We start from the raw sequence: 272,168 nt of genomic DNA on the forward strand, positions 1-272,168 counted from the left end.
AATCCCACTCTCAGTGACCTAACAAATTTACACAGACACATTATTTTGACTGGCTACTCACCAAGTGATGTGTATTTATTACATAACTTCAATAAATTGTAGGAGTAATATTTATGGGTACATAAGTGAACATAATTTTTTTTAAATTAATACAATATTATAAAATAATTTATTATAGTTAAGTTTAAATTGTATAAAAATTGTGTGAAAAGTTGAAAATTAATTTTTACTCTTTTATCTGTGTTAATTTATGTGGTGCGCGCACACTTGTATACCTAGGCACGAGCTGCCACTGGGGACTACATTTACGTATTTATGTCTGTAATCTTTATTTTGGTTATGTTAAACAGGTTATCTTGTTGCTTCCAATTTTTTTAAGAAATTGACACTTTACCAATATTGTAAGGGTGGGTAGTAAATAATTTAAAGTAATCGTGAACATAACTCTAAATCAAGAATTGCCAAGTAATATTAGTGGAGAGTCACTTTAGGAATTAAAAAAATAATCAGGAGTCATCAACGAGTAATGTACATATTTATCTAAACTCTAAGAAAAGTGAACACGAAATCAAAAAATTTAATTAAAATTAATGAAAACCTCATTAAATTAACCATATCAAACCAAATAATATTTCAAAAATAAATTTTCTATCTTTGAGCCAGATAAAGTTTGTCCAAGGGTCGCAATTTGATGACTCCAGTTTTAGACAGTTCATGTAAACCATCAGCACAAGTGTCAAGTATGTCATAAACATAAATAATATTATTATAGTCACACTCGTGTTTTCCGATGTAATTCTCTCCAATGTTCTATGGTACACGGATTTTGTGACACGTTCGGCAGAGTAATCGTATCGCTTATATTGTAGGTCCTTGATTTATTATAATATTATTATCATGTATAGAACAACAACAATAACAAAAACAACTAGTCCAGCTGTGTCAATAATTAAATAATTATATAGATCATGCGATATACGCGACACCGTTATTCTCGTTTGTGCCTTCCACCATTGAAGACTTGCAATTGTATAACTACTGCAGATAACACGAATACGGCACCGGAATGCGGTCAAGTTACCGCTTGCAGCCTAACGTATAATAATAGCAAATAGTAATGATAATAAATAACTTTGTGGTTTGTAAGGATTTTTATTTTTTTGAAGTTGAAGTCAATATGACCATGTGCACAGTATCTATATAACAGTATACATTTAGTATTTACTTACCTATATTAATGCATATTATATTATAATTGATACTATTCAGTATATTAATATTATTGTATCGTTTTGTACACGCCCTCCGTGGACTACGCAATGCACCCATATCGGTAGACTTTAGATATCGTGGTACGAAATCGTGAGCCAGACAGATACAGTATAATAATATGGTTAATAAAAAAAAAAAATGAAAAAATGCCAGGAAGGAAAGTCACTCATTTGTATGGTAGGTGTTGTCGTCAACCTCGATAATACCTTAAACTGTAAATATCTGTATATATTATATTATCTTTGTAAACTTTTGTTGTAATCGTAGGCTAATAACCTGATGATGTTGAAGCCTTTATTTTAAATAAATAAAAAAAAAAAAACCTTTTATTCTGTGTCGTTATTGAGTAGGTTACTGTAATGGATGAATTAGATTTAAATTTAATGATAAATCGTGTACGAAAAACAATTTTGACCGGACACTGTCGTCCTCCTATATTTCTAATGATATTTTATAATTGATTAATAATAAGTCGGAACTATTAGTAATTTATTTTTCTATTACTATGGTACGTTGACCACAAATCAAATGGTGGTCGGCAGACAAAGAATAAATAACATAATATATATATGTATATACTGTTCTCATTATATCCAATTTTAAAATAATACCTACCTTTCATGTGTTAAAAATATGTACCTACTTAGAATTTCGATGATCCGCGAAAAATTTTCAGATTCCTATTGTGGCCCTTCAAAAATATTAATTGGTGACCCCTGCCATAAATTATTATCGATCTTAACTCATGAGTGAATATCACGTATAGGTGTTGTAGAACTGTAGTTAAGAAAGTTAAATTACGTTTTACATATTAAATCTAATAAATAATTAAATATTTAAATTTTAAACACAACCTCTTTAAGCCGAAATGCCGATAAGACGAGAAAATTCTGTTTCTAATAAACTTCGACTTATCAAAGTTTCATCGCTGTACGGGTATGGTATTATAGTGTGGTGTAGTGGTGTGTATAATTTGTTTACAATGTTTCGTTTTGTATACACACGTACGCATGAGCGCGACGATATTACGATTACTGCTGCGGTTGTGGAAGGGGGTGAAGACTTGCTTGTGGGAACCGCACCGTAGCAACCAGCGGGGTTAGGGACTCGCGTTCGTAAACACTACTATGGTTTAGGTTTTACGCGCATTAAAATACTACTACGTTAATAATAACAATATACACGTCCCCACCACTGCCATACACGTTGGGTGCGTGTGAGATGGAACGACGAACTTATTACCTGTATGGCTCTGCAGTTCCACATAATACATTATATCGTAGTATTATAGTATGTAATAGTATGTGTATCTATATATATATATATAATTTTGTTTTATATACGGGTTTCGTGTGTTCGTGCGCGCGCTTGCGTTTCTTTCACTCCGTCGTATACGCCGCCGTGTTATTATTATTATTATTATTCATCGTAGTCGTCGTCGTCATCGAAGGCCATTGCCGCCGCCGCCTCTGTCCGGCCAGGAGTTCGTGTATTCCGGTTGCACACGTCCGACCACTAGCTGCCGACGCCTGGCATTCGTCCGGACACTATCACGTCGGTAGAACGTATCCCGCGCGCGCGTATACGATGGTTCGACGCGGACGCGTTTAATCGAACAGTTATTTATTTAATGCTACTTTTTTTTTATTCAGTTTTTATTCCAACTTAAAGAGTGTGTGCGTGCGTGCGTGTGTTTATGTGTGTTTTTTTTTTTTAATTGTTCGTATTCCATCAACAAGTTGAAAGTTGGTCGACTACCCTTGACGATTCGCCCGCAAGGATAATAATTTATAGTGCAACGCCACTCAAATACTGCGTGACATTTCACCCACGCGCAGGTTAGTTTTGCAAGCACTGACTAAAATAATGTCAATATCGACGACATTTTCACTAGCTGTCACACCGCCCGTCGGTTTCTAAAATTATTATTGGTTTATTTCGGTACAATAACCCATATTCGGGTTGATCGTACCGCTAGACACCATTTATATAATACTTTACCTCTAGAATAGCAGTAATTACGCTACACGCAATATTTATTATCCGCAGTTATAAAGAAAACGTTACTTAAAAGTAACGCTTGTTGATTATTTAGCTTGTATAAATAATAAAATCGAGTTATGTTCTATAGATTTATGAATAATAATAATACATATACATTATATAACAGATTATAAGTGTATTATATTGTTTCATAGTTTTTATTAGAACTTCACGTGTTAAACGGGACGTGATAATTTGATTTTATTAAATTGTACGTACAGTTTTATAAATTAATACTTATTATTATATGATGATGCGAACGAACAAGCAGTTGTCTGCCATAGTCGGTCGAATAGGTGACGCGTTAAAGTCTCCCGCAGACTCCACGTAGTCTGTGGGACGCGACGAGATATTGAGATTTGTTGTCAATCGATAATTTAGTGACTATAGTTCAACGACTATTTAATATTATTGTTCTTTATAGATCAATAAACGGTTGGGTCGACGTACGATGAAAAGTTTTATCGACTCTATTTGCAACGTACAATAGACACGAATTTCGTAAGCCTATATAAGTGTTATTAAAATGTTTTGTATACAAAATATAGACATATCTAAGATAGGTACTAATGTTAGATTAGGTTACTGATAAGATAATAATGACTCAATAGTATGCGTACATAATGGATAAATATTACCGATTTGCTAAACGAAAAAACTAAAACGATATTTTTGTTACATGTTTGTTTGAATATTTTGAAGTCTTTATACATACAAATTAAATAAAATGGCTAATTGTTTTATACAAATAATTTAAAAAAATCAATTAATATAAAATGGCAGTCATTACGAATAAGTTATTTCTAATGTTAAAATGGTTTTCAGTATTTATATAAAATTAATAGAAATACCTTAACCTAGGTAATATAATTGTGTCGTTTATTATGATACGCAAACAAATAATGAATAACGCCAAAATAAAGTAATGTAGCATGTAGGTTATAGATCAATATAAAGTAAATTTATATAGATATATGAAATTACAAAAGTATGATTATTTTATTAAAAATAACGAATTCAACCACACTTAAAAATGTAATTCATTATTGTATATTTAATAAATTATTAATTGATTGCTCGTGAATGCATTAATTTAAAGTTTTAAATGCAATCGCGGTTGTTAATCTTATAGATAATTAAATTATGCTCTATTTAATACACCATCGTCAAATATTTACTGCTCAGTATTAATTTTATATAAATACAAACTTTTTTTTTTTTTCTAGAAATTGATTTTACAAACTGTCTACGAGGTGTTTTACTAGAACAAAATTACACGAGTAACTCGTTAGTCAATACAATTAAATATTCTACAATATTATTCAAATAGAAATTTATGACGAAAAACGTTTTGTAGTAATTAGCATATTAAATATTAAGTATAAGTATAAATTAAAATCAAGAATATCAAATGTCCTCAATTTCCATGTACATTCACCTAAATCAATTAGATCGAAATTATAATATAATTATATATAGGTTTGCAGACACATATTATATAATATACTAGTAAATAGTTACTATTTAGTCGTTAGTAATAAGAGAGGTACCTTGATCACAGTTTTCTAGTTAGACATTTTCTTACAAGTGTAGATATATTTTGTAATCCAGTTAAAATAATTTTTTAGTTAAGTCAATGTTTAAATATTTCAAAAAAATGTTGATAATAGTTAAAACATTGAAAGATATTATAACACGTTTTTTTTTAAAAACATCATTTAAAAAAAAAATGTTTGTGGTGATATTGTTATTAATAATCTATAATATTATCAATTTAACAATAAGAAGTAGAATACATTTTTTAGAATATTTTATATTGATATATAAATATCAAAATAGATATTGAATAAATAATTATTATTAATTAACTTTCAAAGTTTAGATGAGCGGAGTAAAATTAAAAGGTTAGTACTCCGCAAAAGTCGGAAATAATAATATAATAGTAATAGAAAGTAAAATATTAGATTTTTTTTTTTGTAAAATATTATAAACTTGTAAATATACAACTATAAAATAATATTTTTTTAAATATACAAAAATTGACTAGGGAAGTGATATAGTCAGTTAGATGAAAATAATGCAACGATTGTAATAAATAATATTATAATAATTAAATAAATTCATTATATCTCATGAGAATTATTATTTGTTAAGTCTGACGATATTGTAAAAATTAGATGTGTATAATGTTAATTGGTATCTAAGCAATTTGTATCCAATTCTATTAGTTTGATTGAAAACGATATCCGTAGGTAGGTTTCAGATTTTGGAAAATTATTATACATTACCTATCTATATCATAGCTAATATAAACATTGGTATTTTGAAAATCGATCTAAAGTTTTTTTGATTATTTCTCTTCTTTTTAACAAATTTGGTCATTTTATTGAATAATATTATATACAGATATAAACATGTGTTGTTGTATTCTATAAATACTTAATGAATTAAAAAAACACCTCATTTTTCAATACTGATAATTAGGTAGTTATATATTATAGTTAGAGGAAAAGACCAAACTGCCAATTGTTTACAGTGTAGGACGTAGGTCAATCATTTTATTATTATAAAATACCTACGAGAGCAAAGTTAAATAACCATTAATCACATATTCAAGAAACTATATTTTTATAAGCGAAATTCGATTAAGACAGCCACTCTCGTTGAAATTTTTGAAAATTATTGGACTATATTTAGGAACAGTTATCTTTATGAGTTTGTAAAAAAACATGACATACCATCAAACAGTTTTTTACATAGTATGATATTTTAGTTATATTTGTTTGGGCTTTTGATTCTATTTCTGATACCGATATTGGTGAGATGATTATGTTTTAAGAAAAAATATTTGGATTCGGAGAAATTTGCTGGTGCGTTAATGAATAACATATATCGTACGAGTATATATACAACTGACTGCAGTCAAATTCAGTATATATAAATATATTCACATAGATTGTTTATGATGATTTCGCCTATGAATAACATTATATATGATAGCACTTCTTTGAATATTTTAATCGGCAAAACGGGTTTTATTCTATCCAACACATATCATTGCCCGTCGGCAATGCGTAGATAACATAATATATATCTATGGCGTGCCGTCTTATAAGTTACAGATTGCAGGCAGCATCACGACAACTGATCGAAAAATCTCTACATTATGTTAATGGTGTAATACTAATGAGTGGTGCGCATGACGATAATATACATGCCTAAAATTATATTTAATATATATTTATGTCCTATATATATTAGCTACTTTTCGGCTTCAATGGGCATTTGGGTATTTTGTTATGTAGAATATCTGATCAATCAAATGGGTTTAATATTATATTGCATATTTATTTAGTGTAGGTATACTGCACTAAATAAACCGTGTGAATTAAAATAATATCCTGTAACCACCACTTGTTGACGTGTCTATCTACTCGTAGGTTGTCCGTATACTAGGTTAGAGCAGGTATAATATTATAATATTGGTTTTGTTGACTTAACTTGGCGATTTTTAAAAAAAACACTTGATAGTTGATATAGATTCAGGTTTGTTTAAATCACAAAGAAAGAAATTAAAAGCATACCTCATTCGTGGATTTATGACGTGGCACATGTATTACTTAGGTACGTTTTTATTTAGTTTTGTTTGATACCTGGATTTGTAGGATAAGCATATAATTTATATTATTTCATTAAATCAATTGTTAACGTAATTCAATAGTTAAAATGATTGGCAATAATATTTTTCGGTTTTCTTATAAATTTAATATTTTCAACAATTATTTAACTATTTTCATATAAGTCTTACTAAAATCTATTGATTGTATGATTATCATAGTTGGGCTTAAAAAAATATATATATTAAAATTTGGTTTGAGATGCGTTCTAAATAAATAAAAATATGAGCACATATCTACAGGAAATTTTTTTTTTAAATATTCTTGAAATACATGTAGTTATTTGCAAGTAATTCTATAAAATCTATCATTTTTTATAATTTAAATCAATAGATATATTTTTTAAAGATGATGTAAGCTTACTTTTGAGTATCAATCAAATCGTTTTTATGTGCTCAAAATTCAAATCTTTTTTGTTTATAATTGAATCGTGAATAAAATTTTTATTATTTTTCAACGATATGTGGTCGTTAACATTAGGCATTAGCGTATTTCATATATTTTTACGTTAGAACAAAGTATCCGAGAAAGATAAAAACTAGGTACCGTGTTTAATTCGTTCTGTATTTTTTTCTTATATACGAATAGGCATAATTATTCGGTTTTCCAGATTTTCACGGTAGATAAAATATGTTTATTCACTGTGAGGTTAATGGGAATGTATGGAATTAAACAGGAAAATGTGATAGAATATGTATGTATAATATGGTAATTATATATATTAATACGACGGCTCTAGGATAAAAATAATCAATATTATAGAAGTTAAACGAAATACAACAGTTGAGTTATTATCGTATTATCTGAAAACGAGTGTGTGTTGATCACGCGCTACCTAAAAATCATCACTGTGTTGCCGTTAAGATAATCATTTTTTATTCGACCGTTGATTTGTGACCGAACGATTAGTCTCGCGATAGAGACCTTGGAAGTTGAGATGGACACGTCTTGTTTGACTATGAGTATATGGTGCGCGCGCGGTGTGCACTGTCTGCGTTAGACACATTGTTTGCGGGACGTGTATTGTGGTATATCGGCATTAGATATGTGGCGAGGAACTTCCGAAGAGAGTAGTGCGGCACTAGTACACACGGGATCTGCAGATGCTGCTAAAATTATTAAATATTCCGGGGTCGAATGAGACGAGGGAGATGGAAAACGCTGTAGGTCCGGATAGTCACCCATGACGTGTGCGTGACTAATCGGAATGGACGTGACGTAATTTAATGTAGAACAGGTACGAAGATAATGTAGAATATTATTAATACAGTGGTTAAGTACGGGGGGGGGGGGGGTGGTAAGTTTCTGACGATACATCGATAGACCACGTCAACCTGATCTCTATTGTTTGAATTTTCTTTGATCTGTGTTTATTTAATATGTGTTTTTGTTGAATACTATTTCATAGTATTACTATTTGTTGCCTACAATGTATGCTGTAAGGCGTTGGGGAATATCTTCTTTTTTTTTTTTTACTAAAAACAATTATTTTTTATTTTTAGTTTACTTGATCACAACAAAAGAGTTCACTTACCTACTGTTTTACATCATGATGGTTTTTTTTATTAAAATAATTTTTTTTCATCGGAAACCAATTTTGTTGATTTAATTTATTGAGATAGTTTTATTTTTATTTATTTACGTTTAATAATATTGAACCGTATTTATAAGACTTTAAAGTTTAGAGTTATATGCACAGTAAAAATTTTTTAAAGCTTTTAAGAACTCCTTTATTCCCATCTGGAGATACTTTTATAAATAATAAATTAATTTTTAATATTTATTTTGAGAATCAAAGTTTTCAGTGAAATTATATTTTACTTCAGTACGTCATTCAAATTCAATTTTAAAATATTTACTTAGAAATATTAGGAAACGACCGAAGATTGAAATATGCTGATTTGAAATTTAAATATATCAAGTTGATTCCTTGTAATATATATTTTAAACTTTCAGAAATATTGTCACATTATATACTTGTCATAATTACTATTATAATATTAATCGCTGCTAAAAATGTCATTTTCTAATTGGTTTAAACGTGTAGAGATCTATATATTATCATTAGCTATTTAAAAAACATTTTTTTTTTTTTTTTTTTGTCGCCGATCGTGGTTTTATTGTGAGTAGAGGAATTTAGTAAAAATAATACACATGTTATAGTTTTAAACCTTGACCGATATTCATAAGACGCGCGAAAACCATATAATACCATATATATGATTAAATAGCATAATATTAGAAAAAACAATATTAGTATACATTTATTTTGAATTAAATTTTATCAAGATTATTTTTTACATGTCGTAATATGTGATAATAGTTTTTAAATTGATATTAAACTGCTTGGTAGCTATCTTTGATTATAAAATCTTTACATTTTTATTTTCCTAGTTAAAATGGTAGTGAGATGGTATTTACAACATGGTCGGGTTTATTGTTTTTTGCTAAATGTCCATGTTAAACATCACAATTTTATTATAGGGAACCACTGACCAAATTGCGGTTGTTGTAGTCTATCTGTAGTGTATAAGCCCTGTATGTAAATCTTGTGTGTATATGTATGAGAAATGTCGATACTACTATTGATGTATAAATACATAGTTTTATAATTCATTCAAATATTTTATAATTTAAAATTATACGTATACAGTATATACAGTGATTCTCACTCCCACTTTTCTTTGATAATGAAATCATTCAAATTATGATTTTGAAAATTATTAAATATACTTAGCTATAGATAACATTTTCAAAAACTTTGATTTTTTATATCATTTAAGAAGTGTTTTATGGTAATGCTAACTTCATATTTTCGAATGAGAACCCATCTTTTTTTTTTTAACTGTTAAATAGATTATTATTTTTATAAATGTTTATGTATCTAAATTGACATTTGGACGAGTATAGATTCTAAACTATTAAAATGTATATACTGTGAATAAAAGCTCTTAAAAATGGTTTAACAAAAATATAAAATATATGTACTATGTAGTATTTACTTATTGTAAATTTAGTAAATGTTTACAAATTACAAAATGTTAATAGATTTGTTATTCATCATCGTAGCTCCTATATATTTTGTCGTAAAAGGTAAATACGAGTACAGTTAAATAACTCAAAATTTGTTTAAATTTTTATTTAAATAAGTACTTTAACATTTTCAAAAGTATTGTTTGTTTAACACAGGAAAAAAATGATGATTTTAAATTTGAAAAAAAGAAGTCAACATCGCTACTACTTTAATAGAAGAAAATCATGTTTAAATATACATAAAAATTCCAAAGGTTTGAATACATTTTTTTATAAATGGAAAAGTGGAATTAGCATGCTTGATGAATTACTTTGAATTACTAAATAAATAATATATTATTTTTTGTTTTGATTATACTCATAAGCTTATTGACTGTGTATTTCATAGTACGTAAATGCTGAAAAGCTTATCGTGTGTTCTATTATCGAAAATAAACAATTTTCAACGTCATATTAAATATGACATACTATAGATATAAAGGTCGTTAATTTTAGCTCAGAAAAGATTATACTTTATACATTTTTATTAGTTTTGACACTAATACACAGTTAATTTTCCCTTTATAGTTATTTTTTACGTTAGCATATTACTATCGTTTTTATAAGAAATAAAAATATTTTAGATTTTTTTGATCATGGTTGTTTATTGAATACTAGGAATGTTTTCATTTTTTAGTTTTTTTCCCAATTTCACCACTTCATAAAAGTAGCTGTGTGTGGTCGATTTTTAATAAGAGCTTGAACGCTGAAAACGTTTTTATCCGAACATATTAATTTCATTTAAACGTTCTATTCGTAAACGTAGTATTATACATACAATATTATACAGTCCTAAATATATTTTATATCGTACTTTGGTCGGTTTCAAAATATCATTTTTTTTTCAATATACCATTCAAACCATTGTAGCCGACAGAAACGTACGCCATTATAGAACAGAGATGTTTTTTCACCAGTCCTAATGTGTTTTTTTTTATATTCCCATCGCAATATTATTTTCTGATGGCATAATTTTTCTCTTTTATTAATGTACAGTGTAATATATATGTATATATATTTATTATTTTTGTCACAGCTGTTATTATATGTTTTGCACAATTTGGCGAGCTGAAAATATAACCTCGGAGTTTGGCAGTAAAAACGTACTGTTATGGTTGTGTAAAAAAAAAAAAACAAAAAAAAACATGAGTATAGGTACTGAACGGCTCGTATATACGTCCGCATCAAACCGTAGCACATAATAATGCATACATATATATACTTGAGACTTGATTCGAGTAAAAGAAACAAAGAAAAAGAGTTTTGACCATATATTTGTACAGATAAATCGTTAAAATTTCTAAACACGAACACGTTTGTGTTATCTTTTTCGCTTCCTCGACGACGATGCATATAACGAACCATTGGTTTACTCTAGTAATAATTTATCATAATACAGTTTCCTTTTAGCGTTTATTTTTTTCCTCGTATTAGTGACTTATTACGCTTTAATCTATTAGGTACTTTATGTACACACACACTCATCCACTAACAAACACACAAACACATAATAATATGAGCCGAGTGTGCGTGATATTTTTATTACTTGCAATAATATCATACGAATATAAAATAAAAGAACTATTCCGAGTTTTGTCGAAATACGGCATATGAAATATATTAAAATAAATATTTCGGTCCGATTTATATTTCTCCACATGGTTTTTTTCTTTATTCTTCTGTAAAATATTTCTTTGTTTATTTTTCGTCACAATCGTTTGTTACAAAATTCGTTGTTTAATTTTTTTTTTTTTATAATTAGTTTGTTTTTTTAATTTTCTGGTACACTTTACGTTTCATAAATATCAATTATCTCGTATATTGCTTTGAACTATAATTTACAAAATGACTCGCTAATCATGTTTGCTCTCTTTAAAAACATTTTAAAATTTAAAAACAATTTCTATAACTGGTTTTAAAATTATTGTATCAAAATAAGATCTATCTAGGGCTCTGAATAATATTTTTACCGTTAAATTTGTTAACTGGTAGAATGATAGATTAAATATTATATTAAAAATATCAGAGTAAAAGAAATTCTACTGAACGTAAAATTTGCTGTGTTATATTTTATATATTAAAAAGAAACAAGCATGGTTAACGTTTCCTTAACAATATAGGTACCTATATTCAGATTTTAAGAAATTTAAAGGTTTTGATACCATTAAAGTCAATATAATTTTATTTTCGAAATCGAAAAAATTGATTCATTAAGGATGTTAACCTCCATTTTTTCATTCAATAACGAATTTGATCAAATTCTGATTCTGTAATTTTAAAGTATAATCAATGACCATATTTTTAATTATTTAGATTTTAATACCATTTAAAAAGTGTTTTGCGATAAAATAAACTCAATTTTATCCAATGAAAACTAACCTTTTTATATATACTAATTATTTGTGAAAATGTTGATGTACATAAATAAAAAATCTAACAAGTGGTTTCTAATTAAAATGTTTATACGTAGACTGTAGAGTAATATTTCTAAAAATCAGTTTTACGATAAAATATATATCATAGATCTATTATTTAGTCTTGTTCTTGTATTCATTCAAGTTAAATATTATGTATTATATAAATTCGTTGTCTATTGTTAAAAGTAAACGTTATATTTACGAATTCTTCTCATTATCGTGAGCATAATTTTCATTATTATTTACTTATGTAACTGTGTTTGTTTGAAAATACGTCATAGAACAATACTCATAATCATATCATAAGGGTCAGTGAACGACGATACATTTTTAAATTTAAATATTTTCATTAGACCTAAGTAGTTAAAATTTAGTTCGCGTTGCGGTCCTATGATTTTTTTTTGGTTCATTTAATCATGATAAATCGTTTTTGTGAAATTAAAAAAAAAACCACAAACATTTAAAAATCTCATAATAGTTTTCATATATTTCACTTGTAACGTTTGTGTTGAAGTGGACATTAATTCATTAGTAATTTATTGTCGGTCTGTATGTTGAAATGATCATTAGTCATTTTTTGAATACTACTGTTATTATTTATTATCACGCATGTACAAATTCAGGTAATACACTAATATATTATATTGTAATTTTTAATTTGACAAAATATACATGATATATTATATTATAGGAGATGATTTTTTAACACGAAATGAATTTATTTATTGTACACATATTCAGTATAATAAGTTTTGTGTATATTGAAAAAAATAAATAATTTCTTTACTAAAATAAATTAATATGATAATATAAGTAAATTAGATGTGCCAAAGAATGATTTTTCATTTATTACTAGTTAATATAATATTTAAATTATACGAGAGGAATGAAAAAGTTGTCTACATTCGATAAAAACTAAAACGCAAAGTTTGTTTTCTACGATATATGTTTACGTATAATATAAAATATTTATTGTAATGTTTTAATATCGTTAGACTGTTTTATTTTTAAAACTGTGTAGATATTTATTCTATAGTTACTAGAGCATTATGGTTGGCAGAGAGTTATAATGCTTTCATTTGCTGTAAAATGTTTAAAAATTCATGTATTAACATTTTTAACTATATAAGGTATCTACCTAGTATTATTAATCATTACTATAAGCTAGTGTATTTATTGTGGTCTTGACTTTTGATTAGCATTTAGGTACATTATGCATCATTGTGTAGCTCGGCTCGAAATATATAAACGACAAAATAATTTCCAGACCTAAAACCGCTTAGCACATTGTTGTTACTTGTTGAGTATATTAATATTATTCAAATATTATTGTATATTTGTAATTAAATTAGATATGATTTATCATCACTCTATGTATCACATCACTAAGTCGTGTTTTGTGTATTGTATATTTTGTATTATTTCGTTTTCATGGTTATTATGTAATTGGCCATTTAGTATCTACCTGATAATTATATATAAAATAATAGGTGTATGTATATATATTTTTATCGTGCACCATAGAACATATTATTGTGTTTCCCGTGTAATAAATAATGAGTAATTTATTGTAGATTTATGTGACGTCACATTGTGGGTATGGTATTTACTTTGAGTCATATTATTATTAATGAAATATCGTGTTAATGAAATTTAGATAAATTAAAAATAATAGCTGACTTTGAGAATGAAATACGAATAGTTTATATCCTGCTATGATTAAATTAGCTTACAAAATACACATTTAAATGATAGGTACCTAAATAACTATACATACTTTTTATTATATTATTACCATTTTTAATGTAAAAAAATATATATTTATTAGTTTTGCATATAGCTTTATAATAAATTTGGTGTTATCTAAAATTTTTAAATAATAATTTGCACAAAAATGTATATACTCGTACGTACCTACTTGTCAATCAAGTAATTTTTAAAAATAATTTGAAATATTGAATGCACAGAATGTGATTGAATTTACTACTTCGTATGCTCATTTAAATTTCGTTTTATTTTAATTATAAATAACAATTTTATTGCTTATTATTATTAAATTGGCAAAATAATGAAAGTTTCTTAAATACACTAGGTATTTATGACATTAAAATGTGACCGTCATTTCATTTCGCACTAAATTGTGTAGTAAACGGTTATAACAACAATATTATTTAATATTCATTATATTATTTTGTATATTAGTAAAACGTAGGTATACATACCTATCTCAATTTACTTTCCATATACTTAGCATTCGAAGAATCGTTGATTAGACCTGTTGATGTTTAGTATTTAATCAATGATTAAAATAATCATAATTATTATATATAAGAATTTATTTTTTTTTTTTTTATAAATATTATTATAATATATTTACAAAAATATATAAGGTATTTTGATCAACATCATGTCATTTATGTAGTAAATATAAATTATCTACAATTTTTGGATCCATTTAAAGAAACATGTGTGATTATTAAAATCTGTATAATTGAAACTTAGTATATTAATATCATAATATTGCATGATTGGAAAGCGTATTAGAATTATACGAAATTATTTTTAATTACCACGATTTTAGCATAGATCAAATCCATATTTTTGAAATATTTTTCTTAAGGAAAAAAAATAACTAAATAGGTTTAATAATTAAGCAGTATTTTTTTATTGTTAAAAAGATATTGAAACTTGCCTTTTTTTATTAGATTTTCTTTATGAACACAGCATTGAAGCGACTAGTGGTGTGTCAGACCCGATTATAATATTAATATCAATGCAAAAAATATAAAACGCTTATATTATATTTTTTGCGTTTCCCGTTTGTAGTCATATAAATGTATGTAAAAATGACAAAATATAAAAATTAACTATGTGTTGTTTGTGATATGGTTACTTGACATATTATGTAACTGTCGAGTATATAAATCATGTACTGACTACGTATTATATTAGTATTCCCGCTGTATACACATTGTACAATCCCATTACCAATATATCTTCTATATAATGTATATCCTACACCTTAACCCCGCAGTATGGGTTTTCATAAAAAATAGTCGATGGAATGTAATGTATACTTAAATTTAATTTGAGATGTTAAATATTTGAATTATAATATTAATAATGAAATTACTAATTTGTATTCTAGTTTTGGAATTTGTACTTATCTCATTTGTATGTTTACAAAGGAATTAGTGCAAATCCACTTTAATTTTTTTTCAATGGATGCCTTTACCAGCTAGTATGTATGGTGTTTACATTCAATTGTTTTTATGTCGTTGCTTAATTGAATATGTTTTTGTACATTAATCTTGTGTGTATAAAAATGAAAAAAAAAGGCGAAGGTCCCTTCTTTAAATATACATGACGATTAAAATATTCAGCAGAAAAGTACATTTTATACTAAACAATTTTAATTTTCAAGTACTCTAGAAATATTAACCTTACAACTTTTAAATTAAATATGTACTGTATGTATGTTTCGAATGGTATATACAGTTTTAGAAAAATAAATCAGAGTAGTGTATTAATAATGAATTGAATATTTTCGATTAATAATAAATAATAAATATCTGGAAGTCAACAGTAGTTGGATTTAGATGAAGTTGATTAAATTTAGCAGTTATTTAAACACAAATTATATCCTTACACTGGTATGCTGTGGAAATTACCTGCAAAATATCAATGAATCAATTACAAAAATTAATCATAAAATATGTATAGTTCGTAATGACAATACCGTTTTATTACTAAAGTTAAGCGAAATTTACATACTACAAAGTCTCTTGTTTTGGTACATTGTTAGTTTTAATTTGGTTATAAATCTCAAATATATTTCGTTAAATAAATAATATTGTTAAATGGAAGTTATACTCGTATTAAAGGTATCATTTGAATAATATAAGACTATTATATTATATAAAATGCAACATCTTGCTGTTTATTTAAATTTTAAACATATTTTCGCGATCAAAAATAATGCATCAAAACGGTCAAGTCATGGAGTCCAAATTTAATATACATTATTAAAATTTAGAAGGTAACGGAGAATTTAACTCTATATTACTTATCTAACTCTGATCATTAGCTTTAATACCTATTCTGTTATTTGATTAGCATTAGGTGTTTATCATTTACGTTGAAAATATACCAACCAAGTATTGGAGTATCATACTATCATGCGGTTTATTGTCATTTTAATCATATTTTGTTTATTTATATCGTACTCCAACATACTTACATTACAGTTAGTGTAATAAACGGACACTAGATTTTATTATTTGCCTTTTTTCAAGTATAAAATTGCGTTGTCATTTAAATTATGTACTGGCAAAGAATTCATCATCTTGCGATGGCTGATTTTACTTTTATAGAAATGTTTCTCTTTACATGTAAATATTACCTACCTATTTATAACTTTTATAATCCACTGGACCGAGTATATGTAACAAGGTGCTTGTACAATTTATATTATAAACGTTATAATTAAATTAAATAATTTAAATTATTATAAATTATAATTTTACGTTACGTGTATATAATATAAAGAGTCATATAAACACAGATTTATGGCGTTTGAGTATTTAAAAACTCATACTATATCCTCTCAAAAAAATTGCGCCACAGACGATGGGGCATTATTTAGACTAAAACCACCGTAATGTTTAGCAGGGATCGTTGGTTCGGTGTACTGGCAGACCGAGATGTTATGGGTTTTATACTTTTATATGTCGCAGAGACGAAACTTCTGCTGGGATGTACGTGAGAATAATAATATGCACGTCTGTAGTGGCGTAGTTAAATTTTATTATTATTTTTTTTTTTTTACGTATGAGGAATAAAACCGAAGAAAAAAGAAACGAAAAGAAACGTTTCGCAATGGTCGTCAACGCACATTCCCATATCGCTGCAGTAATGTTGTGTTATTATCGCCGCGTTTGTGTGTGTTCGAGTTAAATGACGCGCGTGCTTGTGTGTGTACAGTAGTATAGTCTTGCGGAAAAAAGAGAATAGTAAAAAAAAAAAAACTAAGGTATGCATAGCATTAATAATAAGTACGCGTACGCCGCGGCTGCGGAGAAACCTGCACCACCACCGCCGCCGCAGCAGCAGTCGCAGAGTTGTCCGGAGGAGGTGCAATTAACGTGGTCCGGGTCCCATGACCGTGGCATATATTGTCGGCCCATGTACGACTACGACAGAGACTATGTATGCACAATAATTATCTTCGTAGTAATATATATGTGTATGTATTATACTGCTGTTGGCAGAAGTTTTTACTATATATATATATATATATTATACACATACAGGATGATTCACCACGCAGCTTGCTCTATTTTTCTTCTTTATTAATACAGTTATTCAACATTTTATTTTTTGTAATTTTTAAGCATGATTAAAGATTGAATTTTTAATTGTAATATTTTTTCATGCTGCTAAAAAAGTTTCCTGTGGAAATACAAATTTTTATTTTCCAATGAGAATCTCTCTTTTGACAGCGAATTCTTTAGTGGATAATTACTATGAAAATGTTTACGTTGGTATCAAAATCAAAGTTTAAATAAGCAATTTTTGAGTAATTTTAATTTGTGTATTAAGAATAATAGATACACGGTAATGAGTTTGAAAAAAAATGGGGACTATGGTTTGTTCAAAAATGTAGTAATTAATATTAATCTATAATAATATTCTTAATTTGTAAAAAAGTTGAAGTATAATAAATACTACTCGTAGTTCTGATATTATTTATAGTTTAGATTTTTATAAAACCATTCTTAAGGACTTAATTATCCTTAATACATACATTTTAATAACTACTTTTAGAATTTCGAATTAAATACATCAATATTCTAAAAAAAAATAATCTTTTGAACAGTTTATAGTAAAAAAGATGTGTTTTAATTTGAAAAACATAAATTTTTAACGCCATTGGAACATCCATTAAGCAGTACAAAACATTTCAAGCATTAAAAAATATGATCTTTAAGTGTATATATTATTTAAAAATTTCAAAAATCAGAATTTGAATAAATTTATTAGTAAATGAAAAAATTGTAATCAGCATGTTAGGCAAATCACTCTGTATATGTTTGTGTATACAAATGTATGGTAACGTTTAGGTATACATTTTATGCCCATTTTATACCAGACCGTCCGAAGGAAAACGACGGTAAGAAAAGATGACGCGTTTTCCCAAACATGCTTGCTCCATACATATTATTATAATATTTTATAAATATCGGTTGGCGGGTCTACCTGCTGGCTGCTATTTACCGATACAAAGTATAACCCGCTTTTCAAAGTGTCGTGATAATCTATAATATCTATGCTATTACTCGCCATCGTTGGGGTGAGAAGAATTTGAAATCGAGCGAAACGCAACATTTTCGCTTTCCGCCTGCGTGTATTTGTATTAAATTGTGTACCTATCATGTGTAGCATACATACATATATGCGTAATATATATACATTATAGTGTCGTCAAGTTACTTGCATTCAATGTGTGATGTCGTTTTTCAGCAAGTCCGTCTGTTCACTGTATGCCTATATATATAACGATAATAAATGACGATTCGAAAGTTTTGTCACCGTTTTCTTTTGGTATATACAAAAAAAAAAATATTGATTATTATTTATTATATATGGGCAAATCTGACGACTTCTCTGTATCGCATTCGTTGAACTATTTTATTGTTATTTTTTTCTCAGTAAACACTTTTGATTCCTTTTTTATAATATCATAGATTTATATAAAATTCAGGTATATACCGCATGTAATGTATCTAAAATTTGTACTTAAATGTATTTAAAATATAATTTCTTCCATTTTTTTTTTTTTGGTGTTCTGTATATTTTTTTTTAACTTAAGGCCTTAAAATTACCTTAAAACTATTGGCGTTTTAGAAAATATTTTATTTACATAATTTGAAATTATTATATAAAACAACATTAAAAAAGAAAAAAAAATTAAATTTTTATTATAATTTATGGTTATAATTTCTAAAGCTTTTATGAATGGCTACAAACATTTTTAATTTTGTATTCCAAATTGAAATATTTTTATTTTTTCTGAGCGATTTGTTAAATAAAAACGGAACTTTGAACATTTATTTATATGTAAAACTTAAGTTATAAACAATATATCTTGTTTGAAAATACGAGTAAAATGTACCCTAGCTAATATTTTAATGAATAGTCCTAAATTATAGTACCTATAGGTAGTTAACGAATAGTTAATTAGCTATAAGGCTATAAAAGTATTTGCATTTTTATTGAGAATTAGACCAACATTTAGTGGTCTTCTTATGTACCATATACGACTTAGTTTATCTTAACTTTAATATAAATACTTATTATTAACTAATTGTTCGTGATTATTACATCTACTTGTTGTATGAGTTATTATAATTTCATAATATGGTTTCTGTATATATTTGTGTCTGTATGTAAAATTATTTGAAACTAGTGAATACGCTTGGCGCCAAACGATAAATTGTTTTATCTCTGTATGCAATATAATATTAATATTAAAATATATTATAGTACTAATATATTAGTACCTAGGTACTAGCTGGTCATTATATGTCGTAAACAAAGAGAATGATAAGTATTGAGATATTTTTATTTCTAAATATATATTATGTGTGTAGAAATTTTGCAAGAACCTTTGTTTTGTAGTTGACAGAGATCACACTTGGCGATTTGTTAGTATTTAATTAACGATTATCTCGAAGTTCACGTAATATGAGTATAATATAATAGTTAATGCAAAGAATTATCGTTATGTTATGTCCAATCGTTGGTTCATTTAACATGTTTGTTTATGTGATTAAAATAATGTAATAATGTACGTGATTTCCTAAATATTTCTCGTAAACATCGCAAACATTGTACCTACTTGATAAACGGCCTTATATCTTTATTTTTAATAAATTATGATACGAAAATTTGTTTGAAAACATGTTGAAATGTATGACAAGAAATCTCTAATCGTAATCAGGAAATAAACAAGACATCGGTTGTAAATTATTTTGCTAAATTTATTATATTTTACTCAGAAAAAATACCTGGATTTCTTCGTGTAGAGGTAGCCATGACAATATTATAAGTTATAACCAAATTTATACTGTATATACAATACATACATCATTATAGTGCACACTGTATATACGAGATGTAATACGAAATTCTATAGTCTACATGTCTAGTCGGTGACACCCACATGGCTACACAACATAATTTGTTTTTTTTTTCCTTTAAGGTTAGTATGCTGTCGAAGGTTAGGTTATTAAATTATGATATTATAGTTTCTCAACAAAAGGTTTTCGTGGTATTTGCATTTGCGCGTATAATATATTATATATTGTATAACTACGATAAATATACTATTAAAGCTTTTGATCGAATGTTTAGATAGTGTAAGACGAATTGTCAAGCTTTAATAGATTCCGGTCGGACAAACTCCCAAACGTTCGTTGATATGTCACGTAGACAAGTATGATGTATAATATATACCACGTGCGTCCTTCTTATCTCAGTACACGCACGTATCAGAAGACAGAAATGTCACAAAAATGACAGGACCATGAACATTAGAGATTGTCTATTAATGTTAATGGAAAAACATCAGATCTTAGATTCTTCGCCTCGACGTTCAAATCTGAAAATATATTATCAATAAAAATAATAAAATCGTTGAGAAAAAATAATATTATAATATGTATAATGAGTAATATCCCAATATTTTTTTTTGAAATTGCACTATGTATTATTTTAGTTAATATAGCATATAATATTTGAATATATATTTTAAAACCTATTGAGGTATAGCAATTAGCAATATGCTTTGGACATATAAGAGGCTAGAAGAATTTTTCCTTGTAAAAAGTATTAAGCTGAATACGAGATATTATACAATTTTTGGCCATGCCTAACTGACTTAGACTAATTTGAAAATCTCTATAGAGTATATAATATTGTTTTAGTATTATTTATTTGAAAAACAAGTAGTGTATTTTTCCATTTTTATTTCTTCGTTCATTATTCTCCGTTTCTAATCTAATAAGCGAAAGTATTTTAATTATCGAAACTGACTGTAATGGTATTATTTATACGATTTCGATCGTTAATTCGGTATTTATATCACCGTACAGTATACTGATTTTCTTATAATTATCATTTTACGTATAGGCAGGTATAGGTAGTACAGCAAGTTACTGCCTGTACTATAGTTGTACACTATATTATTGTGTTTGAACGAACGTTTTTCGTTATATCTAGGCTGACGATTAATGGTTTTTTAGACGATTCAAAAATATTAGATACTATATGCATAAGTAATCGTTATTCTGGCCGTCTTTATCTTAAATATTGTCGGCAAAACAAGAGAGACACGCTCATACGCAAGCGTGCGACGATTATTATTATGATAATATTTACAACTACCAACACATCATTTCCTTTTCCGCGGAAGATCCTGTATTCACAATAAACATGTAAATATATATATGTAGTTTCCAATTTATATTGTGAAAGCTTTTGTTGTGTCACGTGCGAAGAATAAAATGCGTGGGCGTAGGTAACGCAATTCGCTCAAATCTCGTTTTCGTTGATGAATAATTGATGCTAGCGTATTACAATATGCTTATATATATATATATATATATATATATATATAATATATATTTACTCACGTGTACATATACAGATCGCTTGCATTGTATTCAGCCAGCGAAAACTGTGTAACAATTATCATTGCCACGTCTTCTTGGTGGAGACTGTGTAAACATTCACCAACATATTTGGTATAGCCGACGCATCAAGGATATATTTTTAATTATTTTTCAAATATAATATTTTCTATCATTATGAGTGTCGTTATTTTTTTAATTTTAACATTATACTATAGATATCATTATTATTCGTTCAAATTTTTATGTTGTCTACAACCTATCTCGTATAAAACGCAAAACTACGGATTTAAAATTTGACACCGTTGTCATTGTCTCCTAAACGTGACATTTAGTATGTAGGTAAGTATTTAAGCTGATCAACGTAAATGTATTATTAAATTAAAATATTTCCATAGTTACATATGTGCAATGTGCATAATATGTATTGCACTGCAGCTATTATTATTACGCGATACAATAAACTTTTTTTTTCGCTTAAACGCAACATCGCGACTATTGTTGATATGTTTCATTTCAGGAAGTTTTTCGTTTTTTATTGACTTTAGTTTAGTTATTGATAAATTTTTGTCCGTTAAAATTTAAAGAGGCATCATTAGTTTTAATAATATGTATTTACGTAGTTTTGACCTTGTTCGAATGATTGTCTCTAATTTGTGTGTACAGTACTCAACTGTACTACTGCTAACTAATATGTTTAGGCGAGGCAGCAGCGAATTTAAAAGCACTTATTCGTGAGCACAGCTTATGGTGTATAGTTATTATTATATTATTAATCGACTAGATATAAATAGTTCGGTTCGAGCTGCGGCTACTGAGTTTTGCGGACATCGCGGTATGCTAAATTGCGCTTACCTTCGAGATTGCGTTGACCTGATTGATCATTCAATGCCCATCAGACGTGATCTTATATTTCTGAATTTTAGTGTCGAAATCTTAATCGGGAAAGTGATAAAAAATATACATTTTATGCAAATCTATCATTGGATGTATTATATTGTTAATAATTATTAAATCATAACATGGCTTGAAATATTTTGTAAGATTTATGGTTGAGTATAAGTAGTATAACATGCATAGTTGTATGCTGTATATTATTAAGTTTATGTAGAAATAATAACATCTTTAACTGATAAACTAAATTTAATTTATAGTCCACCAACCGCTGTGTGTAAGATGTACGGAACTAGACTTGTATGATTATCATCTAAAATTTAATATCATACCATATAAACAAAGAAAGTTTATTTAAATATTGATTTATTTTACAATGATTGGTGTGAAATCATATTTAAATACGCTGTGATTATTAATCGACTCACAATATGTCTGTCACATAAAAAAAAAAAAAAACAATAAGTATCAATTAGTAACAATTTACTATCAGAAACTATCCTTGATATATGTTATACAATACGTAGTAAAATTAACAAAATTATAAATTAATAATTAATAATTTTATACATTTCCGCTTTTGTGATTTGAATTGAAATTCCTTCCTAGTAAAAAATAGAGTTAAAAATTGGAAATTTATGAAAAAAGTATTTTATTCTTTATCGCTTAAATTTTAAATTAATTAACAAAAGTAGGTAGGTATCATAAAAATCTTAATATATAATTTATAAAATAATCATTTAATTTAGCAGATAAGCTTATAGCGGAATAGATGTATACAATAAATTGTATATATATTAACAAAGTTTGGTATTATTTCTGTTAATAATCTACTAATTAAAATATTCTCAAACTTCTTGAAAGATTTATATACATAAACAGTCATTAAATATTTAATGAATCAATAGTAACTTATTGATCCATTAAAAATAATTTAGTAACCGACGATTGTTTTATTAAATTTTAGTAAATCATTAAATTGTTTAATTTTTTATGTAAACTGTGTAAAAATTAACAAACCAATAAATATAATTCTCTACTTTTTTTTAATAAAAATTATAATGTTTTTTTTCTATTAAATACATATTTAGAACACTTGACAACCCTGAATAAAGGTACCGGAAGAAATTATTCTTTTATGCAACATCACATGGACAGAAATTGCTCGATAGAATGTGGTTGTCAAAGTTGATTTTGAATAAAATAATATTAATAACAAATTACACATTGAACCGTGGTAAAAAAAAAAAAAAAAACATGATTAACACTATACTCTTACTTCCTATCTATATACGTATTTTTCAGTATAATGTTCAAGTATATTACAATAATCGAGTATCTAAGTAAGTCTCGACTATGATAAATAAAAATAAAAATAAAAATAAACATTAAATCAGTTTAAAATCTGATGATCAATATTATATTATAGCAATGAAAAATAAATGAAGACCGTGAAAGTACAATTTATATAACATATGTTTATTTCACACGTCAAGTAATAAAAATGTTTTCAATCTGTCATCTACTCGTTCATAATGTTTTCATATTACAGTATGCTACATAATACATATCCACCTACTAATATAATAAAATATAATTTCTTTAACTGTTATTAATATTATCATTTCTATTATTATGGTTATTATTATTGATACACTTGTAAGTTGCAAATAGTTTTATTTAGTGTACGTCGTTAGTCAATGCCAAGTAAAATAATACTTATTAAAGTAATATTCAATTAAATGTAACGTCGGCTAACGAAAGTCTGCGTGTGAAATACGATTTTCATATTTTAATTAATTTTATATTATATGGTTTTAATTTATTAACATTTTGAAATATTAGTGTTATTATTCATTATAGCTGTTAAACATATCACGTAAGCCTAATTTCTTTAAAAATATTAAAAATATTAAATTCCATTTTTATCAAATTAAAAAAATAAGTAGGTATATTAAAAGTATATTTATATAACAAAAATGTATAAATTATTATTAATGATGTAACTTTTTTACTTAATTATAATTAAATCAAACAAATTAATTATCTATTAAAAAAATATCAAATAATAAAGTGAAATAATTATTAGATGAAAAATTCAACAACAGTTTATATATATATATATATTATTATATTATGATCTTAGAAACCAGATAATTCTTATTAAATTTATAGCATCAATGTTTTTTTTTAAACTCAAAAGAGATCTAATCAAAATTAATTTTTAAATATATATAGTGACTTATCAAATATATTCATTGTTCACCCTCATTTTTTTTCTTTAGTAAAGAATTAAATGATTTTTCAATTGATCATTTTAAATTCTGTTTTTTCTTTTTTTAGAATATCTACTTAAGAACTTTATTTTCAATTAATTAGAATTATTTTACCATTTAAGATTTATTCATAACAACTTAAAAATAAAACCACTTTATTAATTATTAAGCAAACAACCTTTTAAATATGCTCATGTATCTAAATTGAAATTAGAATGAGTATAGTTTCTGAGGTATTAATAAGAATAATAGTCCTTAAAAATGGTTTAATATATATATATATATATAAAATAATAATATATTATTGGTCTCGGAAATTCTACAATTTTTAAAATTTTTATGGATCAATATTAACCAAGTCTTTTAATCATAGTCCAAATTTTCCAAACTCATTATTATAAATTTAAATTCTTTAGCAACAAAGTTAAAAACTTTGAAATACTCATTTGAATTTCGATTTAAATACGTATTTTTCAAAAAAATTCATCTACTTAGTAATCTATCGGTAAAAGAGGGAATTTTATTTGAAAAAAATAAGTTGGTAATTGCGGTATTGTTACAATCTAAAAAAAAAGAAAATCCAAGTATTTGAATAAATAACTTTTAAGTAAATATACTTAAAATTTCTTAATTATTAACTTATTGAATAAATAAAAGGAAAAAAATGAGTGTGAACATGCTTAGTGAATCACACTGTATAAACTGTGTATTTTTAATTAAACTAAGATACAAAGATATGATTTATATAAACAAGGTTATGTTGATCTAGTTTATGTATTGCAATACACTTAAATATTGTACACGGTATTAGCTATATACTATAATATGACCAAATATATATTCGTTTGTAAGACCCATAATATGATATATCTACATTCTATCTTAAAGTAATTTTAAGCTGATAACATAGAGTGATCAAATAGAAGCTTACATCAAATTTCTAAGCGGAAACCATTAGTGTAATAAGATCGAAAAATACGTTAGATATATTTTAGATAACAACGTATTGGTAAATATTTTTTTGAGCATATGCAATTAAAAAAAAAAGAAGTTGTTAAGCTTCTATAAATATGTAATATGTATATGATAATAAATTAATATCTTTGAACTAAGATTGATTTCATAAGTTTGTTAATCAACTTCTCATTTTGTTTAGTCATCATACTTTTCTGTTTATTATTTTTGACAGAAATATAAAATAGGATTTAAAATGCAATTATAAAAACGTTTGATTTTTAAATAGTGGAAGTTCGTAAAAAAATAAAAATAATTTCTCATTTTTTTCTGCAGATAATTTACCTAAGCAATTACTGCAAAAAGAACTGTCAGGTTCTCACGGTTACTTTTTATGGGATTGAAATAACAAAGTATATTTATTGTTATTTGATCATATACACTTATATAGGTATGCAAGAAATTTTTGATCAGTGTTATAGAAACAAAATAATATTTTCAGATAACCTTGTGGCTCATATTAATTAAATTTTATAAAAAAAGCAAAAATCACTTTTCATTTTAAATAATTGTATACTTGTTTTTAACACTCCTTAAATATTAAGACTTGCACACCTATTTTATTACACACCTACGTTAAGTATCTATGTCTACGAGTATAATTATCTGAATCAAATCTTATTTGAAATTAAACATGTCATAATAATTTTCAATCTTTAAAATATAATTTAAAGTTATTATTTTCTATTATACTTACATCATGAAGTATTTAAATACATAAAATTATAATTTTACCCGTGTACGTCTTAACATAATTTTTATGTATATTGTTTTCACTTTTTTAAAGCGTATAATTAGAAAACAATATGAATAATTTTAACATATGCTATAACAAAAGCATTATCATTAAACAAGACTTCGTTTTACTTCGTTGCGTTTGTTATATTTTCAGTCAATCTCCAGTCGTCGGTATAACGGTACCGTCGGTACCTACACGCTCGATAAATATGTACCATTATATAAATTATTTGATTAAAATTATGAAATATTATTATGGCGTATAATTTAACCGTACTTTCGTGTTTATCGTATAAAATGTATAATAAAAAACAAAAACTAGATGCATTTTGTCTATAAAACTCTATTAGTAAATATATTATACTACTATGTAGATAATAGTACTATGTAGGCTATATAGGTTTATCGATTATTGGGTCCAACAGTGTCGAAGGCTGCTGTTGATGGTAATTTACTGATATAGGAGTATATTGCTGTATTGTAATAGTATACCTAGCTAATACATTTTTCTACAGTTCTTAGACATCTGAGACGAGGTCACATCGACGTTATAGATAAAGGTACATTTTTGTTTATCAAAATCTACATTATATATCATCTGAAAGACATTAACGCCCGGGGAATGGAATCTCGTGTTTATTATATTGAGCCCATGGCGACGTCGTTTCTGTCATAGGCTTATACGATACTGACTTGTCCACCGTCTATATACCATACATAATATTACACGCTTCGTTTTACCCGGTACCACCTTTATCCTTTTTCGATTAGGCAACACGTCTGTTCGGTATAAAATATTACACACAAAGTTTTCGCGCCACGACGTTGCAATGGCGCTGGTAGCGGATTTATCGTGAAGATTTTCGATTTCAATGATACATTGTACAAAAACAATTATAGCCGTTTCAAGGTGACTGTGAATTTCATAGTACTTCGGAATTTAGATTTACGATTTTCAATATTATTGTTACGATAGGTTAGCGCTCGATAAATAACTCACCAGACGTTGTGTTTACACGATATTAAAATATTATCCATAATATAATACAGTACACGGAGCTGTTCCCTGTCAGGATTATAGTTTCAGAAACAAAAAAATTGAATGTAACTGGCAACTACAACTACACTCGCTGTACTCGTTACGTATTGCTGAAATTATAATATAATTATTATAACATACACATATTACGTATTTTCACAAAAACAAACATGCAAGTCATTACGAAAGTGAAATTTAATTCGTTCTATAATAATTATTATTTGAATACGACCTTGAGGCGTCCCCATCGCCAACTAGTTTTTTTTTGTCGACACACAAAATACGATAAAATAATGGCAACGCTAACATATCGTCCCATATGACCTATTTACTCGATGATACAGTGGCTATTTATAAGGTGAGGGGATTAAGGGGATTGATACTGTTCGTTTAAATCGAGCTTAATACAAAAATATTTCTATAGGTTTGTAATTGTCATTAAATTAAATGTTATCCTCTCCCCTTTGAAAAATATGCCAATCGATGATTTTATGGCATAAATAACACATAACGATATTTAATATTTATAGGTCATAAATTCAAAACTAGATATGTTATTGAACGCGAACAATGGACTGCAGAAAACTTAGAAATGGTTTTATAATATGAATTGAATTTCGTACGCAGGCAAGACAATTTATAAAAGAACAATATACTCTGAGCAAACGGTAGAGGGGATTTTTGGGCTTAATCCCACCAACAATTTTATGAAAATGACAATAATTATAAAAAATATAGTGCCTCTCTTCAAATCTTTAATAATATTTAATAAATCTATACTTTAAATATTTATATTGACTACTGTGTAAATTATAAAATATGAAATCTTCTAAAGTACTAATCTAATAATAATTATTCCAATTAAATATTAACTGTTGCGATTATGGTTTATACATGTGTAGATAATAGGTATAATTAAATTTATGAATATAGTAGTTTCTACTTAATACCTCTTGTAGTAGTATACACACTAGACGCGGGCATTTGGTTTGTAAAGTTACCCGGTCGTCGCGTTTAAAAATAATTATAATAATTAACATATACGTATGAACTGTCGAGTAACGATAAACGGTCCCGAGCGGAGCAAATCAATCATGATAAATGATAATAATTAAACTATTGAACCTAGGTAGAACTCGTATATCATGTACATTTTTATACTTAATTCCGGCTACTGAAAAACTACTAAACCCACCCAACGCCGTGTCATTGACAACCTTTAAATGGCGGTGGTAGTGAGATACTACAAATTGCTTTCAGGTCGGTTTAAAAACTTACACAAATAATACGTTTTGATCTCGTTAATCCCGGCGGGTTACCTGTCTGTCGTTTGCGAGTGTCGCTGGAATTTACGCCCGAAAATGTCCTATTGCACGATAATTTCGAGACGCATTGCCATACAGTTGAACTGAGTAGCGTGTACTACGGACTATTACATCGTCATCTAGATGTCAATTTTACAAAACGATCCGTAAAATACACGGATTACCGATACTCGGGTACGTGCGACCCGGCGACCCATTTGATGTATGTACACGTCAAACGAATTATTATAATATATTATTTATTTTATTCTTGCGATATTATAATATAGATACCTTAATTATTTTAGTGGGTAAAAATACTTATTTGTAAACCTTGAAACGACGCCTAGCGTATATTATATTCATGTAGGTATATAATACATGACGTGTACTTTATCTGTTTAATGTTTTAACGTTTTTAATATTATACTGTCTAAATTTTGGTCGTATTCAATGTAGGTGTGCGTTGATGACGATGATAATAATAATAATAATAATAATAATAATAATAATAACAATAATAATCGACGACTGTCGACCGATGGAAAATGTTCGTCTTAGTGATATGCTCTTAAGGTAATACAATAATAAAATTAAGTATGTCGCCATCATGTAACGATATCGTTGTAATTGTTATATTACATTATTATTGGCCATTTGCACGCTGGACCGATAATATCTCTCAACGCTAACCTGACGGAAATAACAATAACAATTAACGATATAGATGATAGTAATAATAATATTAATAGCTGTGTAGATAATATTTTAATAACAATATTAATATTATGATAGCGTTGCCGTAGAAGGTACGAGTGGAGGTCAAATCGGACAAAAAAGATCTACGTATAATTTATAGATATTATGTTAACGGGCAACCTCCCCGGCAACAGTAGTATCGCGTATTTTAATCATTGTACATTTTGTACGACATTAATTATTTTACTGGGCGAAATTCGCAGAGATTTAGATAACTGTTAGCTAACTCATTTCGCATTCTCAATAATTAATAGTTGTTATGTTATTCAATATATTGTGATATGAGGGCAAATCTTACTTGTATACTTAAAATTTTCACTTTAGTAATTCAAACGCATTTACAGTACCTATCAGTGTACATATTACTATACACAGATGCAGTAGCGCAATGGTATATATAAATATTTATATATAGCAATATAGCTACGCCGGCTCGATTCATTTGTGGTGGTATAACTTATAATATATTCGCTATGTAAATTCTACGCATTTTAAGTGGGTTGGTTTTAGCAAATGAGGTTGAAACGCGGCGACGACGGGCCATTATATGGGTTTTAACGCGAAAACACGACGTGCCAGCCGCCAGGTGTATAATATTAAGTACCTATGTATAGTAACACGCACGTGCGAAAAACATATACGAAGAACAGAAGTACGCGGGAAAAAAATGACCCATTAAAATATTTTATAATAGTCACAGTCGTATGATATCACGAATACCATCGCATAACACGCGGCCAATACGACGAGAGTATAAATGCGTTTTGTGATAATACGCTGTAGATGAAAATCTGTTCGAAACAGAATTCAAATTATTTAACACCACTGGGTGAAAAATAAAAATAATAATATATTAACATATTTATTAACTCAACCTTATTTTGATAGTTTTCTTAGCGGCAAAAACGATTTTCGTTTCAATAACTATGGGTAAAAAACCAAGAACGGTAGTAGCGCGACAGCAGCATTATACCAACACACTCGATCGAGTCGGTCTGTGCGGACGTATTGTTTTATGGTATACGTTGTAAAGGGAGATGGTATTTTGCGCCAATTTTATTACTTGTAATTTGCGCTACGAATAGGTACATTTGAGTACGTATGTAATTTGCGTCAAAATATAAAAATATAACAGTATTTTGCGCCACATAAACAAATTAATTTTGGTATTTTGCGCCACGAAAGTAAATTAAATGGAATATGTAATTTGCGCTACACTTTTTACTTTAATTGCAGTTAGAATTTACCAGCAGATAAATTTATTGATATCGCATAGAATATACAATACTACGTACCAATGGGTGTCTAATATAATTTTTATATTGATTTTGATTTTATTTTTATATATTTTATTACTAAACGAAAATTTACTTATTTAATGTATACGATGTTTGTTTAACTTACATACATTTATTTATAATTTTGATATTAGTGGCGCTAATTATAATTTTAATAAGATGAAGAATGGCGCAAATTACTAAAATCAATTTTTAAATGTGGCGCAAATAACATATATTTTTTTTTTTTTTTTGGGTTGTTTTTGGCGCAAATTACATACGCCCGCTGTAAAAAATGCCACGCTAAATAATTATAATATTATGTGTGGTGAAAAAAAATCTTCCCCGTAAAAATATTTTACCTAGCTGCTTCTTATATCCCCGTCGTCTGACCACTTTGTATTAGATATCTACTTACTACTCGTGCACTGGTTTCACTAAATACATACGAATTTTTGTGCAATGCCTATAGTAAATTGTTATGATGGAAAGGTCTAATCTCGTCATAAAGCCGTCCTTTTGTCGAACGAGAGTTTCAAATTGCGGTTTTACTGTAGAAGGATTGGTTAGCGAGACTTGGTTGTCCAATTATTCGAAACGAACTCTCCATTTCCGCGAGAAAACACTAATATAATAACAATAATAAACAAGTAAAAAGAAATCACCACTATTCAGAACGCATAAACCTCGTACAAAATGCACACATGCACATAATGTATATATTTAATATGTAATATGTATACGCTAAGTTGACGACCGTTGTCATTTATCATCGTCGGATATCTCGGGGCGGTAGCTGTAATCCTTCGCCGGCGGCGGCTACGAAATATTTTACGACTGTGGCGCGTGACCCTGTGAATCCGAATTTAGAAAAGCTCGATCCTTATCAAATAATAACGCGTGCACACGACTCTTTAAGACGGCAGTAGAGGTACTTTTTATATCTAATTTTTTTTTGTCCTTGACCGTTCGAGGAAATTACGACGACGATAACAATATGTGATGGCAACGACTTTTTTGCGACAAATACGACGGCGGCAGCGGCGTTGCTACCCTGCAGCGCATTCCCTTCCCCAGAGGGTGATTGCGATAAAGATACTGCTATGTGTTTAAAACGTATACTGTATTATACATTACACAGTCATTGCGCGGTAATAACATTATATTATAATATAATATAATATTATTATATTATGTATATTATGATCCGGGATCGGTCACGACTCCGGTCACGGTTAGACCATAAAACGTTTGGCAAAAAGAAAAGGAAAATACGAAGTCTGGCGTTTTATTCTATTATTATACGGAAGCGAACCGATGAAGGTCACCCCTACGTATTATTATAATTTTGTCGCTCTAGCAATAATTATCGCCAGCATTGCGTACTATGAATATATCTTATCATGTTATAAAATAATATATAATATTATTATGATAGATATAGTCCGCGAGTCTTTTACCAGTATGATAGCTGATACTATGGGTATGCGGCCAAGGTTCGAATGCGGGCAACATGTACCTATATAGATTATATAACAATGTACGTTTTCGTTTATAATAGCCGTAGGCGTCGGATAACGCGATGTGTTGTATTCTTAGCATCCGGGTGGCGAACTTCAGTTGTGGGCATTGCTGCAATCGCGTATTGTATTTACGAATTTAGATATAATATTATATATCATTTAGCGTGCGCAATTATTTCCGTTTCAGTATTATCACCACCGTCGTCGTTGTTATATTGCTATTAAATATCAGACTCTCCGGACAGACTTGTCGGCTCCACAACGTGTTTGGTGGATTTTTATATTTATCGTACGTTGGTATATAACAGCAATAACAGTCGTTGATTCGACCTTCCATTATTCTCCTAACGACCACATTTGGTCCAAAGGTTATCCCGGAAAACACGCACTTTCAGGGTTTTTTCCACAGCGAGAACGCGCGAGGCTTTTCCTTTTTGTGTTTACTCATCACGTATATGCTCGAGCATTGGGATTTATATTATATTATATTTTATATCATAAACGACAAAGTATTCGTCCGCTGAAAATATTCATATACCTACCTACTCAAAGTAGTTATTTAATCCTACGTAAAACGTTTTGTAAAATACTTACGATTCGAAGGACGTCACATTGACTTTGTTCTTTTTATTTTATTTTTAATATAATAATAAAATATTAATATCGTTATAAATCGATAAAACACCGCGAGCTGACGATGGGACTTGCAGAGAGTGGGGCAACCAACGTCCGTGTCACGCAAAAAAGTTAAATGAACATTTATGTGATGACTTTGGATTCTTTGAAACTTTTCAAGTCTTTGTTGTAAATTTTTACAGAATGCGATATAATATGTGAACAACTAAATTGAAAAATCTAGTTCCGAAAAACAGGTATAAAATATTATTAATCATAGGTAACAATTTCCGAAACCGCAGAATAACAATTTCATTATAAGATTATTTATTATTCCTGTTATTTTTTGAAATGGTTTAGCCTGATATTAATAGGCTTGAACGTTTATTTGATTTATTTATTGTGTTTATATGAGAAAACGATAACTGTCATAAACCAACAGTCCATATTGCATCTAAAAAATGTATTGATATTTCATTATATTAATTTAAGTACTTACAATACGGTGTAGGTACATAATAATATTTTCTTTAGATATAAGTACTTACTACTTATATAATTAAACTATATGTATACTGTATAAATAAGCAATTTATAATTAATTATAATAATACTAACCTATTTGATAGAGGTCATAATTTATAAGGTATATTTTATTTTTTAAACTAGCTATAATAATATACATATATATATATGTATATTGAAAACCAATGTTGTTATTACCTTGAATGTTAATCTCATATAAAATTGTTATTAATTAGCATTTATTTGGTTTCTACAGTGATTGCGTTTTTTTCTCATAAAAGTTAACCAATAATAATTTTTTTTCAACTAAAAACAATAAATAAATGTATTGAAAATTGTATAAAAATAAAAATAAATAAAAAAAAAAACTAAAATAAATAGCCTAAATTATATCAAAATAACAAAAACGACGTTCAAAATATTTCATGTCTACTCATAATATAGGTACTATATACGCAGATAATATTATGTATTTTTGTGAAATATTTATGAATCCTTTTATCATTGCTAACGAAAGTTTGGTTTGGAATTTAAATGGCGTAAAAGTAGGATAAAGAGATCAGTGCCAAACATTTATCGGAGTATATAATATTTTAGCAATTTGTAGTTGTTATATTATGAATAAGTATACCTACATATTATTATGCGCTACATAAACTCGTATACCGCAATGCGTGTGTTAAGTAAAAATAGCATATATTATTTTTATTATTTATTTTTGTTTTTAGTATGTGTATGTAATATAATATTTTTACGTTTTAGTTTTTGTTATTATTCTGTAAGTAGTATGGAAACCTAAAATAGATATTAGAAACATAAACAGTTATTGTCATCTGTTTCCGTCACCTGTGTACCTACATCATAATTTATTTTAAAGCAAACGCACTTTCTACAAAAATAAGGAAATATTTGTAACTTTATACACATCATATATAATAATAGTGTTATAACTTGTATCTCAGTAGGCAAGTAGCTTCAGCACGTTTATAGATAGTAATTAACATGAGGTATACGACCCTAGAGCGCCGCGTTTGAATGATATCTATAGGTATATTATTATACATTTGTATTTTGCTTATTTTTGTACCATTGCCTACATGAGTTGAATTTCATTTTGAATAGGTTATAAATTAATATTATAGTCGTATCGTCTATCAGAATAACTTGTCGATATGTAGTGTACGCTATAATATATGTTTATTTATTGCTTAGTAATAATAATATAACGGTTTTATTGTTCGTCTGCAAAAGAAGTAAACCATTACGGCACTACCTGCATATTATTGTGTCTGGAAGAGATGTGATTTTTTGAAAAGTACGTTTTTTAATAGATAAATCTTTTGATTAATATTATACTAGGACACTAGGAAAAATATGTTGCTTACGAATAGTGTGTGTATAATAAAATAATATCTTATAGACGAATATTCGGTGGGGCGATTATCGTCTGTATGTGGTGGTAATGACAGCGGAAAGGCGTGTTGGGGGGGGGGGGGGAAATGTGTTTTAGTTAATAGGTAAATATATTTTATATTGTAATAATAGGGGCACATTTCGGCGAAATTCCGAATAAATTAATTGCACAAGTTAAATGTTCAACGTGACTCAGTTTGGAATGAGATTTATGCGATTCGCTAAATCCATAATATATTAATGCGTTGTACACGTCGTGAAAACCTGGTATATCATGCCGTACAAGCTCCTATTCTGTTATACGTAAATAATAACGTGACGTATTAATTGCGATTGAACTGTAGATCTGTGTTGGTATCATACTATTATACACCTAATAATGCTATAATAATTACGATTATGAAACCATAGCAATCAAAAGGCTTAATTTAAAATATTCGAGTAGAATATATATATATATATATAATATATATATTGTTGTTCGTTTTGTCTTTGACTTTGTATTATGATCGTTAACGGTCGCAAATAATATTACCAATACCGTCGGATTGGTGCACGACGGATATTTTTTTAAAACATTTTTACTGTGCTGATAAATACGTTCATTAAGATTCGAGATTACCTATTCAGGAAGTGTGTGTCGGCACGATAACCGAATTTTCGCAATAAATTTACGTAAAATTAATACTATAAACTGCAAGTGCGTGCGCTTATTAATATTGTTATTACTCAGTAGTGGGAAAATGAAAATAATATATTGTTATTTCAGGCGGCAACGTGTGCTGGAATGTCTAGAAATAATTTACCGTGAAATTCGCTGTCGGGTGCCAAAAGGCACCAGTTAAGTGAATGTATGAATGTGTACTTGAATCACAGAAACTCGGATGTGAAAAAAAATCGTCACGCGTGTACCTAATCGGAAATTAAAATATAATTATAACTGGCGTATGTTAAATAGTATATGCGATTGTAAAATAATATTATTTCTATTGTTGAGTCCTTTCGAGTAATAATGTTATCTTTTTTGTGGTTTTTGAGTGGAGAATTGTGTGTGACTAAGAGAATGTCGTGGTTTAGGTGATTCAAGGTTTAAATGCACTAATTACACATACGCGAACTCAATGAGCTCATACATATTTTCAAATGATACTTCGACTATGTTAATATTTCTTTTTTTCTGGGCTACAAGAGTTATCGCTAACTCACCTCACACTCATACAAAGAGGCATCGTGGTGGGCGGGTTTAGTTTATTATATATTATACACTTAAAATAACATGATTATTATAATTTATAATATTGATAATTTATCATTGATAAACAATGAAGGCCTTGCTACATTAACTGGAAAACTCGACTTTTTAAAAATGTCCAGGGAGACTATCATAAAATTATTCTAAATTTCATTTCTTTCCTATTAAAAATAAATACCAAAATTAAAATATCATTTTCCAAAAATAAGTCATTATTGGAAATACTACGGACAACTGTCCGTGAGATTGTTATAGCAACCTAAAGCCGTACATATTTTCGGCTAGTGTAGGGGTTATGAAATCATTAAATAAAACCAATATTAAATATTTACGTTAAGTCACGTAATTTTAGAAATCCTCTCGGTAGATAAACCCTTTTCCCAAGATGACGGCGTTGTAGCAAGCAATTAGGAATTTTAATAATATCATGATGACGTGATCTTCGGGAGTGGGTGGTGATTTTTTTTACAGTTTGGCGAATAGTTAAAAGTTTGTGCGTAATAAAATAATATATATATAATATATTATATGTATATGATACGTAGCAGTGACGTTTGGAGTTCACAGCTAAACATTATTATATAAATAAAGATAATACTAACCAATTAGAAGAGTCACGATTCATCTATCAATTATAGAAAAAATGTCATAAAATATTACTGTCACTTAATCATGATTTTTATGTTCGCGATTGCGTTTTGCCAAATCTTGGTGAAGACAACAATGTTTTTTTGACTTATAACACACGTTTGCAGGTATCGAAGAATATTATAATCATCATATTCAAGTGGTCGTTTTCGCACAATTGATTTAAATCGATCCTGAGGTCCGTTTCACAGTTACGCATATCATAAGCGTGCGTTTCAGTTTACATTGCTTTTAGTTCATAAGGAAATAGCTATTGATACGTGCCATTATACTGATATCGTGGATGTTTCGAGTGAATTTAAATAATGTAAGCTAAAATGCGGCTCTCGCATGTATGACGAGGCCCAGTGGCTGTGAAATGACTGATGAAATATTGAGACTAATTTATTTTCGTTGTCTGTATCGTGATTCGTGATTGTATCTTTGCCATAAAAATATCATCTCCACGTCTTTACAATCCACAATGTATGCAAAAGTGTACACTGAGTAAGTTGATTGTTTTTGTATATTATCATCTGATAACAAAACGGTGTATACTTTAATTCTCAGTATACGGCGAGTTAATACATTTACTCAAAAACGTTAAAAATGTGATTTATTTAAAAAATGATATAAATGTTTGATAAAAAAAAAAAAAAAATTCTATAACGTGTCACCAACGGGGTGAATGTTATGTGGAACTGTATAATATAATATTGTGTGTATAGGCGTACGATTAATTGTTTTCGAAAATTCGTCGTCATTGGCATTCTTCAACAACGGTATAGATATTTATATCATAATAATAAATCAATTATGATTCAGCAATAGCGGTATAATATTGGTCAGACCGAAAATACTTGCTAACCGCGCAATGGTCACGTTCGAATAAAATAATTAATGTTCGCGAACAGACAGAGATCGTTGACATTCTGACTGTAACCTGACTAGCGATGTAAATAAATCGTTTACCGTACAACACTTCACTATCATAACATTATTATGCTAAGCAAATCATTTTTTTTTTTGTACTTTTACTCAAGTCCTACGTTTTTTGATTGATTACAGCGTACGTATATTATATTATATTCGTCGTGACACATCAGTGATTTGCTGTGCGCGATGACTACCAGCCGGCACGCGGTCGCCGCGTTCGCCATCCTGGCGGTCGTCTGCTGTTCGATGCTTGTCGTTCGCGGCTATGAATCCGGCGCTCCGGTGCTAACGTGCCGTACCATGATCCCTGGTCACGGTAAGGCGGCTCAAGTGTCTGCTGCCCCGTACCGGATAGTGCCGTCGGATAACGCCACGTCGTCAAGGATCCGCGTCACCCTCACCGCGCCGCGGCCCAACGACTACTTCATCGGATTTTTGATTGAGGCTCGATCACCCAGAACCGGCGAGGATGCAGTCGGATCGTTCGTCCAGGTGCCGCAGGACTCGCAGACGCTCGATTGTAACGAAGTGATCGTAAGTATACAGTCTGATGTTGACAATTAAATTAATAAGTAATAACGCAAAATAGGAGATAATCAGATATATTTATGGATCATAGTGGATTGGCGAGTGCGGCCACTACATAATATCTGCATAATTTAAGTTAAAAATCCGGAACACTTGGATAATATAACTTTGGAACAACCTATCGATTTTTCTAAGTAAATGATGATTTTTTTTGTAGCAAAAACGAAACTATAACTTTTTTTCATTGTTAGTAGAGCCAATTTTGGCACTCTGAATGTTACGTTTTTCAAGCATTTTTATTTAAAATTTGATTTTAAGTCCATATTTTAACAAAATTATTCGATTTTTGGCGTAAATACTTGTATTGTGAAACGTTTAAAGTGAATAATATATAATAAAAACCATTTAGATTATTAAATTTGAATGAGTTTTGCACGCTTAGATGAAGAGGATATGATGATATGTACCTACTTGTATATACAGGACAAATCGAAACGCAATTGAAGCAGACGTAATAGAAACTAGTTGCATACTATTATATTATATTGTTATAGAGCAGGTGTTGTAAAATAGTGAAAATAATCGTTGAATTGTACGTACTTAGTTGTTTTCTTGTTATGATAACGCTAGATTATCGCAATAATGCGTTCTCACGAGTCACGAGCGAGATGTATAGAGTATAGATCAAGGTTAATCTAGTTGATTCCAACATAGAATAATAAAACTAGGTTGTATTTTGTTGAAATTATAGTATGAAATACAGAACTGACTGAAATTTTGGTTATTTTTATTACTTTTATATTTTTAAAAATTGTATTGTATAAAATGTGTTATTATAGTGTATTGTACAATAAAAATTGTAATAAAGTTTCTTTTACACAAAATAATTCTAGCAAAGAGATAATTATATGATAATCCTATTTTTAGATATGTTTTGAATACCGATTGTTATTTAATATGTTTAAATTACAGTGATTTTCCTAATAGATTCAATATTAATGTTTAGAGCTCGGGCGTGACCCACAGCAGTAACACGAAAAAGAAATCAGTAGAATTCGATTGGGAAGCACCGAGAAACTTTGACGGACAAGTGAATTTTGTGTAAGTTTTATTTTATTAACACATTTTACACAATAATATTCTGAATTCAACAATATTTTATGTTTTTATTATTACGTAAAAATAATATCATATGATTATAATATGGACAAAACTAAATATATTTTTTTATGCAGGGCTACTGTGTTACTTGATTACGCAACATTTTGGGTTGGAATAACTTCGAATCCAGTTCAGGTTAACAGTGCAAATGGCGGGCCTCCGGTAACCGGACCTACAGAAATCGGCAGATCAGAAAATGTAAAACCACTTTAAAAATATATATAATACGTATATTTTATAGATTATATTTACTATTGTTATCGTATCATAAATTGAGACAATACTTAAGCAATGTTGTGTAAACGTTAATAGGGTCTCAAAGAAATCGAGGCAAACATTTACGATGGTTGTGGAAAAAATAAGAACTGTGTTGGAGCTCCTCTTGGTTGCATTCAAACGATGAATTGCCGAGCAGTTGTAGCTTTGATGCCGTCGAATGACAAATATCAGTTTGAAATGATGGCCCGTGATAGCCAATACGTGGCTTTTGGACTTTCGGACGATAATAAAATGGTATATTATTTAAATATTCACCGATTTAAAATGTAGTTTAAACATATAGTAATTGTTAGTTAAATATTCAAATTACATATTACCTGTCCTTAGAAAAGTATTACATTTTTAATAGTCACGTCATACATTATAACAATACAATTATTTTTAACACATAATAAATTCTGAACAGTGCAATTTATTGTAATCCAATTTTAATTTATTTATGATAGGTTGGCCCATTAGGTAAATATAAATTCTTGTCTTCTAAGTGTTTTCAAAGAATTTCATTGTGAAACTTTTCTTAATTTTAACGGATAAACAAATGTTTGTTTTAATGGTTTTACATTTAATATTTAATTTAAGATTTTAATCATAACTTAGAAAACTCTTGAGGAAAACATGTAATGTAATAATTTACATGATGATTAATTAATGAACTTTATAGTTTCGTATGGTAACTTTTTAGTTGTAATCGATAAAAACAAAAAAAGGCGAATAGTTGTTTAAATTTGTTACAAAGTAAAATTAGTCTAAAAACCTACAATATGACGTAATCGTTATAATATTTATATTACATATTACATAATGCTTTATGCAGATTGTATTTTTCAAAATAATATTAAACTTATCTGTGATAAGCATATTTTTTTGCGATATTTACATTTTTATATAGTAATTTATCAGTTAAAAGTATCGATTGTGATTTTAAAAACAATTGATTTTCACCAAATATTATTTATTGTGCAATAGTGTGCGTTCGTTTAACTTAAGGTTTTCCAACAAAACCTTATAATATGCTTTTATTCATTAGGGAGGCGATGGCGTTGTCGAATGTGTTCATAAAGAGAGTGGCCGTAGTAACAGCGTAAGTGTTTACAAATCGTGGAATGTTCCCAATAGAAAGCAAAACCAACGCGTTGAAGACTTGTCGGGCGTGAGTTTGGATAGCGCCTCAATCATCGACGGTGCTATTTACTGTAAAATTGTTGTGGATTCCGTTTTTAAAGTGGAAGACAATACATATGACCTGGACAACAACGATTATTTCGTCCTGTTGGCCGCTGGCGCCTCGCTAAAAAGTACGCAAATTGTAGCAAAATAAAAATAAACGTTTGGTCCTAATAACAATTTCTATTTTAAAACCCTCGTGCAGCGTTCAGCGTTGGTTACCATGATGTAGCGTTCATAAGTAGCCCCGACAAGAGGAAACTCGGTCAGTTGAGAGCGGCTCGTGTAATGGACCCGTTTTACGACAACTGTGGTCAGACGAAAACGTGTTTCGGATCGCCGGACGGTTGCTTGTCGACACAGGACTGCGCTGCTGTGACAGCCGTAAAAGTCGAAGGGACCAGATACATGTTTGAAATGAAAGCTAGAAACGCTGCTTATGTGGCCGTCGGTATTTCGGATGATCAAAAGATGGTAAGTGAACGTTATACATTATAATTTGTAAAATTAATTATTATTTTTAAGGAAATTATGTGAAATTAAATCGTATATTATACCTAAAAAACATACAAATAAAAATAAAAATGATAACAATTTAACAAGACATTTAATTAACTGATTTAAACACAAACCAATACTTACCTAATCAATTATTTACTAAAAAAAAAAAAAAAAAAAAAAAAAAAACATAGTAAGAGAATCGAAAATAGTGCCAATTATTACGGGGTTCTAAAGGTATATTATAATTTTTCAATGATGGAAACAACCGAAATCTTTGATTATTTTAAGTGGGAAGATGTTGAAGGTTAAAAGTATATTATTCATAGTACAGTGCGAACAAAGCGGAATTGTTACGAAAAAAAATCGAAAGAATGAAATGGAAGACGTTAATAGCCAAGGCATAGTCTTGTAAAATATGGGCGACTTGTTATTGAGAACCTGGTTAAATTTTAGTTGTGGATCCGAGGACAAAAACATGGATAGTGACTGTTTTGTGGTCGATCATTGTTATTGTTATTATATTATTATTTATTAAAATCTCTACATTATTGTCGTAATATATGGATATAATAGTCACGTATTCGACAATGTAAAAAATCGAACGAGTTACGTAATACAATGCAAATGATTCTATTTTAATGACGTTAATTTTTTTCTTCTTTCAGGGAGGAGACAGCGTCATGGAATGCGTCCACGAAAACGTCGGTACGAATCTGGTTAAAGCTTATATGTCATGGAACGTTCCTAATCAAAAGAGCAACAAACGTTTAACAGTGAGCAGCATATTTTTGTCTCTAAACATGGCATCGGTGCTTTAAAAATGTTTGTTATATTCACTTTGTATGTTTATAGAGCCAAAATGGACTCACACTATTAAACTCATCGTTTATCGACGGTACGATTTACTGTAATGTCGTACGGGACGCTGTCACTAAAGTAGAAGGAGTCAACTATGATCTGATCAGAAATAAATACTTTTTACTGATCGCCGCCGGAACATCGTTAAAAGGTAAAACAGATGAAAGACATCTATAATAATAACAATAATGATGTCGATGATGATAATAAAAACAACAGAAATATTATCATAATCTCAGAAAAAAATAAAAACAAATAAAATTATAACTGTAATTTATTAAATGAATGTGTTATGTGCTTGAACTCCAGAACGGAGTGTTGGCTACCATGACTTGGCCTATACCTCAACCGCCGAGTCGAGTGCGTTGTCGGAAATCAAATCATTGAGAACCTCGTCAAAGTTGCTTTTGAGGTTACACGGTTCATTTATGATTGTCGCGTGGATTGGAGCGGCCAGCATAGGTATAGTCGTCGCTCGGTATTACAAACAGACGTGGGTCGGAGGTTCGTGTTGTTCCAAGGACTTGTGGTTTGGGGTAAGTTGCTAAGAAAGCGTTTTGTATTATAATAATTAAATTGATATTGTACTGTACGTATTATATATTGTACACTGCAGTTTCTATATTTACTGTTGTGTAAAAAACAAAATTTTCATTTCATATGGTTTTAACTAAACCGGGATAATAAAATCGAATCTGTGATTATTTTATTTTACCGTGCGCATATTTATAATAAATATTGTTTGATAAAATTTGTATCGCTAAAATATAAATATTATTCTATTTGTATTCAAATTTCCAAAAACATATTTTTTGGGTTTTAAAATACGTATAAATGCACGATTTGTAAAAATTCACTGATATATTATAATAATAGTATTTGTTATAGAATAATATAGTATTATGCTGTGTCAGTATATGATAAAAACAATAAACATGTTATTTTATTTTTCAACCCACAGTGGCATCGTTTGCTAATGATGTTCACTTGGATCCTTTCATTGGCCGGGTCAGCTTGCATATTTGTGGAACTTGGCGAATGGGTGTCCGGTCCTAGTCAAACGCACGCTCTTTTAGGAGTTGTCACTACCGTGTTGGCATTTTTCCAGCCAATTTTCGCAGCGTTCCGGCCGCATCCTGACTCATCGAAGAGACCGATTTTCAATTGGATCCATTGGCTGGTTGGAAACGCCGCTCATATATTCGCCAGTGAGTAGTCTTCTCGACGTATTTTTATTTTTTATAATCCCATCGACGATTTACGTCTCTCATACGCACATTCGTGTTTTTTTTATGTTCGTAGTCTTAACCATATTTCTTGCTGTCTCACTCAGCAAAGCCGAACTTCCTGCGTGGATGGATTGGATACTAGTGGCTTACGTAGGCTTCTACGTTATCATTCATTTAATATTGTCGGTAAGCACAAACTACACTCAATGTATATATTTATGTTACAGTGTTTTTTACCAATTTATTCGTACACTTATTGATCATTTATCGATTGAATATTGTGGTTTAGATATCCGGTTGCTTGAGTGAAAAATCAGGAAGCATGCGCATAAACACGTTTCCTATGAAAGATCTTCACAACGGAAGAAGTCCGATGAGCTACGAACAACACAAAGATGCACCGGTTAGTGAATTGCCAAACCAAATCTGTTATAATATTATGTTTTCGATAATTTACATATATATATATAAATAATATATATTGTATCATTATATTATTTATATATGATACATTTATTTTTTTTACGAAATCTTAATCACATCAATGCATAATTATTGTGGCGTAGTGTATGCACAAAATATAATTAGCATTACATATTTATTTTTTATTATACATAATACTTTTTTTTTTTAGCATTCTGGATTCCGAAAATTCTGGCTGTTCATTCACGTGCTGTTTATTGTTATAATTACATCAGCCTTAGTATTGATTGTTATTTTTGCCCCGATTGAGACTAAGTTAAATTCTCTTCGGGAACAGTTTAGTTAAGAGTTAGCAAAAGATTTTGTAATATTTGTACTATAAATTTAATTTACTTTTTAATTGATTTACTTTTTATATTATTATTTATTAAACTAAAATAATTGTTTTAAATACAGAATTTTACACATTACCTGAGTAAAATGTACAGATATTCCAATTATTATTTTACCATGTTATAGTAACCTACTAAAACGCAGGTTGTTCGAAGCTTGTTTTATATTATCTACAATGTTCACATGATTTCATGTAAATCCTTTTTGTAATTTATTGACCATTGTAAACCGTTTTATTCGTCTATTTAGATTTACAACATTATGCGTAGGTAAATAAGGATATATTGGTGTAATGGAGTATAATATATTTATTTTACAACAAAGATGTTATACAATATATTACATAGATAATGTAATTATGTAACAACACAACTAATAACTATACTATGAAATGTGAAATTTAAGAAATTTCTAAGTTAATCTTACGAAATTTTAAATAGGTACATAAAAACTACAATGGTTATTTAAAAATTAAGTTCATTAGTAATAATTAATATTCATACAATATTTCTATTAGAGTAAACATATGTATATAATATAAAAGTTGCGTTGCAATTGAATATAAAATTTTGTAAAACGCAGCTCCTATATTTTTTTTTTAAATGTAACGTTTTTAATAATATATGTTAACATAATAATAGATAATATAGAATGAAATGATTTTATACAATAATCTGTAGTTCACATTTTTAGTGTTTTTTTTTTTTTTTTAATATCCCATAGTTATAGTTGACGATATATTAATGTGTATTTATATCATTTTATCATATCCACGTAATTGTCAGAAGATTTGTGATACATTAGCAAAAAGTTATTATGTTATATTATCGTAATAGTATGGTTTTGAAATTTCATCAGACGAATCATCTTAATATTATAATTAATATTAAAATCAAATGGTAATCAATTAATTTTGAAGTTAACAATAAATGCATTTTTTGTAATATGATGTAAGTTACATACATTTATTACAATTTTTTAAGCGTTATTTAGTTCATAAAATTATTCGAAATACGATATCGTTGTATGACATTTTACTGCAAAAAATTATTACATTTACATAATAAATGGTTTTTCATATTTTATATTTAATTGTATCCCTATCTAATATTGTTAGTAGATAAAACAAATAACAAATTCTCTAATAAATTGTACTACTACGGTAAAACGTATATCTAAGTTAAAGTATGAGTATTTATTATTTAATAATAAAGTTAATTACTAATTACACAGTGTGGATCTACACTGAATTTATAACCACCATTAACATTATTAACTTATACTGTGTAATCAATTTAAGTTAAAACCCATAAAATAAGTAATTCACATTATGGGAAAAACCTAAAATTACGACTGTTATAATATTGACAAGTATACCAATAACCGTAATTTTAAAACAAGCAATTTAATATTATAAATCAGGGGTCTCTAAACTACGGCTCACAGCCCGTGAACAAGTTTTAACCAGCCCTCCAAAAGATGGTAAGAATTCAAAATAATGTGTAATATTTAGTTGTTATTGCGTACACGTGTCAATTATCACTTGTATTGGTTGGATCATAATTTACGAGCTGAACGATTAGATACATTTAAACTGTAAAAAAGATTAACCACATTGTCGAAATTTATAGACAACGTCTGTTCAGTTATCTCTACGTTTATACTTACGTTTTTAGCGAATTTATTAAAACACTTATTTATTTTACTTACCAATTTAAAATTTACTTACTTAAAACGTCAAGAAGAGGACCGAAAAGAAAAATAGATTCAGAAGGTTTTATTTTTAATGAAAAGTTAGATTATTTGTTAATTTATAGGTAACCAAATAATATGTTTAATTAGATAAATTGCAGTAACTTCATAATAATTTTTCATCATAACAATTTTTATTTAAAGAACAAAATAATATATTAATAAGGATAGTTTTTGTACTTCACCTTTATTGGAAAAAAAAAAAGTTTATTCGTGGTAGTTTAATAAAAGAATGCGTCATTTAAGCAGTTATAGAAATGTATCCAGAAAAAAATTGATACTTTTAAAAATATTAGCCTTTTTGCTTATACAGTCATCCGTAAAATTTACGATATTATTAATAATTTAAATTTTCAGGCTTAAAATAAAGCTCAAGAATTCATTTCGCTTAGCATAACACTTGACGAGTCAACACATGCATGTGACACGTAGCAGCTACTTTTGTTTATTCGCGATGTTAATAAAGATTTAGAAGTTTCAAATGAACCACTTTCACGCATTAAACTACAACAAGCATAGGCATATTTAAAGCTAAATAAAAATCATTTTTACAGCATAATTAAAATGAAAAAATATTAAATATATTACTAGTAATTGTGAAAAACATTATGTGTGATACAAAAAAAAAAAAAGGTTTAATTGATCAGATATTTACGAGTTGTGAAAAATAATATTTAAAATCAAAGAATTTGCTTTGTATTATTCATCAGCAGTTATTGTTTGGAAAACTTTAAACTTGTCATGTGTTATGAATCCAGTTATATCAACAATAAATTTTATCCACTCGAGTTCACTTTAGGCATCGTCAATTTCAAGACTTTTTGAAAGAAATAGAAACAGAGTATCTAAATATACCATATTTTACAACAGTCCAATGGCTTAGCTGTGGGAAAGTCTTATCGCGATTTTTTGAGCTAAGAAATGAAATAAAAATATTTTTAATAGAAAATAATTGATCCATTACTTTTACTAACAGATTGTAAGTGGATTTGAAAATAAGCTTTTTTTTTAGTGAATATCACATAACATATGAATGACTTCAATCTCAATTCATCACAACATAGAGGTGTTTTCGTTTGTAATACCTATTTATATTTTTGTAAAAGTATTTAACAAGAACTTATTTTATTTGAAACTCAAATTTTAAAGAATTATTTTTCTTTTGTTTTTACAAAGACTAGAATAATTTATGTATACATCGATGCATACGTCAACTGTTAACATAAATGATTTCTAATTAAAAAATATTAAGGGTATAAAATTATGTATAGTGTATAAATATATAATTCAACATATAGATTATTTCATGTGGTAGGAGATTATGTACTTAGATAATCTGTACATTCATAAGAAAGACCTTTATTCCTTTCATTATTTTATGTTAATTATTATTATTATTATTTTTATTAAACGACACAATTGAGTTTATAAACGTTGGTGTATTTATAAATCTATGCGAGTGTGACGAGATTATTGATTTTAAGAGATAGTGAATCCTAAGTAATGTGTTTTGATGGTTCCATTTATGTGTATAGTTTTTTTCCTATTTTCAATCCAGTGGTAGTTAATGGGGAGAGGAAAAAGTCATATATGTATTCGACAGGTGAGATGGAAAGTTTCAGGTATAGTAAATTTATTGTAAAATAAATTATTGTGTAACCTAACTAAACCTGGTAGAATTATTTGAGATGTAAGAAAGATTATGGTTTTTGGTTCGTTTTCTATATTCATACGGATTTTTGACATTTGTTCCAGTCGTTTATCTAATTGTATATTTTGCGGGATGTCCATATGTTATTTCATTAAGTTGTGTGTCCATTCCTCCTGTTAAACCCGATTGTGAGAACTGCGTAAGGCTAAGTGAATTTGTAGGGTTTTATTTGTTTGTTGGAAATTCAGCTTGCGGATTTACTCACGAAGCATAAGTGATTTTGTCATCTGTGAAAACATTTCTGACTTCTATTTGGTTTTGACTAATTGTTAAAGACCCAGGAAGTTTATTTATATTTTCATGTTTTATGCATTTTTACTAGTGAATATTCATTATATGGTCGTATCCTTTTTTGTTGATATCAGATTTAAGATAATAGATATGTAATTTAGAAATAATATCCAGTTTTTTAAAACGTTTAGTATTGTTTGGTGAGATGTATGAAAGGGCATATATTAGATATGATTTAAATTTGATTAATAATTATATTATTATTTATTTTTATTGTTGGAGTATTTTCTATAAGGAGTTGAGTATTTGTTTATTTGAAAGAAATATATAAAAAGGGTTACTACAGATTCTCGAATAAAATTTGATATTTTTGAGGCCAATAATATGGTCATCATCTTATTTATCACGACATATTCTTTTAGTGGTATCCTGTCAATTGTGTTAGAGACGATAGGCCGCTCACTACAGGGAGTATTTTTATTGGTCGCTACAAATGCGTAATTTGATATTCTGTTTTATACTTTTATCCGTAGTTGGTTGTAGGGATATCTTTAGTTAAATTACGTTTTACGGGAGTTGGGATGGATGAAAATGAGGGAGGTTGCGTTGATGAAGATATAAAAGGATTAATAGTGGGGAAAGGAGTATTTGTAGAGAGAGTTTTACCATGGGCCGGAGAAGAGTGGATTGTGTATAGTGAAGACATTTTTAAATTTGGTTAATAGTGTGTGTTTTGTTTGAATAGGAAGTTAGATTGTGTGTGGTCTGTTAATGACCGGAGATTTGGACGGTTTGTTCGCTTTATATTATCGTCGTTTGTTTTATGATAAAATGGTATTTATGTAATAGATATATTATTCATACATATCGATCTAGCGTTAGTTTACTAGTTATAATGATAATGGTAAAACACATATCTCACGATCGGTAATAAGATATGTACTTATTGAATTAAAACTGTGATTTAGAAGTGTATTAAACTGATGGCGAGAAATGAAAAAAAATGTGAAAATAAAATATGATGATTAATTAACATACTAATATTATTTTATACTGTGGCTACAGTACTTCAAATACTGAGGTAACTAATTTAGGAATATATAAATTAGAAATAGTTATAAGAGATTATACAATTTTGTACAATATTTTATAGCTATAAAAAAAAAAAAAAAATGTATATATTTTTTATTGAAAAAATTTTAATTCATTATAATTTATTCAAACGTTTTAAGTCAAATTAATTCATAACAAGTCATACTTATATTAAATTATTAAATTGTCTTAGGAATACGTGTGTATCGTGTAATATGACTAGACAATATATCGAAATAGTGAATCTAAGATATTGGTGTAGTTAAAGTAGTCTATTCAGGTCGCCGTGCAATCATAATTATATTAGTATTAAATAAACGCCAACAATATTTGTACACCGTGGTAAATTAATATTATTAATATTTAAAAAAAAAGTTCTAATAAATATTTATTTATAAGCATTGATACACAAGTATTATTTTAACACAATAATTGTAATATCATTATATGAATTATTTTGAGATTTTGATCAATGTGTTTATTTTACAATGATGCGTGCTTATTTTTTTTTTTTGTCTGTCATCATTTTTTGGGACAATAAAAATTTTATTTTATCGATTTTTAATAATGTAGGTGGTTGTTGGTAACAAATTGGATTTAGTTGTTACTTTAGGTAGTCAAAAGTAAAAAAAATCCTAGTACTTTTTTATAAACAGTAAAAACAATAAAACTCTAAAAACTTATAATTTTTATTAAGTATTTATACAATACTTTTTTATTTAATATGGTGAAATTTTCAAAATATTTTGTATTTTGTTGAGCGATTTCAAGAAAATTGAAATTTTCTATTTTGTTTATAAGAATTTTAAGTTAGGGTTTTGACAAAATTCGCAAAAATATCAAAACTCTATCCATTATTTTGTAGTAGGAAATTCGCAAAAAAATTCAGATTGTATTTAAAATTTGAAAATTTAATATATAGGGTTGTATAAATAATATGCAACCTATTAAAAAAAAAAAAATTATCCGCAGAAAGTTAAATCAATTTTTTATAAACGTTTGAGGTTTTTACGACAATAGATATTCAATGTACAATAATTATTTATTCTCAAATGATTTTTGTTATTTATTGTAATATAAAAATAAAGAGCCGTAAAAATTTAAGATTTTAACAAACCGTTTATACTATTGTTTTCTATACATAATAAAATTTTGATTTTTTTTTTGAGCTATTTAAAGCTATTTGTATATATTTTTTTCTTTTTTTTTAGATACAAGAAATTTTATATTTGTTTAAGTATTTTTCTTATGAATATGGATAGGAAATTTTTCATTAGGTTGAAAGTTTTGTACGAGATTCCATATAAGTTAGTCTTATATCCGTATATAAATTACAAAAATACATAGACATTTCTTACATCATTTTCACATGAATTTAAAATTTTTACAAAATAACATGGTATACATGTAGTAAGTTATTTTTAGTGTGATGTATTCCAAAAAAAAGTGGCCTAATCTACTTAGAGGAGAACTTAGGGAAGCTAAATCAATATTTTCCCGCTTTTTCTGACCTAGACTTGTGACTTGTATATTTATCTCAATCAGAGTTTAATTCAAGAAAAATACGCTAACAGTCCTGGCATTGGTTTTTGTACATTTTCTTTTATATTAATGAATCAATTTAAATTAAAATTGTACTTTTTTCCAGGGATATAATAGTTTGTTTATCAAAAATAGATGCACGTTGTCCCATAAGAATATAAATTTTCTAAATTAAAACGGTTGATCAATGCAATTTATTTATCATACTAGTTTGTATTAATGAATACTCGTGGTACACGTCACTTATAAATTAAATAAATGAAATAAAAATAATTCCCACAGATTAAATATTTGTAACTAACACTGTACTTACATAAACTTGACTACTTTTAAGTGCTAACTACGACTACGCTTTTTTTTTTTTAATCTAAAGATATTAATATTTAGTATGTAATAATATATCAGCTAATTATTATCAAAATCGTTTTAAATGATTTGATTAAATTCAAAACACATAATATACGTATATATTAAACTAGCTAAATTACTAGATGCTTTCTTAGTTTTATCTAACTTAAAATATATTATAATATTATAAATTGGCCAATTATTTTATCTTAGTAGTTGAACGGAAATTAATTAATTAACTTTTATGTTCTATTTGAATATAAATTAAAGTTTATAACGGTAAAATGATAGAATGAATTTTTTTGCAATTTTGTATTGCCTTGATGGTATACATTAAAAATAATTAACTATAATAGTTTTGGTCAAAAACATAATGAGAAAAATAAATCATAATTGATTAACAAAATAATTTATACATTAGAATATTATATGGTCAAAAAATATTAAAGAAAAACACTTATAACTTAGAATAAAATTCTAATTTTAGACATCTAAAAAATAAATATATTAAATAAATATCGGTAAGCACAAAATATTAATAAAACAAAATTAAAAAAAGAATTAAAAATGTGTAGTTAAATCTTTTTATCTTATACTAATTGTATACATTACTCAATATCATCAAATAATTTCGAATCATTTTGTTGGAACTGGGTAAAAGTAAAATAAATTTCTAACAAATTATAATGGTACCCTTTGAACTATTAGATAAACTTCATTTACGTGAATAATTTACAAATAATTGTTTGGAAAAGTTTGTATAAGTCTCCGATTATTTTGTACCATGTTGATGACTATAGTAGGTAAGGGCAGAAAGGCATTTCAGTATTTAAGTTAGAAAATTTACTTAGAATATTTCAAAGATCAATATTACAGGTCAAGACCGATTAAACTTAATTGAAATCACTATTAAGTACATTTTATTCAAATAATGTAAAATGGGATCATATTCATAAAATTATATTATGCATTAAATATTTACTACTTACCTATTTAAAATTAATATTAAATTATCATTATTTTGTTTTTAGAAATAAATTAATAATTATTACAAAAATCTGTGTTTTTAGTAGAAAATTAAATTTTTATTTGGTCATTTCATTCAGTTTTTTTTTATCACATCCATACCTATTTGTATTTTTATAGCATATATACTATATAGATATAGATGTTTTATAATAATTTGATTTAATGATTTTTTCGAGGAATTAATTTTAAAATGAAGTATTATGTTATTATATTATAGAAATAATTAAGAACTTTAAGGTACACCCTAATGAATAGGATTGTATATTCTATACTATTTTATTCTATTAAAATAATTACTATATTCTTATAAAAATTAATGATCAGTATAATATTACAAATAAATCACAAATATTAATATCTTTATAGATGTGATAAATAATAGTAATTTTTTAACAGGTTATAAATTTTATTTTTTTGATTTACTATCTACAAAGTATTTAATCGTATAGATACTCAATTGCTTAAACTATGATCAAAATTATAAAAGGACATAACAATTTTTTGTAAATATATTTTTGATTTTTAATTTCATTTTCTTCTTATAAAATTGTGCAAACTGTAACGAAACAGAATATTATCCGTTTCTTCTGTTCAGATAATATTGCATCAACACAGAAAAATGCTTTAATAATATTTTGAGTTTCTCAAAGAAGTATTATTAAAATATTTCCAACAGGGTCTTATTATTCAAAATTTCAACTATTCCAGTATTATTCACATTACTACAATTTATACTTAGATTATTGCAGCTATATAATTATTTTATTTAGATTAGTTAAGTTTTGGGGTTATATAGAATGGTAGACGTGTAAACCTATTACATAATATATATTTTTAATTAGGTAGTATTATATAATATTATAATGTCTTATTTTAATTAATACTTTTTTATCAAACACTTTAGTTGAAGAAGCACTACAAACTATTTATTTATTTAACTGTCAAAATTATTCGTAAACTCATCCATGGCTCTGAAATTAAGCTCTTTCAATACGACACTTAAATTTAATATTGTTATGTATGAGCCAGCAGCGAACGAATAATAATTATTACTCATGAGACACGACGAATCGATCTAGAGAGGCATGTATGACTTCAGCTGCTGTAATGTTCAGTATTACAGTTATAGCATATATATTGTTGTATTTATATTGTTTAGCTTGGAGCTCAGGTCCAAAACAATTATGGTCTGACGGGCGGTCGAGTTCAGGGTAAATAATACCACTATTGTAGGTACCCATCACTGCCCGCCAACAAACCAATTGATTCTATGTCATGAAAAGCACGCATCGTGTTTGTATTATAATAATTTTGTACACATGTTGTAGTGGGCACATGGTATTAACGTTCTGTTAACATATTTGTTGTTTTTAGTAGCCGTGTGGCTCGGTAAATTTTCTGCCATGTTCATTGAAAACCTCATTAAAATTGTCTATCGCATCATGTTTACAATATTAATTCAATACTAACTAGAAACAAATATTGAATTGCAAAAAAAAATAAATAAATAAATATCATTGAAACTATTTATTTCTATTTAATACCCAAGAATTGTATAATTACTTAAGTCTTAATAGAAAGACTAATTCAATACACTATTTTAATATACATTTATAATATTAAATGTAGAATAAGTTAATTCTCTTTTATAGCCATATGTCCAAAATTGACTTTTTTTTAGTAATCCACAATAAATATTATAAAATACTTATATATTTTTAGAACATTTTTAAATAACAGTAAAAAGTAATTTAAACGGTAAAATAGCATATAAAGCAATTAAAATTTAAAATAGGTTCATTAAATTTGTCAATAGCGTCGCATGTGACCTAAATGTACTTATCGTAATAAAATTAATAAAAAATTTTTTTTACTAAAAAAAAAAGGCTAATTAATGTACTATACAATTAATTAATATATTATGCAACATTTATAATATATAGGTAATGTAATCAAGGAAGACGATTATGTGTGTAACTTTTTCTTAATGAGCTGATGTAATTGGGCTACATAATTTAATTCAAGAATCTAGGTGAACAATCAAATGAGTGGGATATAGGCATTGTAGTATAAATACTGTAAGCAAACTTTGAATACGCATCAGTATTTTTTTTTTCGATTTATTTTTTAAAATAAAGATTTATATTCATCTTACCTACAATTTTAATGTACAAGATTCTCAAAATGGTTACCAAGGTAAGATTATTAAGTTATGTTTACCTTTTTACATTGACATTTTTTTTTTAATACCTATGTATTATTATTTTATTTAATATTTTTTATGGTCGAATCTCAATTTAAATTGTTCATTAATAGTTCATTACTTTGTTTTAGTTTTAAAATAAAAGTCACACATTTTTAAAAAATATCATAAAATTAATACAATTATTAATAGAGATAAGTACCTACTAAGTTAATTATATAATTTAATTTAAAAAAGATGTCAAAATTAAATACATTATATGGAAAAGAATAGAATAACACTAGGGAATTTTTTAAAATAGTTTGAGACATTACAACTGTAGATTTTATTTTACTATTTATTAAATTATTAATAAAAGTTAAGTGCATGTCTATGATCAGCTAAAGTATCCAAACGTATCTATATAGATTATAGATATACCAAAATAAGAATGTTACTGTGAAGACGGTAATCAATTTATAGAAAATAATTCTATCATATGTTTATTATTGTTACTTATAAATTAAATGGTTTAGTGCTTGTTAACATATTCGAAATAATATTTTCTGATAGTAAAGAGACGATTAATTTCTCATAAAATTATATTAAATATTATAATAAAATAAAATTTTATGGCTATCACAATGATATTAAAATAGGTTTGGAATGTATGCTATGCATATAGTATTATAATATTGTGTGTACTTGCAAAAAAAAAATAATTTGAAAAATGTACTACTAATGATATATCCAGAAATGTATTTGGCATGATATTTTAAAATACGTATCATATTTTATGTCTAATTGAACAATATTATACATTTATAACAATTGTAGTTTTGTGCACCCATATTAAACACTAAATAATACAATACATTGTTATTTTAAAAATATATTTATGTTGAAAACCAGGGATTCACGTTAAAGTTAAAAGTCATAAGGGAATTTGAAAGAAAAAATTATATCTAAATATATCATACTATTCTATGTTTCTTTTTGAACGGAGTAATAAATTTATTAATTTCAGAATGATGTGTTTTTTCATATTTTTTTGTTATGACATTTTAAAGCAGTACAAATTTTTTAATGAAACTTTAAAGGTGGTTTCTGTTGAAAATTGTATATTGTTAGTACTTTGAGGTCAGAAGTAAATATTTCTCAGTATTTAAGAAATTTTAGTAGTTAAATATGGCCACGTGGAATGTTTTCATTAGTCTTGGATCAATGCCGGAAGACCAGAACGGGTAAAAAAACTAAGCCATTTGTTTGTTCTGTGATCAAAGTAAGTATATTCATAATTCTAGGGTTTTCAAAAGAGTTGATATTTTAATGAGTAGTGGACAAAAACTATACTTGTTTTTTAAAAAAGGAGATTTTTCTACTCCAACTACACCACTGATCTGAACATCCCGCAGTGGCCCAGTTCACCCCAGCTCGTAATTATAATTATTCATCACTTTATTTATCATGATTATCTGTATACATGGATATTTAAAGGGAGGAGTTCCGACTGTCCATCGCATATATGCGGTATTGAAATTTGGTATGTATTTAATATAGGATATCTTCTTATACCGATCGATGTGGACTTTGAAGCCAATTTATTGAATTTCACATTTTAAAGAGGGGCTATTGAGTACGGATTCGTTAATTCACGAAAAATAAATAATTTTTTTATCAGTACATAATTTTCCTTTTGTTTATTTACACGTATTAAGATAGTTATTTTAACTGGATTTAATTTTAAAACCGTTTTTTATATGTCTTGTCAAAAATTACTCAAATGACCACGTTAAAAATATTTGTAGGTTTCAATTAACGTGGTATATTGAAGGTAAATGCGTTGGCATTATACTTAATCGGATCAGCTGAAGTGTTTATGCAATATTGAAACGTATACCTATTGTTCTTTTTTATACAGTTTATCGTAGTGTTCGCCACTGTCATAACTCTGTTTGGCCATAACGTGGCTTTTGCTTATCCACCGGAATACAAGGGTTACTACGACGATGACGTCAGCTACGACGGTGCAGGACATCTGCAGGTTGGCTACAACGATTACGCGCACTCCTCATCGTCCGCCACCCCATACCATTTCGAGTACGGTGTGAAGGATTTGCACACACAGGACATCAAGAGCCAACAAGAAGTGAGCGACGGCAACGGTAATGTTAAGGGATCGTACAGTCTGGTGGAACCCGATGGTTCCACCCGAGTGGTCGAGTACACGGCCGACCGCGAGCACGGGTTCAACGCTGTAGTCAAGAAAATCGAAGCGCCCCAACACTATTACCATCAGTCACATGCGGACATCGGCTACCATCACCAACAGCCGTCGAATTACTACAAATACTATTGAAAAATCCGAAACAATATTATGTCGTGGTGTAATATCATCAAATCGCAATTTATAATTTACTGATTTACTCGTTATCGTGCTGCGGCTATTTTGTTGCTGTTGTTTTTGCCGTTGTTCACGCGTAATAATAATGATAATATTAGTAACAATAATACTGTAATGGAGATTTTTGCCATAAAAATACACCCTAGTCAGTAGTCTCTATTGCTGTATGGATCATGTTATTAAATAATTAACTAACTTGTTTGTCAAATAAAAACACTTATCATGATTAAAACACGTTATAATATTTACCTGAAACTATATTGCTGATTTGTTTTTTCACCCAAAATAATGATAATACATTACTATTGAGTATAGATATATTATATTGATCCTTTCTATCAAAAAACAAAATTAGGACGAATAATAACACTTTACAATCGAATTCGTTTTTGTAGACATGTATATTCTATATTGTATTAAATTTACTAGGTATTTATTTTGATAATTGTATAAAGAGGATAGTATCACAGAACAGTTGAAATTTATATCAAATATTGTATCTATTTCGTGATGATAGTACAATAGTTTTTTTGGGGGTTTGGTATAGTCAGTTTTAAAATAATTAAAAATTTAAATTCAAGGAAATTTTGTTTTGAAATAATTTATATGAGTGTCCTATTATTGTACTGTCTTAATTTGATGTAATAACCATTTAAAAATCGGTTATTTAGATTGGTTAAATAACACCCTAAAACGATTTTAAAGTCATAAAACTTATTGCAGTAACATTATACATAACAATATTACTACGATGGCTTGACTGTCAATTTTTAGTTTTTACTTCTGAAATATTAGATATTTTAGATTAAAAAATTGGTTGTTTTGCAGAGGCTATGTTAACCCCCAGATAAAGTACTTGGTATAATTTTCATTATTGATAATTTTATGATAATTCATACTATTTTTTAACTAAAATTATCCGACACTATAAACTTTGATGTGAACAGATGCATATTATCTTGAAAATGTTTAGGAGTGAGATATAGGTATTGAGATAAATAGTAAATACTATTTATTAAATATATTATGTAACAAAAAATAATAAAAATATGTTCGGGTTCGAGTTTATCTTCGAAAATCAGAATTTGTAATAACTAAGTACTTAAATTGTACTTATATATAGTTAGAGAATTTTAAACTTCAGCAGCAAAAATGACAAAAGAGTATCATGGATAAAAAGTTGTAACTCATATTTAATTTAAGTAAGATATATACTCTATAGTAACTAGTAACTTTATATAATATAATATATAGGTGTACATGTAATTGCTATAAAAGTTAAAACCTCTTAAGATTGGTACACAGTATACATATATGCATTTAACTGATAAAGTCAAAAATATATTATTGATTTGTTCGACTTACACTGAACTTTGCTTCTAATTGTTTAATGAACTTTAGAACGCGATAAGTAATTACACTTGAATTGGTTTAAAATTTTAATTACATTTGAAATGTGAAACGTTAAAAAGCAATACCTACTGTATGGTTGCACGATGTTGAAAAATAAGTAAAATAAAACCCAATAATATGATATATTTCAATGAAATATACATCCATTGTGTTGATACGTAATAGGTGCAAGTTTTTTTAGCATCTAACACCTTAGCTTATCAAACTACAAATAAATATCTATGTCGTGTTAAATGTCGCCCGAGGCCTGAAGTATTACAAGTGACGTATTTCTTATATGTATATACAAACGTATCTTTATGCATGTATTGTGATATATTTCTCGATTATTCACAGAGGGGAGAATGGGAGAATGAATTTGTAGGAATATTAGGAATAACCGTACATTTTCATGTATTATTATTTATTATATAGGTACTCCTCATCAGAATTAAATTGATAGTTAAAATACAAAATTTGATGTAGTATACGATAGTTGATAAATTAAGATTTAATATCAAAAGTCCTGAGATTATTCAACCTTTGAGCCCAGGGACATATTCAGAGCAAGGCAAGAGAGCATGGACCAAGAGTGTAAATTTTATTACTACTTATGTAATAATTTTTAGGTAATATTTGAAAAAATTCTATTTATTATAACAACTAATAGCGTAGAGTTTTGCTATATTTTTATTGTATAAAAATTATTAATGTTAAAGTTCTTGGAGCACAAAATTTGAAATATTAAAAATTAATTTTACATGTCATATCTATAAAGTTTATGTATAATAGATATGGGGGTAATATTCTTGTAGGGTAGGTATATAGTGTAACTGTACTTATACGAAATGTATGTTTCCTGTTATTCGGAAAATACCTTCTATTGTTGTTTGCTTGTAGTGTTCCATACGGCTGTGTAATTATATTTTGAGAATAATTAAATATTAAGAGATAGAGATACTTCAGTTGATATTTACTGGTAAGCATAAACAATTAACTAATTTATTATTTGATTTGATAATAAAAAAAAAAATTGATGAAATAAATTCAAGTTTTTATGACGGATTAATTGTTTATGTTTTAAAGTAATATAAATATAGATATTTATTAAAGTTTATTAGTTATTGCCTGTATATTTCAAATGTTTTTTTTTTTATAAACGAAAATTTTCCATTAGGGCAGTAATTCGCCAAGGGCGCCATCAAACTTCAATACGGCTCGAAACTTCTTCTCCCAGTTATGACACTTAAATGTCATCTACAGGTACTTAGTCTATGTTACACAACTATGATTAAGAAGGTATAATAAGTTATTACAGGTATGCGTTTTACAGGATTTATCTATTAGATACTACTTAAAAAGTATCTAAGTTATGACCTAAACTTCAAAGTAGTTAGTTAATTTACATATTCGTATTATTAATATTTATTAACCATTATATACTAATATCGTGCGTAATTTGTAATATTATATAGATGATTTTTACAGCTTTTGAATACTTATATAATTTAATCTGTGTTCAATGTAACCTTCACTTTTCGAGTAAAAACAAAATGTTTAAAATCAATTTCATAAAGTGTAAAATTTGTCTTGTTAGACAAAGTTTTGTACCATAAACGCGTCAGCTCCGAAATCTTTATAGCATTAAAGTTTTGTTAAATTCTAGTGTATTATCGAAACGGTGTAAAGACGCATTCGTTCTCCGAAAGACAAATACCATATCCATAAAATGCTTTTGTCATTCTTATAGTCTGTGCCTCGGCAGATATACATAAATATATTGTTTAAAATCGAATATATTTATAATATGTACGAAGATTAAAAAAAATCTGAGGTTGTGTTTCATATTCCATAATATACTTTTGTATGCACCCCTCACAAAAAATAAAATACACATTTGAAATAATAAAAGTAAAATAACAGCCATGGTCGTGAACGAACTATATAATATATTAATATCATATCGTCTTGCGCTTTTTTCAAGCCAAAAACTAACGTTGTTTTATCGTGAAATTATGCGTGTTACATTGTAAATCTCCGCGGACTTTCATATTTCTGGAAAACGGCCAAAGAGTAAGTATTGTAATGTTCACGCGAGTGGATTTCCCTCACAGATTAATCACATCTACCGTTCGGTGCAAACTAATTTTATACATACACGTCTTGTTGCTATTTATTATTATGTAGGTATATAATAATAAATCATAGAAGTATATGTATAACACATTTTTCAACTCAAGACCACAGTGTCCCATTACATGAGAGATCCCGTTAAAAAGCATTTGCGAGTTGCATTTAGTATCTTATACTTATTTAATAATAAAACATTAAAATATACAATTTTTATCCATCGTCCATCGTATGTAGGTATGCTGCACTGCGTTTCTGCACGCTTGTTTCTTCTCACATACCCCAACACCAACATATCGCATAAAATGGATGCATTCGATAATCTCGACAAAGCTAATTACAATCCATTATACGTTATATCCGGTACATTCACAAATCATCGTGTTAATTTCTCTATTAGGTAAAAATGTGCGTCCGTTTTATTTATTTTAATCGATTCGCTTATATACCCATAACTAGTAGTGTATTTGAGGTTCAACCAAGGGGATTCAAATTTTTATAAATCTCTTGGTAGTAAGGGGGAATTCCCCTTACTATTAATCATTAATTAACTGTATGAAATTGTTTTATTAGGTAACGTTTAATTCGTTTATTATTGTATTTAATATCAATTTGATAATTGTAGGTATTATTATATATGTATACATAGTAAAAATTAATATCTAAGAGAAGGGGAGGGTGGCGATCCACCAATGGCTTCAAAATTTCATAATAATGCTTTATAGTCTAATTATTTTGGTAACACAAAATAATCATAAATTGTTGTAGCGCTTAGATTGTTAGTTATAAAATGTTCAATAAAATGATGAGAATATTTTTCATGATTTTCTCGTGGTTAAATTAATTTCATTATTTATTCAACAGGTAGGTACCTACATACCTACGTTTAGATATATGTTTTTAAAAAGAAAGTAATAAGTAATTAAGCAAAAAATTAGTAAATCAGATTACTATTGTAATGTATAAAGCATAATTTAATATGTGGCAACATGGTTTCATGTCTTATAGTATTGAAATAAAATAAAAGTAGTAAATTGCACATTTTAGTTTTAAAACATTTTTGAGATAAAAAGATACCTATGACTAGATGAGTAACCAATAATATTTAATTTAAATCATGTAACTTTGCATAATATAATAAGTAGTTTTTTTCTAGTTAGCTATAACTAATAATAATGTATATATCTAAATCGAAAGTTTTCTAAGAGATTAACATAATATATATGATTGTATGTGCAGTAAAAATAGGTACAACATTTAATATAATATATGTATTGTTATTAGATAGTCTATATTGTGAAATTAATAATCAATAACTATCTTATGTATTGTGTATCATAAAAGTTAGTACTTGTCTATTTTTAGTACAAGCTAATTTTAATATTTAAAAGAAGACTGAAAAAATTATAGTAGTAAAAATATTTATAAGACATTAGTTTTTAAAGATACCAAATGATCATTATACTATGAGCAAATAACAAAAACAATTTTTATTACTTAGACATAAGTATTGATATTATTATGAATATTATATATTAATGTATTCAATAATAAAAATAAATAAAATTCAAATATTTCTATATTTATTTTTATACCTAATGGTTTTAATATTAACGATAATATTGTTATTGTAAAAATATAATAATTTTAATTCAACAATAATATCTGTTTAATTTCTTCAATAATCAATTAGTCAATGGACTAAATAATTATTTCGTTTAATACAAAATGCAGCAATAGTTCCTAAAGAATATTGATGTAAATTTATGAACTTAGCATTAAAGAAAAAGTAGTAAAACAAAATTACTTTTTATTTAAAAAAAACTAAAATATTTAACTGTTACTGAAATAAAGTATTAAAAATTACATTATCTATACTACTCTTAATAGAAACATAGAATTTGCGTTAAAAATGTATGATTAGTAAGTAGATATTATGTAAGTTTTAGATAACATAACAGCAATTACATGTTGATTTACAGATGAAGTTTCATAAATACTGTTAATATAAAACTATACATCATGAACTTTGATTAAGCAACAAACCTTCTTATTTCTTCTATTTGATTGTGTGGCTATAACTTTTATATCAAAACCAATAGTCTAGTATTATAAGTTGTAGTACTCATAATATTATGCTATATTACATAATAAAAATTCTATAGGTATTCTCATAAATTTTATTGATTTTAATAGTAGTAGTTTTATTCAGTGATTCTTTAATTGAACAACACTCATTATTTAAAATATTTAATAAGTAGAAGTATTTTTTTTTTTTTAAATATTTTTTAGAATTATAATTCTTAAGTTTTTAACTATTTTGAATCACCATATATATATTATATTTTTTATTTTCATATTTTGAAGTATTTTAGTATATAAAGTTTAAATTTAGAGTTTATGAATTGTGCATAAATATTTCAATAGTTTAGGTAAACAGAGTAGCAGACAAACATTTTGTTAAGTATACCTATATTATTACATCTAATCAACTTTTATTTCTAGCATTGTTATAACCATTAATATTAAAATTCAAAAATAGAAAAAACACATTTTCAGTTAATTATCAGTTCATTACCTTGGAATTCAATAAGTATTTATGAAAGTAATCAACATATTTAATAATCAAAAATAGGAAATATAAGATACGTTTAAAAAAAAACTAAAATATTTTATTTAGTTATATTTTTTAAGTAAATTCAAATAAGTCATAACAGTTTTAAATAAATTATAGTTATATTTCAGGTATTTTTTTATAAAACAATCTTGAATAATTTTTTTTTTATACACAATTATGAATTTATACAACTATTTATTAAAAAAAAAACAAAATTAAGTTTTATCAATATGTATTTGTAATTCAAATCAAACACTATATATAACAAATAAAACATATTACAAGAATATTTCGTAACTACTTAAATTGTAAACTCACGTACTTATTGTATGAACTGCTGTTGGTATACTTTCATTTAATTTATTGCTTTCGTTCTTCGGCAGCTATCCATCCTTTTGGTCGATACTCATACAGAGTCCAATCATTGTATGGTGTTCTGAAATCTCCGTATATTGGTTTACGAACTTTAGGAAAAGTAGGATAGAATTCATAATTGTTAAGCTTTGAATGTTTCTTGGTTGCACCAACTATCGCCATCGTGACTGCCATCCAAAAACCAATCATTTTTTGTTTTATCAATATACCCGTCAGTATACCGGTAGAGAAACCGCCAATAGCATAGTTCAACTCATCATCTTTTTGACGTAAGTTGGTGGCAATGTGCGTTACTACACAGAACGTCGTTGTGGCAGCGAACATTGGGCCCATCAGCTGGCCATATCTGAAAATTAATTAGTATATAAATTTCAGATACACAGTTTAATAGACAAAAACAAAGGAATTACTTCTGTCATAAGCAATAATTATTACCTGTATGCGGTGTTCAGATATCCAAAAGGCTTGCTGACCAGTATGATTTCTGATGTCGCTAGCCCGAATCCAATGATGGACATTTGTTTGTTGGTGTAGAATAGTTTTTTTATGAGGTCTTTTCCGTCCGGAGTATCGTAATACGTGTACCTAAACAATGACATGATGGCTGTTCGTACGGTTAGCGTAGGTATGAGTTGATTGTAAAAATTTGTATCGCGTTCGCAATGAAGAATTGAAGATACAAGAGACAGAGTGGTAAACGACCCGACCAAGGAAAAAACGACACCGTTTACGATAAAACTAGCTGTTTAGTTTTTTTAACTCACGTTCAAGAATTTGGCCATGATAACAAGGAACATATGTTAAATGATAAGCCGGAGAGATACACATGGATACTATAATCTATAGGAAGGTGAATTATTTTGTACATGATGGGTATTCACTTAGATCTATTCTATGAAAACCAAGATTTACGAAAAAAACCATAATTATGATATTATATTATATTGTATTGTAAACATGATGGAGATGGAAAGTATAAAATAAAAATATGTGCTTCACGGAAACGTTTAATGTTGATAGGGACTAGGGAGACGATATAAAAATTTAAAATGTAAAGGGCATCAGCGAGTGGAGTGTTACCAACATCACCGTATACGACACCACGGTGGTTGCCTGTACCGTCATTAATGCCCACCTAAGATTTTGTTATAATTTAATAATAATAATAATAATAATATTATATTCAATGTTCTCGTAAAATAATATAATATTAATTTAATAGGTATTATTATTTATTAGTTTATGATCATTTCATCACTTCATCAGTGTTCAATATGGACCGGAATGCACTTTAACGGTATTTTTTTTTTCTACAGTGATGGATGGTTAAATAGGAAAATAAGCTATTGGTAATTTAATTATGGATGAATCATAATGTACACAACTATTTTGTCATAAGTCATAACTATAAACAGTATAAGCGCAATTATCTATAACATTGACAGAAATCAAAGTCATAGGCCATTTAGAAATTTTAGAAGCTGTGATAAATTTATCAATTCACTTAATAATGGTAGATATATAATTTTTAATGTGGGTATAAAATAATTATTTATAATATAACTTGCAACATAAATATTTATTTATTAAATAATAATTTAAAAATTTATTATTGCTTAAATATTAATAGGGACTTTCAAGGAAGCTTGTTAATTAATGTAATATTATGTATTAGAGTTTTTTGTAAAATTTCTACAAAATATAAATTACATTAGTCCAAATGGTTTAAAGCATTATTGAAATATGTGCAAAAAACATAAAAGATCATATAATTTCAGAAGTAGGAGATAATGTATTTGGTACTATGTGTGACGAGGCTAGGTAATATATTTTTTAAATTTAACATTAAAAAAAGGTATTTTGATTTTTAATTTACTCAAGGTATATTCTGATTGAACTATAGTATTATAACAAATTAAAGCTATTTAAATTGAAAATCATTATTTGATTATCTATATTCTATTTATATTACAAATGCTATAAAGAATAGCAAATGTCCTTATGCATATGCTATTGTAACTGTTCTGAAAGTCAAAAGGCTTATTTCCTTAGTGAATATATACTTAGGTATTTTAAGGAATGTAGATTAAATCCTAATGCTCAACTGGTTGCTCATTCTTGTAGAAAATGTAATAAAAAGTGTTATTAAATCGTTTGAAGATTTAAGAAATTCTGTTGCGTTTTCATAAATGGGGAAATAAAATTACATTTTGTGAAAATTGTAATTTAACAATTGAAAAACTATTGCAAAGTTTGTATAATATTATAGTAGTACAATAAATATAAACATTAAAATAATGTATGTTGTTTTTTTTTATAAATGGTTTAGGAAGTTCTGTTGTGAGTACAAGTACAAGAGTTTAATACAAGACTCTTAAGGAATTCGATGAAAATATGTAAGATTACTTCAAATGTTATCCTTATTTTTCAATTCTTAAATCTATTCCTTCTTAAAAAACTTTTTATTTTAATTATTTTAAAACAGGTTAGGTTCAATGTACTAGGACCCACTTGAAGTAAGTTCTTTAAGTTCATTAAGTGATAAATATTTTATAATCTTTGTTATTAATTAATTTTAAATTATTAAAGTATTTGAAAAACTTTTAAAGCTAATTTGTGTAGTATTTATTTTTAAATGTATTTCTTAAATCCTTACGTATGCATTCACTTTATGTTATCGCTAGAGCCCAGAACTTGATGCATTTGTATCTTTATACGAGGCTGGATTATACTTACAGGAATGTGACTTATGTTATGTGAAATTCACATTTATGTTACATTTTTTGGTAATTTTTGGTTATATATATACGATTATTTTTTACTAATTTTAGTGCATTTTTTGCATTTTTTACATTTTTATTTTATATTATTTTGACAAAACTGAATATTTTAAAAAACTAACGTATTGTACAGCCTAATCCTTCAATTATTTTTCTAAAAATACCAATTACTTTTTTGTAATTATTTTATATTACCGACATTATTTCTTATTTCCGTTTTAAAATTAATTTAGGACCTATAGCCTGTAAAAAAAAAAAAAAAAACATTTAATGTATAAGATGAATAAAATAACAAATGATGACTATAAAATATTTATTTAAAAACGTCGATTTTTTGATGATTTATTATTAAAAAATGTAATTTTTTGGTATTTTTAAGGTATTTTTTTAAGTCATTTATTTATTTTTTTGTGTGTATTTTTTAAATGTTTTTAGAATCTAAAATTTAGATTATCAAGTTCCGGGCCCTAGTTATGATTTATGTGTGTTTCTTTTCTTTCAAAAATTTTCTGGTAAAATAAGATAAATTTAAGGACCCAATAACCAATCTAACACACCGACTTTTTTAAATCTGTATAAAATACTTTCTGTTTATTTGGTGTTAAAAATCTCTAAAGTATGGTAATTGTTCTATTACTTATACTGATATTCTACACATTTTTTTTGACAGTCGACAGATTGACATTAAATATTTTATGATGAAGACATTTATAGAATAGAAAAAATTAATAGGTTGAAAATTAAACTGGATAAATTGATTAAAGGTCATTCGGAACTATATGACATTTTTCCAAATTTAGTAACAAAATATTGATAATAAGATATTAGATTGTATATTAAGTTTACGGCTATGTTACAAATGAAAAAATGATCACAACGTATTAGTTTTTTTCAAAATTAATAATTCTAATTATCCTGCTTCTAAGTTTGTTCTTTAAGAATCAAAGAAAAACTTATTTATATGAATATTTAAGTATTGTAGAACATTTTTTTTTTTTATAATATTATCTCGAATATGACGTATTCTATAAAATTTTTGATGATATTACTAGTGCAAATTATAATTTCAAATTAACTTGTGCTTAATATATGATACTATCAAAATTATATTTAATTTTATTCAAATGAGACGGAGAGAGTTTTCATACTAGTTATATTAGGAGAATATAAAAATGAAAAAACTTTCGAGAGAAAAAGAAATATGTCTGAACTGTAAAATACTTGTTTAAAGTTTGAACAATGGTTATCTACGTGTAGACATTATTATTCTTATTTTAATACATGTTCATTCTGTTTTTAAATTTATTGTTTGTATTCAAATTTTAAAGATAGCTTTGTTGTCTTTATTTTTTTATTTATAACTTTGTGCTTTGTGATTACAGCCTGAACTAAAAAATAAAAAATATATGCTATTTATTGCTTTAAATTAAATTTTAATTTTTAAATACTGTATATTAATTTGTAAGCTTCATAAATTATATAGCTTATTTCAAAAAAAAAAAATAATTACAAATTTTTATATTTGTATATTTTAATAGAATTTTTTTACTTAAAAATGGTTGGTGTTCTCATGTGTTATTCATAGAAATGTTTACACTTCATTATGGATTTTTTAGTAGTTTTAATCTATTAACAGAGATAATTTGAATAAAAGTAAGTTAGACACATTTTTTTTTCTATTGAAGAAAGTTAATTCGTCGTTAATATTTGAAAATATTATTAAAAAAAAAAGTATTAAGTTAAATAAAATAGATAAACGATTAACTTAGGTTTTATTTTCATTAAAAAATGTATAATAATTTATAAATTAATAAATTCTAGTGTTTGAAGCAATTAGCTTTATAACAACCTAATTAACTTGGTAGCAGTTAAATAAATTTGCCTTATTTAGCACTTCTTAAAAATTAAAAATATAGTTAAACAAGACTTAAAAAAAATGTAAAGTAATTAAGGGTTTTACTGAAATTGATAAACTTTCTGCGTAAATTATTCTTATTTTCCAAAATAAATAGTTTTAAGCAGGGGTGGATTTAGGTATGTATGACCCGTGGGCGGAATATATTGCGGAGGCCTAGAATAAATAAACAGAACGATCAATTTTTTGATGATTCTATAACTTTGAATATTTTTAATATGCTACTTATTTAATTTATTTAGTAATAAAATGTATTATTGAAAGTTTAAGGCTTAAATTAATAATAAAAATAATAAGTTTCTTGTTATATATATTTTTTAAATTTAATAATTATTTTTATATTTATAAAACTCTAGGGATCTCAGGGCTATATCCCATTCAGTCCTTCCCTAAATCCTGCCCTGGTTTTAAAACTAATTCAATGTTTAATTTTATCATTAATTTTACACCTCTTATACACAATGGTAATATCCTTAAATAAACCTACATTACTTATGTACACCTATAAAATATGTAGCGTAGTATTTTCCTAATTTTTTTTTAAAATTACGTTCTACAAACGTTTTTCATGTGTATTTTTTTTTAATTTCTTTTTTATTCATGTTCAAATAATTTTTACTTTTCATTTTTCATTTTATGAGAGTAATTTTTAATTTTTAATGCTATGTAGATCGATGAATATAATTAATAACCAAACTGTTAATACCATATTATTTTCGTATTGTACAAGAATTCAATTCAAAACTAAATGGTGTTTCATGTTTTACTTTAATTTGTAATATATTTAAACTAAACTGTAAAAAAACATAGGTTGGTAGTTTACCAGATAATATGTTTTAAATGTTTCAATCGCTTAATCACATGATATATCATGATAAGTTATAATAAAAAATAATTCATTTAAAGTTGTTTGAGGTAAAGTAGGGCCACACGCAACTAGCACATCTTGTAGTTCATGTGCTCACCTTTAATCAATGTGCGATAACTACCGTTATCAGACTTGTGTAGATAATAGTGGTTACAAGATAGATTTAATCAAGTATCTATCTTCTTCATGGAAAGATTGGAGACAAAAAAATATTTATAAACAGATTATTTCAAAAAAAAAAAAAATGAAGATGAATATACATATTTTATGTTAAATTAATTAATATAAATACATTTTTTTGATAACTTAATTAAAATTCACATGCTTTGTAAATGGAATAATTTTGAAGTATTTATATATATATATATATATATATTATATATAGTTTTTAAATTATTGTAGAATATAGATATAGTGGATGTAAAGGATAAAACTCTCCGCCGGCCTGTAGTCTGTTTTATGTTTATAATTTTTAGCCCACTTTCTAATAAGCCAAATTTACGCCTATGACTAAATTGCCATATGTAGTGACTGTTGCATTAGCAACTCCTTAAATACGTACCTTCTATCATTGGCCATGATATCCATACATTATTATTTGTGACAATCTCATATATTATTATATAATGAAGTTATTAATATGTGTCTTTAAAACTACTAATTATAGTATCAACAATAAATATCAAAAAAAAGTTAACATATAAAATAAAATCTATTTTATCAAACAATTTTTTTCTCTCTCTTTACTTGAAGTCAACTCTCTTAGTACTTCATTTTAGTCTAATGATTTTAACAAATCATTCTCAGAATATAAAATATTAAAATTATTTGCATGTTTCAGTTTTTTTGGGTTGACTGGCTCTATACCTATTTTTTACTATAGTTAATTTAGAAAAAAATTTTTCCGCAGAACAATTAGTTACAGAATTTGTCAGATATATTTTTAAAGAAGTAAATATAAAATGCATTACCTCTTCGAGTCAGAAAACTAAAATGTATTGATGTACACTAAAATAACTATAATGATTTGAATGCTTTACATTTACCATGACAATTGCATCCAAAATATTGTTAATTTTTTTATTACTTTGTAAAATATTTTTTTTGCTGCTCTTTCTTTTTTTCTTTTGCTGAACCATTCAAAATTTTTGGTTTCATCACTGTGAAAAAAACGAAGATTATAAACCAGCTTTTTTATTTTAATTCAACAATATAATAAATTATATTAAGTCCATGTATCATAAATACAATGGGTTGCTATAAATAACTTACATGCATCATTGATATCAATGAAAGTATTAAATAACAGAAAAAAAAATGGTTTTTAAAATACAGAAAAACTATTGTTTAAAATCATAGAAAAAATGTGTATTAGCTTAACATTTTTTGGGCCCCTTTCACTTTGATACTTGAGAGAGCCTCGGGGCTTTTGTCCCGGCTAGATCTCCCCTTAATCCGGCTATACACTTCTTTATTCCAAAACTTAAAATTAATATAAAATGCATAAAGCATTTTTTTTAATGGTTTGGATAATAATAATAATTTTATTTCGATTTAATCTAAGAAAACGTATGAGTAACATCGCGATTATTTTGATTTTATCCATTGTATTTCAATTTTAAATATTATTTTATTATCTAATAAGTACATAATAATAATATATTTTCAGAAAGAAATATTATTTAAGTTTAGGAAATTTATGCGGTTGTCATAATATGTAGTTAAATTAAAATACAATAATTGAAAATAATAATATTTTTTTTAACTGGATTAATTACTAAACCTTGATTTTTGAACTTAATTTTTAAAATATGTTACATATTATGTATGGGGAGGATAGCATTTTATTGTAAATAACATGTAAACATTCATATTAGGGTCTAATACAATATATTATATAATATGATATTGAGCCAAAAGTAACTAACCACATTTTAAACCAGTTGAATATAGTAAGTGGTTAATATTAGTAAAGGCGTTAATCTCATAGTTTACTCAGAATTATACGGTAATAATTTATTAAAAAATGTATTATTAGAGTATTTATATACTAACTGTGATTGAAATCTGATCAAAGGATCGTATTATAAGATAATTATACAAAATATATTTTATATTACATTATAAACATATTATTACGTGAAATACCGTTTCTAAGTACTTTGAAAAAAAATAGTTTGTTAAATAAGTGTAATAACAATTGTAACTTAGGTTTTTTTATCACCTAGCTACATTATAATATAATAACATAACATTACAGTAATAATAATATTGCAAGCATTTTTTCACATAATTTTGTATTTCATTACCTCGCCGTACATCAGAATAGCGCAGCGTAATTCTGAACTATGATGGTTATGACGTCAGCTAGATTGAATAATTCTTTAATAATCACTCCGACTGGTCACTTTTATAGTAGAGTAATGAATCTCTATTTATCTCCTTTCAAGATATTCGTGATTATGTTACTGGTGCTACTCGAATTATCCACCGTAGTAGTGATCGCCGCACCATTGAGGGCGGTGGTCATACCCATCACACGGTCACCAAATATTGCCCTTCTAGAGCAAATTTCAACTCAGTCCGAACCTTTTCGAAATTGGTTTTACGATGATAAAAGGCGCTATGATGAGAAGCAATGTGGTGAAAATGAAAAGAATAAACGTAGTCCAAACTACCGCGATAAGCACTATGATAAAGATCAAAATTGGGAGCATTGTAGTAAGAATCAGTTCGATAAGCCCTTTGACATCGGCCGTCACGAAAAGCAATATGCTAAAAACCAAAACGGAGGAGATCGTCATGGCATGAATTTCTTCGAACAAAACAAGCAGCAGAAGATGAAAAACGACAATAAACACAAAGAGTTAAACATGGACAATAAGGTTAGCTAGTTTCGTCGTATATATTATTAATTTGTTTTTTTAAATCGGCGAAACTGGTTAGTGATGAAGCTAAGTTATTTATAATAATTTTCGGAGAGATTTTAAAGCCCAAAAGGTAAAATACGTATTTCAGTCAATCTTCTATTCATTTTTGAAGTCAACCTGGGCTTTTGAGTTATTTTTTTTCAAAACAATATGTCTCATTTTAGGCTATCATAAAAATACTACCTTACTTATTATTGAAATATACTTGACATATGCAGTTTGTCTTATTAAAATAGAGAGTGTAATGTAAATTGCAAAGCATTAAATAATTAATACAGTGGACGAAGGGAAAATTACAAGCGAATCAGCTGTGATTGCCCTATTTTTTGGATGGTTACGTTTATATTTTATAATATAATATATAAACTAGTAAATTATAGTTGTCTGTAGGTGATTCAAATATTGAAATTACATTGTTTTGAATTGAAATAATCAAGTTTATCAACGTTGCTGTGGTAACATAATATAAATTAATAGTAACAAAGTAAATAAATAAATCATGATCTACACAAAACATTGTAATCATTGTACCTATGCAAATTGATAATAGTAAATCGGGAAAATAAATATAAGTTAAGTTGAAAATGAAAATAGTCATTTTTAAAATTTAAAAATATTAAACTTACGATTTTTTTAATTGAACAATTGCAAGTAGAGTTTTAGTTATTTTAGTTATAAATCATAATACATGATATTATTACTTTTTAAGTACAATAAAAATTAATGTTTTATTGCAGTGAAATAATCACTTATACAAATTTGAGTCTTCAGATTACACGTTAATCATCATATTATGACTCCTATTAATAAAATAGTTTTCACAGTTATATACCTATTTATTAAGCACATATTCTTATATTGATATGTTATTTAATTTTGCAGGTAATTGTCAACGTCAATAATGATCAAACGGTTCTAACGCCTAGTTTAGCATTATTACAATTATTAGAAACGACAGAACCAATGCTGGTCTCGACCATGTATGGAAGTGTGGAGCAGAGAAGTAGTTTTTGTAAATTATGGATTATTGTCATATTATGTTTACTAATGTACTGTATGTTTTCTGATAGCCTTATGCCTAAAACGCGTGTTAAGTAAAATTACATTTTTTTTCGTTTGTTAATTTTTACAAAAAAAAAAAACGTACGTCAAAACATTATGATACTAAAAATATTATATTTACTAGCTCACTATAATATAATAGTTGTTAATACATACCTGTGTAAGTCTGTTTTAGTTCATTGTATAATATATCAATTATTCAAACGATGCGTAGCAAACTATAACTTTAACTTAAAAACATACCTACATAATATTACATAAATATGTTCGTTTACTTGATGTTTTAAAGAATAATAGCGAGCCCGGATTAAGACAATTTTTGGTCCAGAGTCAAACAATTTTAGGAGCTCATAACCATAATCAAAAAAAATATTAAAAAAAAATTCCTCCTCTTAATTTGGACTTGCTGCATCATATCAAAGATATGATACTACTATGTAACAATATTATTAAATAATGAGCACATGTTTGAGTTTTTTTATTGAACACTGTTTATCAATAAGAAATCTATTGAAACTACAACAATCTAGAGTTATAACTAATAACTTACGTTATTTGGTAAAATATAATACTATGTTTTAGTGATTATATTTAATCGTCGCTATAGTATATTTAGGTTATTAAACACGCCTCTATATGTATCTTCTAATTAACTATTCTGAACTATTTAAATTTATTTTTAAGTAGATATGGTTATAAATATTTAAAACATTTAGTTAAGTTTATAAAGTTTAAGGTTAAAGTATATATTTTAGTATTATGCGTTCTGATGTCCCACAAATATTATCCAATTTAAATAATAATTGATAAATGTTACTTTTGTGAAATTTAACTAATAAATTTGAATTTATTTTTATTGAAATAAGTTTTACTTACTCAAACATAATATATAAATATTTATTAGTATTAGTAAAATAATAATATTATACATCTACCTTGTATGTGTTGATGTAAATATATTATTGATCAGATAATTCATTGATATGAATTGATTTTTTTCTCATGTTATATCATAGGACCGAGAATTCTTTACATTATCCTGTTTTAAAATCACATTATTATTATAAGAATAATAAATACATAGTTTAATGTAATCCCTGTATTATGTTTTGACCCGTTCTGCCTCACTTTCTTATAACCAAAATGTAATAATATAACAATTTGTAATAAAATGTAATATTATTACGTGTATATGAACTCTAAATCAAATCTAATATTATTATAATTTTTGTCATTTAATTGTCTGAGATAAATTACAACATTTTTCGCATTAGTTCATTATGACACGATGACTGTAATTAATATTGATCGGCAAAATCTCGATGGAAATGTTAATCTGAGACGCAAATGTCGGAATGTCACGATTTATTGTACTTTCGTTATTGTTTGTCACATAAATCAGTTGTCACACCAATTAATTTATAGTGCGGTTCTGTGGAAATTGGGTGTCACACTATTGTATGGTCCCAAAAGTTTATGTGATATGATAGTAATATCATTGCTTATAAGACCTATTAAAAATATACACGCTGCATTGGTGGTAAGTATAAAAAAAGTAAAGTTCAAATTGATTGCTTTACAATTTATTTTAATTGAATTTAAAGTATAAAATATTTTTTCCATAAATCATAAAATAATTTTATTTAAGTTATATTAGCTAGCAGTTAAACGTTATTCTCCTACGCGTTGTTAATATGATACATAACATTTTCTTTATTTTAATTTTTTTAAGTTAAAAATTGATTTTGTTTGTTAATTATTACAAACAGGTACGAGTACATAATTACAGGATCGAATTTGGTGCACATGACCAGGCGCTTTAATTGTTCTTATGTCAGATCTGTATGTCTACTTAAATATGAACAAAAAACGATTAGTTATAAACTAGAATTTTATAAAAATAATCTTAGACTTCCTTATCGAAGCATGGTACAGAACGTCGATTTCAAAAGTGACTTTCAGAGTGTGCTCGATAGGCCGAGATCCAGGAAACGCTTACCAGCATCAGGATGCCAACTACACGTTTGTTCCTTCGTGTATTCAAGATAGGTAGGTAACGATAGTGTAAGATAAAAATTTTAATAAGCCGAGGTACGATTACTAATAATGAAAGACCATTTAAAAAAAGTTGCTATTTATAAGTCATATCTTATATGATACATTAATTATATTTTTATTTGGTGTTGAATATAAATGAAGATGAATTTAAAAAAGAAAATTTTAATTTATACTAGGTACTCGTGGCTCTTATTTTTTTTTTCAAATCTAGTTACGTTTTGAGATAAAACTAAATCCATAACAGTCTAGAATAAACAAATGCGGGCAGCATCGGTGAAAGGATCGGACAGTGGAGGCAGAACTCTAGGGATGGGAACACTAAGGGGCCGTACATACAAACATTTATTTATAATCACCAACAATTTTTTCTATACTAAAATGAAATTATACTATGACAATATTCAAAGAGCATGGAAAAAAAAACTTTTTTTTGTCCTCTTTGAACAAATAGAATAATGCAATTTTTAACTTGATTAATTTATTTAACAGTCATTAACACGCAAAAAGCCAACATGGCCAGTGATTCAAAGTAATATACGTTTGTTTGACATAGTTTATTTTAAGAGTTATCATTAAAAATGTATTTTTTGATGTATGAGTAGTAATACGATAAAATATACAATATAAAATAAGTTTACTCATTGTACAGATGTAATTGATTTTTACTTTGTATGTGGTTATTGTGCTATTCATATTAAGGTTATGAACGTTATGGGTTATTTTAACGATAATTCGTCGGTTACGACTGACTGTTTAATAATAATAATAGATTGTATTAGATAAGTAATAAAATGATAGGTTTGATCAAATTTTAATTTATTATTTCTTATAACTGCTAATATTAGACACTGGGTTCCGATATCGTCACGCGTAAATAAATAAAACAAAACATGGCATGTAAATTATATGATTTGATTGTCAAATTATTGATTTTTTTGAATTATGTGTGTTTATTATTTTGTATTTCGCAAGTGTATATTTGAGAAAATGTATTAAACTTAATTGAATTATTAGCATAAATCGAGTGCGTTAAAAAGAGAAAAAAGATGTCATAGGAAATGAAGCAAAGAAAGATCAACAATCATTCGGGTAATATTTTATATATCACTTTTCTAACTTATTTACGCAGTCTATAACTCCAGTTCCAGTACCAAATAAATTGGAATGTAATAGGAATAATGTAATAATATTTTATAGCAATAGTGTTAATTCAAGTAAAATTATTCATATTAATGTGAATGAAATAACTGAAACTGATAATTTTACTGAAAAATCTATTTCCGTGTCCCAGTTGCAGTTAATTTGTAGGTATATTGATATAGGTGTTCCTAATTTTATCAAAAGTAATGACTTAAAATATACACATGTTACAATTCCAGATAGCTTCCTTGTAGATTCTGATGGTTTTAGTGTGCCAATACCGGTATTTTTAATTTTCAATATTTTCAATATTATCTAATTGATAATTATTTAATTTTTTCTTTAATAAATAATAAGAAAAAATATTTTAATTAAATCAAATACTAAGTAAGTTTTTATTTTATACATAAATTATTGTCAAACCTGAACAAATAGATAAGTAAGTGTAAGTTTTGTAGCCCTAAATCTATCAACCCTGGGGCCCGTAAAAGTTCCCTCTAGCCCTTGGTGTGGTAATTTTTAAAAACATTTTTTTTTTTTTTTTTTTGACTGTTATTCAATTTTCTTAGTACTATTGATTACATTATAAAATTAGAAAACCTAGGATATCAATTTAGGTCCCGGTACATTGCACTCTGAACACCTCTGTTAAATGCAACATCGGGGACTAGTATTCGTATTTCACGCCACGCCATGCTGCATTTATATGTTTCCATTTTGTCCGAAGCATTGTTTGAAATGGATTCACAAATATAACAAATTTAATACTTTACAAAGTATAGTGGTTTGAAGTATAATAAAATAATAAATTGAAAGTGAATCATAAAAACGTGTTATCAATAAAGTTTACGATATAAATATAACAACCAATGAAAATACATTTATTTAAAATAATTATCTAAGTGCAACAACACAATAGTAGCGTATTTATGTTTGCCACAAATGTATATCGCAACTTCGTTTACCTTTGTTATAGCTTTATGTAGGAAGTAGTTGCAGTGATAATATTTAGTATTACACGTGTACGGTGTTGCATTCGCGTACCTAATACTTACTTAATTTACAATAATTGTTGTTGTTAATATTGCTGGTACTAAGTATAAACAAATAAAATAAAAAAGATTTGCTTTTTTAGTAATACTCTCTTAAAGCCTTCAGATATGCAAAACTTTATCAAATAATAATATTAATCACTAAAAGTAGTGTTAATTTTTGATACTGGAACTGTAAATTTTGTCAATTAAATTTAATAAAAAACCTTAACTTAAACGTTACACATATTTTTTTCGGGACAATGCACTTTATTTTGTAAAATGCAGTATGGTTTTTGGGTAAAAAATGTCACTTTTATTGTATAAATTTAATTTTAGGTTAAATTAAGTTTACTTAAGCAATCAACCAAAATATATATGTTTATAAACATTTGAAATTGTTAATAAAAAAAATCATCATTACTTATTACATGATTTAAAAATGGTGATTACTGATTTGTGCATGAAAAATAAGTTAATTATTGTATTAAAGAAATTGGACCTATTGTGAAGTAAACATAAATATAATATCTTATTTGATAAAAAATTACAAAATTTTATCCCATAAACTAAAAATTAAAACAGCCAACAATAATGGTACGTCCTATAAAAAAAAAAAAATAGAACTAGTCACTGACCCATGAGGGGATACATATTTTTTCACAATCATATAAGTATAATAACTCATTTATAACACATTTATACATTTCATAATACTTATAATTTAATACATTTTTATGTTTTATCATTATTTTACTTATATTCATATTTATAACGATAGTAAAAATATAAAAACATGGTATTTGTTTATACAAATAAAGCACAATGTTTTCGTATTTTTTTCCGTTATTGTTTTTAAACATTATAATTCATAATATTAGTATCATTATTAATATGAGAACTACAAAATAAATTATGCCCAGTATAAAGTGTTAAAACGGACATATATACAATAATAATATAGATAAAAAACGATTCAAAGCGTTCTGTATTTTTATTTAGAAGACCAATATTATTAGTAAGTAGTGTATAAAAAAATATGATATGAAAATTGTAAATTTTTCTAAATTATTAATGATTTTATTTTTGCCTTTATTCATTGATAATTGACTTATGATTTATAGCTAAACCAATGCAAATACATATTAATCATTTTTGAATATTATTAGATAATAATATTTGTTTATTTGTAAAGTTATTTGTAAATCTATAACAATTATTTTGATATGATTTTAACTTGAATTAACATGATTATACAATCATGTAAAAATTATAGTGCTACTAAAATAAATCAAATCTTAATTTAAATAGTTACGCTATGAATTATTTAATTAACATTTAAAACACATAAATGTAACTATACTAGGGTGACCATATTTAAAAAAAAATAAAAAGAAGACAAAAATAATAATAATAATAATATTTTTAAATTAATATTTATTAAGTAATTTTTTTTATTTTTATTTTTTTATTTTTAACTGTAAAAAAATAATAAAATATAAATAAATATAATTTTTAAATTATTAAAAATTAAAGTTTATACTCATTAAAACATAATTTTAAATAATTAACGCGCTCCTTCCTTTTCCACCCGTTATATTGTGTTGTATCAGGACCATATTAGGATTTCTAGAACTCGATATATGCGTGGTATAATGTAGTTATCTTGCATCCTGTTCTTAGTATAGTCACTTTGAAAATCTTCGTAGGGGAAAACTTCAGAATTTAAATCAACTTTCAAGTTTTCGATTTTACAATGATCAAAACATGACATTGCTTTACTCATACTGTTTTTCCTATCAGTCTGAAATCCGATTACAGCATACTGAGGTTTTCTTAATTTCAAAATGTGTGTGATGACGCTTGTGCTGAACATGGGGCTATTATAATTTGGCTATATTTAGAGTAATAAAATATTTGTTTATAAATAATAAAATAATAACTGTAATAATAAAAATTTTATAAGGAACAGGTTGCGGCCGGTCTTGCTGGTCGGTAAATTTAATGCGTTGTCGACAACAATATGATTCAACAATAATTAAGGTAAAAACAAGAATCAAAAAGTACTACTAAAAAGTATAGATTTTTATATTATTCAATTCAATAACGCCATACAAAAGTACTATAAAAACACGAATTTTTTCTTAAATCAATTTCAAAAGTTATAATTTATAACAATTAGGAAAAAAAACGAGATTAATACGGGACAGACTTGAAAATACGGGACAAAAAGCGTCCTAAGAGAAGATTGTCAGAACAACAGGACATAAAGTTGAAATAAATAACAACCTTGTATAAAACAGGACGTATGGTCACCCTAAACTATACCAATATGATACCAGTGTAATATAAATATATGTAATTAAAATTTTTACTACATAAATGGTTATGATTATATTGTATTAATTTTAATCAAAACCGATGTATCAGTATCACTAATACTCGTAAGTTTTTAAGCACTTGTGTCTGTATCTAACTACATCTTCACGTATATTATACTCATTATTTATTATGCTAATTTGTATAGATTATGTATTTATCACAATTTAAAAATTTTTACTGTTTGAATAACATATTATGCTGCATTATTGTTGTGAATTATAAATATATTATCTTGTTCTTGTATTAAATTGTAAATAATCAATCCAGTACATTAAAAATTGCCTAAATATTTCAAATTTATTTTGAACTGTAAAAAAAAAAAAAAAAAATAAGTGTACAATGTACTTTTTTCTAATATTATAATGCAAAGTAATCAATGTCATTATTCAGATATCAATGATATCAGAAAGTGTATCACCATAAATATGTCAGTATCTTCAGTAGATTACACTATTTACAGGAAAATTTAAAAACTGTCAAATCTAGAATATCAGTATTCCTTAGTAGCTGTATTAAAATTTGATCACACATATCCGATGCGTATTCGTACCATCCGGTCAGTATCCGACGTTTCTACAATGTATGGCTTTTATTTAATGTTGTCTTTTACACTTATCTACTTTATTATTCTGTATTCCGTTAATTTATTTTCATCCAAAAATGAATGATGCTATTAATACGGAGATATCTTGTCTTCTAAGAATGCGTAAATACTGGTTCAATTACGTCCACTTCAATCTAATGCACCAAAATCTTATGACTATAAGAACTCTTAGTTCATATCAAAACTTTTTTTTTTTAATAATTATGTGGAAAAGAGTTTTAATTAAATATACTAAACTTAGTGATTAAATTTAGTTGTTGTAATTAACTTATTTTAAGTTTTTTTGTTGAAAAAATGAAAATGAAAAACGAAAAGTTAATTAAAGCTGTGAGAACATACGTAGAGTCTCACGATCTCGTCCTAAGTTTATAGACAGTGCATACAAAGACGTTATTTGGAAAGGGATTGGCCAAGATTTTCAACAGAAAGTTAATAATTTCAGAATGGAATAAATTATAAAAATAGTTTATAATATAAAATATCAGTACAATTACTTAATACTATTTTATGGTTTATAATATTCTAATACTAATGTATAACAAAAAAAAAAATTTAAAACAAAAAATAATATACTATTTTTATTTCGACTGTTTAGAGTACAATTTGTACAATATTATACTTTAAATGTAAAATATTTATTGTATTTGTTAATTTGTCAAGAGGATCTTCTTAAATTTATAAAAATATGTTCACAACCAATGTGTAAGATAATATATAGGTTACTACTTATTCCTACAATATGTATATATAATTAATTTAGAGGGGCCTTTCATCAATCACATTTAAGCAATTTGAGAAGTTTCTTAAAAACTAAAAATATTAGTTTATTTGTTTCCAGTTATCTTTAGTCGGCATTGGCATGATTTTAGGTGTCAATCTGTAAGCTTTACATGTCTCAATAACTATCTGATAAACAGTTTAATGGCTTAAATGATAAATAATAAAAATTAATAGTTTTTAACAAATTTTCAGTCGCTAACAATTTGAAATAAAATATTAATTAATTTAATAATTTAAAGTATAGATACACTATACTAAATAATTATAACTATAATACTGGTGGGTATTTATTTAGGCTTGAAAATATTTCTCAACACTTGATGTTCTGATTTCCAAATGGGTTCTAAGTAGTTTTGTAAATAAAAGTTTTATATTAATGGATGTGTAAGTATTAATTAATATTTTGAGTACATAGTAGAGCATTTAGTATAAGTAGATAATTATTAAGAGTTAAGATTTTTAGTTTTAATATAATTGAATGTTTGATTCAGTATTAGATCAAGATACCTAATTATTCAAGAAAAAAAAAATCGGGGTATATCATGTTATAAAAAAACATTAGGTATAGGGAGTCTAGTCGTATATATTGATTTTCATTTGCTTACTTTAATACTTGATTTAATAATTAGTTTTGAATACTATTAAGAGAACTTTGTCAATTTATTAAAGCAACTGGTAGATTTTATTTAATTAGAATTTATATGAAATAAATGATCAGTTTTTAAAATTATTACTATAAATCTGTTAATACATGTAAAATCGCCAAAAATACTATATTTACGTAAATTTTGAATACAGTTTGATTAAAATGATATTATATCAGTTCTGTAAATAAATATGGTGAATTTAATTAATGTGTAAATATGATCAATGTATACAATATGCATAATAAGTAGGATGTAGGTATGGCAGAATTATAAATAATATAGAATATAATTATATACAGATATCTAAAACACAATAGTTTCTGAGTTCGGTCATCTGTATTTATTACTTTTGCTACTCTTTCAGTAACTAACTTATAACTTATAAGTAAACTTTTTCAGGGTTTAATCTGCCGGATTAATGTATTTCAAAAACCATAACTAAGTTCAAATAAAAACCTACTCCAAAAGTCGATAACGATATCGTATTTCATCGTAAATCGACATTATAAAAATTATACCTCTACTTCAGAAATTGCTTTTATTTTCATGTGAACCATTATTAGATAAATTGAAATTTTTATATACATATATTGTATTACTAAACAAACAGCGTTTTAAATAGTTTTGTAAATATTTGGATTTTACCCTTTTCATGTTGTATGAGTGTTGAAATGATGTGGCTAAATGCAGTTGTTTTACTTTATTTTTATAAATTAATCAGATAGGTACTTCAAATACACGCGCGCTTGCGCGCGCACACCACACACACACACACACACACATATTTAATTTACTATCAAAGTTGATATGTAAAATAATTAATTAATTACTAATAATGAATTATGATAGGTAGATATTTAAAATAAAGATAAAAAAGATAATTTAGATTTTTTAGTGATTTAGCTACAGCAGCTATATTAATATTTTACCAACCATGATAACAAAAACTAAATTACACTTAATAAATAAAGTATGATCATTTTTAAAAATTAAAACATATAAAATATCTATGTCTCTTGAGTGGTGATAATGATGACAATTGTAGGTTGTAGACAATAATATTGCAGCCAGTTTTTTTTTAAAATCTTTTAAGAAAAAGAATATTTCCAAGATGATGAAATTTCCTCGTCTTCCCTAAATATATCTATGTTATTGATTAATTTATTATATAACACCATTATTTATAGTAAACTTTATTCACAGTAAAATTATACAAGTAGTTCATCAATAGTGTTAAAAAAAAACAAACAGATTTTGTACTTGAAATATGTTAATTTAATTTACTGCTATATATATATAAAAAAAAAACAATGAAAAAATAATATATATATATATATATATATATTGAAGAATAACGAGAATATTATATTAAATTCTTAAGTCAATATGTGCATTGTTATATTTTAAGCATTCCTAAGTTTAAACAATAAAAAACATCCTTTTCAAAAACAATAACGTATAAAACACGATACGCTACTATTACTATTGCGATTATGTGTATCTATGTTTCACTTTCTCCTATAGTATAATATATTTCAAAATATTTGTCAAGGATCGTTAATACTACGAGTTCTGCACGCAGAAAATTAATTGAGTTATTTTTTTTTATTTTTTTTTTGGTGACTGCAAATGCGATGCAATTTGAACTCGTGCTGTTAAATTCTTTGTTACGCCTTGACGCCGTTCTGAAATGAGTATAAGTGGGTACAGTCGTTTTAAGCAAATAGCTTTTCACGCCCACAAGTCGAAATTTTAAAGTTTATATAGGTATATAAATACAGAATACATATATACATTGCTGAACGGTTACGTTTTTCCTGTTCTATAAATCGTTAGTGACGGTGGCGACTGCCGAATTATCTCCGAGCCAAAGATCCTTCCGGACGTTTTCCGGTACGTTAGTAATTCTAAACGTCATAGTTGGCGGTATTTACTATATATAGATGTATTATATACGCTCTTCGCTGTAACGACTAAAAAAACAACAACTACAACAACAACAAAAAAACAAATAGTATTTGAGATTCGTGGCAAACAACTATATATAGTAGTTATACTGTCATGGTGTGGTATTATGGAACCGAAAACTTTAAAATGAAAGTTCAAAAAAATAAAAATAAGTATAAAAATTTATTCAAAAATTAAAACCCAGGAAGTAAGGGAATATGCGTAAAATCAGAGTACAAATAAGCTGTTTAATTCGAATATTATACTACATTTTTTTTTTTTTTTGTGTAAGGGTTTTACATTAAGCCTTTTATATTAAGGTGTTGAAAGCGGCGATTTTCTATTTTTGTCCAGTATACGTTAAATATAGAAAATTAGACTTGTTTTCATTCTAACACATCAATTGATTTAGCAAAGTGATAAGAATTATAAAAATAGATTTAAATTTGTCGTAAGTCTACTGGAGATTGGGATTCCTAAATTTTTGATTTTATAACCTAAAAAATGTCATCAATAAATAAATAAATAAAATATTTCAATTCTTGGATAAGTTTATGTTAAAAACTCAAAAAAGTAGGAATTCGACCTCAAGTAGATATAATGAAAGATTTAAATCTGTATTTATAATTCTTATTGCTTTATTAGATCAACTGGTACGTTGAAATGAAAACAACTCTAAATTTCTGTATTTCACGTATATTAAATAAAGACAGAAAATCACTGTTTCTCACCTTCTTAACCAAAAAACGTTTTGATCGGTAGAGTTATATATAGTCTATCCAAAAAAAATATTATTGCTTAATTGAGCAGCAAAGGCATTGAAATTACTCAAGTTTTTTTTTCAGAATACATGTGTGATATATAAATTATAAATATGTGTAGTTTTCTTTTGATAATGAATATGTTCAAATTCAGAAATTATTTATTTTATATTTTTAAAAAATTATATTGCTATTTATTCAAAATTTGAACTAGTACTTTCTTAGTTTTTAAAATGTTTATACTAAGGATAGCGATAATTAATTATGGTTTAATAAAAATATAATATATGCATGATATTTTTAAATTTAGTATTTATTTTACTCGGACCATTTTTACAAATTATAAACGTTGATAGATAATAATTATTACTGACATTTTTAAAACACCATATCCCCTCTATATTTTAAGCTTATTATTATGGACTTATTATCTTTAGTATACAGAGTTGAAAAAATTAAAACTACTTGATTGAACTTTGATTTTGATACATTGAAATTTTCAGAAAAGTTATCCGATTAATAATTAATAAGATAAAGTAGTAAAAGTTCATTTTAAAATAGAAGTTTGTATTTCTATAGGATAATTTTTAATTAAAAACAACTATTTAAAATAAATAATAATATAAATTATTTTGCTTTAATGATAAGTTTAAGGGCAATTATTTAAGGTTTTGGGAATGAAATTTTCAACCAATCTGATGATCACGGATGTTGCAGCTGTGTTTTAAATATCTTTAAATATATTTTGAAATAGGGTATACAATGTTGTAAAACTAAAATAATATAAATTACGTGATAATAAACCACTACATCCTAACCACTGCGAAGTATAATAATGGTATCTAACACAAATTGTATTATCTCAGTATGAGAAAACGATCTGCCGACTGCCACGCATTTAACTTTAATACATATCGTATACAATATAAAGTGCATGTGTTCCAATGCGTCTTAAAATGTTTAGGTTCTAGAGTAATGTCAAACAAAATAAATTGTTTTTTTTCTGGCTGCTTGTAGATTGATTGTTCTAATAACGCGTTTACATTGTTAAAAGTTTAAACGGGGTTTTGGACATCGGAAGCAACAATTATTGTTATTTATGAATACACATTTAAAAACTTTCAGGCGCTTTTGTCTGCATAACATACGATCAGTACAACTTAAGCTGCAAGTATATATGCGTAGTATGTAAGAAATGAAAAATAAAATAAAAAAACATGCTAAAAGCTTTTATTTCAAATATCTAAAGACGTCGAAGAACAAATTAGCAAGATTACTTTTACGACTTATTATAGTGTTTATGTTAATCAATTTATGAAACAATTAGGGATGTATTTTCAAAATTCGAAAAAAAGTCCACAAATAAAAGTCATAAATACAAATTAAATGTATTTTTCTCGTTATCGTTAAGATTTACGCACCGGCCATTTAAAGTTTATCGCTGAATTTTATCTTTAAACAATTTCGTAATACATATAGATGCACATTAAACTATGTATTATTGCTTGTCGAATCAAGTAGATACTTGCTTCGACGGGCAATACTTAACGAAGCTAGCTTAATAGCTTGTGTTATTTTATATTACATAATATTTAGCTTTTTAAATTCGAACTAACCGGTAATATTTGGGTAAATTATCGCTTAAGGCGATAACGTGTGACAACTAACTCGACGAATTTTAATGGATACTGAGGACGGTATTTCATCTGAAATAAGTATGTTTACTTCAAGTGATTATTAAAAATTAATTGTATTCTTTTTCAAACATTTTTTATTTTATTAATAGATAATGTATAAGTTACCCAGCCCTCACGCACGTTGAACTAATATCAGAACCATCGGAATAGTAGATAGTGCATTACATATGACATATTAATGAGGTATAAATTCTTTAAAATTGTTCATTGTAGTCATTTATTCATTCTGCTATTGCTTGTCCAAGAATAATTTATGGTATTTGATTTTTTTTTTTTGATTTACACAAATTTGCATAAATTAAAAAAGTTATAGTTTAAATGTTGACATTATAGCTGAAAACCACTGCCTTTTTTTCTTCCAAAAATAATAACAAGAAAAACTTTATTACTTTTTATCTTTCAAATTAATGAAATTGATAATATATTTTTTGGCTTAGATCCTGTAACTAAAAGTAAAAAAAGATAAACTTTGTATTTTAGCAAAACTCATAAATTTGTTACTTGTATTAATTTCGTTGAAAGATAATAATATTTTATAAGTTTCAGTTGACTGTAACGATCATACATTACTTAGTAGACTAATGATTATGGTTTTTTGGAATAAAAATAAAATAATTTAATTATATTAAAATATGTAGGTTTTTTTTGAAAACATTAACTTATGAGATATATCCATCGTTTTAGTTAAACTATGAAATAAGTTAGAGCTTACAAATATGTTAAAAGTTATTAATTATTTATATGTCTAATAAATATATATTTTATAATTTAATAATATATTAAATTTATGAGGATTCCAAATATTGAATAAACCTTACATATTGCCTAAAGAAAAGTGTGTAAATATATTAAGGTTATAATATATAATAAAGTTACAAAACTAATACATATTTGTGAAAGCATTCCTGTAATCGATGATATAATTTAAGGGGAGGATTTTTGTTTTTGTTGTTGTGGAGTAAGTTGTATTATAATAACAATTGTTTTGGACAGAAGAAAGTGTTTTATTATAGCCGGCTACCAAATAATACTTTTTTTGTATCTAATGTACTTGTTGTATTGTGTTGTGTTGAGTGTTGTATAGTGTTAAATTGTAGGTTTTATTTTTATTTATAATCAGGATTACGAGTTAAAACATTTTATTCACAAGATGGTATATCTTTTTTTTTGAACATTTAAAATAGTTGAAATGTTTCAATTTATGCATTGGTATCAATTGCTTGTTTTCAAATATTTACCATAATTATTATTATCTTTAATTATTCCTTTATAAATTGATCAGGTCTATATTTCTAAAAACTAAAAATGTTAATTATTCAACTAGAGAATCATAGTACTTCGTTATGTTTTTATTAACAGCAAACTTATAAAGTTAAGTTAATTCATAAACTGTTTTCATTAAAATTTAATCAATTAATTTTCAACATCTTAATAGACTATTATTTTTTTTATTACTTAAAAAAATACTCAGTGCCACTCTTAATAACCTGCCATACAAATATATTTGTACTAAGGTTTCAAACTATCATAAACACTGATAATTATATACTAGTAGGATATTAAGATAATATTAAAATTAGATCTTATACATTTTAAAATATTTCTATCACACAAAAAATAGACAATGGATAAAATTATTTTAAACTGAATTCTTGAGATAAAGGACTCTGGATTGGCACTACGGACTTTTTAAATTATTTTTCATATTTTACATAATTTAAATTACTTAGAAATCAAGAATTTAAAAGTTCTAATTGTAAATAAAAACGTATTAAAAAAATACAAAAATATTAACACTTATACAAACAAGAAAAATTAATACTTCTTTAAAAAAAAATTAATTTTTTATAATAATAAAAATGATTATATAGAAATATGGAACATAATAATTTGTATCTGTTGTTCTACAGCACGTATATGTACCTATATTGCCTATACATTGCGCCGTACATTTAATGATACATCAGATGAGTTTACCAGGTGTTGAGGAATTTTTTCAGTTTCCTTCAATTCAAGATGAACCACTCAAAATAGATTCTGAGAAGAATTTTTATAATTAAATTGTTTATAGCTCTTTATAAAAGTGTAAAAGTGTGAAATTTAAAAAATAATAAATATGGTCAATTTGGTTTACAAATTATTCTACGTAAATATAATATTTTGTAGTTATTTATCTAATATTACGGTGTCTTGGTAAGTAGTTATTTTTTTTTCCAATTTTATTTTGTGAAAATCTCAACTTTCTTTTTACTGGTTATTGCTTTTTGCGCATCCGAGGATAGGTCATGTAAATTGAATATTGGTGCCAATTTATGCTAATTGTGTCATTATTATTAGAAAAAAAAATCAATATTTTCTATTGGGTGGTGTTGGTATAACGTATACATTTAAATCTCTTTGTTAAAAAGCAAGGTGGCTATTTATTTTATTTTGTTTCTTGAACATAATTTACCATAATAATACATCACAAAATATGTGGGTACAAGGTAGGTTAGCGTACACTTACCGGCGTTCCAAATCCATTCAACAATGCAAACGTCATAACAACTTCTGTGATTAATGTATTCATATGATAATGTTTTAGTAGTGAGTGCAGCATACCCAAAAGACTGTTACTTTCTAGATTGACAAACGTACAGTATTTGTACCTAAAACCATTGTACTTCATCTTGGTGTTTCATTTCTGCAGAGAAAAAGAAATTTATACTTAAGCATGCATATAGGACTACAATTGTTTTTCAACTCATCTAAATCATTACTACTATTACCGATCGCCGTCCATGAATTTGGTTACTGACAAATGTTATACATTATGTACTTAGGTCCAAATGTGTATTGTTTGATTCGTTTTGGGGTTTTATAGAATAATTAATAATAATAATATTGTAAATATTCAGGTGAGTAACGATGAAACAAATTATAACTATATTTTTTGTATTACTCGTATAATGATAATATTAATTACATGTTTTATCTAGTTGCGTACCGATTTTTATATACACGTGTTTGTTGTGAAATTTGATATAAATTCTCAATGAAATAGGAAATGTAATATATTGTTTTAACAACCACCTCCTTAAATTTGTTTTTACCAGACATATTCTTGAATTTCGAAGGTATACTGCATATTACAGAAAAATAACACTAATAGCTCGCATTCTCGCCTGTGATAGAAAATACCACTTTTGACGTTGGTTAAACCACAATATTTAGTAGACACGAGCTTGTAATTCGGCCTTTGCAACTGACGATGTAATATATCCTTAAAACTGGTATGGAATTGTACTAAAAATAGGTCAAGTTAGTTAAGTATATTTTTACCAAAATTATTAATAGTATGAACCAGCATTACTGGACTATTAAAAGAGTAATATCAACGAGGCAGTTCGGTGAAACATTTTGAGTGCACTTGGTGGGTCAAATGTATTAGTTATCGGTACAAAAATAAATAAATTAAAAAAAGGTTGACATGAAGTCAACTAGAAACTATTCCTGAAAGTATAATATCGATTTCGTTGAAGTGAAAAAAGTTATAGTCTGTTTTAGACCTAATGTCGATCAAATGGCAATTTTTAGGTTTAAAGCTTTTCAAAAATAATATTATTTTATTAATAATAATATATATTTATATAATTGATAATTTTTTAACAAGTTTAAATGTAAAAAATAACTACATTTAATATTTTTATACTAATTGTTTTTATTATAATTTAATTTAATTTTACTTTTATGAACAAAAAAACAGTTGAAAAATTCACCTAATATATTTTGTATTCAAGTATTATACATGTTTATGGGCTTTACTGTTTTATCATTATTAATATTTGTTTAACAAAGGATAAATGTGATTAATGATGGATATTAATAAAATTCTTACAATAAATGTATTATTTATGATAAAAAAAAAAAAAAAGAATAAGTATATAAAATACAAATAAACATTGACTTGAATATGAAAATTAAAAATAATTTTTATCTTTTTAAAATGTATTATTTAAATAAATAACTATTTTTATTACATATAAAGTAAGTATTAGCTTATAACGATGTATAATATGATGTATTTTTAAATTTTTTATATAAATATCGAAATTAAAGTATTTTTGTTAAACTTAATAAATAGCTTGACAATTCTTTTGTTTATTAACTAAAACATTGTTCTTGTCCATAATAATGTATAATGTTAAAAGATATTTTGCACACGTTAAATCAAATATTTTGAATTAAAGCTAACTCGGATTAATATTAATTATCTATATTAATTCATATATTTATAAAATATATATATATATATATATATATATATATAGTGAAAATACAGACTATTGTTGAAAGTAAATTTTTATTATAGTTGGTAGTTTAAAATCTACCCTTTTATAAATGCATGCAATTGCTTGTTTTAAATAAAGTTTTCTCTTATTCGAATTTATTTATAAAAAAATACTTTTTTATTGCATGTAAATGTTTATATAATGTTTTAATCATAAAAATTCTAGAAATAATAATATTCGTTTATGCAGCTAATATTACTCTTATTTAATTATTTTTACAATTTATAACGTTATTGAAATCATAACTTTTATGAAATATATTACATACATTTTATGAAAAAATATCTGTGTGTAGGATTTATGAATATAAGATGTGGACTTAATTTTTATCAGTTACTTGCATTTGTTTCACATATTGTAATGCATAAGAAAATATATTACGCCTATGGACAAGTAATACAATTAATTGTATATTTTTATTGATATTTTAAATACCAATAAAAATTTGAAAGCCCATTTAGATATAATATATGATGTAGATTGAATTTTATAACATAATATAATATATAGGTATTGAATAAGTGCGTTATGGATTTATTACTTTAAAGTTACATTTAATTATTAATTTTAACCATAAAAATTATTTTTTGTAAACTTGAGTTTGAATGTTGTAAAATAAATATTTGTTTTAATGTTAGTATAATGTTCACGGGAATGAATTAAATTAATATTGTCTCGGTGGTACGCATTATTTATACATATCTACGATATGAGTGATATGGATGAAGGACTAATTGTTATAGACTTGTTGTAGGTTTAATCGTTTTCTGTTAAAGCATTTTGTTTTGACACGAGTGTATTTTTAAAATCTGAGAGAAGCAATGAATGAATTCATTTTTTAATGATGTGTGCTTTTTTCTGTCTGTTATTTCCTTTGGGTGTTGTAAAAATTGTTTGATTTTCGAAAAAAAAGAGTTAGTTTCTGAAAGAAAAATTGAATCCTGTTAGTAATTTGGAAAATCAAAAGTAAAATATTCCTAAAATAAATTTTATAATTAGAGGGAAAAAATTAAGGAAAAAATGTAATTTTTATTGATTTTTTTTTTTTTAGTATAACTCAAAAACGAGTAACTGCAAATCCTTGAATTTTTCACAAAGAATTTATATATTTGATAAAACTTTCAAAATATTTTAACAAATTTTGAGCTAAAATTATAGTTAAAACATATTACTGTTGTTGTTTATTTAGTTAGTTTAATAATATGTTATTTGTAAATTTTTCAAACTTGATAGTTTTTGTGAGATTAATTAAATATTCAAATTATTACAATGTATATAGTTACATATTAATATATTATTTTACCCATTCCAATAATAATTATCAATTATTAAATTATCAACAATTAAACATGCTTTCTCTAACTCAATAATAATAGTTTTTTTTTTTAATCAATTTAAACTATTTATTTAGGAATACTCCAATAGTATTGATACATTTAATTAAAATAATAATACATTTTTAACATTAAAAAATTTATTTTGTATACTATTTAACTGTCATATCATGATAATACTATTTGGTAGCTATGCCTGTACGTATATTATTATCAATTAATAATTTATTTTACAGTTTACCGAAGATTTAAAGATACATTTTTTTTTTTTAATTTCTAGCATGGGATTTTATTGATATGAAGTTAATAAAATCAGTAAAAAATTAATGCTCATCCAAGTTTGATATAAACGAAATATATACCTAAATACATATTGATCATACAGCATCAGACAATAAATTACTAACAAAATAAAAATATATTACTTGATTAATATAAAATTGGATTAACTGTGTTAATTATAGCCGATGTGGATATTTGTGAATGTCATTTCTTACAAAAAAGCTATAAATTAAAAATTTATTATATTATTATCTACCCTATATTATATATTATATGTCATAGGATATAAAATATAATTTAACAAGAATTTAACATTATTTTTAATTTATTACATTTTCGTGATTGTTAATTTCAATGTATAGTCATTTGAAATGAAGCGTATATTTTTTGGGCCATAATATATTATGGTACAACAATTTACATGTGAATTTATAGAAACTATAAATTGTTTCACGCGGACCAAGATACAGCTGATGTAATTGAACTAAGAGTTATTGATAATTGATGAAAAAATTAAATAGAAAATTTCACAAGGCTCTTTAAGATTTGTATTTCATAAGATTATCAAGTAGGATGATTAATACATAAATTAAAGTGTTATAAAACATTTAAGAATTTTAGGATTGGACCAAATGGGGTATTTATTGAAATGTAATACTTGTTTCAAACAACACCCATAGGTAATATTTTAGGGGGGGTCAAAATAAAAAAATTTTCGAATGTAAGATAATAAAGATTTAATGTTATTTTTCACATATAAATGTATACACTATACATGCATGTTATATTTTTATTTGTATATATATATATATATATATATGTATATATATATATGTATATAGTGTATTAATATAATAATTGCTATACGAATAAATAAATAAATATATAATAATTGTCATATGAATAAATAAATTAATAAATAATAATTGCCATACGAATAAATAAATAAATAAATAAATAATAATTTTAATAAGTATATAAAAAAATAGAAATTAAATAATATAATTAAGTATATTATTCGGTATCAGTAAATAAGAACTGTAAATTTGTTCGTTTTATTCCAAACATATTAATGACATCCTGAATGAAAGTATCCTTGTTTGCGTTAGGTTAAAATATTTGTAGTACCTATATTGTGATCTTTATAGATTTACCACAAATTATCTGCGATAAATTATTTTACGTATAGGTTATACAGACTACAGAATACGACCTATCTATGATGTTAATATACGATAACAATGAGTATATTTTTATATTTATTTCATATCTTAAAAGTGATTTCAACAAATAATTTGACTCAGTAATAAGGTAATATTGTAGTAATATTTTTTCCAGGGGGGGCAAGTGCCCTGTCTTGCCCCCCCCAATGGGCGCCCATGCTTGTTTGACTTTACTGGGATATTCCTATTGTAAATAATAGTCCATAATTTATTCAATTATTTCTGTAACAATGTTATAAACAATCTTTTTTTTTTGTTCTGCAGAAGTGTCAAAATTAATAGCACTCAATATTTAATTGATTTGTTGTTTAAATTTATAATTGTTTTTTTTTTTTTTTAAATTTTCGAATGACCCTTTTGGTAAGCGGTTTCAATAAAATGAACGGGTACGTTGTTTAAAACGAAAAAACAAATATGGTATATTATACGTATTTTAATCGTTTTAATTATTGTTAAAATAATAAACATATATAATATACGATACAAACTCTCAAAATAACAAAATAATATTTGTAGATGCTAATATTCTATTATATTTATATTATTTTAGCAAATTAAATTAAGATAAATTTTAAAAGGATTTCAGCAGATACCGAATATAATGTTGGTTTAATAATGGTTTAAAAAAAGAAGAAAGAAGGCAGGAAGTACAAAAAAAATAAAAAAAAAATATTAAATTGAATAATATTCAAAGAAAAACTGTCAGCTTCCGTATAATCTTCGATGATCCGGACACACATTCTAATTGTTTTAGAAAATCCGCTCCTCAGTTAAATATTTTCAAATAAAGCATCATTGTGAAGGAGGAAGAGATTGGTGTCTAGGGTTGACGATAAATTAGAGTTTAGAATGTCGTATATTTTTTGGGAATAACTTTTCAAATATTTTGGGATTGTTAAAGAGTATATGAACCGGTGGGATGTATTTGACATTATAATACGTGCCTTGGTTTTATAATATATAAATACAAGTAATATACTAGATGATCTACTTAATGTTAGATACTTATTTTTTCGAAATTATTAACGTTTTTGAAAATATTTCTTATACATATTTTAGTCATTAAATAAAACATTTCACTAAACAAATTAATATTTTTGTAGTTTATATAATTTATAGATTCTGAGCATAACAATTATAAACGTATTATTGATTTTATAATGATTTTTTTTTTTTTTTTTTTGTATGGCTGTATGAGTATATGATATTAACTTGTCAATAAAATACTTTGATTATCAACTTTGAGTGTAGTTTTAGATAGGAAATTAGTTCTTGTTTGTACATTAGAAAGATCAAACTTGAAAATTCCCATTATTTTTTCTTTTATTAAGGATAAACAAATAAAAAAAAAATCAAGGAAAATAGAAAATTTTCTTTTAAATTAAATTTTGACTAAATTAATTAATTGATTTTGCTGTAATTAAAAAATGAATAACTACAAAAACTTGAAATTTTGACTTGTTATCTATAGTATCATTTTATATTTATTCTGTAGTTTTTAAAATATTTTGAGCTTATCATAAATAATTGAAATTTTTGATGTTTTTAGTTTTTTTTTTTTTTTATATAAATATCGATAAAAAATTGTTCATTGAATCAAAATCTTCGAAAATTTAATATAGGATCTAAAATAAGTTGTTTTTATATTTCTATGGATATATTAAAACTATGTATGTACAATTTTTTTTTGATGTGTATTTAAAGTTTGAATTTTGACGAGATTTGTCAAAATTGCAAAAATTGTAAACTATTTTGTGGTTAGAAATGCTTAAAAGTTTTTCGTTTATTATCTAAGTTTTGAAAATTTAATACAAGATTAATCATAAGTATTTTATACCGGTGCTATAAAATCTAAAATATATGTAAAGACAATTATTTTTTGTTTGACAATTTAAGTTTGATTTAAACAAAATTATTTATTTAAATGATAAATAAACGATTTCAATTTTTTGTTATAATTTAAGAACATTATTTGTGGGAATTTTAAAGTTGAATATATTTAATGTTATAAATGAATTTTATTATACATGGCATTTTCGATATATTTAAAGAGATAATATACCAATACTATGAATTTATTTTTTACTGTTTTAAGTATTTGTAGAAAAATTTTATTAAATTTTGAGTTATATAAGTTAATATAATATAGCAAAAATGTATATTATTACAGTTATTCAATGCTTATAAATTATAATATAATAAAAAATACAATATTTTTGGAAAAAATTGTATCGAAATACTGTTGTATTAAAAGTAAAATAAATGACTTATAGCTATGTAAAAATAAAAAAAACTTACCTATTTCTTAATTTTTAATTGTATTAATAAAAAAATGCATTTTAATTTCTTATTCTATTTAAGTTTATAAGAGTGTAGTGGAGTGGTAAAAATGTAGGCCAAAAAGTATTTGTCTACTATAATTGTTACTTCGTTTATTTAATTTTAAAATACTCATATATCAAATAAATTACCTTTCTGAAATTAGATTTTTATTGATAGAACTACTCTAAAAAGTATTTTGCTTCAAAATATGAAATTAAATATATAAGTTGATACAACAAAAAAAGTAAAAGCCTTAAAAAACGATAAAAATGTATAGATAACATATTTTTTTCAATAATATTGTATTGTTATGATTTAAAATTATATAAAAGAAATGTTTTCAAAAATATCAGTGTTTTTTGAAAAAAATGAGTGCCATACGTTAAATAGATCACTCCGTATATATTAAAATTTATGTTTGCGATTTTTGTAATTCAATCGCAAATATAACGTAAGACAAATTTTAATTATTTCATGATCTTCCACTCATGGTGTAGTTATTGTGTGTGTGATTTCAAAGGTATCATCTTACCCTCTATCTCCAGATGTGCCAGTAGAATTCTTTAAACCTTTTAAAATAAAAATAGAACGCAATATAAACATTCACAAGATAAAAATAATTTTCCTTAAATTATTGTTTATATATATATATATAAGTATATTTATTTCATGTTTCTTTTGTTATATAATAATATGTTGATGTACTGTTAGTGTTATTGCATTACCTGTGTATGAAAAAAAATCGATAATATTATTTTATAAATTATTATTACAGAGTTAATATTAAATTATATTTTTAAAATAAGTTATAGGACTTTTATTATGAACTTAATATTATCTGCCTAATCTAAATAATAGTTATGTTTTGTTTTTGGTATAACCATCATGCACTGTTAAATATAGTTTGGTCAACCTTAGTTATTTATTTTGTTAAATTTTTATAGGAAGTATATTATTTTAGGTAAAATTTAGTTTAAATATACCGGTATGTAGAATATTATAGTGATATATTTATATATTATAAATTATTGTATAGTATAGGTATTATATCGTATTGTAATTTAAGTTAAATTACAACTTGAGGGGAAATACAAAAATTTGACTACCATAACTTCGCAGAACCTGACGTTCCTATACTAAGTACCTTAAAAAATGAAACTAATAATTATTAAATTTTAATTAAACTAGTAATGACTATGATAATTATAGTTTTTGGAATACTAACGAGCGCGGAGTAGATTATGGATATTCATAATCAACGTATTTTCTATATACATCAACCAGTAATATTTTAATATTAATTTATAAAATAATTTTTAAATTATAAAAACGAAATAGAGAATTTTTTTAATAACAAAAAAAAAAAAAAAACGGAGTAAATTAGTAAAAATGATAAAATATATGTGATAATTAATTTAAAGGTTCAAATAAAAATTTTCTGTGGTTAAAAAGTTAAAAACAAATTGTTTGAATTCATTGTGCGTTATTTAAATTTGATGTGTCAATTATTCATTTAATAAAATACAACAGAAAAAAAAATATAACTGATATAATAAGTCAAATAATGTTGATCTCTTTGTCAAACATGATGAAGTTTTTGAAGAAATAAAGTTAAATTTTCTGATTTTTTTTAACACTTTTGAATTTATATTAAACGCGAAGTTTTAATGGGGTTTTTTTTTTAATACTAAAAGTTATAGTGTTATATCTTGATAATATTAAGTATTATTGAATAATATTATTTACAATAAACTTTATAGAATAACACAAACACACATAACTTGATATTTTAATTTCATAAATATAACACTTAATTTAAGTATCTTAAACGATTACAATTTTGTTTTTCTATATTTTGATAATTTTAATACACTCTTTATTTTCAGATGGAATTATAAAATAAAAATATAATGATCACTAATACGCTTGAATTAATAAGTTAAACTTTATTCAAATATTACCTATTATATGCTTTAAAGTGTTATTTTAAAAATTATTTAAAGATATCTATAATTTTTATAGTACGAGTACCTATATTTAAACATTTCATATACTATTGGGTCGATCAAACTAATAAAATATTTATCAATGTATTCACTTTAATTTTTTATAATACAATTGTAATTATTAATAGATATATTATGCAAATTACTGTATTATGTCTATTGCATTTTATAAAAAATTTAAAACATTGTTTTTTTAAGGTGAATTGTTTTGAAATATTTTGATTTTATTAAAATATATTTTAATTTAGAAATTTTATTCTAAAATATACAAAGAAATTAACAATAGGTAATAATAGTTTAAAAATAAGATGTACAGAGTATATACGTTTAATATTCTAAACATTTCTCGTTATAATTAAGTAATTAGAATATTTTATTAAATCTGTAATACTGACATAACTAAAACTATCCATAATGTTGTAAATTGTATCTTAAAGTTAAAATTAACTAATTTATACGATATTATGACCTTGTTCCACATACTGTAGTATATCATGAATCATAATATACATACATATATTATGTAACTAAGGAATATAGTTATATAACGTTATAATATGTAGGTGTAAGTTAATAGCAGAGTCACAACTATGCAATGTATGTTTAAACATATTGGCATGTTATTAATAGTATTATTGATGAGATTTTAGAGGGATTAAATATTAAATAAAAAAAAATTATCTTTGTATATTATATATGTGTAAGTGGTTTGTTGTGTGTAATTCCTATATTTAGATGGTGTTTTTAAATCATCTGATACAACGACATCTTCAAAAATTTACTATTTTTCAAAATCGATGACATGCTGCGAATTTATGGTAGCTTTGCATGTTATTTTTAATATATTTTCAATAATTTCATCAATTAGTCGCTTATTACAGTTAAAAAAGCAAGATAAACTTTCTGCAACTAACATCATAAGAAATGTGTTGTCAAGATTTAAAGTAAAACTTCAGCCGTGAGGAGAGTAATGATTCATTTTCTGAAATATTAGATATGTGTAGAAACACCTTTAAAAAGTTATATACTCGTATATATTTGTATACTTACCGTGACTATGTACTAAAATGTCAAAAAGATCAAATCCAAATATTAATGATCCAGTTATTATCAAATCTCAGTAGTCATCCCATTAATCGATGGTATATTAAATTATTTAACTAATAGTTTTGATGATAGAATAATTAAAATTTTGTATTTGAATTTGTTTTTAATTAATGTCCTGAATTATTGTCCTTGGATAAATGTGTTATTACTAATTAAATAAAAAAATGCAATGGAAAAATTTGGGGATTTTCTGTCTAAAGATTTATCACTTTCTAAAAAAAATAATTGAAGCTTAATTAAAAGGAGAAATCGAATTATGGTATAAGTTTTGGGTTAACAATGATAAAATGAAGTCAAGTGAATACCCTGATATAGCATTTGATACTCCCAAATATTGTAAAGTTATATTGTATCCACGTAGCACAGTATTTTTAAAGACATTATCTATTACATTAGCAATCATTGTGTTTATAGAGCACAAATTATTATATAAAATATTATATTTTTTCGTCCTTTACGAGACTTTTAAAAGTAATATATGTATATATACCTTAAATAAATACTTAAAAAAGGACTAACTATATTAAAATTAATATTTTTAATTTTATTTATATCATCATGTGTACCTTTAAAAAAATTATTTCTCCCTCACCTTGTTATCTTGGTCTAGATTTTTCCATAAAGTAGAAGTGTGTAGTTTGTGTATATTACCTACGTTAATTTAAATTAAATAATGAAATTTCATATATATTATGTATATTAAAAAATATAAAATTGATTTTTTCAGATGAAAATTATTATAATTGTTTTATTTTAAATGTTAAAACGTGAAAAAGTAATTGGAAATAGTACTCTAGCTAGAAATTCTTATCAAATAAAAATTTATTCAAGTTAAATTAAAGTGTCTGTTTTTGATTGATATTGTTAAGTATGATGAGGGCTATTTTAAAAAGCCGGCTTAATAATTATCATTATATTATTATGAAGTAGTTGACGTAATATTTTGCTTTGTCGTCGCTGTCAATTATACTTTGTGTTAATGCTTAAATATGAAAAATGTATCATATTATTTCGTATGCTGTAAAACTTAATAAAAATTTAAAAAGCAACTGGATCTCTTTTAATTTTTTTTAAACGTTTTTATCGACAAGAGATAAATATAATTTAAATTAACTTAACGAGTCCATAAAAATAATAAAATCAAAATCAAAAATCCATGACTATGATCGTATATGTATGGATATTGTTTGTGTTTGAAGTATTTAAACCTGACACATGATTAATTTATCCTAACTTTTTTAGTCCTAAAACCAGAAGTTTTGATCACGTATGCTTATTGTATGTGTATATTTTCAGTGACACGCAGTTCATATGTTTAGGTACATTACGGTATATATAATTTTTGGTTTCTCCCATTAAAATGTTTGCGCACAATATTATGTACACGATATAATTTATTCATAACGAGGAATTGTATAGTATTTAAAAAAAAAAACCCAAATATAACCTAGGTATAGGGTTTCTCGCAACTTGTACCTTACCATCGGAATTTCATAGATTATAAATTGCAATATTGTATTATCTGGAGTCCCGTGCAAAAATATTTGAGATTTTTGCGGTATGTTTTTGGATTTCGTAGGTAGTGGTTTTATTAATAAATCGTGGAATACGGCAGAAAAAACACGAGCTTAACCGCGAAGAGTATAACGTTTTACTGTTAATATTCGCTGCAGACATTATACGTACACTTTGTCGACTTTTATGCTTTGGGCGAGTACTGTACATTTCCCAAACAAGCCATTATTCATAAAATTAATATTCCTCCGTCGCGAACTGTTGCTGTTTTTCGGCGGCAACGGGGGAATACTGCGGCTCCCTCGCAAACCACGGTTGATGTCTCTCCCCCACCCTCTCCCATACATCCAAAGAGCTACATCAGCACGTAAAGTTGTATTGCATACACTTTAATAATTATTTTACGACTGTGACATAACATTATTAACACGCGATAGCCGTCCCGATTCGAGAATTTCACGGTTTTTTAAACGTTTCGGTGAAACGCGTCGCGTTCAATTTAACCGTTGTGTCGAGTCGGTTTACACGGACGGACGACGCGGCCAGTGTGCGAATATATCGCTGATGCACAAACAAACACAATGCACAGGAACATCCGGCCCGACGCATTGTCAGTTTTAAATAGCCGCCGCGCGGAGAAGACGGACGTGCGGACGGACGGACGGAGGAAAAATAGGGGCCGTCTGTGCCGGAGCAAAGCAGGGAAAAAACGATTACGCTCCTCCGCAGTCATCGTCGTCGCCGTCGCCGTCGTTGTCGTCGTCGTCGTCGTCGTCGTAGTAGTCGTCATCGACAAGGTGTGTGTGTGTGTGTGTGTGTGTGTGTGTGTGTGCGTGCGTGTGCCTTTGTGTGTGTGTGCGTGCGAAGGGCCCTATATCAGCGCACGCTGTCACGGGGACGCGCTCAGTGTACGTCGCGACGGTTCGCCGTGATCACGTTGGGTGTTGTTATAGGCCGACGACGACGACGACGCCGCCGCCGCTACGGTTTCGAGTTTTCCGCGTCGGAATTTCTTTCTTTTTTTTTTTTTTTTTTTCATCAACCCCCCCCCCCCCACACGCGCTTGTTCGCTAACGTTGGCAACAGACGTGATAATAATATTATACTGTTAATGTTATATTATCATTATTATTATTGCCGTATTGTTACACGTACACGTCGGAGACGGGACTTTGAGAACGATTATACGATTTCCTCTCCCCCGTTTTCTCGACCGAAACATAATCACCTATATTCTTACGGTGAGTTTTTCAAATCAATTAACAAGTAAAAACGACAAGACCTCGTCCAGTCCACGCGTACTGTTCTCTTTTCCTTTACATTAGTAGGTAAATAATATTATCCAGCAATACTGCATTATTAATTGAATATTATGATATGTTTGCACGATATAAAATACATTAATTGCATGCCATGGCTTAAACTTCAGTAATAAACACTCTAAATTAATTAATATATCTGAAAATATAATATAAAAATATTATACACCGAATACCTGGTTTTTACATGTAATCAAAAAAAAATACACGTTTACATGAATTTTTAATATTGTTAATAATATTAAATAATATGAAAAAATGCTAATAATAACGTATTATATAATATAATGGATGATTTAAAAACAATTCAATAGGTAACAATTATATTATAAAAGATAAATAATTTAATTGAGATGTTTAATAATAAATAAAAATATACACTTTAATTGGTAATTTAAATCAATATATTAATTTTTGTTTTTTAATAATTTAGTAAAGTACTTGAAATAATGAGGTAGGTAATTATTTTTTTTTATGTTGAGTATATATTTAGAATTAATTTATTGTAATGAAAATTTAAATACCATAATATTGGCTCAAGAAAGAAAATTAATGACAAGTTTAATAAAAAATACCTATACCTATATATATATATATATAGTATATATACACATATAATAATCGATAATCTTAAATTCTAAAAAATATTACTGCCTGCTTCAAAGATATTTATTTTTATTTTTATTTATAAAAGAATATTAAAATAAGTACCTTTAAGTTGAATAAGAAAAATAGATAAATGTAAACTTAAATCTTTCATAGATAAATTTTATGAACAAAATTAAAGTGTAATTTTAAATCGAATAATTTCTTGTATTCAATTTTTTTTTTTTTTTAGATTACTATGAGGTAATAAATATTATATAAGTAAACATTATAAATTTTAGTTTAAAAAAGCACTAAAAATTAAAAATGTCGAAGGTTTATCTTTAGTTATAATAAAAATGATAAGAATGAAAATATCTTTTAAGTTACAGCAACGTACAATAATGTACCTTAATAAATTATTCTATTACAAGGATGTTTTTATGATCAAAATATTGTACATAATAGTAGGTACTCTGGAACAAAGATAAATTTAAATCTTGTGATAAAAAGTCTATGAAAACTTTGTGACAACATCGTGGTTCAAGTCTAATACAAGATTATAGTCTTCTCTTTGCATGCTATAAAAATACTATTGTATTTAAATATTAATTACTATCACGTCTCAAAAGTTGTAGCGAAACATGCAAATATTATACTCTATTGGGTATTTTATTATAGCATGAAAATTTATAAAAAGAAATAACGAATGTAATATTAGAAAAAAGAAAATTAAACTATTAAATTAAATTTGAAAGCCATTCTTTTATACTAATCTGTCTATGTTTTTTTTTGAAATTAAATATATTTTTCTGATTAGAATATTATATATGTAAGGAAAGTCAATATATTGACACATTTGTTAGTTTTTCATATTAATCAAATATTACATAAGAATTATAGTTTATCAAAACTTTACGACATATAATATTTTTGATAATTATTTAAAATGTAGGTTTTTACTTAAATTATATATTGCTATCATTGTACACACTACACACATATATACATTTTAATTTAGGGGTTTTAGTTTTAATTTTTATGGTAGTTTTTTTGTAATAAAATTATATTATTAAATATTTCTTGAATTATTATTATCGTTTGTTATAAATATTCCAAAATAATTATATTAATTTCAAACAATTGAAATATCATAAAAATATAACAGAAAAAAATGATGTTATAGTTTATGAAAAATGTATTCCGCGTTCAGTTTTTGTTTGGGTTTTATACATCTTGAGCGGAACTACGAAGATGTACGCTGGCTATACGACGTTCTTAAATGTCTGAGAGAAAGAAAACTATTCTTCACACAATGGCCAACTTTATTATTCGTTTTTAACGAAATAGTTTTTTTTTTTTTTATTTTTATGAAGGCAGTTTGTTTAATACACAATTTATATTAAAAAAAAAAAAAAATCCTCATTTAGGCAATAATAATTTGGGGAATTCTGCAGTAAAAGGGGACGAATAATTGGATACAATGTCTACTGAAGAATAGGTAAAGTAAATTCAGAATTTCTGTAATATAGCCACGTTTTGGTAGTAATCTCATGAAAAAAAAATAAAGATAAAATTTCTTATACTGCAGGAACGTTGTGTGTAATACTATAAATCATTATCGTAGTATCGTTCTATGTTTTTCAGTTGCCACAACAATATTGTCGATATTATGTTAAATGTGATTTACAACGCAATATTTTTTTATTTATTGCCAGTGCTAATCGAGCGAGATATAAAGGTCAAAATAACTCAGAGAAAACATAAAAACTGAAAAAAAAAACTTAGATTTGGGAAAATAGAAATGGTAAACGTAAAATAAGCTTTGGTATTAAAATTCCTAACAACGAGAATATTAGTTCGAAAAAATATGAATTATGGATTTACTGATTTTTTTTTTTTTGATTTCAGTTCTTTATCACTTTAAAAAAGTACATAGTTTATGTAAATTACAATTCTTTGAAAACTTTAATTAAACTAAGCACATAACATAATATAATTTTATTATTATAGATATTTAATATTAATGTTATGATATGAAAATCCTCTAAATATATTTACATTTCCACTAAACTTATTATGATATAATATATTTTTGATGTTATGTTTATGTATGGTTCATACTTCATCGTGTATTTTACTACAATGTATCATTGTCTATAAAACATACATTGGAGTAGTAATAAAATATTAATGTGGTATAAAAATTTAGCTTAATTTAGTATCGTATATCACCACCGGATTTGGGTTGAGTTTATTTTTTTTGAATTTTTTACCCAGGGAATTTGATTTGTATTTATTTTGAAATTGCATGAAATATTGATTTCCTTATTTACTTGAAATGTAAAATATATAATATATTACTGAACTAATTATTTTCTATAGTCTGTGTACAAAATATTTTATAAGATTAATTCATTTAGTGAATGCTAAAATTAAATACCCTATCAGTTAGGTTTATACATTATAATATTGGATATTATTCATAATTAAATTATTTAAATTTAAAACATATATTTAATTATGTTTTGTCATATGTGTAACTTAACTCGTGTTATGTAATATTTTAATTTATACGCAATATCATATTTATAACCATTGCATTTAAACTATGTTTTTTCTAATTAATGTTATTGTATTTTGATATTAAATATTATGAGAATATTTTTTTGTTCATTTATCTATACATAAATATATATAACGATGTTTGAAATACGCATTAATTTATTTTCTTTACCGTATTCACTAAGAAATTAGCTGCTGGAAAACGCCTAAACGCCTCAAGAATATTAATTTCCTATCACAATAGATTATTTTGATTTGCATTTAAAATAGTTAATTGCTGCGTATCCATTCAATTGATAAATTTAAATGCAAATATTTTGTGATCAAGTAATAGTTTATATTATTGATTTTATCAAGTTTAATAATAATAATGAATGAAATGATCAGGGTAATTAATCAGGCTATTATAATTCTTAGACATATTTATTAAAATAAATTTACGAGTATTAATTATATATTTCTATTAATACTTGATTATAAGTTTGGTATGCAAGTAAATTTATTTGTCTTTTTACGAAATCTAAAATATCAAGTAATATTTTTATATTAGTGTAAAATGTTTAGAATAATATATTGATTTTAGTAAATGTACATTTGTAAAACTAAATTGTAATTTCCAAAATCAAAGCAAACATGGATGTTATTTATTTTAAAGCAAAGTTGGAAGTCATCTTAAATCAGCACCATAAATGTTTATTCGTTGTACCTTTTGATCATATAATAAATACACATAGATACCTACGTATTCTGTAACTTCGTTGGTAAATTGAAATTTACAAATTTTAATGTTCATATATTATAAACGTCGATTTAATTTTTCTTATTAATGTCATATCATTGTATTGTGTTTACATAATAATGAGTATTATACATTCTATGACAAAGTAAAATGCTTATTGCACGGTTTTAAAAATATTAATTGTAAATTGAATTGAATGAAAAATATGTTTTAACTAATCCCGGTGAAATTTATGTGTTGAATAAGTATTGAGTTTTTTTTTTTACATTTAAAGTTAAAACTTTTTTTTGTGTATATGATTTAAAAATTCAATAACGTTGTGAAAAATTATTTACTATTCCGAAATACTTAGTGCTAGTTTCTGAATAACAAGATTCCAAATTGAACTGTCTGCGCGTTAGAAGTAACATGTTACAGGCTATTTCTTTACCGTAAACCACTTTGATACCAAACGTATTTATTGTATAGATAATGTGAAATGGTCTTACGCTTCCCCAGTTCTTTACAATAAACATCAGCACGTTGACACGAAGTCCATCTCCTAACAGGGCGATGAGACTAGATGGTGCGTAAGCATATATAATATGTTTCAAAATGCTTGTTTGAAGTGAAGAGTAAGTCACCGATATACGGTCGAAGTGATTGATTATTTCATTGTTCGTGGAATGGTTTGTCAATAACGTGAGAGTACTTGAAATGATACTGATTCTCAGTCCGTATAACGAGAGAGCATATGAATGAAGTGTATTACACAAAATATTAATTCCCCTTTTATTGCTTCTCAAAAATTAATGATAAATAAAAAATTAAAAAAAAAAAAATCTCAGCAACCTCAATTCAAAATAAACTGAAATATAAATATGAATACAGGATACGTATTATGCTAAACATAAAATTAAACTTGATCATAATGATATTTTGAGAGTAAAAAAAAAAATTCTCTATACTTACTTTAATAGTTAAAATAATTTACGAGCAACTAAAACTAAAAAAAAAAAAAACATGGTAGTTTGAAAAATATTTGGGCTAAGCTATTAGAGTTTTTTTTAAGATTACGATTTTTTTCTTCTAAAAATATTATTTAAATATTTTGACACGGTCAAAAAGCTTGAATATTTAATACAAATCAGGAAAAGTTTTATGCATGTTTGAAGTTGAAATTATGAGGAAGTTTAGTTTTTCACGTAAAATAACAAATTCTTCTTAAACTTAATCATTTTAATTCATGAAAACTCTAATCGTGACAATTGAAAAACTTTATCATAATTATGATTATAACTTTATATTTAATATTCATATACCTATTGTATACATAATAATTATAGGTATTTGTAATTTTTTTTTTTTTTTTAAGTGTTAATAAAAATTTTATGTTGTATCAAAATGCTCATCAATTTAATAATAATAATTATAAGTGATATCTATATATAATTATAGCAATTTCGTAATATTAAGAATATTTTTATATGATTTTTTTTTTTTTAAGTTTAAATGTTGATAAAATTTGTTTAATATTTAACCGTTAACAATTTACTATTTGAATATATAATACAAAGTTTTTCATAAGTTGTTATACCAACCTTTAACAATATTAAAATACATTAATAAAATTGTATCAAAAACATTTCAAGTTTTTTGGAAATTTGATACTTAGTCTTAAACAAAAAAATATGATTTTAATGATTTTGTTGTACCTAATTCAAAAAAAAAAAAAATTATTTTTAGTTATTTGAGTTTTTTTACCATATTGTAATTTTATTTGTATTATATACAATGAAATTTTTATAGTATGAGTTGATTTTAATCTATTTATACTATAAACTTATTCATATTGTTACACGGTACGTCGCCGTCGGTATAGACTTATAAGTTAATAATATTTAGTTATATTATACGAAATAATATTAAAAGTTACGAGTATAGTATTAAAATAAATATGATTAGAATAATTAGTTCAACCTACATTACTAACAGAAAAACGAATTGATGTATAATAGTAATACAAACATTAAAATATCTTTTGAAATATCATGTTATATTGTTGACAAAAACCATTTATTTCCAGAATCATTTTTCATATACGATGATAAATAATTGAATTATAATTCAACACAACTATTATAGTCAATAAATGATGAGGTACAATCTACACCAACTAAGTATACAGCTTAGTGAATTTCTGAAGTTTCAAATTAAATTATATAGATGTTCTAATAATACAATTCCTATACTATTGAATTAATAAAGAAGATTATTCAAGTTTCAATAAGTAACATAAACTCTATGTTTTTTGAAACAGGTATAAAATTAAAAGCGTTAAGAAAACTATCTATGTATACAATGTGTTGTCAGAACAGTTTGTATTAAACTAATAAACACTGAATGTTGTTGTTATAAATAAATGTATTATCGCTCTAATTTCTCTCGGTAAAATATATTATTATATTAATGCTACATTTATAGTAAGTACCTATTTACTAATTAATTTACTATAAATGACATTTGATTATGCATAAAAACTATTTATAAGTTCAGAAATGTTTTTATACAAACTTAATAACTTGTAAAACATCTCAAATTAAAATTGTATAGATAAAATTACTTATAATTTATAATTTTTTCAATATTACTATCTCAACATTTATATCATATTTTATTCAATTTTGAAATTTTAAAATATGTTAATAATTATAAATGTATTTCTTAGATTGGTTTTGGTTGTAATAATATAATTTCAAATAATAGACTACTTAATCTACAGCTATAGTTCATAAAATCATTTTTATAGCTGATATTACTATTTTGACTTGTCATTCAGAGATATTTACAGAAGTGTCTATTTTTTAAGTTTTGGTATATAAATGTCTGTATCTATAAAGTTCAAGGAATATTTCATATAAATATGGATTAACATTTATATTTATATATTTTGTTTGAATTTTTGAGATACGCTGAAACGAATAATTGAATTTCGATATACTTTTCATAGTTCATAGCATTTGGTATGAAGTAGATTTGTATTTTTTTTTTTTTACAATGTCTGAAATTTGCTATCTACGTTATGTTGGAAATGGAAATAAATGAAAATAAACTTTAAGTGGGATTATTTTTTTTTTAGATTCATATGGGTAAGTATAATTTTTTGAATGATATTTATTTTTAATTTAATATTTCTAAGAAGAAATTTTATTGAGCAGTATGAATAGTATGATATAATGTAGCAGTGGAAAAACAATAATAATTGTTTCATACCTGATTAATTAAAAGGTTACTGTAATAAATCAGTTAAGTTTTAGTTCATTGACTAACAAATATTCTAAGTTGTTTGTTATCTATTCTTAAAAATATTTTATAATTGAGTTATATCAATAAGTAACTACTTTTTTATTATTATTTTAATATGGTAGGTTGAACTTATTTTATCAAAAACTTTTCAAATATTATAATACGCAAATTATTATTATTTTTTATTAAATATCAACTTATAAATTAATATTAACTTACCATGTAGAGTTTTATGTATTAAAATAAATGATAAGAAGTTATTCTGAATATATTTAAAACACTATTGTTTATTTACAGAAAAAAATATAACTTATATAATGAAAAATAGTTTCAAGTCCTTATGATTAATATTTGTTTTAAATTACAATATAGTCATAATAATTGTAAAAGTATAAGCTGATATTTTGTTTCATTTGGATAAAAATATAAAATTCAAATTGTATAAAAAACACAATTAAGTGTTTACATGTTTTATATTAGGTAGGTATTAAATTACTGTAAGAAAAAATCATGGTGGACTTTGAATTAAATTGTTAATTCCTAGGTATTTAAAAAACTATTATTTTAATTTTATTTTCCACAATTAAACAATATTGATTTAATTAAAAATAGGTATATTGTTAAGATTCACATTTCGATATTTAATTTTATTTCCAATTATTTTTTAAGGTGTTAAATTTCGCTTGTGACTTTTCCCTACTCCCTCTTCTAAATACTAATCAGGTCTAATTGTCTATTAGAATTCAATAAGTGATTACAGACATATACATAATTGTAATACCGATACACTCATACATTACGAATTCTTGGTAATTTGACTATAACTTAATATGTATTTTTTATTTCGAAAAATACTGAGAACTTTTTGTTTAGACAAACTCACAATAACATTTGTATTCAATTTTTTTATTAGATTGTGGTCTTGTATGAACTATTTATTGTTTTTATTACCTTTAAATTGTTTATTGAAAATAAAATAAAAACCATATTATTATGAACAACTGGCATAATAATTTGGTTTTCATATATATATTTTGTATTGAATGATCAAGATTGTTAGTTTGTGTCAATAATTAACAAAAATAACGTTTATTACTACACAAATATCTTACAAAAATTTTAACAGTTATTTTTATAAATTTTAATTAATTTTCCAGTCTTAAAAATCTTCTATAGGCTTATATTTATTTATTGTTCTTTGTATTTATTAATGTTCCTTAAAATGTCTCTACACCATTCAACTTATTTATTTTTATTTCTTTAATATTAATTAATTTGTTGTTAGCTTATTAATATGTGCAGCCTTATCAAAACTATTTGGCATCAAAATATGAAATACCGAACCATCTAATTTATAGTCAACTTACTAATTAAAACTAAAATAACGGTATAGTATGTATTTTATATACATATTTATTTATATGTATATAAATAATTGTACAGAGTTAAAAAAAAAAATGTTTTAACTTCCGAGTATAAAAGATTAATAATTATAAAATCTATAGTTTTAGTTTGGAATATACACGGAGTACATTACAGTTACAAAATAATTAATAAGGTTATCAAGCAAATTATGTTTTAAGAAATTATCCAACCTATTTAATTTATATTTACATTTTTGGCTGATATACATTATACGTAAGTACTATCAGCCTAAAAATGAGCTTTGGAGCATAGAATTCAATACGATGTTTAAAAAAATCATCATATTCTCAAGATTTTATCATTACTTAAAAGAGTATGACAATGATATTATAAACATTTTAGATTAAATGAAAAAAATATAGGTAAATAAAAAATTATAAAGTTTTACTAGATTGTAATAATAACTGTTTACTTTATATTACATCTTAATACCTAATGCAGTTTTCTTGTAAGCTCTAGATTAATTCCATTAAACAAGCTCATTTTCATACTTTTGTGTCGAAGATTTTATTTTGTAATTTTAAAATATTATACTTTTACTTGATATAATATGTATAGCAATTAAAACATAATTCGTATAATAGTGTACTATAACAAAAACTGTATAGTTAGAATTATAAATTCCTTAATAACCTCGTCGTTTATGACAATTTTTAACGACAGTTAAATTACTCGCTAAACCGTCTTTGGTCTTTTGTCGAAAACAAATGTTCACGTAAAATGTTTTACGATGTCACTTTATGGAGAAAACCACTTTGCTGCACGCGTTTCATTCATTAAAATGCGTATTTTACCCATGGTTCACCTGTAAACTCTGCCAAAAAATAAACATACAAGCAATTTAAAAACCACAAAAAAAAAAAAAAAAATGTTTTCAATTTAACTTAGCTAAGGAGAGTGTCATCGAATCCGGGTGCCTGTAGACCATTTTATGTCGTTATTAGTTAGTCACTAATTATACTGAGTATTGTAGTATTAATTGCAGACAAGCTGAGTAAGATCGTTGAGTTGAGTAAGTCGAAACATATCAAACATATTGTTTGTTTTTGGTAATAATGAGTGTCTAACATTGGAAAATGTTTTTATTCGATGTACCTATAATATTATGGGCGTTACCATCCGAAAATTATCATATTTCATCGCATTATCATTGGCGTTTACAGTGTGGCTTTCATTGGTGATAACCACCCATCGAGAATTTCAACTGAGAAATTTTTACCTATGCACACGATACAGGTAACTGAAAACCATTCACGAAAATATAATACATTAAATAAAATATTTAAACGTTAAAATATTATTATAATAGTTTAATGCAAAAAACATCAAACCATAGTCTGTGCACAGGTAATAAAAAAAACGTGTTCCATTTGAACCGGAAAATTTGATATGGTTATCGTTTATCACAACTTTAATCAAAGAGTTTCATTTTTTTCGAGTGTATGGCAAAAAATAATTCAATCAAGCTGCGAGCATTATCGGTTTTATGATGAAGATTTTTCCATGATATTTTCTTTTTAGGATAAAATAATTGGAAAATCTAAAAATAAACCGATATATTTTTATAAGTTATAAATACAACATTATATTTTATTAGGTATGTATCAAAATATAATAATTTAAAATTTGAATAATTTTCATTTATTATTTTTAAATATTTATGTTCTGTTTTTATTTATATTTGAGTAATGAATACAATAAAAGCTTGGCGTTTATGGGTGTAAAAAGGACGATGGTAGAACTCGGTTAATTAATTTACTTATATATAATACAGAAAAGAACAAAATTCATCTGTTACTTACTAATTTATGACTGAGTAAATTATTTAAAACTGCAATTTTATATTATCTCCTCTTTTTCGACAAAAAATTATTTTTTCATAGTTAATTCAATAATAATAGTAAATTTTAGTTTATAATACTAATACTTAGAATAATGTTCAGTTTGGTACAAAAAGAAAGTTGTTATTGTCTCATGATGTTTAAAATTACTAAATTACTTATTGTATATTCGGTAACTTAGACATTTTTTTTTCATTGATTTAGTTTTTTTTTTAACTTATCATTTATTCATCAATTTTTTTGTTATTTTAACTTATACAAATAACTTTCATAATTTAAATGATGGAATTTTGTGTTTATATTTAGTCTACAACGCATAAAAAAAATTACGATAAATTGATAGTATTTTAATTTTTCCAAGAAGAACTTGTGAGAAACTCATGGTATATTTATATTTTATATTAAATTTTTTAGATTGATTTTTTACTTAAAAGCTAAGATGTATAGAAAATGTTAGTATAAATTATTCTGTAAACATTTTAAAATCATTATGGGTATTCCTTTTTGAAATATGAAAAAAAAATTAATCGATTTTATCAAAATTTATCATTGATTAAATATTTCCATTTTTTCTGGTATTTTTTAATAATTCCTGATTATTTTGAATAGTACTAAACTATTTTACCTATTACATTTTTTTTTTTATTCAAGAAACAGTTTTTTATATTTTATAAAAAGAAATTAATGCTTCTAAGTTATAAAATATTTTCATATTTTTCATTTAGTATTGGATAAATTAATCAAATTATCTTACTCTTAGTTTATATCATAGCTATAGTAGACATCAGATCTTCTTTATTTTTTATTATCTTTTTTCCGAAGATACTTTTAATTTAACTTTATTTTACACATAAAAGAATTTTTCTCTTTATTAGCGATTTTCATTGAAATTATAGAAGATCTAGAGTTAACAATTATACTGTTGTAAGACAATTGACTTGATTTTATTTATCTAATAAATTAATTATCCTCAACAATAGTTTTATTTTATTCAATTTTTAGAACCCAAAAACTGAAACAAATTTGTTAGTCATATTCATATAAATTTATGACTTATTAATATAATCTTATAATGAAATACTTTTTATAAATTTTAAATTGTACAATATTTTTAAATAAAACATAATATCAAGGTATGTTAATTATAAAACATGTATAATCAGAATTATTAAAAAAAAAAAAAAAAAGAAAGAAAATCGTAATTAAAGAAAACTTAGAACGTTGTAAATAAAAAATTGTATAAAATTTACATAACTTATACTATATAATAATGTGGATTTATGTGAGAATAATTGTATTGATATAATGTAAAATGGATCTGTTTTCGTAATCATATAAAAAGCATTTTTTGCAAAATTTGTGTTTGTTGTTCAAAATGCGTTACATTTTCAAGAGCAACGAAATGTTTGTAACTACTAAAAGCTAGACGTTATAACCATATTTTAGTATTTTAAACACACATACTATGGTTTTTATTGGTTGAAGATTATAGTTGTTTAGTAACCAGACCATATATAACTATCGGGTAAAACAATATCGCAATTCTAATAATTATATGGTTTACGGAAAACCACAAGCAATAAAGTTACTACTTTACAAAAATCATCTTTTTTTTTTGTCACATTAAGGGTTTAAGAACAATGCAGCGCAGTATGGAATTGCTGTCTAAAATAATTACATTTCGTTTTTGGTGTATTGGAAACAATTTTATTTACGTATTTGATGATTTCCCGGGATCGTATAATAACATATTATAGTGACTACTGTAGTGATAGGCGCATGCCTATCGCCGCAAGTAATTTCCTCTCACTGTTTATAATCTATTTTTCACCACAACAACTCGTATAGTTCTTATTATTACATTCTACCCACTATTTTTCGTACGAAAAATATTGCGAAGTATAAATAAAACTAGCTGTGGGCTTGAAAAAAATGCATTTGCAATCGATCAGACTTTATTCAGTTGACAAGCTAATATAATCGGTAAATAATTAGACTAGAAATGAAAGTTCACTTACTTCTCGTAGTTTCAACAACATAGAAATGCAAAAAAAAAAAAAACCTAAATATGAGTGTTAATATATAAATTATAATATGATTGAACTCATTTAAATTGATTTGATGTTATATTTTTAATATTTTTCTTAAAACCATTATTGAAAAATATTTTTCAACAATTTTCATATGCCGGTTCTCTAATATGGCGTTAAAAATATCCATAAAATAATATAATATATAATTAGTATATTATCATTATTGATTGACAATAAAATATTGCTTAAATATTTTGATTTTTTTTCCTATGAAAAATATAATGACATTTGACGACTAATGAATGGTATTGTTTTACGTATAAAGCTTATATAGATAGTTTTATAAACAACTAACAGTTTATGTACGTTTCATATTATAATATTAGGTCGAACCTGTTATATCTTTTGACTATATCCATTATAGTCTATACTTGTTAACTTTTCATTTGAAATTCCATAGTCTTAAAATATGGCACATAAAATTTTTGTTTGTCGAACGCTTACAAATCTGGTCACTATAAATTCTGATTTTTAAATGATAGTCAATGAACTATGATATTATAAAAACTAAGTAGAATTTAACTATAATGTTAAGATTCTGCGTGATATGTCTTGTTATCGGAAAAAAATATAAACTCACAAGATTGCGTTTCAGAGCTTTGCACAACTTCCGACTTCCGTCAACCAGTCATGAATTTCCGGACAAGAGAAAAATGGGCGTCGCAAAATCTATTAAGCGGCATACTCGATTTGGGTGATTTGGCATCCATTGATTATTTTCTCATGCCCATCAAAAATCAGTATTTATAGTAATACACACAGATACCCATATAATGCACAATGAGTAACGAAATAATGGTCAATCGGACTTTGAAATGTTGATATTCAATATACTATTATATTTGCTTATATATATTTCGTTATATACGCCATACAATATAAAATAAAGCACGCTTATTACAAAGTGTTAGTTCCATAACAATTTAAAATCATTGAATACAAAAATAAAATGACATCGTGATTCCAATACTATATCCATCAAAATAATAATAACAATAATATAGTTATAAACAATATACATAATATATCAGAAATATTGATGTGTCTCATTATAAGATTAGTTATGGCTAGTATAATAACAATTTTGGATAAATAAATATCAAATTTGAAATGCTTTTACGTTTGTTTTTATGATGATTTAAAAATTATTAGTATTTCATTGTTTTACCTTAAAATTATAAGAATATAAGGAAAAAATATATCTTTTTAATTTTAAATTTACTAAAGTTTAATCTATCAAATAAACAAATTTAAAAAAAATATCATACGTCTCAAATATTTAAATATTGAAATACACATATAATATTTATAATAATATTCAATATTGTATCCGGTAACTATTTTTTTTTTTTTTTTAACTATAAACATATTTCAAATTAATCATCATATATTTCAGTTATTTCAATAACACATATATTATATATATATATATTTATATCTTCTCACATATTTTGTGTTTTAAATTTTAGCTTTAATGCGAGGTTAATTGGTAACTAATAAATATTTATTTAAATAATAAATAAATATTTTTTTAAGTTTTTCATTTATTTAAAAAAATAGGGATAATATCATTCAAGTAACTGTTCGTTGTATTAATATTAAGATTTGTGTTATTATATGTATTATGTGTGTTATTTGTAATATCTTTATTTACCTTGAATTATTCAGTGTACAACTTATAATATTTAAATTCATTTAAGGACACTTATACATACAAACCAATACAAATCTGAAGATTTCTGACAATATTTTATATTATATTTAGCTAAAAAAGATAATAACATTTGTAGTTATCCGATTAAGTTTGTGAAAATATGAATAAATATAAAATACGGCGCCATATAATAGGTTTATCACGGTTATAGTGTACATTAGTTCACAGGAAAATCTGTGTCGTTGAACATTGCTTTATGAAATAATTCGACCGAAATGAAGATTCCACCTGTAGCGGATTAAATATAGAACTATTCTTTAAACTTTCTTGATATCGTTAAGAATAATTCGAAAAATCAGTCTAGTAGTTTTTGAGTTTATAAAATTGATTTTTATTCGTGAATAGATGATAGAAAATTATATTATGTTATTTCTATAACCAATGAAAACTCTATATAGGTGTAAGTAAAAAATATATTTTATTGTCATGAACAAAAACAAGCTTCATGTGTTAGTCAGCTTATGGAGACTATGGAAACCTAATATAATCTAACTATAAGTATAAGAAAACGAAGTTATACATTTTCACCGAGTCTTAAGAAATATATTGTGCACAAACAATGATCCTAATTGCTTGAGTAGTTACTTACTTTAATATAAATAGATAAACTCAACATTATTATCGTTATATTATTAGGCTTTATTCACCATAGGCGGTGAGCGGTGATTGTGTAGCCTAAGGGCTTAAGATCTTCAAACTCATATATTTAGTCTCCTTAAAATGATTAGATACTTTTTTTATAAAATATCTAAGGATTTGAATAAAACTACGGGAATAATGTTTTATTAGGATTATTTTGTCTTCCCTTTCTGACGAAAAAAAATATGCATGTAAAATCTCTAACTATGTGTATTTTTATAATAAGTAATAACACTAATGACGCATCACAAGATGATGCGATCACAATAATTTCTATCCGTTCGCTAAATTATACACCACAACTCAGTTATATATTGACGTAATCTCAGAATTTGTGGTTTCGCCAGATCGATAAAATACCTATTATAGTAATAATATATGCGTATGTACACTATACACAGATTATACATATTATATCAATGCACAATAATTGCATTATTTATAGTTTATGTTATTCTAGTGATTCTGGCAAACGTCTATGTCTTGAGTCTCATCATCTGTTGCATAGGCGTGTGCGCAGAGGAAATCGAGGCAGCATATGTTGCTACTGAACATTTGTTCGGATTGCCGTACGATCGTTAAATATTTAATTTAGGTATTAGATAAATTGTATTACCTACTACAAAGTTATATTTCCAAAAACTATGTACATTAAAATAAGAAATACCATTGGTTATTAAATTACAGCTGTATAATAATAATATATTTATCGGAAACTACAATTCTAAAATTTTTAAAATGTGATTCAATCGCTCCCGCTAATTATGTTTTTTTGTTTTTTACATCAAAAAGTCTGAATCTCAAAAACTGCTTCACAGTCATATACGGACATATGGCATACAATTTTGAGAGGCTAATTAAACGATTTCAATCCAATGCATACAAGCATACAAATTCACTATTATTTGAATTTACTATCTACACTATCTCTGGGGATCCTAGTAAGCGCCTGAAGTAAACGTGGTATTGATTTACTGGCTGACTAATCCTACTAACTAGTAACTACACATCTTGAAATACCAACACTGGTTGGCTTTTTCACACAAACCAACTTCTCGATATATATATATATATATTTTTTTTTTCTATATGTATACATTGTTAAATATTTTCAATATCACTTATACTTAATGTAAAATAATATTAACAGATTATTTTATTCAGAAATTGTATTCATTAAATGACAAGTGGATTTTATTTTAATATTAGTGTAAGGTGTATAATAATGGGATTTTTTTTTAATTTGTCTGAATGATTAACATTAAAGATTTGTTTAATAACTTGCATGCTTTAATTTTATAAGTATTTCAGCATTTGTAAAATAAATTGTTAGAGTTATCAATTAATTACATATTTAATTATTTTTGACTTTTGTTATACGTATTTATCGATAGATTTAAAAATATGCTGTTATTGGATTAGTCACTTGGGCAGGTGTATCGATTTCTATATAAGCTTGATGGTCTTAAAAAGTCAACAGTCATTTGTATGTAGTTAGAACTATGTTTATAGTTTTCCTACTACTACACCGTTTTTCATAATTTTCCTGAAGTAGAAATAAGTGAAAGAAAAATAAGGTTACATCATTTTGAAAAATTTAAATTTATATTTATTTAAATTATTATAACGCACGAAGTCGTAATTCATGAATACTCCTGGTACGGTAATTTAAATTAATAGCTATGCTACAACATTAATAAATATAACATATTTAGATTATGTACTACATTTAACAATAATAAAACGATAAAAATGTATTATAAGGTAACTATTATAATAATAAGTAATAATAAAAATTATGTAAATATGATATACCTATTTTATTGAATAGTTATACATTATATATATATATATAATCTATAAATTAATAAAAACTTAGGTATATATCTATATATTGACTTATTTAAAAGTAAATTAAGTTTTTTTAGGATAAACAATAAAGCGATATGAATAAATTTAATCAAACTTCTCACTTTTAAACTGTTGATAATAAAAAAAATAATTTGTTTGTGTTGCATATTCTAAATTAAAAAATGTGTCAAAATGAAAGACCACTAAAATTCTATTATTATTTATCACTTAGTTTTACGTTTTGATTGATCAAGTGGAATCACATATTATATCATGTTTATATAGATTCTCTTACCTTTAAAGCATACGAGTTATATATATTATATATGTATTGAAAATATTAAAAGCTGGTATGCGTATAGTTGTTTACTTAATTTTTAGAAAAATGTTTTATTATTTAGAAATAATAACATACCCAGATGGGAGAGGACTTGAAAAATTTAAACGTACTAATTAGTAAATTATATCTAATAAAAAGGGTAAACATTGTTTTTTTTATTACACCTTTTTCTGTTTTAAACCGTACGAATAATATGTACATAACATTGTATAAATATCATTGAGGCATAATATCTTGTCCGTGGTCCAATTATTTAACTAAATCTTGTTGAATGAATTATTTATAAATTTTATCATACAGTATCAGTTAGTTCTTCTTTATTCCAAACCAATCATTAAAATTAGATAATTTCTTCCGTTATAGTTCATTATAAGTACATTTTCATCCTGTCTGGTATCTATGACGAGTGATAATATTTGATGAAGTGTAACTAAAGTCATAAGACGTGATGTGACAAATAATAATTATACATATAACATATTTATACATATTATCATGATGTGATGGAAATCGGACGCGTATTTGATAAGTCGTGAAATCTTAAAGCAACATTAATTAAAATATAAATAATATACTAATGATTAGAATATTAAGCCGCTTTTCCCCTTCCCACCTTCCCAGCCGTGGTGACGGCACATACGACTCGGGTTAAGAAAATAACGTCACAAAACACCGTCAAACGGCTGTTATTGCTCTCGACGACAAACGCATGGCTCGGTCGATGTGTTTGTTGTGTATAAAAACCCGAGTCACTCTAATACGTGATAAACGAGAGCGAAATAACGCGTGGAAATTCATTTTGACCCCCCCCCCCCCGACCTGGTCACGTCGAGCGTTTTACACGTATCTTACCGATCGAAACGGCGCTCCGGCCCGATAAAAACTTGCGCAGCGTCCTGTAAAATATTATGTGCTCATGTGACTTTTCGTGTGGTTCGCCTCAGGTGTTGGAGCGGACGACGACGTGCGGTCAGCGTCCTCCGATGGGCCGGTCGCCGACGCCGCCGCCGCGGTAACCGCACACGGTCGACGCCCTAACGCAATGTCGGCCACGGGCGCAGCCGCGCTGGTGGCCGCGGCGCTGGTGTTGCTGCAGTGTGTGGCCACCGGTTGCGCCGGACAGGGCGCGGCCATACGGCACGGCCGGTCGCGGAACGCCAGGAACCTGCGGCCAAACGTACAGGCGCCGGCCAAGCCGCAGCAGACGGGCGCGGCCGCGAGCAGCGAGCTGGACAACGACATCGTCAACCGGCTGCTGCGGATCGTCGAGTCGCAACAGCAGTTGGGCGACAACTGCACCGCCGGTACGCACCTCAACCTCGGCGAGGGGGTCGTTGACCGGTACGCCCAGGTGAGTGATCTTTTTGAATTTTTCACCTAACCTAACCTAACGTTGGCTGGTCGTGTTGTGCAAAAAATTAATCGTATTTGTGACAGAAAACGTTTTCTGCGAATTTCTCGAGGTCGTAAAATAATATCATTGATATTAATGCTCACCATCAAAATACAATTTATAATGTTTTATTTATTTAAGTTTCAGCGATAAATAAAACGAATATTTCAAACGTAATAATAATAATAATAATTATTATTATAAAAAAACAGCTATCCAAGAAAACAATATTAATATTACAGATTAAATTTGTTACTCTGTATTCTACGAGAAGATGATATATTCTTCAATATCTGCACATGTATTGTTTATTCTTTATTTGTAATCACTGTAATCTTACTATATTTCTTATTTATTTTTCTATATTTTGTTTTGGATTGATTTCTAAAAATAATTATTATCAGTGTATCGTTTTTCATACACTAATATGACGTTGAGCTGACAGCATTATATTGGTAAAAATAAAGGACTATTATAGAAGGCTATGTTACGCGTCATCAGTTAGGTCACGAACATCGGAATTTTTATTTACTTTTTTTTTTTTTATAAGATAAAATTTTTAAAAACAAGAAACCAATTCAGTTGTACAGTTTATTATTATGAGTTCAGAATAATATCGATCAGTCGATTGAAAATCGTATTATGTCTCTAATAACAAACTATAATAATAACATATTGTATACATGGAAAATAGTATTATATGTAATCAATAGTATGATATTATATTTATGTTAAAATTAAAAAAATAAATAAATAAATAAATGTCGAATGATATAATATTTTATAATATTATAGTATAACAAAACATTTAGTACAAAGGTTAAGATCATATTTATATACTGTGTAGTAAGGAAATATGAATCTATCATCTTGCATTATCTTTATTTTTTAGTATTATATAAAATAGCTTAAATACTTAAAAAAAAAAAAAAAATGCTATATTGTTAAAAATACATTGTATGAAATATATTTTAGGTTGGTCGGGTTATTAAAATTTACCTTTTAAAAAATATCATATTTGTTCATCTAAGTTTACTTTCCCAGATCTTTTCTTATGAATGTCCAGAGTTAAATTTAATTAAAAAATATATATTATGTCATTTAAAAGTTTCTACTCTTTTCAATTAAATAATAACATCTATATAACAAAACCTTTTATAAATCAAATAGATTAAAATAATATTAAAAAAAAAAAAAAAAAAACTGAAACATGAATAATAATATTAAATACAAGGACTGTATTATTGTTGTAGATGCTTAGAGTTAGAAAAGTAAAAACGAGAAGCGTTTTTAATATTTAATTAAATATTTACATCTAAATTTTCTAAAATTTTTTTTAATTTGCGAATTATTTATAATACCTAATTAAAAATATTAATTACTAAGTAATATATTGAAGAAGTGAAATACCCAAATTTTCTGAAAATGTTTTATTTTTTTTGATATTTTTTCTTAGTGATATTCTTGGTTTTATGGTTGTAAAAATTTTTTATTATAGGTAACCAGATACACCTAACTTGTTTCATTGTATGAACAAAACATCATACATTTAAACATGTACTATAGTAAAATCTAGATCTAGTGTACGCACATCCTGAAAAATGTAAAATGTATTAAAAATATACTAAAAATACTTCTTGAAACATATTAAGTATTTAATATGATATAAAAAATGTTTGTTTAAGAAAATAGTTATTTTCGTGACAATATTCGAAATACTAAAAATAGTATATTAAACACAACTTTTAATAGGCTTGATATTTATTATAGTTTATAACGTGATTCTCTTGTTTCAATATTTAAAATCATCATCAGACTAAAACATAATAAGAAACCCATATCACGAAAAATATTGATATTCCCTTAAAAATAAAAATATTTTTAAATTTATTATAAAACTTAATAAATGTAATTTCGCGATCGAACACATTTATTGTTAAAAGTTAAGTTTCTGAATGAAAACATAATATTTAAAATATATTAAAAAATGAATAAATCGAAATATTTAAACTACTCTAAGTAAAATGTATAAGATTTCAAGATTTTCGATTGAGCATATTTTTTGGAAAAAAAAATACTTATAAATAGCTTAAAATTAGTTTTCAAATTTTGAAAAAATTACGTTGTATAGTAAATAATAAATTAATTATTAATATAATGTTTTAAGTATTTATTATCGATAAATTGTTTCAATAATAACAAAAACCATTTTAGGATAAATAATAGTGTACTAATTTTGACCCATTTTCGAGTAACAATTACAATCAACTTTGTTCCAGGAGCCATTTTTAAAATTGAAGATAGAATTATTTTTTCTACTAGAAAAAGTTTCTTAAGATATACACAGAGAAATAATACACATTATGGATAAACAAATATGTTACATACATACATCGTTTCGCTCAAAATCTAAAAATGGACTCCAGAAAATTCTTATAAAAATAACACCAAAAATGAATTAGTAATTCGTTGCTTAAACATTTAAAAAATTAAATAATCATGATTTTTTTTTCAAATTTATCAAATGAAAGATTGGATAATAATTTTAGAATTTCTCTTGTATTTAATTTCCTAATTATTTAATGTATATAAAATAATAGAAATTATATTAGTTATTTATTGCAAAAAATTATATAATCCGGTGGTAATACATATTAAAAAGATAATTTTTACTAATTTTACTACTGTTAGTATAGACATGTCTGACGAGACATTAAATTATAATATTTGCGTAGTATATGTATTATTTTACTACAGACATTTATCCAGTATTTTTAATCAAATATAACTGATATACAAATTGTAGCTTAAACTGTCTTATTCACAAATCATTTAAATATTGCATTACATTTCTATTAGATAATCATGATCTATATTGATTATTAAATTGAAGTAGGGACCTAGTAAAAAAATATAAGAACTGATAAAATACATTTGTTTCATTAAATTTGGAATGAGAAATAAAAATTGGTAAATATGAAATTTTTTAAATTATTTGCTATGTATTATATGTTTGAAAAAAATGTTTAGTAAAATGGTAATTATTTGTATAAATTGTTTTGGTATTAAATCGATATTAATAGTTTATGATTTTTTGTTGATATATGGTTAATCGATTTATAAGTATATTATTATACCTAACTACCTACCATAAATATAAAATTATGTTAAAAGTCATATTATACATTTTAGTAGCCAGTCTATCCCTGAAATAAAATTAAATAGTTGTAATTTTATACAAAGTATACTAAAAATATAATTATTAAAGTAGTTATGTGTCAAGTATCGATGCATTTATATCAATAGTTCAAAAATTAATGATTATAATGCAATGAAATAAGTATATTAATAATAAATAAATTTAATAATACACGTTAGATTTTTGAATAAAATGTAAATGGATTATACAATTTTTTTAAAATTAATATAGTAAATAAATATTTTTATATTACATTCGATCAAATCGGACTTGTAAAAGTGAACGTTATTTATATTTTTTTTTGAAACTAAATTATAAGTTTTTCTTATTACCTATCATAAAGACACTTCATTGTTTTAAAATTATCCAATATAATTACGATTAATGACGAAACGTATAAACCTATTATTTACGCATTTTTAATAAGATTTGTATTTTGTTCAGACACAAAAGAGCATTTAAACACTTACCCATAAATTGTTTGCTAAAAAAGTTGATAGATTTATTTTAACATTAATAATAAGTTATTGAAGACAGCTATTGTTTCAAAAAAATAAATATGGTAGATGCATTTTCATATTATCATCCCAGTGTGAAATAATAGTAATTTATTTGTATAATATTATATTCATATAGAAAAATGAAACGTAATTAAAATGGATACTTTATACCTATAGAAGCCATATGCACGATGACGCTCCAAAATAAATAATATATAGTCATATTTATGTAAATCATTGTTGTAAAAATCTATAGAATAAAATTTAAATTTATCATTTTTATTCATTTATTCAATATTTTAAAATGTTTTTCCTAATAAAACAGTATTAAAAAACCAGTAGTTGTTTAAATAATAATTAAATGTATTATTTTAACAAAATTGATAATTTATTATTGATAAATAATTAATAATAATTTATAAATATGTATAACTATGGAAAGGTAAAATATGGTGATTGTAAATAAATTGTGAAAACAAAATAAAAATACCAAGAAAGAAATTTTGATTTATTTAAAATGTTTCAAATGTATATTGTCATTGAGTAGTTCACTTAAATGTGATATAGATTTGATAAATTTGAATTCAATGTTAAATTCATTGCAAACAAAAATCGATTCTGGATGTTTAATAATTTATATATATATATATAAGTAATTTATTTTTATATTAGTTAAATGAAATGTTTAACTAACTTTGACCCCGTATACAATATAATTGTATTAATAATTATAATATATCATATTATTTTATTGTTATCAGTTTAGGTATAAGTTAATATTAATGTACATTTTAGTGGTATAAATAAACTTATAATATAAATAGCTTAAAATGTATCTGTATTTTTTGAAAATTATATTCCCTATAAAATAATAATAATAATAAACGTTATGAAGAAAGTTTAAAGTTTCTATTTGTAACATTTTTTGAATTGCTACAATATAATTAATATCGTCGGAGCAGAATTCTGTTTTTTTTTTTCGTTTACATATACGAGTACTTACTTAATCCCATACAAAATCACCTTAATTTGCTATTTATCTGGTACAAAAACGAGGGATAAAAGTTAATGAAACAAAGTCCATACAGTGCACATTATTCTAAAACGAACAGACTCCCCCACTGTAAACCTCTACAACCTACCCTTACTAACTACTCAAAATATTTAATATATGAGTAAGCATTCAACATCTAACCTGAACAATCCAGATCCATCTCAAGTGCTTTACCTTAAACAACCGCTCTCGTTAATTACACTATCTACTTACATTAAAAATAAATAAACTTCATTGTACAAATAATACTCCACAGATCTATATGGATCTTGGACATACAACTTTGGGAGGTTTTAAATCTCTCTAATATCTGTAAAATACAAATATTTTAATCAAAAGCTTTGTCTCCCTTTATAATCTATGTAAAAGCCTATCCATCAAAACAGTACTAAGCACTGTCAAAGTCTTCTATAAGTTTTTTCAATTAAAATATTTTGAGATATTTCAAATTTTTACTAAATGTACTAGAATATTGTTAATTTATTTCTCAAACTAACAAAATTTGATTTTTGACCATCTCTAAAATTGAGAGTATGCAATTATCTCATATATTATGTTAAATTTATTAACAGCTATAAAATCTTGTTATTGCCAGATTATTAACTACAATAAAAATAAAACTATAGAAAGATTCCAAAGTTGGCGCTATATAATTTAATTTATAAGTTTATAATATTCCTAAAAATATTATGCTATTTACTGATCTTTTAACAACGATTAATACAGTGAATCCGACTATAACGTAATGATAACTGTCAATTTATAATATAATTTAAATGAGCTATCTTTAATTGATATAAGTACGACAAGCCTCAAATAAACAATTCAAAAAACAACGGAGCTTAGTATAGAGTTTACATGGTTACCGTTAAACCCATCAACTTTCATCTGGTATAGTTAATATAATACCTATTACCTATAGAGGTATTATAGAGGTACTAACCAACAGTCCTTGATGTAACATTGAATAAATGGATAACGTGGTGATCATCAATTTCTATTAAGCTACAATAAGGGTACCAGCGTCTTTCAATGCTATTTCTAGTTCTAAATAAACCATCTACAATACAAATTAAAATGGCCATTATTAATATATAAAGAAATACTACACTCACAACTCATTAGCACTTATTCTGTTTGAAATAAATGCTTAACAAACTGAAAAAGAATTAAAATATTCCAAAACAATTTTTTTTTAGATAAATGCAAATACTATTGGTTTACATAAAAAAATTACGTGAATCTTTAAAATTTGAGAAATTTTTAGTTATAAAATTTAATAATTTTTAAGTTATGTGGTTGATTGAATTTTTTTGTCAAAAACATCGCATTTATTATATAAATAATTATTTTATTAGTATACATTGTTATTATTTTTAATATATTTGTTATTATTATAATATTGTATTTATTATATGGTTATCTAATATTAATTTTCTATAGTAATTTTTTATATTTATATCATACATCGTATTATCATTAACTTTTAAAATAATACTAACTTACCGTCAAAAGGAGTGAATAGGTTCGTAGTATAAATAGACAATAGTATAAAATAAGCATAAGTATTTTAAAATAGTCATAAAACGTATAAAAAATTAGTTATTAATGCATATAAATATTTCAAATCCATTCCAATAACAATTCTTAATCATATAGAAATACCTGAAATTATCATTTTTTGTTAATACATACATTTCGGTTGTCTTCAAAGAAAATTATTCTTTTAAATTGTTTCATATTTATAGGTTTCAATAGAAGATATTAATGAGATATTTATTTATCAAAAGTTAAAGTCTTAATAAATTGCATAAATTGTACAATTTAATGTTTTATACATTAGTATAATATTTGAATATTTTAAGTCTTTACAACAAAAATCAAGATAATTATTTATTTACCAAATAAATAATAATGCTATAAATTTATATCTATTTTTTGCACGAATTACATTAAAAAAAAAAAAAATTTTGGTTTTTGTCATATTACTATATCTGAACACCAGGTGAATACAAAAACATAAAATGTTTTTTTGTCATTATATAATAACTTATTTTTTACTTAAGAAATAACGAAGTATATCCGAATGTTATTAACATATTTAATCAAGGAAAATCATTTTTATAAGTCTTGTTCAATTGAATTATGCTAATTCTTAGAAACAATGAAATTAATATACCTATTTATATGTATATTGTTTTCATGATTGATATTTAATAGAATTGTAGTATTTTCTATTTGATTACTTCATAATTTTTATTTAAAAAAAAATATGTTATATGAATAAGGCAAATAGTTATTTTATATTTAATTATTTAAATAGTATAATATTTTTATATACACATTAAATTGAGTAAAGATATTGAAAATTGATGTATAATATCCAAAATGTATTAACATCCGAAAACTTTTTATATTTTTAATTAATTATTCTTTAAAAAATAGATAAATATAAAGTAGTATTTTAAATATTCATATGATCTATTTTAAAAACAAATTTGATTGTTGAACGTATTAATTTTTATCTAAATTTTTTGAAATAAACTTTACTGTTTTCTGATTTTTATTAACTTCTAAAAAAAAAAAAATTACTGAAAAAATACAGAAAGTCCACTTAAGTAAAACTTAACAAATAATTTTATCGCATTTCGTATACACTAAAAATACCATTAACAACTAAAATAATTTAATAATGTATTTGTATCTTTTTGTTCAATGTACAATGTTAATAGTTATTATAAGTCATAATTTGTATAGATATATTTGACATGTAGTCGTCATTCAATTTATCTAACATATTGTCTAATGATGTGTTAATTCCATGATACCTGTTATAGGTTTAGCACCAAATTAATTTTTATTTTACATCATTTGTTGGTAATCATACGCGATAACATAGTTATAAAAACTTAATCTAATTAACTTATATTATTATGCGAACATGTGACTGACAGAAGTCGTCCAAAATTATGAAACGAACTATGGTTTGGTCCAGACATAGCAATAAATGCTTTAAGTGGTTACGGTTGTGGTATGCTCGTATAATAGGTATTATATTTTGGGGTTAGCATTTCAAAAATTACACCACGTGAGCTGAAAATACTTGAAACCTCGTTAAACGGTATATTACGCCATTTTTTATTATATTCTTTTGTTTTCACTAGAAGTATATTCTTATAAACGTCCAATTTTAAAGTTAAATTTAATAATTTAAAATTCGTCTGTGGTTATGAATAATTGACATTTTGCTATTTTGGAAACTTTGGTCTTTTTATAAAGCATTTTTTTTCTATAATTTATTTATTAAGTTATTTTTTTTTAAAAAAGTGCAAATTATTTAATCATATATAACTTAATGCTTAGACATATTAAATATATTTTTCTTCAATTATAGATAAATATATAAATAATAGGTAATACATTTACAACGCTAAATTCCAAAATAAACAAAGATCAAGGAACTGGCTTTGCTGTATAATAGGTGTTAGATTTAAGTTGTCATTGAATACATTACTGAAATATATAGTATGTTAAATCTAAATTTAATGATACATTTATACATAATATGAAGGAAAATTCTGAGGGGTTATGTATTTTTATTTTTTTGCTTTATATCTAAGAATATTTTTTATGATATAGCTATTTTGTATAATATTATATCTATTATACTATTAGTAATTTATTTTTGTATTAATAATAACGGCTGGTTCAACTAATTCCATGAAAAAAATCACATAAACTATAATTTAATTTCATGTAATAAGATTAACTTAAAAGCCAATTCCGATGTACCGTAGATTAGTATAGATAAGTTAGTTATATAGAGAGCTAAAATGATTACCACACTAACATATCTTTTTTCTATGTGTCTTGCGCACAATATAGCTACAAAGATATTCTGTACTTTTACAAACAAAACGATGTGATCAAGTTTATAAAAAAGTGACCTACAATACCTTTTATTAGGTTGGATATATATTTTATTTAAAAATGTTTTCATTTTTTAAGAATTTAAGTTAAAAATAAGAGAAAATATGTTAAATTAAAAGATGCTTATCAAAGCAAATAATTAAAATATCAAGAAAAAAAATAACAAGCCAGTGCACAGGAAATATATTTATTTATAGATACTATAAATATATCTTTGTCTTAAATTAAACAAGAAAATTGTAATCGTTGAAGTACAAAGTACCTTTGTTGCTTTATTACTCACAAGACAGCAGAAGAAAACAAATGTTGGTGTAGTGGGCCCTTAAAATTAATCTATACATATCATAAAAATCTTACTATTTAAAGTAAATAATAATAAAAGGTAAAACATTTAAAGTTTTTACAAATAATATTTTTTTAAATAAAAAAATAACTATTTTTTGTTTAAATATTGAATTGTGTCGAAATTTGTTGGTAAATTACAAGTTTATGTAAAGAAAATCTATGAAAAACCCTAAATTAAATGTTTAAGCTTTTAATATTAAAACTTAATATTTATAGTTAATATTAACTTTATATTTATTTTAAACTAATAAATCATTTTCTAGTACTTCTAATTTTTTTAAATGTTCTATGCTTATATATAATAACATACGATTAAATAATATTTTTAATATTTTAAATTGGAATATGAAAAGAGTTTAGAAAACTTGTTTTAAATTTTCAAGTACTTAAATACTTTAATACTTTATATGACTTTAAATAGCACAAAAGAGACTACATTTTTTGAAAATTATCCTATGTCTAGTAAATTTTTATATAAATATTTGATTAAAATTTAAAGTTTCTATAGTTATTTATTATTATTTATAAATAAAAAAATATAAAATCAATTTTGTCAAAACTCGACGTTGTATAAATAATATCATCATATTTTTTTGTTTTTCTTAACTATTTTTTAAGTACTTGAAAATTTGTAGTTTTAACTTATTTTGACCCCAAAGTACCAAATACCATATTTTTATTAATTCTACAGGTGAGGTAAAAAATTAAAAAAACACACGTGATTAAATATCTAATCCATTCTTTGCTTCTTTCAGAATATTAATCATATTAAAATTAAGTTCTATAATATTTTTTACATGTCATTATAATATTTAAAGTTAGTTGTTAAAATGAAAATAATTTCATTATTTAGTTATTCTCGTAATCAATAAGCCATAGCTTATGTAGTTATGGTACGTTTATAATCAATATAATCATGCGAAACACAGCATTTATAATAGAAAGATTATTCATATATTACTCGATTACTGTAATGTAATATCGTACTATACCTATAACCCATTAAAAATAAAATTAATAAGATACACTTAGATAATATGATTTTTCGATATACAAACTTAAAATATGGGCGTATTAGTATTTGTTAGAGCTTTTAGTATTATGATTTAAAATGCATGAAGTGTGTCATTTTGTATATCTCGACTTCTTTACAGTTGTAAACAATCTACCAGATTCTTCTATTTTTATAAGTTATTACAAAATAATATTACAACAAACAAACAAAGAGCTTTAAAATTTCACGGAACATCTAAAGCGAACAATGGAGTATTGTAGTAAAATTTTGAAACTATTTAAGCCATATATTGTATTAAGACTATCGTTTATACATAGAAATACTCGGAATAACATAAAACTATAAAAGTAACATATTGTACTATATATCTAGGATATTTTTAAATTTTTAAGGACTCGAACAAGCTTATTAAAGGATTTATTTTCTTGAAATATTTAAATACAATTGAATGGAAGCATAATATGCAGAGAAATAAAAAAAAAAAAAACATGTCCAATAATCTCATTCCATCTTTGTTGTATTTAAATAGGATGATAATGTTTCATGATCATTGATCTACATATAAACGATGACCTTCTGTAATGTTTTAAAATAAAGCAATTCTAGGAATTTATTCCAAGATAGTGTTTTAAAGAGTTTCGTGTGATAATGTCAATAAAGATAGATTATTCTGAAATTTTCAACATTATTAAAATATTTTCTCATTTAATATGCATAGTATTGTGGTTTATATTTATACGATATATTAAAATTTTAGGAAAATATTTTTATTACTATACAAAACGATATTTTAATTTATTACAATTTTACGTAAAATAATATGATACAATTAAAATCAATTAATAGTTTGCTGTTATGTTTTTATTATTAATATATTAAAATCATGTAAGATATTACAAAAGTAAAAATAATATAATAATTTATTAAATTTAAAATAAACCAGAAAAATTAAACTTAGAGGATTGTAATTGAATTAAATGGATCATAGAATATTTTAAAATAATAATAATTATTTTTACATTAAAAGTGAGCAAAAATTAGTAAAATTATTGAATGTTTTATTAATAGCTTATAAATATTAAAATACATAATTTCTTTCAAAAACAGTTACTTTATAAATTCATATGAATACGAGAAAAATTAATAATTGTCTATGTAATTATATACGTACGTATAATAAGAACTTAATTAATAACTTATTTATTTATAAATGAAAATATAATTCTATATTATATTATATTATTGTTATATTTAAAATTCTTTAACTATTTTTTTAATATATTTAAGCCCTTTTTAACTTATATTTAGTTGAATCTAGATTGTAAGTTGTTACATCATTAATTAGTAATAAAACTTTATCTGTAATTAATTAAAAGACCAAAAATAATTATAGAAGTTTTACCGTTTAATATATTTAAAGGTTTAAAATATCCTAATAACAAATTTGTGTTTATTATTTTTAATAAATATATATATATATATAAATATATATTTAATACACATTTTTAATTTTAAATATAATTGTGAAATTCTAAAAAAAAATCTTAGAACTTACCTTTAGTGGGTATTGAGTGTACCTCATCAATAAGTAGATCGCGTAATTTGATTTTTTAAGTCAGGACCCAATGATATATCATTGTATGTGATAAAAAAAAAAAATCATTTCGAGCAGAAACTTCTGCCAATATATTCTATATACTTTAATAATATTTTATTACATTATACATTTTTATTATTATTATTACTAGCTAATTATTTTTACCAGTAATACCGGAGGTTAATATAATTATTGCTAAATATAAATTACTTATAATATTATCTACATAGTAATTCATTTAATATAGTATTTTATATTATTTAAATTTGTTGATTAGTATAAACATATGTAAATATGTTATTACACAATATCCGATGAAAGTACCGAAGGACAATGTTTTTTAGTTTAAATGGCTTAAAATAAATTCAATCACTTTTAAAATTTCATCAAAAATAGAAAACAATAATATATTATATATTATTAAAAAGGTTTAAGTCCATTCGTATAATATTTTGAAATTACAATTAAACAACATTTAAATAATACTTCGTCAAAATTCAAACTTAAAGTTGTAAAATTACTGTATTTTTGTGATTTTTAAGTTTTAGTAAAAATAACAAATAGTTAATAAGTAGTACTTGTATATAATTTTCTAGTCTTAGCTTTTAAATTGGAAACTAAATGTATTTTTAACCGCAAAGTAATATATAAATGTGTGTAATTTAGATGAATTTTGTCAAGATACAAATATTGAACGTTTATAAAACAGTTTGTGTTGATGAATTTTTGATACTCTTAATATTAATAAAAACTACTTATAAACTATACCTTCCTATATAATTTTTAGGTTTTTAGCAGAGAAAAATCTTTTATATCAGTGTTTATAAAAAAAAAAACTTAACTAATGAAAAAATATTGAATATTTATAAAACATTTAAAGTTGTGTACCTATATAAAATTATTATTCAATTTATAATGAAATAGTTTAAGTTTTCAAATTATAAAAAAAAAAATTGTAATTATTTTATAACCTAACTTATATTGTTATAGAAACTATTCAATTAATCATAAAATATGTAATATAGTTGTATTATACACAATTTTTTTTTTTAATTTTTGTAGAAAAAAATGATGAGCAATATTGTATTGAGCTTAACAAATTATTTTGTAAAAAAACACACATCATAAAATTTAGAAATTTATTGCTTTGCTCAGAATCTTCAATCTGAAAACATTACGATTACTCAATAAATATTTAAAGTATGGAATATTTTTCTAATAACCATGTTATTGATGAGTATACTATAAAAATATAGGTTAAAAAGAAAAACTAGTTCAAAATTATCAATCATGTGTTTAAAAATAATAACATTTGCATATGATTTTAATTTTACTGGACACCCGAGGTTACACAAAAAATACCAAGTGTAAGATTTCAAAAGAATGTAGAAAGGAAATGAAATGTAGTTCCCATGGGATACAATATATATAAACGCATACAGGTTTCATTCGCAAAAATGTGTTAAGACCTTTTTTCACTTTAAAGGATAATATTTTGTTTCGAATCTAATTTAGAAAAAAATAAAAGTAGCTGAACATGAACATAGGGACCTTTTTATTTAACCTATACTAAATGTTTTTATTTTGATGTTACAAAAATTAAATTTTAAACATAAGATAGGTATTACTTATATTTAATTTATATGTATTATGTTTATAAAAAATGACAAAACCAAATTTTTATTGTTATTGCATTAATTTATTTTACTATTAGTTATATAGTAGGCTAAATAATTAATTTAACCAAAAATATTATCGCAATCATTATATTAGAACTATTATATTTATATTATATATTATATTATTATTGATATTAATTTTTGTGTCAATATATATTTACCATAGAACGGTGTAAGTATTATTATGGTATAGTTATTTTTACTATGAAATGGTATTAACATTTACTATTGTCCATTATATTGCTTGAAAATAACTTAAACGTTTGGAAAATACCATTGAACTTTCATAATATAATAATTAACGTAAAAGTTTCAAACTCCCACGAATATTATTTTTGAATCAAAACAAAATAATTAAAATGTTTAATTGTTATTCCTTGTTTAAATATCTAATTTTATACAAATTTAAATTAAAAAAAAAACTGTGCTTATATATTTTTTAGATGTTAAGTTTTCAATAATAATTTATATGAAACCATATATTAAATTATACAAATATTTATTAAGTTTTTAATTAAAAAATAAATAGTTCTTTAACTCGATTTTAATAGATTTAATAAATGTTTTAATTATAAATGCATATAAAAAATATTATAAATACATATTTTCTATAGTTTTTAATGTTTTGAAAAATCTACGAAAAACCTTGTATTAAATGTTGAAATATTTTTTCCCAAAACATTTAAAAATGCATAAAAAAATAAATAAGTATAAAACGTTGAAAATATTAATAAATACCAAAAAAATGATAAGATATATCAAAATGAATAACTAGTGAATGCTAACATTTATAATTATTGAAAGTTTCAAATCTTAAAAATAATTTTGTATGTAAGTTTCTTTTTCTCTATTTTTTCTGATTATTTTTAAAATAACTGTGAATTTTTTTTTTTTTATTTTAAAGTACCAACTAGATTCAATCAAATTTAGAAACTACCCTAAAAGTTTATGAAAAACATCACTGTTCAAAAATGTGGTAGCATGCTCAAAAACAAAAAAAAACAGATATTATTGTAAAATCAATTCGTCGTTTCACTCAATAACTAAAATATAATAATACAAGCAGTAAAAAAATAATATATAATGTAGCTTACATAATAAATATTAAATACAAAATTAATTCCAAATCAATCTGTAGAAAATTAAAACAGGGGTTGTATAATGTACATATTGACACTGAATATGTTTACAGTACAATTTTATATTTTTCAAAATGTTATATTTTTTTGCTTGTAATTAATGTTTACTTAACTAAAAATAATATTTTTCCTAAATTTTACAACGATAATATAATATTATATCAAGTTAACTTCTATTATTTCTTAAATTTAAATGTAAATGACATAGAAAAGAATATTTAATCTTAATTCTTAAAGCTTAAGCACTGTTATTTATTTTATTAATTCAGTATATTATACAATTCTCAAACAGTAAATTTTACTAAAACTATCGTCTGAAACTATATTTTATTTTATATTTAGCAAACCAGTTTTATTTATAATTTTATATTTTTAAGAAATTTTATGTTTTTTTTAAAAAAGAACCGCAGGATAATTTGAAATAAATAATATTTGCTGAATATCATAAAAAAAAAAAATCAAGTTTTACTATTTATAAACTTATTAATTTTAGTTTAAAATCATAACGTAATAATAAAAAATAATAATTATTAATATTGACCTATTATTTAACATTTAATAAGTATACTTTTCAATATTATTATTTTTTCTAATGATAATAGAGAGTTTAATATTGTTAGATATACACACTTTATTCTTTATTATGTATTTATAGATATATTATAACATAAGGTCGTGTATTAATGGTATTTTAGCTGGAGTTAAACTTTATGTAAAAACTAGTACCTACATACAAACACTATTAGAATAAATTAAAAAGTTGACAAAATATAAACAAACAAAATACGCTATTAAGATGAAATTGAGAACTTCTCGAAACTTTTTAAACTCTTCACATTACACATTGATATAAATACGCGAGTTTATAATATGTATATATTTACTATAATAAGTTGGTAACGTAAACTTTACTGTTTTTGAGTAAGATGTGTGTAAGAAAATATTATCATATTTGAATTTTATTTTGAAAAATGAATTTAATAATAGTAACGGAACAAGAAACATTAAAGAACAGTCATACAAGAAATGCTCAAGCGAAAATATGAACATACATTTTATTTTTAGTTCAATGCACACTGGAATTACAATACATTTCGATTTTGAAATCAAAGACAGTTAGAAATTAGGGAATGTTTTTCTATAGATACGCGCTGCATCCGTATTTTTAAAACAACTGATAATTAAAAGTATTATGATTATGATACATTTATATAGTTACTACATTTAAATAATTATAGACATAAAGGTCACAAAGGCCTCTTATTTTTAACGTGGTTCCTTTGAACATTGTATGTGCTTGGAGCATAGTCCTATATGTTGATCATTATTTTGCTCCCATTTGCATACTATAACACATAGTACTATTGATTTTGATAATGGACATTTAGGATAAGCTTAAAATGTACATTATATACACAATACAAATTTTAAATAGAATCATATGTGTGTATTATAGTAATTACATTCCTAAGCTAGGTATTAAGGAGTTCAAAAATAAAATTAAGTAGAGATGTTAATTAACTATTGGTATAATTTGTAATTAACTTTTAATATAATAAATCATTTTTTTAAATATATATTTTGTGTTGATTTCAAATGAACTGTGTTCTAAAACATTAAAGTTAAGTTAAATTTGTTTGTAAATTAAATTTTTTTACCCGAAATAATGAATTTAGATTTTCAATATTAAGTCGGATACTTATTGAAAACCAGTTATTTTTGATATTATATTGATTCATTTTCAAGTAACTAAACTAGCTATTTATTTGAATTTTTAATTCTAGTATTCATATATTTAAAGCATATGGTGATTTATTTTATATTAAAATACTTATAAAAAAAAAAAAAGAACCACTTTTAATGATGAACCGTTATGTTTAGTGTTCTGAAAATCTTAATTAAATTTATATTACTATAGTTACTCCATTATTATTAATTTTAATTATGATATTATTGTGCTTGTGGGAACAATTATCTATTTTTAATTATGAAATTTAAGTAATTCAACTGTAAATTTATATTTTCATGCATCAATGTCTGATAGATATAATATATTAATTATCTTTCTTAAAATTAAAAAGGAGATTTTGGTTACAAAATGATATTTTAATATTTAATAAATAATTATAAAATCAATTAAAGTATTGAATATAACTTTTATACTTAAAATATATATATATATATATATATATATATATATATATATATATATAGTAGACGAAGTTTTAAGATTTATTTAATGGTTTTTATTAATTTTATTTTTTAATAACAATATTATATTTAAGTCACGCATTTAAAGCAAAATGGTTAAGGCAAATAAATGATTATTTACTAATTAATATAGTATATACATTTTATCATTTTATATAACATTTAATAATATACTAATGTATTTTTAACCCAAAACAATTTAGGTAAAAAATAAATTAATATATTTATACAATAAACTTGTATTTTATGTAAACTTAATATAATGTTAAAGTATACACAAATTAAGGATAAAACTGAAATTAAAAAAAGAAAAAAAAACGATTATGTAAAACCAGAATATAAGTTAGAAATGTTATGTTATTACTATTATTATGTGCTAAAAAGTAGTGTTATTGATTGACTCTCCACTTAAGCCGTGTCAAGTAACATAACTGTTTATAATTATTACTTATTGTGATTTTTTCATATTGATTTTAAGTTTAATATTTTTAATAATAAAAAAAAAAAAAAAACAGTACTTCAGAAAATACTGTTTATAGAAAAAATGTCATGATAGAAATGAAGAATTCGATAAAAATTAATCTTTTCAGTGGAATGATTTTAACATTGAAAGTAGAGATCGTAATTATATATTTCCAGATTGCAGCATAAAAATATTATAATCATAATAAGTGAAAAACTCTTCTATAATTTTATTATTATTTTCTAAATTGTAGCTATTATTTATATCAATATAACATGTATGTTGTACTATATCATATTAAATAATTTATTTTTTATTTTTATTTATTTTTTTGTTTCTTCAGATTTTATGCCTAGTAGTGTTAAAATGGTTTATTTTAATTTCATTAAATAATATATAAATAATTTAAACGAGATCTTAAATGTTGGTTATAACTTAAATTATATAAAGCCAATATATTTATAAACATCCAGTGATTTATTTAATTCAATTTAATTTATTTTTGTCATTTTAAAATTAATTGAAAAAGTTTTTATATTTATTCAGTATAAATTCTTACTTAAAATATATAATATATAAATTATGTAACATAATGTTTATCTGATTCATAAAATGTTCATATTTTTGCAATTTAATGAAATGGGTACACTTTAATATTTTGTACATTGTATACAATATTATAAACATAAACACAATATTTTAGTCTTTAAATTTTACATTTCCGTAGTTATTGGTTATTTCACTTATATTGAAGTTGTAATATTTTAATGAAATAAGAACTTTATTTAAATAAAAGGTTATATTACATAATATATTGAGCTATAACTATTAAAAACATTAAAATTAAACACAACTGTAATATATTTCGTGGATATTTTAAACTACATAATAGTATATTTTTATATTTAAAATACCTATGCTTCAACACACTTTATACATTTTTTTTTTGAATTTTAAAATATGCTTTCTAACAATTTTTTTAAATTAACAAGTAAATTATCAGATTTTAAGTGCATGCTGTTTCGAGTTAATTGTAAAAGGAAAAGGTGTAGTTTTCCCACTAGGTCAAGAAATTATAAATATATAAAATATATCTTCTGTAAAAAAATATTGGTTATGAATTTGCCCACCTGGGTTATAAGTACTGTTATCGTAATTGCTATTTTTCTAGCCATTTCGAATATTTTAGAATAATTGAATTTAAATTATAATATAATATAATATAATTATTTCAAAGATGATTCGTTAATTATAATAGTAGATTAATTGGCAGTGAATCGATCTGTTAGATATGATACGTAAATTATTCAATAGCTTGTCATTTATAATATTATTTATTTTGTTATTAAAAATAAATAAACAGATTAAAACATTTACAATCTGTAACATTAAAATCAATTGTAGGTACATTTGTTGAGTATTAATATAAAAATTGGATGTTTGCCTGTTTAGAAAGTTGCATATCCGATTTCGTTTTAAGAGGTGGGACAGGTTATCTAAGATATGGATATTTATAAAATACAAAAATTAATTTACTTAACATAAGTTAATTCGTTAATAGTTATTGGATTAGTTTTAACCATTGATTTAGCTAAGTTAAACAATTAACAAAAATATTATGTATTTCAAAACTTTTTTTTTTTATGTATTCTCAGTTATTTAATTTAACAACCTAGAACTTATTTTACACAAGTACATTAGGTAAAAAAAAAAAAAAGTTGTTTTAAAATGGTTTAATTATATAGCGTGTCTTATCATAGTAAATTGTATGAAATATTTCTTTTAAGTTCTTAATCATATAGGTCATCACTTGCTCACTTCACACAATAGTTTAATAAGTGTCCATCTTATGAATTAGTCCATTATTCTTGGCGTGTAACATATACATAATATCCTATATGAACTTATCTATAAATTAGCATAAAATTTAACATTAAACCTCTGTAATTATAAATGAGATAAACGACTAAAAATTACTACCTTCTAGTCACAAAGTCTTTTGAGTTTTTGACAAAACCATATATGTTAAAAAGTTTTAGTGTTTCAATTAAAAACATAGTTTCTAAAAGTTCTATTCTTAAGTTATAATAAATATACTATGTTTACCGTACTTTTAAATACAATATGTAATTAATTACCTGCTAACTTATATTGGTATAAATATATATTACTTAATGAAATTTCTATTTATTATATAAACAATAATAATTTCACATGGTTTTTTCATGTAACGTTGCTATTATTTTTTATATGTTATAAAAAATATAATATAATAGTGATTGATATTTATTTTATACTTTATCTGAATAATTTACCATGATTTTAAAACATATATTTCTGATCATAAGAAAATAAATTATAAGTCAAAATTAAAATATGATAAATTCAGATATTATTAATAATTGTTATTACATTTAAAATATATATTTTATTGTTTTTATATTAAAATTTCATGTTTTATAATTTTTTATAAAAAATTGTTTGTATCTTAAGTAAATCACAACTCGTGACTTCACCACCCCTGGTTATTATAGATACCTATCATACATACCAAATAGTGGTAATAATAATAAATACGTTTTAAATAACGCGATCAATAGCCATGCATACGTTGTTTGTCGCTTAAGTGATATCAGCACTATATCGCGGTATATTATGACAACGGTAAGTATCGAAAATAAATGAAAATTGTTTCCGATATCGATTTTATTTGACTATAGTTATTAATTCAGCATATTATCATATTTTTTATTTTATTATTATTGCGCGTTCAATGACTGTATATTTGATTTAATAGATATCTACTATGGTGAGGTTATCACCATAATTATCAGACTTATCAGAGGTAATTGGAAGTATGTATGCGATTTATTGGTGTATTATTACTAATAGATACTTCAAATACAATGAATATTTATAGTCAGAAGTATAGTAATTTAACTTGGATTAACATTTTTTTTATAGTTCATACTCCAAACGATTATTTAAAATATATATATATAAATTGGTGTTTGCGGAAAAGATTAAATTATTCATTTTTTACATCCTTAAACGTTAATATATGCGTAATTACGGGATTAAAATGTTTTATTGGAATTGGTATTAGATGTTCATTTTGATTAATAATATTAGCAGTAGTATCTATAAAATAATAAAATCGTCCCAATGAATATAACTGAAAAAAAAAAGTTAACTTTAATTAAAAATATTTAATTGTAAATGGTTAATTGTACGTCTATTTTTGGTATGAATTTTTCATATCCAAAGTTTAAAATGCTCCGATATTAATAGAATTTAAATTACATTATAGTTATGTATTATTAGTATTGAATAAGCCTTTTGTACACTTTTTTTTTCTAATTGTCATTATAAATATTTAAAAAAATGTTTTCTATAAAAAAATTATAATAAATTAATATCTAATAGATACAAATAACAGTTGTTTGTATTTATCTTACTTAATAGATTACTTAATTGTACTGTTTTATGAATGATTAACAAACAAAGTATAATCAATACGACTATAAACAACATATTTTTAAAATAATTTAGATATTCAAAAAATTAAAAATAGGTACCTATTTATAGGAAATAATTTTTTGACTATAGATAGTTATAGAATCGATTATTATCATAGAATAAAATATCAAAAAATAAATATTTTTATCAATTGTTTGAAAAAAATTAAATTAAATTAATATTAATCTTATTTTATTTTATTATTTTTTTGTGATTTAATCTGAATCTTCATTGATCATTAATAACATTTTTAACGTCCCCCACTATATTTGTCATTGCCGTTCCATGTATTCTCTATGGCAAAGTTATGTTTAAATGAACATTAACAAGTAACAGGGACTTAATTTGGTGTGTAATATCAACGCTAGACATTAGGGTTACCTTATTAAAGTAAAACACTTCATTTTTGATATATATATATATATATATGTTATACCTACATAGATAATGTATAATAATTAATAAAGAATATAAGTGCTACCGATCTGGGTGTGATGTGCCGACATGCCTTCATGCCTTGAGTGTAGCTGTGCGCTAATGGCCGTAGTGGTCGTTGCGGAATCTTCTCCGCTGTCTTATTTTTGTTCGTGTCACACACTTCCGCCAAACACGTATCGGTCATTATTATATACCACAACGCGTGCTGGAAAACCTTAAGTCAGCAGTCGGCCCCACTCGCCATTTTCCACACTCAGTATATTAGTCGTGTCATAACCGAGGAGCAATAAACGATATCAATATACGGTAATCGTTACACATTTTTCAAACAATTCAAATTATAAAATATGAAAGATTTACAATACACATCCATCTTCCGGAACCTCAAACTACCTTGTATGCTGGTTATATGTCAATAAATTATTCAAATGAATATATGTATATCAAATGATTCATAAAAATAGTATTTTTTTAATGTATTATTATTCTAGTTTATAAGAGACTACCAACAGGTTTTATTTAAATAATAATAATAAAAAAAAAAAAAATGTTTATCCAAATATGCATAAAAAAACAACATTAAATACTTTTTAGCTAAATTTAAATTAAATCAGTCTACCGATTCATCGTGTTAATTTAATTAATCTAAACAATTACAAAAGCGTTTATTTTAAATTAATGTGAAATAAATAAAATATATCTAATGATTTTTATTCATAAAAAATGTATATTAATATGAAATCTAAGTAGGTACATGCTGAGTTAAAGCATATTTTTTGTTTGGTATCCAAACCACCTTTAATAGCTTTACTAGCTTAAATGTTTTATAATGTCCTTATATTTCATAATATTTACAAAAATAGTTAATTATTTTCAAATTGTAGTTGAATCTATTTTAATATTTATAATTTTTAATTTATAGACATATATTTTTATATTATAACTATAAAAGACGTGTGTGTTTTATTGTTTAATGTAAAATTTAATACAAAAAATTCAAGAGTAACAAAGTTAAGTTAGGTGAATTGAGGAATTTATTGATTGGATGTTTTGTCAAAAAAATGTTTTTTACTAAAAGTTAAAAAGTTTTGAAACTTTCATGGCCTTCTTTACAGCTTAGAAATTTTATCTTAATGGTTCATGCATGAGATTATTTTTGATTTTATCAATTTTTTTTCTACTCGTAAATAGAGTAATGACAATTTTAACAAAATGGATATAGGTATTTTATTGTAATTTGAAAAATAATGAGCATTTAATAATTTGAAGACTTCATAATATCTCATAGCAATATTTTAGGAGCCTAAGATGTATTCCGAATAACTTGTATATTGTAAATTTTAATAATGTATGATATTTCCTAAATTTTTAATGATGATAAAAATAAATAATAAGAAATCATACATCTATCTTATACATAGGCTATATCGATGTGAGTGAAAGTATATGAGTGCCCGATGTATACGGTCTTATACATTTTTTGTCTCTTGGAGTTCATATGTTTACTGTAAAATATACTATTTATAATATGTAGTATAATATAAGTAAATTAAAATACTAAATGTTAAGATAAAGCTTTTAATAAATTGTAATTGTGTTTTTTTTATTAATAAAGAGTGTGCGGCGAAATCTTAAAATAAAACTAAAAAGTGGACTTAGCACTACAAATATATTTATTTTTTATTCTATTTACAATTTTTTATATTTTATACACTAAGTAAATTTTAACAAATAATTAGGTTACAATACAATATATAAAAGCGCTGTCTAATCAAAAACATATTATTTTAAATATTATAGCGTTAACGTAGAAATTAATTTAAACACATAAATAACATAAATACAAATGGCTTGTTAAATAAACTAAAAGTCAGGTGGATTATTGTAAGAACAAAAAGCTAAAAGAACTAATCAGTTATAATTAAGTAAGTATTACTGAATTTGTTAATTATTTTGTGTTTCTGAAGATATATTATTTATAATAACGTATTATTTTATTTTTTTGTCATAGTTTGATTGGGTGATAAAAACTTTACCCAAAAAAAATATAAAAAATAATTCTTAATCTAAAAATATAAGTTATATAATTTTATTAATTTGCTATTAGTTTACCAACCCAAAAATTGGATTTTTGAATATTTTGTTTGAATTTTTCTTTTGAATAATATACTAAATGAGTATTATGAATAAAATACTTATTTCTTTTGATTAGTATTGAACAAAGCCAGATTTCAACCACATTATTCGATTTATATTATTATTTATATTATTCGAACAATCTATACAAAAATAAAACAATAAATATGAAAAAATTACTGTTATTTTTTATTTATTGTAAAGGTTTAGAAATAATTATTATTGGTTAAGTATTTCAGACAATATAAATAATAAGTAATAAAATGTTATCATTTTTGATACAAAATTGTTGGAATATTTATTAGTATCATAATTATTTATTATTTATGCAATTTTTTACGGCTCAAGCACTAAATATTTCTTTGTTATAAAATATCATGATTTTTTAAAACAGCAAGTAGTAATACTTATACTAATCGTAAAATTATAGATCTCTGTAATGTTTAAACATTATATGCATAAAAAAATGTGATTAATTAATATCAGTAATATAAAATATAATATTTTTATAATTTGCGTACCTATGTAGCAGTGATTACTTAATAATTTGATAGTAATATTAAAACGTTCAGTTTTATTAAGTTAACTCATCGGTCATGGACTTCAAATAAAATGAGATCGTTATTAGATATATAATTTTCATAAGAAAGAAAAAATCGGTGAGTACTATTTTCGTTTTATCGCCTATATACTTTCATTATTTACATCCACTAACGTTAACGTCTGCGTCGTTATGGGAAGTTGAAAACTGTACACTTAATGGACGGATGTATTCCTGCAGAGATAATAAGTGTCCGAGCTAAGACCATTAATCATGAGATAATACACGATTTCAACTGTTATTTTCTCGCTTCCTGTACTATAGGTAATAACTTTGGGTCTGGTCAAGTAAAAATAAGTTAACAAAAATTTAAAACGTAACTTAGATAGAAGAGATTTTTGTTATTTATTCTATAGATATACTTTGAGATAAAAGCAGCTAGATAGTCATGTCAATATTACTTATTACATTTTTTTTTTAAATTATGATCAAATAATTTTCGTTTTTAGGCAAAAAGTTGAACAATTTTATAAAAAAAATTAAATAAGTTATATTTATACCAACTCAAAAATATTAAAATAAATATTCATTACTAATTACGCTTAATAGTTTTTACGGACATTTGAATACCAAATTTTGATGGAACCAAATAACGATTTTTCCTCTAAATGTTTTATTGTAATTAAAAAAAAATATAATTATTAATGGAAATTTGAATTTTTTGTAAATTATGAACATTATTATTTTCTATAATCGATTAAATTTTTAATTTTTTTTAACAAATTTCAAGATATTTATAACCGAGCCAATGATTGAATCATTTTTTTATACGTTAATATTTGCATATTCGTATATTCGTACTATTTAAACAATATTATTATATGAACGGTATTATTATCTAATATTATTTAAATCTACTTACTAATAATAGAAAAATAAAAACCATTAATAGTATTATAAATAAATCATAAAATATCTCTAGAAATAAAAATTGACATTCTATCTCCATTTAGAATTGTGTTTTGTATGTATGTAATGATTTATTTAATATAAACGTGTTTAAATTTAATATGTCCATTATACTCATAACAGTACTATTAAATACCGACTAAGTTTAGCAACTCAATAAAGATACACAGCACTTGAAATATATCATACAACAAAGTGGCTTTTGAATAAAGTATCTATATTAAATTATTTATACTCTTTTGAACTCATTTTATTTATTAATATAGTATGTGTTCATATTTTTAAATTTAGAAACAAGAATAAACTAGATCGATAAAATATTTTTTTAGAAATTATGAATATAAAATTTATTCCTAATAAATAGCTATTTTTTCAAAAAAAAAAAAAAAATTATGAATTTTAATTAAATTTAACCTCTGTGAATTGAGTTGCATATTTAAATCTTTTAAAATGTATAACTACACTAAACATAGTGATGTATTACAAATTTCATTAGATATAAAATTATTAAATAAAGACTTAATTGAAATCATTGTTCAAACAATTAATACTAAACGAACATATATTATTAGCATATTCAGTTAATATAATTCACATTATATAATATATATATATATATATATATTGTAAATTTGTTGTGGTCATAGAAGTAATTAGAACACTAGGTTAAATATTATATCATTGCACAAGCATTGGTATTCGTCTAGTATTGGTCCAACGTATACACAATAATTATATTTGACATATCAACTATAAATAACTTGATAATATATTTTTGTAGTAGTATTTTATAAAATACGTTGACATAATTTATTTGAAAATGCATTTTGATAATAAATGAAAATACCATTGGTACTATATAAATGTCAATGTCATCAATTATTACAACATGCTCTTTTGATGTACAATGTAGAATAGATAGTATTAAAAATTATTTTATTTTTGTACTATTGAATGTATTTAATTAATTTTTTTATTAAATTTAAATTTATTATACTCATGTTAACTGATTAATCAAAAAATATTATACACGTTTTATAGAAATACAGCTGTCAGTTAGTATGTAAAATAATTGAAAACAATTAAATATTGATTTGGATACTTATCAGATGACAGAGAGTAATATAAATCTTTAATACTCATTATAATATCAAAAATATTTGAAATAAACAATAACGTGTTTATAATTTGTTGTTTTTCAAACATAACACTTAAATTGGTGACTTGTTTATAATTCACGTTTAAAATGTTTAAACATGTTTTTAAGAATCCTTGAAAGTAAATGGCCGAACATTAAATGATAAAGGTTTACGTTACCCTTTTATAGACATTTCTAAAGACATAGCCATTTAAAAGCTAGAACGATAAGAGAAATGAAAAAAATACTTTGTTACTTATTTCATTTTGTTTATCATCTTTTATATGACATTTAAAAAATGAGCCTCAAAGAACTTTAAATATGATTCAGCAAATTAAGTAATGTCGTCATTACAAACTATTAGACAATTTCGAAAACATGGATACTTCTATACTTGAAGCCGTAGGCAAATTAGAAGATTTAACAACCGAAGTCAAAAATGAATAATAATTTTTATTTTTTTTATACTGTATACGTATAATAAATAGCATATATGTACAATGTATATATTTATAATACATTAATACCATAATATGTTTTTAGTTTTTTATAAAATGTATATACGTATATTTATCATAAAGTTTTTTACTGCAAATTTTTAAATTATTTTTCATTAAATAACTCGAAGTTTTGATTTAATTTTGATAAATTCAATTTAGGTATCTTGAATAATATATATCTCGAAGCGAATTGTTATCCCCATTCAACTTCGAGTTATCGTGACTCGACTATATATATATATAATATAAATAACGGTGTCTTATAATTTCCTTTATTTAAGTTAAATAACTTGAGAAAGTACACAAATATAATATTATAAATCAAGTAATTTTATAATAGTATTATACAGTATATATTTAATTATTAAATTTGAAATAATTTGTTCAACGTGAATACATTGCATAACTAAGTGTTTTGTATATTTTTTCTTAGTCCCAACCAATCCAAAAATTAATAATTGTTGTAATGATTGTTTATAATTTAAGAATATATATAATAAACATAAAAATCAAAAAAAGAAAAAATATTATATTTATCATCATTAATAATAATTATACATTTTTACGTATTACATCATTAGGTTTATTGTGGCATAAATATATAACACCTAGTTTAAACTTTAAGTCTCTGAGAAGACCTGAGTTTATTACTTTTTTAAGGTCTTTTTTGGAGAAAACTTTTTCAGTCAAAACTTTGATGGAGTGCTTTTTGTTGTGCCTTTAAAGATTAGACATTAAGTCATATCATATATATTTCTTTAATTTCTTTAATAGTTTACTTAAACTTACACAAAAAAAACATCGATAAATAGATAGACTCGAGAAAAAATAAACCAGCAAACAATGTATTGACTGAGCTCTTCTAAAAATGGTTTTTTGAATACAATGCTTTTAAAATTGAATCAAGTATGAGATGAGAGCAAAGTGTGCACTGCACATTTCCAAAAATTGTATCCTGTTTGTCTATTGTATACTATTATTTTTATACACACAGTTTTTATATTTCTAACCCAATAATCATTTTAAGCGTATATGGGTGATCCATTAAATGCAGATATTCAACATTTCAAAATATTATTTACGTTTTTAATATATATAAATATATATATTTTAAATATAATTTTATTATTAAAAAACAACGTTTTCCTAAAAAAATAATGTATTTTTTTATTATTATAAAAGATAGTTATCAATTTTAAATTGTTTTAATGAAAACATACATTTTTAATTCTATATTAAAAATTATATATATATATTTTTAGAAGTACTTTAATTCATTAAAATCAAAATTGACGAGTAGTTTATGAATTATAAATATTTAAAGTTTTGATAAGAAGAGTTAAGTAGTACCTTTGTTTGGTACACCTCAAAATGTTGGTTCACGACTCCACTCGATATTACCTAAAATAATTTCAACTAATTAACTACTTGACTGAAATTTGATTTTGATAATCGAAATTCTCTGCTTCAAAATACAAAATGAAAAATATATGCTAGCTGTTGTTTAAAAGAGTAAAAAACTTAAAGAATTATAACGATAAAAAAGTATGCTTTTTATTAAATTTTGTTTTATATTAATTTAAAATTATTTAAAATATATATTTTCAAAAACGTTAGTATTTTTTAAAATAATGAATATTAATGCTAATGGACTACTATTTATAAATATTTAAACTTTTGATAATTGTACTAATAAAGTATGTTTAATTTTGTTTAACGATTTATTAGAACTTACGTAAAAAAAATGTATCAAGATTCAAGATTTTTTAAAAAAAAGGAGATGGCGAGAAATAAGATATGAAAGCAATAAATAAATAAATTGTGAATTTGAATTAATATTAGTTTTCTTGTAAAATTTCAAACATTGGACGATACTAGTATGAATAATTTAAAAATGAAAAGCTTGGTATATTATAGTTCAGTATAAAATAATATTTATATAAAAAAGAGATATAATTATATCAAAATATTTAAATAACCATTTTGAGTTTTTGAGTTATTGGAGTACAGTTAAGAAGATTATTCCATATTTGTATTTATAATATATACTATTATACGAATAATACAAATAAATATATTTTTCTAGAGTATGTATAATATTATTATTGATTAGTTGTTTGTGTCTTCAATATACTACTAATAATAATTGCGTTTTATATTGATTTCCACTGGTAGTTGAGTATAAAAAACATGGCGCAGAGATTATGTTAATGATAATAAAAACATTTTATAAAAAAAAATTTAGCATTTATTTGTAAGCCTTTTAAAAGTATAAACAGCAAATACTGATTTTATTTTATAATATAATTTAATGATAAAAATAAACTCAACGGAATAATATCTTATCATTAAAATAAAACAAACATTTGCTTACATAACATCTTGAAAAAAAATGATTGTGTATTAATTTTTATAACTTACTGATAAGCTTAAAACTAATGATCAATAATCATATTTTAAAGTATATTATAATAGTACATTTTAAATTTACACATACCTCGCAATTTGAATGTAATACACTGTACGTGTTAAATTTGAGTTAAATGATAAACCATTGCATATTATGTAAAACGATTTATAGACAACAACGTAAATTTTCAAATTTTTTCAATTATAAAATTAATTGTTTATGAGAAATTTCGTATTACATTTGCAAGCTTTTTACTCAGCATATATTTTTGTATCGACATTCATAAAATAAAAATTTCAAATTTCAAATGTCTGTAAATATCTCAAAAACAGTGAAAATAATTTTATAATTATTCAATGATTTTAAATATAAATATTTTGTGAAAATTTTAAGTTTTAAAATTTTTCCTTTTTTTTTATGTTAAAATAACAATCATCAATTAGAGAAATAGTGTTATTTAGTTATTTTACAGGTGAATATAATATAGCTTTGTAACAATTTGAACTTTTAAAGCTCGTAAAAATAATATGTAACTTTTCAGTAAATTATTTTTAATTATTATAAAGAAAAAACTTTAAAAGGAATCTTAGTTTAAATTTTAAAATCTTAGATATAAAAATACATTTTTATGAAATTTTAATTACAAAATAGTTAACAAATTTTTGTGATTTAAATTTTTTTTTTGAAAGATACAGTGAGTTCACTTTCCCAAGTATTGTGATAGTTGGCCCTGTACCTTATCTTTTAAATATTAGTTGTAAGAAAAGACCCCTTTATCTTATTACGCCACTGAGAATAGCGTATATTAAATATTCTAAAGATTTACATTAACAACGAAATTAAATTTAAGTTTTAACAATTCCTAAACATATATGCTTATGATTTGGCTTGTAAAGATGATTCTCTTTAGTTTATTTCAATTCCTCCAGAAAATGTGGTTTTATATATTCATCATGATATAGCAATTTTATCATCATATACTGACTACATAACAGCATATCAAAATCTCTAAGTCCATCTTGATAATACGTATTTAAAATTGGTTAGATAAGCCTTTAATTTAGGGTCCACACTTAAAAACTAAAAGAAAGATTCTTAATTATAGATTTCATAAATTACACATAATTCTCAAGTTCAAGTTCTTAATGAACAAAAAACTATTAATATTTAAATCAATTCTAAAACCCATCTGGTTCTATGGTATCCAAAATATGGATATGTGCCAAATCCTCTTGAATACGTTTTTAATTTTTTAATTGTGAAATAGTAGAACATATATTATGTTTCATTTGTTTTTAAAAAATATTCAATATTTATGATAGAATAATAGTCAACATTGGATGATATATTATTGCGTAAAGAATAAAATTCATAATACACTAATTTCATGAGTTGTTTATACGTTTAGAAAATATACTAAACCGTTGGTTTCATTATATTTATATAAACCAAACATAAAATTATTAAAATTATCATATTTATCCGATAAAAAAAAAAATGTTTTCTCAAAAAACATGAAAGTAGAGCATCAATTTTAATATTAATATTTCATGAGCAAAGCCTTGGTAGTTGTAAAAAGATAGATCAATTTAATACCCAGTGAATCAATCTACCTTGTACCAATACCAAATATTGTACATAATTATAAAATTGATATTATATCAATACGAAGGTTTTAAGTTCAAATAAACATTAACATATAATCTTATTTTAAATATTTATCATAAATAATAAATTATAACATTAAGTAAGTAGCTAAGATTTTAAGCATATCATAACTTTTTTAAATTCATGACTTTTTGAATTCAAAAAAAAAAAAAAAAAAGATACTTGAGGGTGAAATAGCTAATATTAAATGCATGATATATAAATATTTATCCTTAAAATTAGATAATAAGTTACGGTAATTACCTATAGCACTAATTTATTTAATTTATTTATTTACTGTTAACATTCATTTTATTTATTTATTTGTCGTCTACATTTATTTTATTTATTTATTTTCGTAAAATTGTTGTATATGAAAAAAAGAATATTTTTCTTTCTATTTTAAAAATATTTTTTTTTAATCCTTGAATAATGTATTTAGATTTGATTGAATTTTTAGTTATAATTTTAACATTGATGTATACTTATATTATGTTCTTATTTATTATACTTAGTAGAAATAATAGCTCCATATTTCCAATCACAAGCTGCATAACTTACACGAGGTAGATAAATCAAATCTGCAACTAATTTAATTTTAATATAAAGTAAATGTTTTGTTTTTGATAAAAAAAAAATTAAAAATAATTGAAATTTGTTTAAACAACTGAAAGAAAAATACTTATTTAATGTACTTTATCATTAAAGTTTAGTTGTAATTTATCAATCGCAAATTACTATTTCCAGATAATATAATAATGAATAAAAGTTTATATTGTTTTAGTGAGCTGTCTGTGACACTCATTTCTTTTTTTTTTTTAATAAAGGATAATTACATAGAATAACAATTTATTGATATTACTTTTGGGAGAGATGTCGCTCTATGGGATAATAGCTGGAATAATGCCCTAAAGCAAAACTGGGATATAAAATGCTAGAGATAAAAGATTCATAACGAAAAAGATTGACTAAAATCTTTCTCAATGCTCAAATTGTAGTAATAATTTAGTACTATAAAAAGACAGTTGTTTATAATGAAAATTATAAGCACAGCATTTATTTTTTAATAATTTTATGAATTAAAATTATGATACTATTATTCATTTTAATATAATATACAAAATAAAATATATTTAAATTATACTATACATTATTCGAATTTTAACTGTTAAGGCTACATGATTATTTAAACTATATTTTGTACACCCTTCAGATAACAATGATAATATTTCTGTTTTTTTTTTTTTTTTGCAATAAAATAATTTCTAAGTATTCTCAACGATTTCAGTAAATATAAGAATAGGTTCATGAACATTTTTTGTGTATGAGTAGACAGCGTAAGCAGTGATAATTTTTTTCGCGCTGTTCGGAAAATAAATCAGTATTTTTATTTTATGTTAATTCTAATGAATATACGAACAAAATAGATTATATAGTTCAACGTAGTGATAAAAATTTATCTGGCCTATAAAATATACATAATAATTCTTATAGAATGTTCATAATGCGAAGAAAAAATAAAACTTAAATACTAAATTGAATTATTTTTCTGGCAGTCCAAGTACATAGTATTATTAAATAACTACTACATCTCATATTATTTTATATGTATATTCTATTTGTAATATTCATATTGTAACTGAATTAATTTAATTATCCATATTTAAAATGTTTTATTTTATTATAGTCTATAATATACATAATATTAATATTTTATATAATTTATAACATTAAAGAACACTTTTAAACTTTAAAAAATAAAAATAAGTAATTATTATAATGTGTCTTTAAATACAATATTTAATACCACTTTTTCTTTATTATTTTCTTTATTTATAATTAATTTATAATATTAAAAAGTAATAAAACTAAGATTGTAATGATTTATATAATAATATAAAGTTTTAAGTGATTACACTCAGTATACATAAAGTTGAAAAAATCCTTTTGCTGAGATATTTTTTTTTTTTTTGTAACAATTTGTCACTATAATATAAGTTACAATAAATTTGGTTTTTATAGTTTCAGAAACAATAAAACGGAATGGTTTTGTACTTAAATAATAGTTACAAACTTTTAAATATTATTATTAAAATGTTTTTAAATAGATGTTGAGTAAATGCTCTACAAAATCCACATGAAATTCAATTACTTTATTTTTAATTAATTCTGGATCATTTAAACAGCCATACCTATTTAAACTTATTTTATTTCATCCTAAAATTAATGATTTTAATTACTTTAATAAACATAGCAATATTTATTACCAATTTCCTTAAAAAAATTAAAATTAGGTTAATTATTGATTATCTAGAAAAATTGACTCTGTATTTCAATATTTGAAATGTATGTGTTAAATTAGATTTAAATGATAAAGAATTGCATTAAAAAAAAAAAAAAAAAAACGATTCTATGTGAAAACAAATCTGTCAACTTTTATTGTGTGATACATTTATAGTTCTATTAAATCAGAATGAATTGATTTTTATATATATGTATTTATATATTAAATAGTAATTATTTTCTATAAAATTACCTTTTGATATTAACTTGTATAAGTCTGTATTGACTTACTATAAATCAGTGTTAATTAGTTAGTAGTACATATAAATAAATGTGTAAAAAAAAATTAAAATATTAGGACTGTAGTAATAATATTTTGTGAAAAAGTATAAATGAGAAGAAATTTTAAATTATCAAGTATAAAGTAATAAAGAATAAAAGTATTAATTGTTCGTATTGAAAAATTGATTGAATTTTAATCATTATATTAAGCAATATTCATATTTTTTTTCTTAATGACATTGGTCAATTTAAATCTGAATTGATTGACCTGATATGATTGTTGTGACATCGGCTATCTTGTGAAAACCAATTATTCTTGATTGTTTTCTAGGACTGAATGCTTCTTTGGTGAGATAATGTTAATATTTTAAACCTGAGATTCAAAATAAATGAAGGTATATTATAATATTATTTACAAATAATATTTAATTTGAATCAATCATGAAAAATTAAACAAAACAGTTTTAAATCAGTCAAAAATTCATCTATAAGCAGTAAGTAGGTATTTAAATACATAATCCGTAATCATATTCAAATTTAAATATTCCGTATAATTTTGCATATATTATGTAACATAGAGATAATGTAATAATATTTTATTATAATTTTTATTGTTTAATTTATATGGTTTTAATTACTGTATATGCTATATATGTTTTAGTAAGGGTTTTATGTAGATAACAATATTATTTTCAAATATGTTTTACATTAAGCAGTTTATGTTTTATATGACATATGCATTAATATTCTGTAAATGGTGGGCATTAAAATAAATTATTTTTACTATCAAAAATTGCGTTCAAAACTATTTTTGTTTAAATAATTATTTAAAATGTGTAATTTAGTTTAGTTAAGTTACACTTCAAATAATATTGATTACATTTTAAAGATGGTTAAATTCACAATCAATATGATACACTAAATTTATCAAGATTAATATAAATAATAACGATACCTACTGATATTATATTCAAGATTTTTTTCAAACACATTTTTTTAACATTTTTTTTTTTTTTTTTTTTGTTGGATTGACAGTTAACAAGAGGCATTAAGAAAAAGACATTTAAATTTAAACAATGTTTTCCTGAGTCCATTAGTTTATGTTCAAATACAATATATTATATATTTATACGTACTATAATATAATTTTTGAAGTAAAGAAGTTAATTAAATTAAAAATGAAGAATGGATAGAACTAAATAAAAATCTTAAAAAAATAAAAACTTTTTCCTGTAACCCCTGTGGTTTTACAAACTGGAAAGTCTTTAAGTCTTCAGAAATACAAACTAATATGTTTGTGTTTTTATTACTTTTTTCCTCTAAATCAAGAACTTTAAAAACAAAAAAAACCTAAATTATATAAAATTCAGTAAGTACGATACTAAAATGTTAAAATATATTAAGATTCAGTTTAAAAATGAATACATTATTCTATATATATTATAACTCAAAAAAAAAGAAAAAAAAATCAATACAAATTTAATATTTTAATAATTTTTTACAGCATGACTAATCATCATTTAGTATATAAAATTAATATCTTTATCATCAATAGCTAATATGTATAATGAAATAACAATGCATCAAAATCTTACAATTATAGTATGGTTTTGGAATTTTTTCTCAAAATTTGAAAATATAATATACACGCATATATATATATATAAATATATATTAATTTATACAGCTGTAATAAAATCAAATAAAAACCGGTCATACTTATGACTTGTATGGTTTACAAAGCTGTCAGTTGCTAGTTGTTGCAGATTTTCTGTTGAAGGTCATCATATAATTTTTCTAAATCACTATACTTGTACAAATTTTAAAAAACCCTTGTAAATGGAATTATGATTATGAATAATATTATTCACATAAGCTTTAAAACTCGATTTCCTTGTTTCCGTCAACATCCTTGTCAGCACAGAGCAGCAAATTATAGGATTTAAAAAAATAATAATAAATGTATGGTTTTAGCGTGACCCTTTTGTTTTGTTTAGTGAGATAATGTCAACAAATGTATTATAGCATGTACGCACGAACACAAAATTTTATACAAATATTTACACAATCTGAGCAATATAATAAATTAAACTGATACATTTTATAAATTATAATCGCAGTTAGAACTAGATTATGCATTTACGTTATTTATTTTTTTGTTTTGAACGTAAAATAGTGTAGTTCTTTTAATATTTACTGGAATAAAAATATTTAATTCGTGTTGTACTTGAAATGGTTGGTGTACAATTAATTACAAAATAAACGGTAGGTAAATATTATAATTTATAACTGGGCTGGCCCGTGCATACACGATAACATATAATAAACATATGATTTTGAGTTTGAAAATATACATGGATCTGTTAAATTTCGGTTACATAAAATAGGTCACAGTTCTATAAAAATAAAATATATTTCACTCGAACCTGTTATATACTCTTTAGGCATTAGTTATTTTTAATGATCTATCGGTTTTCAATAGACTTAAGTGATTAAATGGTTTAGCTTAAAAGTTTAAAATGTTCGATAGTGATAATAGCTATAGAAATAATTATTCGTAACTGCAGTAGTAAATTAATCACAAAAAATTAGAAAACGTTTTTTGAGTAACATGAATTGTAGTTTAACCTAAGGGTTATTTAATTAATGTGAAGTATGTAAGCACTATGCAACAAGCTAAATTAAGTTTAAATTTGTAAATTTAAAATGTTTTTATTTTGATTGTAAAACATGTCAAAATACAACTAGAGATGGTACTAGACATTTTAAGCTCAGCTTTTTCCTCAACCTGCGACCAATGGTTTAACATTTATTCATTCTATATTTTAAATTATCTTTGTCTCGACGTACATATATCGCTAAAAAACGGTAAATTATAATTAATTGATTAATAGGCTTACTGAGTTATAATATATTGAGTGAAAAATCAGTCTAAAAATTGTTTAATTTAATTTTTTTTTTTACAATGAAAGACCAATGACCAATAAAATATGTTTATTTTTTTATATAAACTATAATTTATTTATAATAATTAAGTTAATTAAAAAAAAATATTTCAAAATATATAAAATCAATGTGATTAATATAATAATGATAAATACTGTTCAATTTCTCAACCTTTTCTAGTACTAAGAAAATTATTAAGTATACATAAAATTTTCTTTTATAAATAAGATAATAGAAAACATAATTTTAAAATTAATATTATAATTATCGTTTTTTATCTTGGATTTGAAATATTTGAAAAATATATCTATTAAAATTGTCCGTTAATAATAAATTAACGATAATAAATAGGTAAGTGTAATTATTCGATATTTATAAACTTGATATCAAAATAGGTAGTCTAACTAGAATTAATAAATTTTCTAGAAGTAATTGGTCAAATAATAATTATGTACATTTAAAGTTGAAATAAATTCAAATTTTACACTCTTCAAAACAATCAAATTGTATGGATTTTCATTTTTTTTAAATAGTAAAAAGCAGAAAAATATCATAATATTTTCAAATCCATAGTATCTTCTTGATTTTCTTTATTATTTAATAAGCATTAAAACTAAAAAAAAATACTGGTTTTAAATTTGTATTTAAATTATTTGTACCCCATATAAAAATACATTTTTTTTTTAAATTAATATATTTTATTATAAAATTGTTTATATTTTAGTTTATAAATATTATGACTGTAGATTTATTTCTATCTACCAACTTATATACATATGTCATATACATCGTATATGCTAATAGATACATAGAAACGTAATGCTTAAATGTATAGCTTCGTTATTTTATCGTTCAAAAAGCTAAATAGTGAAACATTCAAAACTCATTATTATTATGTTGAATATGTTTATTTTCCAATAGTAAATATTTATAAATGTATATTTAATGTTATAAAAATATATTATTTATATTATACGTCATAGTTACAATTGTTATCATTTTCACTATGTTACCTACGCTATAATTGTATAACCATTTGTCATTCAGTTTATGTAATTTTAACTATAATGATAACGCAACAGCTTAAAATATTTTGACATAACGTTTTAAAATATTAATAACCATAGTTATTATTGAATTATTATGTATTAAAAACATGTTTTATACTCAATAATAAACATTTTTATTCAATTTTATTAATTTATTAAATATGAATATGCATTCAATTTTAATATTGAAATTTAATTTCATGTCATTCCCATGAAAGTGTTATTGTTGTCATTTTTCAAGTAAACTAGTAACGTAGATATATTATGTGTGCGTTAACAAATAAATGTATACAGATTAAAAATAAAATATTAGATTCATATTTGTTTGCACTTGGAATAACTTGAAATCATATACGGTTAAGCATTCAGTGCTAAATGGAGATTGTAATAATACCATTGATTTTAGAATAAACTAAAGAATATATATTTAGTATATGCTCATCAATTTAATAATTTAAAAATACATTAAAACGTTGTATGTTATAAATATATTCTAGTTATAACTATTTTTTATAATGCATGTGGTTGGTTTCTTATCACATGGGTAGCAATTGTATTTGTGTATAAATAGTATGGTTAATATGTTATTTTGAACAGAAATAGGTTCTCAAATTTGCATAAGCAAACTCATGATTTATTGGAAATTTTTTTTTTTAAATATTATTGTTCCAACTTTTAATTATTACAATAAAAAAACTGTAAATGAATATTTTTTGATAATTTTGTAAAGAAGTTTTAATTATGGATTCATTATGCTTTATAATATTATAATATTATTTAAAATAAACGTAACAACGTGTATGTTTTACCTTTAAATTAGGTTATATTTGGTGTATAACAACTTGAATCTTAAGTTCCTATTAAATTCTTTGTAATTAATGAGTTTGACTATATTTCCTTTTAAAATTAAATAGTGAAATATCATATTAGGTATTGTAGGGTGTTAAATTGAATAAACATTTTTATAAATAGCTAATAAAATAACAGAGTTTTATAGTTTTATACTACCCACTAATACTACTTATTGATGAAAAATATTAGAAGATCGACACGAATTGAAACGGTGTACACTTTTAGCTTGTAGAAGTTTCTAATAAAAAACTCAAACAGCTTTACAACATCACGTTTCCTTTTACTGTGATTTTTTTCAATAAAATATACAAAGAGAAACAGCGGAGAGCTGTACCTAGCTAAAGGGTCTAAACAGGCAATCAGCACGGTGGGTGTCCGGAAAGCCTAACCTAATACTTACAGTATCAAATAGTTGCTTATATTTTATAGTATTGATGTAATGGCTATAAAGTTCGAAAGTTCGGAGGTCAGGGAACGAAAACTTTTGAGCAGGCTCGTCAGGTTGATAATGCGTTTGTGGTCCTAAAAATAGTATCTTTCATTCGTTGCATTGATGGATAAGCCACCGTAGATGAAAGGTATTTAGACCCCCGGATTTCTCTTTATGCGCCGCTGGTGACATGATCGATTAGCTATGGACATAACCATGGGCAGTTGTTTAGTCGTCTTGAGTCTTCATAAGTCTTTAGTTTTGCAGTACAATGTGTATGGTCGAAAAGTTGAAGACAAAGTGAAGTGATAACCACAGGTATTTATATTAAGTGACCCTCCTCGTACGCACATTATGATTGGTGTATACGCCAAAGTTTGTTACTTGGAAGCCACATAAACTGCACATGTTTCCATATGTGTTTAAATGGTTATCGTTCGTCATACTGTTATTTTACGTGTCATGGCTTTGCTAGTTTTTTGGTGTTGTATATGATGATTAAGATAGATTCTGTTACAGAATGTTACTTTATACATTAGATGAAATTGTTTTTTGTTAAATTAACAACATGTAGGTAATTTATTATAATTTAATATGACGTTGAAACAGTACGGCTGTATATCGTACCTTCGCAAAGGATTTAACTCATACATGTTTTGTCATCTTGACGGGATTGTTTATAATAATATATTTAAGTTTTCATTGTAACGTTGTACCTCACCATAATGTCCAAGAAATAGAGAATGCAAAATGAAAGGAATATCTAAATCGAGATAAGGCAACGTAATACAGATCTCAGATCAAATACAGTGGAATACGATTAAATGTGTAACTTATTGAAGGTGCAATAATTGATCGTGATATCGTAGTTAGTTCTTCAAAGTTGTTTTTGTCATCTGCTGATATGAATTCTTTGAAAAAACGTTGAACATAGTTTGACTTAAGCATCTGGTAAAAAGTGACGAATACTAGATGACCACTAGACAGCTATAGCTATTGTTGAATAGTTTACTTGATTAGCCGGTGGACAGAAGCAATGTTCATCTATTAGATATTTTTCTGAAGTTAATTCGATTTTGAAAAATCAATATTTTTAATAATAAGAATATGTTTGGTTTTTAAAAATAAATGAGTTAATTTTTATTTGCTTTCGTGTATATATTCCAGACGAAGCACCTAGACGGAGTATTCAAACGAAGGTTAGGTATATAAATCGTTATAATATGACTTTCTGTTTCATTGTTTTTCATTTATTATTATTTTTACATCATTACGATATTTCAAATTTTGCCATTGTGGTAATTCTCCCAAATTTAAGTATTGATTTGTTTTCGTGCTCAATCCAGCTCAATCATTGAATCGTTAACAAAACTAATTGTACTTTCTGTAATTCTATGTTGCTGACATTATAAATCTCCGTGCTTAAATGCGCTGCCTTTAATTTTGTGATTATGGTGTATCAACGTAACAGCATTCTTTAAACATAAATTTAAGTTTAATATTATTTACTATTACGTAAATATTATGTATCGTATAATATGTTATTTATTATACATATTAATTTTTTTTTTTTTCATTTGACATGATATCTACTTTACTCAAATATATAAAAAATAATGTATACCCTCTAATTTAGTTGACTTATGTTCAACTTATATACATACATATTTTATAAAAGTAGAGTGTATTATGTAATTTTTATTAATTAGAAAATGATGTCGTTTTTATTCTTATTCAAAAATAGAATGTTTTTATTCTGTTTTAGAAAATATTTTTAAATGAAAACAACTATAACTTAAAAATTGCAAACTTTTTAGTACTTTAATATTTTTATATACATAAAATCAATGGTCCCATAAGAAATATCAAGTTTTTTTTGAAAATATTCTTAAGTAATAATAAATATTAAAGATTATTGTAAAATAACAATACAGAATTACTTAAATTATCACGTACGCTACTATTTTTTTACTAAAAACCCTATAAGTTGAATATTTTTTTTAATCATATATTCATATATTATAGTTATCATATTAAATCACTAGCATATAGTATTATAATTATTTGAGTAGTTAAATTTACAAGTAACTTGTACTGTGTTAATTGACTGAACATTTATTCATGGTTAATCTATTTTCCGTTGAATACGATATTATTAAGAATTAATAATTCTGAGCAGACGATAGTCAGTAATTACAGAATTAATGTTACCTTAACATAACTATTCTAGATAAGCTGAAAACTAACCGTGGTGATTAGTACTTTATTGTTATAATTCTAAGTTGATTAAATATTTCGGATATGTTAATTGACTGAACAGAATATATGCGTGAACTGTGTATGCAAGTTTGGAGATTTTTGTAAAATATATACTAATCAAGATAAAAATATCCTGAAATATATTATAGAGTCATTATATTATATCTAATGGTGTTTATCGAGAACACAAACAATGTTTATTATGCTATAATTGTTAAATAATTTTTAATTTTAATTTTTTTTTACGTTGTTTTTAATCAGAGAAAGTAAGAATTATTTGGTTTTACTATGACGTGTATTTTCTTTTTTTTGAGCCTTTAAGTAGTATGACCAAAAATATCGGTGATTCATTTCTCTTCTCTTAAAATTAAAAACAGATTGCATTTTAAAGTAAGGTTTTCTAAATACTATCGGAACAGAACTTTTTATAATGTTTTTCGTTGAAAGTAATGTATTATGTTAAGTAATAAATGCAAGATGGCACAATATAATATCGTTTTATTAATGGCACTATATAACAATATTTTAGCTAGGTATCACATACAATTAATCTATTACAAAGTTTAAGATATGTATCCATATATTTTTAAACATTTAAAACACATTTGTATATACCCCAAAATCAAACTTATAAATATATTTTATATTATTTAACTTACCTATAAATTTGAAAATAATTACACATTCTCGACAAAATAAATATTATTTTAAATTCATATTCAATAATATTATGTATAAATGAATAATTATATTTCCAAACTTTACCGGTTATATAATTTTTACTATTTACTATTAGGGTTCATATTAGAGTTAAATTTTTAATAAAATACATTTCAAAGTAAAACTAAATGATATTTTAAAATATGAATTTAATTGAATGTATAATATATATTAATACAAATATTTAATCGTTTTCGTCCTATTAAAACGATATAAAATAATTATTCCCACGTTTGTTTAAATTGAATATAAAAGTTTTTGTGGTAAAATTATTACATTTTTACACTTTATCTACATATTTTGCATTTAATTATATTAAAAGACACGTGTAACACATTTGGGGGACTAAAAAAATTTGGAATATAATTTTGTGTTATATCAACTTTGCATAGCTGTCCAGTGTATTATCGTTGCTCTTTTTTTACCAAATTTGATTTCTTTTTTATTCTGGATCTTGTACTGTTATCTTACATCAAGTATTCACTAAAATATTAATTTATAATAATAATTAATAAATGTTAATATTGAAATAAAAAATATTTTTATGTATGTATTTGCTGATTATTAAAAAAATTAATTACTCAATTTTTCATAAACTTATAGAATCAAAAATAGGCTTATAACATAATTCATGATGAACTTTTTTATTGTAAAAAAATCAAATAATTAGATTAATTGTTTCAGAAAAAATGCCTGACTAAGATTTCAATTTTCACATCTATATATTATATATAATATATGTATAGAGATAGATAGATAAGCATGCAATATTTGCTACGACAATCGTTATTTACATATGCCCATTTCCACATGCCCGTCTAACAAGACTCGCATTGTTATTGTTAATAAAAACATTATTGATATGATGTATATTTTTAACAGTTGTATTTATTAATTATTCCAGTAATTTATATATAAACTGTTAAAAAATGTATTATATTATGTAATACAATTATATGGTGCCTAAGTAATATTATCGAGTTATGAACTAAATATAAACCGTATTCAAAGAATTTTTACTTATTTTATTTTAAATCGCGAAGGATTACTGACTGTTGTTCTTCATTGCACAAGTTCATGTGGACATAACTTATGTTATACTAGTATAATATAATATAATTATTTATAATACTATATACTTTATTATAACTGAAAAAATTATCAAATTTAAATACTAAACAATTAACACTGTACATTAGTTACTGTATTAAATAAAAAAGTATATATTTAAAAAAATTACAGGTAATTTTATAAGCCAAAAGTCTATAAAATAACATTATAAAACAAAACAAAAGTATAAAATAAAATTTTATCTCCAAATCATTATTTAAAATTAAATTATTTTATAGTCTCACTAAAATAATCTAATGAAAACTCGATGAAAAAATTTTAATTATTTTCTTTAGATATTAAGAAACTTAAAAAAAAAAAAAATGTATAATGCTATTAATCCGAAAAGCTCATAATCACTACATATAAAATTTTCACCTCTAACTTTTTTACATTATATTATTGATTTTTAATAATTGTATCGTATTTATAGGTATTTTTTAATTTTTGTACTAACGAGTAACGATGCTATAGTGAAGTAAAAAAATTAAATTAAAATAACATTCTTTTAATTATTAAAATACTTTAAATATAATTTTTGTTTATATACACTTTAAATTAATATGCATTTTATTGATATCGGAAATTAACAAAAGTCTGAATCAAGTGAATTATACTAGATTTTTTTCTGCTACAAAAATCTGATAGACGGAAAACGATGACTATATTATACAAATTGAAGCTTTTTGTATTGACATATATAAATATTTAGTTTTTTTATTATTATTATTATTTTATTCATGTATATCAAATTCTTAATATTCTAAAAATTAATAGAAATAGAGCAATATATGTAAAAAAAAAAAAAATGATTTTTACTGATAAATAACACTGAAAATATTCAAAGAATAGCCTAGGAATTAGTAAATATAACAACGCAATAATATTATGTTTAATATTTGTACTAAAACTAAACAGTTTTGGAGGCTGGAGTAATGTATGTTTATTTTTGGTTAGACTGGACTCTTTATAGAATTATTTACAATCCAAATAATTTGAGTTACGAACGCATGAAAACAAAATAAAATTGTTGCTAATTTCAAAAGTCATGTATTTAAATTTTTCATTTATCATTATAAAATGGTTTTATATAAGTAATTAAATTTCTTTACATTGTATTGAAATATTTATCTTATAGCGTTCAAATAACATAATTATAATATCATTTGTTTATTGATATAACAAGTGAAATACCATTATTGAATACATGTTTGTAAATTATCAGGATGCTTAATTTAATTAATATTCTGTGTAAAAAATAAAATATACTTTTTATAGATTTTTTCAAAATCTAGCAAAAAACAAAAAAAATTATTTTTTTTGCCAAAATGCAAATATAATTGAAGAAGTTAAAATTTAAACAATATTGTGTATAAATAACAATGATAATTATTTTGTTTTAATTTAAAAACATTATTCACGGGAAGTTAACAATTTTGCGTATTTTATTATTATACCTTTTTCTATATAAAATAACGTTTTTAATTTATTTTAAGGTATTATCTATCTACGAGTACACTATTAACCTAATTTTAATCATTTATGTTATTAACAGGAAGATGAAAATTTCGTTTTGAATTACATAAGTTAATATAATATCATATTTACAATAACTAAATACTAACAATATGATAAACGCAATATTTTTGGATAAAAATTTATTAACCTACCGGAATACTAAAAGTAAAATAAATTGCTTTAGCTATATGTATCAAAGTACATAATATCATGAAATATACTTGGAGATAAAGGCTGTCTCCACTCAGAATCTGTTTTTATGTATGATAATATATTACTGAATTAAAATTTTACACACCCATAAAAGTAACCCACTCGACCTATTAGCCTACCTTTTTTACCATGGGTTTTTAAGTAAATATACGCGTCACAAGAAGATTTGTTATTTGGAATTTCTAAAAGTAATGCAAATACATTTTAAATTAGTAAATCCTCGTGGGGAAACTTATATATAACTTGTTTTATACTCATAAATTGTTATTTGATACTAAATTTATGTTGAGCAAACTATCAGAGTACCTAGATACATATATACTTAACTTTTTTTTTTATACAATGACAATAACACTGTAAAATAAATATTCATTAAGCATTTAAAAAAAATAAATAAATACAATCAAATGTAGGAGATAAAACTAAGTTAAACAACAAGTAACAGTTAAAAAAATACAACGAATAACTTGCTTTTACTATATTGAAGATTTTTAGTTTTATATGATTAAATTCATCATTTATGTCTATGTATAATTTGTCTTACACGTTTATATTATTTTGAATATTTATTCTGAATTAATATTATTAAAAGATTGAATTAATTTTTGTCAATAACATTGTTGTTCGGTACCAAATTCCAAAATATGGTAATACACACATCTCGGTCAAGAGACTTCGCTGATAAGACAGAGAAACGTCTAGACGGACCCTACTCCCCCGCCGTTGTATAGCTCGAACAAAAGCATAGTTTTTAATATTTTTAGCCTTCTCCAGCCCATCGTCGTCATTGTATGACCGTTGTTTTTTACACGCGTCGCGTCGCCATTTTTAGTCATCGGTGGCACATGGTTTTAATGCAAGTGTTGTGTCTTAACGTATTACGATATTTTATGTGTTAATTGTTTTCATACGGGTGCATTCAATTATTTTTTTATCGCGCGCGGATGCGAATTTATTGATGCACGGGCACCAACAGGATCAACGGGATCCATTGTCGATGCGTCGGGCATTCGACTTGTATTTTGATTGTTCTCAGTTATTTAATATTATATTTGCGGTCCGATCTTCATCGTGTGGGTCACGGAAGCTGAACAATCTATGTACAGTAAAAAAAAAAAAACATCAGTGAAAAATGTATTAAAATTACTGGTAAATATATACTTGTAAATTTACTACACCCATTTTTCGGTTCATTATATATCTACTTGTATAATTTACTTCTTATTATAATACATATTTAAACTTAAAACATTAGACAGAAAAAATACTAATATTCCGAGTTCTAACATACCATAAACGAAACTTAAAATTCTGTAACCTAAATGAAAGCAAAGTCTTAGTTTTAATATTATGTACTCGTAGATTCTTTATAAAAAAAATCTGATGAATGACTATTATTATAATCGTATAATTTGTATTATAACATACATAAATTATTCACTATGTTCTACAATATATTATTTCTATCAATAAAAATAAAAGGTAATAATAATATAATAATCTTATAATAGTTAGCAAAAAGCAATTCAAATAATTATTTCATTAGTAAAAAAATGAATGAATTGTGACAATATTGAGAAAGAAAAAAAATATATACTCTTAAAAATTAAGTCTAACTTTATTATTTAGATTAAAGCTTTATTTTACGTAGATACGTTTTGATATTAAATACATTTTAAGACGAAAACCCAAATCTTAACTAGATACACATTAATCTTACACCGGTCTTTATTATAAATATTTTAATCGTTTAGACTATGCAATAACGAGAATAACAATATTCAACTATTATTTCAGTATTACATTTATTATTTTATTAATATTATGGATAGCGTGATCTACTGAAATATTACACAATTCAACAATTCAGAATTTAAATAATAAAACATGTATAAAATAAAACATGATTCTGGTTCTTGTTAGAGAGACTTTGGTGGAACAGCGGACTTTTCGAAATATCTTTATATTCGCCGCAAAGACAAAATTATAAAGCTGAGTTGAAATAAATTACTAATTAGTCATTAGTATATTTCCTATTGTAAAAATTGTTATCTTAAGTAAAATTGTTTATTGTAATAATATCAATTTTACGATTAGGTGATTAACAATTCAATATTACAGTGATTTAAAAAAATCTATAAAACTAGAGATTTAAAAAAAAAAAATAAAAAATAGAAATCTCTCCAGTAAATCTCTTTATTTTTTTTATATTAACTTTTTTTAATAATTATAACAATGTTCTGAAAATATTTATTTTATGAAAAATAAAACTTTAATATTCGAACAAAAGTGTATTTTTTGTATTGTTTAAAACAATTAAAATATTCTATGATAGTTATAAATAATTATTAAAACAAGTTTTACATTACTTAATAACTATTTTTTTTAAATACATCTAAAACACAACTATGAATTTCTGATACTTCCATATCTTTTATTAGGTATATCTTTGGCAAATTTACTCATTGGTTTTTAAAAAATAGAATAAAATATTTTATTTATATAGTTAGGGATTTTATATGATATTTTTTATATTTAAAATCAATTTTTAATAAATATTTTTATTTTTATTTCATTTACTGTATTTTGATTTAAAACTTAGTGATTTTTTTAAATATATTTGTCTTATACAATTTTTAAATTTTTTTGAACGATATTATTAAAAATCTCTATTTATAAAAATATAAATTATGTACTTAAATTAAATTTATTATTATATACGAGTGGTATTCCTAATAACATATTATTGATATACCTAAATAAATAATAATAATTTCTTAATATTGAATGATGTTATAATAAATATAATATTAGATTATAAAAAAAAGTTATAAACTGCATTTATTAAGTATATTATAATCAGTATTAGTAATCAAAAAATGAATATGTATTTTACTTTTATGGGATGAATTACAATATACTGAAGTAATGAACGTACATGAGTACCCGTATGCTCAATAATAATTGTATAGTAAACATATTTTTACATAATAATTATTAATACATGACATAATATTACCAATTGGAATGTGATAAAGTATTTATTTTTATATGTGTTTCTGTCATCACTATTTTGAGTAGTAAAAAAATAATAATGCTTTGATTTTTACTTTTGGTAGGAAATTGAATTTATTTTTAGCCCCTAAAAGTACCAAACACAATTTATTGTAAAATCAATACATTCATCGCTCTGCTCAAAATCTAAAACAATATATTATTAAATATACCTATTGATAGAGGCTGACAGACCGTCTCCGCTTAGAATCGTTTTTGATGATCATTGCATTTCAATTGAATTCATCCATTACGTGACTCGCTAGACGTCTACACTCCTATTATATAACAAGAAAAATATCCACTTGGTTGAACGACTTTTTAAATTGTGACTATTGGTTTCTTTTTGGTTTATTTTTTTTTAATTTAATAGGTAATTTAAACATTCAAAATACAATATCTAAACACACTGAATAACTTCGTAAACAACTTACTTATTTTGTGGTTATATTCTTTATGTTTCAATTACGTGATGTTTATTTAGTACTCGATTCAAATGTTGTTTACTTTATAATATTGTACTTTACATTTCTAATAACATTCTGAACGTTTTTAAAAGACCATTATATAATATATTATAATCATTTTCTTGAAAGTGTTAACGTTTTGGTTAGTGAATTTTCATATATTATCTTTGTTTACAAAATTGTTGTTGAATTAGTATATTTTTGAATGATAAATAATATATATCTTTAACGACGTACTTTTTTTTCCAATAGCACAATACATCAAATTGTAAAAAATAGGCAAACGAATTAATAGCTGCTATATATATATGTTACGGTAAATGATGTTAAATGGAAATTAACGTTATTCACCGGTTATTAACGTTATTTACCAAATATATAGGTAATTATCGTTATAAACTGGATAATCACGTTAATGACCAAATACACAGGTAATTGATGTTATAAACCAGATAAGCGCATGAATCTCAAATACTACAATTTGAAAAATTATGTAAGTACCCAGATATTTTTAAAAATAGAATAAATGCATTATTATTTTTTATTTATTTTTACAAGTTTTACTTCCATGACATTTAATGTAACATAATTTTTCAGCCCCAAGGTAAGCACAATGCTTATTATTATTACAACTAGTCTTGCAATGACAACGCTGGTACCTTCGAGGGCTCGCAACTGAATTATTACTAGCTACTTCCCTCAGTGTCAACTGTCTACCATCTGCTAATTTTATCACATTGTCCATGTCTAATAGATTTTATTTGCAAACAGCTATTTTTGGCATGTGAAATAATACAGTGGATTCCGCTTAATGTGGCCACCGGTTAATATGGGCATCCGCTTATTGTGGGCAAACATGTCTGGTCCCAATACAAATGTATATTAACAATGTCAAATAAAACCGCGTAATATGGACACTCGATTCGGTTTATGTGGGCAATTTTTTTTATCATAGCGTTAGAATATACACATAAGTATTTAAAAACGATTAATTTAATCGGGTTCCGTCGTATCTATGAGATTGTGTTTATCGAAAGTAATAAAAATCATTACCATTCAAATAAACAAATTTCGCCAAAGAGAGGCGAAAAAGTGCATTGATTTCTTGCAGAAGTTCTTCATGCAAGAGGGAAACGAAAATAGTCCGTCTGATAAACTTGAAGCGTGTGCCTATTTTGTCAACCAGATCCATACTAAACAGCTTAGACAACGAAAAATTACAACGTTTTGTATACCTTCTACATCCAAAGATTAATTTTATTTAATATATTATATGTATTTAGTTTTATTTATATATCTAGTAATTATTTAAAATTTTTTTCAATTATATGATAATACAAATATATTTTTTTATTATAATTTTTTTACTAATTTCGGTTTTTATGGGCAACCGCTTAATGTGGGCAAACAGGGCTGGTCCCAACGTGCCCACATTAAGCGGAATTCACTGTATTTAAGAAAACTATATTCCGTATTTATAAAATAATAAAACAAATTTTAATTTTAATAGTATATTTTTTCATTAAGAATTAACTTACAGAGTTTGTATAAATCATGTTCAACTTGAGTGACAACTAATAGTATATTTTGCATAGAACCACGAGCTCTATTAACGTTTGGTATAAATACACATACAGTTAAGCCTATTTCAAGCTGAGGAAACTTTTCTTTAGAAAATTTCATCATTTCCTCTCCTTATTTTTCTAAATTTTTTTTTGAATTTTTACATGCAATACAAATATTTTCTTGACAATCATCAAAAAAATATTTAAAATAATTTTCAAATATTTATATTTTAGTTTTATTTTTGTTATATTTAAAATTCGGAAATTTATCGTTAAATAATTAAAAAATATTTAAGTACCAAGTTCCGAATTTTTTTCTGCGATTTCTATGATTTAATTTCCGATTTTGTCTTCTTTGATGATTGGTTCTTTGGTTATTTTTTTAAATCTTCAGCAATAACCTCTTTTATTTTATAATCAGATCAAAATTTCCCAAATCATACGGTTATTAACGTTATTCACTAGAAAATAACGATAATTCCCACATTCGTAGGTAAATAACGTTAATAACTGGCGAATAACGTTAATTTCTGATATAACATCATTTACCGTAACATATATATATATATAATATTATAAATGGTTATGAAATTATATGTGCTTATATGTGTAAATAACAGTAAGTAATATTTTATTTGATAAAATTATTATAAATACTGTTTTAATATATAGTTTATTTTTAACAAAAATTAAAACAACCTACCATATTAATGTTAGAAAAAAATACTAATAACATTATAAATATATAATAAAATAAACTTAGAAATAAAGGCTGATAGACTTTTTTTTTGTATGCATGATTTATCATTGAATTCAAATTTAACACAGACGTAACAGTGATTTATTCAATGGCATGGTAAACTCGATACCACGCAGAGGTATACAGTAGAGCGGTTAACTACTTTTTCTCTCTTTTTTTTTTTGCTATTGACTTTATATCAACTTAAAATATGTTATTTCAATGCTAATATTAACTATAATTTATTTTTTATTAAAGTTTACTATAAATTATAATCATATAAATGTTGTTATATCGACAAGAAAAAAAAAAAATGGGATAATGATTTTTAAACTCCCACTATTTTACAAGAAACATCGTTCTTGCACAATTGACGTTAAATTATGCTTACTACGATAACTATATAGTGTTTTAGAAAATGTATTTAATCTTAATTGTTTAAATTGGATGATTATTAACATTATCTATGTTTTTATATCTATTTTATCAAGAAAATGTATAGTATTAGGTAAAACAAATTCGAATTGTTTATATTGTTCAGGGTAAAACGTAAAACAATATTATTATAACTATATACATTATACATATCATCATCCATTAATATGTATTGTAATTGTATAAAATATCCATAATATTATAAACACATACCTATAGATTGTAGGTGGATGATTTTTTTTAAATACAAAACTCCTAAAATACGATAAATTAAATTTCAAGAAAATAATAATATCTTGAAATGTAAATTTAACAATGGCTTTATCGTCTTAATTTACTCATTATTCATAGTTAAAATAAGAAGTTGTAACGGCCAAACTGTTAAGCATTTATTGAGTCTAACAAGATTTTGTTTGATGAAAAATATCTGTTATAAAAACAAAAACAAATTGAAAACAATCTAATGTTAATAATCATTATACATTATACATAACATATCTTATTTTATATAAAGACATATAGCCATTAATAATCGCACTATTACTTTTACTGTATTACAAAACTTAATAGTGTTACTATATTTTATATCTTGTTTCATATGAAGTAGTAGTAAAAAAAAATTGTCAGTATAAAGTAATTTATATAATTAATGTATATATATATTTTAATTTGTTTATAACTGTAAATATATTAATAGTCAGGTTTGTTGCTTTGTTTGCGGTACTCTGAATGACTCTAAAGCTAGTATAGTTTCATCAGTTGCATTACTGTGTATTTTTTGAATTAAAATTCTAACTGTCTGACGTGTTTGTCTTATAAATTTACTAAAATTATGTTTCCGCCCTTCTGTTGAATTTATTAGTATGAGTTTTATCATTTAAAATTACTTGTGAACGTTCTACAAATTATACATAACAAAAGGTGAGAATTTTACAAGTAATATTGTGTTACTCTGATTTTTTTTCTTCTATACTATTTCCATAACTTTATGTATATAGTAAAAGTAACCCATTAAAGATTCAGTTTCTATGGAATGATTTTCTCGAGTATTTTATACTATCTTTAGTATTATATCAGCAGTTAAAAACTCATGCTTTATTTTTATTTTTATAATTGTTTAATTATATTCAATGATAAAAAATAGCTCGAAAATAATAATTAAATAAAGTTAGCTAACTAAGCTGGTTTACAAATAATGTTGAAATAATATAGTATGCACTTACTATATTTGAACGCGCAGACTGACTATATGGTCGCTTTCTTAATACTGATATGAATAATTCAACACACACGCACAATTTATGATACTATTATAACTTGCCTCAACAAAACGCTATTTTTAAATATATTATTTGAATAATACAGTACATAATATAATAAACAAATTAACAGCATTCAGATAGTTCGTTAGTTTATATAACACAACGTGAACATTTTCAAATATACAGTTTGATAATAAAAAAAAATAAATAGCTTATTTTGATCAAAATATTTTTATAGTATAAAAATAACGAATATTTGTGTACATAATTTATTTTATACACAATTTTTGAATATGATGGTCATACAAATAATTTTAAAACGGCTCGCTCTAAAATCAGACGTAATGAACACTCTCAAAATTCTTTGGTAACTAAAATTCTTATTAATATTGTATCATTACATTTATTAATTTTTAAGGTGATAATATGCATGGTGTGTTTCCAATTTTCATAATTAATTATTTTGATATCGGCATTGACTATGTTATTATGGTGATTATCTTGATCATCATGTCTTTCAGAGTGGTTATAATAAAAAATATTTACCTAAACACCTATGTGATCATTCGTGAAAACTTATCATATTTTTAGTATAAGTATTTTAAACTGATTCTATTACAATTGAAACCTTTTTGGAATCCTTAATAAAACTAATTATTTTAGAATTTTTACGATTTTCTGATTTAGTTAGAATTTCATATTAATATGTTTTAAGTATTTTATTGGTTGTTAAAATTGTAGTATGAATTTAAAAACATATGTTATTACATATCTAATAGTCACATACAATACATCTTTTCTAAATAAATATTTAAAAATATACATTTATTTATTAAATAATATTATATATCATCGTCTTAAATTATTTCAGTTGTTTGACAATAATAATTAAAATGTTTAAGTAATAAATTACTCATTTATTATAAAAATAACGTGTATTAAAAATGATATAATAATATTAAAATTATATAATAATAAGTTAAGACATTAATATATTTCACATTAAAATATTTAATTTATTTTTTTTATATATCTACAATAACCAATTAGCTATTTAATCGTTAACTATTCCAAAAGTTTATGGAATACATTTATATTAAATAAGCCATTCCAAAAATGTAAAATAACACCACTGCTTCAAAGTCTAATTTACAATTAATACTCAATTGCATATGTTGCATTTTTGCTCGCATTCATTCAAAATGATAAAAAGAGTTAGCAGAAAAAATTGAATTGTTTATCGATTATTAAATATAAATTTCTTTACTTAGAATTTAATATAAATTAATAATAATTCAGTGATGCAAAATTTTGTTAATTTAAACTTTGTTATGCAGGTTGATAAATTATCATTTTTTACTACACATAGGCATTTATATTTTTTTAAGCATCAAATTTATTAAATGTATGTAAGTACATTAAATTGTATCTTTAAAAAAAAATACTATATTCTTTCCATTGAATTTTATAATTTTAATTTATCAAAATAATCAATACCAATGCTTAACAAAGATACTTTTTACATTTTTTTAAGTTTTCTGTCACGTGTTTAAATTATAAAAATATAATTCTAATTATTCATGTATAAAAATAAATATTATATCAATTAATTATGTTTTATTACATTATGTTAGTTTCCAATCTTTCTCGATTTTATTTTGTTCAGTGAGTTTCAAGATCTAACAATACTTTATTCACAGCATTTTTTTGTTAAAAGATTACCGTTTCACTAAAAAAAAAAAAATATATATAATTGATTTAATGAAAATGTTTTATAATATTATCACTTGTGTTAATATTTTCACCAACGCAATTGAAAGCTGATAGCAAGCATGCATTAAATTAACTCACGTAAAACGCATATTTTTATTTAGGTGCGATAAATTTGAAAAGTTACTGAAATACAAAACCAAGCATTAGGTTTATAGGATATCCTTTTCTTTTCATTTTTTTTTTTTTTTTTTTTGGCAAACATCGCAACAACCGTTACTAAGAAACCTTTCCATACAGTAGTTATTCGGTGGTATTACTCACGGTACATTATCATTACACAGTAAAACTGGGTGGAGCAGTATTCATCTGGAAACAGGTAGAAGAGTATAAAAATAAAAATATAAACTAGGGAAAAATGACACGGAAGGGACTTCGATTTTTGTCACCACAGGTTGTAATACGTTATTATTGTTGGTGTTGTTGGTTTTTTTTTTTTTTTTTTTGTATTGTACAAGGAAACTTCCCTCATAAAGCTTTAGTTTTATTACTACCCTGTCGCATTTATTATTTTGTATTTTTTTTTTCAAATAAAAAATAATCATACAATCATACATTGTACAAACGACTAAGTATACTTGTATAAAATTATATAGCAATAAACTTATTTAATATATTTATTTTTTTTTCTGTTGTATAATATCATTATTATTAATTATATATAATACAAAAGCAAGAGGTTAGAATTTACAATTATTTTAAAACAGAAACAAATTATAAAGTGAAATAAACTATTATATACGCGGAAAATTAGTTTTTTTTGAAATCAAAAATCGATTTATTCTGATAAGAAATTACTAAAATAAATTACCTAATTAATTTCAAAGTCAATCTTTTAAAATTGATATAAGTTAAAACATGGAGTCGTGTATAAGCTAATACAAAACTTATTGAATACAAGTAAGCAAAATTGTATTGATAAACCATTAAAACTCGAACTTTCAAAATTATAAATTTTATAAATTATAAATTTCAAATGTTTATAATTTTAAAGAATTTTTTCAAAATTTTAACTTTAAATGCTTAAAACAAAAACTGAGTTTGTATTTTTATTATAATGAAATTTCTATGAAGAAAATATAAAGAATTTTTTATTATATATGTTTAAGCCTTATATATATAAAATTAAATTTTTTATTAATTATAAACTATAATATTTTGCTTTTTTTATAAGATTTTGTTACATTCTGTAAACTTTTAAACTTAAAATGTTTATAAAAAGAACTGTGTGATGTTATTTGATATTTTTAAATCATTTTAAATCTTGAATTAATAATGTTCTGGATCTTAATTATTAATTTATAGAAATAATACTAAAAATTCAAAATGTTTATAAATAAATGAATAAGACTCAAAATACTTTTTTAAATATTGTATGTTTATACAATTCTATTATAAGTATTCTATGTAAGTTTTGAGTATTTCTAGTTATTGGTTTATTTTTTTTTTTTTTTTTTTAATTATGAATACATCAGAATAAAACTAAACTTTTTTAAAAATTGTTATAACGTATAAATTCCCGTTTTATTGTATATTTTTGGTTTCTACTGTGATAAGGAAAATTACAATGAATCTTTACTTTTGATCTTTAAAAAACTAACAAAATCTAATTTTCTACCAAAAACCATTCTTTATGCTGAAAATCAAATCAATTTTTCGTTTATAAAATGTATCTTCAGATACAAAAAATAACCCATCTTTGCAAAACCAATACATTCTTCTGAGAATTTTGAATAGTATAAGATATTATATAATATATTCCATATAAATTTTGCATCGTTGCATATTTGACCAAAATCGTTTCTTAACAAAATAAAATATAATAAAAAAAAATATGGTTTTCAAGTTAAATTTAACTATAAAACTACATTGTAATTTGTAATATATGGAAATTCATACGAATAAATATGTTTATATACATAATAAGACATATTATAATATCAAATTTTTAGTATTTATGTTCAATAACCAAAGTAATAAATGATAATATTGTCAATGGTTGTGTATATTTTTCAAAATGATTGTTATGTACGTTCACTGAAAATAATATTTAAAAATAATTTACTATGTTTGTTTGATACATAAATATTGAATTGTAATAAATATTACTTACAAGTTGTTCAATACCTAAACAATGGTTATAATACCTATAATATAACACTCTATCATAAGAAAAGTTATATTGTGCTTTATATTTTATATAATATAGTTTATAATTGTATTGTTGTTATTATTTAAATTAGTTCTAAATAATAAGAATTTTTGCATAATTATTTATTTTATTATAGACAATACTATTAGTATTTTTAAAAGAAATTTTTATTAAACTATTTAAAGGCGTCAATTTAGGCTATGGATTTTCAAGGAAGTCATATTATAATTAATAAAGTAATAGATATTTGAGTTTCAAATATTTCATAAAATTCCTGTCCGATTATGTTAATAACAGACGGCATAATTACGGTTATCCAATATTGAAGAAATCTACATATTTAACAATCACTTACCTCATTTATATTATTAACCATATAATAGTTATGCATTACATTTATGCAGTAAACATAAAATATATTTGTTTTCTATCTTATTATATTTTAGTGGCAATTATTAACTCAATATATTTTCAATATTATTTTTAACGAACAGAATAATTAAATGCAATTTTTAATTGCATTACAAAATTCCATTGTAAACTTATATTGTACAATATAATATAAAATATAAGTTTATGAAAAATAATTAATAATTAAATGAACCCCAAAAATCTTTAGGATATCAATTGTTTACCATTTAATAATATTATACAGTGTATAAACAAGTCATACAAAAAAAAAGCTCAATGTTTCTTCCACGAAATTTTCACTTTGATTATGAATAGCTGTGAAAGACTTAATAGTTACATTTAAATTACGTGCAATAATAAAATGTAGTTATGTACATTGTCGTTCACTGTTCAAATTGAAAATGGTTTAATAGTTCCACAAAAATTAAGCGAGATGTTGTATTTTTGTGGAACTATTAGACCATTTTTAAATCCAAATCAATTATATTTTACACGGAAGAAATTATTCAAAAGTATAATTTCACCTAATCGTGTTTTAAGTAAAACATAAAAGTAAATTTTTATACAAAAAGAAAGTATACGAGTATATACATTATAACTTTTAAATATAGTTATATAGAAACCTCATGGATATAAAAACAAATAGTTGTAGCTTAGCTACGACTGACTATGATAATGATCATAAATTTTCAGAAAATTAATAGATTATGATTGGTAAAACTAATGTTTTAGAGAGAACGATTATAAAAAGTTACTGTTCCTCTCATTAATATAACTCAAAATTCATAAAATATAATTAAAAATATTCTAGAAATAATATTATTTTTTTAATATTCATATACATTTTATTAAAAGAAATTTAAAAATTTTTGTCTGTAAACAAAAATTAAATTTAAATTTTTTGTTTGTAAATAAAAAAAAATTGATATTTTAATTTAAGAATTATCTTAAATTGTTCTTACTGCAATCAAAAAATATCAATAAATATACATTTATTCTTTTATTAGTATCTTTAAACTTGTATTCCTTTTTACAGACTGCAAATAATTTGCATGTTTAAAATATACCTATTCATATAAATATTAAGACAATTTTTTAATATTAGTTATCAATATTCAATATGTTATAAGAAGAGAAACATATTGTGTGTTATAATGGATGTTATTTAAAAATGTTGTATATACACAAGAATAAAACAAAAAAAATTATCAATTATTACGACACATTTATTATAAACAAACTATCGACTTTTAATTATTTTTAACATTAAATCGATATGAAATGTATTTAAACACTTGTGAAATTAAATACTTGCCGTTTATTTTTTATAGAAAAACTACTTGATTATTTGGAGTGCTTTATACCCACATTATAAATTTATATAACCTTCATATAAAATAAGTATTTAAATGTTAGAAGTAAATGGTGATTAGTTGTTCAAAAGTCAATATTGATGTTTCTAGCAAAGTGAATAATTTTATAAGTGATATTGCAATCACTTTTAAAGTATTAAATTTATTTGTAATATTTTATTAAAAATAAGAAAACCTTGAGTGCATAATATAATATTATACCTGAGGTAAACTGTGGGGCAGAGTTCGTCTGGGAACTGTGGGCCTAACCGGCAATTGACTAACAAAGGGCCTCAGCGACAGCTATAATTAATAATTATTCACTTAATTATGATGATTTATTGTTTTCGCCAAAAATGGCCATAACTAAATACGCTTTATTATAATACTCAAGGCAAAAAAAAAAAGTAAAATGGTTTTTAGTTTTATTTAAAATGATTAATTTTAATATTATATGCCAATATGCCACATATTTGTAATAAACTAATTACAGGTGTATGGACGTTTTTAATAATACAAATAACAAAAGTAATAAAATAAAAAATAAATAAAACATATCTGTATCAATTATTACAATGTTATTTTTCTAAATTAAAGTTTAACTTTTGGATAGTTGTTTGCATAAAATATATGTATTTGAAAGTAATTAAATTATATTTAAATTTACATTATTTTAACTAAATAAATATGATTTAGCTTTCTGTTTTTCCTCATATTGTAAATTTTATTTTAAAAACTTGAAGTATCAAGATATTATTTTAATAATTTTAAGTTTATTAACCAACGATATTGTGAATTCGCTATGATTATTTATAAATCTCACTTCGAATTACTTTGAAATCATTGTTTATTGATTGATAATTTTCTCTCAACAATGGATATTTTAGGGTACACAGTTCTAAAAACAGTTTATCTCAAAGTTCATTGTTCCACCTGATAAATTTATATTTATCGGAACACAAATATATTTGTTACTCTCATGGTACTACCAAACAGACACCGATGCAGCACACTATATCTGGTTAATTTAATTTAAATAAACAGTTCATATTATATATTTAATAAAACTATTTTTATTTAGATAATTCTATATAGCCACACAGATAAGGAGACCTCACTAACTGAATATTGTTAGTTTAGAATTTAGGACAATTCAATACAGCTGAGGTGTACAAGAAAGTACGGCATACAAAATACAATAATTGTATTTTAACATAGTGTATAATAACTTTTTCATAGTATGAACACGGAGTTATTTATGAATGATGCATCTTCAATATTAAAAATTGTTATCACAAAATTAATATAACGTTTTTATATTCTATATTTCATATTATTGTATTATTGAATTTAATCAAATTATATATTATAAAGTGTACAGTTAAAAGGTTACAATAGTTTATAGATATTTATTATAAGATTGAATAAATTAACTGAAGACCAAAAATAGTTTTTACGAGAATTAATAACAGAATAATTATTTTTTATAAAAGGATAAATATACATCAGCTTATAAATCATAATTTAAAATGTTATTTTATAAATAATGAAAGTTAATTTCTGTCACACTGACGAAGTAATTAAAGTTAAATTAATTTCAAAAACATAAGAACGGATAATTATCTATATTCTGTACCTATGTTACTTTTATAATGCTATATATTATACTATTATCATAAATATCAATGAAACAATAATAATTATAAAAATGCAAGATAGATTCCATCTACAATTTCTTAATTTGTATACTGATTAAAAATACAATAATGTAGTTAGTTTATTGTATACTGACTTATTTGAATTGTATGTTAAAGTTAAATAATATAATGTTAAAAATAAAAAAAGTAAACAATAAAAGTTGATTCGTTTTTAAAATGATTTTAAAAAATAAAATAAAAACGTATTAGTATGATTTATATTTTACTTTGACAATTAAGTTCGACTATTTGATTATAAACTGTTTCTTTAAATATTATGAAATGGACTCTGTTAATTATTTGTTGTTTTTTTTTTTTTTTTTAATGTTCCAAAACGAAGTCATAAATATATAATGGTACAGTCTATCAATATATGTTCGAATGAGTGTGTATGCGTGGGTGAAATACTTAAACTATTAACCCTAAATAAACCATTTCATTGTTTATGTTAAATAAATTAATACAATAATTCATTAAAGCCATCGCATTTTATGAACGATATAATAGTATAAAATATGTACCTACCCTCGTATATTAGCCTATCGCTTTTTTTTATTTCTTTTAATCGCTTATATGTAAGGTACGTGCTAAAACTGAATTAATTACAACATATATTGCGGTTATTACTAATAACAGTGCGGATAACTCTGAGTATTTTTGAATCATAAGAAATGATTTAGAATATTTGTAAATATTTGATAGTCGATGAGGTGTAATTTATACTAGTAAAATATAGGTACAATCACAATTTTAACAATTATAAAACCAGTTTATTGCAATAATATATTATGTTGAAATACATAAGCTATATATATATGAGTGTATATGCGTGTGTTTTTTATTATTAAAAAATGTCTACGAATTTGTATGAATAATGAACAGCAGATAGGTACATCAGCGTTTGTATGATACAGCATCAACCGTTAACTGTTTTCACAACAATACCATCTGAAATTACTGTTATTAATCATTTCGTTTCACTAAATATTTATACGAATACAATTTATTAATAAGTTTTCAATCGAATGTCCATTAAATCTTAAGGCAAGATAAATGTACGCTGTAAATACACTTAAATGAATCATTCATCGCTGGTATATTTAAAAAATGCAATTTCGTTATCTATATTAATTATTATGTACACATTGTACGCATGAATTGATACCAGAATAAGTTTGACATTTCAATTATTTTGGAAGATGAATCTTTAAATTAATTTATATTTAAATTTACTAGGTGTTATTTTAAAGAATTTATTCTCAGTAAAATAGTCATAAATATTTTAAACCAAAAATTGTATTACTCAACAAAAATACATTACTCTATTTGTTAGAAGTTTAAATATTAAATAAAAAAAATTGACGTTGTATTTTAATATAGAATAATTACAATTACTTTAAGTATGAAATAGAGAAATTTAAAAATACTGCCAACAAACTAATAAAAAAATAAATTATTATAATACAGGTAATAACTAATTAATATATAAAAAATATGTTTATTATTTAAATAAATATACAAAATATATATTATAAGTAATTTCCTAGGTATTATTGAATCATATTAATTTTAAACGAAATCATATTTTAAGAGAATGATACTTTGAGTATATAACTTGTCTTGTTTTCATAGGATATTTATTCTTAGTGTAGTAAGTGTATTCTGGTAATAAAACTTGTCAGATTTTACAATAATATGTGATTTTTTTTTTGTTTCTGCTATCACTTTTTAATGGTTCAAACCTTAATGGTTTCCTGTAAAAAGTTGAACTTAGTAAATACTTAGATAAAAATTAGTAATTGAGAGTATTTTTTTTTTTAATAATCAAATAACAATAACAAAATAAAAAAATAAATACATTTCAATCGAATTAAAGTAGCAGTTTAATACATTTATAATAATATCTAATTAAATGGGTGACTCATATTCATATTTGGTATATAATCTAGATATATAAAACTAAATCATTGGGATGTGTATAATAGTTAGACAACGGATATTGCGTATTATAACGAACATTCATAAAATTATTACCTATTCTAAACGCTGTTTCTGTTTATTAAATGGTCATGCTATTCAATATTGATTAAATACCTTAAAACAATGGTTCGTCTTTTTGTCAATGAAATAATCTTCAAATAATTAGTTGCAGTCAATGATCCTAGTTTAAATACCATAGCTTAAATTTGGTGCACAAAAATATAAACATTTAAATATTAAAGCATAGAAAAATTAACTAATTATTAAGAATATAATTGTATAATAGATTCAGCACAATTTATATTTTATAATAAGAAAAAAACATGATTATTATTGTAATTTTAATTTAATAATATTTATAAATTTTACACCTCAAATATCGTACTATTCAAAAATAATTGCATGTAGTATCCTTCATTATAGGCTTCTTAAATAGAAATAAATATTAGGTAGTTTAATATTCTATGATGTGGATTTATCCTTATTGACATTATTTTCATACAGTGTTGGTGTAATATTTTAACACCAATATTCAATAATTAATCCTGAAGATTAAATTTCCTATTAGAACTGAAATATTAATGAGAATTGTTTATTATTATTACTCGATTTATAATATTTATGTAGATTGTATATATTAAAATATGTAATATTATAGAATAATGAAATTATTTTTTCAATGTTTAATTAGCTGTTGACGCTACGCATTATAAAATTTAAACATTAAAATTTATATTAATATTATTATTTTATACTTTTATAATATTATAATACTCGTATAAATATGGTTTTTACATATACACGTATGTGTATATATTATGTATATATATATATTAAATATACTCGTAAATGTATAAAAAACCATAATGGTTTACTTACGGGTCTACAAAAAATATTATATTTTATAATAATTATATTACAAAATAAAAAAAACCCGTACACGAGTATACGTCATTCAAATTGAATGTAAAATAAAACATATTTAGGTCAATGACACTTCGAGGGATCTATAGATGAGGAAATTGTCATTCTAAAGAAAGTTTGCTGAAGTTATTGTCCAATCCCGAAAAAGGAAACCGCGTTATTTTCTCCGTAAAGATAACATAAAATATTATTCGTCTCACATATGAAATGTTGGGGATGATTTATGCAGTAAAGATAAACCTAGAACTACGACTTAAACGTTGAACGTGGGACAAATAAGATCGTTTAAACAATATAAGTATTCGAGAAAATTCCATATAGTTGGTTAGGGTCTGGTTAGGTGTGTGTGTGTATAATATAATATATCTATTTTTCGTTTATTGTATAGAATGATTGGGGTCATTATGGAGGATTATATGTATTTTTTATAGTGTTGCAGTCTAGAACTGAATTGAAATAGTTAATTAAACAGCTAACAAAAGTCACGTACATGTTTATTAAACAATGTTATTTATTTATTGTATTAGTCACAAATAAAAGTTACTTGATGTTCAATAAAACAAAAACGTATATAGACTTTTCCAACTGTATCAATTGTAATGTATACTCATAGTTATGTATACGTGAAAAATAATTTAATAAAATAAAACTAAACAAATAATAATATTGATATTGAATATGTGTTTCACTTTTAATAATAAAAAAAAAATCATCTAAAAATGTAAAACAATTATCATGCAAAATACATTAACGCTAAATGGCCATGATTTCTCTTATAAAACCAAATAAATATAAGAGTATATATTAATTACGTGTACCTACCATTTAATCAACAATCATAATGATAAATACCTACTTAATAAAGATTGCATAATTTAGGAACGGTTCCGTGTGGAAGCCGACGTTGCGGTTAATAGAGCCAATATGTTGACAAGACTTTGGAAGTACGCTGGTCCCGAAGTCATGGACTCAGAATATCTGCTGCATGCCGGCGTGATTTCCATGGTAGAGTTTGATGATGACATATTTGCGGCGGGTAACTGTTATGATCAGCACCAGTACAAGCATTATCAGTTATTTTGTCCATATGCGTACCGGCTGCCTAAGGGCGAGGGTATATTGGCTAAGGACTTGGCCGTTGAATACAAGTACTTGACTAACGCCAGTGAATGGTTTTTTATCGCCCGGAAGACCGCTGAATCGGTCATACAACGCAACAATCAGTATAAACATGGTAAGCGCATATGCACGTTTTGATTTTTATAAACCATAAATGTATAATTAAAGTTTTTTTCTATCAAAATATATGCCTATCAAGAACACGACAAATTATATAGATCTAGTGTAGTATTTAAGGGTAATCTTTCCTTTCATACATTTGGAAGTTAAGCCATAGTTTTTCATATTTATTTTGAAATTGTATCTATAATAATACAGTACTCGAAAAATTAGCATAAAATAAAATTCAAAAAGTAGGTAAGTAGGTAACTATTCTACCGCTGTATAGTAGATTTTGAGTTTACTTCGTCATTGATTTCTGTAATAGACGTTAGAACTAAATTTTATAACTATTATCTCATAAAAAATACAATATCGTATTTAAACTTACCATACTCTAAATGTATATTTTAATTTTTCTTATTATCTAATTGGGAAAAAATATGATATTGTTTTTTATATTAGATAATAGTTACAAAATATAGTTCTAACATCTATTACAGAAATCAATGACAAGGTACACTCACAGTCCAGATTACAAGAAAAAATAAATATATTTAGAGTATGGTAAGCTTACAAAAAGTAATACAGTATTAATTAGTAAATTAGTTAAAAATGTTTTACATTTAGTATAATATTATGTACTAATAGATATTTTTTTTAATTTAACATTTAAATCCCTAAAAGTAATAAGATATCAAAAAAGAAAAAAAATATATTAATTTGTATGATAAAAATCGTATAATGTTAAATATTTACATGGAAAATATTATAAGTATTTTCATTCTGAACTTAAAGAACTTTGGTAATTATTATGTTGATTATTTAATGTAAGCAACTAATAAAAAATAACTCTAAAAGTATATTTGGTAAATGGTATATCGAGTTAAATAATCAAATTTAAGAAACTAGTTATTTCAAAATTCAATTTTTACGAACCTAAGTATTGAAATTCAACAAAAAATATTTAAAAAAGAATTAATACTTTTTGAAAAAAATAGTATTAGAAAGTATTTAACTTTAAAACAATTCCCATTCTACAGAAATTGTATATATATAATAAAATTTAGAATAAAAGAAAAAAAAAATAGTAACATGAAAAACATTTTACTTTTATTGTTTTTTAAAAATAACACATATTGAATATCCCATAAATTTATAAGCGGATATTATTAATATTTTTTTCCTTAGTATTTTAATTGTATTGTTTGAGTGAAGAACTAAGAATTATTACTAAATTCGAGTATTCTTGGTACACACGGTTTTACAGTAATAGATAGATTTAACCAAGAATACTTAATTTTTTGAAACTTAAACAAATCATTTTTTTTTTTTTTTTTTGGCAGTTGGATCAATAAATAAAATAATATTTTTTGCTGCAAAATGTATCTATTTTTGAAATAAAAAAAAAATAATAATAAAAAAGCTTCAACGAGACTAAAATGTACAATCTAATGAAAAAAAATATATTAATTTTTTTATTTGATTCTTAATTTTGGCTTTAAACCATAAAATTAAATTGTAGGAATAATCTCCACAAGCTCATAGTGTAATCGGAAACTACCGGAATTCAGATAATAAATCAGTAGCTTCCCGGAACAACAATAATTTTGAATAATAACCATTAAACCATACAATAGCTACACCCTAATAAATAGTAGGTATTGATAACTGGTCGGGTTTTAAATAGACAGGTATATTTAGGTACGATAATAATATACACTTCTTGTTCTCTGATAATATGATTATGTTTATAGTCACCGAACAAATCCCAAGCTGTTTGTTATAAAAACAGAAACATTGTATTATCATTTATTGATATAAAGTATAAGTTCATTGTATTTTTTTAATAAAAACAATAAAATTGAGATAATAGCATATTCAAATTACTTGTATTTATTTGATTTCCGGTTTGGACTGTTTTTATTCACATGAGGAATGATTTTTTTTTGTATTTATAATAAAATTACACACAATTTCATATATTTTTAATAGAAACAAACTATATATGCCTTTAAAGTATATTGCATATCAATTGACGTCAACTTTACAATAAAATATAAACTGTAACAATTCATCGATATAAATTCCATTTTTACGTTAGAATATTATCATTCACCTATCTATTTAGTATCAAAAGTGGTATAAAATATCTATTGTGTGAATATAAGTTCTTGTTATAGTTATGGCGTAGAGAAATAAAATGTATTTGTTTATCCAAATGGCTTCTGATAATCCAGTTTACAATATAATCATATATGTATATTTTCATAAAAAAATAAATTATAATTAATGATAATACTAATTCATAAAATGATGATTGGATTTTAAATAAGTCAACATAAATGTTTTACTTCTTAAAATAATCAGGTAATAAATAATAATTTAAATCATATATATATATATATATAATGTTAAAGTTTACGCTATATAAAAACTATATTGTTTTTGTGGGTTCTTATGTAGTATTAAAACTTAATAGATGATAATTGTTTTTAATTTATTTCTCGTTTAAGTTTATTAAGATGATAGTAATTCAGAACTTTTCCAATTATTAATTACCAAAAGAAAAAAAAACTATTTTAATCCATAATTATTGATTAGTTAAATAACAATAGAAACATTAATTTAAATAAGAAAACCTTTTATTTACCATACTTTTTTGTTGTGTATTATAAATTGAATGCACTTGTTATGAATAATAGAATATAAAGTAGTTTATCAAAAAATAATAGTTGTAATTAAAATTTTTCTTGAAATATATAATGCTTAATAATAAACCCTCAAAATCAATAATATCGGACTTTGATCAGTTTAAATTTGAAAATAAATAAATTAAAAGAAACAAAGCTGAAATTATTAATATTTAAAATATATGAGGATATTTATAAACAATTAAATACACTTAAAAAATATATTACTGGGTGAGTGGGTGGGAGAAAGTGGTGGAATACCTATTCACTTTTAACGAGAAAAAGTAGAATATAATTAAGTATAAACGTCATATCGTAAAATATAATTTGTCAAATTGTATAAAACTACATCTCTCTGATAATTATGCTGGCACATTTCACAAACATATTTATATAATACAATTAAATAGTTAATCATTGCAATCAGCAAGTTTCTTTGAACCATTGTCCATCATTTACATACAATTATGTAGTAGACAAGTCTTTTAATAATGTCATAAGTATAATTATTTTGTTGTAAAATAATTGATATAGAATGATGTTTCATCAAGCAATTATTATCAGTAACAACAAATAACTTATTAAAGCAAGCTTTGTAGCACTGCAACTTTAAATGATATTCTGTAATAAGTAAATATTATCTTTAAGTATTCTTTTTTTATATCAATAACATTATGTCATATGAGTTTATGTTTAAAAACAATTGGTGATTGATGTTTTATTTTATTTAAATATATCATATATTTGTAAACCAAAATATTAATAAATAATTATAAAGTAATCAAGTATAATAAAATGTACCAAAAAAAAATATTTTATAATTTAATATAAGCTGTTATTATACATTCAAAATTTACACTTTTTAATATAAAATAATATAATTATTTAGAGAAAACAAATGGAATCGGCCTACCGGAAAAATGTTGTTGTAAAAAATATATATTATTATTATTTAAGTATTTCTAAAAACAATATTGAAAATTGTGAATTAAAATTGTTATATAAATCCATACCTACCACTAGTTTTCTTGAAGAATCTTAGACATACGGTATAATTACTTTTGATTGATAGTGTTCACAATGCTTTTTCTTTTTAAATTTATGAATTGTATTTTTTATATATCTAAAGGATTAAATCTAAATATCATAACTTAGTATATTTTTTTATCATTGCAGTAAATAATGATATTTATAATTTTCTTATATAAACGATTTATTCATTTTGGACCTTTAAAACATATTATAATAACACTATAATAGTACATTAGTAAGTACAATTATTGCGTAGTACCTTTTTTAAATAATAAATTAAATATTGATGCAAAAATGATAGTTGGTATTTATTTAAGAATAGGATTTATTTCTCCATAATTTTTAAATTTCTGTAAAACCTTAGTAAATTGATGGTTATTAGGTATTTATAAAATTAATTACAATTAAAAAAAAAAAAATGTTGACTGTTATATTTTTAATTGATTAACGAAATATTTTAATTTTAATTTATGGAGTAAATTGTGATTAACTTATTATGGGTATATTATAACGTATTAGCAAAATAGATAGTATTTGATATCTTAAGCATTTAAGAAAATATCGACTTAGAGTATATTTATTTTTCATTCAATAATTATCGGAAATTTAAGAATTTAGTAATTTCTTTCGAAACCTAAGTAGACAATTACTATTAATTACCTTCTTACTGAAATGTTTGTTATAAACATAATTTCTTACTGCTTTATATATCAACCTGTTTTCTCATTGGCCACTTCACAAAATCGAATATCTCTTGAATTCACCATTCTGTAAACAACATAATAAAGTAAATTGCGCAAGGTAAATGTTTATCTAACTACTTTTTTTGCACATCGTTGGACAACACACGAATAACAGAATCAAAAAGCTCTGTGTGATTTTCACATAATGTTTAATCTGGTGTAACTAATATTGATACTACAAAGTACTTTTAGGAGTGTGTATCGTTTTAATCATGACTTATGGTATTAAACATAAGTTTATATAACAATGTAAATATATAATAAGATAACTGTTAAAAATGCGTTTATAAATACTTTATTTTTATTATGAATTTTCATGTTACTTAATAACGCATTTACAATAAATACATGAATTATATTTATAATTTAAATCATGAATTAAAATGTATAAGCCTTAAAAGTTTTAATCTTTTATGTTAAATGTAATAAATTATAATTAAACTAATTTGGAAGATTTCGTTTAATGTTTATAATTGTTTAACTTAGGAAGCCACAACAATAATTACCTATTCAATTAATATTTCAAAGTTTATAACATTGTTTTTATAATTTAGCTGAAAAAATTGGATGTTGAGCATAAATTCTATAGTAAGACCTTTTGGTATACATAAACAACATAAAAAAAAAAAAAATAATATAGTTAAAATAAAAAAAATAAAAATATTTTGTTTATACTCTATTAAAAAATTCAAACTTTACCTCGGATAGTATTGATATTTTATAGAAATCTTTGTAATATTATAAATATTATATAAGCATAGTAAATAAAATAATAAAATTTAGAATATTTCCAAATAGGTAGTACGAGATATTTTAAAGAATATGCCTAGAATTTCTAAGAATTTCTATAGAACGGCTATGATGAAACTTGTTTAGTAACATATAGTACTATATATATTATATATATATATAGCACTATAGATAGTTAAAATAATATTTATTTTTTGCTTTTAAGTTTGAAAAGTTTTTACTATCGTTATTAAGTGGTTAAGTACAATGATTCGTATCAAACATTTTTTAAATTTTTTATGATTATATTTAAAATAACACAATTTGATATAAGTGGATATAAATGATAACAATATAAATTTATATTTAAAATATATTGAAATTAATTAATACATAGTTCATATAACTTTTATTTTTTGATAAACAAAGTAGTTACTTAATAATGTATTTCCATATCAATATTTAAATATATACTTAATCTATACTAGATTATTTAGTTTTTCTTTTAGATGTCATGGTGTCTAAGTAATACATTTGATTTATAAACTCTCATTCAATACTATTATTAATAAGTATCTTATTTTTTTTTTTTTTTTTTTTTTTTTAATAACACCAAACCTGAACAAATAAACAAATATAATATCATATTTTAACAGGTGAAAATCACATAGTTTTAAAATTCTTAAAATCCAAGATGTTGTTTAAATGTAGGCTATTAGCATTTTATTTATATATAAGTTATATTTAAGAAAAAAAAAGGATAAAAAATCATTAATTAATTATATATCATGATATAATATATTATTACGTAATTCAATATACATTGCAATAATTATTAGTTGTATTAGATTTAGTATTTCGATTAATTTGAAGAATTCATTTTTGTTTATTTCATTGTTTGGGTATGGAACTAAGCTTATTCCATTTAGATGGCTTTTGTTCCTCTTTTTGTTTCTTGCATTTTCTTAACTTCTTGATTATACGTCTGATATTGAGTGTAGTGTCGCGTGATTGGCACATTAATGAGCCATTCTTTGTCATCAAGTATCCAAATCAAGTAGCTTTATGTGTCCAATTCTGGCTCAATTTAAATATTAATTTACGATTTGATAGTTGTGTTACTGTTTGATTGTTATACATGTTAAAAAATAAGTTTTTAAATAATCATATATTTAAAATAATAAAGATAGATTAAAGTTTTATTTCATATTTTCATGCAATATGTTTTCATTTTGCATGATACATTTAAATAATTTAAATAAGAATGATTATGTTGGTAAAATGTATACCAACATAAATGTTAAGTATAGATTATACTTGATTATGTTAAACTAATGTTTACTCGTCAAGTACCCTCTTGGTATAAATAAAATATAAATATAGGATAATTAATAAAATAGTGAATTTAAATATGCAATAAAATATATACTATAAATATAGTTTAAATAAAAAGGTATTGCTTGAATGCCAAAAATGTTTTAAATATTATCCACAAATATTTTCAATATGTTTTTACAACAAAATATTATTAAAAAAAATAGATAAATTTTAGAGGAAAAATTATATATTTTTTTAAATTGAAATTTACTTTAAAAAAAATTTACATACTTGGCATATTATTATCGTTGTAATAATTTTTATTTAAAATTATTTTACTTTGGTTTTTTAATTAATATTTCTTATTGAGTATTATCCTTATATTTTGAATTCCAATAGATTGAATTATGAAAAATTACAAGTAATCTGAATATATTTTAACACGAGATTTAAAATGACGTCCATATTTATGAATCATACAAACAATGCTTTTGCACCCTTTGTAATTCATACTATGTTATGTTTTTTTTTGTATTTTAAAATTAAATAAAACAAACGAAAAATGTAAATTATGCCAGAAAATGGAGCATTTATGTTCAAGTAGAAGTAATACGTCTAAAAAAAAAAAATAAAATTTATTTTAACATGTCATGTTACAAGTTCATTAAAATAAGTTTGAAATAAATTAGATTCCAAAATTTTTCAATCATTAAATAATTACCTATTATAATACAGTAATCTTATATACGAATATTTTAATTAAGTAAATTCATTTTAATTTTTCTAAGAATAATGTATTTTTATTGCGGTTGTTTGTATCCTAAATATAAATTTAAACACTGGATATTTTATTATGTAACTTCTATAATGTAATATTTCAATTAAAATAAGTATTTATATTATATAAATCATTATGAACAAATGTTTACTTAGAAGTATTTAAAAAAATTTAAAAATAAAAATAATAAATACGAAATTGAACTAATCAGCTTTTAAAAACATATTGTAAAAGATATAATAATATGTCGGTTCATAAAATATAGTCACTTCCTTCCTTTGCACCAATTGCTCTACGCATTCTAGGAACAAGTCAAAAGATAAAATTATAGTTTATAATATTTATCAGTTGTATATGACTTAATTTTAATTTGTTTTTATGCTATATTTTTATAAATTAAACTTAAATTTGTCACATAATATTAATTATAAGGTATAATAATATTATTATATAAGCTAAATACTTTAAGAAAATTTATCGATATCAAAAATTTCAAGAGTTATTTGTTTAATAACGGTATATGGTGACAATTTATAATAAAAATATGTCATTGGTCAATGGTCAGGCAATAATAATATGTTCAAAAAATGATCATATAAATATTCTGTAAAAATTTCAAGTATTTACAATTCTTAATTTTTGAATAACACAAATGTATCAAAACTAACTTAAGGAGAATTACTTATTTAATAGTGAATACAATTTTGTAAAAATTCATAAAAAATAAATTTAATTTTCAGTTGTTTTTTTTTTTTTTAAATAAAGGTTGAAAAACTTATAAAAAAAAAAAAATGTATTAAATTTTTACTTTTAAATTTTAGATAAGCAATTAAAAAAAATGTATGAATTAATAAAATTCTTAACATGAAATAATTTAAAATGTTTTGAGATTATATGAATTCCATCAAAATTCTAAGTGTTAACTCTTATAAAAGTAAAATTACTATACATTTTTGTTTTTTTCAGTCACAATTTAAGACGTTATGATAAACTTGATTTTAATTTTTTAAACATACTTATCCAGTAAATAATATTTTTTGAATTAAAAAAAAAAAAAAAAAACTTTATGAAATTAATAATTGTTAATGTCTATGAATAGCTCAAAAAGAGTAAAGATATTTTTAAGATTATTTAATTTGTATAATATGATGATATAAATACTTGAGTGAACATTTCATGTTCAAGTACGTATTTGTACTTAAATTATAAATAATAAAGAAATAAATATATTCAAAAACTGATTTACTTGTAGCGTAAAAATGACTAGTTTTTATTTCATTTTTTATTAGTATTTTTTGGATTATAAAAATGTATATTAAAAATTTTTAATTTTGATTCGTATAAAGTACTAACAAGCTTAAGTTTTTTTTTTTAAATCATCCCAAAATCAAAGTATTTTTCAACTACTGAACGTGTAGTAAATATAAACAGTACAATCCACATGTATTGTAAAATCAATACATGCAGCGCTTTACTCGGAGTCTAAAAAAAAATATTATAATATGATCTATAATTTTACTATAATTATCAATTTGTGATGTTTTTAAAATGAAAAAAAGCTCTTTAAAATCATATACAAATAACCCATTGCAATAAATTATTCGCCGTACATATTACAAAATAATATAATATATTAATTATTTTTTGTAAATTGTTTATATCTCTAAAAAAATATTTATAAGAATTATATTACATACATTTATTTCATTACAATAAAAATGATGAAAAAACATGAATAATATCTTTTTATAACAATTTCTGCCAATAAAGCATTTACTATAAAAATTGAGTATTATTTATAATCTTTTTTTTTTTTTTTTTTTTATTGTATTACAATTGTAAAAAAAATGAAATAATATGATGTAGAATCATTTAATTGTTTATAAATTATAGAAGTAATCATCCTTTCAACCTGATGGATAAACACTTGAATTAAAATTTAATTTAGTCACAATTGGATACTTAAATTAAAAAAAATAAAATAAAAATACCTGGTGTTTATCATCTGTATACAAGATTAAGGAACATCTGGTACGATTTAACTATACAGAGAATTATTATGGTTATCTAATTAAATCTTTCTAAATTGGATTGTCGGTCTTCAAAACGATATTCATCATAAACTTAGTTAATTTTAACATTTTATTTAGTTATAGTACATTTGTACATGCGACTTATGTAATTGTTTTACAGTCCTTAAAATATGAAACTTTTTTTTGTGATCAATTTAAATTTTGACTTAAATTAATCTACGTTAGGTTTAATGTGTAGTATAAATGATTCAATGTTACAATAGAAATAGAGTATGATAGATAGTAAATACTATCAGATAGTTCTTCGTCAAAGTTACCATACACAAATGCATCCTAATGTTAGTAGGTTGAACATGATACGTATTTAGAAAATACCACGGGTTTTGCGAATACTTACACTTATAAGTATTACAAAATATAATTGTACTAATATTATGATTTGGTCATGTTCTAATAAGCCCAATCTGGCAATTTCTATTTTATATTATATTTTACCTGTACATAGCGTTGGGAAGAATTAAACAGATTCAGGAAGTTTATGGAATGAGTAAACTTTATTTGAAATTAAACATAATGGGCTTCAAGTGAAAGTATCCCAAGTACTACTTACAATACTACGGTTTAACACTGTACTCGAATAAATTATATGTTGAGTATACACTATACACAAATGATAAACGGTATCGGGACGGAAACACAATCACCAAAATTTACATAATATACATCTTTGACCCGATGGTGAAACTTACAGTCAGGCAATATGCGAAGTCATTGTTATCTATTATAAATTGTCGTATTTTATTGTAATAACTATTATGGTATCAATTCTACAGGGTATTATGTACTTTACAATCACAGTCACATATTTATACTCATTTTTTGATTTTATCTATAAACGGTAAGTGTATAAAACACTTAAAAATAAATAAATAAAATGACAAATCAAATAGATAAGTTTTAATTATGTAGGTCACTGGATCTAATGTATTGTAATTTAAAATAAATCATTTAACAATCAGTTTATATAGCAATTGAACGTAAATATTATAGTTTTTATTAAATGTATCAAATATTATCTTTAAAAACTTTAAACAAGGTCCTTGCATATATTTTTCAAAGTAAATATACGTTTTAAAATTAGATAATATTTATTTTTAAATAAAAAGTTTGTTCTGAAAAACTGTATCTAATGCATTTTGTAAACTTATAATTGTTTTAGACAAATATTTTTATTTTTAATTATAGTTTACTTTTACAGTTATATTTTTTTCCTTTCAAGATTCATTTTTTTTATATATTATTTATTGTTTTGCTTTTATTTCAAGTTGGTCTAATTGGACTCTTTCCAATACCAACTGAGAATATTACTTTTATTTTACTATGGTAGTAACGTACTCGATTATAATCCCTATAGTTAATTTACATTTCTAAAATTATAATATTATAAGGGAATGAAACTGAAAGTATTTAAATATATTATTTTAAATTAATATATAAATGCAATTTTTCGATTTTAGAACTAATTTATTGATTTTTCGAGGAAAAAAAAATATAATTATAAATTAACAATTCATCTATTCATCAACTAACTGTTAAAACGACTGTATTTATAAGAAAAAAATACAAATAACAAAACTTTTTATTATAAACCAGTATCTGTCACTAACAATTTTATACCTTAATTTGAAATAAATAATTAAATTGTTGAATATTCAGGGTTGATAATTGTTCTTAAATCGTGCACATTTTTTCAATACATTATATTTAAGTTATTGATTTACATTCAAATGTTATCATTATTTTTAAAATATTCAAAGCATCATTTAAAAACAATTAAATGCTCATTTAATTGTTCATCATTTATTGTCATTGGTATTTTAAAGGTAAATAATTCAATCAACTATTTAGCCAAAAAAAAAAACATAAATAAATAAATAAATAAATAAATAAATAATGACCGAGTAAAGTTAAAATTCTCATAAAATAAAATAATTCAACAAAAAATAATTTATTGATAATATTTTTACTCCTATTTTAAATTATTAACCTATATATATTTAGTCTATAGAAATTAAACTCGTAAGCAATAAAGTTGCATTGTTAATATATTTTTTTTAAATATACGCATTTTAAAGATTTTAATTTATTTTTGTTTAACAATTACAACGTTAGATATACGTTTACCTTAAAAGGATATCAATGAAATTATTGTTTCAAAAATTATTCAATAACTATAAAAACGATTTTATGTGGATACATTTTATCAATAATATGCTGCAAGCATGGGGATCTAACAACAAATATTGTAAGAATAATTTAAAAAAAATAATTTTTCTTTATTCTTAGCTGTTAGTGTTTTAATATTAATATCTTTAATATTAAAATATTGAATAGTAATATTTTATAATTATTAAAAAAATAAAATAATGCTAAAAAGATTATTAATGTAAGATATAATATTATAGGTAGTTAAAAATATTAATTTATATTATTATATTTTTTTCGGGTTTTTTAAATTTTAATTCAATATATAGAGTACATTATTATACCTTGACAATTAAAATATTTATCATGATTATTATAGTTATAATTAACTTCTAATATTGTTTTTAATCTTTATTAACCGTACTTTTATGTACAAAGTCATATTGACATAACATGTTTATAACGTTTTTTAAGTTAGGCAAATGTTATGTTTATATTTTTATTCTAGAATAAAATTTGAATAAACCGTATGGGTCAAATGGTCAAATATTTACTGGTTTTTGGTTGTTTTACATATTTAGTTTGACATAAGAGTTTTATTATGTAAGATATATAAGTTTTATGTAACTACATGAATACGGATACACATTATAGGATAATATAGCATCGTAATGATATGCACCAAACAGTAATTTGGTTTTTCTCTTAATGGTACTGTTTTTACTTCTCGTAGCTTTTATCATAATAAATAACTATTAAGTTCAATTTTTTTTCTAGCAAATATTTTATAAAATATGCAAAATATATTTCAAATAAATTTTTTTTTTTTTTTACCAAATATAAGATAAATAAAATTTAGTTACTTATCTTAGTTAATTATGGTATACTGGTGAACTATTATGAAAAAATCATAAATTATCTAATCTTTCTCAAATTAATTATTATTAATATATAATTAATTAATATTATTGTATATTTAATAATTATATTTAAAATAATAAATTGTAATGAAATAATCAAATTTTTTTTGTAGTTAAATATTTTCTATGCTTTAATGACAATTTTTTTCAGCAATCAATACATATACTTGGAATCAAACAAGTCATACAAAAAGTTTTCCTGACGACATTCTAGCAGTGTCGTACGAAGACGGAAAATGGAGCAAACCATATTATGATTGTGGAGGTGGAAATATATGGATGCTAACATACACTGTACCATTCTTTGCTTTCAAGGATGCTAAATATTTTTTCAAGTAAGTACCTATTTAGAAATGTCCATTTATACTTGTCAGTTAAGAATACCATTGTAAAACGACACATTTTACTTCAGGACTATAAGAAATATAATCCATTTGTATATCAACTAATATTCTTTTAAAAAGTTAATTTTTTTTTTTTAAATATTGTTTTAACATAATTTTATGTCATCAAAAAACTCTATTTTTAAAAGAAAAATGATATATTTTGCAACAAATTAAAAAACTGTAAACGATAGAAAAAAAAAAATGTAAGAAATAGAGTTATGAAGAAAAAAATAATAATAATAATAAATATTTATAAAAACATTAATAACGAAATAATAAGTGTATAGACACTATAGTTTTTTATACCTGTCTAATGCCGATTATGTTTTTTGTCTACATTTAGCATCTTTATTAATTGTTTTCATAAGTATCAAACACTGAATTACATATGTTTCAATTTATGTTATTTTTGTAATTAAAGTCAAGTTATCCATATTAAAAATACTAAAAAAAGACTTTGAATTCTTTTTCGAACACACAATCCAATTTTATGAATTAGTTTTCCGGAAGGGCCTACTTTTGTATTTCCTCGTTTTTAAGCTAGTAGGAATGTTTTATAAGGATGGCGACTACGTTTGGTTTTCGTTTCCCATGACGTATGTTAATGGCCATATTATTTTTTGTATATAAATATATATAATGATAATGAAAGGCACAAACGTCTCGTTCAGAAAAAATATGGTATAGAATTACTACCCCGTTATTTGAGTGTGATACGATAAGAGTTTAATATAACTTCTAATTATTAGAGGAATACTATTAATATTTAGTATTCTACAATTGGTAATGTACATTTAACTGATTTTTTGTTTGTTTTTAAAATTTTTTCACCAACTTATGTCATGTCAAAATATTTTTCAATAACACCAATACTCCAGTAGAAGATTATATTAGATAATGGTATATCAATAGGTTTTTTTTTTCTAGGGTAGTAACCGCGTATACAGTATAATGAGTATTATCTTCATCATTATTATTATTTTTTTTTTTTTTAACTTTATTTTAAAACAAACAATCTGTAATTAAATTTACAATAAGCATGTATGCTGATATATATAATAATTTGGCATGCAACACGTGACAAAAGAAGCCACCCAATAGCGACACTTTATAATCATTATTATTAAATTTAAATAGTTAATTCTATACCTAGTTATAATATAGTTTTGAATAAAAAATTATATTGTATTACGACATAGATATTTGAGTGTAAAATAATTATACTGAACGATTTAAAATATTATATTTTTAATCAACATCATAAACAGTTTTATAAAAACTGTTAATGGTTTAAAATTCATATAAAATATTATTTCTATGTAAATTAGTTTATTCAAAATATATATATATATATATATTTTTTTGTTTTTGTATTATCTATATTTAAAAAAATAATAAAACGAATTTTTCTTGGCATAGTACCATAGCTTTTATGTATTTCCAACAATGTACTGTTACTGTATGTTGTTTGCATATGATAGTTTTCAATATGTTTATTTTGTGATTTTGAGTAAATATTGAAAATTTATTCACATAATAATTTGATTTTTAAAGAAACAGTTCTTTAATAATATAACCATGTGACTTCATAATAATGTTACGTAAATAAGTTGAATATAAATTTAGTATATATGCATATTGGTTATTTTACCCTAAACAGTGACACTTTAATAACAACAATAAATTATTGTGTAGTTAAGACATATACACATCTATATAATTTTCAAGCTACAAATTTAAAAACACGAACATATTAGTTAGTTAAATATAGTAGTTGAAGGTATTATGAATATTACCAGTATATGTTAAGACCAAGGTTAGCTTATAAAATTATAGCTAGTGTTAAAAAATATATTTTGAACTGCAAAATTCTTATACCTAAGATTATCGATACATAGAATTAAATAGAAAACTATGATTTGAATATTATAATAATATCCATGTACTTAACTAAAATTAATTTCAATATGTTTTCCTGAGACTTTTCTATTATAGATTTATAGTTTTTAACTGTGTTATCCAAGTAATCATTGTATATGTATAGTCAATATATTAGGTACTCTTAAAATATGTAACCTAAATTACAAATAAATATTTCTGATAAAAAATTCGTTTGAGTTTTGCTTTTTATAAATAGAAAAATTTAGAAATTTTTTTCATTTTATGATTGCACAAAAAAGTATGAGTTTCATTAAAAATTTTAATGTTTATTTCAAAATCTCTTTTAAAAATATTATAAAAAGAAAAAAGAAAAAAATATTATAAAAATTACTGATAATCGTAGAAATTTGTAAATAATAAAAAAAAATTGTATTATATGTTTTTCTTTATTATAAATATTTAATATTTTTATGACAAAATAGCTATAAAATACATTTTGTTATCACTTTATCTATAATTGTAGGAAATATTGTTGAATATGTTACCTATTTAAGATCCAAACAACTAAGCTTTTAATAAAGTTTCACTGAAAAAAATATTTTTTAAATATAATGATATCAATATGTCATTTTAAATATTTCTTTATGCTATTTAAGTTACCGATTGATTACCTATTGTTAAAATTATACTAAAACGATATTTTAAAACATCTTGAAAAACGAAATTAATTTAATTTATTTGTCTGATTCCTGTTATTTCTATTTGAATTGTAGTTATATACAGTTAAATAATGAAATAAAATATATTACACAAAATAAATAGAATTTAAAAATATTTTACCATGTATAACATTTTACTTACGAGAACCACATATGACGTTTTGCAGTAAATACACGTCCTTACAAATATATACGTATGTTATTATTGAAGTAATATATTTATTTGTTAACAATTAAATGTTAAAATTTAATTACTCATTCTCACAGAAATGTATACCTAACGCATGGCATGTGGTGTTGTTGTTAAATCCAACAGAGTATTATCCAATACTCTTATTGTTTTATTAAAAAAAAAAAAAAAAAAAAAAAAAAAACAGTAGGTTACACGGCAAAAGTACAGACAAACTTTTACAGTAATGAAATATAATTGTACCACAGATTAATATTTTGGTACAGTAATTAATTCGGATCTATATTAATATAAAATCTAAATATTTATTTTTATATTTACGTATTGTATAAAATATAATATTATAACATTAAATTACTTAATAATTAATACGTAGTATAATTATATAATAATACTTAATTATATCTAATAGTTTGTATTTCTTTTTTATTACTATAAAATGTATTACCAAGCATGTAAAATAAAATAGTGTTTTAAGTTAATTTTGATTCTAATTATGTTTTGTATACATAGGAAAATAATTCAAATTTATTAAAAAGTATAATTGTGTTTGTAAAATTAGAAATGTTTGCGTTATTTGCCTGTATATTTCCAATTAAACGTAAGGAATGGTGATTTGAGTAAAAATAATGTGTACAATGTACATATTTAATTAAAATTAAAATTATGTCATTGCAAGGCTATACATACACACTGGTTACATATTTCTAAATTGTAATGATAGTAAGTGCTATTTACTATATGATCAAATTATTTATGCAGTTATATCTATGCAATAAGAACAGGTAATAGTTTCAAATTATATTGATTTTGCAGTATGTTCTACGCAATGTTTAATCATATTTTTTTTGAAAATTATGTTATCTTTCTGAGGTGTTCGAAATTTTATAATCTGACATTAAATTTACTTAAATAAAATATGCATTTTTATTTAAGTTACATATCAAAAACATAACAGTAAGCAAAATCATTATTTTATTTTGTTATACACTAATGTCAAATATATCTTATGCATTTTTATGCTTAAGTATCAGTATATTAAATAAATATTTTAAGCTTAAATACATTTAAAAAAAATACTATGTCTACGTATTTTTTATATACTTAAACAGATTCGATAATACATTTCATGAAGTTTCCAGTTAAATGTTCAATGATGTTAACCTAGTGAATAATTTTTTATCGACATTTATAGAATAACTAAAAAATCAAAAATTTCAATTACCAATAGATAGCTCAAAAACAGTCTAAATATTTAGTAAATTACACTACATGTAGAAAATGCTGACATACACATTAAGTAAACATTTTAAGTATCTTTCTATGGTTTTTTGTTTGTGAATTATAACAAAAAAAGTAAGTAAATTTTGACGAAAATATGTTTCTCGTAAACTTACTATTTTACCTTTTTTTTTTTCCAAATATTATAAAAAAATACTAAATAGATCCAATTTTATTCTAAAATCTACGTACAAAAAAGCATTTTTACTATTCCAATAGATTAAGACTTTTACATTGTAAAATCTATAAAAATAATATTTTTATTGCTTTGTTCAGAATTTAAAATAAAAATACTTAGTTATTTTGTTTGATTCTAAAAGCTGCAACAAATATGATAGCCGATAGGTATATGATCAAATTTACCTATATACTGTTTCAGATAAAACTATAAGTACTGAATTTGATTTTGTATGTTTAGTACAAATCCTTACAAGAAATATAAATTGTTATTAGGATGGTTTGATTTTTGATGTATTAAATATATAGACAAAATTAATTAGACAATTATTGTCTATTATGCCCTGATAATTGGTAAAAAAAAAAAATAAATAAATAAATAAATAATATATTAATGGTAATTTTACAATGTTTAACCAAACTATGTAAGGATGGCTGGAATAATAGACAAAACGGATAAAATAGAAAAATTGAGTTTCCTCAGAAAATGATTGTTATAATGGAAAAATTCAAATTGCTTCCCAAAAATTCTGTATCATGTTGTATATAATATGTAAACTATTCATACTGCAGTTAAAGCAGACGCTAATAGACATTTTTAATAAATAATAGCATATTCATCTTGTGTAGTAGATAGTAGGACAGTTGGTACTTATTTCAATTATACTTCAAAAATTCGTAACACTATCAACTTATTGTATTATTATAGGTACTTATTACTGAGTGGATCACACTGGATTCGTAGTAGTTGAAAAAATTAGATCAAAAATATATTAATTTTTAGTTTAAAAATCGTTTTAGAAATATAAATACCTAAACTGTGAGAAGGTGGTACAAATCGAATAAATGCAACATAATAATGAATTTGTTTCACCGAAAATGACGGATATACAATATAATATTTATATGTACTATTAGTTTGAAAAATATAAAATTTTGATTTCAATTATGGGATAGTGTTTCAATGTATATCGGTTTTGTTTTAGAAAGTATATGTTATTATTTATTATAAATTATAATAATACTTAAATTAATAATATGCGTAAAGAAATTAATGACATTTTTCCCTAAAATTTAAGAAATATGCATATCAAATTCTTAACTTTTAAACTCACAATTGAATATCTAGCTCAGATATCTAGCTTGGTCTGCTATAAATTGAGTGCAAATAGAACAATATGAAATTTCTAAGACTTCCAAGCCCTATAATTTTCAATAGTATCTAGTCATATATATGTATTTTTCATAAATTTAAAATTTAATTGTTACTTTTACTGTATAATAAATAATTATGAATAATATATTATGTAGAATGAGGCGGTTCTTACAAAGTGTCAGAAACATAGGAGGGGGAATCTATGTGTGGTATTTTGGTATTCAGCTGATTGCCTATATCTGTTGTAAATATTATTATTTACACTGGGATGCTGTTCATCAAGACTATGGTTCGATGGATCCATTGTGTGTGTGTGTGTGTGTAAGCGAGTAAGTTAACGTGACATCGGTTGCTTTTCTTGTCACGGCATGGCCGTTGAAGCTATTAATAATTATTATTATTCTCAACTAAACGTTGAAATATTCGTCGAGTTATTTCACCTACAACATCAAACACGAGTCAACCACACTCGAGTGACTACGACCCGCTGAAAACTGGATGCACTTGATATCATAATAATAACATACATAATACTACACGTCTACACAGTAATAAAATATAATGCCAATTTGTTGCACCATACGTGGCATTTTATAGTTGTTAGAAAATTTTTCTAGAAATAATAGTCGAAAAAACCTTCATCTAATACTATTAGGTATTGTAGTTATTGGTTAAAAAATTAGATAAAATACTAGCTATGTCTGAAAAATCAAAAACACCCTCAAATTGTGTCCACAAATTTCAGGAAGCAATTACCTATATAAAAAAAAACCTTGTTCACACTACAACAATGCTAAATATTTAGAATTTATTAATAATTATTCCGATGAATTAAAATGATTTAAGTTTTTGTCAATTTTGATATTACATACAAATATACAATATATTTTTGTTTACTATATTATACCTTTTTATAATTTTTTAGGATGAACTTAACATAATCTGACAAAAATAAATTTTATTCACATAGAAAGCAATAATGTATAAATTAGTAAAAATATAATTTAGTTCTTCGTATCGCAATTAAAATTAGTAGTATACCTGAAACATTTTACTACTTTTTAAAATATTTTTAGTAATATTTTATGTATTTTATGTCTAAAAAATATTATTTTTAGATTCTATGCAAAACAATAAATATATTGATTTTATAACTATGTGTGTTTTTTTTTGCTTCTATCGCCTTTTATAGTATTAAAAATGATTTAATTATTTTTGGTAAAAAATTGGAACTAGTTGATACTTAAAAAGGCAATAGTATGTGGTAGTTAAACTATATAACATTTTTAATAGATAATATTCATATTTAATATTTGACAATTAAATACATAATTTTTCGTGAAACTTTTTTGTTATTAGAATTAAAAAAAAAAAAATAAATAAAAGTAGAGCGTTAATTCACAATTATTTTTCAACAAAACTCATCGATATCACAAAAATTGATAAACAATTTTACAGTTAAAAGTTTATAAAATGTTCAATTATCATATCTAATAATTGAATATTTAATACAAGGTTTCTCCTAAGCAGTACAAATTGTAACTAAAAATAATATAAAATATACATCAAACTTTTTGTATAATATATATTTTAAGTTTGAATATGAATAAAACTAGACATTTAAAAGAAGAAAAATGATTTTAGTTATTTTGTTGTAATTTAAAAATATTATCCAGGTGTACTTGAAACTTTTAACCCGTACCGTTATATTTTATACATACAATGACATTTTAAAATGCAATGGTCTTAGTAAAAATTAATTCAACCTACTAGAAGCAAAAAAAATAAAAAATGATTTGATAGTAATATAAACATTTCACAAAATGTATACTTAGTAATATTAGCTAGTAAAATAGACCATCTTCGTCCAGAATCTTTTTTTCGTATGCAATGATTTATTATTGAATTAAAAATTTAACTCATAAAGTACAATGACTTACTTCTCAATAATGAGGGACACTTGACACCACTTATTGTTCAGAAAAGGTTTTGCTTATTGTCAACCTTTTTTTTTTTTAATAATTTCCTATAAAAAATAAAAGTGATTATTAAGCTTTAATGATAATACAGCCGTAATATTATTTGAAAAAAAAATTGTAAATATATATATATTTGTATGATTATTATTTACATTTAAAAATTATTGTGCATTTGATAACCATCAAAAGCTATAAAAGCCTATTAGGTTTGATTGAAGTTCCTATTGATATTATAAAATGTACTATACGAGTAGAATTGTTATTTAATCTATCTATGTAAATAAGTGCCATTATAATTTATAAGGAAAATAATGTAAACTATTTTATGTCTATTTTTAATGTATTTTATGTTTTAGGTAAATTGTATATAAACATTTAATTCCATTCTTAAGCTATTAGCACAACACTTAACATAAACATAATAATAAGTTACCCATTTGTACTAAAATATGTGGTCAAAAAGTGTGTTATAAATTATAATAAGTATGGTTATATATCGCATAATTAATATTAATACCATTTTCTAAGTTAACTGTAAAATCTACTTTTAATTTAATTTTATAAATATTTTATGTAAAAAATAATTTTTGTGTACATTATTTTTGTTTTCAGTGTTATGAAATAAAATAATTTAATTGTATTTAACAATATACAGAATGATTCAAATATACACATAAATTATTTCGAAAAGTTCTACATTTTTTTAAGTAATATTATGTTATTGAAAAAAAAATATTTAAAAAAAAACAATTTTTCATCATCATAATTTTTTAAGTCTAACATTTTTAAATGATAAGATACATTCTTAATTTTATATTCTGAAATAAAATGTTTTCGAAGTTTTCCGATATGTAAAACTTTTCAAATTTGAAATCAAGAAAAATTATTATTTTGGAGAATTAAAATTAAAATTTTTAAACAAATTATAACTAAAATAACTATAATTAAAAAAAACTATGTATACATTAAAGATTATTTTAATTATCTTGGATGATTTTAAATGTAATATTAACAGGCATATAATATAGAATATTTCAGTTTAATTTAACATGTTAAGTGATGTAAGTAACACTATAAATAAAACTTAAAATTCATAACATATTTTAACATAATACAATTGAATATAAAATAGATTCACATTAATTACAAATTAGTAATTGATTTAAATACAAATACATTCTAACATTAATAACTTTTATAAAATTATAATATATAATTTTTAAACTTTATTTTAAAAGCAAATAAAAATGGTTTTAGTAGTTTTTGTGTTTTAAATTTCATTATTTAAAATTTTAAATTAGGTACATAATAAAATAAATAATGAATATATGTACAATATAACATACACAATGTTATTCCTATGTAATTAAATAATTTAAACCTTTTCTCATCCACAAATTATGTGTTGTTATCATACTTACATTTTAAATTTTAATATAATTTTGAGTTTAATTACTTATACTAACAAACTTCAATATATGTTAAAATATATCTGACAATATTTTTAGCTTGTTATGGTAAAATATAAATTGTCTTATATAAAAAAAAAAAAAAAAAATGTAAAGAGTATATTTAAAATATATTATACAGAGAATAATAATATTATTATTTATAAATCAGCCAATCTGTGTCCTTATAATGAAAAAGAAAATTGAAATGATTTTTAATGATACTGTTAAAATCTGATAAAGTTATGAGATTTTATTTTAATATCATCTTCAAAAATTCTCAGAAGTGCTATCTTTTTATTTATAAAAAATATTCATTGTCTGCCGAGAATAATATTTGAATCACGTGCCAAAGAGTTTCATACTTTTTTTTCTATTCAAAGATTTCCCAACTATAGCATTCCATTAGTACAATTTTATTATATTCCAAGTTAAATTATAATATTATAGAATAAAATATATTTTTTTTGCTATAGGGGGACCAGCGGAATTGATATCGACTTGCGGAGAGTGGATATCGACCAATGTAGTTTACCTGAAGGCAGTACAAAGCTAAACATTTTTGCCTCTTCAAATAAATGTAAAATGGAAACGACTCAAGTAAGTTTAATAACCATTATTAATTTCTCAACGTTTTAATCAATTTTAAATACACAGTTGTTTATAATTAACTTAAAATTGTACTGTTTTGTATTTCTATCGCTGTGGTTATGAGACCATTTCTCTTTAAAGTATCTACAACTATGTGTGTTATTATAAAGTTTTCTGATAAAATTAAAATGTTCAAAGTTAACGTGTGTTTATTAATAATGTCGTGCATTTAATATCCACATATTGTATTTTCGTGATGGCATAACTGTAAATCGGATAGACGATGACAACATAGAATAGGCAACAATGCACACGTTTAACTTTACGATATTCTTAATACTACTGTAGTAAAATTGCAATAATAAATTCCGTTCATTTCACGTCTCATCTGATATATGTAGTGACTATAGCGATTGTATTCACTACGTGAGTACGCAATTGTATCTATAATATTAGTATTGTGCGTGATATTTATGAAACGTATTACGTAGGTACCTTTTTCGTTTATGTACTGAAGAAAAATAACACACATGTGATAGAAAATTCTTGTGCGATTTATCTTTGTGTCATAATAAAAGCTACCGAACCAGTGGTCTAACACATAATAGTAGTGATTAAGTTTACAAACAATCAAGTAAAAGTAAAGTTTATTGTAATTGTGGTCCACATTATTTGACAATTATTAACAACAGCTCTAATATAATATAATATATTAAATTACATCAAAATCTACGAAAATTTGCTCAACAATTTTATTAATTTAAAATATTTTATTTTACATAGGTTTGTATTTTTTATTTTAACTAGGTATTATTTAAAATTTATTTACAACGCCTAGGTATTTTTTTCCAACTCAAATTTAACTGTTTAATTTGTTTCTTAAAGAAGCTAGTGATCTAGTGATATTTATACTCTGCTTGTAGAGATTTTCTTATCAGATGTGCTCTAGTGTATATTTTATATACCCAAATATTTTTGACAATTCAGTTAAGATATGTTCAGAAGTTAACTTAATGTTAACTCAACATGCTTCTCATAATAAAAAAGGATCATTTTTATTCATGAGACGATTGTGTGTTATAAATGTATGCTCTGTATTCAAAAGTGATTTACAATAGTATTGCCTTACCTTTTAAAATTAAAGTTCCACCGTAATTAAATGTTATTTTAATTATATTTAAGTTTAATTTATGTTACTGATTGATTTCTTCCATTTAATGTTATATATATATATATTATATATCTCTTCTTAATATATATAAATCTCATGTCACAATGTTTGTCCTCAATGGACTCCTAAACCACTTAACCGATTCTGATGAAATTTTTACACCGCGTGTAATTTGGTCCAACTTAAAAGACAGGATATAGGGTATGGACCTAACTCCTGTGAGTTAGAGATTTAGAGACAAAAACCGAGTTACACCGGTGGCACTCTCTAGCAGATAAAAATAAAATATAAATAATAATACAAAAATCGATAATAGCAGGGCTTGAAATCGATTAATATCGATAAAAATCGAAAAAAAAATATTATTTATTGCATACAAAAGTTACGTTACCATGGCCACAATAATTTCAATTTATTTTATTTTATTTTATTTATTTATTTATTTATGTGCTATGATAACATGCCACCGAAAAAATCTAACTTCAACAACGCGAGCAGCAAAGGGTCACGACGCAAACGTGTTGAAAGAGCTCAGCAATTACCAGAACAAATGGAAACAAGAAATGCAGCTCAAAGAATTAGGACTGCAGAAAGTCGTGCACGAGAATCTCAAGAACAGCGTGACGAACGTCTGCAACAGAATATTACGAGAACAAGCGCGGAACGAGAACGAAACATAGCTACAGTACGAGAAAGAGATCGACAAAGGCAACGGATCAGCCGCTCATTATTTCCGAGTCAATACCGATTTACAACGAGAAAATCAATATGACCATAGAAGTTTAGCAACAATTATCATGAACAATGAACCATTACTGACAGCAGAACAAAAAATTATTTATGATCGGATTATGCTGGCTGTTGCTGCTGAACAAGGCGGTTTTTTTTTCTTGGATGCACCCGGTGGAACCGGTAAGACATTTTTAATATCGTTGATTCTTGCCAAAATACGGTCGCAACAAAAAATCGCATTAGCTGTAGCATCGTCAGGCATTGCGGCTACTTTACTGGATGGTGGGCGAACAGCACATTCAACATTCAAGCTGCATAATAAACGACGTTCATAATAAACCAGATGCAATGTGTAACATCAAAAAGAATAGTGGAATAGCTGCAATGTTGCGGAAGAGTTCTATAATAATTTGGGATGAGTGCACAATGGCACACAAATATTCACTTGAAGCACTAAACAGAACTATGCAAGATTTAAACAGCAATAATAAACTTTTCGGTGGTGCTATCTTACTTTTGTCTGGTGACTTCCGGCAGACCTTACCGGTTATACCTCGCTCTACTTTCGCGAATGAGATTAATGCATGTTTGAAACAATCATTCTTATGGCGAAGTGTCGAAACACTTCGAATGACCATAAATATGCGAGTACAATTGCAAAATGATCCATCAGCACAATTATTTTCCGAACAACTATTAAATATTGAGAACGGTAAAATAGAACTGCAACCAAATACGCAATACATTAAACTATCAGACAATTTTTGCACTGTTGTTCAGGATAAAAATGAAATGATTCAGAGTATTTTCCCGGATATACAGAATAATTATTTGAATCATGAATGGCTTAGTCAACGGGCGATTTTGGCAGCCAAAAACGTTGACGTTGACGAAATTAACTTCCAGATACAACAGTTGTTACCAGGCGATCTGATGTCATTTAAATCAATCGATACTGTTGTTGACGAAAATGAAAGTGTAAATTTTCCGATTGAATTTTTAAATTCATTAGATATCCCTGGAATGCCACCACATAATCTTCGATTAAAGATTGGTTCCCCTATTATTCTCCTCCGTAATTCGAAGCTAACTCAATTATGTAACGGTACGCGTTTGGTCATCAAAAAGATTACCGGAAACATTCTTGAAACAACCATTTTGTCTGGGAAGTTTAAAGGAAAAGTGGTCCTGCTGCCACGTATTCCGATGATACCATCAGATTCTACCATACCCTTCAAAAGGCTACAGTTTCCAATTCGTTTAGCTTTCGCCATGTCTATAAATAAATCTCAAGGTCAAACAATGTCCATTTGTGGTTTAGATTTGGAAAATCCATGTTTTTCTCATGGGCAACTATATGTTGCGTGTTCACGTGTTGGGAAACCGTCGAATCTATTTGTGTTAGCTAAAGACAGGTTAACCAAAAGCATTGTGCACCGATTGGTGTTAAATTAAATTGAAAAATTAAAAGTATTTATAATTTAAAAAATTAGATATTAACGTTTAAAAGTTTAAGACTGTCTGCTTAATATCAAGTGTAAGAACATTTAGCCACAGCAACGCGTGGCCGGGCAGCTAGTATATATATATATATATTATCTACACGTGTTTAAAAATATTGTATAGGATAAAAATGATTACTTTAGACACTTCTTGATCAGTTTTTTCATTTCCATTTATTCCGCTTAACTTTAAGTATTCATAGTATGTAGAAAATATCCATACCCATTTTGAAAGCTTTACAAGTTTTTTTTTTTTTTTGATACATCAATTAAATTTATTAATATTTGATTGAAAGAAAAACATTTGAATTTTAAAAGCATTCAATAGAAATAATAACATACAACTTTACAAAAGTTATTTAAAACGTTTAACTCAAAAGTCGTGTAGGGAAATAAAACATAGGTGTAAATTAATTTTTTATTAATTTTTATGGTATATATTATTTTTCTTAAACTGCAAACATTATATTTTGTAAAAACTACGATTTAGTTTTAGTACCATTTAAAATTTTTCATTTCAATATTGAATTGAGACATTATATAAAAAAAGCGATGCTATAGACATAATACTATGTTTCATTTTACCATTAAACGTGTAATTTGCCTAATAATAACTATTTACAACAACAATAAATGTTTCCTAATATAAATTTTAAAAATTCTCTCTGAATTATTATGAATAATTATTAGGTCTATAAGTTCATACGGAAATCACTATCATTGATATATCCTATGAGAAATTAGATAAATCACACTCCAACAATCACATAACATATTTATTTTGATATTACAGCAGTATTTTTAAAATTGACAAAAACTCTGTTTATTAAAATAAATTATTACATTATTTTTACAAAAGGTTATAAATTAATGTATAAGTAATTTGTTACAAAACTAGTACATTTTTTATTATATCTAAAATGTTAATCATTTTTAGAATCAATACAAACAACTTCATATACATGTACAAACTGAGCATAAAAAGCCTCAAATAGCGATAGCCAATAGTCAACTCAGTTAATTACATTACTTGGGTTTTCATTTTATTAAAATTTATTTACAAATTACTATACAAATCAACTATGATATTCTACGTTTAATTTATATATACCCGAAAAACTTGTGTATTTCAAATGATCAAAAGGCAAATAATTGAATAAAATAAATTTTAAAACATAATTGGCTTATTAAAAATCCCACGGAAAGTAATTTGATTCTATATGTTTATTTTATAATCACTCATCTGTTTTATTTTTTTATTCATTATTTTTTTTTTCTTTTTGTGAATTAAATGATTAATCAAGCAGTAAATACTAATTAAGTCAATAAGCCAATAAATTTATTTTTAATTTAAATATTTTAGATACAATGTGTCGGGTAATAATTAAAATCTATAATTATATTAAGAAGTCATAATTAATATGGTATTTTATAACTTTTCATACTTACTAACAGAAAAATATTTTATTTTCATGATTTTTTACAGATTTAAAATATTATAAATTATAGTATAAATTAATTTAAATAAAAAAAAAATAATAAATAAATAAATAAAAGACGAAAGTTTCATTAATGGGTGGCTTCTTCAATCAAATTGTTTTTCTTCTATTGTTGGAAATTATATCATACTCTTATTGTGCCGCAGGTACAGATTGTGTTTTTATAATAAAGTTAAAAAAAAAAAATAATAATAAAGAAAATTATTTAATTTGCTAGGTAGGTTGGTTATCTGTACGATGATTGTACATACCGTGTATTTATTTAATAATATGTAGTATTAAAAAATGTTATAAATATATTTTTAGTGTGTCTCATTAGCTGGATTTGGTTTTCGCCGAGGAAGTTACAAATGTGTGTGCCGTAAAGGATATTTTTTTCCAAATATCACAAGTACTGAAAAGTCTTTCAATGGAGTTGTAGTAGAAGAAGAGTACGAAAAGCTTATGTTGGTAAGCTTATTGAATAGCTTATTTTCTATAATTATTTTATAATACTTTTTAAAAAATATTGATCCATTATTGTTTACTTATCTTTTTTAAAATTTTTTTTTTTTTTTGTTTTAGGGAAAACCTAATACGTACAACGTTGAAACCAACTTTCAGTGTAAAAAATGTGCAGAGGGCTGTGATGATTGCGTTGATTTTAGTCCATGCATCGCCACCTATGACATTATACTTCGAATCACAATACTATTATTAACGCTTGTAGTAATCGGGTTTTTACCAATGGTAGCTGTATTTACATTCAAATATAGTGATCTCAAGGTAAAATAATTTCATAATATTATAATATTATATTTAAATTTAATAACGTTTTTAAGCCTTTTTTTTATTTGAAAATCAAATCACCATGAATATTTTAATTCAAAGTTAATAGTTTAATTATAATTAATTACACTTATTAATTATTATTACATACATTTTAATTGCTTTTTATAGAATTAATGTTGCTTTTAATCAAGTGCAGGTATTCTACATGTTTTAGACATAATATAACAATTAATGTTTATTAATTTATCCATTTTCATTATAATAATAAAACCACGGTCCCCTAAATGCCTAATAAACGAAACCATGGTTGTAAATACTAAGAAATGGCTTTATATTATAGTAGAATTCAAGAATTTCTCAATTATTAGGTTAAACAAATACTTGATGGGACTTTTCTTTTTTTCTTTAATTCGCCTATATTTATAAAATATTATATAAATCATTATAAATATTATATATATTAGATATTTAAATTATTCAACATTCAACTAATTTGGGCACAACTTAATAATCTATGATCATTCCAGTTTTATTCTGTTCGTAATTTTTTGAAATAAACAATATATTTGATATTATTGATTAAGTTCCTGGGATTAAATAATATCGAAAAAATATTTTATTATTAGGCATTTGCTAATTTGAATAATAAAAAAAAAAAATATTAAAGTGAAGGTACTATTGTTTATATATTATTATTATAATTTACACGTTATTATTTTTTTTATATATTATAAGTAGGTCATTTTTTAATCCTACTTATCTTTTATTCAGATTTATATAAATATATACGGTCTCAAATACAAATTTGAAATACCTATTTTAATTGTCAAGCAAAATAATACAACATATAAAAATAACTGAATTGTGAAAGACAATGTACTGCACGTCAGTAACACAAATATACGTTTTTACGGGATTACTTGGGTTTACCGATGTTAATAAATTGACAGAAGTATAGATTATAATAAAAACCTTTGTAGAATTTGCTTGTGTAAAATCTACCAATTTAAACTTTAAGGTTATTTTCAAATAATTTTAGTGGATTAATAGATGAATAGCATTAAATCTTAAGGCTTAATAACAAAAAATGCCTTAAGTTATTTGCTTTCAACCCGTTTTAATTAGAAAACATGATTATAATCTATGTTGGTTATTTAAGTATTCTTTCATCTTTGATTAATAATTTTTAGATCAACTAGTTGAAATATACGTAATCAAAAATAATTGTTTAAAGATAGTATTATTCCTCTCAAATTTTAATTTTTAATCATTTACCTAGTAGTTGATATTAAACTCCGTTGGATGTCCTGTATAAATAATACTCAGTACATCGTATCCCGTCGTGAAAAACTATTTTATTCCATTACGGTACTTGATAGAAGCTCGTTTATCTATACACTCAACATATTATAATATATAAAAATGTGTACATTTTTCATTTTTTTGTTATTGTTATTATATTTGTATTCAACTTATTAGATATTAATCAAAAACAAAAAAATAAAAAAATAGTTATTTATAGTTATTTTTTTATTACTTAAATTTTAAATTACAGGACAAATACCTAAAAAGTCACTCTGAACTTTAAAACTCATTCTACTACATATTAGGTATTGAGTATATCCCATAATTCTTTAAATTAATGTAATAAAAATATTAAATTTAAAATCAATGACATTATATCATTCTATATGAAAAACAACTATGAATTATAAATTATTACGTTTTGTGTGTATGTCTAAGTATATTGTATAACATATTATTATTAATATTAGTAATTTTTTCTCTATTAGTTATAGTTATATAGTTCATTTATTTAACTTTTAGCTAGAATACATTTCATCTATTTTATAACATATATTACTGCAATAATACTTCAAATTGCATTATACGTATTAATTTATTTATAAATCAGCATTAAAATCTAGTATAACACTGTGACACTGTGAATAGGTTTGTGATATAAATACTTTAAAATTAAAAAAAAAAAAAAATGTCAATATTATATTATATTTATCTAATTTTATCATAACATATATTTTTATGGAACAAATATACATTAATAGTTCATTAAAATATATATTGTGCGAATATGATTATTACACAAGAAAAAATATGTTATGGAATAGGTATACCAATAATCTTAAATTGTATATAAATTTCTTTTTAAATAATAGACATTTCTCACCTATTATGGGGGAAAAAAAAAACCACGTATAGACAATAAAGAAGTATCATAAATACAGTATCCTTTGACAGGGGTTCAAGAAAAAAGATAGAGCGTTGACTTATGTTTTAGATTTTTTAGTCGATGCAGTAAATCTTCTTTATCATCATATACGTCAAAGTTTCTTAGATCTATCACATATCAAATTTTTCAACCTTTTTAAATTACATTTAAGTAAAGTACGTATTAGTTTTAAAAGGAAATTCTTAGAATTTTTTCTTAAATATATATTATTATTAGAATCTGTGACTAAATCTTTCGAAAATAAAAGATTATAAAACTTACTGTAGTTATAAATTAATTATGAGTTAATCATTATGAATATTAGGTATCGATGTCAGTATTAATATAATAATGTGAAGTATAAAATATTAAAATTTCGTAATTTAAACTGTATTTTTGTATTTTTTAATGGAAATCAATATCTTTGTTGTATATATTATCTTGATGACGCTACTAAGGTATGTGTTTTATCTCCAGTTACATATTTAAAAAATGTTAAATATAAATTCAGTAGTGCCAGTTTCTTTTTATTACTTTAAATATTTGACTGAATTGACTAATCATGAATCTTAAATGTAAAAACATAATTTGTTCTTATGTTATTAAACATAAAATTGTTTTAATAACTATTTAAATTTCTAAGTAAGAGATAAAAGTGGGAAATCTCATAAAATAAAAATAACCCTAGCTTATTCATAAATGAAATAAGTTTTTTAAAAAAAAAATTAAAGATTAAGTTTATACCTTTAAATTTGAAAATAGATTAATTCACTTTAATATTTAAGCTAAAACACAAAATTAAAATTTTCTACGTTTTTAAAATGGAGATACAACATATAGATAACGTTATTTTATAGAGAATTTAATATTTATATTAATATCAAATAAATAGTTTCAATATAATGCTTATACTAAATAATTTTAGGTATTTTGCTAAAAAAATTATTTAGAACCTATAGTTAACTAGAAGTATATCATAGTATTTATATTAAATATATTTAAATTATGTCAATCATATCACTTAAAGTATTTTAAAATATAAAACTAAGCATACAATTTTAAGTTCTTTACCGAAAAAAAATTACTTTGTGCTATTTATATCAATATTCTATGTATATATTGTGTGCCTTTCTGTTGAAAACGAGTAACTGGAAATACTCATAAAGTGCTCAACCATGTTTTCATGTCATATGTCGAGACAAAATTATGGACAAATATAATACCGTAGATTATGTACCTAGTAAAGTATATATATTATATATAAATATAATAAATAAGTGTAAGTATATCAAATGTTCAAGAAAAAGTATTATACATACCCGTCAAAAAAGAATCTAAAAATAGTTTTGAGAAATATTCATTTATTATATTATTTATTTTTTTTTTTTATAATAACTTATAATATTTATTTATTATTATTAAGTTTTATTACATTATTTACATAATAATTTTAGTTTTAGGTAGCTATATTCATGTTACTTTTATGAATTTATAGTTATATAATTAATATGTAGGGTGATTCAACAAACTTACTTACCATTTTTTTTTTTTTTTTTAATATTAAAGTTATTCAAAATCTGAATTTTAAATTTTTAAACATTTCTTTAGAGTTTAGACCATAATTTCAAATTCTTGAAAATTTTTGTACTATTTAAAAATTATTTTATAGAGATAAAAACTTCTGTTTTTTTTTTTTTTCAAATGATAATTCATATTTTGTACATAGTGGATAATTTTTCTGAAAATTGTGATGTATTTAAAATTAAAAAGAATAGATTTGAGTTATTCAACTTTGTGTTTACTTATAAAGGATAATTTATAGTTTTATTTTAACAAGTTTAGACTACGTTAATTTAATAGTTTTAGAAATCTATATTAATCTATCCAAGTTTATATACTTTATAAAAATAGTTTAAAAATAATAAATACAAGATCCAGTATTACATATTATATTTATATTTTGAAAAACTGTTTTTAAAGATTTTTACAATTAATATAAATATTTTAATAACTGGAAAATTTCTCACTTGCATTTTTATATGACTATATCAACATTAAACAAAAAAAAAAAAAAAAAAATAGTCCAATAAATAATTTAAAGTAAAAAAATGTGTTCAAATAAAAAAAAATATGAAAATAAAACCATGTATCATCTTTTGGCACTCTTTAAGTATTATATAAATTACCAAGAGCTTAAAAATATTAATATTTGTAACATTTAGTAATATAAAATATGCATTTCTAAATTGGACTATCAGAACTTTAAATCAATAACTTAATCAGATAATAAATTTATAAATTAACGTATTTATACTACAATGCATTGATATTATTTTTTAATAAACAATTTATTTGTGAATTGTTATATAATATATAGCAGGGGTGGCCAAATCACGGCTCGCGAGCCGCATGCGGCTCTCGTCACAGTCGTATGCGGCTCGCGGTCTTATTTACAAAAACCAAAATATTTTAATTTTTTTTGTATACATTTATAAAAAAATGTTTTTATTGTATTTATTTAAGGCTTAGAACATAGAATATAGATTAAATCAAACAAAAAAAAAATTAATTAATATGAATAATAAATTAAAAAATTAAACATTAAGCTAATTTTGTTTGCGTGGTATTTTTTTCGTGTCTACTTTTTTAGTAAGCTTCTTAAGATCTGGTTGAATTGATGTAAGAGCAGTTCTTAGTAATTCTGTAAGATGATCATCAGTCAAATTTGAACGATATTTTGACTTAATTATTTTCATTGTTGAATAAAGTGATTCACATGAATACGTCGTTCCAAAAATTGATATCAATTTTACCGCACAGTTTTTAATATTTGGGTATTTTAATATAGAAATATGCTTCCAAAATTCCAATATAGAGGGACAATTGCTTATAAACTGCTTAAGACCTTCATCTTCTAATAACTCCAAGAGTTCTATTTCGAGATCCGCTTTATTTGTGATGATAGGATGTGATAATGGACATCCCTTTTCAATGACATTAACTAAAAATGGATTTTCTAAAAAATCCGAATGAGGGTTTTAATGCCTTTAGGTCTCGAAATCGTTCTTCGAAGTCGGTAAATAGAAATTCAAGTTTAAGTACATAGTCGTCACAATTAATTTTTATTTCTGATTCTATCAGGCACGCTTCTATTTTTTCTAAACATGAAAAGTGAGTAAAATTGTTTGATTGTAAATCTCGTATGAAAAGTTTTAGTTTATTTTGAAAACTAAATACTTTTTGCGCTAGGTCATTAACTAATTTATTTTGACCTTGAAGAGATACATTTAATGTTGATAAATGTTGCATGATGTCGGTGAAAAATGCCAAATCTCTTAACCAATTTGAATTTGAAAGTTGAGGAAAACTTTTATTTTTTTCTATTAAAAATACTTTGATTGGTTCTATTAATTGAAAAAATTTAGTTAAAATGTTATTGACCGACAACCATCTAACTAGACAATACCATGGGACATCATTAGGAATATCATCTTCTATGTCTTCTAGGAAGTTTTTAAACTGCCGATGTGTTTTTGCACTTGAACGTATGTAATTTACAATTTTTAAAACAACATCCATCACATGATCATATTTAAAATATTTAGCAGTTAGGTGTTCTCTATGTAGAATACAATGAATAGGTATAAAATCTGGGAAATTAGTATCATTTTTTAAAAGTCCTATTAATCCATTTTTACAACCCACCATACTAGGAGCTCCATCAGTTGAAATGCTTATAATTTTGTTTAGTGGAATTTCAGCTTTTTGTAGAGTTTCATCGAGAGCAATCTTAATGTCAATACCCCGAGTAGTTTCCTTCAATGAAATTAGATCTAACAACTCTTCTTTCACATCTACATCACTCGTAACATAACGAACAAATATGGCTAACTGAGGTTTATCTTGGATATCGGTAGATTCATCTAAAGCTAGACTAAGAGATAAACAATTAGCAATGTTGTTTTTTAAATTGGTGAAAATATCAAAGCTAATTGTTGAAATACGCCTTTCTATTGTATGTCGTGATACTGGTACATTTTCAACCATTTTTAAAAGTTTTTGATTTTCAGGATTTAAAACAGAAATTACATCTAAAATATTTTTTTTTATATACTCGCCGTCCGTATACGGACGTTTTGCTTGAGCAATATTAAAGGCAATTACAAAACTTGCTTCTACACAGTCGTCTGCCTCGTTCGTAAACATTGTCATAACATTAGTTTGTTTAGCAAATTTTAATTTCATCGAACATAGCTTATTTTTCCTCGAATCAGAACCAATAGGAAATTCTCGACTAAATGTGCTGTGATTGGTTTCGTAATGCCGTTTTAAATTACTAACCTTAAACTGTGATAATGTAACTTGACATATGAGACAAAATGGTTTATCGTTTTTCTGTATAAAAAAGTATATTTCTTCCCATTCTAATTTAAATTCCCGTTTTTCTTCTTCATATTTACGTTTAACCGCTTTATTAGAAATTGACATCGTAACTAACTTTCGCAATAAGTATCGGTAAAATATTACAAATATAATTATTAAATATTACAAATATTTTACAAAATAAATTGAGGTGTTTACAATAGGACTATTTAACACAGACTACAGACTATATTAAAAACGATATAATTTCATATTTCGTAATTTGATATGTTTATCGGCTGTTTGCTATCTTTATTACTTTTGTGGTATAAAAGTACAGATTAGATAATTTGGCTCTTGATATAATTTTATTAATACATGTGGCTCGCGTACATAGTCATGTTGGCCACCCCTGATATATAGGATATAAAACTAAAATATAATATTAAAAAAATGTAATTTTCTAATAATTCCATTATTATTTTTTCAAGTAGGTATTAACTGTCATATTTCAATATTTGAATTATTTAAATTCATTGAAACTTCATAACAATTGATTACATTAAATATATATGCATAAATATTATAAAAAATAAAAGTTTTTTGATCAAATAAGTATAAATAATTTATACTGAAATTATATTCTAAAGAGAGTACACGTACTTTGCAGTACAATATCAAACTATGATCTGATATTTATTTTTTTGTATATACATGTTTTTTTTATATATAGTATAGTATAGATAATAAATATATTGTTCAGAAATTGAATTTGAATGAATTTTATATTTTATGTTTCAGATTGTAAAAGCCGCTAGTCCAGTGTTGCTACAGATAATAATCTTGGGAGCTTTTTTTATGTATACAACGGTAAGCTTTGACGACACCGAGCATCTAAAATGTATACAGAACTTTGATTAAAAAAACTTATTAATATTGCAAACATAATTTCACAAACTGTAAAAAAAAAAAATAACAATTTACAAAACTATCCTCAAACATATTTTGACTAACGGTCTATAACTAGGTATGGAGTATAGCTAAAATATCCAATCTCAATAGAATTCAAACATTTCAAACTATTTCAATTTGCAAATATCTCACTACTAGTTCCGTTCAATTGATAATTTTCTGCTTTTAAATTGTAATATTCATAATTGTACTTTTCATAATAACCTACATATCAAAACATTTCTATCGAAGAACCTTAACATATTTATAACAGGATTCAGTCTGAACTTTCAAGCGACCACAATTCACTGATTAAAAAATTATATCTATTTTCATAATTTTAAATAAAAAATGAATACTCATTTTAGACTAAAAGATTTCAAGACTTCTTTTATTTTTATATTTAATCTAATCATATTTACTTTGAAAATCGACATTATTAGGGCCTGTATTTTGTCATACCAACCACTTATTTTTAAATAGTAGTTCAAATTGAATATAATTAAAAATAATTTACAAATAAACGAGCAAGTAAATATTACTATATATCGATCTAGTTAAGTTTAAATACTTAACAAGAATAATAAACAAAATAAAAATGAATTAGAAGTTATAATTTAAAACTTCTTTAAAAAAAAAAAAATTAAAACTTACTAGTTAATTTCGACCGATTTCAAAAATAACATTAAGCCATTAACTCACAAATAGTGCTAATACAATAACAAAATAACTAATAGTGTTTTTATTTATTTATTTTCTTATTTTAGATCATCGTTATGTATCCAACACCAAATTTAGTAACGTGTACTGCAAGATTTTGGCTCAGAGAAATTGGATTTTCTCTCACTTACGGTGCACTCATGTTGAAAACTTGGAGGTGAATTTATTCTCTTACTTCCTTTTAAGAGTAGATCCCCCGCTGTTTCGGAAATAATTCCTTGCTTAAGGATCTGTTTTCCGCTTAACTAATAAATAGCTGTTTACTTCTATCTTCAATTTTAATCCACTGTATCCGTTTATTGGGTTCTAAAATTGATAAAATATGATTTTGTCTCGTTAAAATAAGATGCATATTTTGTAATGCGTTAATTATTATTCATAATAACTATGAAAAACTGATTGTTACTTTCATTAAATTGTATTTGTTTATACAATATTAAACACACTTTAATCTTAAATAAAAATAATATATTTACAAGCTAAGCGTATTTATTTGTACATTACTTATCACAATATTAAAATAAATATTATATCATAACAAAATAGTGTTACTGAGAAAACACGGAACACAATTAAATTCAATTATGACTGAAAGAGTTATTCTTTTAGTTTGACGTTTGAATTCTAACGTTAATTTTTTTTTTTTTTATAATTTTGAAAATCTTTACTGATTTTATGCAATTTTTTGTTTAGCAAGAGATATTTAATCTTATTAAATTGTACGAATTAATTATGAACTTGTTGATAAAATCATTTTAAAATTAAACATGTAATATTATGTGAAATCAATATTTTATTTTAAATGTATTTTAAAAATAACATTTTGGCTTAGAACTATCAAGTTTTGAACATATATTAAAATGGTATTTAACTGTTCATCTATTTATCATAACAGTTTTATAAATATAATATATATATAATAAAATTTAATCAATCCTCTAAATTTTTTATGTTTCTGATCACTATGACTAAATACTGAAATATAAAATATGTGCCCTTGTTAGCTTTTAGTCAAAAAATTAAAGATAGCGTTGAGTTTATTTCTCAAACCACACAAATAACAAAGCTCAATTGTTGTTTTTCAACTATTGTCAAACAATGATATGATAATTGATATTTTATTTCAACCATAGTAAATAATTTCTTTGAAGTTCTATACTATACCATATAATTAAAAACACATACAAATTACACCTCTAAGCTCTTATGTCTATAATGTAATAGTAGTTTAACATGGACATTTTTTGGAGTAGATTCAAAAATATTAACGGTGTTTCCAAATGTTAGACGAGCCTATATTAATTTATATCATTATAAAACAGCAATAGTTTTCTTATTCCATTCACAGAGTATCTCAAGTGTTCAAAGTGAACTCAGCAAAGACCGTTCGCATAACTGACAAACAGCTAATTAAACTTCTGCTTCTAATGATCGCATTTGTCACTGTGATACTGTTCATCAGGACGATGGTGTCTCCACCACACACGATTGTCGGTCGCACAGCAGACAATCTTAAGACAGATATTTGTCCCACAGATTGGTGGGATCACTCGTTTTCTATTTGTGAGTATTTATCATATTTAATGACTCAATTACATAACTACTGATGTACCAATGCAATAATACATTTAAACATAAAATCTAAAAATACATTTGAAAAACATTATTTTATTATATAATATGTAATGCATAATGTCCATAATAATAAATTTCGAAATAAAAATAAAAATTTTGGACAAATTCTGAAAACAAAAATATTCTATATTAATAATAAATAATTAATTATTATTTATTGATAACTTATTTTGATCAATAAACATTAGTATTGGAATTTAAAAATTAAAATATGTTTACAAGTTTTTAATATTTTCCTTTTTTTTAGTGGAAGTTTTATTCTTAATTTGGGGTATCCGTTTGTGTGTAATGGTTCGGAAAACGCCGTCTGCTTTCAATGAAAGTCGGTTTATTTCTATAGCCATATATAACGAGTTTATCATGTCCGTATTTCTCAATGTTTCCATGTAAGTACTATTTAATTTGTCACATTAATTTACTAGTTTTATATTCATGTAAAATATGTATAAAATTATTAGAATTAAAATTAATTGGATATTAATATTATTTGATTATAATAATTAGTAAATAAATTATGTACAATAAAGTTAAAAATTAAACTAATAATTTATTTACTCAAAATACCATTTTAAATAATCTGGTAAATTACTAAATAGATTATAGGTACTGGTCATTCAAATATATTACTATATAGTTATGTTTGAAAAGTATAAGTAAGTATAAATAATAATTATATACGTAAACATATTATTTATTCACTTTATAATTATTTTGATAATTACAATTTTATAAAAACACTAAGAATGAATGATAAATATTTAAGTTCTTAAAAAATGTCATCACAAAAAATTAATTGCTTAAAATGCGTGTTTTGATATTATATTTGTTTTATTAAATATAAACAATAATTGTATTTATTGTTAAAATACATTTTTAATTGCTAATAGTATTTTTTAAATTATGTAATTGAACACTTAGCCTCAATAATTGCCAAGCTGCTTTAGTTTCATTAAAAATAACGTTTGTTAAATTATTTTTAATTATATTTATGGTAATTAATAATAGGTTAACATTATGATTGATGAAATTTGAATTAAAAAAAAAAAAATAAAAATATATCAAAGAGTTATTAATCATAAAAAATAAAAACTATTTACACGTATATACATTTTAATTCTTGAATTTCCATCAATTGCCTTGAGCAGTGTTTTATCATTCACTATTGAATATCTAGTTTGACAAATTATTGAAAGCATTTTTTTCGGAAATAAATCAATTGTCATTATGTATTTACCAAATAAATTTTATAAAAATCAATTTAAATATTCTGTAGAGTATATTAATGTTTTTATTTTTTTTTTTCAATCAATGCGTTATATTTAATTTTATGACAAAAATATCAGATAATGCATTTTTTCTAATTAATAAAAGGGTATTAAAAGATACTATTTTTGGTTAAATATAAAAAAAAATCAAAATATTTTATACAAGACTTCAATATATTGGAAAAATAAACGGTATTTTTCTATTTGCATTTATTGTTTAGTGATATTGCTTAAATTCACAATGATTTTTGAAAGAATCCTTGAAAATTACGAAAAAAAAAGTAGTATTAACAATGACGTTTTTAGAAAAATCTAGATTTTCTAGTAAACTCAGCTCAACGTGGAATTATTTTCCAATATATCATTGTTTTAAATTTTTACATATCTGTATCAAAATGATCTCATCCATCTTACTTTTGCATACTTTTTTTTTAATCAATTTATTAACGTCAAAAAATTATTAAGTTATACATTTTATAATATTTTCATAATAATTATCAATTTAATTATTTTTTAACATTTGCCAACTTAAAATATTTAAACGATATTATTTTAATATTATTTCATTACAATTTATTTCAAAAATAATGCGTACTCAATCGAAAATTAGTGGATTAAAATTTATAATTGCACTTAAATACATAGTTATATATAACATAAAAACGTTGATTTAACATTAGTATATAAATAAAAAATATTTTAATAATATGTAGAAATAATTTGATAACAATTATATCATCATTTATGTGAAATTCAGATTAGTTTCTATCCACCCTACTGCATAAAATTTTTTACTGTAAACATTAAACTTATTATTTAAATTACTATCGATGAATATTTATATTCAAATTTTATTTAGGTAATATAATACATATACAATAAAATATTTTAATTTAAAATTCCACAAGACATGTTAAATACCTATTATAGCATAGCATGTTATTGTAGTTATTAATCAATAACTATAGCATAATTAAACTTATTTTTTATTGATATTATAGTTGGCTGTTAAGAAATACAAAATAAAAATTGTTATAATAATATTTTATAAGAATATTTATACATGACATATAAAGTAATTTCTTCGAAATTTTAACATCGAATTGCCATTATAAATAACTGCTTATATTTTTTATATTAAAGTTCCAGTATGAACTATTTAAGAGGAATATTGTAAACCTTTGCTATACAAGCTAAAATTGTATTAACTTTCGACTAAAAATACTTGTAACTTATAAAATATTGAATATAATAGTATAGTATAGGATAATATTTATTTTAGTATCAAAAATATCCTTGCATTCTCTTATTTTCAAACAATGTGTTTAATATATTTTTTTAAATTTGAACAGTCAACAGTTCTAACTTTATATTAAATATAAAAACATATCATATTATGTTTTGAAAAATTGTATACTTTATACTTTAGCTGAATTTATGTTTTAACTTAACTATAAGTAAAATATAAGTAGTTAGAAAACAATGTCATGTATATAATATATTATAAACATATATACTTTAATAAAATTTATTTTAAATCTTATCTTACGTATTTTGAGTTAATCTTTATTATGGTTTAGAACTACAAAAGCTAAAAAGTATTTTTTTCCTTTTAACTTAAAAATGACTTGTTTATGGATATATGGTCTTATGATTTCATCATATATATATATATATTTCATGATATACTCAATAAAATATATATATTTTAATCAATTTTCAGGATATTTTTAAAATACCCAGCTAATCCAGATTTACAATACGTCATATTTTTTTGTCACGCTCAACTTACGGCAACTGTATTACTGGGACTTTTATTTGGCAGTAAGGTAAAGACAAAAAATATAATACAAATATACGTCTTATTTAGAGAAGTTTATATAAAAAAATATAGTATGACCAATGAACTTATTAGTTACTACAAAATATTATAATAATTAGTTTGTATTTTTTAATTAATGTAGAAGGGATAATAAATGTTATGTAAAATAAAATATTTGTTTTATGTTTGCTGTAGGTATGTAGTTTTGCATGTTGCTCTTAAGCCACTGTAAGTAATGTTAGGGTTCTATTACAAAAAATTAAACGATGTTTATACTTAACTATAACTTCTAAATGCATATATTCAAATATATTTCAAAATTAAAAGTAAGTTATTCATTTTAAATAATATCCAACTAAGTTGTTTAATAATATAATAATAATAATATCTATTACACTTAATCTATCATTTAAATTATTTATTACATGAAAAAAAATAATAATAATAATAATAATAATAATATTAGTATAGGTAATAATTTAAATTTATTTTACGCTATACTTCTGGATGTAAAAATAATATTGAAAATTCAGGAACTTAGTATGTATCTTAAAATTATATTATTTACTAACATTAAAAAAAGATATTTTTTCATGAATAACAATATCGTTATATTATAAATATATATATATATTTTTTTTTACAGAAAACGATGTTTTTTCTTTTCATTTTTGATTGATGTTAAACCCAATTATTTTTTATAATTTTTGATATCTGTTATAAGTTGAGAACATAAAAAAAAAGTTTCTTAAATGTTACCATATTAAATAATTTATGAGAAAAAAAATAGAACATTATTACATTTAAAATAAATTATTTTGAGTGAACTAATCTAACCTTAAGTTAGATTATTATTGTAAATAATGCAATACGCATGAATGCCTGTTTATTGTTGGTATTATGTTGATTTGATATTTTACAAAAAACTTTTTAACTTATCATACACAGCTATATTTTCTTATACTGTAATAGTATTGTCAGAATTTGTTTATCACTAAGAAATAATAATTAATACGCAATAAAACAACTGCCTGCATTTAAGTCATAATACCATGCCATAAACATTATTTTTCAATATTTATCATCGTGTTTATTTTCAGGTTATATTACAAATTTACAACCCAGAGAAAAATTATAAAAATATTAGGTTTTCTTAAAAAAAATAATAAAAAAATGGATTTAAATGAATAATTTTTTTTTTTTTTCAAATACCAAAATGCACGCATAAAAACTGACTTTGTTGACATTTTAAAGAACTAAAATAAAAATTAATTTCTAAAAACAACAGTTCCTCAAAAAAGTCCGTAAAAACTACACTTAGTAAATATAATTTAAAATATTAGGCATTTTTTCTTAGATATTTAGACCATATCTGTAGAAACAACTGACAAAAAATAAAACATAACTATTTAGAAAGTAAAAAATATGTGAACATAAATGCAATAAGAACTATGTCAAAAATTCTAGAACCTCTATGTACTTAATTTAAAAGTCGATATGCTGTATACTAGAATAGTCAAATGAGAATATAATATTTTCAACAATAAACAAGTAATCTTTAAGTCAATACACAGATTATGTGAATGTATTGCCTATCTACAACTGTATAATAAAATCTGTGTAGTAGTAGTAGTAGTAGTAGTAGTAGTAGTAGTAGTAGTAGTAGTAGTAGTAGCAGTAGTAGTAGTAGTAGTAATATTAGTAGTAGTTGTTGTAGTAATACCTAATTTCGATAGAAACGTCATAAATTAAAATTTACTACAAATCCTACATTAATAAACTTCTACATTGTAAAGATAATAACAAACTAATTGTGTTTATTGTCTTTTATTTTTTGTTAGATATCCTGATAACGATACATATAAAAAGTAGATATATAATTTGTTATTTAAATTGTTGTTTTAAATTATTGGTTTATGACTACGGGCCTAATTACCTACGAGAATACTGAATGATATTATTACCCCCAAAGCCCAATTATTTTTGCATCGTTATGTTAATTTAAACAAATGCATATTGCATATAAATACATTTTAATTAACTGTTTTTTTTTTTTTTTTTTCATGACATTTTATTCTTACTCAAAAATACAAACTTCAAACCATTATACGATAATAATAGTTTCTAGTTAGTTTTAGTCAATTACTTCTGTCTATTTTGTTTCAAATATATTATTGATTTATAAAATAAAAACTAATACAAAATTTTAAACGCTATTTTTCTTAACTTTTTTTTTATCGATTTTATTACTATTACGTAGTATCAATTAATATCGTATATATATTTTGAAATATAGTCAGTAATAAAATTTATAGCGAAATAAATAAAAACTAAGTATCAATTAAAAATTAATAAGGATACCGTATCTATTAATTTATTAAATAAATTAAAAATTATCAATTAGGCATTATTATAATTTGCATGATACTATTCAAAGCTAATATAATAATTTTATGACAATAATATACCTAATATATAATGAAGTATGAACTTTTTATTTTTTATAATATATTATATTATGTTAATCATAAGTGTGCATAGGTTATTATTTTTAAATGAAACAGCATCAATTAATTTCTTAACTCAAATATTTTAGAAAATAAGTAACTTTTAACTTGACGTACATTTATGAACTTTTATTAAGTTATTAAGTTTAGAATGTTTAGTATAAATATTTTGCTTGGGTACCCACAGGCTTTGATAATATACAAAGGTGAACACAAGGTGGAAGAAACGTCTTCTCATAAAATAACTACACAAAAACTAAAGTTCAATAGCAAACAAAAACATTCTGATCCATCGTATGAAAGTATAAGTGACAACAAAGAAATCACAGAACTTCAGGTACAGAAAAAACTAATATACATTTAATAATAAGTACAATAAACTTTGCTAAAATATAGACTTTAAACGTCTTATTTCTAAAAAAAGTTATTTTTCAAGTTTTATTAATACGTTTGCTAACAATTATGGACTATTATAAATTATACTTCGATGGTTGCGTGAGTATAATATAATAGATCCACATACCGTGCGTAGACAACGTAGATCAACTGATGATATACTTCTTCACTCCGGAGATTAAATAATATTTTGTTCCGTTAATAATATTTTCAACATGAATTGGTTAGTGTCTGTAAATAAGAATATATTTGCGTCTGAATATATTTTAACACATTTTTAAAATTTAGAACTAATGAAAATAATTATTTTATATCTTTTTTTTCTAAAATTTAAGGCTATCTAGTCTTACCAGTAGTTTTTATATTATCTTAGTTTTAAAATAATTTATTGAAGATAATCATAGTATCAGTATTATATTATTAGAACAACTAGTCTCCAGAAACAACTAGCTTTTAATTCGCAAATAATAACATAAGTACATGATTAAAATATATGAATTATTAAAATTTGTTATGGACTATATTTATTCATATAAGTGATAAATTAACATTTTGAGTGCTATTGTCTTCATGATGTATAAGTAGAGTAAATTTCCACAACTAAAACTGAGCTGTGACGGCGACGGTCAACTATCTGTTGACACCGGTTGACCATGCCGTGAAATTGTTATATAAATACTATTAAAGTTATTATTTTTCATACGAAATATACATTCAATTATCAAAGTTATTTGTTTTAAGGATAATCAATAATTTATTGTCACTTTATGAGCATCAAAATATATATGTAATAAGCGGTATGTAAAAATATCTATTTAAAATTTATCATAGTCTACGAACATAGGTTAATACTTATTGTTATGAAATATCCAAGCAATATACATCTTGTATATTATAAATTTAAACTACTATTATTTTTTCAGAAAATTAGTATTAACAAAAATAATATAATATAATTTTATTATAACCGTCATCGCTTTAGTTTTTCTGGTAAAAATAATTAATACCCACTAAAACTATCCAACCCAAATTCAAATATAACATTTAAATAACAAAATGTTATTTAATTACCTCACATAAAAATCAAAAATGTGCGTCTATAAAACCGATTAAGTAATAGTTTTACAAATATAAACATAAAATGTGTAGACCGAAATCTCGGGGACCGCATCACAGTTGTCGAATATGTGTCTACCAAAAAAAAAAAAATTAATTAAATTTATTCTAAATATTTTGAATAGTCTTAATTGTATTCATAACATATTTACAGGAAATTCGAATCTTAAGAACAACTATAGAGAACCTTATAGAAGAGTTTCTCAAGTGTGGGCCGGCATATTCAGACTACGTATTAAGACTACAGGCTATGTTGGAAGTTATGAAAAACTCTAAGCTGGGCGAAAATGAAGATTCACAACAGAAATTGGCTTTGAGCAACGGCTGTGTGATCAAAGTGGACAGCAATAAAGATGAATCATGTATAAAAAAACATTAATTCATATTTTAAATTTATAAAAATGGTAACTTTTTTAACTATGTGATTTAAGTTAAATAGTGGCTCATTACATCGAATAGTGATTTTCAGTCGTTTTTTCTGTAAAATATTTTCATTTGTGATCTTAAGATTTTATTTTTTATTTATGCTGCATTCGATTACACTGCTAATTATCTCGTATTTTAATACTTACTAGATTTTTGATGTCACTGTGACAAAAAATAACTAGGTAGCAGTGGAAACTATTTAAAAATTGCTCGTCTATGAAGATAGACTGCAAACATGGACACATTTTATTTAAAATAGTATATATTATTGTCTGTGGCCAGATAAAAATAACTGATTCAGAAAAAAGAAATAATTAAAATATCTGATTATGATATAGCCATATCAAACTACAAAATAAATGCCTATTAAGTATTATTTCTTTATTCAAAACAATTATAATATGCCCAGTGAAAATTGTTCTACCAAGACAATTTATTCGATAGTATAATTATTCCTAATATTATAGTGTATTTTTTGTTTTAAACTAGGAAATTTGTATTATTTTAAGTTAAATATTGTTATTAATGTGTAAAACATAACCTGTTTCTTATGTATTGTTTGTATTATTATGACTATTTTCTCTGTTATTTAATTGTTTACAGCTAAAAGTATATTTATTTGATTTACATTAGTATAAAATAAATATAATCTTCTCTTATAAAATAGAAATCATGTTATATAATATTACACTAGTTTGTAGTCGAAATGCAATAAAATAACACGCATCAACACTTATGTAAGATAGATATTGAATATAATTATTTTAATTTTTCTGTACAAATTTGTATTATTTGTAAGCAAACAATATGTTGTAACCAATTTAAATGAAATCATATGAGTAGTACGATAAAATAATATAATTATAATTATAATTACAATATTAAAAGCAATTCGCTCACAGCTGGTTTTTAATCATTTCATTGACATAATAATATAGGTTCAAAATTCTTAAAAAATAAATGTATTGCTATGTATAATACATTAAATCGAAAAATTGATAAAATTATTATCTATTTGCATAAAAAATTAAAAATTATTAAATAGATGAGTTTCAGAATACGATAATAAAATAAACCATTGATTAGTTTATAATTGCATGATAAGTAAAACGACATTGCAATAAATGTTTATGGATCAGTAGATTTTTGTGACAAAATAATTATCAAATTCATGTAATAATTTGAATTTAGTTTTTAATATAATTAATTATTTAATTAGTGTTGTTAAAATTTCAAATAAAATATCATTTATACGATTAGGTAATGTAATACTATATAAATATTATATAGTGGGTAGGTAGGTATCTATTTTATTTTTTTTATTAATTGGTACTATAATTATAACTGAAATCAAAAATCAGTATTTAATATTTACGATAGCAGAATTTCTTTTTGCTTATAGAATCCTATTAACATTTTTAACTCATCACAAATGTTTTAAGTGCTTTAAAGTTTAAAGTGATTTTATTCTCCTATTTATTTCATAAAATTAAAACATTTAAAATATACAGTATTTTTTATTAATTGTAATTGATAATTTAATATTATAAATCATAAAATATATTATATTTATTCTCATTTTCTTTATAAAAAGTTACACAACCTATACAATGTTAGAAATAATTAATATATTTTATTATTTTGTGAATTGAATTTGATCAAATCGTGTTTACATATCCTTATAAATTATTTTCTATCTTTTAAACTCATGTTATCATGAAAAACTCTATGCATAATATTATTATAATTAAATATTAAACTTCTTTCAAAGTCCATCATAATCTATTTTTAATTTAAACATTTTATGTGAAGTACCTCGCGAATTCAATTAATATATTATAAAATATAGATGAATCGCTAAGAATATTACAATATAGGTTTATCATTTGCACACGCATATTGAACAATAGTACATAGTATAAAGTCACCTAAAACGATTAAAGACTTCGGAAAAATAAGAGATATTGTTTCAATGTGCAATTGATGAGTGGTTTTACTGATTTTCTGTAATATCCTTCGCACAAATTCAAATTTATCACGGTTTTACTCTATGCACAGTAATTGATCGGAACAATGCACCACATAAAACGTAGCTAAAATAATATGACATCCGAAACAACGAAATTTTTGGTCCAACGTTTACGGCGAATAATAATTTAGTAGAAATTAGAATACTTGTCTGAGATGCTGGTACGACGACCAAGCGCCGGTTAAATAATCATAATATTATAATTTGGTCAACAGCCACGCCGTTTGGTTTCGTCTCTCTGCGTGCGGCGAGCGCATTACGCCGCGCTGGATCAAGGGTGAGAATTATTCGTATAATTTGACAACTCCCGAGGCCGTGAAAACATTACCGAAACACGATTCGCACAAAAGACCCATTACTTTAAGTATGCATAAATGTCTTAAATTCAATTTATAACAAAACATATTGCTAGTTATAACGATGTCACGGTTTTCCTATTTGTATTTTTTGTTTTACGATTTTCCGGACACAAATTACGTAATAAACTCGGACATGTTTGCTAGGCTGTTGTAATTAACACGCGATCGTTCGTGCAGACGTCGTTTGATTAAAAATACAATTGCGTTGGACGCGGACGCGTGGACAAATCACAACAACGTGTCAATGTCAATTTTACCACTATTTTCTCTGACTGTAATCTATTTTCGGTCAGTGGTGAAGGTCTGACATAAATATATGTGTGTGTGTGTGTATATGTATTATTATTTATAATTGCGTTGTACACATTCGTATCGAATACTCCGATCGAATTTACTTTGGTTGTCCATTTGTTATTAACATTTATATTTTTCCAGCTATTCTCAATCAGAAATTCCCTGGTGACTTAACAAAATAAAACTTAGGTTATTTATGATTTACTTATGATTTCCAATATATTTTTATCATTTAATTGGTTTCCTCTGCTTTTTTTTTTGCACAGCTTACGATATGTTATATTTAATACCCGGCCAAATTGGTGAATTCAGTAACAATAGATCGATACAAACTAACACTATGAATGGGATTAACATTTCATATTATTTTAAATAAATACAATTTCTAATGTAATAATCTATTTTCGTATCATATAATTATTGACATAAGGGTATTTCGAAATCTGATTTGAATTGTTGATATTATCATTGTCTTACATGGATGTATATAATAATTAGACCCAAAAAAATCTCTGCAAAAAGTGTATTATACTTTTCTACTAGGAATATAATATTTTTTTGTATAGTTATGTCAACGCAATTGTTATGATTGATTCTTGAATATTTTTTTTTTATTATTACTATAGTAAAATTACTGTTGCTTATTACCGATTAAACATAAAATGGTGATCACCCAACACGTTTCACTTTATTATGGGTGTCCAATAAGCTAATAAACAAGTACATATGGTATTTGATACTCATGTAATTTAACAGTACAAAAATATATATTTTCAATCGTAGACATAGGTTTGTTTCATAAATAATATTAACCAATTGCGTTTAAAAGAGTTATTGTTTAATTGGTTTTTGTCGTTTCTCGCAAATTTTTTCCTATGTTTAGTCGGTGTATAGAGATAATCTGTACATTTTGCAAGCATTCAAGTGAAAAACTCGGTGGATACAAAAATAAAAAGGAAAAAAAATAATAACTAAACAAAAATTGACAATAGTCTTATTTTTTGCCCCAGATTTGTAATATGGTGATATTTAATGGTCGAGACATTACTTGAATACCATATTTGCTGTAGAAAATTCTAACAAAATAGATCTTATCTTTAATATTTTGAAAATGTATCAATTAAAAAATAATATGGTTTTGTATACTGTTGTATTTATACACTCATATTTTGTTCGTACAATTTATTTTATGCGTGTACATGGAAAAATAATAATATTGTAAAACGTATTTAGAAAAACTCTTATTTTCAATTTTAATTAAATTGTTTATTATTACAAAATATTATCATGTAAATTACTTATTTTAAGCTCCAACTAAGGAGTAGTAATGCACATAGATAATTAAATACATGTTATAATACAATTAAAACAATATTTTTTTCAATTTATTGAATTAAGTAGTAAATATATTTATAAAACTATGTACCTATGGTAATATATACAGATAAATATATAAATGTCTTACTGGTTTTAGATTTGTGTAACATATTTAAAGAATAAATTATCATTGTGAGTTTGTTTCATTGTTTTATTGCTTCATAGGAATTTAGAAGACTATTAAAAACCAGTTTCCTAAGAATTATAATGTTATATTCTCGTAATAAGCTATATTGTAATTTAAAATAAATTTTGTACTTATTGGAAAAAAATATTTTGAAAAACCACAAGTTGTATGACATGTAGTTGTGAGTTTAATAAGATGTATAATGTCATGTAATAATGTTGAAAACATAAATATAAAATATATATACATAAAAAAAAAACATAAATATAATTTAATACTATACTTACGATACCATCGTGTAATCAACGCTATCAGAATCAATTTTTTTTTTACTCATAGGTACCATTAGTATCCATGAAATTAAATTCTTTCAAAATTATCATTATTAGTTATATATTTTTTTAATTTGAAGTGAAACATAAACGTCAGTTGCCATGTTGGTCGTCCTCGTCCATCACGATAACCGACAACTATTGTAGGTGTACCCTGTCACAAGACGTCACTCAATATTCATTCTCACCCTATCTTTGGTGGTCCATCAATAATATATGTAAATACATCAACATAATAATTTTTAAACCGTTCATTTTACGAACTACGATAGTAGGTCGATTGTAAGTTATAACTTATATAATTTCACAGTTTATCTGATATATCGGATGAGTTGTGCTAAGAATGGGCTTGCTTATTGTGATGTCGCTCTGTTTTATATATAGTTTTTATATACTACACTAATAAGAGGATAAAAAAATACAAAACGAAGATGTGTACTTATGATTACCGTACTGTTGAAAAAACCTAGTGGGAATTTAAAATACGACGATGGTTGACAAAAAAGAGAGGGGAAAAGCTGAGTACTGTACAACCGTAAGTTATAACAATAATTATAATGGATATACGTATAATGCTATTATATTACTATGTATTATTGTATTATATATATTACATTTTTGGCATATTTAATATTGAACAAACAATCGAAGTCAGCATAATAATATGATTAGAAGTAAATAAGACAAAATTAGTTTAAACATACACACACAAATAATAATTTAAATATAAATTTATTAACGGTTTGTATTACTGGGTAGGTACAGAAAAAAAAACACTACTGTATAAGATAATATATATCCCCACGTTTGCAGTTGATAAATGGTATAAATATTTTAATAATATTATGTGTTTCTGAATTTTCGCGTCAGATTTGTCGTCCAGATTAATCGTCAACGAGGCACAATCTATTATTTTACATCGGTATATCACCGCGTACAACCACGTCGGATTGCCACCGTTATTGTTGTATTCGGCCTTACGTATCATCACGTACCGACTGATGGGTTTGATCGATCGAAAAAATCTCAAGTCATCGAATCTGAGTGTCGGTTAAAGTCGTGGATGGGTAGAGAGTGAAAATAAAATGCTACACCGATGATATCGTATAAAAAATAAATAAAACATCGTTAAAGAAACCATTCGTCGTCACCGCACATTGACGAGAAAACAATAATAGTTATAAAAAACGCATATAACACAATGACACAGTTAGGTATATGTGAAGGGATAACAATAAAAGACACACTTTTTTTCCATGATGCAAGAAAATCACACACACGCACGGTCATATATTATGTTATTACATTACTATCAATATATAAAATTGTGTTGACCATAGGCTTTGCGAATTCTGTTCATAGTATAATTTATATATACATTTGTTAAACAGTGCATAATACGTATGACTGTTTCGAAGTGTCACTGCTGTTATATTAACCTGTGTAAAAATATAAGTTAATACAAATAAACAGATGCAACGTGATTGATAAATGGCATCACAATCATATTGTATCTATTACAAGCATTATCTATACAACGTATTTCTAATCATTTAATTTTTGTGAATTTTTTTTTGAATTTTTTAATGAATAATATGAATGCAATTTTTTCCTCACAAGATATAATAATATACTATATTTTACACCGAGTTTCTACTTGCAAGAACTGTTATTCATATTTCATATACAATAGTATTCGTAAATATTATAATAATTTTTATCTCATACAATACCAACTAAAGTAATATTATGATGTATACTTAAATTCATGAAGCACCTAATGTTATTATTTAACTCAACTTGAATAATCATATTGTTATCGTATCTAATGTTATTTTATTATAAATTATAGGATGTATGTGTTCAGTAAAATAAAACATTTTTTATCTCGATAATATAATTTATTTTATTTATTTGCCAAAATTTGTATTTAAAGGTTATCGTACTTATAGTTGTATATCATTTTTAGTTAAGAAATGTATTATTAAGTACTAATTCAACAATTGCATGATAAACGATAAATAAGTATATACAATAACAAACAACATTGATATAATATATAATAATATAGTATAGATATTAACCAATAATAATAATGAGATTAATTCTCAAAAAGTATAGTATTGTCATAAAGTGAGTAAAATGCGTTTTTACCTGAATCTATAACAACGGATAGATCACAGTCCACAGTCCACAGGTAAATTGAACTATTGGAGTAATGCCTTTTTGGATTACCACAATCTTGTCTTATTTTAACTTTCTGTACCCAAAAACCGTACATGTCGTAAGATGTGACGTACATCTTAGTAATAGTAAACCTTGAACTTTACAAAACAGCATGCATATGGAGTGTGATAAATAGAGTGGTGCACTTAACGATCGATTTACCATAGTTGATTGTAATGTTGAAACTGTAAAAAAAAACTGTAAGTTATAACTTGAACATATCTGCATTCAAAAGATAAAAAATTACTAAATATCACAATAAAACGTAAAACCGTATAATAAATTGTTAATAATAATATAAAAGAAATATCAACCGAATTGTGTGTTTCAAAGGTGGCATCAATAAGCATTTCCTGCTTTCGATTATTACTATAGAATCATACGAAATTACACAAGATTAATAGCCCATTTGCACCAGCGATAAGAAAAAAAAAAGAAAAAATTGAAAAAAAAATTATTATAGCGTTGTTAAAATTTAATGTGTCAAATGATGTATTTTAAATATCTCAGAAGTCATAGCATAAATTGTATTATTTTTGAAAAAATATCAAATTTAATATGGCTAAAATAAAACGTCATTTTAATGTTTCTAATACTGTGATATTTCAAGTTCTATGTAACCATTATAAAATTATATTTTCACTGTACAAACATGGTTACGACACGTTGTTATATTATATTTTTTGAAACTGCCAACATTTTGGTAAGTATATACTTAACACATAACACGCGTGACATTAAGTCTTTATAAATTATACATGTACGTAATATCATTATACTTTATAATTTTTAGTGATTATACACGTGGCAGTTTTATGTGTTTGACGTTAAGCATTTTGTAAACTGTAAGCATAAAGTTAATATAAAAGTGTATATTAGTACTGCAGAGCTTGCATTTGAAAAAAAAAATTGTTTACGTTATTTACAATTAAAACGTTATACAAATTTCGAGTTTATCGTTATTCAGAATTAACATTTTTAATATATTTTATAAATTATAACTATTAAATAATTGGAAATTAATTATTTAATTTAATTATATACTATATTTAACGTTTTGTTTTGTTTTATGATTTATCATATATTTTGTTAATTGTTATGTTTTGTTTTGTGTTATTTAACTATTTATTTTTATCGTTTTCTGTTATAATTACGTTATAAATCTCAATCATTTTTTGTCAAATATAACGTTATTATAATGTTTGCAAGTTCTGAATTTATAAGTAAATTTAATTTTTGTTCCACTGGTTCGTAAAAGATTAAATGGAAATAACTTATTACGAATTAATAAATACCGGCGACTATAATTCTACATTTATACAGCTATAATTATGCACGTAGAACGGAAAACCAGGCAAAATATTAAATAATAATTATCGTGTATTCAAATCTTTAAAATTCAAGACGATCCAATAATTCCCAGTGTCTTATGTGCAATATGAGTATGGTGATTAAAAAGATTTTTTTTATTTAACAAGGAAATGAAAATGAAAATTGTCTATTGAAATTAGTAATTTCTAAACAACGATGATGTACGAGAAAACTCAATGCAAAATGTTTGCGTGAACCTAAGTAAATATTATATTATAATATGAGTACTGTCATGGAAATTTTCAGTATAATATACATATTGTGTTTAGTTCATTAGCTAGAACAAGACGTATTGGATATTATATATATACAATTATTATAATTTATTGTGCATTAATTTAATTGAACGAAAGCTGTACACAAATCTTTTACACGACAACCGTAACATTTATAATACACAATATTGTCTATATTTTATACTTTAAAAGTATGTCGCTTTCTATTTTTACTTCTAAAAAAGGATTTAATGAAATAATAATTTTTTTCCATGATAAATTTTAAGTTTGAAATAAAAATACATAATTGAATTGTATTTAAAAAAAAGTTTATGTTTAAGATATTATTTTTAAATAAATATAATTTTCAGTAATTGTTTAGCTTTAAAAAAAAAATTATGTTTAATAACAAAATATATATTTGTTTAAGAATAATCATGTACTATATTTTGATTTTGATATATTTAAAATATATTTTTACAAAATTAATTTGTATTTTTTTACGTAAGGTATACCTACTAATATTAACAATTAAAAACTACGTTTAATTACAATCGTAAAATTGAACATAATAATATGTCATTCGATTTTAATGAAAGAATTAATGCATTTAATATTTTTTATAATATACATATTAAATTCAATAAATGCATAATTTAACAAATAACTTAATTACAATTAACAATAAATTAGGAAGTATAAAAGTATAACTTTATGTTTATCCAATAAATTATCTATTCATATGTTCAAATTTTGATAAAATGTTAATACATGACAACTATAATTTATCACAAGCGTAATTAATTTTTAAATGTATAGTAAATAAATATATTATTTTATATATAAATTGATTTATAATATTAAATAGTTATTTTGGTAGTTAATATTAAAAAAAAAAAATTGTCATATTGTTATTAGATCTCTAAGAAATATTTTATAATTTAAGTTAATTTTATAATAAATAATAAATTGTTACATAATTACTATATTGGTAAGAATATAATTAACTTAACACATTCCACCATTTTTGTTTTTTTAAAAGATTAATGATACAAGATTTGTACTGTAGATTTTCGATTTGACGTCTATTCGTTTCATTTTTATCATTATTATTTTATTGCGTCTTTTCAATGATCACATTTCATGTTGCAAACGCACGCCTGCTTTTTCTCTACATTCAAAAACTGTTGTGTACACTTCTTATAACAGCACATTTCTTAATAACATCAATTGGTTTTAGCATTGATATCACGTTCTATATTATTAAACAAATAAAAATTCTTTCAGTGAGAAATAAATTGAACGTATTGACTATTGAAAATATTATTTATTGATAATTATGTTATCGTGTATCGTATTATCAGAACAAAATCGAAATTCCCCCTTAGATAATATTTTATTTTTCTAATCTCTAAAATATATATGGTTTTATATGGATTATAAAATAAATAATTATTATGTTGATTTTCTACAAAAAAAAAAAAAAAAACGCAAAATCATTACACAATATACAAATGTGTTTATTGTTCTAATATTTACATTAGTGTATTAAACCTATAATACACACATATATTATTAAAAAAAACGTGTCATTTTTACATATTATATTAAAATCTATATGTTTAAAATAATAAAATAAAAAAAAATATATATATATATACTACCAAATTATAATTCCTTCTAATATACCGTAGAAAATGATTAAATTATAATATGTCATTTAAAATAGTTTTCTTTTTTTGTCAGCATAAAAAACAAACCATATCATAGTGAACAGATGCAGTCAGGACAGTAAAAGTTTCCATTAAAGTCTCAAAGAATTTGATCGATGTTATGGTATTCGTAAATGGTTTATGATGTCAAAAGTGTATAAAAACCGACATTATTGATGTTGACAGTAAAGGCACACCGATGATCGAACGTTTAGACAGTCAGTTGGCGCAGCGCAGATACTTTGATAATTTGGATGGAGGGGAGATCACGACCGCGACGGTCTGTGGTGTAGTTGTGTAAGGTCGTTAAAGGGAACGATTTCAAAAGAAGCTATAAAAGTCGTCATTAAATTATCTATATAAATTATTGTAGTATAATAATTTTAGTATGAAACTGAAAAAATATAATTGTCAAAGGATTTTTTGAAAATCGTATAGTATTTGCAATAATTTAAAATAAAATAAAGTAACAATAAAATATCAATATTAATACATTAGCTTAAATAATTATTTCTTAATAATTTGCTTCAAACTTTTTAAAGTGTTAGTTGTGTTGATTAAATATTCATTTTCTTGTCTCCTCGTCTACATTAAAAGCAGTCGTGTAGTAATAGATTTTCTATTTGGTAATCACCACTATCCTATTGTAATCAATATTCCATTATTTACGAATAATTATTTTACGGGCAAATGCATATATTATGGAAATGATTTCTGATTGTAAATTATATTATACTGCCATATTGGACAACTAAAATATGCATAATATTTTCAAATAAAAAAGATCATAATTGTCAGATAAAAAATTTTTAAATGCAGAAAAACTTTTTTTTTATTCCCACATATATGAAATAAATTTCATTGTTTTATATTCACTTTTTTTTTGCAAAACAGCTGAACATTTATTTTTAATTTCACATCCAACTGTATTGTAAACTAGTTGCATTTTATTTTTCTCTTTTTCTAAAGTTTGTATTGCATCAGTTGACAGCAAGGTATATTTTTAAAATTTCTTCCATATTATTAAAACTTGTAGAGATACAAAGTTTGATTTCGTATAAATTAATTTAATTTTAATTTCAATACTGGATCATCCATTAAATCAATTACTTTTTTTATGGAAATTGCATTGTATTTTTTCAGTTTTATAATTATATTTTTAATTATAATTATTGTTCATGATAATAAAATGCTGTCGTTAACCATGTTCCTCATCTGATTAACACGAGTTGTAGGTTAATGAAATGTTAGGTGTTATTTCTTAAAACATTTTAACTCTAGCAGGGAACTTTGGACATACTTTTTTGCAATTTAAAACGAGTTGGTAATTAAAAAATATCATTGCTGAATTGTTTTAAAAATTAATTTAAACGCGGATTATTGCTTTCCTTATAGTTAATCATTTTTTTTAAACAAATTTTAAGTTAGGAGTATTTATAACGTCTAAGTAACTCGTTTTTTATTGTCAAACACAAACCGAAATAGTTCCAAATAAAAAACAGAAATAAAATATTACATGCTTGTGATAGGATAATATGAACCGATTAGTGACGGCCGACGTCGCTCCGTGTTAAATATACGTAGACATATTATAATCCGTAGATTTTCAAAATTAATGCAAATATTCATACAAAAAGTAAAAACAATTATGAAATACACTAAATAGTTGAGAAATTACTAAAAACACCGGGACACATGCAAAAAAAAAACGCGTAATTAAATTCATAACGTTGAATTCTGCGTGACATAAATCAAATATCTAAACCAAGAAGCTTCGATTATAAGTATAAGAAAAAAGGATGCAAATGAATCAAGTTCCAGGCCCTAATAATCTTAAATATAAATTTTTAAAGTCTAGTTTGCCGCTATTTGACTCTATTAGTTTATTATTTTTCTCAAATTTTCTGCTTGTGGGAAACTCTCTTATTTTACTTGAAACCAATATAGTTTACATAAAAAATAAAAAGTAAGTAAATATTATCCATGTAGCAACTTGATAATTTTCTTATAGTTTAATTTTTTATTAGGTTGAATATTTAAATATTAATAAAGAAAATCAGAGGAATATTAAGATAAACTCTCTCAATATTAATACAACATAATTTGTATTACTCACAAGTCACAAATTAAGTAGTACTCAATAAAATAAGTTCGACTGAGAAATACAAAAATTATTAAAATACAAATATATTTTTACTATAAAATAGTGAGAAACATCGTGCGAAGTGGTCTTCAAAAATTAAGTACATGAATATTTATTTTTTTTTAAATTTATTATCAATATAATTCGATATGATATTTTGAAAAAAAGGTTTTGTATGAAATGTGTCGTATATTAACAACCTAAAACCAACTACATTTTAGTTTTTAACCTGTATAATGAGTGTTTTAAATGGTCAATAATTATATGACAGAGAGACTCTGATATTTTCTGGATTAACGGGTTGTTTCAATACTTTGTTCAATTTCTCCTCCATATTACGAACCATATAAAATACAGCGATACATAATCATTTTCAACATACGTTTACAACCAAGTGCATAACAAAGTTATACGTTATATCACGAAAAAATAATCGGACGCAAATTTAACATGTATTTGATTGTCATCAATGATATTTTACTTCAGCTCTGGAGCGCCAAATATGTTACCTTCCAAAACTACGCATTTTAGACTGTTAAAGTTATGTATTGCATCAGTTACCAAACCCTATTTTTATTTCTAATCATAAAAACATCAAGTTTTACGACATGCGTGTATCGCTACCGAACTAGAATATAATAATATTATTATTAGTATTGCAGTTGCACTGTTGCACTATCGATAAGTCATAAACTCTCTGTGAAGACCTTGATAGAAGATAAAGTTCTCCAAACCCAATGCGATATATCTATATGCGACTTTAGAATGCATATAAAAATCGTATAGTAGGTCAATGTCGACCGATATCAGCACAAGACTAGCTATAAGCTATAAATAATAGACTTATAAAAGTTTGCATACAGTTTAAATGTACCTATATAATTCTACGGTCACGGAGTTTGGGATTAGTTTTTTTTTATTTTATCTCTTCTCGGCATTGATTTTATTTAATTTAGATTACGTAAAATAGGTCTGATAACTTTGAAATTTGTTGTATGCACATAAAAACTAAAACTATAGTACAATATATAATAGATGCATTTAACGCAAGAGAAAATTATAAATTATATAGGTACTATAGTTGTATATTTTACCTTATTATAAAACTTTATAAGATAATTGAGTTTAGATTTTTTAGAACTACAAGCTGTCAGTTGAAATACAAGATACATTTAGAAAAGCTGGATTTTAAATCGCATATGGTTTTATTTTTACTAAAAGAAACCGCCGCGCACTATGGAGATTGAATTATGGACAGAGCAAATAATATAATATGACGAGGATTACATGCGGAAGCAATGCATTTGGCCCATGTAAAATATTTTAACCTCTTAAACAACTTGAAATGTATCCGATAATATTTTATTAAAATGAGTTTGATACAATCAACATGATTCAACTCGGAGAATACAATAAATTATGTACCAGAGAAGTTGTTATTTACAATACGTATATAGCATAATTCAATATTTAACACTGAAATTGAAGGACAGTTGCGTTTTATCCATGAGTCAGAATAACATGTACAATCATACAAAGACACTAAGACAGGGATTAATCAAAACTTAAATTATACATCGTAAATGGAATAGGACCATAGATTCAGATATCTTATACATATTGATTGTTTTAATTTTAAAATTTCGGTACTTTTATAAATTTTTGACCAATATAAATGTATTGCATTATTTAATAGTTCATACTATGTATCATGGTAGTCGCACGATTTTATGAGAGTAGAAAAAAAATACAACACGTGTCAGTGGCGAAATAATATTATGAGTGTGAGATTAGTAATATTATTAGTTATTGCTTATTACATTTTCGCCCTTCGTTTCTAAATTACCAAAATTATTAGTATTTATATGTAGTTATCTTATGTATTTTACACTTTTATGATATATATTTAAATTATTGTTTTTGTGAAGGATCGATGACATAATATTATATTCTACTACAGATTGTAATATAACCCATAAAAAAATACATCAAGACAAAATTAAAACAATTTTGTTATATTCCACCGTTTTCTATACTAAATATCATGATAATTATTTATTTATTTGACTAAATATTATCGGTTCACTCGATATCAATAAAACATTTATATAAATATAATTAGTTATCGTACAAGGGGCATGAAATTATTTTTTATTTAATTAAATACTTAGTTTCAATATGAAGCCATAATGTATCTACATAAAAAAGTATAATTCCATTTAATATATATACTAATTTTTACTTATACCTATTGAATGGTTACTTTTAATATAACGTAGCAATAATAAATCAATGTTATATATAATCATAATTATCTATTTATATTTCAAATAAAACAATGAGTATTATACATTAAATAAAATTACACCTTATATTTTATTATTTCACTAAGATCTTTCAAAAACTATCTCAAGAAATATGTATGAAAGATATAACGTAAAATGTAATTCAACAATATGCCTGATTACTTTCATGGCATATTGATAAAGCATGTCAAACTAGTTTTAATTACAATAACCCTTACGATTATTAAATACCTTTGTATACTTGTACATTAACTAATATAGATACCATCAGAAAAAGTACTTTACTTGTTTAGTATTGGGTAATGCAATAGGACTTTGGTATCTACATTTTAATTTTTGAATATTCAAACAGAATATAAAAACTTGTTAAGTAACTACTATATCAACTATTTTCTGGTATTTGATAATTTTGCACAATTTCGTAATGAATAATAATCGATGAAAATTGCTGCAAGTCCACTTATAAACCATTAACGATTAAGTATAGTTATAGGATTTAAAATTTCAATACAATTCATGTAATAACAAAATTATAATATTATTATGAGTTTATAAATTAATGTTAACAATGTGTGTCATTAGCCACTTATTACTAGTTCTGTGCGGTCTAAGCGGTATCGCTATTATAATGTAATTTTACTATCTAACAATATGGTTTAATATGAACACAAGGTACAACTATAAGTATGCAATGGAGATAATTATGAAGCGTGCTTTCTGACGTGGATACGTTAAATTTTATCTTAAATATAATGTTGTAAAAATAAAACAAAATTTAACAAAAAACTATAACAGCTGTAATCGTACATTTTATGAAAACTTGTTGTAATAATGAGAGGTAAAATTCTGGAGCCAGGATCACTGTTTGTAAAATCCAAGTGTGTGCATTTGTATCTTATGGATCCTGTTTATATATTACAGTGTCGCACTGATGATTTAAAAGTAAAGGAAATAATATTTTTAATTTAAATTCCCTTTATATAGTTCTCAAATTTTAAAAGTATTTAAGAAACAAAAACAATAGGTAATTACATTTATTCTGTTTTTTTATTTTTATTTTTTTAATAATATTTATTATGTATAAATAAAAATTAACCGTATTTCAATATTATTCGAATAATAATTTTTAAGCCTGGAAATATTTTGTAATCAAAGGTTTTGATCCAAAAGTATTGATCATAAGTAAATTAGTTTAAATTATACACAATATTCTAAAAATATATTTCTTCTATAGTACATATTATATATAATTATATATATGTATACTTAAAAATAATATAATAAAAGTTAAATTTAAATTTCTTAATTTGAAGTTATCAATGTTATATCTTTTAAAACAAACCGCCTTAAATACCATAAAAAAAAAAAAACACCATGGATAATTTAATCAAAAGCATTTTTTTAATTATATGTTCAAATAAATTGAGTTAAAAACTGCAACCTTCGATGATTTTATAGCAATTTCCATACCTTTTTTTTTTATATATAAACTTTAAATGATTATTAATAAAAAAAAAAAAAAAAAAAAGGTGAACAAGTGGGTTATACTCTGTAGGTGTCGGATGAGCTATTGTAATGGCTGTTCTAAATTTGAATCAATGATAATATATCATTGTATACAAAAAAAAAAAAAAAACGATTTTTAGCGAAGAAGGTCGGTCACCCTATATAATTAAGTACAGTTTATTAAACACTTTTCTAATAATGTTATTAAATTTATTAATTTATTTTAAATAATGTAATTATTATGGAAAGTTGGTTTAATTTTTATTGAAAACTTTATATTCATTAACTATTTTAATAGAAAAATAATAAATGTAAATTTAGCCATATTAAATTATTGTTGATAATAAGTACAATTTATTAAGGTTCTTGTATTTAACTTTGATGAATTTTTATCCATTTATAAAATGTTAACAACATTTTTAAAGAATAAAAAAATTGAAAATATCTATACAATATAGCTCAAAATGAATTAAAAATATTTAGAAAAGTATACTATGTGTAACATTAATGCTACACATAATGTGAATGTTTTAATTTTTCACGGTTATTTATTTTTTAAAAACATCAAAGAAAGTATATCATTTGAAAAGAAATACCAATTATACATGTGAATATTTAATATCGTAACAATTTGATCTTCAAACAGTAACAAAATAATTTTTATGAAACTTCTGTAAACTTTTAATTTTTATTAATGTAGAAAACCTAAAAAAATATATATTAAATTTTAAAATTTTAGATAAAAGAAAACACGAAATTTCAATAACAAAACAAATTTTAAATTTTCGAAATGTTGATGAATTTTGTCAAAATTATAACTTATAAAGCATAAAAAAAATTGTTGTGACTAAAAATTATTATATATTTAATTTGTTAATTCAACACGAATTAATCTTGTATTACATTTTTCTGCATTTTTATGCAGCAATAATTGTTTTATTGGTATTAAATAAAAAAAAAATAATCAAGGTTCAAATATTTTGAAAATTGTATTAAGTATAGAAAATAATTATATAAAAATGTCATAAAAATATTTTTTATTCACAAATATTCCTTTTGGATTACAGTAAAATTATAAATTCAATATCGTCAAAAATTATTTGCATGTAAATTATTTCATTATTTATTCATTTTGTTTTGATTAGTTATTAGTTATTATTATTTTGAAAAATACAAAACATTTTTTTAACTACTCCTAAGTTTGAAAACAACAACATTTTAAGTGATCCAAAAAGTGTTAACACATAAAATAATATGTTAACTAGTTATTCTTAATCAACATTACTATTTTTCATGTACAAAAATACAATATAATAAAAATATTTCTCTTTTATTCATTAATATACATAGTGATGTCAAATATTACAGTTTATTCTTTAAAATTTCTGTTTCATATTATGCATTCAAAATATTATTTTTAACCATGTAGTTTTATTCTTGGAATTTTACTTTAGAAAAGTTAGATAAATGAATCATAATAAGGTTTTAAAAGTGATACATAGCAATTTAAATGTTAGTATTTGTTATTGCAGAAATTTATATTGAATTTGTTGCAGTCTTCTTGCCATTTACCCATTGCTAGAACATATGCCGTCGGGAAATATGGGAAATATACATTGCTGTGGAGATGCAAGCAATTACTACAAAATATAATTTTTATTTTAAACTGTAAAGAAAAAATAAATTGATTGATTCCTTTTATTCACTATCGGGTATCATTAATGGATAACCAACAAATTATCATCAACAAAAAAATAGTTATTCTGAATATTATATAGTTTATTTGTTAAGTACATGAAAAAAGGTGATCGATTTTTTTTAATTTATGGGGGGGGGGCGATATTTTTGAAAATCTACAATACACAAATGAGGATAATAACAGACCAAAATAAATCAACATATATGAAATAAAATTGTTTTTAAAATATAAAATACCTTTGATAAAGATGCAAAATCAATACAACCAATGTACAAAAGAATCATAGAAAAAATACGTGAACTCAAAATGGAAATACGAAACAGAGAAATAAAAGAAACTATTTTTAAACCGTCATGGACAATAGAAAATTAATCATTTTACATAGAAATTTTGTCTTATAATAAAAAATAAACTCCAAATCATATATTGTTAATACAAACATTTATACAACGAATTAATAGACAAAATACCGGAACACTTGCAAAACATATACACAAATATATTAAAAGTTTCATTGTAAAAAAAAAAAAAAAAAAAATTGAATTAAAATGCATATTTTAGATAGAAGTATATTATTATAGGTACCCACTACAATACATAAATCCTCGCGTAGAGTGGTTACGCTGCATGCAAAAAAATGTACGTTTTTTTTGATGAAATTATTTTTAATTATAATTATATTATTATATTGTAACATACGTAATAACCTTGTATAATACGAGTACAATATAATAAAACCAGCCGTTTATTTTTTTTACCTAAATCTAGTTATCTTGTTAGTGGAAAGTACACTTGACAGACATTGATCATGTAAAATATAAGAGAATTATTCTGAGATAAAAGATAAAATAAAATAAATTTGAAAAACTGCTTGCGTCACATATTTTTTAGCTAGTCTCCGTTGTGTTCATGCATTCAAATTATAATGCTAACGCCTTCGGCAGGCAGTAAACTAAAACCCATCGGAAATTAGGTTTGTCATCATTATCGTCATAATGAACCAATTTGTAATCACATCATATAGATAATAATAAAGAAAATATTAAAATACTTTATTCTTAGTGTAACTAATAAATATACAGCATAATATAACGATTATAACGATATTCAATAATGATTTAAAGAAAATTTAATATTTTCAGTATCAGTAAATTATCTACATATGATACTTGTGGCGAGTCTATCGTAGTAAAATGAAAAATTACCTCAATTTAATTAAATCAAACTAATTCATAAAAGTACTTCTCCTTAAATTACCTGACGAATAAATGTTTGTTGTACTTGAAATATCTTTTATTCCATTGAAGAAGTAAATTTTTAAAAACAAATTCAACTTAAAATAAATAACTTTTAATTATAACTAATGATAATTTTATTATGTTATAGTTGAAAATACAAATAATAACTGTTAAACCAATCAATCTAAATATTAGAAAACAAAACTTTTACAATTTGATTTGTCAAATAAATACAATGACAAATGAACCATTAATTTGAAAAATCAATATACTTTTTACAAGACAACTCTTTTCAGTTCCCGCTACAAATAAAAATATTTAGTCTTAAATATATATGTATAGTTTTAAGGTGATTGATAATAAAACAACAGATTTTAATTTGTGGTTATTTCAAGGAAAATATTGATTATGTTTATAAAATATGTATATGTTTTATTTTTATTATAATGTAAGTAGGTAGGTATAATATAAAATAAATACTAAATGGGTAACAAAAATACTGCTAATTTTCTAGTATATATATATTATATATTAAATAATATTAAAATATGGGACATAGATTAAAATTTACGAAATATACGTTTTAAAATTAAAATGCAATAAATGGATTGTCAACAATTAATTGTAAAACTATTTTTGTAATAAATATATTAGGTTAATCAATATTAAAATAATAAACATCAATGCATTTGTTCCAGTTTATTAGATGTCAAGTCTTAAAATAAAAAATACATTTTGAAGTAGATGGTTGCTCTAAAACAAAAAATAATAATTGCATTAAATAATGATTTTTAAGTACTACATTTTCATTAACTGTTATACTAATTGGGTATTTGCATGAATAAAAACAAATGAAACAAATATCAAAAATATTACCTTTAGAGACGAAATAAAGCTCTATCTTAAATTAAGAAATCTACTGTGGTTACTTCGAGTTTATATCGTTTTAAAAATAATAAGAAAGTTTAGAATTTATATAGAAAACTATTATAATTTCTAATCATCATTATAATGGTAATTAAAGTATATAAATTATGAAATAAATTTGAAATATTTATTTATTTACACTATAAATACATACATTTTTAACAGTGTAATATAACTTAGGTACTATAATATTTTAATTTGAATTGTATAACAATATACATGTGTACATTTTAATAAATATTACAATACATACATTTTTTAATCTTTCAAAAATATGTAATTGAATATAATTTTTTAATTTTCTAGAAATTATAATTTATATTTTGTATCTTATAAACAATAATAATATAATAATTGTTTTTTTTTTTTTTTTAATCGTATGTAATAATAAAATAATAACTTATTTTTATTTTCATATTATTTATCCTTACTTTTACACTTCAATTAATTAATATTTTTATAAATTAATAGTTTAAAGCATATTATATTTATTATACTAAATACATTAAATTATTATTTAAATAATTTGTGCATGCATGTGTTAATCGAGCAATTCAACTGTTGTAATAATAAATCATTTCATGTGTTATAAGTACAGGAATATTCATTAATTGAATAAATACATAAATTATATTTAATAAAATATGTATAACTTAAACTTATTACTCCAAGTCAAAAAATTATAACAATACACTTAACATGTCTCTAAAAAAAAAAAACTTAAGATATTGATAATGCAGTGCAGTTATTCTGAACCATCATTAAAAATATGGCACTTGTAACATCAAAAATTAGATATAATAGTTTCATCTTTAAAACAAAAACAATACTATACAAGCATATTCTTGGAAATGGCTCAAATATTTGATCGTATCTGGTATAGTGTTTCTCACAAAAAAAATTGATTTTTATCTCTCTCCCTATAACGACTTCTCAAATAATTTCTCACTCATCGCACATTTTTGGTACATCGTGAGGAGGACTCATCAAAAGTCCATCCTATATAAACCAAATTTTTAATAAGGTAGCATCCTTGTTTCAACTCTTTACATCCACTATTTTGTTAATACTAACCTAACTATATTTTCTGACGATACAGGTATCATTATTTTTAATCCAGATAATATAAACATTAAATACAGTAACAAAAATCTCAATGATTACTAATTAAAGCACAGCTTTAATTTAAGCTCTAGAGAATAAATATATATCGATGAAAATCAACTCTTGTCACTTTAAGTCACTGCCTTAATTATAGTCCTTTATAGTCCTCTAGTTTACCTAATCTAAACGAAAGAATAATTTCAATAAAACAGTTTGTCAAATATTTCGGAATTTATCTAGACAAAATATTAGTGGTTCTGAAAAACGTGCATGGAAATTAAAAGAAAATCCTTTAATATCAAATTAAACCAATTTTAAAGCACTTCTTCTGGTTTACAAAAGAGTCATTCACCATGCCATGGTATAAGGTACCTAATTGAAATTGCTATTAAACATTCAATCGTTTAAAAATAGATTAATGAAAACCATACTCTGTACAAAAATCTAAATATCTACACACATATTTTGCTCTTTTTTACTATCCAAATTTGCGCTTATCTTTTATCTTGTCTTTGCTCCTATTCTTGACAATCCACCTTTTTCTCTCGAAATGAAATTATTATTCGACCTACTGTATTAATTTAATTAAACAAATACAAACACGAAAAAAAAACGAAACCTTATGCAGTAGTGCCAATGTCACTAATGTCATATTTCCTAATATGCCTATGCACATTATTATTCCATTTCCTTATTGTATTGTATACTATATATATATAGACTTATTTTTTTATATTTTGTAAATAATACCAAAAAAAATTTAAATTTATATCCATATTATGAAAAATTTCATTTTATATTTTTAGCATTTGTATACATGTATAAAATCTTTGATTTTAGATGTATAATTATATGCACCTGTAAAATAATTTTTCAAATTTCTTATGATATAAATTTATATAATCAATTCGAAATCGTATTTTACATTGAATGTAACAATAAAATAAATCACTATTATAACTAAAAATTATGATCTTACATAAATATTTAATTTGTTAATGCACTTGAATTCTAATAAAATATAACACAATTATAACAATTGTATATTATATATTCAAATATTAATGAATTATTTTTAAATCTTATCAGCATCTTGTTTTTTATAAATTGCATTGCTATAAAAGTATCATATTTTTAAATTTAAATAATAAATAAGTATTTCTTTAAATTTATAATAATAAATTAATGTGATATGATTAAGATAATTAAATACAAAAAATAAAAACTATATAAATTTTTATTCTTGTCAAACAATCTTAACGATAAGATACATAATTTGAAGCCAAAAAAAAAAAAAAAATAATAAAATAAAATAAAAAATATTGCGGGCATAAAATAACGCATTTTCATATTTTTTTAGTATAGGAATAAGGATAATTATTATTTTTTTTTTGTAAGTTACAAAATGTATTATTAAAATTTTAAACTAATTAAAAGACTTCTACTAAAATAACAGTATTAATAATTATGATATTATAATATAGTGAAAAACCTAGGTATTTATAAATAATGTTACTAATATAATAATACACTATGCAATGTTGTAAAAAAAAAAAAAAAGTTTACAATAATAAAATATATCACAGTTAAAAATATAGATTTTAATTATAATAATACCAAAAAAATGAATAATTTTATATTCTATTACAATTTGTACTTAATACATATTTAATGTACACCTTTGTAAGTTGACTTGTTTGGTAAATTTTGAACAGTATTATGAATCATTATCACATGTATTAAATAAAATAAATTTGATAAGAATAATTTTATAAATTGTATAATTTTAAGTCATAAACAATATTGTGTTCTATGGCTAAAATATTACATGATATTAAGAATTTATTTTGAGTATTGGGATTGCCTATACAATGCGCCATCCTATGATAATTAAAGTGTAACGTACAGTAAATTTAATATATTAAAACAAAATATTGATAAATTGTAAAAACAACTCGTTTTACCCTGATTCGAGCTTATTTTATTATTAATATATAACTATTCCTAATGATAATTTATAGGGTTAAATAACAATTATTTATGGTTAATGATATTACATAATATCATAAAATAGTTATGTGACCAGTAAAGAAATTACAACTTAATTGGATTTATTAAAAATCGATTTTAATAGTAAAGTAATGAATTCCGCACTATTCGTCAATACTTTAAAAATATTGTTAAGATTATCCTTACACTTACGGTATAATATACCGTAGCATCTAATAATGTGTAATAACATTAATATAGCTTGATCGGGATTTAATTTTATCCAACGATCTAACGTGGTTGCTCTATAACGTATAATTATTCAACTTTTAAAAGATAGATTATAAACGTTCACGACTTTTAGGGATATAAATATAATAAACATGTAAGGGACTGTATCTTAGTCTGTTCGATTTAACTAAATTCTGCGTAGACTTACTGATATTGTTTTATACATTTTTTAAAATTTAAAATTAATTATATAATTTAATGTTATGTATGTATTTGTGGAATCTAATTGAGAATTCATAAATTATTATACTTTAATATGAATTTAAATTACGCGTAGACGTACCGAAAAAGCTATTATTTTAAACATGTAATATAAACTTTAAACAACTTTTGACAATTGAAGGAAACTACGTAAATGTGTATAATGTTATACAATATGTAATTAATGTATATACGTTTCAATGTTAATACTATTTGGTTTTAAATTTTACACACATGACTATTGACTACAGAAAGTTTGTACAATCAACCTCTTAACAATATTCAGTATAGATAATAAATTTACCCAGATAATAAGGTAGCTGAAATAATTCAATCATTTTATTTATGAAGTTATTAAATACAATTTATTTTAATCTAAACAATAATTAATTGGTGTATTATAAAATATTTATGATTTACTAGAACTATACCTTATAACAATACATAAAAATATTCATAAAATGATAAAATAATTATTTTTTTTTTCTTTACAATAATTGTATTATGATTTAAGGTAAAATCTACAATAATTGCTCCTATCAATGAATTGAGTATTTTTTATTTATTTACTAGATAATATATATATATATATATATATTAATTGAACACCTTTTTTGTTTTATCAATGTATCTTACATCAAAACATTTTATTTATTTTTTTTTAATTATATTTTCCATAAATAAAATAATATTACAGTTGTTTTGTTGTTGAAATATTAAAATACTACGAATTTATACACTATACATAACAGTGAATTTTACTATAATACAATTAGAAACAAGAACATAATACAAATAGAGATTTACAAGTAGTATTCAAGTAGTATTGCTATACAGTATACATTATTATGTTATTAGTTAAGTTAGTATAACTGACGCGATCATTGATAATCAACTTATATTCTAATAAAGGTATAATAAAGATATTATCTAGAGAATATTATTTTTAGTTTTAAATTCAGCGTATTTTAGTTTAATTAACTTAATCTAAGTTAAATAGACAAAGGGTTTGAAAAAGAATGTCCGAAATTCAGATTTGTTTTATTTACATAACCCATACTAAAAGTTTTAGATTTAAATTGAGCCATGTGTTTATTTTACATTAATTTCAACAAAATGAATATCACTTTTCGTTAATATTTTTAATTTTTAGTTAAGTTTTTACAATGACAAAAACAGAAACAACAAAAAATAACTAATGATATATATAATGAAGTGTTGCGAATGTCTTACGACTCCATTTTGCATGTCAAAGATATATGTTGTATAATAGTGATAAACATTATCTATGATTAAAATAAAATAATAAAAAATTAAAAATGTTTATGTATACATAAATGCACATAAAAATAGTGAAAATAGTATTTTATTCTGATTACAAAACAAAAATAACAAATTTCACTACATTTTCTTGTGATATTTAAAGGTTCATTGATTTGAAAACTATAATATCTGTTAAATTTATTAAACGTGCTGACGTTAAAGAAATTAATTTAATAACATTATAAAATAATAACAATAAATTAGTATTTGTAAAGAACATGTTTGGAGTATGATTTAAACAATCAACGACAGCTCATATGCAACGATAACGTTTATATTTAATTGTTTTCTTGAATAATATTTAGAATTATCGAAATGCTTTGTTGAAGTCGAACAAATGAACGACTGAATGATGGTATTATTAGAATAGAGGTAACCTTTAGGCATAAAATTATAATGCTCATCACACCGTCACTTCCTTCATAAATGGTTTCTTGCCATTTTGATTGACGACCAATGATTTTTGGCTACCACTAGTCGGGTGACTACAACCAAGGTGGTGGTTGGTGAACGCATAACCACTGACAGCTGCAGCCGATGGTTTTTTTTCAATATTGGTTGACCAGACAACGCGTTTGCTCACCTCTTGCATAGCTGATATCTTTTCGGCTAAATGCCGATTACCAAGTCTTAAGTTTTTATCCTTGAGCGCATCCAGCTGCCTAAAGAGTTGTGCGAATTCCTCCTGCAACATGAATCAACCGCGTTATTTATACATCGTGTTTTTTTCATGCAAAGCGCTTATAATAGCTATCTAACAGGCTGGTAACTTTGATTATTGATGTAAAATAGTATATATAAGAAGTATGTATGATGTACTCATTTGTATATACAAAATTTAAATACCAAGTTAAATATTATTTACAGGTATGGATATATATATATATTAATAAGAACCATAACATTATTTAAATTAGGTACAATAATTATGATTAATATTTATCTAATATTTTTAGAATAATATGATATTTTAATACTTTGTGTATTGAGTGTATTGATAATTGTTAATACCTAATTAATAATTATTTTATAATTTTTATAATTAATAATTACATTTTATTTTATTCAATTATTGTTAATCATTGATAGAAACAATAAAATCAAAATTATTTTTATTTTTTATTTTCATTTTAATCGACAATGATTTTCAATAATTTATTAACAGATTTTAAAATGCCTCAATTATGTTTCTATGTAGATGATGTTATATAAGTAAAATATAAATAGTATATTTTAATTTTTAAAAATATTTATTTAACATAAATTAAATATTACCTTATAGAGTATATATAAGTCAAGTTTTAATAAAACTCTCTATTATATATATTTATCTTTAAATTGTATTTCAAAAATAAGTGTATTATAACTGATTTCCCTAGGGATTGTAACATAATTAAAATAAACTGTAGCTATGCAACTATATATCTATATTATTATATAATAAATATGAGACATTTTATTTTATCATGATAATTTCCATTAAAGAATGATTACAAGAAATTATGTAATGTATTAAAATTGACAGACATATTGCGGCTACTCGAAAGAATTACCATTTTGTTTTAGTATTGTTAAATAGGTATAAGTTATTAAAATTTATGATTTATAATAATACATTAATATACTTCATAATATAGAATTAGTAACAAAAAAAAAAAAAAAAAAACGCATTTAAAATAACTGTGTACCTGCGTAGACAAAATATTGACAAAGAAATTTTTTTCTTACATAGTATTACAATATTCTATGTATATTTTTTATATAATATATACACTTTTGGAGCTTTGCATAATATACAGAAATCCATTATTTATGGACATAAATGGTATCTAGAGACAACTCGAAAAATAATTTGAAATGGCAAATAATATATCAAGATTTCTAATTTTTCAATTACATTGTACTACTAAATGATAAATATTTTTCCTAGAAAATTTGGAAGGTTTAGAAATATGAACATCAAACAAAATACTTCAGAAAAGTATGTATTTTCCTTAGTATGTTTTTTAAATACCATTGGATATTATTTCAGTGAACATAACACATTATATTATACAGCAAAGTTTAATATTAAATTATTATTTTTTTTTTTGTTTTCATAAATATTTTAAGTAGATACTTATTACATTTTAGAATTTAACCAAACTAATAATTAACAAAATTAAAACATCATTATTTTTATTTCAACGAAAAATAAATATGATTAAATTTATTAACTATTCACTTCATACGGTTGGCGTAGAAACATGTTGGCATAACGCTGGCTGGTTGTTTACAATATAAGAAATTATTTTTTGCTAAATAAAGATGATGACCATTAAAAATTTCGGCTTGATATTTAAATTGTATACAAATTTCATATTACTATGAAAAATCATACTTCACACAAACAGGTTGAGTCTAAAATAAGTTTGCATTGTACCCTGTAGGTTCTAATAGTCTTATAATACAATTTAACAAATTAAAATAAACTTCAATGTAAAATAAATTTTCATTACATACTGGGTAGAAGCTACATATTACAGTAAAATCTTGATTACCCGTGCCCACTCTTTCGAAAATTTTTAAACATAATACTCGATACCGCCGTCCGCCAATCGTATTAATTACATTGTTGACGATAATAATATAAAAAAACTCAATATTGTACATCGATTATTATATTTAAATTATTTATAAATAATTTCAAACCAAAAAAAAAAAAACAATGACGGATAATTTCATATTTTAAGCCCTAATAACTTGTTATATATGTTACGGTCAAAATCCGAAATCGGACAAACCTTAGAAATGCCCGGGCAAAACGCGAATTGCCCACAATCCTTGGGCAAAATGTCATATTTCGGCTTTTGACCGGGCAAACCTAGTTATGACCAACATCATTTGGGCAAAACCGTCAAAACCGTATACTGACTTTCATCGTAAGGACAAAACCGTAGAGTTTTAAATACGTTCGCTAATATTATAAACAAATTTAATAATTATAAAATAAGTATTATTGTACAAATATATTTAAATAAACTTAATTAATACATTTAAACCTCACTTAAACGCTACAGTTTGACTCAAGTGAGTTTATAGTCAGTATACAGTTTTGGCGGTTTAGCCCAAATTATGTTGGTCATAACTAGGTTTGCCCGGTCAAAAGCCGAAATATGACATTTTGTCCAAGGATTGTGGGCAATTCGCGTTTTGCCCGAGCATTTCTGATGTTTGCCCGATTTCAGCTTTTGCCCATAACATATACAATATTATGGATGTATGTATAACATTATTGTATGTATACGTATTCTTATGTATATTTCTAATTACAATTGAATCAACATTTTTAAAATTTCATTATTATAAATTTGTACCTATGTATTTCTAATTATAATTAAATAAAAAATTTCATTATTTTAAAAAGTTTCAATTAATCGTGATTAACATTTATCCGTGTGACCCTCTCTCCATCATTACCCCGGATAATCGAGGTTCTACTGTGTATAGTTTGGGCTTATTACACGGTTTATACTATGAGGTTTTTTTTTTTTTATATATAACAAATTCTGAAGGTTTTTTGGAAGAGTACTGATTACATACTCAATCAATTATATAATATTATCATTATATAAAAAATGAGTTTTCTTAATAAAAATATCTAGTGTAACACGAAATTTAGGTAACACAGTTTTGTTAATAATTAACAGAATAATTTATGCTATTAGTAGACGATACGTAAGATTAAATTTTATTTTAAAATATTTGATTATTGTCCTACTTGTAAGTTAAGACTTTAATGAGTTAGTTATTACTACTAGAACTTAAAAAATAATATAAGCACTTAACCACTATAACACAATATTTTTGTAGCAACGTGGCAAATTTTAACTTAATAAATGTTTTTCATACTTTTGGTGACACATCTCTTGTCATTTGTGAAGATTTACCTATCGTGATTCTTTTTACACATAAATTTGAGTTACCGTTTTTGGTTGAAAATATAGACCTGAATCAATAAAAAAAATGAACTTTTCTTAAGAATTATATTTATTTGAATAAGTTTTAAATGTTAATATCAATAATATCATGTTATTGATGCGATTGATTTACAACTTCTATTTAATATTTAATACTATTTACCATTATTGTATAAAATCTGGAGGTATTTTAATCAAACACACGAGTGAAAATATTTATTTATATACTTATGATGTATATATTACATAAATATACATAATATAATATATCTTAACTTACTAATTCATCATCGCTTAGACAAAACCATTAAAGTTGTGAGTGTAAAATTTTATCAGTAGTTTCATTTTATTATGTAGATACCCACTGTGTAAAGATTTTTCAAAATTCATTCCCTAAAGGAGTAAAAAGGTGTAATAAGGGATAAAAATGGAAAATATTTTTTTTAGAAGATTTTTTTTTATTGAAACTTAGCATAGAAACTCTAAAATAGTTATTGGATTATATATAGTTTTAGACTTGTATTTTATATTCGATAAAATCACTCAAAAAACTATTAAAAATATGTGTAGTTTTTATTTAAAAAAGCTTAAAACGGAGTAAATTTGTATGCGTTTCATAATGTGTCACGGACAATACCATGCGGGATCAGTTTGTATTTATACCTACATATACAATATACATTATACATATTATTCTTTCTGTAACTGAACTCATCCTTTGGCTTTACAAAATTTGATATTTGTGTATGTGTGTGCTTGAGTGGGATATTGGATGATTTAGATTTACAATCGGAAATATTAGGTGTCATTACAGTTGGGTACTAGGACATTTTAACATAGTTATATTTAAAATTACATATGGATGAATCTTAGATTCCAGTGATCTTGGTAACCACTTTTTCAATTGTCAAAAGACACTTTTAAATTATATAAAGCACTACAGGACAAATTTTAAGCATAGTTATTATATCTTTCGTACACAGAATATTGAGCGTTAAATAAATATATAATCTGTCTAGAAAAATTAAATTTGAATTTATACAAAAAATATTAAAAAAAATTTCTTAGCAAAGTTGATTTTAATACAACCTAAATAATTGTTAATACTATATTAAGTTATATTTTTCAGTTTATTTTAAAATTACTATTGTGATATAAAAATAAACGATTTATTAGTTAACTGTTAGACACACCAAAACAAAAATAAAACTATGCAACACCATGCATTGGTTTAGATGGTCAAGGTTTTAAATCCATTTCTCATTTTATAAGTTAATTTACAATCAAATTAACCATATAAATAACGAATTGAACTAAATTTGAAGTATTTAAGATAAGCAATTTTAATATGAAAAAAGTGCACGAAAAATGTGAAATCAAAAAAGTAATCCTTACGTATTCTTACGCTTTACGATTAATGTTAGTTTTAGGCAATGTGATCTGATTTAATACGGATGTATTTTATACGGGAAACATAGTACACGAGGTAGCTAGTATGTACATATTATATATATAAACTCACATATTATGTTCGAGATTTAAATGACACATTTTACAAATTTTGTTTTCGAAATTATTTTTTTTTTAATATATTTTTAATTTTTTTGAATATTAAAATGTTTACCTATAGTATTTTTTATTTTTATTATAAATTTTAAATTTTGTTACAAGTATTTTCATTACAACACCTTGTTTTTGCTTATTAGACTTATTTATGATTTAATAATAAAATATTTTTTAATAAAATACAAGGTAGGTATCGTTAAGCGTTTTATATAATATATTCTAAAAAAATAATTATCAAATAACGTATTATCTCCGGCATTATAACAATTCAATTATTTTTGTTTACTTCAGACATTTTTCTGTGTAAGTAATATTTTAACCATAACATTATCACACTACAATACAAATATTTTTGTTTATGTTTCATAGAAATATAAATATAAAACTCACTTGCGCGTCTGCTTCAGTTAACACAAAGTCGGTACTAGATTCTTCTAAGCCACAAAATGTTGAGTTATTAGCTTTGTTTGAATTTCTAGTCTGTTTACTAAACATTCTACTACCACCAGTTACTTTAATGTGCTTTATATGTCCGTCTTCATCATTTGCTTCTTCACCTCTCATCACTAAATAAGCCTACAATATAATATATAAATTTCAAATAATTTTATTAAAACAAAAAAAATGTCGATATATTTTAAGATATTTATAAATTTAAAAATGTTTACAAAAATATAAATCATTTGCTTATTTGACATAATTATAACCTTTAATCATAACGTTTAATGCGCTAATAAATCTTATACTTAAAGGTTTTCTAATATTTAAATAAAATATTTCAAAATATGCATATAAAATTATAGTTATAAAATTAAAATAAATAACGTACTTTTAAAAAATTATTGTTTTTTAAAATTTAAAAAAATAAATATTTAATTTTAGATTCTGAACATAACGATGAATGTATAGATTTTTCATTTATGTGTGTTTTATACATATTTATATACACATGAAAAATAGTAAAAAAAAAAAAAAAAAAATGATTCGATTTTCAACATTAGGGTCGAATAAGTAGCTTACACACGAATCAATAATAATTTAAAATATACGAAATCTGTTTTTTTTTTATAGACTTTTGAAGTCTAAATTTGACGAAATTTAATATTTAAATTAAGAATAACGATTTTAGTAATTTTGAATTTAATTAATAAATATCCCTTGTAGTGTTTCTAAACTTATATATATACTCGTATATTACTTTTAATTATAATTTATATATATTATGAAATAAAAAAAAAATTTTAAAAAATAGGTTAGTTTTATGCTTTAATTATTTTTATGGACTTGATTTTACATTTTATAGTATATTTTAGTTTCAATTTAAATTACTCACCTTACTAGCGAATATAAATCCTAGCAAAGTTGTAACTGTGAGTTGAGTATGACAGAAAAAAATGATATACTGCAAGTCAGGGTTAGCCGGCGACTGTAGAAAAAACCTGTATTAAACAAGAATAATATTGATAAATGTATGAAGAGAAAAATAATTCTCTATATTATAATATTTATAGTATATCGTTTAATATTTTTTACATTTATTTCAAACATGTAACCTTTTTTTAAACACTGAAATTTCAGATTTGCACAATTTTCAGTTTATATTTATACTGTAAAAAGTACAATAATTTAATAACTTATTAGTCTGTTGCAAGTATGCGTATAGATTGGGAACATTTTTTTGGAGTAGATAAATTGTAGAATGTTTTATTCAATAAATATTATTAATGTAAAATAAAAAAGTAAAAATAAAAAAATTAAGTTACTTCATTTCAAAGCAATATGTAAAAACTGTTGTATTTATTTATAATAAGAAAAAAAATATGAAATTCTAATACTCTGTAACAGACGCTAGATGTTTTACTGCAACCCTGAAAATATATTTTATGCATTGTGACAAATAATATACTAATATCTGATTACTATGCTGTAAACATGTAGCCATATGTTAGGTTCATTTGGTATTATATGACGTATAGCACACAATAAACTCATTACTCATTTTTCATTGAAAAAGAGATTTATCAATATGCATGCATATTTCATATAATTCTTAATTCAGACATACAAACAATGACATTTCATAAAATATCATAATTAAATTTTTAATCGTTTGTTTAATATAATCTTGTTTTTAGTGAAGCTCAAGTAGCTTAATTTATTGATAAGCTAACACCCCTAAGATAATACTGCAGTTAATAAATATTAATTTCATAAAGGCCGCCCCAGATAAGTCGGTATATAAATAATTATTTGTAATTTATCACAATTTCCTAAAATAGTGTCTACTCATATATTAATATATTAAAAAAATAGCGTTAGGAAAATATTAAAACTTATCATACATATATATATACAAATATGATATGCGTGGAACTAATGAAGCCAGCAATATAATAAATTAGTATTTAAGTATGATTTAATTTTTTTATTTTTATTTCCCGAACAAAGAGGCCGTTTATTTTTGTCTAATATCAAACATTCATTTTGTATCATAACATGTATGTACTAAATCAGCTAAATAATAATGAAAAAAAAAAAAAAACATAATTATATAAAACATTATCTTCGCTTTTTATTTCTTGTGTCCATATTTTATAGTCTACTATAAAATTCCATTAAATATTTCTATAACCATATAAGATCCTTTATATCTCCATATTCTGATTTACTTATAACTATTCTGTATAATACATACCATTACGTATACTAAATCTCAAAATCGTTCTATCATTTCATATTGAATTATATTTAATATAGTTATTTATTTATGACATAATAATATAACACGCGTTGTATAGTATAAAAAAAATAGTAAAACATTGAAAACCATTCAAAACTAATTGGTTATAAATAAATATCAGGAAATTATATTTTTAAGGTTAACATTAGAAAATGTTTGATTAATTAATTCATATTAAAGATATCCATTAAAAGTATTAAATTGGTTACGTTCCAACATTACGTTTGTCTTTACTTTAATTTAATTTACATCAATAACATAACTATGACGATGTTTTTATTTAAACCACTGAAAATCGTTTAATTTTAATTTTAATTTATACTTTAAATTAAATACATAAATATATAATTTTTTTCATTTACATTTGTATTCATTAGAATTATTCAACTCACATTGATACATTAAGGAAGACTGAGAGAATAAATTCATTGTAGATTGCCATTGACATGAATCGACTCTCGTTGAATTCTGATGGTGCTTTCCGTACAACAATACAAAGACGGATACCCCAAACTAGAAATAATACTTCCACTAAAAAAAGAGAAAAATATAATTATATTATTTGACACTTAATTAGTATTTTTTATGTATATAATTTTTTAAAATCTTTTTAGATTTTCAAAAAATATTTATTCTACAAATTTAAGGATAATATATCTAGATGATAATATTATGAAGGATTTAAATTTTTAGTGAGTTTAAAAGATGGTCAATAAGTAAGTTATGAAACGCAGTGAAAAAAAAAAAGGAAATATATATGAAAAACCTTATTTTTCAAAAATAAATTTGTAACTATCGAAAAAAAATACGTGGGTAGGTAATTGAAATGATTACCAACAATTTATAAAATAATTGTCTTCATATAACACATTTGTATTAATAAATAAATAAATTTATTTACATAGAAAACAGTTTATCTAAATTATTGTGTAAAATTTGATTTATTATTGAAATTAATTTTAACACTTAATGACAATTTACATTCGAAACATAAAACTTAGCCATTTACACAGTTTTTGTTTGTAATTTGTGCAAATTTGAATTTGATTCTTATATTAATTGTTTTACTTAAAAATTAACCTAATACTGTGTGTACAAATATTATTTTAGTATTGAGCAGAATATTAAAGACCATTGCAATTACATGAAGTTATAACGATAACAAATATTTTGAATCTAAAATAATAATACGTATATTGTACATTATACCAATTTTATCACATTGTTTTATATTGTGCGTTTCATATATTATATATTAATATATATATTTTTTTTGAAATTGGAAATCTACTACACAATACAAACTGTATTCTTATATGTTAACTAGAACGAGAAAAATTGAAAAGAAAACCAAAATCATTACTAAGTGAAATTAAAAAAAAAAACGGTAGCCTATAAATTAGAAAATTAGAAAAAATTAAACGCTATCAAGCATAATATTGATCATTATATCATCATAATCTTCTATATCATTGGCGCTGAATTACTAACCAACCCCTCGAAAAAAACTGACACGATATTTTATAATTATACTCACCTACCAAAAACTTAAGTGGATCTGAATTTCAATCGTGTTGAATTTAAATGAACCACACATTTCTAATAAATAATACTCAGTATTTTAATGTTATTTAATTATAACAAAATAAAAACCATAAGTAGGTCATAAGTATCATCTATCCATTCCACCAAGCCGTTAAAAAAGTTTGACTTGTGACGTACTTCTATACCATTTTTAAAGTCTCTATCTTTTATAATATTAATATGCATAATACAACATAAATGCCATTAATAAGAAATACAAGTACAAAAAAATAAATAATTTAACAGACTATTATTACTATAGGTACCTGGTAATTTAAAATTCAATAGACAAAATAATACTTTTTAAACAAAACTTAGTTAAAAAAATTGTGAATGTTGAAGCAAATTATACATATTCATTATAACGACTGTCTTAACCCACTATGTAGTTGACGTTTTTAAAATTAAATTAAAAATATATATTTCTTTGTTTCATTGAAAATATTAATTATTTTCAAAAACTGACTGCGCGTATGAAATGCTAAAATGTTATTTAAAATTATACAAAAAGGTTTGCATTAATAATGTACAGATAATTTACATACTAACATTATTTTTTTTATTTTTCACGAGCTATTTACAATATGAATTTGTGATTCAAATAATTTAGGCAAAAATTGATTTCATATCTATGAAACGCATGATATTTGATAAATATAATATAAGGTTGTATTATTTTAATACTTACGTATAGAAAAGAATCTGTCCCACCATCCAGTTGGACACAGATCTGTTTTTAAATTATCTGCTGTTCTACCTACTATAACATATGGTGGATTGACCAGAGTTCTTATTAGCATTATTAAGCCTACTACCGCCATCATCAATCCAAGTCTTTTCAGTAAGTCCTTGTCGGTAATTTTCACGACTTTTGCTGATCTTACTCTAAAAATGACTGATATCCTGTGAACATAATTAAAAAAAAAAATATATATTCGTCATTTGGTTATTGCTATTTATGTATAACTTGAAATTGACGATCAGTCAAGTATGATTTAAGAAGTGCATGCCAGGCATATGGAAGTTTTTCACACCGTTATAAGAGGAATCCCTTCTGCCAAACTTTGTTGAAAGCTTGGATTAAGTTTTGGTATAACGTAATATATTTAGATAGGTTTGAGCAACATGGTATCATAATATGCTCGTTTTGTTTAATTACAAAATTACTTAATCTAATCAAAGTTGATGAAAAAGTCAATATAAAACAATTATAATCTAAAATTTAATATTAAATACAATGTTATTATTATTAAAAAAAAATTATATGTACTGTGTATACATTAACAATATACAATATTATAATACTAAAAATATTTAATTATTAAAATCTATGTTGGACTAAAAAATAATATTCTTCAATTTAGATTTAGTAGTAGGTTCAGTTCATTCTAATATTAAAAATCACCAAGTGAATTAGATTCTTTTATATGGTAAATGTACAATCTTTGTTTTAAAATGATGAAGACAACACATGCTAGTGCGACGTAATATAAAACTAAATATTTACCTGTTTAATTATATTTACAAAGTTATAACTTTTAGTATTAAGTGCAACAATTTCACAATAAAATAATTGGAAAATGCACAAAATGTATAGAATATAATTTCAAAATATTGTAACTAAAATATAAATACATTTGATATTATTAATATTTTAAACATAAATATTTAAAAAAAATAACTCTACACCACTATGTTATTGTATAATTATTAATAAAAAATTTAATTACATGGTTGTCGACGTAAAATTCACAAATATAGTGAAATAGTATATTTTGAATATAGTAAATTTTATAGTTCCGACAAGTATTGTAATAAATTAAATTTATGATAATTATAAGGATGCCATTAAATAATAAATAGTAAGTACTTAATTACAATATTTTATTTTATTTATATAGTTTTGAGTAAAACACAAAGGTTTTCCATAATAATTATTCAAAATATACTACATAAAATGTAATAATAACAATGGGAAGTTAAGTCTGGCTAACTTAAATATAACAGTTTGAATTACGTGAAAAATCAATAAAATTTCTTGATGAAGTTTCAAAATTATACTCGTAGGATGAAATAATTTCAATTATGTATCAAGAACAAAAATTGAATAATATTTTTAAAAATTGTATTATAATATTGTATTTTTTACTACCTGAATTATAATAATCAATTACTGCTATAATGAAGAATGTTGAGTCTAAAATACTTACTTATATTATTGATTGTACACTTAGTATATTAGAATACGAATGATACAATATTACTATATAGGAATATGGTATAGAAAAGGGTAAATGCATAATGATATTTAATTATACATTATTAGTGAGAAAAACTTATTTCCAAAAGAATGAAGTACATTAAATAAACTCAACGTTTATATTTAGTTGTTTATGCAATTGTATAAAATATGTTTCATAGGAGTCGAACAATATTTTACAAAAGTTAATTAATTTTTATGTTTTTAATTAAAAATTATGAATACAAAATACATATTGTAATTTTTATTAAAAGTGAGATTAATACACAAACTAATTTAATGTTTAGCTGACCAATTACCATTTGCATTTGGATATGATTGAAGAAAAAAGAAAAAAAAATATATATTTTTCAATACTATTTGTTAGTACTAGAATTGACATTATAAAATAGGAGATAAAAGGAACTCGTTAGTTCAAAAGGGTTTTACAAAGTTAAATAACATAAACTATTGTCTTAAAAAAAAAAAAAAAACAAATAAATAAATAAATAGATTTTATTACATAATTACATTGAATATAGTTTCATATTGTAGGGATGGATTTTAGAAATGTGTTCTTTGATTTATAAATAATACATAAAATAACTAATGCGATATTTTCACCTCTAATTTCCTTAATACTGGATACGTAAATTCAAATTTTAATATCTTGAATATTTATATTAGAAATATCATAATATTTTCAAACACTTATATCATTTATCGTATCAATTCAAATTTGAAAAAAAAAAAACATTGTATTTAAGTTACATCAAAAACACAGTACCGATTTTGTTAAAAATTGTTTTGTGTAAAAATTCTTGTTTCCTTAATTGTTTGTTTTTCCGAACTATAAAAATGAGTGCAGAGAAATCTTAATTTGATCCTTAATATCCAAAATTACCCTCTTTTTTAAAAACCAAAACATTTTAGCTTATCATGTACTCAAAAATACAGCTAAAAGTAATTTTTAATATTTTAAAATTTTAACTTTAAAAAAAATGATAATTTAGTGTCAGTAATTAATGTTTTTTTGTTCTTATTTTTTGAACACAAACAAAATAACATAATGTGTTTGAGTGAAATAACATTGTTGTTTCTAATTATAGTTAAAAATATTATTTCTATTGTTATTTTAATTTAATTACGACTCATAGGTGAGTACCTAGTTGAATAAATTTATATAAATTAACATTTTTCAAAATTGCATTCAACTGAATTTTTGTTTTTACAATTTATAAAATATTATTTGTGGTATTTGTAAAATAATATTTTAACAGAAAAACATTAAATTATATCGTTTTGATACTATTGATTTATAATATTTATGGTTACAGTAATATTACAAAAACTATAATAGTGTTCAAATTTTACGAAAAACTAGAAATTAAATAAAAAAAATTTTTGAAATATTATATTTTATTAATTATTATAAATTAAAATTCAATCTAGTAACATATTAAAAATAGAGGGCGTTTTTTTCTTAGTAGAACAGATATTTGAAATTTTGGCAACGGACCAAATGGCCAATTTCAATTAACATTGAAGATTTGGCAAGCATGGTCATTGGCCATTGAACACAGTTATAGATATTAATTTATCAACAAGCAGCACCTATAGAAACATATATTATATAGTTTATTTTGTTACTATTACGTATGTGTTTAAACAAAAATTAATTGTAATATGTTATATAATTTTGTTTAGAAAATAAAAACGTACTTTTTAGTTTTTTCATTTAATTTTATTGTTAGTAAACATGTTTTTATTCTTAAATTTAGACAGGTAGGATTAGATAATTATCTATTAATTTTTTTTAATTAGAAGAATTAATAACGGAATTGAATAAGTCTATATAATATAGGGTGATTTTGGGTATTCAATACAAATAATGAATAATATCATGTCATTGAATCGAATCATTTGAATTAAAAACCCAATATACTTTTATGTGAGTGTAAGACATTCTTTCTAGTCAGACTAATTAGACATTTAACTAAAACTATTTTATTTTATTATAAACATATTTCTATACTTTTTTAATATACACTACAATAATACAATTACCGTTCATCTAAGACTTATATTAGTATTACATGCCAAAAAAATTTAAAATATTTATAAACTCCGGTGACAGAAAATCTTAATACATAAAGTTAAAAATCATAATACTATTTACTTAACTAACATTAAAATATATACATAGTATACAAATTTGAATGTACCTTGTCATTGAGTAGGACAGTATTTTATATTTTTTTTTTTTATTTATTATAAAAGCCGCTAGTATAAACTATGATAGCTAAAGTATTATATATTTATATTGATATTTTATGAAGTAAAATTATAATTATAAATATTATAATGGTATAATATTATTTAAGCAATTATTACAATATTATTTTATAATAATATACGATTACCACCTGTTATTAATTTATAAATTAATACCAACATAAAATTTACTGATGATTATGTGTTCTTAGTATATAAAATCTTAAATGAATCTAAATATTTTGAAAATTCCATCGTGTTAAATACATAATAATTTACATATAGGTGGAAAGTTTCAGTATCTACTTCCAAATAATACTTTTTTAACACAAAAAAAAAAAAAATTTATTTAATTAAAATATTCAATTTCATCGAAATTTTAATTTGAAATATCTTAAAAAAAAAAAAAAAAAAAAAAAAAAAAACAGTTCTAATATATTTATAATATTTTTAAAATTAAAACAAATTGACAAACGAAAAACTTGTGTTTATAAAATAAAAATGAATGTGACGGTGGAATGTTTCAAATTTTTATGATTAATATTTTTTGAATAACAACACGTCATTAAAAAAATCATGTTCAAAAAATCAAAATTATTATTCAACTTCAAGAATGTTATTGCTTGACACATAAATATAATTTTTTTTAAATCACTCATGAATGGTATTTCTCTCCTTCTGAATTCAAAATTAATTTTATAATTAGTATACTAAGAACAGGTAACTCACAGAACGTCATGAGCTATTGTCATATCGTATTACATTTAAGATGATATCTTATTTATCAAAAATTATTGATGAAAACGTTCATCTACTTTATACACCATTCCTTCAACCACTTTCTTATTGAAGAGCAGCATTGCTTCTATTTGCATGGATTTACTTCTACACAAAATCTTGTACTATATAAACTTGATGTCTTTCTATCTTAAGAGTTGACTTTACACAATGTATACAGTATTTTCTAAAAAAAAATAGTTAAATAGATAATTCTTTTTTAGTAAAAACTCTTGGTTTCACTTGTGTAAGTAATCTTTCCATCTTTTAGTTTCAATTTCATTAACAAATTTATATTTCTATATATTTTTGTTTATACTTAGTTCATAACCAATTGTTTTGATTGACTGATATTGAGTATTTATCAAGATGCTTTAACTCTCCAATTTTTCGTTTATAAATTTCACTCTGGTTGTTTTCCATCATACCAAGCACCTAATTTTTGCTGATGATATGAAAATGTACCTAAGTCTCAATTTTCGTTAACTACCTTTTAAAAATAACCTATGACTTAAATTTATTGGATAATATATTGGATGAGTTTTTTAAACTATCCCCTTATATTGCTAAATTGTTTATATAAACTTTAACTTGTTCAAATTACTCTGTTGCTTTCATCTAATTACCATAATATATGCGATACGTTCATTAAAAAAAAATATTCTTAACACTTCAAATAATAATACAAATTAATTATAAAACTTCACTAAAAATAGAGGATGGCACAGTATTCAATGTCTTCATTCACTAGTTAAAATAATTTTGTATGCAATGATTCGTCATAATTTTATTACAATTTAACACATTAGTAGTTATATATATATACTGACTTATTCATTGTCTGTGTCCACTCAATAACAAATTATATATTAGAATAACTTCTCTGAGTACACACACACACACACACACACGCGCGCACGCATATATATATAATATGAAGGCTATAACAGTTATATTTTTATTAATTAACCACATTTGTGATCAAAAATACAGTTATCTCAGTAAATTAACTTATAATATAATATCCAGAGTAAAATAATATTTCAAAGTAATTAATGTCATTAATGTAAAAATATAATATAATCAATTCAAAACCTTAAAAGTTCTCAAACTGGTATTTTATGCTAATTTTAAAATTATTTAAATAAATAATAATACATTTTAATATTCTATTTTAAACAATATTTATTTATTTATTTGAGTATGTATATATAATAATAATATATATTTAAATACATGTTTTTAATAATTCTTGATATTAAGTTTAAAAGATGCAGGTACTAAGTTGTATGATTTAGACATTTTATTAAAAATAACTTTTAGGTAAAACTTAACGATTTACAAAATTCTCAAAAACATAAAAACGAATCTACCTGTGAACTTACACTTTATGTATGTAGATTGTTTCTTATTCAAACTTTGAAAATCATATATAATATTAAACTTTAATAAAAGTTCCCATAGAATATCGTAAATTTCTATTAAGTAATAAAATAGGTTTCAAATTGTTCTTTTAGTGAAGTTGATATTTTTTTGTGGAGTTGAGTCACTATAAAATAGGTGCATAATGGCTGATATTAGATTTATATTATGTAAATTTATAATTAGAATATTTGATATACTGGAATTATCAGAAAAAATCAAGTGTTAAGTCCCGTCTTTTAATAAAAGTACCTCTGCTACTTTCTATACAATTTAAAACAATAAATTATATATATATATTAATAGTCTTATAAATCATATTATGTTGGCTTTCTACAACTAAGTCGAAAACTGTGATTTTGGTAATTAAATATTTTATATAATTTAATGAGAATTATTAATAGATTAATATAATTTTAATATATTACAAATATTTTTTATTAAATTTAAATTATATAAATTATACTTGAAATTATGTTGTTAATTTAATTTATATGATTTGAAATTATAAAATATTTGTAATTTTACTCAATAAGATGTTTATAATGATAGATAAATAAATACTTTCATACGTTTATATAAAATTAAAAATGTAGAATAAAAAATAGCATGAGACCTATGAGTCTGTACGCTAAATACATTTCATGTTTAAATATAATTAAATCATTATTTAAACAATTTATGAAACAATTTTACCTACACTAGTTATCATATTCTTGAGCTTATAATTTTGCTTAACTGATACATAACAGCACAATATGAACATTAATTTTAATTAAATTTTCTATATTATATTATATAATATTATTATTTATCATATTAATAATTGTAATACATTTTTTTAAATTATAAATAATATATACTTAAAGTTTTAATTTGTAGGCGATCAATCTATAAATATGAAATATGAAAAATTTGATTCTGTATTAAATTCGTTTTAATATATGTATATATATATATATTACAGAAAATGATGTTATATATTATTCACCAGTTATTAACGTTATTTACTTACGAATGTGGGAATTATCATTATTTTCTAGTGAATAACGTTAATAACCGTATAATTTGGGAAATTTTGATCTGATTATAAAATAAAAGAGGTCATTGCGGAAGATTTAAAAATATAACCAAAGAACCAATCACCAAAGAAGACAAAATCGGAAATTAAATCATAGAAATCACAGAAAAAAAATCGGAACTTGGTACTTAAATAATTTTTAATTATTTAACGATAATTTTTGGAATTTTAAATATAACACAAATAAAACTAAAATATAAATATTTAAAAATTATTTTAAATATTTTTTTGATGATTGTCAAGAAAATATTTGTATTGCATGTAAATAATCAAAAAAAAAAAAAAAAATTAGAAAAACAAGGAGAGGAAATGATGAAACTTTCTAAAGATAAGTTTCCTCAGCTTGAAATAGGCATAACTGTATGTGTATTTATAATTTATACTGAACGTTGATAGGGATCGTGATTCTATGCGAAATATACTAGCAGTTGTCACCTAAGTTGAACATGACTTATACAAACTCTGTAAATTAATTATTAATGAAAAAATATACTAATACAATTAAAATTTGTTTTATTATTTTATAGATACAGAATATAGTTTTTTTAAATACTATTTCACATGCCAAGAAATAGCTATTTGCTAATAAAATCTATTAGACATAGACAATGTGATAAAATAAGCAGATGGTAGACAGTTGACACTGAGGGAAGTAGCTAGTAATAATTCGGTTGCGGGCCCTCAAAGGTACCAGAGATGTCATTGCAAGACTAGTTGTAATAATAATAAGCATTATGCCTACCTTGGGACTGAAAAATTATGTTATATTAAATGTCATGGGAGTAAAACTTGTAAAAATAAATAAAAAATAATAATGCATTTTTTCTATTTTTAAAAATACCTGGGTACCTACCTACATAATTTTTCAAATTGTAGTATTTGAGATTCATGCGCATATCTGATTTATAACATCAATTATCTATGTATTTGGTAAATAATGTTAATAACCGGTGAATAACGTTAATATCCATTTAACATAATTTACCGTAACACACACACACACACACACACACATATATATATATATATATATATATATATATATATATATATTACAAA

At 23.9% G+C, this 272,168-nt stretch overlaps 6 protein-coding genes across 10 annotated transcripts in view; 4 read left to right on the forward strand and 2 right to left on the reverse strand.

Moving 5' to 3' along the window:
* The first annotated feature begins 2,744 nt into the window (after positions 1-2,744).
* Positions 2,745-44,908, forward strand: LOC112596669 (putative ferric-chelate reductase 1 homolog). 2 transcript variants are annotated; one of them, XM_025342431.1, is made up of 14 exons: positions 2,745-3,110; positions 38,498-38,899; positions 39,900-39,994; positions 40,129-40,252; positions 40,367-40,567; positions 41,361-41,628; positions 41,703-41,971; positions 42,664-42,771; positions 42,851-43,007; positions 43,166-43,392; positions 43,818-44,064; positions 44,159-44,271; positions 44,375-44,488; positions 44,720-44,854. In XM_025342431.1, the coding sequence occupies exons 2-14, from the start codon at positions 38,552-38,554 to the stop codon at positions 44,852-44,854; spliced, it is 2,406 nt and encodes an 801-aa protein (XP_025198216.1). In that variant the 5' UTR covers positions 2,745-3,110; positions 38,498-38,551. The 2 variants fall into 2 exon arrangements, with proteins under 2 accessions (XP_025198216.1, XP_025198217.1); XM_025342432.1 differs by lacking the exon at positions 2,745-3,110 and having other exon boundaries at positions 38,552-38,899; positions 44,720-44,908.
* Positions 44,909-54,708: 9,800 nt separating this feature from the next.
* Positions 54,709-57,433, forward strand: LOC112596670 (cuticle protein-like). The gene is made up of 2 exons (XM_025342433.1): positions 54,709-54,802; positions 56,710-57,433. Exons 1-2 carry the CDS (start codon positions 54,773-54,775, stop codon positions 57,145-57,147), a joined length of 468 nt encoding a protein of 155 aa, XP_025198218.1. The 5' UTR covers positions 54,709-54,772; the 3' UTR covers positions 57,148-57,433.
* A 6,113-nt stretch (positions 57,434-63,546) lies between these two features.
* On the reverse strand, positions 63,547-64,644 carry LOC112596671. The gene is made up of 2 exons (XM_025342434.1): positions 64,142-64,644; positions 63,547-64,052 (listed from the first exon to the last, which is right to left on the reverse strand). Exons 1-2 carry the CDS (start codon positions 64,303-64,305, stop codon positions 63,692-63,694), a joined length of 525 nt encoding a protein of 174 aa, XP_025198219.1. The 5' UTR covers positions 64,306-64,644; the 3' UTR covers positions 63,547-63,691.
* Positions 64,645-101,335: 36,691 nt separating this feature from the next.
* Positions 101,336-229,009, forward strand: LOC112596689 (probable G-protein coupled receptor CG31760). Of its 4 annotated transcripts, none has more exons than XM_025342454.1 (14): positions 101,336-101,669; positions 119,769-120,175; positions 182,997-183,351; positions 195,937-196,120; positions 205,479-205,602; positions 210,804-210,947; positions 211,062-211,262; positions 218,662-218,730; positions 219,579-219,688; positions 220,880-221,094; positions 221,414-221,552; positions 224,155-224,260; positions 226,948-227,097; positions 228,427-229,009. In XM_025342454.1, exons 1-14 carry the CDS (start codon positions 101,540-101,542, stop codon positions 228,649-228,651), a joined length of 2,559 nt encoding a protein of 852 aa, XP_025198239.1. In that variant the 5' UTR covers positions 101,336-101,539; the 3' UTR covers positions 228,652-229,009. The 4 variants fall into 4 exon arrangements, with proteins under 4 accessions (XP_025198239.1, XP_025198240.1, XP_025198242.1 ...); XM_025342455.1 differs by having other exon boundaries at positions 101,579-101,756; XM_025342457.1 differs by lacking the exon at positions 101,336-101,669 and adding an exon at positions 101,733-101,752.
* On the forward strand, positions 208,624-209,043 carry LOC112596691 (ATP-dependent DNA helicase pif1-like). Its single transcript, XM_025342458.1, has one exon. The coding sequence runs from the start codon at positions 208,703-208,705 to the stop codon at positions 208,949-208,951; it is 249 nt and encodes an 82-aa protein (XP_025198243.1). The 5' UTR covers positions 208,624-208,702; the 3' UTR covers positions 208,952-209,043.
* Positions 229,010-253,585: 24,576 nt separating the features above from the next.
* The window catches only part of LOC112596681 (probable G-protein coupled receptor CG31760), a gene marked incomplete at its 5' end in the record, with an annotated part of 92,477 nt that continues 73,894 nt past the window's right edge, over positions 253,586-272,168 (reverse strand). Inside the window, 5 exon segments of the mRNA XM_025342444.1 lie at positions 253,586-254,152; positions 259,383-259,568; positions 260,326-260,431; positions 262,125-262,263; positions 264,005-264,219. Of these exon segments, the coding sequence (XP_025198229.1) occupies positions 253,871-254,152; positions 259,383-259,568; positions 260,326-260,431; positions 262,125-262,263; positions 264,005-264,219 (928 nt within the window).

This window comes from Melanaphis sacchari, unplaced genomic scaffold, assembly GCF_002803265.2.
Source record: "Melanaphis sacchari strain LSU unplaced genomic scaffold, SCAv2.0 Contig33_pilon_pilon, whole genome shotgun sequence".
In the NCBI taxonomy this organism is placed as follows: domain Eukaryota; kingdom Metazoa; phylum Arthropoda; class Insecta; order Hemiptera; family Aphididae; genus Melanaphis; species Melanaphis sacchari.

Bases quoted from the DNA above. Each gene is read 5' to 3' on its own strand.
- LOC112596669 (XM_025342431.1), top strand. From the start codon at position 38,552: ATGACTACCAGCCGGCACGCGGTCGCCGCGTTCGCCATCCTGGCGGTC. The intron at 42,772-42,850 runs GTGAGCAGCATA...GTATGTTTATAG, and splicing joins AGAGCAACAAACGTTTAACA to AGCCAAAATGGACTCACACT. The intron at 43,008-43,165 runs GTAAAACAGATG...CTTGAACTCCAG, and splicing joins CGCCGGAACATCGTTAAAAG to AACGGAGTGTTGGCTACCAT.
- LOC112596670 (XM_025342433.1), top strand. From the start codon at position 54,773: ATGTACAAGATTCTCAAAATGGTTACCAAG. The intron at 54,803-56,709 runs GTAAGATTATTA...TTTTTTATACAG, and splicing joins TTCTCAAAATGGTTACCAAG to TTTATCGTAGTGTTCGCCAC.
- LOC112596671 (XM_025342434.1), bottom strand. From the start codon at position 64,305: ATGTCATTGTTTAGGTACACGTATTACGATACTCCGGACGGAAAAGAC. The intron at 64,053-64,141 runs GTAATAATTATT...ATTAATTTTCAG, and splicing joins TATCTGAACACCGCATACAG to ATATGGCCAGCTGATGGGCC.
- LOC112596689 (XM_025342454.1), top strand. From the start codon at position 101,540: ATGTTATATTATCATTATTATTATTGCCGTATTGTTACACGTACACGT. The intron at 196,121-205,478 runs GTAAGTACCTAT...TTTTTGCTATAG, and splicing joins GATGCTAAATATTTTTTCAA to GGGGACCAGCGGAATTGATA. The intron at 211,263-218,661 runs GTAAAATAATTT...TTTATGTTTCAG, and splicing joins TCAAATATAGTGATCTCAAG to ATTGTAAAAGCCGCTAGTCC.
- LOC112596691 (XM_025342458.1), top strand. From the start codon at position 208,703: ATGATACCATCAGATTCTACCATACCCTTCAAAAGGCTACAGTTTCCA.